Source organism: Mustela nivalis (genome assembly GCF_964662115.1).
Source record: "Mustela nivalis genome assembly, chromosome: 4".
NCBI lineage: Eukaryota > Metazoa > Chordata > Mammalia > Carnivora > Mustelidae > Mustela > Mustela nivalis.
The window spans coordinates 57,519,106-57,807,463 of NC_139023.1; the positions used below are offsets into that span (position 1 = coordinate 57,519,106).

General features: G+C 39.4%; 1 protein-coding gene and 1 long non-coding RNA gene across 2 annotated transcripts; both read right to left on the bottom strand.

Annotated features, from left to right (window-relative positions):
- Nucleotides 1–24,104: 24,104 nt before the first annotated feature.
- LOC309862926 (uncharacterized protein) lies at nt 24,105–199,779 on the bottom strand. Its single transcript, XM_082727355.1, has 5 exons — nt 199,669–199,779; nt 111,790–111,915; nt 109,446–109,599; nt 72,077–72,182; nt 24,105–24,168 (listed from the first exon to the last, which is right to left on the bottom strand). The coding sequence occupies exons 2-5, from the start codon at nt 111,913–111,915 to the stop codon at nt 24,126–24,128; spliced, it is 429 nt and encodes a 142-aa protein (XP_082583481.1). The 5' UTR covers nt 199,669–199,779; the 3' UTR covers nt 24,105–24,125.
- Nucleotides 32,545–52,483, bottom strand: LOC309862927. Its single transcript, XR_014310795.1, has 4 exons — nt 51,989–52,483; nt 50,466–50,584; nt 47,794–47,904; nt 32,545–32,584 (listed from the first exon to the last, which is right to left on the bottom strand). It is a non-coding gene; the product is annotated as an uncharacterized lncRNA (long non-coding RNA).
- Nucleotides 199,780–288,358: the final 88,579 nt, after the last annotated feature.

Consider the following 288,358-nt stretch of genomic DNA (forward strand, 5'->3'; position numbering starts at 1 on the left):
GCATGTGGCAAAGTAGTGTGAAGCATCCATTTTCTTGCTTTGGGTTCATATTCCATCTCACAGTTCCAGAGGTAGACATGAGCTGGTGAGTTATTCACATCAGTTCCCCAGGAAAGCTAAGGAACATTTTGCAATATTGAACTATTCTTCTTGCTCTGGAAGTTTCATATGTTTGCATAATGGAAAAAATGGGCATGCAGTATGTGGCATGATGGGGATTCTTTACATGGGTAACTAGATGGACATTACATACTAGTATCATAAGTAGTATTACTGCTAAAAAATGAGTAAGATTTCATAGAATTTGCAAACAATCAAATGAAATGTCTCAGATTTATTTAAGTAATCTAAATGCAAGTTTTGATATTTTGATATAATTATAATTTGAGTTTTTAAAAAAATTTTAAGTTATTTGGTATATTCTAGAAGAAAATGAAAAATAAACAAAAATAATTTTCATCTTTTGATTGCTACATTTATTTTAATTTACATTTTTGATGAACATTTATTAAAATTTTGTAGGCTTTGAATCCAATTATATTTTACTTTCCAATTCTCTAAATCATTTAAAATGAGTGCAAATTCAGATGGCAACAGAATTCAGAAGGATGAAAATTTAGCTCAGAGAAAAAAAAAGCTAAAAAGAAAAAAGAAAGAAAAATTTTCAAAAAGAGAGCATGCTTAGAACTAGAAATAATAAAAGTGAATACATTTCATGTGATAGGAATCACATAGAATTAGTGAGTATGGCATTACAAATTCTTGATGTCAAGATTTAATTATTAATCAAAATTATTAAATTATTTAAAAATAAGTCAAAATTATTAAACAATGAAAAATGAGGAAGGAAATTGCTGTCATTAAATCTATAACCTGGACAAGTCAGATAAAATCAACGCAATGTTGTGATCTTTACTACGTTAAGACATAATTACTGAAAAAAAGAGAAGTTGTGGGCCTCCATTTTACTACTGCTAGGTCGACCTTCCCCAAATTTCACAACAGGATGGGATGCTGCGGCTTCAGCTTAACTGCCTTCCTGTCTCTAAATACAAGTCCATCAAAACCTTCCATTATCATTATAGGGGAAGGGTAGCACACTGTTAAAGTGACAAATCTGGAGGTTTAGGCCAAGTCCCAGATTTTGATGGTCAATTCTCATACTAAGGAAACAGAACTCACTTTGAGCTTCTTCCCTTCCATTTTACTCATTTATTTTTTAGTCACATGTGTGGTGAGCACATGTTATATACAAGGTCTTTGCCAAGTGTTTTTGATGCTTTATTTTATGTCATGCTCAAACAACATTATGGAAGAGTTAACGTAACTTTCTTCATTCACAAATGAGGAAGCAGGGAAGTCCGAGCCAGACCCAAAGTAATCCATAAAGCTAGAGTGATGCTAGAATTTGAGCCCAGGTAGTCTGGTTTGAGACCCCACAAATAATCTACGGTGTTCTCCCCTTAAATTAAACTACCTTTGGGGAAAGGGTGGAAAACTGTGTCAGTCCTCTAACCCTTCTGGATTATTCATGAGGAAAGGCCATGTTGATTTCTCCCCAAAGATCTTTCACTGTAAAAAACATCAGTGTCTATTCTCTTCTCATACTATGTGAACAACTTGAAGCATGGGCTACATCTTACTCATCTTTGTATCTGCTGTGTCTACAACAGATGTTTTAAGCTTCTGGTGAATGAATGAAAACAGTGCAATGAGTGACCTTTATCTCAAGTGAATAGCTTCATTTAAATATTTCCAGAGCATCTGATGATGTGTCCTTGGGAGACTCACAATCTCCCTTTCCCTGTGTTCCTGCCAAACCACAAGTACAGGCATGAACCCTCTTGCAAGTATCAAGAGAAGCATCCTGCCTTGTCTCTACCTTTCACTTTGTTTTCTCTCTTGGATCAGGAGGAATTTGTCTTACTGCCAAGATTGGGACAGAAGACCAAAAATGCCTGGTGTACCTTCTTCAGGGCTCTCTTTTCACTTAGTATGTGAAATTCTACAGAATAGAGGCCTTATTTTCTCCACCCCTTCATCCATATAAGAAGCATGTCTGATTAAAGGATCAAGGATATGCCTTCTAAAGACAGATCAGGAGGTTCACTTCTGTGCCCACAGCTTTGAGGCATGAAGCTGGGCATGCTGGGCACCTGTCTGGTCTAAAAACCTCACTCTTCCTACATGTGGCCTCTGCGATTTAGGAGAAAGGTGCTCAAGGCCAGAATTGGACAGCAGGTCCAAGACAAATTCTCCAATCCATCTTAACCAATAGTAAAGCTGATATTCTTATCCCTATTTAACTCCTATGTATGTGTCTGAATTGAATCTGAAATTCCAAGAGGAAAGGGGTTGAGCAAAATCCTTATCTTTAGAATTCTCTTCTAAGCATGAATGATTACTTTTGGTAAAGTATTACAGTTTTAGCTATAAAAGCTGAGGGTTTTGGAAGGGAGAGGGGTGGGGGGATGGGTGAGTCTGTTGATGGACATTAAGGAGGGCAGGTATTGCATGGAGCACTGGGTGTGATGCACAAACAATGAATCTCGGAACACTGAAGGAATAAAATTAAATTTAAATAAAATCTGAGTGCAATAGATCCCCACTCTTACTTATTGAGCCCACTTTTTGGAGAGGTCCTTCTTTATTTTTATAATAAGGTGGCCTCCCACTTCACTCCCATGACCTTTGCCCTTAGTAGCCTAGAGAATACTCATCACAGTGAGTGTCATGCTGGAAATGTTACTTGTTTTTGTAGACTTCACAAAACTCACACTCAAAACTCCTCAGAAGTAGGGAAAGGAAGGGCCTGATTATTTTATTTTTCACTGTACCCCTGTATAGCCCAGCATTTAGAGAGCACTTAACAAATAAATATAAATAAATATTAATAAGTAAGGGAATTATAAGTTAATTTAATATGTAACTCTGGTGACCTGGAACTTGAACTATCTTGTTAATGTTTAGAAAAATGATTTCAAAACACTTCAAGAATTTAATCTGACATTTTAAAATGTCGCTGTAGTGCACAAGCTGGTGAGAGGCTAGGGGCCAGACAGAGAAGTGGCTCAGTCTTGGGAGTGTGAGGGCTCAGATGCTAGTGCCAGCTCTGCCTCCAGCTTGCAGTGTGAACTCAAAAACATAAGCTCTCTAAATGGCATTTTGCATTTTAATGGCATTCTTGGATTTTCATAAAATTATATGATGCTTGATTAGGGAGAGAAAACACAGAGAACATACTTTGCCTTTTATTCTACTGAATGAAGAATCCGAAACTTGAAGAGATGAGCTATGCTTTTCAACCACATAAAAACAGCACCAGACCCAGAAAATAGTAGTCCCTGCCTACCAGGTCTGTGTGTCTCCTTATTTTTTTTCTTAAGAAGCAATCCTTTTTTCATTAAATGCACATATGCCACAATTCAGTAGGTACTGAAGATTAAAAAGAACTCTGGAAGTCTACTGTCTAATGGAGAAAGGAGATATTCAATCAAATACTATAGACAAAATTGAAAACTCTTATGGTGCGGTATGCTGAAGACCCAGGATTAGGAGGCCATGCTCAAAAATCTTCTAAATTCACCAAGGGACAAAGGATGTCAGGATATTCATTCTGGGGTGATTCATGGCCTGTGTTTCTATGTTTGAGTCAGGATGCTGCATGAATATGGAGGCAGAAGAGTACATTTAGGAGGGGTCAGGGTGGATAAAGGGAGATAATGTGGAAAGAAGCCCTTCTGCCCATTTCCCACCTCACTTTCTAATCTCTACTTCTTCTAGCTCCTTCACCTGCACACATGCTGATCCTTCCCCTAAAAGATGTTCCTACCTCCTCTCACATGATGGTTTCCTTATTCTTCACACTTGACCTTAAATGTAATTTCCACAGGAAACCTGCTCAGCCTGCTCCCAGTCTAAGTAGCACCCCCTTTCATTTCTCTCATATGACAATACATTTTTATCCATGTTTTAAACACAATTTGTAATGTTAGTTTCAATATGGGTTACTTTTAATATCCATCTCTATCATTGTGCTGTGAGCTCCTTCGAGCTAGGATCATGTCTGTTTGTTCTCTACTGTACACACTGTACTTTATACAGTATTTGGCACATAATCAATCCTCACTAAGATATTTTGAATGAATGGATATATTATTAAACAGGTCATTTTTATCAATACCATTCCTTAACATGTAATTTGAGTGAATGAATTCATTGTCAGGTGACACTCACTGAATGTCTACTATGTGCTAGACAACGTTCTAAGGATTTTACAAATCGTTACCTCAATTATTTTTCTTAGCTTCATGAGGAGATAGATAGTAAGGCAACTCTCATTTTATAGATAAAGAAATTAAAGCATAGGAGATGTAGGTAACTTGCTCAAGTTTGCTTAGTAGTAGGTAGAAGAGCTGGGATTTAATCAGATGGTCTAACTGGAGAGTCAGTGCTCTTGGCCTAGATGTCAAGTCTCATGACTAAGTAAGTGAATCTATTAATAAATAAATTATATATAGCAAACTGTGTTCGAGAAGCTGCAGGAGCTTAGTATGACCGAAGTACAGGGTAGGTGCTAGGGCAGGATGTATGTAATGGAGCAGGAGACTGAATGCAATGAGATTAAAAGCATGGAGGGCCTTGGGTACTAAGGTGTGGGATTCCCACTTTTGTTGGCAGATGCACTGAAGAATCTGCAGCAAGATTTCATATTTAAGAGAGATCACTGGCTTTTCTTTTAAAATGACAACTCAACCTCAGATCTGAATCAAGAATGTTAACTTCAACCATTAAACACCGTACATCCATCCCATTCTCTTATACCAGCTGCCTTCCCCAAGCTGAGCCTGTCACATTATCCATATCAGTTGATTACCTACCTATCTGAGAACAGCCTTCCCACATGCTAATGTGTCTCCATTCTTCTTTGGCTCTTTGGTTTACAACCGATTGAGTGGCACTGCAGTTAAACCACTTCCACAGCTCATGGGCCCATACTCTCCTGAAACATACTAAGTTCTTGGTATTATCAATCATGTAATTGGCACTTACTTAGTGGACTGTGAAGGCAGGGAGCAAAGTTGATCTACAGGTAACAGTACACACAGTGTTAAGATGGAAGAAGGATGAGGAATGAAGAGATTAGTACTAGCTGTGAGACTACTGCAATCCTCAATGTTGAGTTTAAAATGCTCTTTACTCTATTGGTGTTTATGGGAAAGGAGGGAAAAGATGCAAGATCAGATGCAACAGGAGTTAGGGAATAATTAGAGAAAAGAAAGTTCAAAAATCAGAGGCCTTTAAAGTTTTGAATCTGAAAGTCTGAAAAATTGTCATTTAAAGAAAAATAAAAGGAAAGGGATTAGAAAGGCTGATAAGATTCCTCTGAACATGTTGAGCTGGAGGCACTGAATGATCACACAGGTGGATGTGTCCAGCTGGAAGCCAACAGAGTAGCGTATGGACAAGGAAAGAGCATAGGAATTAACACAGCTGTGAGAACCACTCTTGTTGATATGGCATTGAAAAATACAGCTTGAGAGGGTGTAGAAACAGGATGAATCCAAGGAAAAGTGACATAAAATAGCCACCAGTGAATGAAGTACTTAATCTCATATTAAGTACTACGCAGTCTGTTGGCACAGAGAGTGGAGCCACTGAGATAAATTGTGGCTGGTTTGAATTATGACTGCAACACTTTTTGGCTAGGTGACTTGGGCAAGTTTCTTTATTTCCCCCATCTCAGCTTTCTCTTTAAGTAAAATCAAGGTGGTAAGCTCCATCTCTTCCTGGGGTCGCTGTGAGAAGTTAATGAACAAGCATGAGAAGGACCCAACACAGTGGGTAGCCCATTGTGGGTCCCAGAAAACATGAGCACCCTTCCTCCATCTAAGACACTAGGACTGGTACTTAAAAAGCACTGCACTTACCTGATGCATTTACTTTCTCTTAAAATTCTTAGTACAATAGCGTATATAGGATTCATGTGAGTGCCTCCATCATTTGAAGAAATTTAGGTTCACAGGTAAGCAACTTATCTAAACTAATAACAAGCAACCCCCAAATCTCAGCCTCTTGACAGAACAAAATTTTATTATTTATACAAGTAACATCCACCATTGGTTGGCTGCATTTCTGAGTAATTGTTTTTTTTTTTTTTTTTTTAAGGAAAGACTCAGGGATTCTGGCTCCTTCCAGCATATGATATCCCTATTTTTAAACACTTGTCTTATATGGTCATTTTCATAGGAAGAAGAGAGCAAGGAGGACCATCAATCCAGGAACAGAGCACTAGTACTAAAAAGAGCCCACACACAGTCTATTGGCAGAATCTAATCATATGCACATACCTAAACCAGTTTCAGTGAAATATTGGACATGTAGTCAGTCATCTTTGCCCAGGGAAAGAGATGAGCAAGGTTTTGCCTTGTCTCATAACTAGTAAAGGTGAGATGTGAAAGAAGTCCTAACTATGGAGGTTGGAGGAGAAGAAGCAAAGGGAAAAATCTGACAAGTGAAAAATGACCTACTATAGTTTTCATGATCTGAAAGCCAAGGGAAGAGAGAGTCTCTCTTATTACTTAATCCCTACTATGTGCCAGACATTGTGCTGGTTCAGTGTTAACTCATGAAGATGCAGTATCTGAATGAGAACATAAAAGAGTCTACTCAGTTTAGCAATGGTTCCAATAAGGGATTTGTTTCAGGAGATATGGGTAAGGAGCAAGGAAGGAGACAGACTTTTTTGTCAAGTTTTATCATTGCCAGAGGCATGCTGCATAGCCTCTTGGGATTTTTGCTGGAAATGTGACTCTGTCTTTGAGGGAGATCTCTGTGAGACACTGAACATTTCTCAAAGAATAGCAATGATTTACCCCCTGGGTAAGAAAACATTACCAAACTCAAAGTCGGCTTTGGGTGGGAGGAGAAGAGAAATTATGAAATGCATACTTCATCTCTTTAAACATTTATATTTCTTCTCCCATTTGGTGAGCAGCCTTTGAAGGAAAAGAACAAGCAACAACAAAGGAAAACCAAACAAAACAAAAACTCAAGGAACAAAACATAAGCCTGAGAACTAGGGTTGGTGGAATCCTTGATTGGAACTGCTTTGATACAGAATTGAGAGAAGCAACAAAGCTATCATAATGTGCCAGAGCCTCAAAGATCCCTCCCTTGCTCCACACAGGACTCAGGATCTCTAGAACAAACAACTGGAAAACCCTTCATCCTGTGGATTTCTCAGGACTTTTCCCATGGTCAGTTTCAAACTTGCAGCCTCTGGTAACACTGTCAGTTTCTACCTCATTGCCTTTTAACTTCCCTCTCCATTTTAAATTCATGTGAGTTAATGATTCCTTCAGATTGCTTACCTGACTTCTGACTCAACATGCCTATAGGTTGCTACACACTGATGTGCTACATCCACATCAAACTTGGACTCCAAGATACTTTATTTCATATGCAACTCAGTACCCTTCCCCTAATCTACCTCACACAATGAGGGAAGCTCAGGCAGATGGGGCTCAAGAGAGACAACAAGAGAAGATTCTAGATGAGTATTCCTGGCTCTGACCTGGGCTTCAGGGAAGAAATGAAGAGGTCTTAGAGCTTCCAGGTTGTCCAGCCTAGCTTTCTTAAAGGGAAATAAATTAAGTGATTCATTCAAAGAACACACTTAGGTTCCAGAAACTTTGCAGACAATGCAACACTGAAGAGCACAGATCCTGTCTGCAAGAAGCTCACAGTATATTGGGGAGATGGGTGCCCATGCAAGTAATTACAGCACCTTTACAAGATAGGAGGCTACAGTGGGTGATGAGGCAACCCAGACTCCCACTCCAGCTCAGGGGAGAAAAGTCTTGAGTACAAAAACACCAATGAAGAAATGGAATCACCTCTGACATAATCTGAAATCTGTTGGGGAAAATGGCAAGCAAATAAAACCATAACACCCAAACAAAGAGTGGCAAGTATCTGAGTAGCAACACAGAAAGAGGAAATCCTAACAGCTAAAACTATAAGAAAGGAAAGGTATGCTGACTTCACACAGGAAATAGAACCTATGGAAGGTCTTTTTGAAGGAAAAATGAAATTAAACATATATGTAAAGGCAATAGCTCAGTAAATAGAGAGAAGCTAAAGCTGCCACAGAGTATGGGGTCAGGAACAAGAGCTCAAATCTGCCAACTGGATCATCAGACAATTTCTTCCAGAAGAAGCAATTGTCAGGAAGTGAGAGAAGTGGCAGCATAGAGAGTAATCACAAAGGTCAGAAGACAATGAATGTTCATAACCTTCACCACTCTGGTGCAATGGAAGAGGCATTATATTCAGAGTTAGCAGATCTGATTCTGCCCCAAGTGGAGTCCAGGAATTTTGACAATTTTCTGAGTTTCTCTATCTTCTTTTGGAAAATGAGAGAATTGGAAGGAAGAATTCTATGGTTCATCTTTAGGGACCAATATGCATAACCCTTTCCCCTCTTTGAATGTTCCTGTAGGATGCAATTATTTGATGAAAGCTCACATCTAGAAACAAGTGATTTTTGATAATCTATGAGACTCTAAACACACATGCATTTTAATCAAAGTGGCATGCCTAATCCAAAATCATCACATCAGGCATGTCATTCATCCACTTAGATTGATCAAAGAAATTCTCAATCTCAAAATCCTATAGTCTATTAGAGAAACAAATTGTTTTTTTTGTTTATTCTATTGAAGTGATCATTTTCATCTTATTTTTTAAAAATTCTAACACAGAGTTCTATAAAACTCATCTTGGTGCTCAAGGGACGGAATGAAATTGGCATTTTGTTCTTTTGGTTGTTGGAAATGAAGTCTGTTGACTGGGAAAATGTTGACTTCTGTTGCTCTGAGTAAAGGTGTGTGTATCTGTGTGTGTGCTCCCAGTTCAGTAGGTAATAAAAAGATTAAATCTGAAAATGGCTCCATTCTACAAAATATGGCATTTCACATTGAGTTGTATTTTACAACATTTTCAGGTAGAATTTGGTTACTGTGAACAATTGACTATTGATTCATGATTCTCAGAACTCACCAGGGCATGGGGAGAAGTCTCAGTCAATTGAAAGTGTTTGGAAAGTGTTCTCAGGCAGCATGGCTTACAATCAAAAGTACTCAGAATTTAAGCAAAATCTTAAAATTCTGCTGTAACTCCTATTGAGGAAATACTTTACTTCTTCAGGTTGACTTCCTGGGTCAAGTATAACTCATTCCCCCTACATTAAATGGCACAACCATATAAAATTTGTTCAGTATGACCCCAGCATCTTCAATAATAACGTCCAGGCTGGAAAAACAAAAACAAACAAACAAACAACAACAACAAAAATATATATATATATATATAAAAGATATTATCCTACATTCAAATCAAAATTACTTGAAGCCAATCTTAGTCTTTTCTACTCCCATTATTCTGAAGATCATCAAAAATTAATGTTTGGAAAATGTAGACAAAGCACAAGAGATACATTGATGTCTGACAGACCTGAGTTCAAATTCTAAATCAAAAGACTTAGAAAGTCTTGGAGTCAAGATGGCAGAGAAGTAGCAAGCTGAGACTGCTTCAGCTAGCCGGAGATCAGCTAGATAGCTTATCTAAAGATTGCAAACACCTGAAAATCCATCGGCAGATTGAAGAGAAGAAGAACAGCAATTCTGGAAACAGAAAAACAACCACTTTCTGAAAGGTGTTTTCTTTTTAAAAAAAATTTTTTTTCTTTTCTTTTTTTTTTCTTTTCTTTTTTCTTTTTCTTTCTTTCTTTCTTTTTGAACCTCTTTTTATCCTCTTTCTCCCCACTCGCGATTTTGGATCTCTTCTAATTTGGTTAAAGCATATTTTCCTGGGGTTGTTGCCACCCTTTTAGTATTTTACTTGCCCCTTCATTTACTCTTATCTGGCAAAAATGACAAGACGTAAAAATTCAACACAAAAAAAAGAACAAGAGGCAGTACCGAAGGCTAGGGACCTAATCAATACAGACATCGGTAATATGTCAGATCTAGAGTTCAGAATGACAATTCTCAAGGTTCTAGCCGGGCTCGAAAAAGGCATGGAAGATATTAGAGAAACCCTCTCGAGAGATATAAAAGCCCTTTCTGGAGAAATAAAAGAACTAAAATCTAACCAAGTTGAAATCAAAAAAGCTATTAATGAGGTGCAATCAAAAATGGAGGCTCTCACTGCTAGGATAAATGAGGCAGAAGAAAGAATTAGTGATATAGAAGACCAAATGACAGAGAATAAAGAAGCTGAGCAAAAGAGGGACAAACAGCTACTGGACCACGAGGGGAGAATTCGAGAGATAAGTGACACCATAAGACGAAACAACATTAGAATAATTGGGATTCCAGAAGAAGAAGAAAGAGAGAGGGGAGCAGAAGGTATACTGGAGAGAATTATTGGGGAGAATTTCCCCAATATGGCAAAGGGAACGAGCATCAAAATTCAGGAGGTTCAGAGAACGCCCCTCAAAATCAATAAGAATAGGCCCACACCCCGTCACCTAATAGTAAAATTTACAAGTCTCAGTGACAAAGAGAAAATCCTGAAAGCAGCCCGGGAAAAGAAGACTGTAACATACAATGGAAAAAATATTAGATTGGCAGCTGACTTATCCACAGAGACCTGGCAGGCCAGAAAGAGCTGACATGATATATTCAGAGCACTAAACGAGAAAAACATGCAGCCCAGAATACTATATCCAGCTAGGCTATCATTGAAAATAGAAGGAGAGATTAAAAGCTTCCAGGACAAACAACAACTGAAAGAATTTGCAAATACCAAACCAGCTCTACAGGAAATATTGAAAGGGGTCCTCTAAGCAAAGAGAGAGCCTACAAGTGGTAGATCAGAAAGGAACAGAGACCATATACAGTAACAGTCACCTTACAGGCAATACAATGGCTCTAAATTCATATCTCTCAATAGTTACCCTGAATGTGAATGGGCTAAATGCCCCTGTCAAAAGACACAGGGTATCAGAATGGATAAAAAAACAAAACCCATTTATATGTTGCCTCCAAGAAACTCATTTTAAGCCCGAAGACACCTCCAGATTTAAAGTGAGGGGGTGAAAAAGAATTTACCATGCTAATGGACATCAGAAGAAAGCAGGAGTGGCAATCCTTATATCAGATCAATTAGATTTTAAGCCAAATACTATAATAAGAGATGAGGAAGGACACTATATCATACTCAAAGGGTCTGTCCAACAAGAAGATTTAACAATTTTAAATATCTATGCCCCCAACGTGGGAGCAGCCAACTATATAAACCAATTAATAACAAAATCAAAGAAACACATCAACAATAATACAATAATAGTAGGGGACTTTAAAACTCGCCTCACTGAAATGGACAGATCATCCAAGCAAAAGATCAGCAAGGAAATAAAGGCCTTAACCGACACACTGGACCAGATGGACATCACAGATATATTCAGAACATTTCATCCCAAAGCAACAGAATACACATTCTTCTCTAGTGCACATGGAACATTCTCCAGAATAGATCACATCCTCGGTCCTAAATCAGGACTCAACCGGTATCAAAAGATTGGGATCATTCCCTGCATATTTTCAGACCACAATGCTCTAAAGCTAGAACTCAACCACAAAAGGAAGTTTGGAAAGAACCAAAATACATGGAGACTAAACAGCATCCTTCTAAAGAATGAATGGGTCAACCGGGAAATTAAAGAAGAATTGAAAAAAATCATGGAAACAAATGATAATGAAAATACAACGGTTCAAAATCTGTGGGACACAACAAAGGCAGTCCTGAGAGGAAAATCTATAGCGGTACAAGCCTTTCTCAAGAAACAAGAAAGGTCTCAGGTACACAACCTAACCCTACACCTAAAGGAGCTGGAGAAAGTACAAGAAAGAAACCCTAAGCCCAGCAGGAGAAGAGAAATCATAAAGATCAGAGCAGAAATCAATGAAATAGAAACCAAAAAAGCAATAGAACAAATCAACAAAACTAGGAGCTGGTTCTTTGAAAGAATTAATAAAATTGATAAACCCCTGGCCCGACTTATCAAAAAGAAAAGATAAAGGACCCAAATAAATAAAATCATGAATGAAAGAGGAGAGATCACAACTAACACCAAAGAAATACAAACTATTATAAGAACATACTATGAGCAACTCTACGCCAATAAATTTGACAATCTGGAAGAAATGGATGCATTCCTAGAAACATATAAACTACCACAACTGAACCAGGAAGAAATAGAAAGCCTGAACAGACCCATAACCAGTAAGGAGATTGAAACAGTCATTAAAAATCTCCAAACAAACAAAAGCCCAGGGCCAGACAGCTTCCCGGGGGAATTCTACCAAACATTTAAAGAAGAACTAATTCCTATTCTCCTGAAACTGTTCCAAAAAATAGAAATGGAAGGAAAACTTCCAAACTCATTTTATGAGGCCAGCATCACCTTGATCCCAAAACCAGACAAGGATCCCACCAAAAAAGAGAGCTATAGACCGATATCGTTGATGAACACAGATGCGAAAATACTCAACAAAATACTAGCCAATAGGATTCAACAGTACATTAAAAAGATTATTCACCACGACCAAGTGGGATTTATTCCAGGGCTGCAAGGTTGGTTCAACATCCGCAAATCAGTCAATGTGATACAACACATCAATAAAAGAAAGAACAAGAACCATATGATACTCTCCATAGATGCTGAAAAAGCATTTGACAAAGTACAGCATCCCTTCCTGATCAAAACTCTTCAAAGTGTAGGGATAGAGGGCACATACCTCAATATCATCAAAGCCATCTATGAAAAACCCACCGCAAATATCATTCTCAATGGAGAAAAACTGAAAGCTTTTCCACTAAGGTCAGGAACACGGCAGGGATGTCCATTATCACCACTGCTATTCAACATAGTACTAGAGGTCCTAGCCTCAGCAATCAGACAACAAAAGGAAATTAAAGGCATCCAAATCGGCAAAGAAGAAGTCAAATTATCACTCTTTGCAGATGATATGATACTATATGTGGAAAACCCAAAAGACTCCACTCCAAAACTGCTAGAACTTATACAGAAATTCAGTAAAGTGTCAGGATATAAAATCAATGCACAGAAATCAGTTGCATTTCTCTACACCAACAGCAAGACAGAAGAAAGAGATATTAAGGAGTCAATCCCATTTACAATTGCATCCAAAACCATAAGATACCTAGGAATAAACCTAACCAAAGAGACACAGAATCTATACTCAGAAAACTATAAAGTACTCATGAAAGAAATTGAGGAAGACACAAAGAAATGGAAAAATGTTCCCATGCTCCTGGATTGGAAGAATAAATATTGTGAAAATGTCTCTGCTACCTAAAGCAATCTACACATTTAATGCAATTCCTATCAAAGTACCATCCATCTTTTTCAAAGAAATGGAACAAATAATTCTAAAATTTATATGGAACCAGAAAAGACCTCGAATAGCCAAAGGGATATTGAAAAAGAAAGCCAACGTTGGTGGCATCACAATTCCGGACTTCAAGCTCTATTACAAAGCTGTCATCATCAAGACAGCATGGTACTGGCATAAAAACAGACACATAGATCAATGGAACAGAATAGAGAGCCCAGAAATAGACCCTCAAATCTATGGTCAACTCATCTTCGACAAAGCAGGAAAGAATGTCCAATGGAAAAAAGACAGCCTCTTCAATAAATGGTGCTGGGAAAATTGGACAGCCACATGTAGAAAAATGAAATTGGACCATTTCCTTACACCACACACAAAAATAGACTCAAAATGGATGAAGGACCTCAATGTGCGAAAGGAATCCATCAAAATCCTTGAGGAGAACACAGGCAGCAACCTCTTCGACCTCAGCCGCAGCAACATCTTCCTAGGAACAACGCAAAAGGCAAGGGAAGCAAGGGCAAAAATGAACTATTGGGATTTCATCAAGATCAAAAGCTTTTGCACAGCAAAGGAAACAGTTAACAAAATCAAAAGACAACTGACAGAATGGGAGAAGTTATTTGCAAACGACATATCAGATAAAGGACTAGTGTCCAGAATCTATAAAGAACTTAGCAAACTCAACACCCAAAGAACAAATAATCCAATCAAGAAATGGGCAGAGGACATGAACAGACATTTCTGCAAAGAAGACATCCAGATGGCCAACAGACACATGAAAAATTGCTCCATATCACTGGGCATCAGGGAAATACAAATCAAAACCACAATGAGATATCACCTCACACCAGTCAGAATGGCTAAAATCAACAAGTCAGGAAATGACAGATGCTGGCGAGGATGTGGAGAAAGGGGAACCCTCCTACACTGTTGGTGGGAATGCAAGCTGGTGCAGCCACTCTGGAAAACAGCATGGAGGTTCCTCAAAATGTTGAAAATAGGACTGCTCTATGACCCAGCAATTGCACTATTGGGTATTTACCCTAAAGATACAAATGTAGTGATCCAAAGGGGCACATGCACCCGAATGTTTATAGCAGCAATGTCCACAATAGCCAAACTATGGAAAGAACCTAGATGTCCACCAACAGATGAATGGATCAAGAAGATGTGGTATATATACACAATGGAATACTATGCAGCCATCAAAAGAAATGAAATCTTGCCATTTGCGACAACATGGATGGAACTGGGGTGTATCATGCTTAGCGAAATAAGTCAAGCAGAGAAAGACAACTATCATATGATCTCCCTGATATGAGGAAGTGGTGATGCAACATGGGGGCTTAAGTGGGTAGGAGAAGAATAAATGAAACAAGATGGGATTGGGAGGGAAACAAACCATAAGTGACTCTTAATCTCACAAAACAAACTGAGGGTTGCTGGGGGGTGGGGGTTTGGGAGAAGGGGGTGGGGTTATGGACATTGGGGAGGGTATGTGCTTTGGTGAGTGCTGTGAAGTGTGTAAACCTGGTGATTCACAGACCTGTACCCCTGGGGATAAAAATATATGTTTATAAAAAATAAAAGATTAGAAGTCAAAAAAAAAAAGAAAAAGACTTAGAAAGTCTTTTAAGCGGTATGAACGTCATAAATAAAGTAAGCATAATCTTACAGGTTTATTGTGAGATATAAATGAGATTACCTATGTGAACATGCAAAATCATTATTGATCATTTTCTGTGTATTGGCTCACTATGTTCTTACTATGAGCATTTACCAAGTACTTCATGAATATTCACTTATGTAATGTTTAACAATAACCTTATGAGTTTGGGGCACATGGGTGGCTCAGTCAGTTAAGCATCTGACTCTCGGGGCACCTGGGTGGCTCAGTGGTTAAGCCGCTGCCTTCGGCTCAGGTCATGATCTTGGGGTCCTGGGATCGAGCCCTGCATTGGGCTCTCTGCTCAGCAGGGAGCCTGCTTCCTCCTCTCTCTCTGCCTGCCTCTCTGCCTGCTTGTGATCTCTCTCTGTCAAATAAATAAATAAAATCTTAAACAAAAAATGTTAAAAAAAAAAAAGCATCTGACTCTTGGTTATGGCTCAGGTCATGATCTCATGGTCATGAGACTGAGCCCTGTGTAGTCAGACTCCATGCTGAGTAGGGATCTGCTTGAGGTTCTCTTTCTCCTTCTGGCCCTCCCCACTGCTCTTCAATATCCCTAAAATTAATAAGTAAATCTTTTTTTTAAAAATAACAATATGAGGGGCACCTGGGTGGCTCAGTGGGTTAAAGCCTCTGCTTTCAGCTCAGGTCATGATCCCAGGGTCCTGATTGAGTCCCACATTGGGCTCTCTGCTTCGGCAGGGAGCCTACTTCCTCCTCTCTCTCTCTGCCTGGGTCTCTCCTACTTGTGATCTCTGTCTGTCAAATAAATAAATAAATAATCTAAAAAAAAAAGTAACTGTATGAGTTAGATATTATTATGATTCTCATTGATAATAGACAACTACTATCTATAAAATAACTGAATCCAAAAAAGGTTAGGGAATTTACCAAAATAACTGGTAATTCCAAGCTTTGAATAAGCCAGAGCCTATGTCCCATAATATCACATTACATACTGATATTTTATTATAATCCTGTGAATGTGATCCCAGAATATATTTATGATTTAAACCCTTCCCTGGTTGCTGTGCTAGATTAGGTGCATATTCTTCTTATTTACTCCAATTATATTTAGATATTTACTTAGCTAATTTTAATAATATAACTAACTTAGGACAACCCAAAATGGAAAACCAAACTGGAATCTTGACGATATCTTACACCTCAGTGCAAGTTTTTCCCTTCAGTTCAGATCTCTTCTTCTATTAACAAGATATAAATATCAATGGGAACCCTGTATTTATAATTCTCTTGCTCTCTCTTTTTTTTTTTATATGCTGCCATCTACTTGGATTCCTAAATGTTATATGCAAAACACGTGTGTACATTTAAAAAATTAAGTAGCAAGTAATTTTTGAAAAGTTTGTTTTATTCTTTAGTATTAGAGCACTAAATGTCCATCCAATTGCTGTAACATTAACCCTGTGTAATATTACTGGGTGACTATTCCACAGATTATTCATCTATCCCGTGATGACAGACTCAAGGCAGCTTCCAGGCTTTCATTATAGCATTCATCATAGTATTCATTATAACAATGCTATAAACATTATCATAGATGTCTTCTGCTATGCATGAGTAAGACTTTTGTTTTCAGGATTATCCCAGGAATAGGTTTTCTGGATCAAAAGGTTTAACAATTTTAGGAAATAATATCAAGCCATTTCCAAAGTGATTTTACCATTTTTTGTAACCACCAAAAATATGTCTTCTCTCCAACACTTTGCACTGTGATTTTAATTTTGTTAATCCAATAGATGTAAAATGATGCGTCATTGTAATATTGGTTTATTAATAAGGGTGTCCATCTCCCTTCCATTTTTCATATATTTACTAGTATGTGTTTTCTCACTTATGAAATACATCTTTGTGTCTCTTGCACGTTTTTTCTTTGGGCTATTAGCATTCTTGTTATATAATCTTGATACAAATTTTTGCTATGGTTAAAAGTATTTCTACTGTCTCTCAGTGCATAAATGGGATTTTCACATTCATCCAAGAATCTTGATAAAAACTTTATTTTTCTGACTTTTATTAATGTTCAACTCACTGGGTGTTCTGCCTGCTCCTGATGGGACCCAAATGGATATATATACACTTTAATGCTAAGAAAGACATAATGTCATAAATAATTAAATAAAATGCAATTTGATCCACACATACAAGAAATTCAAACCAAAACATTATAGTAGGAAGAGAGGACTGGAAGAGAAGGCATAATATCAATACTGTAAAGATCTAATTAAGAGAGTGTTTAGTCTTCTCCTACCCACTTAAGCCCCCATGTTGCATCACCACTTCCTCACAAGATGGGATTGGGAGGGAGACAAACCATAAGTGACTCTTAATCTCACAAAACAAACTGAGGGTTGCTGGGAGGAGGGGGTTGGGAGAAGGGGGGTGGGATTATGGACATTGGGGAGGGTGTGTGCTTTGGTGAGTGCTGTCAAGTGTGTAAACCTGGTGATTCACAGACCTGTACCTCTGGGGATAAAAATATATGTTTTTAAAAAATAAAAATTTTTTAAAAAAGTACTAAAAAATTCTAAACCATTACAAAAAAAAAAAAAAAAAAGAGAGAGTGTTTAGTACTGATGCAGGTGGAGGATGGAAATTTTATCAATAAAATAGAAAGGGTGTCCAGAAAAAGATATATTTTTATACATGGAAACTTAGTATATGACGGACAAAATGCCACGTTAGTGGTGAAAAATAAGACTGTTCATTACCTGGACTTGGAAAAAAGGTATACCCATTTTAAAAAGCCCTGACTTATACCATATGCTAAAACCTCATTCATCCTTGCACATGCCACTTGCCAAGAATTTCCTGCCATGGTCTTCCATCCTTCTTCCATCTAGTCTCCTGTATCACTAGTCAAGTCATATGTCAATATTAGGAATCAAGATAGATATACAACATAATAATAATAACCCTCACTCTATAGGACAGAGAACCAACATGAAAACTGTTAGCTGTTAAATGTACTGCTCCTACTTATATACTCAGAAACCAGGAATATAGCCAGAACTAGGTCTTCAGATTCATTAGATGCAATAAGGAATGGGTTCCATTTTTCTCTGCCTCTAAAAGCTCCCACTCTAACCAAAAGACCACGAGGACACTTCCAGGTTGGGTGAGCACAAATAACATACAAACTTTGTATCCAATAGTCCTAAAAATATGAATGTTTTAAGTTCAATTTTCCTGGAAGTTAAAAGGGCTTTTGTGGGGTACATGATTGGATCAGGTATCAAGCATCATACTCTTGATTTTGGCTCAGGTTATGATTTCAGTGTCTTGATATCAAGCCTGCATTGTGGGTTCCACACTCAATAAGGAGTCTGTTTCTCTCCCTTTCCTTCTACTCTTCCCCTGACTTGTGTTATTTCTCTAAAATAAATAAATATTTAAAAATGTTTTTGTAAAATTGTGATATAAATATTTATTATATAATTGTGATGGCATCACAGGGTCTTTTCCTAAGGAGCTCTGGTTCTGCTTCAGTTAGGTGGCTTGGGGGGTCTATGACAAACTTTAATCTAGAAACTAGAAGAGAAACTATAACTTTTCATTGTCTTAGTTGATGTTAGCCTTTGTCACTATCTATTAACTTTCACTGGTAAAAGTTATACTCATAAAGTTTGAATTGTTCTGTACTTTCAAGTTGGGTGGACATTGAGTCATCAGTCATCTCTCACATCTCAATAGGAACAGGGAAACGTCAGGTCAGGTGGTGAAAAGTCTACAGCGTCAGCATGAGGTGGTATGCTTGTAGGTTGTGCCTATATAATCATTTGTTATAGGGTCTAGAATAAAGTTAGGGTCCTGGAAAGAGGTTTGACCAAGAGACTATGAGAAGATCTATAAGAGGCAAATAATACAAGTGGCAATAAGTCAATGATGCATGGAAATCCTCCTCATAGGCAAAATTATGAGCAACCCATCTGTTTTCCCCCACTTTTTTATTTATGAAAGATGATGTGATAATGAGTCTACACCACCTGATGGCAGTGACCAATTGGTTGACTTTCTATTTTTAGGTAATGTAAAACACCAAAACTTTAAGATTAATGGCAAAAAGATCTGAGAAAGAACTGTGTGCTTAGATTTTTTTTTGATTGGGTATATATGGTACATATTCTTTACTACTTAAATGCCCTCAGAAAGTCATTTGCTGTGGAAACATTTTTAGTAAGATAACATCATCTACACTGTGGATCTCAGCTCCCTTTTCCAAGATGTACTGATGTTTTTCTGTGGCTCATTATACAGTCTTGGTAGGAGGAAGCCCATGCATGGGCACAAAAACATGAAATAAGCCCCTCAAAAGCTGATCCAGGTACTGAAATGACTGAATGCCTATCTTGACAACAGTAGATGTCAATACTAATACCAAATATAACACCATTTCCTGAGGTAACTAATGGCCAATGTTTAATTAATTACACTGGATCCCCTCCATCATGAGATAGTAGCAATTTGTATTCTTGGGAACAGGTATCTGGGGATCCTATTTGGATAAGGATGATAAGGATCCCATGCTCTGTCAGCACAAACATTTGTGGACTTACAGAATGCCATAATCATCACCTCAGTGTCCTGTATAGCATCTCTTCTGACTAAGAAACTATATAGCAACTTAAATAAAGCAAAATTTTTGCATATGTAATTTGTTTGTCCTACCATGTCATCCTTCAGCCATAAACACGTAGTTAAATAGCATTGTAGAGTTCACACACAGCTTCCTTCCCCGCAGCCAAGGCAACTAGTTAAAGCTTACTTATAGCATTAGCTAGAAAAAAATACCCTCAAGAATTAATGTTGTCCTACATAAAGTAATACCTGATTTAAACCAATAATTATCCCATGCTGTCATTTTCCCCAAAACCAGAATACATGGGTCTGGTGAAAATAAGTAAAAGTAGAAGAGGCCAATTTCATTGCTATATCCCATAACTCACTTAGAGAAGTTCTGAATTCCAGTGATTATATTTCTTAAGAAGATAATGTTTCCCTCAGGGAAAATAGCAACATTTCTAATAACTCAGAAAACAAGAAAATATCCTGATCATTTGGGTCCTTCTGCTACCAAACTGATAAACAGAAAAGTGATTACTATAAGTGGCTTGATTTCATTTTCTAAGGAGAAATTAAGTTGCTTCTACCCAATGGAGAAAAGGGGGAATCTAATTGGCAACCAATGAAGTCATTAGGGTAACTTTAGTGCTCTCTTGACAATAGTCCTGATCAATGGAAAACTATGACAATTCAATGAATACAGAATATTTAGGAATAAATCTTTAGGTCACCCTATGAGAAAGAAACTATCCAAGGGGTTGGCAGAAAATAGAGGGAACATGGATTGTGTTTTGAAAAGGAAATTGTAATATAATTATTTGTACATAATTTATGATATTATTTCTTATGTCCCACCCATTATGATAGCTTTTTTTAAACTACTGCTTATAATTTATGTACATTTATATTCCAGGTATCAGTGCAACAAAATTGACATCACTGCCATCAGCACTAGCATAGGGCTGAAACAAAAGAGTTTCTAAGATACAAAATAAAAAGCTACTCACTCTCAGGGTTGTACGTGTACAAGCTGCCATCTGTATTGAAGTATAGTAAGGGCTGTGTCTTTTCTGATGCATGTCCTGTGCTTTTATAATAGATTGATAATATTCTCTCTCTTCTCATATTTATTTGAGTTCCTATAGATAAAGGAGCTCTATCTTGTTCAACACTATTTTCAGAGAGTTTATCACAGTTACTGACACATTGTAGACGTTAATTAAGAGTTTGTTTAAAAAAAGCATGTAGGGCGCCTGGGTGGCTCAGTGGGTTAAGCCGCTGCCTTTGGCTCAGGTCATGATCTCAGGGTCCTGGGATCAAGTCCCGCATCGGGCTCTCTGCTCAGCGGGGAGCCTGCTTCCTCCTTCTCTCTCTCTCTGCCTGCCTCTCTGCCTACTTGTGATCTCTCTCTCTGTCAAATAAATAAATAAATACTCTTTAAAAAAAATAAATAAATAAAATAAATAAAAATAAAAAAAGCATGTAGTCTCACGAGGTTAGTTTTTTTTTTTTAATTTTGTTTTTTTTTACACAGATTTTATTACACAAAGTTTCACAAACCAAGACCAGTAGTATTCTTGCATTCTTGGCAGAGGATAAGGGACTTTGTTGATGATAAACTAATAAACAAAATATTTTAAGCTAAAATGTCAACAAAGTACCACAGAAGGACAATATAAAAAAAGAAGCCATAGAGTGGGAAACATTGATGGTAAGACTTAGATTTCAGAACCAAATCTCTTACTGACTAGCTCTGAGAATGGGAACAAGTCAATTGATCTCACTGAGTGTCTTTGTAAAATGGGGTATAATATCTAAGATATAGATCTTACATAGCCACTAAAGATTTGAAATTAGTTTCAAGAATAGATGAAAATAGTTTGTAAATTTTAACATGATACAATTATATATTATAAAGGATTCATATTTAACAACTGTACTGTTTTTCTAACTAATCTAAATGAGTGCTTTTCTAGCACTAATCACAGATTATCCAGTATAATATATAATTTAACACATGTCAATCTTATCTTTATAAAAAGGTTTCTTGTCAGTGGAGATTGAATCTTATTTATCTTATCTCTTTTTTCCTCCATCCCTCATTAGTTCCCTCACTCCCTGTTCTATTTCCTTCCTTCCTTCTTTTTTTTTTATTTTTTAAAAAGATTTTGTTTATTTATTTGACAGACAGAGATCACAAGTAGGCAGAAAGGCAGGCAGAGAGAGAGGGGGAAGCAGGTTTCCCCCTGAGCAGAGAGCCCAATGCGGGGCTTGATCCCAGGGTTCTGGGATCATGACTTGAGCTGAAGGCAGAGGCTTTAACCTACTGAGCCACCCAGGTGCCCCTGCTTCCTTCCTTCTTCTCTTTCTATTTTTCTATCTTTCTTTCATTCTCCATTTATTCCTTCCTTCCCTCCCTCCCTTCTCTCTCTCCCTTTCTTTCTTCCTCTTCCTCCTCTCCTTCCTCTCCTCTCCCCCTCCCCCTCCTCCTTCCCCTCTTCTTCCTCCTCCTCTTCTTCTTCTTCTTCTTCTTTTTTCTCTTCCACCCCCCCACCCACTTCCTTTATTATCTTCCCCTAGGACTTACTACAAGTTAAGGGCTCAATAATGTCAAATATTGAATTAAATAATATTTCTCGTTTCACAGTCATTTAGTGTTTTTCTGCCAAGATTTGAAAATTTATTTTTATGTAACTAGTTACGATCCAGCAAACTTTTTGAAATTATAAAACATAAGCAATAAAACCAGACATGCAATTAAGTTGATAAGACATGGATTTAAACTATAATTTTTGTGGTCTCAGTGAGGTAAGCTCAAGGGACTACAGACTTAGTTAGCTTTTGTGTTGAGAGAAGAAATCAGATCGAGCAAAGAATGAGATGAATGAGGTGAATTGGTTCAACACAACTAAATGTTAAGGCAGTGATGTGGGCTGTGATGCTGTCCATGGTGCTGGCCATCTGTTCAACTTGTGAAACAAGTTAACTCCTGCCCAGTTTCTGCCAAAATTTCCTAGCCAGATAGAGAAGAAATCATAAATGGGAGAAAAGAGAGATTAACCATAGAGAAAATGGGTAGAGGCTATCAGTGATGCAAGATATTGATTCCCTAGTTTATAAATTAGGGAAAGTTAAATAAAATAAAAAGAAGGATCATTATTTTTTCATTGCTTTAGGAAATCCAAAGTTACTGAGAAAGGAACCACAAAATACAGTATTGGAATATAATAACAGCTATAGAATGAGAAAAATGTGAGCCAAAGAAATAGCATTTGTACTTATTTTAACATAAATCAACTTATATGGATACCATGACTGAAGTTACATCATAAATGATAATGGTTTTTATTTTCTATATTGATATTTTAAGTTACATTTTCTATCTTATTGCAGAATGAATTAAATCATGACTTATATTTTACAATACTTGTCACTGATATTGCATTAGTTTGATGGTTTTGTCATATTCTTGATTTCTATAATTCCTTATAAATCTGTAATGTTTATATTTGGCTGGAGCATATTAGAGACCCTTTTCTTCCTCTACCTGCCTGATGCTCTGTGGGAGTTGTTATCAATAAATTGTCTCTTCTCTTCATGTGTTTCCAGCATCTATTATTATCAACCATGAGCAAGAAAGCTAAAGGTCATCCTCACCTTCTTCTGTTCAATTTGTTTCTTGCAACCATTTCAGGTACTTCAAACTACCTCTCCTATTGAATAAAGGCTACATTATTTATAATTAAAAGAACATCCAACTTAATTTGGCATAGATCTATATTTTACTTTTATTATTCACAACTCTGATCAAACAACTCTAGACTACTCAGTGTTCCAAAAACATGCCATCTTTCATACCTTCAGGTCTTTGCTGATGATGTTTTCTATGATCTCCTTCTACCTGGTTTCCTCCAATCAAAAATCTGTTCCTTCCCCAAAGCCCAGTCAAAATATCATCTGAAAGTGTACCAATCAGAAGTACTCTTTCTTTGATGATTCCACTACATTGTGATAGCTTTTGGGTAGCCTGAAGAATTATAGTTTGTAATATGGACTGTTGTACACTAAAAGAATGTATGGATCATAGCATTAAAAAATTAAGTTTCAAGTCAATATTCATTTATTTGGCAAATACTTAGGGAAGTCCTACTAGGTCTCAGCACCTCCTTAAGTATTGGGAAGTGGAAAGTATAGAAACTCTTTGCTTATATAGAAATAAATCTCTAGTCAGAAGTGGTAGATAATAATTGGATAGATGAAAAAATACCTTTAATATTATGAATATGAAATATTCATAATATTATTATTATAATAAGCAAGAATTATAGCCTAGATAAAGGTAATTAGGGAGGGTTTCTTTGAGAATAATCTCGATCTCTCTCGCTCTCATTCTCTCTCCTTACCTCCCTCCTTTCATCTCTTTGGGAACTTTGGGAACTTGAATATTATGAAGAAGCCAATGATGCAAAGAGTACAGATGATGACCTTCTGGAAGAGAAGGAGGATAGCAATTATGATAACTAGCATTGATTGAACCCTTATGTCTTCTAACCACTTATTTAAAATAATATAGTTATATGAACTGGCTACTAGTACTATCACCATTTTCTAAATGAGAGAAAAAATAGGTTTACAATTATTGAAAATTCAGCATCAGTTAAAAAACACAATAGGGCTGTTTAAAAGCTATTTGGTCTCGAAGGGGAGGAGTCAAGATGGCGGAGAAGTAGCAGGCTGAGACTACTTCAGCTAGCCGGAGATCAGCTAGATAGCTTATCTAAAGATTGCAAACACCTGAAAATCCATCGGCATATGGAAGAGAAGAAGAACAGCAATTCTGGAAACAGAAAAACAACCACTTTCTGAAAGGTAGGAACGGAGGAGAAGTGAATCCAAAGTGACGGGAAGATAGACCCTGGGGGGAGGGGCCGGCTCCCGGCAAGCGGCGGAACAACCATGCACAAAATCAGGACTTTTAAAAGGCTGTTCCAATGACGGACATCGCTCCAGAGGCTAAACTGGGGCAAAGCCCATGCGGGGTCAGCGTGGCCTCAGGTCCAGCAGGGTCACAGAAGGATCGGGGGTATCTGAGTGTCGCAGAGCATGCGCGTATTGGAGCGGGAAAGCCGGCTACAGAGACAGAGTCGACAGTAAGCTCGCAGCTCAGGGTTACCTTGAACATTTCACAGGCTCCGTGAATCAGAGCGCGGCCTGAGGTCAGGCAGACAGGAGTAACTGGGCGCGGTTCTCTGAGGGCGCACTGAGGAGTGGGGCCTCTGGGCTCTCGGCTCCTCCGGGCCAGAAACCAGGAGGCCGCAATTTGTATTCCTGTCCTCCAGAACTCTACAGAAAGCACTCAGGGAACAAAAGCTTCTGAAAGCAAAGCTGAGTGGATTACTCAGCCCAGCACCTGGTAAAGGCAGTACAATTCCGCCTGGGGCAAAGACACTTGAGAATCACTACACCAGGCCCCTCCCCCAGAAGATCAACAAAAATCCAGCAAAGACCAAGTTCACCTACCAAGGAGTGCAGTTTCAATACCAAGGAGAGCAGCAGAATTCCAGAGGAGGAGAAAGCAAAGCACGGAACACATGGCTTTCTCCCTGTGATTTTTTTTTTCTTTTCTTTTCTTTTTTTCCATGTGATTTTTTAATCTTGCAGTTAATTTAATTTTTTACTTTTTCATTTTTGTTCTCTTCTTCTGTAATATTTTATAAACTTTTACACTTTTCTTTTTTAACGTTTTTTAACTAGTTTATCTAATATATATTTTTTCCTTTTTATATTTTTCTTTATTCATTTTCCTTTTTTAAATTCTTTTTTTTTCCTTTTTTTTTTTCTTTCTTTCTTTTTGAACCTCTTTTATCCCCTTTCTCCCCCCTCACAATTTGGGATCTCTTCTGATTTGGTTAAAGCATATTTTCCTGGGGTTGTTACCACACTTTTACTATTTTACTTGCTCTTTCATATACTCTTATCTGGACAAAATGACAAGGCGAAAAATTCACCACAAAAAAAAGAACAAGAGGTAGTACTGAAGGCTAGGGACCTAATCAATACAGACATCAGTAATATGTCAGATCTAGAGTTCAGAATGACAATTCTCAAGGTTCTAGATGGGCTCGAAAAAGACATGGAAGATATTAGAGAAACCCTCTCGGGAGATATAAAAGCCCTTTCTGGAGAAATAAAAGAACTAAAATCTAACCAAGTTGAAATCAAAAAAGCTATTAAAGAGGTGCAATCAAAAATGGAGGCTCTAACTGCTAGGATAAATGAGGCAGAAGAAAGAATTAGTGATATAGAAGACCAAATGACAGAGAATAAGAAGCTGAGTAAAAGAGGGACAAATAGCTACTGGACCACGAGGGGAGAATTCGAGAGATAAGTGACACCATAAGATGAAACAAAATTAGAATAATTGGGATTCCAAAAGAAGAAGAAAGAGAGAGGGGAGCAGAAGTTATACTGGAGAGAATTATTGGGGAGAATTTCCCCAATATGGCAAAGGGAATGAGCATCAAAATTCAGGAGGTTCAGAGAACGCCCCTCAAAATCAATAAGAATAGGCCCACACCCTGTCACCTTATAGTAAAATTTACAAGTCTTAGTGACAAAGAGAAAATCCTGAAAGCAGCTCAGGAAAAGAGGTCTGTAACATACAATGGTAAAAATATTAGATTGGCAGCTGACTTATCTACAGAGACATGGCAGGCCAGAAAGAGCTGGCATGATATTTTCAGAGCACTAAACGAGAAAAACATGCAGCCCAGAATACTATATCCAGCTAGGCTATCATTGAAAATTGAAGGAGAGATTAAAAGCTTCCAGGACAAACAAAAACTGCAAGAATTTGCAAACACCAAACCAGCTCTACAGGAAATATTGAAAGGGGTCCTCTAAGCAAAGAGAGAGCCTAAAAGTGGTAGATCAGTAAGGAACAGAGACAATATACAGTAACAGTCACCTTACAGGCAATACAATGGCACTAAATTCATATCTCTTAATAGTTACCCTGAATGTGAATGGGCTAAATGCCCCTGTCAAAAGACACAGGGTATCAGAATGGATAAAAAAACAAAACCCATCTATATGTTGCCTCCAAGAAACTCATTTTAAGCCCGAAGACACCTCCAGATTTAAAGTGAGGAGGTGGAAAAGAATTTACCATGCTAATGGACATCAGAAGAAAGCAGGAGTGGCAACCCTTATATCAGATCAATTAGATTTTAAGTCAAAGACTATAATAAGAGAAGTGGAAGGACACTATATCACACTCAAAGGGTCTGTCCAAAAAGAAGATCTAACAATTTTAAATATCTATGCCCCCAACATGGGAGCAGCCAATTATATAAACCAATTAATAACAAAATCAAAGAAACACATCAACAATAATACAATAATAGTAGGGGAATTTAACACTCCCCTCACAAAATGGACAGATCATCCAAGCAAAAGATCAGCAAGGAAATAAAGGCCTTAACCGACACACTGGACCAGATGGACATCACAGATATATTCAGAACATTTCATCCCAAAGCAACAGAATACACATTCTTCTCTAGTGCACATGGAACATTCTCCAGAATAGATCACATCCTCGGTCCTAAATCAGGACTCAACCGGTATCAAAAGATTGGGATCATTCCCTGCATATTTTCAGACCACAATGCTCTGAAGCTAAAACTCAACCACAAAAGGAAGTTTGGAAAGAACCCAAATACATGGAGACTAAACAGTATCCTTCTAAAGAATGAATGGGTCAAACGGGAAATTAAAGAAGAATTGAAAAAAAAATCATGGAAACAAATGATAATGAAAAACAACGGTTCAAAACATGTGGGACACAACAAAGGCAGTCCTGAGAGGAAAATATATAACGGTACAAGCCTTCCTCAAGAAACAAGAAAGGTCTCAGATACACAACCTAACCCTACACCTAAAGGAGCTGGAGAAAGTACAAGAAAGAAACCCTAAGCCCAGCAGGAGAAGAGAAATCATAAAGATCAGAGCAGAAATCAATGAAATAGAAACCAAAAAAACAATAGAACAAATCAACAAAACTAGGAGCTGGTTCTTTGAAAGAATTAATAAAATTGATAAACCCTTGGCCCGACTTATCAAAAAGAAAAGAGAAAGGACCCAAATAAATAAAATCATGAATGAAAGAGGAGAGATCACAAATAACACCAAAGAAATACAAACTACTATAAGAACATACTAAGAGCAACTCTATACCAACAAATTTGACAATCTGGAAGAAATGGATGCATTCCTAGAAACATATAAAACTACCACAACTGAACCAGGAAGAAGTAGAAAGCCTGAACAGACCCATAAGCAGTAAGGAGATTGAAACAGTCATTAAAAATCTCCAAACAAACAAAAGCCTAGGGCCAGATGGCTTCCCGGGGGAATTCTACCAAACATTTAAAGAAGAACTAATTCCTATTCTCCTGAAACTGTTCCAAAAAATAGAAATGGAAGGAAAACTTCCAAACTCATTTTATGAGGCCAGCATCATCTTGATCCCAAAACCAGACAAGGATCCCATCAAAAAAGAGAGCTATAGACCAATATCCTTGATGAACACAGATGCAAAAATTCTCACCAAAATCCGAGCCCATAGAATTGAACAGTACATTAAACAGTATTATTCACCACGACCAAGTGGGATTTATTCCAGGGCTGCAAGGTTGGTTCAACATCCGCAAATCAGTCAATGTGATACAACACATCAATAAAAGAAAGAACAAGAACCATATGATGATCCTCTCAATAGATGCTGAAAAAGCATTTGACAAAGTACAGCATCCCTTCCTGATCAAAACTCTTCAAAGTGTAGGGATAGAGGGCACATATCTCAATATCATCAAAGCCATCTATGAAAAACCCACCGCAAATATCATTCTCAAGGGAGAAAAACTGAAAGCTTTTCCGCTAAGGTCTGGAACACAGCAGGGATGTCCATTATCACCACTGCTATTCAACATAGTATTAGAAGTCCTAGCCTCAGCAATCAGACAACAAAAGGAAATTAAAGGCATCCAAATCGGCAAAGAAGAAGTCAAATTATCACTCTTCGCAGATGATATGATACTATATGTGGAAAACTCAAAAGACTCCACTCCAAAACGGCTAGAACTTATACAGGAGTTCAGTAAAGCTTCAGGATAAAAAATCAATGCACAGAAATCAGTTGCATTTCTCTACACCAACAACAAGACAGAAGAAAGAGAAATTAAGGAGTCCATCCCATTTAGAATTGCACCCAAAACCATAAGATACCTAGGAATAAACCTAACCAAAGAGGTACAGAATCTATACTCAGAAAACTATAAAGTACTCATGAAAGAAATTGAGGAAGACACAAAGAAATGGAAAAAATGTTCCATGCTCTTGGATTGGGAGAATAAATATTGTGAAAATGTCTCTGCTACCTAAAGCAATCTACACATTTAATGCAATTCCTATCAAAGTACCATCCATCTTTTTCAAAGAAATGGAACAAATAATTCTAAAATTTATATGGAACCAGAAAAGACCTCGAATAGCCAAAGGGATATTGAAAAAGAAAGCCAACGTTGGTGGCATCACAATTCCGGACTTCAAGCTCTATTACAAGGCTGTCATCATCAAGACAGCATGGTACTGGCACAAAAACAGACACATAGAGCAATGGAACAGAATAGAGAGCCCAGAAATAGACCCTCAACTCTACAGTCAACTAATCTTCGACAAAGCAGGAAAGAATGTCCAATGGAAAAAAGACAGCCTCTTCAATAAATGGTGCTGGGAAAATTGGACAGTGACATGCAGAAAAATGAAATTGGACCATTTCCTTACAACCACACACGAAAATAGACTCAAAATGGATGAAGGACCTCAATGTGCGAAAGGAATCCATCAAAATCCTTGAGGAGAACACAGGCAGCAACCTCTTCGACCTCAGCCGCAGCAACATCTTCCTAGGAACATCACCAAAGGCAAGGGAAGCAAGGGCAAAAATGAACTATTGGGATTTTTATCAAGATCAAAAGCTTTTGCACAGCAAAGGAAACAGTTAACAAAATCAAAAGACAACTGACAGAATGGGAGAAAATATATGGAAATGACATAACAGATAAAGGACTAGTGTCCCGAATCTATAAAGAACTTAGCAAACTCAACACCCAAAGAGCAAATAATCCAATCAAGAAATGGGCAGAGGACATGAACAGATATTTCTGCAAAGAAGACATCCAGATGGCCAACAGACACATGAAAAAGTGCTCCATATCACTCGGCATCAGGGAAATACAAATCAAAACCACAATGAGATATCACCTCACACCAGTCAGAATGGCTAAAATCAATAAGTCAGGAAATGACAGATGCTGGCGAGGATGTGGAGAAAGGGGAACCCTCCTACACTGTTGGTGGGAATGCAAGCTGGTGCAGCCACTCTGGAAAACAGCATGGAGGTTCCTCAAAATGTTGAAAATAGAACTGCCCTATGACCCAGCAATTGCACTACTGGGTATTTACCCTAAAGATACAAACGTAGTGGCCCAAAGGGGCACGTGCACCCGAATGTTTATAGCAGCAATGTCCACAATAGCCAAACTATGGAAAGAACCTAGATGTCCATCAACAGATGAATGGATCAAGAAGATGTGGTATATATACACAATGGAATACTATGCAGCCATCAAAAGAAATGAAATCTTGCCATTTGCGACAACATGGATGGAACTAGAGCGTGTCATGCTTAGCGAAATAAGTCAAGCAGAGAAAGACAACTATCATATGATCTCCCTGATATGAGGAAGTGGTGATGCAACATGGGGGCTTAAGTGGGTAGGAGAAGGATCAATGAAACAAGATGGGATTGGGAGCGAGACAAACCATAAGTGACTCTTAATCTCACAAAACAAACTGAGTGTTGCTGGGGGGAGGGTGGTTGGGAGAAGGGGGGGTGGTGTTATGGACATTGGGGAGGGTATGTGCTTTGGTTGAGTGCTGTGAAGTGTGTAAACCTGGCGATTCAAAGACCTGTACCCCTGGGGATAAAAATACATGTTTATATAAAAAAAAAATTTTAAAAATAAATTAATTAAAAAAAATAGCTATTTGGTCTCAGTATGCCCATAGGACCAGAAAAAGGATTTAATATCCTAGTTCTCCCGTATTTCTCATTTATAAACAATATCTTTATAAACAATCATTGACAGGTGATCTTAGCAAAAATGGTAAAAGAGTTGCAGGGGGGATAAATACAAAGATATTAATAGGCATTCAAGGTATAAATATTATTATAAATTATTTAAGGGTAGATGTACCTATACATATCCTTTTAAAAGTGTGCCTCTGTGCATTTTATATGCAAAAAGGGCTTAAGTGCACATACAGAAAAATATAATTAAATAGGAATACAAAAGTAATTAAATAGAAGTTAGACTGAGGAAGTTTTTAATAATGGATCCAATGTAGGAAGACATTTATCTAATAAATAGAAATTTAAAACAAGGGATAGAGAAGACACTTAGTTAATGAATAAAAATTTAAAACAAAAGATATAGTATAGCTAAATAAAAAGCCAAGTAAGGAAAGATGTGGGTGTGTATGTGTGTGTGTGTCTGTGTTAACAGCTATTTTACATGTGGTTGTGCATTTTAAGGGATTTTCTATCTGAAATTAACTGCAAAAAAATGGTGCTGAACACATAACCTTAGTAAAGAGGGTTTGTTGTTGTTGTTGTTTTGTTTTGTTTTTTAAGTTTTCTACAGTTTTCATTATTACTGTCTTAGATCTAAGGAAATTATTTTCAAATCCTAAAAGTTTACCAAGGTTTCTTTAAAGAATTGTTTCTCCTGTGAGTCATTATCCTACAATTCCACTTCTCATAAGGGCTCTCGGTCCAGTTTTTCAATCCTTCATGGTTATTATTTTTGTTCACCTTTAAGTGGTTGATGCACAGATATATATAGAGAGAGAGAGAGAGATTTTCTTGCATAGGCTTAGAAATTGTTGAAGACAAGTTTGTTTTCCCTCTGTCTCTTAGATGCCTGTGATAAGAATGCAGTGTTATCTTTTGTGTTTGTTGATTTTAAGTTGAACTGCTTGGAGATGTTTTTTGTTTTTGTAACTTTTCTCCTCAAATTTGAACTATTGTTTTAAAACCATGAAAAACCATCATTTGTAGTCTACTTTCTAATCAAAATATGAATATAAGTTCAGTGCATTGTGCTTATTATGCTTCCCAGGATGGAAAAATTGAGACTAAATGAAATTACTCAACAATATTTGAAAGTCAAAATTACATAGTAATTCTGCTGAATGATGTAGTCTTTGGCCCATAAAATTCCACCAGAGTTAAAAATCTTAAATTGATCATGTGTTAACTGATACCTTTGGTTAACATGCTTTCCACATATAGTAGGAATATGGATTTAATTCTCAGTTTATTCCCATCCAGAAACCAAAATTAAATATTCACAAACAATGTCTTCAGATTTATTACTGTACTTCTTACTCTATTATGTCAGAGATAGCTATAAAGATGATTTTTAAAAAAAGAAAGAGGGGATACACTTTTGCTGCAACAATTGATATTTTGAGTTCAGGAAGCTCTCAAAATAATGCACAGAAAATCTGATATTATAGAAAACTGTAGGAAAGAATACCAGCATTTGTACTGTGTGTCCCATGACTTTACCTAGCTCAGCCATATGTTGGAAGAACAAATGATCCCCACAACTCAATCTTTAAAGTAACAACATATAGGTTTCTGGATGGCTAAGTCCTTTGAATCAAGTCATGATCTCAGGGTCCTGGAATCAAGCCCGGAATCCCGCTCTCTGCACAGCAGGGAGCCTGCTTCTCCCTCTTGCATTCTTCCTGCTTGTGTTTCCTCTCTCTCTCTCTGTCAAATAAACAAATAAACAAACAAACAAACAAACAAACAAATAAATAAATAAAATCTTCAAAAAAAATTTATTTCTTAGGCACGCTAAATACACTGCAGATCAATGAGGGTGGGGAATGTGGGTGGAGCCTTTTCTCATTGAAATCACTCAAAATCCTGAGCCAATAAGCACCCACCATCTCAAATATTACTAAACAACCTGGACAGAAAGAAAGAACTGGAGTGTCTGGCACTAATAATTTAACGATTGTCCCTCATCACCTCTGCTCATGATCCATTGGCCAAAGATATTTAGCATTACCTCACTTCAAAGGCATCAGAAGTTCTATTCTTTCATGTACTCAAAAATATCCAGAAAGTGGAACCAGACCCGCAGCCTCCATGCTTTGCTTTTGTGATCACTCCATTTTTACTTATAAATAAACCTCTCTTTTGATTTGTATTAAAGCTTTTGTGTGGCAAGCACTGAGTCCCCAAATAAAAGGAAGTGGTTTTTCTTTGTTAACATTTATATTTAGCAATGAAATATAAGACATCTCTGCTAGCACACTTGTCTTTATTTTCTGTTCTATCCAGAGCCTGATCCAATTATTAATAATATTAGCAGAACCAAAAAGAAAAAGACCAAAGCTTTTGTAATCATATAAAGCTAATCCCTGGATTTTCACTACTGCCTGCCATCAATTTGCACAATGACATACATTTAGGGAAAAAAGGGGAATTTAGTCTTTGTCCTAAAAGCTGACACAGCAATATTCCCTGATTCCCAGGAATAACCTCTTCTTCCACTGTATGCCCTTATCCAGGGCTGGCTGTGTTGGGTATTGGGGTGGGAGTGAAAAGGATCTGAATTTCATTCCTGACGGTATCACTTAGCTATGAAATCTTGAGCAAAATGGTTTACTTCTCTGTGATCTTCTCTTTCTCTCTGCAAAATCAGAACAAACAAAATGCCCCATGCACGAAGACTTGCAATAAAATTTTATATTGTATATTTTGTATTTTACCTTCATCTCTTCCTTCCTTTCTTAACTTGCTTCCAACTACCATAATGCTTTGCAACATTTTTTCATTGTATTTTTAACTCTATGATGGTAATTTATGGGTATGTCACATGAAATTATATTGGACCAGAAGTAAGGTCTGCTACTTATGGGAGCATATAGGAATTCTGTATTAGATACTGTACCAAATGGGAATCCACTTTCCAAATGAGGAAACTGAGAAACTTCAAAGTAGGCAGAAAACACCTATTCTCTCTCATAAGGTGACTAGGATGATGGAATTTGATAATATAAGCTGTATTTTGGGCCACATTTTTAAAAAGTTTTTATTTATTCATTTGACAGACAGAGATAGCTCCAGAGAGGCAGGCAGAGAGAGAGGGGGAAGCAGGCTCCCCGCCGAGCAGAGAGCCTGATGTGGGACTTGATCCCAGGACCCTGAGATCATGACCTGTGTCAAAGGCATATGCTTAACCCACTAAGCCACCCAGGCATTGGGCCATATTTTTAAATATATTTTGGGTCATATGACTTGTATATGGTAAATAAAGTGTTATCTCCCACATTTATAAAGCCCTTGTAGGCAAGATCTGTGTCTGTTTTCTCTTTCCCTTCACAGTAGAAAGTCCAATGCCTGCCAATGGTAGGAGCTCAAGGAAATGATTTTTACCACCCAAATTCTAAGAGCTCTCTCCCATGTTCAAGAAGACCTATGAGATGCGGGTCCATAGAGCAATTTAACTATCTCCACACTGATAAGGATTATAGTGAGCCAGTGTAACTAGAGGAAATAGAAATCTGTAGTCACCTATGCACTCATGTATACACCTATGCACTCATGTATACACCTATACACATTTAGCTCTGCCCAAATAATACAAAAGTCCTTGAGGAACTTGATCTGATTTCAGGTTTAGAAGAGTAAATAAAAGCATATGTATAAAATTCTTTGCATATTCCCTTGCACATAGTAGGACATCAGTAATTATAGAACTCATCCTTTACAACATTTTTCTAAAATTGCTTAATATATGTGAAAATGATTAATATAAGGCATTTAAACATGGCATTCATAAATGAAGACACAGCCACAATTCTATAATGTATTAGAATTTGTGATTATATCCTGTTTTCCTGACCCAGAATATCTATATTCTTGCATTTGCTAAGTAAGTATTGATAGTTTTTACATATTTAGGTCAGACAGTTGAGGAAGAAGATTTAAACGATTGTCATAACTGAAATATATTCCTAGAGATTTAAAAAACTAGTTACAGAGCCACATGACTTCCATCAACCAAGGGAACCTCAGACGGGAAAGAGAAAAAGCCTCACTTTTGGGGTGTCCAATTAGTAGATTAATGACCTGTGGAAATCCATTCTAGAGGGAGCAACCTGCATTAACTTGTTTCAGGTCTGTCTAAAAATCTGTATTACCTATATTTTTTTAAAGATTTTATTTATTTATTTGACAGAGAGAGATCACAAGTAGACAGAGAGGCAGGCAGAGAGAAAGAGAGGGAAGCAGGCTCCCTGCTGAGCAGAGAGCCTGATGCAGGACTTGATCCCAGGACCCTGAGGTCATGACCTGAGCCAAAGGCAGCAGCTTAACCCACTGAGCCACCCAGGCGCCCTGTATTACCTATATTTGTCCTTGAGTTTTTCCCACTTCCGTGAGTCCTCTCCATTCTCAAAGAGATACAGTACCCACACAGCTGGGGTAGGAGTGCTAAAGATATTTCAGGTCATGTTCCTTCCTGGAGGCAGCCATTTCACTTAAATCCTCTATCCAAACTCCAAATCATACTTTTCTATACAAAACTATTTATTTACAGTTGATTTTGTTGGTCAACAGAAAGCATTAAGCATTGAGGTATGCAGACAGAAGCGCAAGGTCAGAATGAGGAATGGGTGAAACTGCACGTCTTCAGTGTGGGGACCGCAGTACCCAATGCAAATTTCCCTGGAGCAGCCCTTCCATTTGTGTCCAGATAAGAGGAGGTTTTAATAAAGACCCAAGATTCAGGTGGGACAAGCACAGAGATTCTGGAGTCATTGGGCCCAGCTTCAATCCCAGTTTTGCCCATCACCCCGTTAATGGCTTTGGGAAATTGACCTAACTTCTGTAAGTGATCAGGCTATAGCCTCATTAAGGGAAATGATTTTGACTTATTACTGACTCTTCCTAAATTTTGGACCTTTCCTGGACTAGAACAATGTCTATTAGCCACTTTTTTACAAAGATCATGAATGATTGAACCGCATTTTTCCTCTCTGCAGTAGAAAGCCATACGTACCCCTTCTGGACATGGAACAAGAGAAATGAAATGTGCTGTGTTAGGCACACTGAATGACAGAGAAGGAAGAAGGACACAGCTATGTGCTATATGAGGAGAGCGGGACTTGAAGCAGGGGAGCTCATGCGGTTTACCTAGGTGACAGAACACTCTGCATGACAGTCATTTGGTAAATGGTACTCCAGGCAGAAATATGGACTAGGAACAAATGAACAAAATATTAATTTTTTTTAAAGATTTTATTTATTTGTGTGAGAGAGAGAGAGCACAAGCAAGGGAAGCAGTAGTCAGAGGGAGAAACAGGCTCCCTGCTGAGCATCAAGCCCAATGCAGAGCTCAATCCCAGGATCCTGGGATCATGACCTGAGCTGAAGGCAGATGTTTAAATAACTGAGCCATCCAGGTGTCCCAAAAATATTAAATATTTTTTTAAGACAGTGTTCTTTAAGGGCAGGATATGAAAGACAGTTGGAAAGTGAATATTATCCTAATACTGTATGTTTATAACAGAAATCATGCACTTCCTCCCAAATGAAGAAACCCACTTGATCCGTTTCTTGTTCATTTTAGGAATTAGGCCCTGATTACATTCGTATTGAATAGTTTTAAAAAAAGAAGATTAAATGAACTTATCTTCATAATTGTTAGTTTCATCTGTCATGCATTATCCCAGTCAAACTTGCTTTTAATCTTTTCTCTAAAATATGTGTCCCACTTTTGTGAATTCACTTTAAATGATCTTATCTCAGTACGAAATTATCCTGAGCTAACGAGGCCTTCCCCACTTGTTGCCCTGGGGCTGACCTCTAACTGCTCCTGTATGTCTCTACTGCTACTGCACCTCTGGTCCAGGCATTACATGTTTAGGGCCTCCTTGCGTCTTTCCATGCAGTCACACAGTCTCTTAGTGACCCCAGACCTTGACTATTGATGCTCCTTTCAGCATCTGAAACTGGGCACCAGGATCTAGATCTTTTAAAAAATAAATAAATAAAGGATATCATTATTTTTATAAATACAAATAAGAAGTAATTGCAGAAGCATACAGTGAAATATACATACACATACAGGTATGCCCACGTATGTACATATGTCTGCATCTAGATGTGTACACATGTATATACATATAAGAATCATTGCTATTCTTAGCCATTTAAAAATTTATTATAGAGATGCATTCCTTATGGGTATGTGAAAATATTATGGATTATGCATTTAATGAATATAATCAAAGTGGTTTTACTTCCCCTAAATCCTGGGTTCTACATAACAAGAGTAAATGACTATAGTAACTGTGGGAATGTGGGAGTTACCAGAGTTGGCTAAAAAAATATTCTGCCAGCAGGATCTTGCCTGCATGACAAACAACCAGAACATCCATCAAATTAAAATCATGTTTGAAGCGAAATCCTATTTGCATGACAAACAGCAGAGCATCAGTCAGAACAAACACCAGTGTTTAGGACTTGGTACAAATTTTGCAGGAAGAAAAAGCAGTAAAGGGACATGGGTACTGACTTAGGGACAAAAAGTGGAAGCCAGAGGTGCAGGACTTTTGCATGAAATGAGCCCCGAGTTCAAGTTGCAGCAAAAGCATTCAAATGAGGTTTTTTTTTTCCTATTATTATTTGCAAAATGAGGACAAAGTCCAACCAAAAAGAGGGACGGAAAGGAGAGAGGGAGAGAGAAAGAGAGGAGATGGGAGGGAGAGAGAAAGTGAAAAAGAAAGGATGGGAATTGAGAGAGAGAGAGGGAAAGAGGGAGAGGGGGAGGGAGGGGGAGAGAGGGAAGTGTTCTTTTTTTCTATGAATGCAGGCATGGGGTCTGAAAGGAGATAATCACGCAGCCCAGCAGCCAGCAGCTAAAGAGGTTGGCAGGCTGCAGGAGCAGGTGTGCTTGGCTGTTGAACAGCACTGCCTGCCAGGCCCTGGCATCATCCCAGACTCCTGTGTCCCACACAGGCATATGGGGCTGCTGATAAATAGCGACAGGGCAGGGGATGTAAGGCTGGAAACCGGGGTGGGATGCAGAACCCAGCCGTCGCTCTCATGCTCAGGCTCTCTTGGACACTCTCTTCCTCTGGGTGCATTCCATCCACACCTCAGCCTGATTTTAGGGAGTCTGTCTTCTGTCCCTGTGAGAATGTGAGCTCTGCATTCAGGCAGAAGTGACCTGGTTATTTACCAGCTCTGTGACATTGGTTGTACTGAATCTGGGTGTTTTCATCTAACAGTGAAGCCCAGGGTATATTTCTGAAAGAATTAAAAGAACGAACACGTGTGAGCATGATCAGTCGGCCCTAGGTGCTGAGTAAATAGCAGGCTCAGTGAATGTCAAGCCATCTTCCTCCCCCAATGTATGTAGAGTCATGGCTGCCAAAGTGAGGTCCTATCTCAATTTGTGACAAAGTCTTCTGATCTGCATTTCCTTCTTCTTTAACTAGGAAGTGCATTTATTGTTGGGAGGCAGCATAGAGTGAAGAATTCTATAGGACGGGCCCAGAACCAGGGGTCAGGAGAGCTGGTAATTACCCTGTCTTCTCTCTTGGGTACTAACATAACCTTGGAGAGATGCCATTTCTCTACCTCTGCACCCTCAACTGCGTTGTCAGCGTTCTTCGAAAAACAGAACCAGTGTTATTATACACTGCCTAACTATACTGTGTAATAGAACTGTATTATATGCTAGCTAACTACAGCTGACATTTAAATAGCACTGGTTGGAATGCATAGGTCCACCTGAATTTGGGTTTTGTTTATTTTGTTTTGTTAAACACGGTACTATACTATCTATGTATTTTCTCTTCCCTTTGACTTTCATAAAACATTTTCTTTTCTCCACTTTATTTTAAAAATACTGTATATTATACATATAACATACAAAATTCATGTTTATGGTTTATGTTATCAGTAGGGCTTCTGGTCAGCAGCTGACCAGTAGTAGTTAAGTTTTTCAGGAGTCAAAAGTTATTATGTAACTATAGTAATATAATGATTAATTTACATTGATTGATATATTATTAATGATTAATGTACAAATTGATTAATGATTAATATACAATTACATACTTTAATATAATTATAAAGTACATATCACATAAGTATATATAATATAAATTATATGTAGTTTTATTATATGGTTACATTATACATTTTATGTTAGTATAAATAATATCATTATATATGTAACTGTATAATTATTTACATATAATTATGATGGTATACATAGTATTTTGTGTTATATATAGATATATATTATAAGGAATGGCCTCATGAAACTCTGGTGGCCGAGATGTCCCAATCTCGGCAGTCAGCAAGCTGGAGATTCAAGGCTCAAGAAAGCCAGAGTTCCAGTTCAAGTCTGAAGGCCTGAGAACCAGGAAAAACAATGGTATAAGTTCCCATTCAAAGGCCAACAAGATCGAGAACCAAAACTGGATGTTTCAGGTCAAGTACAAAAGCAGGAAAAAAACTGATGTCCCAGCTCAAGAGAGTTACCTCCAACTCTCAGGAGAGTCAATCTTTTCCTGCTAATCAGGCCTTCACCTGATTAACTGTGACCCACCCATACTGGGGAGGGCAATTTTCTTCACTCAGTTACTGACACAGACATTAATCTCATTCAAAATCACCCCCATTGTCATGTCCAGAATGATATTTGAGCACATCTGGGCAGCATGTGGCCCGATCAAGCTGACACACAGAAACAACCATCACATCAACCATACTGTATGGGAAGGAAAGAGGAGGAGGAGGGTGAGTGGAGCCTGGAAATAGGGAACTGAAAACTCAAGAAATCCATTGATATTTAACATTCTCCAGGAAGCAAGATGAAACATCTAAATTCTGTGGAATACTTAAGAGACAAGACGGAAGATGATACCCTATTACATCATGAGGAAAACTGAACACAGGCTCTCTAAGGAGAATGAAATCCTTAATGATGCATAGAAATAGCATTATACTATTTAAATGTGTGTCTAGCAGGAGCCAGGCATCTTATATGCATTGTCTTATTTACTCCTCATATCAAACCTCAGAGCTGGGCTTCATTAAGTCCATATTAGATAAAGGGCAGAGGCTCAGAGGGTTTAAGTGAAATGCAGAAGGTCACTTAACTAGTCAGTGACAGTCTTGGTACTTGCTTACTTCTAAATTACAGTTTTGTTCTCTGCTGCATGCACTGTGTCCCCATCTGTACATTTTTATTAAAGACTTCATTTAATTATTTATTTGAGAGAGAGAAAACAAGTCAGGGTGGAAGGGCAGAGGGAGAAGGAGAAGTAGGCTTCCCTCTGAGCAGGGAGCCTGACTTGGGGTTCGATCCCAGGACCCTGGATCATGACCTGAGCTGAAGTCAGATATTTAACCAAATCTGCCACCCAGATGTCTGTAAACTTTGTAAATTTTGTGTACCTTCCCTGACCCCCCCCCCCCCGCATATAGGACTGCTAATTTAATGTGCTAATTTATGCAAAGTACTTAGCACAGTGCCTGGGATATGGGTCAGGAGAATGAAGGATGACTTATTCAGTGTTATTTTTGTCTAACCTCAACCTCCAGTTTTATTCTATGGGAGATTATCCCACTGGAGAGAATATTAATATTATTCAAAATGAGTTGTGTATAGTCTTGTCAAGGCCTGTTTTGCTAGTTGAGTTGGTTCTCCCTACCTCATCCCCCTCTTCTTGGCTCCTTACACTTACTTACTGACACCACAAAATAATCAACATCCTATGGCTCCCCCAGTCCCACTGCCTTCTTTTCTCCCAACCTTAGGAGCTGTCTTCTTCTTATTTAAAGATGTGTCACTTTCCCTTGTAAAAAGTTCCTTTTTATTTGGATTAACAGCCCAGTCGTCCAGTTCACCACTTCCAAAGTGATTCCAATAAATAGAAACCAGAACATTTGGAAATTGCCTCCAGCCCTTTCTGTGCTCGTCTCACTTGGAAATCTCTGGCAGCTGCATGTTTTCCTAACGACCTTCAGTTGCTCAGAGAATGTATAATTCATTCCCCACCTATCTTCACTAATCCCACTTTCCTAAAATAAATATTAACTGAACTTATCTGCTAAAACAAGCCCAAATCAAGTCTCTTATCAAATGAACTCAGAGGCAGAACAGAAAGCTGAGAATCTGGTCGAGAGGTAATTGTCTTTATTGGGAAGGCAGATCTAAAACTCCCTCTGGCCTGCCGTTCCATTCAATCCCGTTCAGCAAACCTTTATTGAACATTCTCAATGCAGGCTGCAACAGGGCTGAAGAGGACAGAAAATTGGATTCAGAGTTAGAAGGCCTGATATCAGAGGAATTGGATTCAAATTCCATCTTTACTCTTGACCAATTTTGAACATCAGGAAAATCGCTCTGAGGCTCATTTGCAGTGGAATAATAACATGATTCCTATTACCAGAATCCCTCAACATCTCTCCCCACCTCTCTGACACAAATAACTTTCAGCAAAGTCTCCCTGGGTTTGTCAGGGATAAGACAGTGAGTGTCTTGTCAAATATTAGGAAAAAAATATATATATTGACTTCCTGATGCACAGATAGATCATGGGAGTAGAAGTTGCAATATTTCTAGCTCAATTCAAAGGAGAAAGTTATTTGTTTTATTTCATGAAAATTTATAAATCTCGTTGCCCATAAAAATGTCTTTCCCAATCCAATTCTATTCAAGCCCAGTATAGTTCTATTACCATAATAGTACATCTGCTTGCTGCTAGCCTGTGAGATTGAGGAATAATCTAGAAATATGGCTTTTACCTAAATTCAGAGGCATTTGTTCCCAAAGGACTGATCTGATGATGTCACCTTTTTGAGCTTTTGGATGGGACTGTGCTTGGAAACCTCCCTCTTTGCTAGTCTGCAAAGACCAGCACTGGGTTAGGCTGCCCACTCATCGAGGCACCAGGGATGCTGTGTTGAGTCACATCTGACCCATCATCTAACATCAGTAGGCAAGGGGAGCACCAAGATTACACAGATGATGCCAAGCAAGTAATTCCATATTTGTGCTACTAAACCACAGCTACAAAAGGCCATTTTAAAATCTTCCACCAGAAAAGGTATTGTTGAAATAGATAATGGCTTCTTCCTGGGAAACAAAAGATGAAAGGAAAGCAAAGCACAGTGATGAGAAGAGTTTAGGACAAATGCTAGGGTGCCCGGGTGGCTTCATTGGTTAAGCACCTGCCTTCAGCTCAGGTCATGATCCCAGAGTCCTGGGATCAAGTTCTGCATGAGGCTCCTGCTCAGCTGGGAGTCTGCTTCTCCCTCTGCCACTATCCCCTACCCCCCCCCCCCCCCAATAAATACATAAAGACTCTAAGACAAAAGCCAGCTGATTTTTACTTCAAACTGGCTTCATGATATCAGTCCAAATAGTTGGGTTTCCCCTCTATCCCCCTCTCCAATAAAACCTCTCCTGTTTCCTTCCCAGGGGAGTGATGATACACTGAGCAATGGTTTTGAAAGCACCAGTAGACTGTCAAATCCTGAACATGCCAGAGACTGTCCCCATTCTTAACCACTGGGACAGCTGCTGTGAGGGGCAAACAGTGGAAATCTCATGATCCCCCACCACCCCACCCCTGAGTGCAGAGCCCAGCGAAAAGTATTAATAGGCTCCCCAGCAAGAAAGTTCACTGAGGGCTGAGCAGGAGGAAAGAAGGTACGCCAAACATGCACACATTTAGGAAAGCCCTTTGCTGTTAAAAGAGCTTCAAAGCCGAATGGGGCAATTACAGAGAAGAGGTTACAATTGCCTGAGAAATCTTCAAGGAAAACAATTCCTTGTCCTCTGCAGGGACCTACCAGTGCACCCTCAGCAAAGCATCATTAAACCTGCATGGGCCTAATGAGGTAACTCAACATCAACCAGCTATTAAACAAACAAAAAAGCTCTGCTCTTATTTCTCAGCGAGCTCTCCAACCCACACACCTTCTTAGAGTTCGAATTAAGGAATTAAATATTCTGGCTTTTTGCACCAGCCTGTATTCCTATATTTAATTTATAGAGCTGGGGACAGAAAAGGGAAGAAGAGGAGTATGCTAACAAGTTTATTTCTCTCATTGGCATTTACCTATTAATATCTCTTCACAAAAGGAGGGTATCACAGTTCATTGTTCTAAACACCTTGAGAGTAAGATAACATAGTAGAAAGGTAACGGGAAAAAAAAGCTGGAAAGAAAAACAGAATTACATATGCACCTCTTGGGTTATAGGTTTTTTTCTTTTCTTTCCTCCATCATTTGCTTTCTTTTTTCTTTTCTTTTCTTTTTTTTTTCTTTATAAATTTTGATAACATGAAAATGTGTTATAAAAATACCCCTCAAAAGAGTTTTCTGTAGGTAACTGGACCAGACTTGTGTGGCCACTTGGATACTTAGCTGAGAACACTAATGCATGAAGGTTTATTCCTGGTATCCCTGTAATGAACAAGAACCAAAAGACAAGGACATGGGAAGGTTTTGTCTGAGTTCATTTTCTGTAAGTTGGAAATCTCCACAGTGTGTCTCGGTCTCATGTTGTAACTTCAGTGGAAGGACACAAGAGAGCCAGATAAAGTTAATTCAGTCACACACGCTGCCCTGTCTCTGTCTCCTGCCCCTTTCTCAGAGGCTAGAAACTATTCCCTCTTCAGCCCCTATCAGGATTGCAAATTGCTGAACGCTGGAAGTGCCTCTGTCTATCACCCTGAGGCTCCTTGAGCATGACAGAAAAAACAGCTGCTACTCTGTCCATCCAGGTACATGAAATCAAAGTCTTCCCCAAAGAACTAAACAGCAAAAGCTCCTGATTTAAAATCTGCCCACAGGAGCCATTCTTTTTTTTTTTTTTCTTTTTGCCCCCTTTCCCCTATTAGTTTATTTTGCTGCTGTTGTTCTAAAAATCTTGGGTGGGTTACATTTGTCCTACCACATTCCAGTTGGCTTTCTGTTGCCTGCATGTAACATTCCCGTACATTTTAAATGGAACTATAGATACAAAGTCACAAAAGATAGAAACTATTACCTTGTGACAAGTGGTCACTTGAAAAGTTCTCATTCTGCCCAAAGGTTTAGGAAAGGCACTGGGGCTGGGAAGATGGCATTTCAGAGGGCGTGACTTCAAGGAGACTGGGCACACGGGTGTGCTGAAGCCAGCCAGCCCAGGCTCAAAACCGGTCGCACACACTAGCAAGAGCCCACTGAACACACCTCCTCCCAGTCCCCTGTTCAGTGGCTTCTGGATGGTAGTTGAAAACTAGCCACGTAGGAGTACTTACGTCACGGAACTCCGAGAACACTACACATTAGAATGTTGTGTTTTGCTTTGTTTTGTTTTGTCCCAGAGAGACAGTTAATAAAGTTCTTTCTAGCACAGCACTCACCACAAGCCTGTGAAAGGTCAATGTTTTAAAGGGCCATCTGGCTCCCAAACACCTTAGCAGAAAATCATTTCTGTGATTCCTCAAGGAAGTGCCAGCAAGAAAGGAGGACCCATCCCTGTGACTTTTTCCTTCAGCGCTTTACAACCACCAAAGCCAGAACCCCAGTCAGGCACCTCCTGCCCTCCCACTCTCTGTGTCGAGTGTAACTTGGGAGCCCTTCCATTACTTAGGCTGCACAGCCTTTTACACCTCCGCCGTGTTATATAAGCCAGCCTGTCTTGCTCTGGAACCATCCTGTAAATACGTCAGCTTCAATTTTCCTTTTCTTCTGCTTCACCCTCGGGCTGTAGCTTTCATTGCTTTCCAAACAAATCTTCCCTGCAGTGGTTTTCTTTCCTGCCTCCACTGGCTCGTCTTCCAACACTTCTCCCAGCCTGACATGGGTCTGCTGCCCTCTCAGCTCCCAGTACTCCTGTGTCTGCCCATCAACAGCGGTGTCTCTCCTGCAGGCTCACGGCAGCTCACGTCCCTTCTCCCAGGCTCTCTGTGAGCATGTGCCCCTGTCAGCAGAGCCCTGTCACTAAAACACCTCCCATAGCTGCTGCTGCTATTCCAAATCATGGTTCTCGGGCTTCATTTCTGACTAGTGTCCTGTCTCTTCTTGGCTACCCCAGTCCCTACAGGCTTCTCTAAGAGTCTGGGATGGGCACCAGCCCTGGGTACACACAGCCCTTGGAACCTCTTTTCCAGCCAGTGATATCTTATTTTCTTACTATACGTGTAAATGTGGTATTTCCACCAATAGAATATAGAGTATTAAGAACAAAGAATGGGTCTCATTGAACTCTGGATTCTGTACAGATCTTTTTCAAGTAAGAAGCGTTATGGAGAAAATGGACTTCCATAGTGGACCTCATTGATGTCCTTAATTATCTGATAGAACATAGTATAGTGGTTCTCAAGCAAGGGTGATTAGTCCCTTAGATATTTAATAAAGTCTGGAAAATTTTTTTTTTCATTTTTACAACTAGTGAGGGCCAGCTTATGGTGGTTAGAGACTATGAATCTGCCTAAATGTTCCATAATGCACAGAACAATCCCCTCAAAAAAGAATGATCAGACCCAAAATGCCCATAGTGCTGAGAATGAGAAATCTTGTCTTCTCATGACCATCCTATTGCTGTCAGCCATTGCCATTCACCAGGGTAAGAGTTGGGTTGTGACTCTAGTCACACTAGCTTAACCACCCAATAACTGTTGTGAGGTATGTTGTACCCACCTGTTTACCTCAACCTGGCAACAGGATGGCTCCCTAGTAGCTCCTATCAGGTCTTTTTTTCTGACCCTCAGTCTTCACTGAATGTACACCAGAACACCTCACTCTCCATCTTTGGATGTGTTTCTGATATACAAACAAGCCATAGTATCGGGACAACCTGTGTGTGAGTCTTAGAACTCTGTCTCTTTAATGAGCGTGTCAAATATTCAAAAGTTTGCTCACATTTGATAATCACGAGTTTGGGGAAAGTATCAGTTACTGGCTAGAAGCTAAGAGACCCAAGGTCGAAAGATAGTTATGCTCCTGCCAACTTGAGTGATTCTGAGTTGGTGCTGGTCTTTACTCCATTTTCTAATCTATAATGAAGATATGTGACAGTAAGACACTCATCATGGAGTTGTGAGGACTATATGTGTTAAGGCAAGCACAGCGTGGAGCAGAACGCCTAGGAGCTAGTAACCACTTGGCAAATAAGAGGTGGTATTAGTAAAACAACTTTAGATTCTTCATGGTTAGGAAAAAGAGAGAAGCCAGGAGACTGTTTAAATATTAGAGGGATTATGGATTATCATTGAACTAATAATCTATTTTCTATAAATACTCCTTCAATCTTGTGTTGAATCGAAATGAACTGATTTCACTAGAGTATACCTGTATCCCATCATTTGTAACTGAGCAACAATTCAAATAGAATAGGGTGTTTGAAAGGAATAATTCATGGAGCTTGAAAACCGTGAGGAAATGGAAAAGGAGAATATGGTACATCGAACTTCAGATGCATTGCTGTGAACCAAGTTTTGACTATCTTCTACTTCTACATTAGTTTGTGTCTCAAGGGTCCTGAGTATCTTGCTAATCTGGTGACTCTCCACAACATCCTGGCATTATCATTTTAATTTTTTTTTTCCAAAACCTGAGTAAACTGAACTGAGTAAATTGAGTGAATTGCTCAAGGTCACACAGAAGTCAAGCCCAGAATAGAACTGTGTCTGCTGGTTTCCCGTTCAGCCATGACTCTTTCCAATATACCTTATTTGAAGCAGTCTGGTGAGAGCAGCTAATGGCTTTGATATTCTTGAACCACAAATATATATATATATATATATATATATATATATATATATATATATATTTTTTTTTTTTTAAACTGAGTAACACTCTTGGTAAACTTGCTTATTTTCTAGAGTGAGAGATATTTCTGAAAATAGAGTCTTTGAACAATGTTGATTGTCAGTCTAAAAGAATAGTTAGTCTAAAAGCAGTGAATTAATTTTAGCCTAAAAATGAGGGTTTGGAAACTGTAATCAAAGAGGAAGATTTTATACCAATATCAAGAATCTTGAAAGATTGAACAAAAGAGAGATTGAACAAAAAAACATTGAATATCAAAGTAAAAGTTTTATAAAGGCTAGAAAACCTGAATTCAGAATAAGAACAGGCCGTTAGCAATGAGTTTGATTTCCTGCCAAGAAATGTGGTGCACCTTGGCACCCTTCCCTGACCTCACAATCCTGAACATTGGCTTATATCTCATGCTGCAGCCAACTCATTTCCTCCAGCCCAATCGATGGCTTTCTAATAGCTGAACATCCTGCTCTGAATCACTTGCAAACCACTAAGATACACTTTCCCTGTTTATTTTCTGACTTGAGACAGAGAAGTGCAAGGTCAGTTGATTCTTTCAATGATTGTTCTTAAAAAAAAAAAAAAAAAACTTTCACTGCCATCTTCTGAACTTTTGAAAACCAGCGTCCAATAATATAGCCATTTTAACAAATTCAGTTGTTCATGACCATAGTTTTTCTATAACTTTATTATCTTTACCTACATCATATATATTAATGCATTGGCATTATTAATGGGTGTGTGTTTTTACATTTGTCAAGCACAGTGCTTTGTGTTTCCTATGCACTCAAATAACATTGGAAAATAAAAAAAATAAAATATGTAATGATAATTGGTCCATTTTAATTAGGGACTTATTATTCATGTGAGATAGAGCCCTCCAAGTATAAGAGTAAGCATGTACGGATTGTGTGACGGTGCAGAGAAAAGGCTCACTGGTGGGGAAGGGACATGTCCAGGACCTGAAAAAGATAAAATTGAATGGATGTGTCATTTAGACAGGGAACAGGATCTCGAAGTTGGGCATCATAGCACAGACAGTGTGAGCAAGAGAACAGAGAAGCCCAACCACAAAATGAAAGTTCTAGTGTGAGATTTCTGGAGGCTGTAAGTTTGCTACCTACATTCCTCTTGGTAGCCAACAGGGTTCCAAGCTGGTGTATCACCACCATCAGCATCATCAACATCATCTTACGACTGCAACTCAGAGAAAGGAATCCATCAAAGTCTAGAAACTGGAGCATAAATATTAGAATTAATCATTATTATGAGACCCATGCTCTTCTAGTGTTTGATTGAGACCACTGTACACTTTCACACCAACTGACCAAGGATTGCTTACTTTCTTAAGATTTGAGAAATCATCAAGTATGTGACAGAGAATTCACTTCTGTTGGTCCTCATCCAGACTTATGTATGCATCCCATAATGGATCAACAGAGGCCAGAGGCTGGATAAAATTTGTTGACTGACTATCAAGGCAGTGGAAAAGTATGTGGTGAAACCAGTTAATTTCTGTTCTGTAAATCTATGTTGTCTTCACTGCCTTTCTGTCTGAAATGAAAGACGCTTCTTCTAGATTCTGACCACTTTGGAAAAGTGACTTGAATAATCCAAGATGTTTTCCCCAAAACTATCTATTTCAGATGTTAGTTGCTAGTTGCTAAGGGACTCATGGCAGGACAATTTTCATTAAAACAGTCTCTGAAACTAGGTATCTGAAAGAGAGGGAATTGTTTTACATTCAGGATACTTTTCCTTTTCACCCCACTGACCAGGAAAACAGTGAAGAACAGAAGTTATATTAAAGGCCTGGAGGAGAGAAGATTCATGTATGGATTAATCTTGAAATCAGATTGAAACCATAAACTCATGATGGCTGTTATATGATGAAATTGTATTTAAACTTGGAAAATGGCTTTTTTTTTCTTCTGCCCCTCTTATGAATAGGAGTATAAGTTACATACAATAAAATGCAGAATTTACATGGGTTTTGATGAATTTTGACAGACATATACATTTGTGCAAACACCACCCCAGAAACAACACAGAATGCTTCCAGCATTCCACAAAGTTCCCTCCTAACGCCACATTCCAGGCATTTATTGCCCATCTTGACAACTATTGTTCTGATACCAGTCACCGTAATTTAGTTTCTCCTATTCTGAAACTTCATATAAATGGAATAATATAATACTTAATCTTGTTTCCTGACCTCTATTGTCCTGACCTCTATTGTCCAAATATAAAGCTTATGAGATCAATTGATGTTATTATATTTATCAATAGTTCATCTATTTTTGTGGCTGAGTAGTATGCCACTGAATGAATATGCCACTCTTTTGTAGCCATTCACCTGTTAGTGAACATTTAATTTGTTTTTTGGTACTATGAGCAAAGCTGTTAGAAATGTTCTTTTAACTATCTGTCAGTGGACTTCTATTTTCATTTTAAGATTCATAGTCACAGATTTGATTTCATGACTCCTTTTTTTATTTTTATTTTTTAAAAATCTATTTATTTGAGAGCTCTCTTTCACACATGCAAGAGTCGTGGGAAGGGAGAGAGACTCAAGCAGACACATACTGAGTTCGGAGCCTGATTTCATGATCCTGAAATCAGGACCTGAGCTAAAATCAAGAGTCAGCTGCCGAATGGACTGTGCCACCCAGGCACCCCTCGCTGACTCCTTTTAGAAAAAGATACAGTAGGAGCAGATTGCTCTGAGCAGAAGGGCCTCCTTTCTCCACCTTTAATCCCTTGGTGGCCTCAGCCCAGGGTTTTGGACCACCCCTCTCTACCACCACCACCCATCCCCCACCTTCAATACCCATTGAAGGTATACCTCAAGTTCCATGTTTCCTGGAATTTAGCAGCCAAACAGTGTAATAAAGTCAATGCCCTTTCCTCATTCTCATTCCCATTTAAATAACTGAGACCTCCTTTTAACATCGCAGCACTTTGGAGCTAGCAAGGATATACACAGTAGCTGTGTCTGTTTTTAGATTGAAAGGCAATCTAGCATTTTCAGAATAATTACTTTAGAAACTCACCTGCCCAACCACCAAGACTCCCAAGGTAGTGGCTTTGAATCCCTTGGGTGACCACTTTGCATATATTTTTCACTCATAATGAAAAATGCATCCAGGTTTCAATGTTCCACATTCTGAGAGGATTCTGAGTGCCTCCTGCTCTTTCTCAGCTCTAGGAAGGGGTATGTTAATAAGAACGTATTTAAAATTCACCCCAGTGGTGTTTCAACATCCTTGCTAAGAAAGATGTACTGAGATGTTTTCTGTAATCCACACTAAGACCCTTCTAAAGATTTAAGGACTTCGTTACCATGGAGAATGCTTTATTGGAGGATGGTGGTCTGGCTGTGGGATCACCAGAGCATCTGTTTTAGCCCACGGGGTAGCGAGCCTGTGGGCAGTGCTTTGATGTTGGCACACACAGGTTATGCCCGAAGCTCTCACACATTTCTGATGCTTTTGGGGATGCCTCATCTCTAGCTGATTTAATCCCATCATCTGATTTTTTTTTCTCTCTCTGAGATGAGCTCATGTGGAGGTGACACTATTTAAACATGATTGTTTCATTTCCTACTTTTTAAACTGTTTTTTAATTTTTATTTTTTGGTTTTGGTCCCAATGTTATTTGATTTCCCAACCACTTTCTGGACTTTTTTAACTAAATAGGCATGGAATACCATGCCCATTTTACAGATGGTAAGAATGAAACAGATCAAGTGGCTTGCCACCTTGCATTATAAATCAGGCCACTTTCCTCTTCCTACCTGTGTCAGGGCAGCGTGTGGTGCACACTGACTGATTGTGATGCTCCAGCTGTGTCCTCAGGATGACCCAGCGCAGCTGTCAGGCTGCTCCTGCAGTCATGGAGACCTGTGACGTCAAACTCTTTGGGAAGTGGATCTTCGATTAGGTACAGATCAATGACATTTCCTTTCAGGATTACAGAGCCATGAAAGAGAAGGATGCCAAGTACCTGTCCCCCAGTGCAAGGTGCTAGGTGGCCAAACGCTTCAACAAGGTGCATCGCCCTGCTGTGGAACACCTTACCAATGCAATGGTCATACACTGCCTTAAAAACAGCAAGCAGCTCATGACCATGCCACTGCCAAGCATGCCTTTGAGATCGTCCATCCGCTTACTGGTGAGAACACCCTGTAGGTCCTGGTCCATGCCATTATCAACAGCAGTTCTGGAAGGACTCAATCTGGATCGGGCAATCCTGAACAGGGAGGGGTCAGGGCATTCATGTGTCCCCACTATGCCATGTGAATTAAGGTGTTTGGCTGCTGTGCACAGGTGCCTGTGGGGTCACCTTCCAGAATATCAAGACCACTGCTGAGGGTCTAGCACATGAGCTTATCAGGCAACCAAAGGCTCTTCCAATTCCTATGCTACCAAGAAGGATGAGCTGGGAAGTATAGCCATGTTTAAGCTTTGATCACCTGGACCATGGGACCAATAAACCGGTCTGCCTTTGAGGGCAGCCTTAGATAAAGAGAGAGATAGATATAGATATCTGTATCTATCTCTCTATAGATACCTATATAGATATAGATCTGTAGAGATATCTCTACAGATATCTGTATCTATCTATATCTATCTATAGATATCTATCTATCTATCTAACTATATTCAATATATATTATATATAATGCCACATTGAGCATTTCCAGCTTCACCCCAGTACCCCAGTCTGGGTGCAAGAAGCAACTTGTTTGTTTCTGTTCTGAGAGAAATGTTTAGAACAATTCTCGATTTTTTCAGTGAAAGACAAGTGGATCCTTATCATATGGGAGGGGTATGACAAGATAGCCCCTCCAAATTCCCCTAGATATGCCCAGCTGGCACTGAGGCAGGGGGCAGTAAACTTGCAAATGAATGAAGGACTCTCCTGAGAGGAGATTCTGAACTCTTTCTCTTCTAGGATTTGCAAGTGTGTCTGATGAATTAGGATGGTGGCAAGAAAGCCACTAGGCATAAAGACTATCAAAGACCACAAAAGGGGAAGTCATCAAGGAAGAAGAAAGGGTGGGCCAAGTAAACCAGAAACACTAAAAAGTAAACTAGCAAAATCCAATAGAGATAGAATGGAAATCATAAACATAATTTTAATTTTCTTGTTAGAAAAGTAAAAGGAGACATACATAATTTTCATAAAATTTATTTAACCTAATGGACCCAAAATATTACTGTCTTAAGATATAATTAATGTAAAAACAATGAGATGCCTCATATTCTTTTTTTTTATGTATTAAATCTTGAAATCAAGGGTGTATTTTCCACTTACAGTGCACCTCAATTAGGACAAGCCACACTTGAAGTGTTCTTGCATTTAAGCCGCTGTCATCTTGGATGGTGTAGGCCTGGATGTTCACGGCAGAACGACAGATGTCCTTTTCGCATGACTCTCACAAACTGGCTTTGCATTAGAGTCAGGGCAGGAGGGTTAGCCAGAGTAGTAACCATAAAGTACTGGTAATCATAAAGTAACCATAAAGTAATAACCATAAAGTAGCCTCAGAGACACAAAGGGTAGAGAGGATAACAGTCCAGAGTAGCAAAAGAACCACAGCCCCACACTGCGGGCCACAAGTAGACCGAGAGCTTTGCTTTACTCTCTCCCTATTGTTTGGAGTTGATCCCATAATTCTTGGCCTGTTGGCTTAAGGAAAAGAACTCAGCAGTGAATTTGGTCTTATGCAAATTGAAGCACAGGAGATTTCAGCCAAGAATCTGAAAAATAAGAGAAGCCTGGGACATGGGTCAGACCAGTAACAATTATTTAGTTGTACTTCAGCCTTTCCTGCCCTGCCCCCCCTCCCCCCGCCATATAGCGTGAGGGCCTAGAGGGGAGGAATTAAGATTTACTCTTTAATAACAGTTCCTCAACCTTGTGCAGCACCGCAATGGTGGCAAACTGGGTAAGTCTGGTCTTTTTCAACCTCTTCCAAGCACCTAGAATAACACTCATCACAGAGTCCCATATATTTGAAAAATGTTGAAGGACTGACCAAAGACACCTGAGCTCCCTCCTTCTCTAATTGCAGGTCTCTTCTTTCAAAATGGACATAACCAGAAGACTCCTCCTGCTCAGGTCACAAGTAAATTATTGTACGTGTTGCTCTCTTTACCTACCTACCTAAGTCAATGGGAAGCAAAAAATACCCCACAAAATGATAGAAATAAAAGGTGTTGTGTTTATATGTTTTAGATCATATAGAAGGTTCTCATGTGCAAATCTCATTTAAGTTTTCACATGTTACACATTCAGAAAGGGTTCAGTCAAGTGACTAAAGAAGTCATTCAGCTGGAAACTGGTCCTAAGATGTCTAACTCCTAATCCAAATAATTTTCAGTCTTCCTTTCCCTGCATTATGGCTGCATACAAATGCAGGACCACTTGTGCTGGAAATAAAATGCTCTGGACAAATGCATGGTATTTTTATCATGTTGTTATGGGGGGGCACTTAGTTATCTCTGACTAAGAAAATATTATTATTTGAAACTGCCCTTGGCCTATCTTTACATATATTAAACACAACTATTGACCCATCAGAAAGCCCAGAGTGGTTCTAAATAAAGATTTTCATTTTTCAAGTTGTACCATGATAGTTTGTCTCCAGAATAAAATGCCTTCTTTGGAAGCAGGAGAGAATTGATTTCTTAAATCTGACCCAGACGTCAGATTGGTGTGCTTTATTGTATGAGTCTAACTGAATGTTTTCTTAGCAGGATCTCCTGTTATAGGAACAAGGCGGTTTTGCACAATTTATTCATCGAAGCAATGGGGGAAAATAGGCCAGATCACACAGCTGGCTTAGAAAACAATGTAAATGCATTTTTGTTCAGTAAACAATTGAAGAGGGAAAATAATTTCCTCCCAAGCCAATAGAAAGTGGGAAAGGACAAACATTTGTTCTTGCCAAATTTAGTCTGAATTATTTATTACCTGCTACAGAACAGGGTATGTGAATAATATGGTAAGAAGCAGCAAAATTCTGACACCTTCTCAAGAAATAGTTTGGAAATAGTTGTAAACAGTTTGTAAATAGTCAGTAAATTAGCACACATCAGTCATTGCAAGAGGATGGGTCATGGGCAGTTGTGACCATCATTATACTGTCCTAGATTCTACATTTTGTGGTGGGGGGGTGGAATCTTAACACTTCTCAACATGCTATCAAGAAATGAGTGGACTTGAAGCCCAAAGACCTGGCTTCATTTTGTATCTGCATCATCTTTTTCAAGTCACTAAAATTTATTTCTGAGCTTCCCCTCTCCTGTTATGAAGCTGGCTGGAAATACCTACTTTGTAGGGTTGTACTGAGAATTAAGTGAGCTAATAAAAGTGAAATCTTGTGCAATAGCTGAACCATAGTATTAACACTCACAGATCATTAATCTCTAGTGGCAACATACAGTCACAGATACCATTTTTCTGATTTAAATATGGCTAAGAAATAGTGGTTCATGTCTAGGAAGCTGATATCATAGCCGTTCCTACAGGGGACCTCAAATGATGTAACAATAATGCAACAGTCATTTATTTAGTCTTTCACTCCATCATCATTAAAAAGTATTTATTTTATTTCCCACTGTGTGTATGACACTGTACCTGACCCTGAGATATATTAGTTAACAAGGCAGATGATAAGTCTACCCCCACATAGTCAACAACCTATAGGCAACTGTTGAGGGGCGGTGGGGTATTGGATGTTGTTATACATGGAGGGCCTTGGATTCCTAATGTGAGAAGGGTGGTTTCAATGGCCACTGTGAAAAGCAAAGGACATTCTGAAAATGGTGGACATTCTGAAAATTCAGGACACCTATTCCATCATTCCAGCTTGCAGACCCAAAGAACAGGGCTGAGATAAAAAGACATCCCAGAATCTGACAGTCTTCCCTTCTGATGAACACCATGGTAAGCTGCCATGTTAAGGAGAAGGAAGTATTCACTGGCAATCAGATTATAAAAGTTCAATACGTAAAACAGTACTCTTCAAGCAAAAACAAAAGGAAAGCATAAGATCTCACTTCTATTAATAATAAGGACTCTTTAGCAGAAAGTAGATCTAGGAACACAGTGATCAAGACAAATTCCAGACAAAGATGGAGTTTTAAATACATGGTGTGGGGGGACTGGGTAACGATTTGGGGAAAAAAAGTTTTAATTACATTCATATCACACCATACACAAGAATAAATTCTGAATGGATTAGGAACCTAAATATAAAAAATGGAACCATGCATGAACTATATGGGTGAATTCCTTTTTAACTTCAAACTAGGGAAAAGCTTCTAATTAGGACTCAAAATCTAGAGGTAATAAAGAAAAGACTGATAAAACTGACTACAGAAAAATTTATAAAAATGCATAACACAAAATATAATCAAAATCAAGAGTGAAAAAGAATAAATATCTGTAACATGTACCATACCTAAAGATTTAAGATACCTAACATATAAAGAATTCTTAAAAATGTAAGGACAAAAGACAAAAATAATAGAAAAATAGAAAAAAAATCTATGGACAATTCACAAGAACAAATAAACATTCCTCTAAATATGTAAAAAACTTCAAATTAACAAGTAATCAAAAATGCAAGTTATAACAATTCTGAATTATCATTTTTCACCTCTCAGATTGACAAAAGGCTTAAATGTAGGAAAACAAATGATACTGAAATGACTGGACACCCACATGCAGAGACTGAATCTGAATCTACCCTTCACAAAAATGAAATCAAAGTCAATCATAAACAAAATAAAAAATACAAAACTGTAAAGCTTCTAGAGGAGAACATAAGAGAATCCCCCCATCTTTGGAGGTGGTGATGATTTTGTTGATACAATACTAAAGGCATGACCCATAAAAGAAACAATTGATAAGCTGGACTTCATGAAAATTTAAAATGTCTGCTCTGTGAAAGATACTGTAAAAAGAATGAAAAAAACAAGCCACCAACTGGGAGGCAATATTGCAAAAGACATATATGACAAAGGACTGTTATTAAAAGTATACAGAGAACTCTTAAGTGAGAAAAAGAACAGCACAATTTAAAAATGGATGAAAGACCCGGACACCCCACCAAAGAAGAAAAAGGATACAGGGATGGCAAAAGAGCAAATAAATAGATGCTCCACGCATATGTTCTTAGGGAATTCCAAGTTAAAGCAACAAAATACCACTGCTCACCTCTTAAAATGGCCAAAATCCTAAACACTGAGAAATCAGATACTGGCCAATGAGGATGAGGAGCAATAAGAACTCCCATTCATTGTTGGTGAGAATGCAAAATGGTGCCACCACTTTGGAAGACAGTAGTTTTGTTTTGTTTTTCCTACAAAACTAAACTTACTCATACCAGATGACCCAGCAGTCATGGTCCTTCGTATTTATCTATAGGAATTGAAAACTTGCTCCCATATAGCAACCTAAGGACAGACATTTATAGCAGCTTCATTCATAATTGCCAAAACTCAAAAACAGCCAAAATATCCTTCAATATGTGAATAGATTAAAAAAGAAGAGGAAGAAAAAACAAACAAACAAACAAACAAACAAACAAAAAACTACGTCCAGACAAGGGAGTATTCTTCAGTGCTAAAAAGGAGTGAGCTATAGAGACATGAAAAGACCTTGAGGAATATTAAATGCATATTACTAAACAAAAGAAGGAAATCTGAAGAGGTTACATAGTGTGATTTCAACTATATGATGTCCTGGAAAAGACAAAACTACGGAGACAGCAAAAGGATCAGTGGTCATCAGGGGCTAGGGAGGAAGGGATGAATAGGCAGATCATGGTGAATTTATAAGGCAGTGAAACTATTCTATATACTACTACAATGGCAAATACATGTCATTAGATATTTGTCAAAGCCCTTACAATGTACAACACCAAGGGTGAGCCTGAAAGGACTTTGGTTATGATGGGTCAGAGTAGGTTCATCAATTGTAGCAAGTGTAGCCCTCTGATCAGGGGTATTGCTGGGGGGGAAGGCCACCCATGTGTGGGGTCCAGAGTATATGAACTCTCCATTCAATTTTAGTGTGAATCTAAAATTAATAAATAAAACCGATTTTAAAAATAGAAAAATACATCCTTTTGTTAAAACTATGAAACAACATTCTCTTCAAATTTTACTAACAGACATACAAACCAATACAACCCTTCTTGCAGGGAATTTGGCGAGACCCAACAAAACTACCTACGCACTTATATTCAGAGCCCATAACTCCATTCCTAGGGATCTACAGCATGGAATACACATGGCTATGCACAAGATTATTTGTTACATCACTGTTGACAAAATATTAGAAATGACCTAAATACTCATTCAAAGAATTATTACTGGGAAAAAAAATGTAGTACATCCACATAATGGAATATGTAACTATAACAACAACAAAAAAAGGATGATCTCTTTTGATTAATAGGATGTGATTTTCAAAAGTTACTGTAAAATGAAAAAAGCAGAGATATATTTATAGTAAGCTACATTTCAAATAAGAAAGAAGATGATATAAGAAAACACACACACACATACTTTTTGCAAAAGTTAAATAGGGAGGATAAACCAAAAACTGAAGAGGTTGGTTACATGGAAAGGATAGCTAAGAACAGGTTGGGCAGGAGCTTAGAGAACGAACAAGTGGTGATATAAGGAGAGAGGGACACTTCTTTGGGTGGACCTCTTTGTATAGCCCTTACTCTTAGGAATGCAAGAATATTTTACAAACCGCCCAAATAAATCATTAAAATCAATCAGAATGCAGGGAATGCAAAGTGGAGTAGAAACAACACCAAATGAAGTTAATCACGTTATGACAAATAACAAAACCACACTGAAGGGGCTGGGGAAGCAAAGAACTGACCTAAACAATTTCAAAAAATGGAATTTGAACAAAATGTTTGGTAAAGTGCAAGATAATAACAACACACAAATGTAATGCAGTAAAATTGTTTCTCGTTGAGATATGTGTTAGCTGTTCTTCAACTACTTTATGTGTGCAACAGGATTGTGTAAGGATTAAATATTGTGCATGATGAGAACCTGATTTCTTGCAGTCATAGAATTGGGGGAGGGGTGGGCACATGGTAACTCTCTGCACTATTGTTGTGATTTCCTACGAATCTGCAATTATTTCCTAAAGAATGACAAAGCCAGCAAGCAGCATTAAGAGGAGGGTTGAAATGTTTATTCTGATTAATCCGAGGGGCTCTAAGGCATTTATAACCAATCACACTTGCTTTCGTAAGGAATGTGTTTTGAGTGGGAGTGCGAGTATGTGGGCACATATATATTCACTTTTACATATGCATAGATATATATAAATAGAAAGATGATAATTTCACATGAGTTTTTTTTCCCCTGAAGTTTCTTGTTTTTCTACAATGAACATATGTTATCTTTAATAGAAAAAAAGACAGGGAGGCATTTGTAATAATGTTAAAGAAAAAAATGAGGAATCACTTGTCCAACTTGCACAGTTTACCAGTGGGGAAACCAAGGTCCAGAGTGATCAAATGTCAGGGCCACTGCCCTTTGTCCAAAACTTTATCCCTGGGGCTTGTGACATCCTGACGTCAGGTAGAACCAATACTTTGCTTCTCCCAAAATCCAAGTATTGCTAGGAAATGTGAATTGCAGGGCCAAAGGGATTTCAAAAGGGAACAATAGAGATATGGTTAATATTGCAGAAGGATATTTGATTGTTGAGGAAAAAACAAACTTGGCCACCAGAAGTATGCAAACAGGGTATCTCTGCCAATAATATTCCAGCAGAATTGTTTAAAATTCTCTACTGATGAACATTCCTTCCACATAAGGCAAATAGTAATTGTAAAAACACAGAAACACGAGTCTTCTAAAAGTCTCTGGTTCACTTTCATTAACATAGGACTATTTTTCCCCCTAAAAATAAAACTATTTTAATTATCAATTTCTATAATTAAATACAAAAATAAAAGGCCACTCTTTCATTGAAATCTTTAAGTTAGAGATCTTGGTTATTCCTTGAATGCAGGAACAAGGGGAATTTGGGAAATAAAGAAAAAAAAATTAGGCAGCTTCAAGACCCCAGTTTTCTTCAGAAATACCTGAGAGAATTATTGTGATAGGATAAAAATCAAATAAAAGTGTGATTGGAAAACAGCCATTTTTAATGTGTGAAGAAAATTCTCTTTTATAAAAACTAATGAGCAGAGAATTTTCTGAAAAAGTTATTTTACTTTCAGATTCCATTTATCAATATGTGTTTTCAACAAAAATCCATTAAGCACCTGCTTGAGACTGGCCCCACTGCCATTCTGGTGCTGAACATACATCAGTGAATGAGACCAACAGAGCTTAAACTGTAAGAAATTCTTACAACTCCAACCCTAGGAATCTGGAGAGAAGCCACGTCCCCCCCGCCCCATGTAGTGGAAGAGGGGTGGAGATGAACGTGAGAAAAGCCGACACCTTACTTTATCCTGCACACAGAAAAAAGGGTACTCATACTGGCTAAAGATTCAAGCCCTTACCAGACAGCACTTTATCATAATCACGACCACCCTCAATGGTGGGTAATTTCTGTTTCACAACCCTGCAAATTATGATTCAAAAACTTAAATAACTAAATGGGGGGGGGATTAGCAATTCTAATAGAGATAGAGACATTTAAAGAATGACAAGCTTGAGCAAGTTGAAGAATTTTTAAATTATGTTGGAAAACTTTTAAAAAATAAGTGAATATGTGAATGAATGAGACTTAGGGATTCTCATTGGACAGCTCTCCCTCACCTACAAATGGGCAAGTTTCATGTTCTACTTTATTTTTTCTTTTTTATTAATTATTTTTATTAACATATAATGTATTATTTGCCCCAGAGGTATGGGTCTGTGCGTCGTCAGGCTTACGCACTTCATAGCACTCACCATATCATATACCTTCCCCGATGTCCATAACCCAACCACTCTCTCCATATCCCCCCTCCCCCCAGTAATCCTCTGTTTTGTGAGATAAAGAGTCTCTTATGGTTTGTCTCCCTCCTGATCCCATCTTGTTTCATTTTTTCCTCCCCTCCCCACCAACGCCCCACTCTGCCTCTCAAATTCCTTATTTCAGGGAGATCATATGAAAATTGTGATTCTCTGACTTATTTTGCTCAGCATAATACCCTCTATTTCCATCCACATCATTGCAAATGGCAAGATTTCATTTCAACTGATGGCTGCATAGTATTCCTGTGTGTGTGTGTGTGTACACCACATCTTCTCTATCCATTCATCTGTTGATGGACATCTAGTTCTTTCCATAGTTTGGCTATTGTGGACATTGCTGCTATAAACATTCAGGTGCACATGCCCCTTCGGATCACTACATTTGTATCTTTAGGGTAAATACCCAGTAGTGCAATTGCTACTGGGTAGCTCTATTTTCAATCATGTTCTACTTTAGAAAGTCAATGGTGGCCCTTTCAGTTCTGGGAAGGGCTTTCCATGGAGGTACTGAGCATAAGGAATTAGGAAAAAAGGATAAGATTGTGACACAGCTCCAATGGAGTGGTAAGGAGGCAGAGAACCCTTCTCATTTCCAATTACTACCTTTGTCACCTTGGTTGAATAGTTAACATCCTGGACTTCAAATCTTCATCCCATCAAATAAAAATAATGAAACAAGTCTCATTGTACAGTTGTGAAAAGAAAGGGAAGGAAAAAAAAAAAAACAAAACACAACTATTGAATTCAATCACCTGCCAGATACTCGGATCCCGGTTACCAGAGCCTCCTTTCACAAGTCCTCACCTGAGGCCAGAAACAGACTTAACTGTGGGCTGCCTAGTCTGAAATGTGTCCCTGGGGTGAGTGGGCTGTGGAGGGAAGAAGCTGAGGGAGTTGGATCTGGGTAGGCAGAGGCTACACAATCAAACTTTTAGAACAGTGCCACAGATGGCATGATTGAATTTTGGAGCTGTCCTCTGAGGGTCTTCCAAAGTCAAGCTGAATTTAATCCAATGAGTCTTCCCCTAGAAAGATCAAATAGTCTTGATGGGTTTTAAAAATCCCTTTTATCCCTCAGGTGTTGTGATAGAATTATCTTTAAAATAGCTAGCCTTTAATTTTTTTTGCAGTACCTTCTTTTTTAAAGTCAGAGAGTGCAAATGATTGCTTACCTTCCATTGCCTCTCAGTGGGGTTTATTTATAGAATAATCACATGACAGCCAGAAATACCTTCAGACCAGGAGGGACACTGGCCATCTGTTCCTCTGATAACGTGCTTCGAGTGATTTCTCCGAGATTCTGGTACTTAACAAAATGTTGCCACGGCATCATCCAATCTGTGTATTTATAGGAAGGAGAATGTGTGTACGTTACATATTTGGACTTGTTTCTTTCAGCAGGAGAAATATAGCCTCTGCCATATGTTTGCCACACACATAATTACCTCAGCACTCCATACATCTAATTTTAAATATTTCACCATTCACACAGCAGCAGGTTAGAATCTTCCCCTTGAGTCCAGATACACTTAAACCCATCATCCTGGAACAGAAGCCCTTGGCGGGAGGGTCATTAATCAGATAATTACTAACTTTCAAGCTGATTCTCTAAATAAACATTACATATTTTGTGATATCTCCTGGAGCTAGGAGAGAAGGCCAAGGCTCCCATCTGAGTCCCGAGGCATGCGCCTTCACTCCCCCTGGCATCCCCCGACCCCGACCGCTCCTCTTGTGTACATAAAGGGCTTGCTGGTAAGAACGGAAATTGCAGCTTCGGTAAGTAAGCTTGTCTTATGCCGTGCTGTGCTCCACATCTTATGTGTGTTACATGATTTTACTTCTCACAACAGTTTGGAAGGGTGGGGCACTTATTATTTCTGCCTTACCAATGGGCACACGACGGCTTAGAGGAGTTAAGTATCTAGTTAAGGACAGAGCTGGTTTTCAAGTCCAGATCTGTCTCTAAAGGGGATGCCATTTTGTTAAGTAATTTCACCACACAGGGATTCAACCAAGATTATGGGAGTCCTCCCAGCACCTGCTTTGACTCTGGGAATACGGTGTTCCACAGAGAAGGCAGAGTCTCTTCTCTACTGGGGCTAGTAATTCTGGTAGAAGAGGACAGACAAGAAGCAAACAAGAAAATGGCAGGATCCCATAAAGGCTGTGATGGAAGCAATGCCCCGCAGCACACAGGGAGAGCCCTGAGGCCACTTCGACTATAGATTTATGCAGTGAGCTGAGATCAGAATGGGAAGAGGTCGGACAAGTGAAACTCCGGGGGCAGAACATTCTGGGCAGAGGGAAGAGCCGATGACCAGGGTGGGAACAAGTTCATCTCTCTACGAGTTCAGATGGAAGACTAGTGGGCCAGAACTTCTGTGCAGGAGGTGGCTCCAAGAATAGAGAGGAGTCCCAGAGGCAGTCGGGGACATATCCCACAGGTACTTCCAGACCAGGGTAGGGAGAATGGCTTCTGTTGAGGTGTTTGAGTGTCTACTTGTGGAGCCAGAGGTGCTTAAGGGGTGATTTCTATCATCTGATTTACACTTTCCAGAATTCAGAATGGTGTGTGGAGTGGGGTGGGGTTGGTGAGAGTGGAAAGGAGAAGAACCATCAAGTCACTACCACAACACCCAGCCTGGCAGGTGGAGGGTGTGTTACTTCCACCTGTGTGAGAAATGGCCAGACAGGGGACAGAGTATGCATCTCATCTGAGCTCTAGCTAGAAAAATAAACATGATCTCATCAGGAAGGGAAAAGGAGAATACTCCAGCTAGAGGGAACAGTGATTACACATGCATGGAAGTTTCTAAGTACATGGTATGTTAGGGAAACAGTAAATGTTTGTCTCCAGACTATGGTAGGACCAAAAATGTTGGTATCAGGTGATAAGGGGCCTTGAGCATATATGAAAGGCCTCTCCACATGAGGATAAGGGCCCCTTCCTCCAGGTGGACAGAACCCACCCCAGAGCTCATGGGAAGGAGAAGTGGGAACAGCAATCACTTCTGCACCTCCTTCCTGATCATGCCCTGAGCTGTATCTGGAAGAGTGTACAGATGTCAGATTTCCCTTTCCTAATCCCTTACCCCACTCCTGCCACCCTCTTAGAGGGTCTAGTCAGGAAGCTGGCTCAGCCTGTTGCTGCCCCATGCTGATGCATGCTTTCCTGTGGAAATAGTATGTGCCCCACATACGAAATGGTGGTCCAGACCCAGGACTGATGCCAAGATTTTCACCCTGGATGGTTCTGTGCTAGATGGCTGTCATAGATCCTTGCTCCTCAAAGAGAAACAGCAGTATCGGTGTTACCCGGGAATACATTCAAAATGCAGACTCTCAAACTCTACCTTAGAATCCCTGAATCCAACTCTGTATTTTAGTGAGATTCCCAGTGAGTCTCACGCACATTTGAATCTAAGAAACACTAGCCCAGATCAACATGTTACTGCCAAAGATAAGTCATGGCTGAGAAAGTCAGAAAGGGTCTGGAACTGTGCAGAAACCCACAGCGTGATGCTAGCTGGAGCCTGGGATTGACAACATTGTGTCAAGGGCATGGATGGGAACTCTTTTGATTACCACTTCTGGCTTTGCCTCTGATACACAGTTGTAGGCAGAGAAGTGTTTTTAGGACCATGATTTCCCTTTGTTGCCTGGTCTACCTATGAAGATATTTCTTTTAATGGAGGCAAAGAAATATGTGTAAGGTTCTACTAATAAACAAATACATTTCCCTGAAGAAAAACACAAGAATTACCCTTGATTGTCATCAGAAGAACTTCAAGTGCACTACCAAAAAAAAAAAAAAAAAAAAAAAAAAAAAAAAAGAGAGAGAGAGAGAGAGAGAGAGAGATTTATAAAGAAAGTGAGAAACTGTCTAAATCACTTTATGACTGAAAGAAATGTCCAGTGAGTTACCTGTTCATAGGGAACATTAGTCACTCTTGTGCATTTGGGGAATCTACTCTTTTACTCTGCTATATTATTGATATACAAGTAGACATCCTCTTTCCTTGCATTATTTTTTATAACCTTACCATCTTTTAACACACTATATAATTTCTTAGTTTTATTGTTTGGGTCTGAATATTCATTGCGATTTCAGTCAGAGGTGGACTCAGGTTTGAAGTGTTGGGTCAGAAGGAGAAAGATCAAAAAAACCTAAAATATTAAATTACCACTTGGTATATGTGAAATGTGTCTTTGAAGCTCATGCAACTTTTTTATTTTAATGCTGGATGGCATGTCACTCTCTCTTAAATCTCTCCGAGAAAAAAATCAATTAGCATTGTAGAGCTGGTAATTCTACACTATATTCTGCAACAAGGGGAATGACAGAGAAAGAGCAATTTAGGCTGATAGCTACATCAACCGCAGTACAGTTGATTAAAAATTTAACAGTTTTTTCTGATGAATGTCCTAGCTCAGATTTGGAAAACACTGACGGATTTAATTTTCCACTGACTAAATAATCATTTTATAAGCCATGTATAATTCATGTAATGGCAGCGTTATGGGCTTGTTAAAAATGACTGCTACTAAACAGTTAACACTCTCTGGCAAGCAGAGACTTGTAAAGGATTATTACTGGAATTAGTTGGCACCCTTTAACTGAGAATGGGTTTTGCCTTCTGAATCTTGAACATCAAAAATAAGTTCAACTTATTAGCACAAGTAACACCCTGCCCCCATCCTACCCCACCTCTCACCCCACTCCCACTCCAGCCCCCAAAATTCACAAATATGTATTGGTGAAAGCCTGGGATCTGTTTGGTTATAACTCTGCTTCTCAGTGAAGTAACACTGAACAAGATCCTTAGTTCAGTTTCCTTACTTAGAAATGGTAGCAGCGGTGTCTATTAGACAGGGCTAGTGGGGGAAGTAAATGAAGTAATGCTTTTCTTTTAAAACCACTCAATAGCATTTTTTTACAGAAATAGAAAAAACATTCTAAAATTCATATGAAATCACCAAAGACTCTTAATAGCCAAAGGAACATTGAATAAAAAAAAAACAAAGTGGAAGGTCTTGCAATTCCTAATCTCAAAATATATTTCAAAACTACAGTAATACAAGCAACATGGAATAACATAGAGCCCAGAAATAAATGCAAACATATGCCGTCAACTGATCTTCCACCAGATACTCAAGAATATACAATGTATCAGATATAGAGTTAAGAATATACAATGTGTCATACATGATACTCAACTTACTTTGTTAAATATAATAATCAGCATACCTGCTGACTTGAAGTGAACTACTCCTTTATCTTAAAGCTAAGACTTCTCTTTGACATCTGAAAAAATATATGGATTCTAGTTCAGCTGGACCCATAAAACTAATATAACCAGACAATCTAAGTCCATGCTGAAAAATCAGTTAGCTTAGAGGTCTCTCGTTTCTCTTCTGTACCCTGAAGTAGAAAGGGCAACACACTTAAGCAATTCATGGTGTGTCAGATAATAAAACTAAATTGCTCAATTGGAATTTTTATCTACAGTGTATAGAGAAACCACAGAGGAGGAAGACAATCCATCTTTCTTTCATTTAAGGAAGGCTTCCCAGAGGAAGGGACCGTTTTTGGGCATCATAAGATCCACGAGGATTCTGAAATCATGGAGAAGGGAGACAGAGTGCTATCTTGTGCAGAGAGCAATGCACAGTGGCAATGAAAGCTCCATACTGCCCCAGCATAGTGTGAACGCTTGCTGAAGTTTTCCTCATGATCACACATTGAAAGAGCACTACCGTGTGTCAGGAACTAGTCCTAAGAAACAAAATGACAAAGCCAGTTTTGATCCATGCCCTGGAGTTCACGGTTGAGGCAGATAGAAAGTCACACATGCACATGGGGTGTGGAATAGAATCTGTGATCCCAGCAGTGGGCATGTGTTGTCATGGGAACACAGAGACACCGAGTGACTAACTCTTCTTGAAAAAGAGAAAGAAAAGTTGTGCAGAGAATCACCCATGAGCTGTGATGAGTTCACCAGCGAGGGGAGAAGTAGGCAGTGACATTCTAAGCAGATGGGGCATCATGTGGCTTCAAGCCTGGAGGTGGGGCAATCCACAGCTTCATAAGCCTTACAGGATTGTTTAAAAATTATTGAGAATTACAAGATGATGGCAAAAGAGCATTAGACCAAGGACAGGCTCTTCTCAGTGCGACCTTTGTGCTGGCACAGGCTGCACACCCATGAAGGAATGTGCATGAAATTTACCCTGCTGTTTCATGTCAGGGACCTCCATTCAAATCCACCTTGAGGTCATTGGGAGTGACTACAAGGTTTTTACTTTTCCTCCTAATGAAACTCTGATGTTGGAAAACCTTAACTCAAGTGATTCCTTATTGCTACAAAACCAGTCTAGGTAAATGCCATTGAAACTGACTGCAATAAACAATAGAGAAACACAAAGGAAATGAAAGCCACAACAGAGAATTCAAAAGAAACCAAGAGGGTAAAAACCCAACCTGAGTTACTCTGGTCATACAGAGCGATTGTCTAAGATCAGAGGAGCTAAATGACTCTGAGAGTCCCAGAATTCACTCACCATAATTGAAAAACATTTTATACTCTCCTGAAATCATTGCATTTTCTTCCCCCAAACATAGCTTGAAAGTAGATTGCAGAATAAACAGAAATACCATGAAAAACTGTCTAGGGATTAGAAACATAAAACCTTTTATGTTTCAAAAATAAAGGCCATAAAAACAAAGTATCTATATTTAACTATTTCTGTGGATGATAATGAGATATTTTTAGAAGAGAAAAAAGCTTATATGGCATATGTGCACTGCCTTGTTTAGATTAGGTTAGATCACAATGTAATGACTAACCAACTTCAGATTTTACAACAAAGCTTCATCTTATTTACATGTGCGTTCTTTTTACTCCGCAGAATTTCTGTCTTTGCATTGAATATGGATTGAGCACTTGTCCACCGAAGATTCAGGAAAGCAGGGTCAGTTTTTTTAAGGGATGTAGTTTATCAGTTAAAATAAATTAGCATGGCAACGCAGTCTTGAGGGTATTAGAAGAGGTCCCACTCTTCTCATTCCACTACTGGGAAACATGTTCATTAGCCAAGCCATAGAACAGCTTCTGCTCAGGCCTCAGTTTCTCTTTGATCCTGTGAGGTACTATACCATCATGTCCCAAGCTCCCCTCACAGGTCTGCTGGTGGGCAATACTGGCACACTCCTTCACCTACGCCAACGAGCTCCCTGCTTCAGTGTCCTTAGAATAAGAAGTTCAAGTTGACAAAGTCGTAGTTATGTTATTATAGAAATGATTTATAATAATCATCATTACTGAACTTTCACTGGTGTCTGATACAGGGTTTAGCATTTTATATAGATTACATATTTCACATTTCATTTAACCATGTAGAAACCCTATGACGTAGGTACTGTCATTAACCTCATTTTTTACTAAGGAAATTGACATCCAGACAGCCATTTTCCAAGATCACTCAACTGGTTGGTGTCTGAACCAAGATTAAAACCCAGCCTGCTAAACTATAAGGTTTATATTATTAGCCACTGGGTCAATAGCTCCCAAACTTCGATCAGTTCTATACCATTGTTAAAGCTGATGGTCTTTAAACTTAAAATATCATTAATCTATTTAAATTACATTTCTCCTAAAACATTTAACATCAATATATTAAACATTAATTGTTCATCCACATTCCCCCTACAATCATCTTGCCCACTACCTGAGTTCATTTGATCAGTATTTATCAGGTCTATGCCAGTGTGCCAGGCAGAATACATAGCAGGGAAATTGGGAAAGCAACAACCTTTGAAGAAGATAGAGCAAAAGTTTCTGCTGATAGCTCGTGGGTCCCAAGGAGACAGTCACTGTAGGACAGTGTGTTAGGGTACAGATTAGCTTTATGGGGACTAAGCAAGTGTCATCTCAGTTGTGTTATGACTGGTTTGATGTTTTCAGGACAGAACACCAGAAATTCAGAGCCAGACTCACTCAGTGCCAGTTTTGCTATCAAAAGAATATCCAAAGGCAATAAGTATGTGGAAAGGCTTAATGTCCTCAGCACTCAGAGAAAATGAAAACCATTTTCCATTCTAGCAATTCCACTAAAGCTAAGAAACATAGAGATGAACATTAGCAAGCATACAAGTAAATTCTACTAGAATGGAAGCTCCTTAAGGGTAGAGAATTCTCTTTACTCTATCTCAAAGCTTGTAAGAGTCCATGATAGCAGAGAGATGCTCAATAACTATTTGTTAAGTTGGTGAGTGAACAAGCAATTTGGATAGCAGGTTCACTAATGTATTGTAAAGTCTTAATGTTATGTGAACAAGTCCAGACATCTTCTACAGATCCTGAAGACAGATAAGTCTGTGTCTTAAGAGTGTGACATATCTGCTGGTGAAAGTTACTACATTTTCCCGGAATGTCTTCTCCATTAAAGTGTCTCTCCCATAGTAACAAAAAATTATTGTGGAGTTGTTGGTCTGAATGAATCACATATATTACATATATAATTATTCTAAATTAAAACTAAGACATTTTTAAAGTTTAAGAAGTTCTCCTTTAAGCTAGGACTTTTATTGTAAAATATTGTAAAATGAAGTAGGTACTATATTATCTCAATTTACAGAAGAGTAATTAAGATCATTTCACACAATTTTTTCAAAGCATGCAGCTAGTGAGTGATAGATACAAGATTCAAACCCAGGCAATCTGTATTCTTAACCACTATACTTTTTTTTCTTTCTTCCCCAAAGCTAGGGAAGACTAGTCCAAAGCAAAATTGTGAGGTTGGCATCATTTACCTTCAAGGGCTCATCTCCTTTTACCTGTTACCTTTTGTCTATTTTAGTCCTTAATATATTATATCAGCCTCCAGGCTTTGTCTAGAAGTTGTCCTTCCAACCTAGGCTTATTTCCAGAGACATATGCCACTTACCAAAACATACATTTTTCTGGGTCATGATTTTCCAGTTTCACTTCCAGGTATCAGTAGATGAGTGGGAATAAAATGGATCATTTTTTTCTTTTTTTGATTAACAATTTCTATCCCTTCCTCCTCCTTGAGTACTGAGAACTACATCATTAAGACAGAAATAGCACATATAGAATAAACTAGGACTTTTCTGTTATACCCAGTCACCTGGGATCTAAGTCATGTCCACCAAATCCTGTCTTGACCTCTTCCTCTAGTTCTCCTTCATGATGGTCTCTCATTTCCAACTTGATACTCAGCTCTGACCTGGTCCATCTTGTGTCTGGGTTGTATCCTAGCAGTCTTTTATTTATCTTGGTTTGTCAACGAAGAAAATGGCTCTTCTTTCTGGCTCAGGTCTCTGATCCTGGCACTTGTTTAGTTGAACAGTTTCGCTGGAGGCCCTTGGTCTCCCCAGGAGCTGATGAATTGAGTCCTCGCTACCTCATTCCCCTCCTGAGTCAACCAGCTTTCCAAGGTTATGACTAATTATCTGGGCTCATGTCTGGTACATTCTCCTTTTTTTTAGGATGCCTCATTCTATCCACCAACAGACACCAATTGAAAGGTTACTGATTTGCCCCTTCATTAACTAAATCATCAGAAGCAGGAATGAGTCAATGAAAAAGTTACTGAGATTGAAATCAAAAGACTAAATTTGAATTTCCACTTTATTACATCAAGCTCCTTAGACTCAGTCATGTAATCTACGTACATGATAATAAAAACGAATTTGTTAATATTTTAAGGCTTTGGTGAGATAATGTGCATGAAAGTAGGTGTTAATTATTATAAGCTTTTAAAATGTCAAATCTGTTTTTACTGCTTTCAGCTCCATCCTGTGCTAATAACATTTACTAAGAACTATTTGCGCTAAAAAAAAAAAAAAAAAAAAAAAAGAGGATTTATTCAAATTGATGCACATTTTTTGGTCATCTGCTTCTATGCAGGCACTGGGTTTGGTGCTGGGTACAGAGGTAAACTGACACATCTGGAATTTCCAGTTTGTTCAGCACCACAGAGACTGCAAATGACCTGCCTTAAGATTTGGAACATACAAAACTACGTCAGAAGATCAGTGAAGATTCATTTGTCATTTGGAGAAGTAAGACAGATACAAGTTTCCCCAAATGAAAAGCTTTTTAACCTGTGTAAACCACCTTTAGGAAGAAGTCTGAGATCACTTCATGGATAAGATCTAGTTTGTAGGTAGCCCTCTAGAGGTCAATTGACGTTATCGCTTGCATTTTCTGGTGGGAGCCCTTAGCCTTGCTTTAATACTGAATTTCCAGGTGTGGATTGCTGAGTCTCAGATAATTTAGCAGGAAATGTCAGCTTTTAAAGAAAGACATTATTTTTATTAAAATTATGAAAATATTAATTATTTTATGATATTTACATTCATATTTTCAGAAAAAAAGAATACTGAAGCAAAATTTAAAGTACAATTTTTATATCCTCTGGTATTTTTGTCCCCAGTTTGCAGCTGTTTTCATTCTTTTCCCAACTAAACCTTTATTTACCCCACTACTACTTAGGAAAGATATTTTCATGGACTTTGAGAGAACGCTATTTGTTAGACATTTGTGGATGTTCTTGAGAGACTCATATATAAATGTTCTTTCACTGTCAGAAATACTCTTTAATTAATTATTTAGAGTTTAGCGAACACTGGGGCCTTTTATGTTTCTTTTAATACCCCATAAATTCCAATGCTCCTGCTTGTACTTATTTTTCAATAGGTAAAGGAAGTTTTTGTTTTGTTGTTTTATTACTTTTCGTTTCCTCCTCTATCCTGATATATTGGTCATACAACTCAAGGGGCAGTTGAGCCTGGACCATCTCATAATGCTCTTATTTGTGCTCTTAAATTTCTTTTTGAAAATTTATGTACAAATCCAAATTAACTTTACATTCTTTGAGATAAATCATGTTTTATATGTAGTAGAAAGACAATGAATATCTGTTGATTGAGTTGACATAATTCTAGTTTCCTAACTACTCTCCTGGTTGTAAACATCTGAAAAGAGAAAAAGGTTTTAGTCATTCTCATATCAATGGGATGGATCTCCAGTGATAATCACAGATTTCCTCTCATCTAATGGTTTTGAAACTATTTAGTAAGTGTAGCTATGTTAGGATAATGGCTGTTTGAACTGGCAGTGAGAGGTAGGCTTGATATTCTTGCTAGTTTCTGTTTTAATTTTAAATGTCACTTGTCCCAAAAAGAGAGCAATGGTATTAAGACACTGGGACAGAAATCCAAAGCCAAGATAGGAAAAAGACCATTTACCAAAATAGGGCAGAGAATGAGGTTTGCTATTGACACAACTACCTCAAAGGAATAGCCAGATCAGCCCTATTTTGTCTTATTCCCCACTCCACCCCCACCCCCGGCAGGTTTTTTTGTTTGTGTGTTTCCTTCCTTCCATCCTCAATTTCTTTCTTTCATACCTGTTAGGAAAGATTTTCCACCCCCCTGTAAACCTTGATTTCCATGTGGAGAGATGAAAAATAGACCAAAGAGTGTTGATCTCTCTTCTGGCTCTCACTGTTTCCCTGGAGAAAAGGAGTGATATACCTGAATAGTGAGCAGGTAAGAAGAAATTGAGAAGGTTGTGCTTGGCCCTTTCCAGGAGATAAATGTGGTTGCCCATCTGTAAGAATGAGTAGGTTGACAAGTCTATGAATTCTGAGATGAAAAATAAGCAAGTCTGTTTGGCTGCAAACCTAAAGTCATATTCTACCCTAGACTTTCTTCTGCATCTTAGACTCAATGTCTCTAAACTCAGGATGGAAAGGGAATTATTATTATTCATGGCCAGTTGAAATCCCAACAATCCCTTTCCTTGTCCTTTTGAATTGAGGTGGATTTCAAAATTATATACAAAACTACAAGATAAAGTACTAGTAAGTAAGGAAACAGAAGAAGAAAATAGTAGGAAAAAAATAGAATAAAGCCAGGTATTTACCTGTTTGTTCATTCAATATATGTTTCCTGAGGCTCCACTACACCAGTCTCTAATCTAGGTGGGGTGTGTAATGATGAACAAGACGGGCAAGGTTCCTGCTTCATGAACTTTACAGAACACACACATTTTGTACCATGAGGTCTTACTTTTTCCTCTATAGGTAGGAAGAAAAGTGTGCACTAATCTTAATAGTCAAAAAGAGGGGAATTCATCTTTAATTACGTGATGAACTGGAGTGTATGCCCACCTAGAGGATTGCCTCCCACACAAGCTTTCTGTGAGATGCTCTAATTTGCCACATGTTTACCACAAAGAGAAAGACATTCTCTTCATCAGGATATCTAACCTTTAGCTTCAATGATTCAACCAGGAGTATGTGTCTAATTTGGACCAGATCATTCAGAACTCTGACCCAGGATTTTTACCTATTTGATGCAGGGAATCCAGGTAATGTCTTGAAAGTGAATGAAACTCGAGAGCTGCCAGCATCCATGATTGGCAGCTGGATCTGGATCCAGCATGATTCTGGATCTGCAGCAAAGAGAAAAAAAGTAAATAAGAGAAAGTAATTCTACCCTGTTCCAGCTGTGTCCAATATTGTGTCCATGGCTTGGCAGTTGAACTACTCTGAAGGATTTCTACATTCTTCTAGTGAGACACTGAGTGTTAAAATAGTTAACTGCAGTCCCAGAGGAGAACACAGTTATTCACGAGCTCCCTGCTCTTGAGTTCCACATGACATTTTCTACACATCCATCTGTCTCATGTAGCTCCTCCACTTTTTAAAAAAATCTTACATCTGTACTTAAATCTGTGACAATTTGAACAATGAGAAGCAAAACCCTAAAGTAAATACTGAATCTTCCTTCTGGCTTATTTTCAATATTTATTAGCATACATCCTTTGATTTTCTTTTCTTGCCTGTCTTGCATTAATTTAAAAAGTGATTTCCAATTATTTGTTCTCAATCATCCATCCCAGGCCCTCTGATGCAAGGCATTTATTTAAATTTTCAGAACACACCAGGGGCTTAGAATTTCATCTTCCTGTGTCTAATTTCTGACCGTCATCATTACCGATTCTGAATTATCACTCCTGTCCCCAACAATCTTCAGCATTTGGAGTAGTAACTATTTCTTGCTTGCGTAATTTAAACCTCACTTGGAGTCCAAGGATGAAGTGTGGTCAGCAGCTCCCACAATTTGGAAAGACAAAAAGAAAGGTATTTACATTAGATGAGGTGTTATAGTTCACCCTGCTGGTGCTGCTGTAGTTGAAACAACATTCTTAATAAAAGAATGGAGCAGACTCTGAAATCCAGATTATTCTCCCACTCTGAGATGCTAATTTCCATGGTAACACAGGGACTATTTCACAGTGACTCTTTACATGCTCATGGTAGCCTCTGAATGGTTTTAGCTTTGAACTTTTCAAGTTTATTAGGAAACCAAGTAAACTGTCAGGTCTATGATTAAGGAAGCTATAACTAAGCTAAATAGGGAATAGATATCTTCTTCAGAGTAAAAGAAAACAACAGGGGAAAATAAAACACAGATTTTGAACTCAGAAGAAATAGTGAAGCCTTGCACACAGCACTGCTGCAGCATCTAGGAAGCCCAAAAGCTCTCAATAGGTGGCAATATGAGAAGGTTCAAGTAAAGAGCAGTCAACGTTGTAAATTCTTTGACAGTGATGGTCACAGATCTTGGCAATTCAACAAAACCATAGGCCTTTACCACAAATGTACATTCTTTTCGCAAAGGTAGCTCCCTTGTTCAAAAATCCTCATGAAATTTTGATCAATAGCAATGGTTAGTAGGAGGCTTTTAGCTGTTTAAACAAATAGATTTCATAGCAGTAATACAAAAACAGTCTAAATAAACCAGTCAATCTTATTCTTTTTTTTTTTTTAAAGATCTTATTTATTTATTTGACAGAGAGAGATCACAAGTAGGCAGAGAGGCAGTCAGAGAGAGAGAAGGAAGCAGGCTCCCTGCCGAGCAGAGAGCCCAATGCGGGACTCGATCCCAGGACCCTGAGATCATGACCTGAGTCGAAGGCAGAGGGTTAACCCACTGAGCCACCCAGATGTCCCCAGTCAATCTTATTCTTAAAAGAGTGAGCTTGTTATGAAGACCTAATGATTGTCCTTGGCCAACTTTGATCAGGTCCATCAGAATACAATTTTTAAAAATGACATGTTCTGTGAGGCACCATCACTATGTTAATTCTAAGACTGTATCATTGAAAGTGGCTCAAAGTCCCCAGGTCAGTCATTTCGTGAAAGCAAATACATTCTTACAAAGCCCAATAGACCCAACATTTCAGAATCTGGCCATGTAAAGGCAAATTGTTGGATATTTCTGGGATTTTTGTATCCACCCTCAAATTCTTGCACTATGTCTTCTTCTCGACAACAATACTTCACTTTTGGTCCAATGAGATTTTCTGAAAGCTCAACCTCAAAGAGAAAGCCAATGTTAAATGACCAGTACATCTTGAGAGTTGGAGTCTAAATATAAGGAATAATTCATGTCCATCCGACCTACAAGTTGTTTCTGAAATCAGGTTTTCATCACCACTGAAGAGCTCTACTATTCTTGGGCAGCTGTGATTCCACTGACTTCAGAGTAAGTTACTGATGGAAATTAGATACAGTCTCAAGTCTCCTTGTACTCAACCCACATGTCCAGTTTGTTCCTGAGCATCTGTACTTTCTCAAAAAGCAGCAGAGCTGTAATACATATTTTACTTCTACAGCCTCAAGTTGGTGAATCCGTATCTCTACCACAACAATGTAAATACACAGCTGAGGGTTTGGAGACTTAGGTTGTTCAAAGTTATCTGATTCTGTAAACCCTTTAATCTGAAAAAAAAAAAAAAAACAGATCAATGACCCTCTTCCAAGTTTTTTCCTGACTTAGTCATTCATCTACATTAAACAAACAAAATTGTTTCATTTTCCCTCTAAATAAATAGTCCCAAACATGAGTAAAAGCCAGTCTTAATCGCTTCCTCCATTAAAACCTGCAGTGAAGTAGACTTATAAAATTTAGAGCTCTAACCATTCTAATGTTTGGGATAATAGATATTAAGTCCACCAGTGCATGTCTGGGATCCACATTTATTTCAGACATCTTCTCTCTCACTGTGGATTCCCCTATAATAACTGGGTTCAGCTTATTTTTGCTCAGATCCCAAATCTCTGATTACTTATAGGGAAGTAAGTTCACATATTCTATTCTAGATCTCTAGGTATTATGTATATTTTGTAGCACTCTCAATGTGAATGCATTTGACCTCATGTTGACCATCCCTCCAGGGCAATCAGACAAGTGAAGAGGGAAGAACTATCAATTGAACTGAAATTCCCATATACTTTGGTCCACAGTATATGATATGAGATACTGAGACCTTCTTCTTTATGAGCTGCTGCTTTTTTTTTTAACATTTTTTTCTAAGATTCTATTCATTTATTTGACAGACAGAGATCACAAGTAGGCGGAGAGGCATGCAGAGAGAGAGGGGGAAGCAAGCTCCCTGCTGAGTGGAGAGACCCATGCGGGGCTCGATCCCAGGACCCCAAGATCATGACCCAAGCCAAAGGCAGAGGCTTTAGCCCACTGAGCCACCCAGGCAAACCCTATGGGCTGCCTCTTATTGAGAGAAACTCTCAGGAGACATACAATGAAACCAGAGGTCATTCACAAAAGGGCTCTCCGAGAGACCCTCCTTCTTTCTGTAGCCTCTTCATCAACACTTCCTACCCTGGATTTCTGACCTCCCTTGTTGAGTTTAGATATCTGTTATCTATTGCCCGTGTTCATGTCTGGCAACTCACTCAATCACCTGATTCTCCACCCTACTTTCACTACTTGTTTTGGGTCACTGAATGTATATTATACTTTGGTAAATTGCTTAAAATCCTCCTCTGACTGAAACTGAGCAGTACTCCATTTAGAACTCTGCTATTTCCAGGTGCATATGGTTCCCCAGTGGTGTATTCGTCCACCCAAGAGAAGCTGTGAGAGTCACAGTTGCGTCATGGAGAAAAGCATGAGCTGGAGCTGAAGTCACATGTATGTGACATCCAGGCTCTGTCCATTGTCCATCAAGGAAACTCGGTTTTGTTGTTTATTTGCTTATTTATTTTACTACTGTTTGAAAGGTCACATTGAATTAAACACTCTAAAGGTGGATCCACTTTTTCCATCTGATGTTAGGTTAAAATATATTGTCCTTTATTATCCAAAATAATACAACATATTAAACAGGATGAGGAGATGACCAACAAGGCTTTGGAGACAGATAGTCCTGGTCTGAACCTGCCCTTGTCCCTTTCCTACCCCTCTGAAGCCATGAGGACTTGAAATAGCTTATAAACCCTCCATGTCTGGTTTCTCAGCTGTAATGTGGGGATATAAAGTCATACTTACTTCATAAGGTTTTATGAACATTAAATGTAAAACCACCTACAAATCCTCAAGCCTGAGATGATTTTGACCACAGAAACCTACCAGCACTCCTTGTGTTACTGTTTACCAGGCTGTATTAGCTAACATTTTACATTAATCTGCTCACTTTGTCTTCACAGGAGCTATTTTTATCTGTGTTTAATAGATGAAGAGACTGATATTTAGGAGGTTAATTTAAGTTTCTCGAGATCATGAAGCCGGCTAATGTAGGGGTTGGTCTTTGAAATGAACTCCCTTGGTCTCATACCTATGCTGCAAAGACAGTACTTCAGAAAAATTAAGCATTGGGAAGACTTCTCTTTTAGGTGGGCCACTGGCGAGAAGTGTGTTTGGAAAGTAATGTCCAAGATGAGTGTACTTTAGAGTTTACTAAGAAGGGAATTTAAAAATTAATGGTAAGATACCTGATTTTTCATAATAATCCTTGCTATTCAGTACCCTTGAGGCTCAGTGCAATTTCATGCAATTGTACTTGGCTCCAGGTAACGTATGTTATCAAGGATACAAACAGGAATAATTGTGGTCCCTACTCTTATTTTCACGGGTCCATTCTCTGAAACATATATCATAGGCTTTCAGTGAAGCTCATCAGTATTAGTGAGAAAGTAATTTCCCAGGATGATAGAGCGGGAAAAAATTTATTTGTATCTGAGCCTGGCATCAGATCGTGCCAGTGAAATCTGGTGTTGAAAATCCTAAAGTTTGGTTCTTAGTTAGAAAGTCTAGAAAACTGCCATATGGGAAACCAGTGATCATCACATGCACTAACAGTGCTGTTAGGACTTGAAGTGTGTTCCCCCAAAAAGGATATGTTGAAGTCCTATCACTCAGTGAGTACTTGCATGGTAACCGTATTTGAAAATAGGGTCTTTCAGATTTAAGCACGTTAATAAGGTGTCCTTAATGCAATATGATTGATGACCTTATACAGTGAGGGAAATCCAGACACAGACATAAAGAATAACATGTGAAGACACAGGGACATACAAAGAGAAGTCAGCTACATGATGATGGGGCAATACGTCTGTGAAGCACCGCATCCCAAGGCGAAGAAAGAGTCCTAGAACAGATTCTCCCTTACAGCCTCCAGAACACTCCAACCTCACCAACACCTCCATTTGGGGCTGCTAGCTGACACAAGTGTGAGACAGGGTTTCTGTTGTTGTAAGCCACACAGTTTGTGGTTTTTGTCACAGAAGCCCTAAAAAAAAATTCATCTGCCAAGTTACAAAGTTGGGGAATAATTCTCTAGGGAGTCTAACATCCCAGAAGCAGGTAGAGAGAACCAACATCAAGTAATAGAAGCCAAGTCACAGTCCACTGAAGTGGAGATATTCGATCATGCCTCATCATATAATCCATAGCTTCTGAGAGAACACGGCCCTATACCCACCAGCCCACATCTCCCAGCTTTTTTAATATGTACAGATGTCTTTACCCACTTTTTTTTTCCTCAGAGTTGTCTTTTTGCCTACTGAAACTAATTTTACCCTCAATCAAATCTTGTCTAATTATAATATCCCTCATCATTTCAACTTCAGCACAGATGTGCTACTACTGTAGTCAAAAATTCATTGTTTTCTTTTTTATTTCTACTTCCAAATGGCATGCCCAGGATTTCACCAACTCTCTTATTTCACTCCCTCCTTGAAATTCCTATCTTAACACTTTTCTAGACTACAGGGAAACAGGTGACTTACTTTGCTATCTAATGTGTTTTAAACAATCCCTGGATGTTTCTGTCCTTGCTGAAGAAAGAAGTTGAAAGGGGACATGTAAACATCTTCTTCATATTAGGTAAAGACTGAGTTTTGTTGAACCCAAGACTTACTGCAAAGAACAATAACAGGACTCTAACAACTTGGATTTGAATCCCTGTTTTGCACTGACTAGCTCAGTATCCTTGGATGGATTATGTAACTTCCACATGTCCTGACTGCCTATAAGATGGGGTCAAGGTGCCGTTTAACTTAAAGAACTGTTGTGAAGGTAAATAAATTAATAATGCATATGTACCTCATGGCTAGTAAGGATCCAGTAAACATTTTTATTCATTGCCTCGATTTGGGGTAAATAATTCATTTTTACAATGACGTATTCACAGATTTGTGTCTACCCCTTGTTTAACTGAATCTTTGCTTAAAGACTTATTTTTATGCAATCTCTTAATAAGAAACTGAAGCGGTGAAATTGAAGCATAAATCTAATGAAAAACAAAATAAATAAAATAAAATCAATGCCAATAAATCTTGGTGGAGTGCTTTAAAAAAAAAAAAACTTGGCTTGCTGCAATTGATTTTACACCTGCATTTTATGAAGCATATTTTATGTTTTAAGTATTCGATTACACTGAATAGGTGTATTACTACAGGCTGATAGCTATGTCATAGCTAGAAATATCAGCATATCTACATTTAAGAAAGCTTTCAAAGCAACTGTTGAAGCATTTCCTTATTGACTGGGATCCTGCATCTTAGGAAGAAAAGGAATTAAAATTTTGGGGAGTATATTGGAGGCCAACTGTATTCATTGGCATGGAATACAGGACATAAGACTACAAGAAAAATAGCCCAATATGCCAAGGTAATTCTAGTGTGGTCACTATACAAATTCAACATATATTATGGATATAAATTTGTTGAGTGAGTAGCTAGCCCTTATTAAGATGAAGAAAACATAAATGGGAGTAATATTCTTCAAGAAGATAATTCTTTGTCTTAATTTGAATATATGAAGCCCAGAGGGGTTTTCTTTATTTCATTTGTTGAGGATTTTTTTTTCTCCTTTTTTCTTTCTTTGAAGGGGGCCCTATTACATATAATGTAGCATTTAAATGACTTAAACTGAGTGATGATTGGATGAATGGATGAATGAATGGGTGATTGGTTAGGAGTTGGATGAATGGATGGACATACATATTCATAAAAGTCTGACTTCTCCAAATAGTCTCAAAGACAATTTACCAGATGTCTGGCACATAGTAGGCCCTCAATAAATGATTTTGACTAACTGAATCTTAGAGGTCCTTTTATCTTCCCCAGATGTATAATAAATTCAGCATCAAATAGATAAAGTTGGCTGCTTGATGACTGTCATCTGGCATATATCTATATTCTGTGAAAACACAATGACATGAGCTGCTGTCAGTGTGGACAGATTCTGCTCATCAAGGTCGACTCCCCAGAAGTGAAAATAAGAAGGAGGAGGAAGTACCAAGAGAAACAGAAAGCTCTCCCTCTATGCCAAAGGCACTTTAATGGAGTATGACAAGTATGAGATTTGAAAGGAAAAGACATGAGCTGAGTGTCTATGTCTATCACCTGACTTGCTCTGTGATGTTAGGTAATTTCCTTAACTACCCTGAGTCTCATTTTTCTAACTTGTAAACTGAGAAATATGCCATCTCAGAGATGTTTCATCAGGACTCAATAAATAAATATGCTTGTGTATTAAATCTTAAAATGCTCCACAGACTCAGTCAACCTCCATATTGGATGCAATCGGAAAGGTCAACTTGGTAAATTGTGAAAGTATAAATGGTAAGACCTTGCAGAGAAAGCTGAGGTCTAGAGACATGACTTTCCAGGACAATGGTTTTGCTGAACAAATCTTTCAATCTTTTGTTCTTAAAGCAATTTTTATAAAGAAACATTAATCAGCAAAGCTTCAGAGCACAAGTAAAAACAAAGGTATATTTCAATGTATCTAACATCTTGTGAAGTCATTCCTACAATCTAAAATTGTAAATGGGGGAGGTGATTTTTTCCTGGGGAAAAAAACATCAGCCCCAGCATGGATGGTGCCTGCAATCTCAGATGCTGTGTAAGACATAAATACATTATAAAACATGAGCTTGCCTCCCCTCAGTGCAGCTTTATTGCATATTTATGCCTGTGGCTCCAGTGTGCTTCTGAGACAGGAGATATGCTTGTTTGTTATTTGGACTGGTTCCATTGCCACTCACCTGCACTGTGCTTAATCTGGCAGCCCCCTTCTGAGCCCAGAAAGCATTTTTTTTTTTTCCCTAAGCCAGAAGGAGGCTGGGGAGTCTGCATAAATCAAAGACTCCACATCAGGCATTGGCAGAAAGAGCGTGCTGAGTTCTGAGGCCTTTTCAGAGCTTGTAGGTTCAAAAACACGAGGGCAATATTGCAGGTGCATAATGTCACAAAAGACAGCCGCCAAATCACACATGCTAATCAGAATGCCTGGAGGTTGGCAGAATTCGGGCAACAATTTCTCTTCCACCGATCTCTACTCGACTTTTCTTGGGAACCAACAGGGAGATGTTGGATCTGACTATTAATGAATCAGGACACACTTTATTGGTCCTAAAGCACATTTGTCATGGCAATTTACATGAGTTAGCACCATGTTTCCAAAGCTTGCTACAGAATCTAGCAAGCATTCATTTTAATGAGCTAACACACCCAGAACGACTTATACTTTTTATGGTATTTATTACATAGTGTCATAAACACTATTAAATTAAATTATGGGACCATTTGCAAACTGAAAGAAATAAATTGTTCATCATTAAAGCAAGAAAGAATCTTAAGAGACACCCACTCAACCAGTTCTCATTCTGTGGGATATAGAAGTAATTTGGGCAGTATTCTTTGCCTCATCCTAGTTAAATGAAAGTCCAGAGGTTTGCACCTCAGCCAGGGTACTGGAAGTCTGGAGTGGAGAAGAGGGTAGATCCCCAGAGAAAAACCAGCTTTGATAAACTGGTCACACATGTTATTAATTCTTAGGAGCTGGGAAGGAGAACCAAAGTCATGGGCAGAACTGGGGATAATGCACTGGAACAAAAGGATTCAACATGAAGAGTTGGTAGAAGATTCTGGCATGCATCCTTGAGTAGGTGAAACACGGCACTGGGCACAATTTACTTCAGATTGAACACCTGAATACATGGCAAGGAGCCACAGATACAGACTTTAGCTTAAGTTAATAATCATTAATCATTACTAATAATCGTAATAATGCCCAGTGAATTTCTGGAATAAACTGGTTTTACAGACCTTTCTTCCATGTGAGGTGTTCTCTCTCTAGGACTTTCTGGAATGTTAAAATTTGCCCTCCTCCAGCTTTTCACTAATCTCCCATACTTTGAACTCCTTCCTGGTGCTGCTGCCTCTCTCAGAGTTAGCATAGGTGATGATTTAAGAACATGGACTCTTGGTTCAAATCACAGATCTACATTTACCAGCCATCTTCCTTAAGAGACTGACTTCACCTTGTGACATGTACAATCACAAGATGGAAACAATGATAATACGTATCTTTAGAGTTAGTGTGAGGATTGAATACAGATATGGTAGGTCCTTGAAACAGTGCCTAATAACTCATGAATGCTATTTAAGTGTCTCTAATACTTACCATTTTTCATTATGTATTTCCCCTTCCCCTCCTCTGGTGTCCAGGGATAGCCTCATGAGGGAAGGAAAGAATAACAGACTGGTTGTTTTTTAAGCTAATATAATTTCCAACTGAATATTGTTGTTTTTTAAAATACTTTCAAAGTTTTTTAAAAACGTTGAGATGCACTGGTATTAATAAGTAGGTTCATTTTTAATGGAGACTGAGACAGGTGCATTAAAGACAAATCTATGAACAATATTGTCATCATTAATATGATTTTTCAAAATGTGATAAGATCCACTACTCAAGAGTAAAGTCCAGAGAAAAAGAAAAGTACAGTTACTTTTCAATTTGCCCATTCATTGCATGCCTGTGAATTCAAAGTATACCAAATATCAACAAAAAAATCCTTTGTGATTTTATGAAAAACAGGCATATGTTCTGGGTGCACACAATTACAATCAGGTTTTTTACTTACATGAACTTCAAAATGGATATTCAAATCATGTAGAGCATAGATGAACTTTTATTATGTGGGGCGGGGACCACCTAATGCCTTGCAGGTTGTCTAACCCCCCTGGGCCTTGCCTACTAAATACCAGTACCTCTCTTCCCTTGTTCATCATGAAAATCAAAAATAGCCTCATATATGTGTTTCAAAATGTCTCATAGGGTAAACCACTGACCTAGAGAGTGACCAGGACTGGAAGGAATTTATTGGTGGAGTGAAAGCCATAAACATTTCCTTAGGGAGTTTGTACAGAATAGTGAGGGGTGAGGGACAAAATCCAGATAAATGGATTAGTGTTAATGGACAGGAAAGGGTGAGAAGCAGTTCATCCGGACTGGGACCAGATAGAAGGAGGACCAGGACCACAGGCAAAAAAAAAAAGAGTGAAAGAAGAGAGAAGAAACAGTTTTCTGAAGAAAAGAATACTCAGCAGTGTCAACAGAGTAGGCAAATTAGCCAAGTGAGGGTTTGATGTAAGTCAACTGAATTTGAAAATTAAGAGGTCATTTTTGAACTGTCTCAAGGCCATCAGGGCTGCCTCTGTGGACAGAGAATGTACTGCTGCCAATTTAAAACTGGACACAAAGAACTGGAAAAGGTGTGTTGTCAACTCTTTCTGCTGGCCTAAATGAGAAGGGACAGGGATGAGGACTAACTGACATGGCCCATGGATGGAAGCACCTGAATTTTAACTCCCATTCCTTCACATTTCCTTCTAGCAGTACTTTACCTTTCCATGCTTGGATTAAATACATGAGTAATGTCTAGCCACAAGCAAACCCTGAAGATCCATTGTGGTTTGCCTTGCTTTTAAAAACCAGTGACATTTTATATTTAAACAAGATATTTTTCTTGAACAAGTTCTACAGTGGGAAAGCAAACATGGATAGACCTCATTCTCTTTAAACCCCAACCACTGCCTTTAAGCATGTTCCATGTGTAACTACAGATCATTCTTATTTCTCTACTATTTGCCAATCTAGCACTTTTCCTGGTTCTTTCCAGGAGGAAAATGTCAATATTGCTGTGTCTAAAGCCAGTAGGGCTCCTCCCAATAACTGTGCTTTCCCTGAAAAATCTCAACAATATTTGGGTTGTGGATTATCTGATTGCCATAATTTGTTCTTTAGTCTTGCAGTTGAAAGGGTGAAGAAGAAAACATTTGGGATTTCATGTTTAGAATGGGAAAGGTTGGAGCATGCTTATACCCTGAAGAGGACAAAGTAAAGAAGGAGAGGCTGATAGAAAGAGAGAGGAAATGCTAATTGACAGAATAAGAACTTTAACAAGGTTCTAGAAGGAAGGGACCTAAGATACTCATCTTAGGCAGAGGGAGGAACGCTCTCTCATTTAATAAGAGGAAATGAAAAAAAAAAGTGCAGTTGTGTTTGTGATCAGTGTGGAATCGAGGGTGAAATAGGGTTTTCCAGAAGATCATAGACAGGCCTGTATCACTTAGGCTACTTTAATATATGGCCTAGGTAAATTTGAATTAAGCAATGAAGATGCATACAATCTCATTAAAGAATTTTAAAATAACCAGATTCACATAATAATAATGTGAAACAATGAATAGAATTATATGAAGATGACTCTCAATACTCAGTCTGAGTTGCTAGGTAAACCAGCCAGCTGGGATGAGGAAATGGGAGGTGGTTGCTACCTTCTCCAAGTGGGAGAAGCAGCATCCAAGCTAAGCATCCTATGGGGATGCTGATGCTGCTGGTCTACAGACCATGGATCATCTATTGAAAATCACTGGTTGGTAGAAACTGGTCCCCTTCTCCTAGCATTCCCAGCCAGTTTCTACCAACCAGTGGTTTCCAATAGATGATCCATGGTCTGTGGACCAGTAGCACAAGCATCACCTGGGAACATGTTAGACAAGGCAATTCTCAGACCTCCATCTTAGACTACTGAATTAGAAACCTTGGGAGCTGGGTAAATTGTATTTTAAAGAACACTGTAGGGGTGCCTGGGTGGCTCAGAGGGTTGGGCCTCTGCCTTGGGCTCAGGTCATGATCTCGGGGTCTTGAGATCGAGCCCCGCATCAGGCTCTCTGCTCAGCGGGGAGCCTGCTTCCTCCTCTCTCTCTGCCTGCTTCTCTGCCTACTTGTGATCTCTGTCTGTCAAATAAATAAATAAAATCTTGAAAAAAAAAAAAAAAGAACACTGTAGGTCGTCTCCTGCACTTAACATGTGTTTGGGGTCTCCTAACCACTCAGCTAACAATATCCTAATAACTCACTCCCCTGTGGCTGTTATTGAGATTCTTGCAGTTGTTGGCGCTTACTCTGGATGTTGATACTAAACATCAGGTAGTGATGGCAACAGTTGAATGTGGAGCATAAAGAATTGGTAAGAGGAGCAGTGTGGGGAGAAAGGATCACCAAAAGTCTTGAAGAACATGATACTTGAAATCAATCATGCCAGATGAGTGGGAGAGAGGATGAAGAAAGGGGTCACAGAGCTGAGGGCACACAAATGATATAGTCATAAAGACTGAAGGCAACTCTGCCTTTCTGGGAATGTTCAAGAACCACAGCTTGGAGTCATGGAAAAGAGAGGGATGAGATGAAGCTGCCAACAAATCCAGAGACCCCGCCATTGAGTCCCTATTTGGCCTACCTGAAAAATTGAACACATGTGAAGAAAATGGGAAGAGATTGGTGAGTTTTCAATAGTGGAGTGAGACTTACTTTAAAAACTCTACCCAGACCACAGGGAGGAGAATGTATTGCATTGGAAAAGAATTTGTGGGGTGCCTGGGTGTCTCAGTCAGTTAAGCATCTGACTCTTAGTTTCAGTTCAGGTCATGATTTCAGGGTTGTGGAATCGAGCCTCATGTCAGGCTCTGTGCTCAAAATTGAGCCTGTTTCACATATTCTTGCCCCCCCCAAATAAATAAAATATTAACCAAAAAACAAAACAAAACAAAACAAATAAGTTGGACTCAAGGGACTTGTTAGGAGTTTGTTACCATAAATCTCAAGAGCACAGAAGAGAGCCTGGGTGAACCCATGCAAGAAGAGAGACAGATCAGTTTATGAGATTGTAATTAAAAAAAATGTTTTTGGTAGATAATGGGAACCTCATGATCAGTACTTTCCATGTTAAGAAAAGAGAATACACGGAATGAACTCTTTGAACATATGTTATATGACTATGGGTGTGCCAGGAATTTGAGTCCTTCTGGCATCACAAGGAGAATGACCCCTGGGTGGGATGCTGCTGGAACACACTGATGCAGCAGTACTAGCTGCTGGAAGGTGTGGTAGACACTCAAGTAAAGCAAAGTCTTGAGGAAACCACTCCTGACCCCCAACCCAGAGCCTCGAAACCATTCTATGAGAAAAGCAATATTCAAAGCAGTTGAGATACCTTACCTTAAAGGGCAGTGATCTTGAGAAAAATCATTGCCCCTTTCTGGCCTTAGTGTCCTCCTTTGTATAAATGATGAGATGGGAATTGTAGACATCAGGAAATGACCCAAGGTCATTATCCTTCAACCAAAGATTATGCCTGCAAACCGGAATGCTGCAAGTTGTAGGATAAACAAGGTGCATATCTCTATGAAAGCCTTTTTGTCTGATAATAAATAATTCAAAAACATTACCCTTCTGTTAAAATAAACATAGACATAATTTAGCATAAACTGCAAATATGCATACATTTTAAAGATAAAACACAAAGCTTCAAAAACACAGCTGGCTTGCAAGCATCATTATCTGATTTCTATGGTTCTCAAAGATCCCCATCTCCTGGTGTTTACAATCTTCTGTGATCTCCTTTCTAGACCTGGTGACTTTCCTTTAAAGAATAGAATTCAGCAGAAGTGATGGGATACGATTTCTAAGGCTATATTATAAGATACTATGACTTTCTTTCTCTCTCTCCTCACATGATTACACTGATGAAGCCAGTTGCCATGTTGTCAGCTGCCTACTGAGATGTCCACAGGGCAAAGAGCAGCCAGCAGGGAGCCAAAGCACTCAGTCAGTCATATCACCCACAAGGAATGAAACCCTGGTAATAACCACATGAATGAGTCTGGAAACACACACTTCCACATTCAAGTCTTGACAGGACTGAAACCCTGGCTGACCCGTTAATTATGAGAGACCAGATGACCCCAGCTAAGATGTACAGAAACTGTGAGATAATAAAAGATTGTTACTGATGTAATTGGTAATGCAACAATGGATCACTAATATATAATATAATATAATATAATATAATATAACATAACATAACATAACATAACATAACATAACATAACATAACATAACATAACATATATAAAGGATATTATAATATATAAATATAATATAATATATACTATATGATAAAATATATACATATATATATAGAGAGAGAGGTTATAAAAGATCACCTGCTGAAGTAGATGGACTCTCTCTTACCTCTGCCTTTGATAGTGCCTGGTGGAAATGTGCACCAAGCACCCTTAAGAAGATCTACCTTTAATGAGGTGGAAACCAGTGGAGGCTATTCCCTTCTATGAGTAAACATTCAGATTTCAGATCTCTAGAATGCAAAGTTCTCTGGGTCTGAGGAATGTAAAGGAAGCTAAACTATTGGCCAAGTCTTCCTGGCTGGTGAATGCTCAGCTGGAACTAACCCAGGTCTTCCAATACCCAAGGAGCATCCTACCAAATGACTCTGAGCTTGAATATATGTAAATATATTTGCATATCCATAATGACACTAATTATTAATGTTTTATAAGATGTAGATATAACTGTAGTCATTATCCTCACTGGGTCTACAAAATTATTTTCTAAACATTTGCTTGCTTACTTGTTAGTTCGAGGCATCTGAATGCAAGGTTGTTTCATTTTTTTTTTTTTCTTTCTGTTTGTATTCAGTGACTCCTAAAGGACACTATCAAGAATCTTTGGACAATGATCACAGAATGTTGAATTGAAAACATTTCCCAAAGCCCCAAGACATATTTCAACACTCACCTCCAGATACCATTGTTGCATGGCTGCCCAAGATAAGGCTGGCCCTATTTTATAATTCGACTTCACTTCAGGGAAGAGGGAGTGAGGCAGAGCATCATAAACCCAGCCAATGGAATGTGTTAATAAAAGCCCTTGTTCTTCCACCCTAAGGACAAGCTGCAGAGAAATGATATAGTAAATGTGAATAGAAGGTCCCTGCTTTTAGAGAACAGTGAGTTGGAAAAGCCAATCCAACCCTTGCAGTGACTGTAATTGCCACGGATGCCCAGAGAGCAGGGAGCTTTCTCTTTTTTTGTTGCTGCTACACTTATTGCTGTGTTAATGTTATTATTGCTATTCTTTTAATGTCCTTATGCACTTGGCATGGTGTCCTTCCACCAATCTGGAAATGTTTCAGTAATGGGGAGCCCAGTGTTCTTTGTTGTGTGTTGCATTTGTCAGGATGATCTAGATATGCTGTAGTAACAAACAATCCCCAAATCTTAACAGGTTAAAACAACAAAAATGCATTTCTCACTCACACTAAATTTCCACTGTGGATTAGCCGGAAATGGCTCTGGGTCATTCTACCTCCAGAACCCAAGCTATCAAAGCAGCCTGCTCAAAACCATTGTAGATTATGGTGGTAGAGGGAAAGGTGACCTAGCAATCGCGAACTGCTTCTTAAGTGTTTTCCCAGAAGTGATACACTAATATTTCATTGGCCAAAGCAAGTCACACAGTCAAGTCTGACTGCTAAGGGAGAGAGAAGGGCAATCATAGCATATGCCCAGGAGGAAGAGAGCTATAACACTTAGAGCAATCTGAATAAACATCAGGCACACACCCTCAAGTCAAGGTCATATTAGAGGCTAATAAGTGGGAGGCATATGAACACACACAACAACATTAAAACTGAAGATTTCATAGAAAGGCTAGGTAGCTTGCAAATTCCCATTCTTTCTGATTAAATGAGTTTCTCTCCAGTTTCAACCATACTTAGAGGAGAGAATGCAAAGCAATAAGTCTTCAGTTCAAGGGCAATCTCTCCTGTACTCTTGTCCACGTTCCCAATCTCCTTTCCCATCCCCATCAAGGTCTGGGTTTTATCAAGTTCCCTCTGACTTCTGTGTCTCTAAATACATCCCAAATCCCAGACGTTCACTCTTCTCTCCATCTTTTCACAACCAAGAATCTTAAGAGTGGTCAGTGTCCACTCCACCAACTCTCTAACTTCACATTCATCATATGATCAGGTTATGAGCATACTGGAAGGGAAAAGACTAACAAGGGTGAAGAGTCCTTGGGGTCATCTTACAATTCTGCCTGCTACAGCTAACAAAGAGCCAAAGATCAGGAAAGGTCAACTATAGATGGAAACCATATCTTACTTGCTTAATACCTCTAACCCCATAGGATAATGCCTGTCAAATGAAAAAGTGAGTGAATCCCAGAGACCTCTAGATCATCTTCTACAGAGCTACTCTACCCTTAACAGGTATACTACCATCATGGAGATCTTGATTATCTGAAGCATCCCAAAACACACTTCTCTCTTCTTTGTCCTCAGAATAGTGTAATACATAAAAACAAAAGCTGGCCCAGGTAAACCAGATGGGCCAAGTTCAAGCCCCACTTTTTCTCTTTACTGTTTTGCCTGACTACCCATGCATCAGCCAAGTCAAGCCTCCTTCCATAAGGAGAATACTTATGGCTGCCTTACAAGGTTCTCACAAGGATTAACCACAATGTGTGAAGCACACACCCAGGCACATACCAAGTGTGCAGCAAGAGTCAGTTATTGCTGCCATCACTTCCACCCACTCCTTTATGCCATCACCATCTTTCTCTCCTCTTTCTTGAATCTTTCTCCATCTTTCTTTCACTCTGGGATTCACTCTTTTTCCTCTCTCTAATGTTCTCCTTTCATAGAAGCAGCCAGAAGCCTGTTTCATTTACCAAAGTACTGATACCAGCAAAACAACAACAAAAATCCTTAGCAAGGTGCTGGTAGCTCAGTCATCTGAGCATCCAACTTGTATGGTGTGATCTTGGGGTAATGGGATCAAGTCCTGTGTGGCTCCATGCTTAGCTGGGAGTCTCCTTCTATCACTCTCCCTCTACCCCTCCCCTCATTCACTTGCTCATATTCTCTCTCTAAAAATAAATAAACAAATCTTAAAAAAAAAAAAATCCTTAGCTAATACTCTCCCCCAAGTGGTAATACGATTAGTCAGGGCTCCTTCCCACCTCCCACCTAGACCCAGGGCAGAAAGTTGAGAGTTTAGAACAAGGGGTCTGAATATTCTTTTTTCCCCCGTCCTATTGAATACAGCTATATGAACAGAAAAGTCCTAAAGAGAGGCTAAAGGTCTAGAAAAGAAAAACACAGATGGCTTATTAAAAATGGCTTTTCCATTAACCATCTGTGTGACCTTGGCCAACTTGCATTTCACCACTGCAAACCTGCAGGCCATCCTTCCAAAAGAGTAGCTCAGCCTGTGAGATCTGACTTTCCACACTGACATTCTGACATTTCTGATCTGAGAACAGCACTGCAATCAGCCAGAGCCTCCTGTGTAGGAATCAAGGACACACTTGAAGGCTGATGGCTGAAGCACGCTCAGCTCATTCATTTGACCAGCGTGCAGGTGCCGGCAGAGGAATATGGAGCCTCAGTGAGATAAGGCTGAACATCAGGAGGCAGAAAGGCAGCAGAAATGGCAACTCATATCAATACTTTATAGGTCTGTGTATTGTACTGAATTTTACAGAATTTCCAGGTTCATTGTCAATATAGATTTCACAAACAAGGACATGAGTAGGCAGGGTGGTTACTCCTGCCTACATTTGTGAAATGGCCTTAGGCACAGGATTTGTCCAAGAGGAGAAAACAAGGCCTAAAACCAAGTATAGCTTGGTAAATAAATTAAAAAGACTTCATGTCTACAATTCTAGATTTAGGTCTATTGTCTTTCTGGCCTTGGAACACAGCCATTAACAGATTCTCCTCTCTGAACCTTACAATTTCCTGACATAGAAAAAAGGAATAACAATAATAATAATGACTCAAATGTCAGAGAGTAGTTTGCAAGCCCACATCAGATTACATGTAAGGTTTCAGTTAACAAACTACAAGATATGTGTTTGTCTGGCGTATTGAGTTCCTCTGGCACCTGGGCCAACCACACTACCCACTCTTCCATGCCTGATCACTGGGAGAAAAGACAAAATAATCAACATAATCTGTGGAACAGATTTTTGTTCCTGCGGCCATCCATCCATCTAGCCTTTCTGTGTCACAAGCACCAACTTTGTATGCCCCTGTCACTCTTCTTCCCAAACCTATGTCCATTTCGTAAAAGCTGCCAAAATAACTTCAACCTCACCAAGGCCCCTTCTGGTGATTATACCCTTCTAATTCAGTCACTGCTCCCTGCTCTGAGCTCAAAACTGGCTGGCTCCCTCAGTCTGGCCAGTTGGGCACCTCCTTGTCCTTGGCAGGTCACAAGTAGCAGGAAGAACAGAGTTGGTGCAGATAATGTGACATCCCAGCTCAGCTGGGAGACTGAAGCAGCATTGAATTCACATTTCCTTATCTGCACAGTTGAGAAAACAATCCTTGACCTTCAACCCCACAGATTTCCAAACTTCAAGAAAGGAGAGGTTGGTAATCTCCCTATTATTTGTGTGCTGCTGAGAAAGTCTTCACTCTTGTCATTTAAATGCTACAATTTTTTTTTTAGTTTTTTATTAAAATCATCTCTAAAAACTCCCATCTGAAAATGATCTCTGACTCAATGAATTTTCATATTACTTTTTGAAGACAGATGAAAGAAAGCAGTAGTTTCTCAAGATCTAATGGAAGCCAGGTGCCACATTCATTGTATCGGTGGGCTTCCTGCATTTTCTTCCCACCACAGCCCTCTGAGGAGAACACTCTTGTCCCCTTACAGGAGGTAAGTAGCTCCCCTGGGTTTCCAATGGGAGTGTTGGTATATATAGTCCTACCAGGGACAGAAGTATATGGAAAGAAGACAGGTAGGATCTCCTAGTGGAGGCTGTTGGAGATTTCTGCCAACATGCAGGTGGCACTGCCTAGATAGAGGTAGAGCTTCAAGTCTGCACCCACAAGGGGTCTTGGCTGTGTCTGGACACTTGAAGCTCATCTATGAGAAGGAAATTGAAGTTGAATGTCAGAATGTGGTCAACCAGGGAAAACAAAGAGGATGAAACGTGGAAACTGTGATGGAAAATACTTTCAACCTGGGGTGATGAAGAAGGTAGGATGGCAATGGCTGGGGAGGTGCCAGGAGGCAGGGCACTCAGGATGACGTGCTGTTGCAGAATTCAGAAGAGAAGAGAATTTCAAATTGGAGCAAATGTTCAACAAAGCTTACAGTTGTTTCATTTTGGTAGCACAAGGATCGAGAAGGGCCCAGTGAATTTGGCAGGCCCTTCTTTGTTAACCACAGGGGGGCCATTTTCAGGGGCAGGGGAAGGATGCCCCCGCCATCTCAGGGTGATGGGAACACGAAGATGCAGACAGAGCCAGCGCTGACAGCTCAATGTGAAAGTGAAGACAGATGAGTGACAATGGAGGATGACTGCAGCTCTGGGGAGAGATTCAGGCACGTGAAATGGCTGATAAACTGGCAGAAACCTAGTGGTTGTTCACTGAGGAACCAGTGATTTGTTTATTAACTCAGGGCCCCTGCCATCTTCTGTGCTACTCAGAGAGATCTGCAGAAATGTGGTCCCATCAGATCCCCAAAGCTGCAGAGACACACAGGTAAGCTAGAGGACACCCAGCACAGGTGGGTAACATGAGAAAGGGATCCCACATTCCTGATCCCTCTCACACACACACACACACATACACACACTGCTACAAACGTGCACCACATGCCACACACATAGACACTCACATAGCGCACATCAGCTGCATGCCATACACACAGAACATGCAATATGTGTCCTGCACATAACATTCACCACACAACATGAACTGCAGGCAACACACATACACAGCATGTGTACACACAATACATTTAGAACACAGAAAACATAACACTTCAAGTTCACATCACATCGTTCATGCAAACAACAAAGCGCACATCACATACACAACACGCACAACACCTAAACATGCTCACCACAATACCGACATATGATACACATGTACACGGCACATGGCTTATGCACACAGCACAGCATGCATTTACACATGCCACACGTATAACACACTCCTGTAACACACAATCCGCAGCGGAGTTACCTAGCAACCCAAGGCTGTATACACCACAGGCCCGTGACTGGCTTAGGATCAGAAGAAGAGAAGCAGGTGTGCTAGTCCTCAAAAGGCTGTAAGATCAAATATTGAACCAAGAAGAGAGGAGAGGAAAAAGAAACCAAGGGAAAAGGGCAGAAGAACAAGACATGGCCTCCTCCACCCCACGGATGCAAGCCACACACCTCCTTTGGGAGCAGCAACTGTGAGCCCCTGACCCCACCCTCAGATATCCAGCCCCTGAGGCAGAGCAGGCCGAGGCCTCTTTGAAGGACACAACCTCCCCCTCCTCCTCCTTTTTTTTCCCCTCTTTTCTTTCTTTCTTTCTTTATTTTTGCCTGACATGAATGAGTGGCCTCTCTCTTTGAAACTCACACACACCCACCTCAGAATGGCTCTTTGAAATGCTGAAGGCAGAGAAAGTGCAGCAGGGGGACCGCTGTTGATGGGAGAAAGAGGCTCAGAGAACAAGGCCCAACCTGAGCTGGAAAGTGTGAGATTTTCTATCGCAATGGACACCTTCATTCCACATTAAGATGATCCCACCACGACCAAGCTGAAAAATTGTGTTTGTGTTTCTTCTGACTGATTCCTTTATGAAGGAAGAATCCCAGCCAAATGGGACTATTCACTCTGTTCTTTTCTGCCTCCAGTGACAATGAATGGGAGTCCTAAAGAAAGCTACCCTTCTTCAATGTTTTTCTCTTATCTCCCATTTATCTTTTTTTTTAAAGATTTTATTTCTTTATTCGACAGAGATCACAATTAGACAGAGAGGCAGGCAGAGAGAGAGAGAGAGGGAGGAAGAAGCCGGCTCCCTGCTGAGCAGAGAGCCACATATGGGGTTCGATCCCAGGACTCTGGGATCATGACCTGAGCCGAAGGCAGAGGCTTTAACCCACTGAGCCACCCAGGCGCCCCTCCCATTTATCTTTAAGGTAGAAAATTCCAAAAAGTTTTTCCAGACTCTCAGCAGTGATATTCTGGTTCCACTTCTTAACTGCTCTCCCTCCCTCTCCCAGGTCTCCTCTGACAGTGCCAAGCTGCATGCTGAGCTGTCATAGAATGTTCTCAAGCTGCGCGAAAGGAACAGGCAAAAAAAAAAAAATATTTGTCTTAGCCTGCTTAAATTAGTCATTGTCTCCAGCAGGGATATTCATTCCCTCTCACTTTTCCTGTTTGGCTTCTTTTTCTTCCTTTCCTTCTTCTCCTTCTCCTTCTTCTTCTTTTTCTGTTGTTATTCTGATGTGAGCTCAGTATACACATCTGCCCCAGAAAGGCTTCAGGATGCCAAGAAAGATCCCACCAACTCATGCTCTTAACACGCTCCTCCAGAGATGGAGACCTGACTATCTGGATGGCTACAGTACGCCTTACACACATCTGTCTCCCTCTGGGTGTCTGTGTGGTCACAACCCAATAACACAGAATGATAAGGTGTCCCAACTGACACAAAATCAGAGCCACAATGCCCTCAGCTGTCAACTGCTAGCAGGTTGGTTCAGTGACTGTCTCAAGGTCTGCCTTGAGCTCAAAGAATTGCCCCAAAGTTTGTCCATTTTTTGAACCTTTACTGAGCGATGCTTCTTCAAGTCGTGGGACAAGGTTAGACTGATTGCTCAGGTGCAAATATAACAACATCAGTTTTGCTCTTAAGGTCGTATCAGTTTGCAGATAAGTGTTCAGGCCATTCTACTGCAACAAGACTGAATGAGGTTCTGTAGACATGATACAAAGAACAGGGTACTCACCTTGGAGGAAATCAGCCTCCTGAAAGGCAGGCATATAGATAATTATAATAAGACATAAGTGCTAGGATAAAGGCATGCACAGAATCACGTGTCTGTGTCCCTGTTTCCAACACTGTGCCTGGAACAATGAGATAGGAGACATATCTTGTTGCTGTTTTGTTTCAACCAACAACAGCATTCTGTAGATAGCACGTTCCCTGCAGTGATCAACTCTTTCTTCCTTCTCTATCCCTGTCCTTTCTACTTCTCCCTCTTCCATGACTCCAGAGTCTCCTGGACATCTAAGCTTAGGAAGATGGTCAAGGGAGTGGATGACAGTCAAAGGTAACAATCATACATTCTGCTGTGTTTTTCCTCAACTCTTGCAGCAAAATCACAAGAACTGATGCTGCCACCCCTCCCCACACATTCTCTGTCCTTATTCTTAGTTCCGGTTTGCTCTTTGGAAAGTCCTTTTGGTTGGATCTAATCAGTTCCCTGCTATGGCCCTGAGTGCCAAAGGACAGCGCCCCCATGGCTCTTTTCTGACATTTCTGGCTCCTGCAGGTTTGACTATGTTAATAGAGACAGGTCTTGCTAACAAGTGATCAGGATCAATACTGTTGGTTTATCCGAACAGGGTCAAACCTAGTTCTAGGATTTTACCTAATGGCTCCTGTTACCCCTGGGAAGGCTGATTCCTGCTGACGTCACTGACTATGGCCTAGCCCTTTGGTGATCACTCATGGGGCCCTTGCTGAGGTGAGGAGGGCTGGATCTCCCCCGCCTAAGCTACAGTTCTACTTTTTCCCTGAAGAGCATGATTTCGCCCACCATTTTCTCGTAAGATTCTTTTCTCTGGCACCTCTCTATGACTCCCACAAATGAATCATACATGCCGGGAGTTTCGATATGAGTAAAAACGCAGCCTCCAACCACAAATGTTCAGTGTCCCTGGGCTTATTGTGTATGTTTGATTTTTGTCAACCTTTTCATTAAAATGTCACCACAAAAGTTTAAAAAAGAAAGACAGGACAGGGGAGAGGCCAGGATGAGAGAGCCATGCCAGAATGCATCAAACTCTATAAATTCTGTAAAATAAATTCCTCCATTTATTTCTCCTCCAAGTGTTCCGAATTCTGACATTTCTGTATTTTTAGTAGCTTCAAATCCTGAAGTTTATGGGTTGCAAAGCATGAGGCACTGCCTTGGCAAGTGGCAAGGATATAAAAACAAATGATAAACAGAAAAGTTAACTGAACAAGCCCAATGTTGTAAGATGAAGGCTGAGAGGACAGGATGAGTGTGTGTCTGAGAACCCCAGGGACAGGGACACGCTGAACGGGGATGGAGGCAGGGAAGAATGCAGGACATAATCATCTCAGTTTTTCCATACTTATCTCCTGAGACATCTTGTCTCCTAAGAGCTCAGCTTCTTCCACAGGAAGGTTAATGTTTTATTTTTCTGCTATATTCACCCCCATTCCACATCAAGGTGCTTAGCACTCTGTGAGAGGAAATGGGATCATCTATAAAGGTCCAAAACCAGCAGACTCTTGCCCCCAAATCTGCAGGTAATTCTCCATGTGACCTTGAAGAATCATTTAAATCCCATTTTCTTCAGCTGTGAAATAGGTGTGACCAGATCATCACCAATCTGCAGACTGGCTTTATAACTTTATGAGTCCATAATCGTGACCATTGGATCAAGTTAGGGGAGAAACTGTAAGGCATGATCTTGTGTGTGCAGAAGTTGTTTCAATGGGTAGACTTGAACCTGTTTCTTTCTCTACAAATCAAGGACATTTGAATAGATGATCATTTTCATTCTATTTTTCTCTAAAATGTAAGAAGTATAGGAATCAAAATTCTGAGCCCTCATCCTCAAAGATCAAGCCCCAAATGGCACTTTATCAGGACTCAATATAAAGAAGAGGGATAGAGCTTATCCACATATAATTCACTGGCCCATTGATAAGAATCTGTATTTTCAATGGGTTCATTTTTATCTCAGCCATAAAATCTCAATCCTGTCTCAAACATGATATTTTCCCTTTCAATATAAGAGGCAATTTATTTTATTGTTACTTGAAACTAAAGGAATCCAATAAACTGGTTTGGAGCCAAAGAAGACCATAATGACAAAATGATTGATCTTTTTATAATGCATTGCATTGCTATCCTCAAATTGGAGAAACGAAATATAGAAGATATTCATTTATACCACCAGCTGGTATTTATTTCTGTAATAGAATGCAACACTCCTTTGTATTTATTAAGGACCTGTCACCACTCAAAATACAAAGTAAAAGGACTTCACTGTGAATTCTCAGGCACGGCCAATACTGTTTGTTATGCTCCACTGACGTCAAAGATCTATATGGGAGCTTGAGGTAGAAATATCTGCACTATGTATAGTGAGAAAAATATAAGTGTTGTATGCAGGATCCATTGTTAGAAATGGAATTTAAGTAAATGGGTACTATTCAACAAGTCAAAGAAACAAATATTTTAAAACAACTGGAACTTTTCACCAATGGGAGCTGACAAAAGGTCATTAACACCAGAGATCAGGTTCTGGGCTGGGTGAATTACATACTACCTTCCTAAACCATCAAAGCACCCTCTGAGACACAACTTATTACTACACCACATAAATGAAAAGGCAGGGGTTCCAGAAAGGTAAATCTCCTTGGGCCACTGAGGGGTTACATATCTGAGCCAAGATTTGAAATGCATTTTTGTTAATTCCAAAACCCATGCATTTTCACTCTATCAAAGTGCATCTTCAGGTCATCATTATGTTCTCATAAATTGTCCCATGGCCAAAGAAAAGCCAGTTGATACCAGCATAATGAATAGTGAAAATTTTGTTGAGTTCTTAAATGTCTGCCATCTTTTGTCAACAATAGTCTTGGATGAAGTTATACTTGAACTATGTGAAGTCTTCAGGAACACATCCCTCCTGAGTATTCTACACTAATTGAAGGGGCATTGGCATGACTATTGAGAATTGTCACAGGGTTTTATGAATCCTAAGGTTGGACAGGCTTATCATGGAAGACTGCCAAAGAAATAGGAAGGCAGAGGAAGGCCTAGTCCCTGCACCATGTGCTGACAACTATTCCAAACCTCTGCTCAGATTCAGTAAGACTCTATGATTCTCAAATTCATCCCTGTCACCTACACATCCAATGCTAGGGAAACTTCTGATTTTCTCATAAGTAGTCAGGCTTTTCTTGAATCCTTGCAGTGAGAGAGGACTCATCACATCTCCACATTTTCTCACTAAATTTTGAGCAAAGACATGATGACCCATTCCCTCTTGTTACAGCTCTAACACTCAAAAACTCTTTCCATATATTTAGCTCATTGGTCTCTTTTATGATACCCACATTTTGGTTCTGTCATTTTGAATCAAACAAAACAAACACACAGTCATGTAAAATACTTCAGAAAAAAGCATCTCTCCTTCAGCATGTGACAGTGGAGATGGTGATGTGTCAATGAAAGTCACAAATCCACCTTTAGCTTTGTTTATCACTTGTGCTTTGAACATTTGGTTATGAGTAGGTTATTTCACTTTCCAAACCCTCCACTCTAAACTTCACATTTCCCCTCTAAAAAATGAATACATTGTATGTGACGAGTTGTTAAAACTTCACCAACCTTGGGTTCTAAGTGGCTTTCTGATCCCTCAGAATAAACTCTTGTGGTGATTTCATATCCTTCTCCTACTGGTATCCCAGAATTTCCCTGAGGGGAGGAGTTCGGTTCTGGTATATTTTGCCCATATAATCTAAAGATAATTCTAGAAACCCCTTCCCATCAGGCTCTTACTACCTGATCTCAATGACTTGAGGCAATGAAATCTCCTCTCCTTCTATAAAAATATAATGTTTCCATCTATGTAAACCCTAAATACACATCATCACCACCTACATCACCATCACCATCACCATCACCACACCAGGCTGGGCCTGAAACTCTCACTAATAGTTCCAAATACTTTCCTATCAGAGTCCCTTTCAGAGATTAACCCTTTAATGATCTTTATATTTAAAAATATTTTGCTTGAGATGGAGAGGAGAAGTGAGTTGGGGGAAATTGGAGGGGGAGATGAACCATGAGAAACTGTGAACACTGAGAAACAAACTGAGGGTTTTGCAGGGGAGGAAGGGTAGGAGGTTGGGTAAGCCTGGTGGTGGATATTATGGAAGGCACGTATGGCATGGAGCATTGGGTAGGGTGCATAAATAATGAATTCGGGAACACTGAAAAAAAATTAAAGAAAATAAATAAAAATTTTTGGAAAAAATGTTGCTTATCACAAAAATTGAATACACATTTTAGGTAACATAGTTAATTCTTTATTACTATTTGTATTAGTCAGTGATCCACATCACTGCCTTTGAAATTCTGATCTGCCAGAAGATTTTACATACCTGGAAACTGTTGCAGTTCCAACCATAAGCTGAAGCAGCCATTATGTGCATTGACCATGTTTACTTATGCTGGCTAATGTCTGATTGCTGTAGGACTTTTTGATACATTCAGGGATTAGCAAACCTTGACGTATTCCTTTGCTGATGGTTGGGTGGATGAGGACCCCAGATGGAGAGTTCTATTCAAAGCCCTCCATACCCCATTTAGAGTTCCAATCTTAAAATAGCTGTCTTATGAAGGCTCAGATTTAAATCACTAAGGAAAATTGCAGATGGGCTTGGGAAAGGATGGGGAGGACAAACAATTCAGTATAGTTTTGCCCCATGGAGTGGATGACTTTTAGATGCCAAATCAGGCAAAGAGTGCATTTTTCATGATTTCCCACAAATACAGAACGTTGGCTTAATTTCCAAGAAATACCAAGATTTCTTGGTGGAAGAGTGCACAGTTTGCTGAGGGAACCAGTTGTCTCCTGTGTATACTGACCAACTTCTGGAGACAGTTGCGGAAGCTTAATTATCCTTGTTGAAGGGCCAATTTGGTTTTCTCAAAACCCAAACTCTCAGGTGCTGCATTGCGCAGAAAGACTTGTTCCTTAAAATTATTGACTACTTATACTCTCCTTGTCTTTCATGTTTATTCAAAACAGAATTCAACCTTCATTCACAATTATGCTGATTTTTTAAATTTACTTTTCTTTTGTGTGATGAAAGAGATTATTTTTTTTTCTTCCCATCCATTACATGATGGCTTGGATATTCCTATAATTTGTTCTGGTAAGTATGCCTCAGTTTAATCAATAAAGCCTCCAATTTTTATAACTGCGAAGTTGAGAATCACACTTTGAATTTTATCAAATATTCCTACCATCTCCTGGGGAGCCACCCAGACTCAGCTGATTGGGCATCCAACTCTTGATTTCAGTTCAGGTCATGATCTCAGGGTTGTGAGAGCAAGCTCATGTAGGGTTCTGTGCTGGGCATGGAGCCTGCTTAGAATTCTCTCTCTCTCTCTCAAATAAAAAAAAATAAAAGATAACCACCACCTCCCTAAATATTCTAGTGATAAATCTCTTTTCCTTTCCCCCCACCAAAATGGGCTTAAGGTCTAAGTTGGGGTAAAGGTAGTACCTCATTTTTCAGGCAACAAGAATTAGTGTGTGGAGTAGCCCCAAGCCAGGCCAATTACAGTCCTCCCATAGTAATGAAAGATTTCTTTCCTTGCAAGTGGTGAAGATGGGAGAAATTTCCAGAAGCTTCTGGAAGTTGGGAGTCCAGTCTTGTGATGGAAGACTGTCTGCAAGAGGAGATACTGAAGCTATATGAGAGTGAAGCAAAGGTAAGTGTAGAGAAAAGATCCATTATTACATCCTTCAGCCACAACCTGGCCCTTCCCACTGCAGTGGTCAACAAATGGCCCTATTTGTTTCAAATAGTTTAAGTTTGGCTTCTCACTTTTGCTACTAAAGAGAGTACTGAACTGAATAGCTCTTGGACAATAGATTTCTTGATACAAAGCAAAGGGTACAACTGTGGCTGAGAGAGGCTGCCCACAACAGGTTGGAAAAGAGTCCAGGGGTATGATTTCTACTGCTTTTCCTCTTTCCAGCTCCTGGAGCATCATCAAGCCACCTTACCTCTCAGAACCACATCTTCCTGTACAGAAACACATGAGTCAACACCACCTTATAATGCCCATTCCTTTTTATTTTCTGTATTATCAATGATTTATCATCTTGGGCCTTACTGACTCTGGAGCGACCACCCATCCTAGGGCTGGCCAGTTCCTAGAAACAGTAGAAGGCTTGCCTGGAGGCATGATTTTGATATGCAAGCCAGTCAATTCAGTGTGTGTGCATCCAGCTTCCTCCTCACTAGAAGTCTCACACTCCAGGCCCCTATGTCCTGCTCTGTTCACCCCAAGGCCAGCTACCAGATGACTAGGAATAACTCCAATGTGCCAGAGTGCACTGAATTATTTAAAATAGCTAATCCTAAATCTGCTTACCCTGCCTTGCTTGTTCTTTCCCAAGGAAACCACAGTAAAAGCTCCTGCTCACATTTTCCTCAGTCCTCTGCTTCCTGACCACCCCCAATGCTGTCATGTGTAGGTCTCCATGGTTCCCTCTTGGGAACCATGAGTAACAAACTATCTTTCCAACAGCTATCATCTCCTGGTCTGTGGGCCTCATCGTAACTGAATAATAATAATAAAGTCTATATTTTAAAACACTATCCCCCAAGGTTGGTTGGTGAGCTAAGGCAACTCATGTAGGTCTAGGCATGATGAGCTTGGACAATTTGGCTGTTCATTAAATGTTAGAAAAGACTGACTTACTATTAAGTTCTGAGGGCATCCTGAAGGTGGCTAAAACTGCTGCATTTTGAATCCCAATAGTTGATATACAGTCTTTGCTTGCAGACCTCCAGAAAAGTAGATTCTGTGGCAAATGTACACCATTATTTTTTTTATCTCACTCATTCCGTGGACATCTATGAAAGACCTACTCTTTGCTAGAATGGTGAGCAAATCAGATACCATTTCTGCCCTCATGGAGCTTAATTTTATAGATGAAAGATGCTGAACAAGAACAAACAACCATGATATATACTGTGAACACTAAGTAAATATTGTATTTGACCATGAAACCTCCTTTCAGCTAGCTATTAGAGAGAAAAGAAAAAAAAATTGTTTAAGATTAATTCTCCAATTTTAGATATTCTCCTATTTATCTTCTGTTTTTCTTACTGAGATAATCATGATAGTTCTATAAATAATATCACAGTCCTCTACATAATAACAAACTAGATATATTCTTTTTTTTAAAGATTTTATTTATTTATTTGACAGAGAGAGATCACAGTAAACAGAGAGGCAGGCAGAGAGAGAGAGAGGGAAGCAGGCTCCCTGCTGAGCAGAGAGCCCAATGTGGGACTCGATCCCAGGACCCTGAGATCATGACCTGAGCCGAAGGCAGTGGCTTAACCCACTGAGCCACCCAGGCGCCCCCAGATATATTCTAAATAATAATGCCTCAAATGTGTGCTTTACAGTTTACAACCCACTTGCATATCTTAGCAATTATACATGAGAAATATTCATTTCCAAGGTGCTTTTATGTGGTCCTCCCCTAAAACTTGCTGCTCCAGTTAGAGGGAATCAACCCAGAACAGGTTAGAGCCAAGGCTCTGAGGGCCTCTGACTCAAACACTGAGTGTCTGTGGTTTGGGGGGATTGTGGTATTGCTGCTGTTGTGTTAGTAGATGACAGATTGTGACATCCTGCTTTGGATGCCTCTGAAGATGAGACCGATAAGACCTACGGCCACATGACATTCTCCTTCTTCCTCATGTGCTATGATCTTACGTCACTCTTGCCACCCTTACAACGTGAGTCCCCAGGATGGATGTAGAGCACCACCAAGTTGAGAGTCCCTCTGGCCATGATGAATGAATGGGGGGCACACAGACATCCAGGTCACACAGTCCAGAACAAGTGTTGCTCCAGGGAGGGGAACTGGCAAAATATGGGTGTTACAGAAAATCTCGTGAAAATCAGGATCCTGGAAATGAGAACTTCTCACTTGCAAAATCAGATTTCTTTTTAGGTTAAGGACTCATGGTGAAAACATGGATCTTTCTGCTTGAAGCAGCACCCTTCTGAACAGCCAGAGTGGCAACTAGCAAGGAAATAATCACTTATATGCCGGCTCAGACTTTTCAGACTTCTCAGTCTGAAAGCTGCATAGAATTCCACCATCAACTTACATATAAGCAGCCTTGCGTACTAGGAACAAAGTACCTGAGGTCACCCTCAACCCGCTTCCCTGGCATTGAATCTGACTGCTTTCATCTTGAGTCATAAGAGTGTATTTACTGCTGAAAGATGGAAGTTGACCTGTTCTGCCTGCAGAACAGGGCCCAAGGGATCACAGCTGGAGGAAATGCCTGCTGTTGCTCAGAACAAGAAAACCAGGGCTTCGGAAAATCTTGATAGCCAACGTATTTTCAAACAAGGAAACTTCATGCACGTCGAGCTTAAGTTATTTGGGGGAAAAAAAAGTGCTGATATCGAGCCACTTAAGCAATACTTGACGGCACCCATGCTTGATTGAAAAATAAAATACGGTGTCTCCTGTGGGCACGCTGTTCTGACTTCACAAAATTGCTGCAGGAAGCCCAGGGAGCCTTGCAACTCAGTGATGGGCGAATCTCCAGAGGTTTAGAGTTCAAGTTCAGTTCGGGTAATAGCTTAGCTGCTTTTATGTTTCCAGAAGCTTAATAGAGTCTGGGGGAGGAAGAAAGGGGTGAGGAAAAGAGAATTGCTTTGAGTAGCTGATTGCAAATGCACAGATCTGAAGAGTAGGAAGGACAGCTGGGAAAGCATGACCTCAGCCCAGACATGGCACATGGGGCGTACCAGGAGGACAAGTCCTCAGCTGCATCAAGTGGCAGTGGGAGAGAGAAGCTATTTGCTCTCTTGTTTCTTATTCTGAGGTCTTGAGTTAACTTAGAAAGATGAAGGTCGTGTGTGTCATTTTCTTTGATCCACCCACATCAGCTATAAATGGGCTCATCATTTCTGCTTGCACAGTACTGAGTTCATTTGTCTAGAATAGTATTGGCTTATGATGCTGAATCACTCCTCAACTCAACATACATATGTTTAAGACCTGTCATGGTGGGTCCATATGCATTGTTGGGAGGTAAGTGAGGGAGTCTGAGTTGAGCCTTAAATAGTCTACTTCTAGAGACAGCACCTGGAATAGCAACAATGCATATGGACAGTGATGTTTCCCAGGGACCTGGAGCAGGTTATTTCAGGTCCCCATTGCTAAAATAGAGGTCATAATACCTGCTTCATAGGGTTGTCGAGAGGATAAAAATGAGGTAATATATGTAGAATTGTGCCAGGCTCGTAATCAGGGCTATATTAGTGGCGAAAACAGACACTAATCAAATAACCACCAAGAAAATGGATAATTATAGAAACTGTGATGTGTGTTATGGAAGAAAGATATGTGGGTCAATGAGATCTGGATGAATCTGTGAGAGGGAGAATCAAAGGTTATTCCAACATGGTGATACTGGAAGGGAGAGATCCAGTCGAGTGAGGCCTTACTGAAGGAAAAGAACGATTTGGAGAGCATTCCAAGCTGTTCCACATGATTTACCTCCTATCAGATCAGTGATTGGTAAGTTCTTTTGTTCTGTGAAGGGCTAGACCCCATGGTCATGAAGTCCCTGCTGCAACTCCTCAGCTCTGCTGTGGTAGTGCAGAAGGGATCGCCAAGCCCTTCGCTGAGCTGTCTGCCTGCCTAGGGCACAGACTTTGTCTTAACCACCTTTGCAACCGCAGTCCCTGAAACTTAACAAGGTTCTCAATAGATGTTTCCTCCAGAAATAGGAGTAAACAAGTAATATCCACTCAGGAGAACACCTTCACTCTAGGATTCTGTTAGGTATCGAGAAGGATCAAGATACAATATAAATGACAGTTATGTGTCTGATCTTAATTCAGTTCAGATTACCATCTCAGTGAGATTGAGTCCCACCCTCGGGTTCTTCCTAGGGCTCCTTGCTCAGCACGAGCCAGCTTAAGACTCCTTTCTTTTCCCTCTGCCCCTCCTCCCTTAAAAAAAAAAAATAAAGACATCTTTTTAAAAAGATACAATAGGACTCAAATTAGAGGGTGCTTTCCCTAGTAAATCCACTTTGCGGCTTCCACCTTAGGTGCGTCATCTCTTTAAGGATCCCATCTCCAAGTACATTCACATTCTGAGGTGCTAGGGGTAAAGGCTTCAACATATGAACTTGGTAGGAGCACATTTCAGCCCATAATAGACAAAGAAAGCAATTGGAATTATAAAGTATATGTCACAGCTTCGCTTTGAGCCCAGGATTCTGAGGAAAGTCATGCTCTTTGGCAGAACAGCAACTTGTCCAGTCCATGGATGCTCCCAAGAGGGACTTCATCTTTCCATCCTTGGCACCCTGTATCCCCTCTATGCAATTTTTCTTGAGAAGCAGCCCCAGGCTCCAGTTGCGAGTCTACTGCTGATCTCCCCAGGACTCAGTAGAGAAGCTCCTGCTGGACTAATTGCTCAGAGTGTTCTGCTGTGGGAGGGTCTTTGGGAATGCTTTTCCTGTTTGTGCTGTTCTTCTTCTTGGGAAAAAAATAAAATCAGGTCCTCGGGAGACAGCCAGTTTATCTAGCTAGCACAGCAACATCATGCCTAGAGCCTTTGGAGCCCTTCAAACAGCTCACACAGAAGGTCTATTCAATGCATTAGGAACCAGGCTCTTCATTTTTTTCACCAGTTAATTCTGAGTCATGGGTCTACTGTTGTACTCAGTTCTATCTTCCCATGTCTTAGAGCAAGACATAGCTCCTCCAGGTGTCCCTTATCTCCAGATGAGCTGATGCTACTCCAGAAATGTATGCCAATGTGTTCCTTTCTTTCCTATGCCTGTGACTTCTGACCTCATTAGACCTTCAGCTCTCAGTGACTTCCAGCTGACCTCTCCTATGATCTCCTCCTGTCCAAGCCATCCTCTACTCAGGTCACCAGAATAATTGGTTTGCAACTCAAATCTCTCCGTGGGATTCCCACATGTGAGAGTGTTCATGTTTGTTGAAAAGGTAAGGATTATTTCCTCCCCACAAGGACTCAACCCCTCCACTCCCCTGTCTCACAGCCCACTCACACACCCATAGTCGTGAGCTTCTTGCCATCATTGGTCCACCCTAGGGTTACTGACCTCCATATCTTGCTTACCTTGCTTCCTCTGCCTGTGATGCTTTTGTTTATTTCCTTATCAATCTCTAGACCCAGTTTGGTATCATCTCTCAAGGAAGCTTTCCCTGTTCCTTCCCATACTGGGTTATGTCTCCTACTGTGATTCCCTATTCATACTGCTGTCATTTAGTTGTTAGATTGGATTGTATATCCTGTTGTGTATCCAACTTCCTGACAAGACCATGAGCTTCTCAAGAACAGAAGTTGAGAGTTACTGTTAAAGCCCTAGTACTCAGAAGAATCCTTCAAACAAAGAAGATCCTCAGCCAACACTGAACTGAGCTCCTGGTTTTCAAGCCCTCACTCTATGTCCCCAGTCTACAGACGTGGCTGAAAACTACCACACCCTCTCAGCAGTCTTTAAACTAAGATTTGCAAAGAAGTTGGCAATGGTCCCAAATCCATCTGCATTTGTTCTATCTGTTGGCTCAGGGGCGTAAATGCAAATCAAATCTTAAGAACAACTCCAGGTAGTCGGTCATTCCCCGGGGAAAACATGTAAATTAAGCTCAGCTAATGTCTCCGGATTTTGCCAACTATGGAATTATGTTGAAAAGACAGGGAAGTAAACACAAGTCTCTCTGCCTGCATCTTGTCTCCATTGACAGTTAGTGAGGATTCTAGAAAAGCCCCATACCTCAGTCTATCTTTCACTAAGATAGGATCTCTATTTTTTGACCTTTGGCTTAGACTCACCTGAGAAATAAAATGGAAATTTGTTGCCCAAATGCAGCTTGAGTGAAGGCCTTGTTCTCTCCTTCTCTGAGGTATAAGAAGGGAAGACTCTCTTTTAGACAGAAATGTACTATGAAAATTCACCCCTTTTATGCATGCAAATTATGAAAACAAAAAGGCGAGACATCCTTGTTTCAGCCAGGGCAACCCAGTTAGCAACATATTCCATCTTCCCCTTGCCTCCCTGGGAAGGTGATTTTCTTCTTACACAGAAGTATGAGCATTGAAAGTAGAGACAGAATGCATGTTGCTTCTCAAGCACCTGTGCAAATGAGATTTGCTTCTCTAGAAGGCAGAAAAGTCCCCAAATACCTGCATCAATGGTATCTACAAAGAAGATTCTCACTATAGACTGGATGTTTGTGTCTTCCCAAATCTCATATGTTGACATCCTAACTCCCAATGTGATGGTATTTGGAGGTGGGGTTCTTAGTAGATGAGCAGGTCCTGAGGGTGGAGCCCTCATGAATAAGATTAGTGCTTTATAAAGAGACACCAGAGAGCTCTGTCCGTTCTCCACCATGTGAGGGTACAATGTGAAGCCAGCAGGCTGCAGCCCCAGAAATAACTCTCACCAGAGCCTGAACATGCTGATGCCCTGCTCTTGTACTTGCAGCCTCCAGAACTGTGAGAAATACATTTCCGTTTAAAAGCCACCCATTCTGTTGTACTTTTGTTACAGTAGGAGCTGCCCTAAGACAGTTCTGGATGCCAGAGCTTCTCTGAGCTGTCTAGAGCCCCAGGGAAATGTCGAATTACCCCAAACACGTCTGAGTGTACGTGCAGTGGCAAAATCACCTCATCACAGAAGACACCAGCTCTCCAACCCACAAGCAGTCTTGTACTCCTTTTTTTAAAAATTGTATTTATTTATTTATTTATTAGAGAGAGAGAGGGAGAAATAGAGAATACAAGAGGGAGAGTGGGAAAGGAAGAAGCAAGATTCCAACTGAGCAGGGAGCCCAATCTCAGAGTTCAATCTCAGGACCCTGAGATTATGACCCAAGCTAAAGGCAGACGCTTAACAACTGAGCCACCCAGGCACCCTGCAGTCTTGTACTCTTATAATAACAATCTTCTAGTCTCAGAGCTTGAAAATGGGTCTGCCTTCAGGGTACAGCTATGATATCAACCTGATCCTGGGAAAGTCTTTCTTCCTTGAGCTTCATCTTCCTCACTTCTAAATGGTAAGTTTTATACTCAATGCTAGTCAACATTTTTATCAGAGGGAGTTTGGGAGGGCATGCAATATCATAGACTTGTTTGAGAACCAGAGGAAACTGTACACTCAAGAAAAATGTCCATTCTGCATGAAATATCACTGGGAGAAAAAATCTCCTAAACCCATCAATCCCATGGTTGCCCCTGGAATCCAAGTACAGAATCCTCATCTGTCAAGAAAATTCTATGACTTGGAGGTTTGGGGGCAGATATTGCAGAATTAAGCAATAACAATGAAGAAAACCCCAGGAACATGCAACATAATCTCATTTTTCAAAACTCTCTGATTTCTGAGAAGAATGACTAGGGTTCATTTGCATGCAATTTTCAAATATGTTTCATGGTATAGATTCTGAGTGATTTAATGGGTAGTGATCTTCCCAGCGTCTGCCTGTCCTTCTCCATAGTTCATTATAATGTTCTGCATGTTCTCCAGGATTGCCTCCCTGCTCTGGGTACTATAACGAAGGGTGGCGGGGTAGGGACAGGGGTGGCTGTGGGAGGTACAGGACAGGCAGATCTGTTCCATTTCTCCCTGAAAGCTCTCCAGACCTCAACGTCATTCACCTTCCCCATTACTATTCAATGTCTGCTAAGCAGTTATAGTCTCACTTTTAAAATTTATTCATTTGACTTATTTTTTATTTCATTCCGAAACATATTGAGAGCAACTTTAAAGATTTAAGAAGATTCTAAATATATTCTAAACATTGAAAAGCAAACTCAGGATTAAGAAAGATGGAGAGGGAAACATTTGAACCACAAGTGTCAATAATGTTGTTTTAATTACGTGTCAGATTTGGCTTTGCATTTCCTTGCAGCCAGGACACAAAAGAAAATCTAACATAGTCCTCTTTATAAGAAAACTATAAATGAACAAATTCCTCATGGGACAAAATTACATTTTTTTATCCCACTACTAAATTCTAAAAGAGATTTCTCATGTGAGTCCTTCTGAAAATAACAGCATAACATGATAGGCATCCTTGTTGGAATATTAACAATTATATGCACATACATTCCTGGACTTATATCAAGAGCCTGACAAGTTTCTGGTTTCTGGAGATCCAAAGTGAAAAGGGGTTCCAGACTTCCATGAGATTCCTGAATGAGAAGGATTGTAAACTTATCAATTTCAAAACAAATGCAGAGGAACGAGAAGATTCCACAGAGGATGGTACCTGCATTCAGTCATGCATGCATGCATTCGCAAAGTGTATGTGGATCTCCCAGTACTGGCTGAGCATGGCTCAAAGCCCTTGGGATAAGTCAGTGAGCAAGATGGACAAAACCGTGGCCCTCTGGGAACTTACCTTACAGTAAGAGAGACAGAAATAAATCAATTAACATGTGTGTGTCCATGAGGTCAATGATAAAAAATCAAAATAAAGTAAGCGGAAAGGACAAAGAGAGAAAGGGAAGGGGGGAGAAAAGAGAGAGAGAGAGACCAGAATTGCACTTTTTTTTTTAAGACTTTATTTATTTGAGAGAAAAGAAAAAACAAGAGAGCAGGGGGAGGGGCAGACAGAAGCAGGCTTCCTGCTGAGTGCAGAGACTGAAGCCTGGACCCTGAGATCATGACTTGATCTGAAGTCAGACACTTAACCAACTGGATCCACCCAAGGTGTCCCCAGAATTACTCTTTTAACAATGATGATCAGACAATCCCTCTAAGGGGAATATTTGAACAGAGGCTCAGAATGGAAGGAGAGGCAAGGCATGTAAATATCTGAGGCATGAATGTTCCAGGCAAAAAGATCAGAAATCACAAAGACACTATGATGGTCTAAGTGATGGCCCCCAGCAGAACAGAATTTGACTGTGCTTGGAAATGGGGTCTTTAAAGATGTAATGAAGTTAAAATGAAGTCATTAGATTGGGTTCTAGTCCTGTACAGTTGGTACATATACTCAGGACACAGACACAGAGGACAGACCAGGTGAGAACACAAGGAGAAGATACCATCTGCAATCCAAGGAAAGAGGTCTCTGAAGGAACCAAACACTTGGTCTTGGATTCCTAGCTTCCAGAACCCAGAAAGAATAAATACATTTCTGTTGCTTAGCCTCTCAGTCTGTGTGGTACTTTGTTCTGGCAGCTCAAGCAAGCAAAGAGGTCTGATGTGGGGATTTATTTAACATTTTTAACAAAAAGCTTGATAACACAAAATCAGGCAGTTTTTGAGGGACTAAGCCATGACTTATCCTTGTCTTTCTGCTTTGTGCAGAGGCACGCTGGATGCTCAAAAATACTTACTGGCCAGTGAATGGAGGAATGAATGGATGAGCAAGTTATAAACAAGTATCCCAGTCCATGCTCCACTTTTTGGTGCCACATTGATGTTCTCTCTAAAAGGAGCATTTGCTGAGGTTTTCTCCAAGTATCCCATCAGCTCTGAAATTCTGTAGCTCTATGGCCAGAGAAAGAAAGAGGGAAAAGTTACATTTGAATGAAGTGCTATCCAATTCTTGTGTCCCACATTAATCAGGATGATCATATGTGCAAGTGGCTTCCATGGCTGAGAAACAGGTTCATGATCTGTCGGTGGACAGTGGGTCCTGGCTTTTTCTCAGGGGGTAGCTCAGGGGCTTTGATATGATAGGTAGAACTTCTGTTTCATGAAAGTCTTAAATGAGTGAAAAACCAATATATGAGCATTTTGAACATGGTCTAGGCAAATCCAGCTTCCTTCTTACCACCAAGATCTCCAAGCAAAGGAGCTCTTGATTGTTCTAATACAAGGAGAGAGCACCAGAATAGAAGTAACACCCAAGATCTCATTAATTCACTTAAATAGTGCCTGATGCATAGTAGCCTCTGGACTCATCTCCCAGGGCTTCACTTTTGTCATCTGTAAAATAGGACCATGATTCTGCCTGTCAGGCCTCATAAATCTCCCAGGTAGGTTATTAACAATAGTCCAAGTTTGCAACTGTTTTTTATAGCCCTTGGTACAAATGAACCAACCACCCAAATTCTGGCTGGTGTTCAATGGCACATGACCTTAGTGTGATGAGTGCACTGGGAGGACTGTTGGACAAGGGGAAGAATCAACATTTGAAATGTTCCTCAGGCACTGTCACCTTAGTGAGAATAAGTCTCTGATTCTTTCTTATATGAAGAGGAGGCCACAACAGTGAACACCGTGGAGGTCTAAGGGAGTGCAAGGGAGAAAAGGAAACTGCAGGGGGTACGTGGACCAGAGCCCTCTCTCTCGGAGAGGCAGCCTTGCTATGCTTTAGCCTTTCAGAGGTAGACTAATCTTTGTTAAAGGCGCCAGCTTCAGTGTTGCAGAGTGTGCATTTTGGCTACTTATATAACTCCCCTGAGCCTGGACGGCCACATCTGTCTAATAGGGCTGTCCTGCAGGCTGGTGGGAAGATGAGATGAGTTTATGGGTGTGGCACACCACCTGGTGCCAGTAGTGTAGACAAGTCCTGGTATGTGCTGCTCCTGCCTGCCTATGGTGCTGCCTGGGGCTACCCGGACTGCCATAAGTGGCTTGCTTCTAGGTTGTCAGAGGACTATAAGCCTGGCAGGAATCTCAACACCACACACTTTTTGTACATAACTCTAGGCCTGAGTTTGAAAACCTGCATCCTGGTCCTGGCCCTACTCATAACTTGCTCTATGCTTTGGGTAAGTCTCATCCTATCTCTGAAACTTCATTTCTCTATCTCTGAAAATGGAGGCTGCATCCTTTCCCCACTAAGATCCCATTTGCTTTAATAATGCAGAAGATGTTTTGTGTGCGCACATTGTCTCGTAAGAGCAAATGTTTATTTGGTGTTTCCTACACCATGCTCTAACACTTGATGTGTTTAAACATATTTAGTCCTCACAAAGCCCCATGAGACAGCCCTTCTTATTCTGTCTTTCACAGAAGGAAGCAGAAGAGAGGTTAAGTGACCAGTTAAGGTCACAAGACAGTGGAGTCTTCCAAATTCAAAACTAAAACCGAGCAACTTGGCTATAGAGCTCAGACTCCCTTTTGTATAACTGTTCCCTTTGAGACAGATGTCCATCTAGCCTCACTTTACATATGAGAAAACTGAGTCTCAGACATTCTCAAAGGGTCTCAGACAAGGGGCCCAGAACCTTCACCTCAAACCTCCTGCTACCAACACCTGTTATCTTGGGCATAGTGTGAAAAGCTGTCCTTGCCAGGAATTCTGCCCCAGATGAGATCTCCCTGTCTCCTTGGAGTCTGGCCTCTCATTTCCTGGCTTAGGTCTACCCTGATGTTTTTTTTTTTTTTTTTTTTTTTTTTTTTTCTTGTTTGGGCAGCTTCCCCTCCTCCCCAGCTCCTGGCTGTTTGAGAGGGAGGACGTCTGCCAGTGAACAAGCACATGCTTCCATGTTAGATTTATGAGATTCTGGATCAAGTCCCCAAAGAAGCAGATTAATCACAAGAAGTTATTTTCCTTTTAATTAAAAAATATTATCTACAGTGGCTCTGGCCCTGCTGATTCTCAGAGCAGACAATAAGGGTGAGCAGAGAGAGTGAGTAATATTAATTTTCCCCAACTAATTTAAAGATAACATCCCTCACATGTGCCAACGGCTAACACGCTTGTTTGTGAACCAGGTCGTCTCTTACCTCTGGGCTCTGAGTTTCCTCTGCCTTTTTATTGACTTTGGAGACATTCCCAAGGAGGGAGACATGCAGAACACATAGTGAGAGATGAGACCAGTTACAAGCATCCTTTTTAGGAACAAAAGTCATCTGGAAAGCAGAGGGAAGGAAACTTTCAGCCAAAAGCCAAGAGGCTACAGATTTCATGAAGAAAACCCTGAACTTCAAGATTTGACTCTGATATTAGGTATCCATGGTGTTGTAGGATGAATTGTATCCTCCAAAATTCATGTACTGAAATTCTAACTCCTCGTTATTTGGAGATAGAGTTTTTATAAAGGTGATAATTCTACATGAGAAGCCAAGGGCATGCCCTAATCCAGTCTGATTTCTATCCTTGTAAGAAGGGGAAATCAGAATCCAGACCCACAAAGGGAGAAAACCATGTGAGGACAGAGGGAAAATACAGTCACTTACAAGCTGAGAAAAGAGGTCTCAGAAGAAGCAAAACCTCCCAACATTTTGCTCTTGAACTTCCAGCCTCCAGAACTGTGAGACAATAAGTTTCTGTTGTTTGAGCCACCCAGCGTTTTATTTTAGCATGACATCTCTACCAGGCTAATGTAAAAGGACGGACCTATCTGCTCTAGAGGAAGTGTATGAGAATTCATCTCCAGGTTCCCTGTTGGTTCTGTGTTTCTCAGCTGGAATATCAGGGCAGCTGTGTAGCATACCTAATAAGAATTCAGAGATAAAGATCTTGAATACTGAGTAGGCTTTGAGGCAAGACCAATGTTGCAAATTTCTGTTTTCCATGCAGTCTTAGAAGCCCACTATGCATCCTCGGGTTCCACACTAAAGTGAAGTTTTCCCTCCTCCTTTCTCATGCTACTCCCCACTTCCCATCCCCTTTGGATGCCCGAAGGTTCATAGAGTATCACTCCTCTGCACCCTATAGCCCATCACAATTACCACAATCTATTGACATTGATTAGTACGTTTCATGGATGGATAGCATAGTGACCAAAAATAATAGTCATTCTGTATCCCTGCCTTTTGCAGTGTGACTTTGTACTTTCTCTCATCAAAACTGAGTCCATTTACTTCCTGGCCTCTTGAATCTTGGCTGGCCTTATAACTAGCTTTGCCCAGTAGAAAGCCTCAGAAGTGACATTGTGTCAGTTTCAAGTCAAGGCCATGAGAAACGACATGGTGGAGAGTCTGGAAGCCCAGCCACGGTTATTCTAGACTAGCCTACAACTTGTCAAGCCTAAAACAATTAAGAAAGCCCAGCCAAGACCAGTAAAGTTGCCTGTCTGACCAAAGCTGACCACTGAATCATGAGTAAGTATGACTTAAGTTAGAACAACCCACCAGAGCCCACCCTAAATCAATAAGTCACCAAATCATGAACCAAAGAAACAAGTCTTTTCAGGCCACCACATTTTGAGGTGTTTTGTTACATAGTACATCCTGACTAATACACCACTTCTCTTGTCTCTCCTCCCAGAATGTTGCACCTTGAAAGCAGGAGGCATGCCTTCATCATTTGTGGAATGCATACAACATAGTAGCAGTGTGCAGAAAATTTACTAAATGAAAGAAGGAGGAAATTTTTCCTTTCATACATTTAGCTACTGAATATATGATTTGTGGAAGATTGTATTTTCAAACTGGATACTACAAGGTAATTTTGCCTCACCCCTATCAAAACTTAGAGCCTATTTCTTCACCTCCTTGTGTCTGCACAAGCCCTGTGACTGGCTTTGAGCAATAGACTACAGTAGAGGTGACACTGCTAGATCTTAATATAACCTTTAACTGGCCTGATGCTACCTCGTGGGAGCCAGGTGCAATAGAGTAATAATACCAGTTTTGATAATCCCAAATCATGTGCAGAATCCCTAAGGATGGAGAAAGAGAGGCACCAAGGAGCCCCAAGGTCAAGACATGAGAGGGCTATGCCATTGACAAGTGGATACTCTAGACTTAACTGTACCAGGAGGTACCAGATGAACTACCTAGTCCAGTCCTCCCCCAATACTTGACCAACAAAACTGAGGGCAAAATAAATGGTTGTTTTAAGCCATTAAATTTTGATATTTTGTCACAATATCTTAGTTCATTTGGCCTGCTGTAAACAGCATATCGTAGTCTGGGTGGTTTATAAACAACCACATTTTATTTCCCACAGTTTGAGAGGCCGGAAGCACCAGGATATTCAGTTCATGAAGGACACTTTCTAGTTCATCCACGGCCATCTTCTTGCTGTGTGCTCACAGTGCCGTAAGGGGCAAGAGCCTCGCTGGGGTCTCTATTACAAGGACACTAATGCCTTCCAAAGGTTGCATGTCCTAATACAACCACATTGGGAATTAGGCTTCAACATATGAATTTCAAGGGGGCACATTCAATCCACAGCAAATAAATAAACAAAACACGGATAGCATGTTGCAGGAGAAAATCTGGCTCTAGAGCCATTAAGTAAAGATTTATATCCTGCCTTGAATTCTTAAAATTATGTGATTATGGGAAGCTCACTTAAATTTTCCAGTTTGCAGTGCCCTCCTGCCTATGATGGGGATGCACTCACTCATTCAATAAAGCTCCATTGAGTGTTTGGAAGGAACACAGTGAATAACACACAGTCTCTGCCTTGAGGGAATTAATAGTCTGTTTGAGGAAACAAGGCAAGGGGCCAGCAATTCACAGGACAGGGCTATCAGCTCTCCATTGCACTAAGTAGAGTTAACCCTGGACCATTTGGGAGGCGTTGGGAGAATAGGAGATTTACTTCTAGGACTAGTACGGTAAAAGATAGATGATGTAAAATATAAAGTGGGACCAATGGTGCAGGGAGTTTGTTGGCTCAGTACGAAGTTGTTTAAGGAAAGGGAGCAACATGTCTTTGGAGTTCAGAGATAAGGCAGAACATGGAGACGTCCTAAGAAATAACAGCTGGATTGGGAGTAGCAGCAAATGTGTGTGGTGTGTATTTCCAATTCAAGTCCATTATCGCAGATTGGACAAATCTAGGAGAAACTAAAATGAACTTCTCAGAAATGAATTGTGCAGTCGATTTTAACCTTTAGGGAAGACACAACTTGATGAATGTGCCATGAAAAAGGGTTACTTTAAGCATTGTTGAGAGGAAAAAAAAAACAATTTTAGAAGAAGAGATGGTTTTATAATTCAGAGAAATGTTGGGGGAAGCAGTGGAGAATAGACAAGGAGATTAAGAAATACAAACTTTTGTTTTATTTTGTTTTAAATGGAAAAACTACAAACCAAATAGTGCCCAAAGGGAGGACTCTGTTGGAGTAGGAAAGTGTAGCTCCCTGAAACAGCTAACAAAGAGAATGAACATTATTTGATATTGTTTCAAGCTCTGTGCAAATTATATCAGTGTCTGCATTATAACTATTTAATACAGGAACAGAGAATAAAACTGTGGAACATTAATTGAATCAGAGGTCAGGAGGTTCCAATAAAAAGTTCCAGGCATAAGAAGTATAATGGCCAGACCAAGGATGGGAGATGAATGTTTCATCTAAGTGGCAGGGGTTCCAGCTCCAGGAATGTAGAGTCCTCCACCCAAGGAAAGTAAGGTCAGAGGGAACATTTCCCCCTTTACTCAAAGGCTTTGGGTCAGGCAGATAAATAAGATTACTAGTATATTATCAGCACAGTAATGCTGGGAAGTTGCTTTCTTCCCACCTTGGGCCAAATATAAATCTTTCAGAAGGAGAAAATAATAGAAAAATAAACGTGACAAATAAATCATCTTTGGGAAATCAGTGTTCCTTTCTTCTGCATGTGGGTTCCCTGCTTGCACACTCTCTCCTAGACCATACTGTGAGTTCGACACACATGGTTCTGTTCCCGAAAGTCCTGAGCCTACTTCCAAGGCTTTCATGATCCTCTTGCTTTGGTATGTTCTAAGAAAAATTACTTGGCAATCGAACTAAAAGTGCTTCCCGAGAATGTCTTTATCTCAGGTCCTCTAGAATTGCACCATCTATTCCGAAGTAAGTCACCGACTACAAAAAAGAAAGTGTAGGAAATGTCCCCTGGTTTCTGAATACTCTAAATATGGACTGATTCTAGAAAAATTCAATAGATATCGAGACTCTAAGTCTTAAGGAAGTTGCTTAGAAATTAGAACTAAAGCATAGAACAATGAAATCTCTCCAGGTATGCATTTTCATGAGAATGGGAGAAGTGATGATAGCATCAAATATTTGCGAAGTGCATTATGCACATAAACAAAAAATTAGAACTAGTTTACACCATGTAAAGAAGCAATGACCATGTCATCCTTCCAAGTGCTTAGGTCACCCTTCAAAGATTAAATCTGGGGAAATTTCAATAGATGAGACCAGCTGTAAAAGTAACTCACGATTAACAGCCAGGTTCCCCCAAGAGAATTAGGGAGTCTTGGGTTGAGACTTGGAGAAATATAACTGGAATGGGATTATTCCTGAAAAAGCATAAGCCTCACCAAATGAAAAATTCTGTTTTTTGAAATAAAAAAATGAATCCACAGAGAAAAGGTTTTCTCAAAGGAGAGGAATGGAGAGATAAGAAGGGCAATGGGTACAGATAAAGCACTTATGATATGCTGATAACTTGGCACAGCCACCCAACAATTCAGTAAGGTGGATGATATGATTCCCATTTCCCAAGAAACAGAAGCTTATGAAGTTCAAGACACCATCCTAGGGTCACTCCTGTAATATTTAGCCTAACTTGGATTTTAACACAAATGACACAAAACAAGAGTTGGATATGTCTCACTCAGAGAAAAGGGCACCTGGATGAGGGCATTTGACAATAAGAAACCTATAACAGGCGAATGGAAAAGAGGATTTAAACTTAATATCTTGAAGACATTGGTCATGATCATCCTTCCAATCCCATTTTCTGGCTTTTCCTTCCACTGCCTCCCATTTCTTGTCCTTTCACTCACCAAATAACAGTCTGAGTGTCATTTGGATGCCCCAGACTAGCCAGTAGGGTAAGAACTGGCTGCACAGGGGAAGTGATTGCAGAAGACACAGTCAAAGATGGGGTCCGATAATAATAAGTCATGCCCTTGTATCTTGCCTGCCCTCGGGTGCAAGCTTGTAATCAATACTTGTGGCTTGCTTATAATCAATGGATTATGGAAAAAATAACAGATATCATTCTAGTATTAAGTTCTGTTCTCTAATACTCTGTTTTAGCAGACTAGAATTATAAAGATTCTCCTGTAGTCCTTGGGAAAGTAAATAGTCATGTTCCTCTGAAGAGGACTACATGGCAGGGAAATGTGAGCAACCTCTAGGAGTGGAGCATGGCCTCCAGCCAACAGCTATTAAGAGTCAGGGTTGGATGAGGGGTGCCTGGGTGCCTCAGTGGGCTAAAACCTCTGCCTTCAGCTCAGGTCATGATCCCAGGGTCCTGAAATCAAGCCCTGCATTGGGCTCTCTGCTCAGCAGGGAGCCTGCTTCCCCCTCTCTCTCTACTTCCTTCTCTGCCTACTTGTGATCTCTGTCAAATAAATAAATAAAATCTTTAAAAAAAAAAAAGAGTCAGTGTTGGAGCACCTGGATGCCCATTAGGTGTCCAACTCTTGATTTCAGCTCAGGACATGATCTCATGAGATCAAGCCCTGTGTTGGACTCCATAATAGGCATGGAGCCTGCTTAAGATTCTCTCTCTCCGTGCCCTCTTCGGCAGCACATATACTAAGATTCTCTCTCTCCCTTTCTTAAAAGAAGAAGAAGAAGAAGAAGCAGGAGAAGAAGAAGGGTCTTTAGTCAGATATCCTCAAGGAATTGAATTCTTCCATCAACCTGAGTGAACCCAGAAACAGATCCTCCCCATCAAGTCTTCAGATGAAAACACAGACTAGGCTGACATTGTGATTGTAGGTCGATGAGACCCTAGGGTTGAGGAACTTCTGCTGTTCCAGATTCTTGACTCCCAGAAACTGTGAAATAATAAATACATGCCATGTTAAGCTGCTAAGTGTTTGGTAATTTGTTATGCAACAATATAAAACAAATACACTGAGTTTCAAATATACTTGTTAGAACAAATAGCACTAAGTATATGCTGTCTGTGTACTTGTAACAGCAACTAGCAATTCTAGTATGTGTACATGTATGGGCCTGTGTGTGCTGACAAGCTGTGCATATAGACTAAATGAAGGCCTAGTACTAAGAGAAGCTGATAGAATAGAGAAATGCAGGCCAAGAGAGAAAACACAAGGTAAACAAAGGGGAGCACTTGACATTCATGAATCTAAGATGCTTTCTACTTTGATACTCCATGAGCAATGGTTTAAAGTCTCATATCAGAAAATCAATTACTTTTATGCTGTGTGATTTTAGGAAAATTATTTAAACTCTATGGCTCATTTTTCTCATGTATAAAGTTAAAATGATAGTGGTACTTACCTCATAGAGTTGATGAGCACATTAAATGAGATAATATAGATTAAGTGCTTAGAACCAGGCCTGACACAAAGTGAACACTATATAAACATTTCTTATGGGGAATCCATAGCTAAAAAATAAGGTGTCACTTATGAACTCAGAAAGTAGGACACATGCTTTCCATAGTCAACCTCTATGTCCCAGTGCCTACAAGAAGGTCCAGGATGAGGCGCCCCAAACTACGATATTATAGGTGGAGTAACTGGCCTTTGACTTTGCACAAACCCAGACATACAACCACACATTTATCACCATTGAGATCTGTTTCCTAACTTTTCCACTGTGTACCAGCAAATAGCAAATAAAAACAAAAATAATGTAGGAATAAAACAACTTTGTCTCCCATGCATAATAGATGGTAATAAATCATTCATCAGCAGAAAAAACAAGTGAGTGGTCATGCATTTCAGCAAATAAATCACCAGCAATGTTTTTGGAAACTGAAATAAGAAACATCTGCAGGGAATCGAGCAAGGCTACCAAGATGAATAAGTCAGATGCACCATTAGTCTGAATTAGAGTCTCACTGATTTTAGGGTAAAGTCCATCTCCTGGCTCATGACTCTAACCTCAGGTGTTACTATATAATTTGACCTTGTCTGACTGAAATTAGAGTCCAGAATAGTCTGTTTCCTGGCATGTAAAAGGAATTTGTAACTGATTGAAAAACCAAGCTTCCTGGTTGCTGGCTAGGAAACTGGTATTTCAAAATCCATTTGGACCAGAGATGTGCTTCTGACACATTTTGATACAAGCAGAAAATCAGAAAAGTGATTCTGACAAACCAAACACAACATTAATGATGAAATCTCTCATCCTAAGGGAAAGATTTAAGAAATTGCCTATCAAAGAAAGTCATAAAATCTTGAAGCTGAAAGGGACTTTAGAAATTAATGAGCTCAGTGTTGGTGTGGTAAGATTAAGGTGGTTTTTCTCAAGATCAAGGCTAGTGAGAATGAAAGCTAAGAGCGGGGTCCAAGTTCTAGGTTAAGGTGGGGGCCTAGTTCTGGGTATACAGGAGGTAAAAACCCTTTAGAAATTAATGAACTTAAAAAAAAGAAATTAATGAGCTTTAGAAACTTTAGAAATTAATGAGCTCAGTGTTGGTGTGGTAAGATTAAGGTGTTTTTTCTCTCAAGATCAAGGCTAGTGAGAATGAAAGCTAAGAGTGGGGTCCAAGTTCTAGGCTAAGGTGGGGGCCTAGTTCTGGGTATACAGGAGGTAAAACCCCGTGAAAAACAAGGAAACGGACTCAGAGTGGTTAAGTAACTGACCTGAAGTCACACCATGAATGAAAGACACATTTATGGCTAGAAGTTCAGTCTTTCTGATCCTAATATACTTGTTCTTGGTCTCTTCATTGTAATACCTCCATTATTAGGACGAGAAATTATATTCTCTGTCTAGAACATGGCTAATAGCATGTGTTCAATAAATTATATCTAATATTAAGATTATAAAAATTAGAGAGTAGGATCATTAGATTGAGTTGTTATTCCTTTCAGCATTGTTGAAGTCATAGAATGCCTGATTCATCGACATAAAACCCCACAAAATATAGCATCTAACCAGGAAGCTAACATTACCTCTTTACGGAAAAAGTGACATGTAGGTAGGTTCAGGACCATGGGGTCTACTGCTTGTATGACCCAAAGAGTTGGAATATAGTGGTAAAGTCCCAGCTAATACACTGGCTTGGAGAGGGTACCCCATGAAGACAGGATGCCCTCCTCCTGTTTTCAGCCCATGCATTGAATCAGAGTCTTTAACCTGTCTCTGTGTCCCCAATAGGAAGAATGCACAGATCCAGAAAACAAGAGGTGGAAGGAGGAGTGTTCCACATATCATCATCCCAATGACCTCCTGATGGAAATCATACTTCCCTGATCCACAGCTCTGAGCTCTGCAGCACTGGAAATCCTCTTCTCCAAAAAGGTGCAAGGATCCAAATGAACTCCAAGCTACCACTGGCTCTTTATTTTCATTTATTTAAATCCAACTAGCCAAAACATAGTACATCATTAGTTTCAGATGCAGAGTCCAACAATTCACCAGTTGCATAAAACATCCAGTGCTCATCACATCATGTGCCCTTCTTAATGCCCATCACCCAGTTACCCCATCCCCCACCCACCTCCCTTTCAGTAACTCTCAGTTTGTTTCCTAGAATCTATCATGGTTTGTCTCCCTCTCTGTTTTCTTCCTATTCAGTTTTCCCTCCTTTCACTTACAATCCTCTACGCTGTTTCTTATAATCCACTGATGACTGAAGCCATATGATAATTGTCTTTCTCTGATTAACTTATTTCACCACTGGCTCTTATGCACTTTGGGTTCCTTGTGTCTAGGGCTCCTCAGACAAAAAAGAGTCACTGTCTTATCATAGATAATTGACACTGATCTTTAGGAGGAGGTAGGACTGTTGCTAGTGATAGAAGCAGAGATAACACTTGTCTATCTTGGTGATCCCTTTGGGCACCTCTTCGGGCTCCCTTGCCAAATGGTGACAATAATTGGGTAAATGGAACAATCCTGGCCCAAGAAGGGAACTTTCACCAGGATCTGAGGAATGAGGGTTTGGGTCGGATACAACTAACCCACCAAGACCAGCAGAGGTGATGACTGAGGTTAAAAGAAATTTAGGATGGGTAGTGGAAGAGAGAGATAACAAACACCAGTTCTGGTTCTGCAAGGAATTGCAGCAAAATGGTCTGCAGTTCATCTCACTAACCTCCCTATTGTAAGTTTCTCCGCAGATACTGAGGGCCATCCCCATAAAATCAAAGAGTGGAATGGTGATTGTCAGGGGCTGGAGGAGTGCAAATGGGGTGTTACTAGTCAATAGGTGTAAAGTTTCAGTTAAGCAAGGTGAGTAACAGTGCACCTATAGTTAACAATACTGTGTCATACACTTAAAATTTGCTAGGAGGGCAAATCCCATGTGATAAAACAAAATAAATTTTAAAAAGAAAAGAAAAATGAGAGAGAATGAGCTACAAGAGCCCTTGAGAAGTTGTTCTTCATATATATAGTGAGAAGTGGGTCTCCGTGGAGCAGGGGTGGAGTGTCACAGACACATATACAGACTGCTGCGGTCACTCCTTCAAGAATGAACATGCTGTGGGGCACCTGGATGGCTCAGTCAGTGTCCTGAGCTCAAGCCCAGCATTGAGCTCTACACTCAGCAGGGAGTCTGCTTCTCTCTCTCTTTCTGTCCCTCTCCCTCTGCCCCTCCCCCTGCTCATGCTCTCACTCTCTTTCTATAAATAAATAAATAAATAAATAAAGCTTTTAAAACATTTTAAAAAAGAGAGAATGAATTTGCTGCCCAGATACTGCCAGCTATTAGCCTCTCCGTGTCCACTTCAGTTGAGCTCAGGTTCTTTGCAAAGCTGTCCTCAGACAATGACTGATCTTAGGTATGGTAGCCAAGGCTATACTCCTGTGGGGAGTCATCAGTTAGTGACTAAGTTGGACAGTGGTGCTAGGGTGTCCCATGTTCATCCAATGTAAGACCCCCTTTACATACAATCTCTGCTACAGACCTCATCTTTGGGCCACTGAAGACTTTGTCAGATCCCAGTCAGACTCTGACAGCTTCTTGTGCCCAGTCCTTCCTCCTCCACTTTTCCTCTCATAATAGTAAGGCTTTTGCAGCCCTAACTCCATATCTCTGCCTGCTTTTCAGAGAACCCAACCCACGACTTCTGAATATTTACCAGAAGAGATTTGAGACTTTGCTTTCGGTAGTATTTATGAATCCATCATCAAATGCAAACTCTGTCTCTGCCCTAGATGATTTTATGATTTTACTCTTATCTGAATGTCATTTTATCCAGGAGTTTAACCCACTTTCCCTCAAGTGCTTTAAGGTCTTATGAGCCTTGGAAATAACCTATATCACCCAGCGGATATACAGAGGGAGTAAAAATTCCAGCATGTATGTAAGTCACACTTACAAAGAAATAAACATATGAGCTACAGAATATATATTTATAGTTATATTCTTCTGTATATGAGAAATTGTAGAAAGAGAACATTTGACCACTAATTTCCACCATAAAATGACCAAAATACAGTGAATGATGGGATTATTCCAAATGGCCAGCTGTTTAATGAGGACTTGACATATTCATAGGATACCACATTGGGAGAACAATAAAAATAAGACAGAGTCCATGACCTTAAATAACTCAGAGACCAAGAGAGAGAGGCATGTTAACAGATTATTTTAGTTTACTAAACAGCCTATTGGGGGTTTGGAATGGTTTGGCAATGGGGAGATTCTAATTTATTTACCTACTCCTAGGTTCATACTTTGGTTATGCCTGCAGAGATGGAAGAATTAGCAAAATCTGAATGACAAATGTGAAATAAACTTTGCTGTCATGCATAATTTAGTTACCCATGTTTTGTCATCCTCACTGATCAAATATGTTACTTGTCACAGACTCACACCTATTTTAGTTTAGCCCAGTCAGATTTCAAGACAGAGCCCTCTTCCCAAATTATTTATTTCTAAACAGCAAAAATTACTGATATCTGAGATGATTAAACTTGAGAGCTCCCCAAAGCAAGGTGGAATGGAGACACGTAGGTTCAAATTCTTATTTCTTTGTTTGATTGTTTAATTTTGCCCTAGAACAGAAGAATTAGGATCAGAAGAGCTAACCAGTATGTTTCTGTGTCACATGACTCAATGCCCTAAGGGTGTTATTTGACATCTTAAACAACAGGGTCCCCTGGGCCAACATCATTTTTCTGCTATAGGGGCTGAATGGGTCTCACTAAGTTCTTCACTAGCTTCCAAGGGAGCACACAGGTCCTGCTGAAGCCTGGACCCTTTTTGTGGTTTTTTTGTGTTTTTTTTTTTCTGAGGCAGGAAACTTGCCTCTGAGTGGTGAGTTATTGGAGCTCTGTTGCTTCCAGTTTTCACATTCGTGAGTTTCCGTAGTGTAGTGGTTATCACGTTCGCCTCACACACATTCGTGTGATCTCATGGGGTTGATGAGGTTTGTTATGAGGCTTGTTCTATGAAATGCAAAGTGAAGCCCCTTTAGCAATTGCCATCCTTTTTGATAGAGTCAAATAAATATTTTCCTAGTTTCTTTCTTCTCTCAGCTTTGTAAATGAGGCAGAGTTGCCTGGGGGAGGCATATAACATTACTCATACATTCCCCACTCACTGCAATTTTTCAAAGGAGGAAATGAAGAGGAGAGAAGAGGGGAGGAAAGATGAGGAAGAGAGGAGAGGGATTTATGACGACGTTGCTCCAGCGTACGTACCCCAAGGACATAGCCACCATCCAGTGGACAATCTAAGACAACAATCTAAAGGGAGTTTTCCATTCATTGGGTATACAAGTTTCATTATTACCATTAACACTTCGCTACATTTTTAAATAACTGCCTTTGAAAGACAATATTCAGAATAATGAAATAAGGAATTTTGTAATTTCTTAACTCCAGGAAAACAAATAGGCAATCTATTACTTTTCCGTTCCAGTGGAATTTCCAAAAAAGCTTCATACATAAATAAACACTTCTTAAACTTCCAAGAAAACTTTGTATCACGTAGGGAAATAAAAGAGAAAGCAATGTCATCAATGTCTTTTTATAACTATTCTTGAAATTTTCAATGTAATCACAATTCTCTTTCCCAGTGACTGGGCTGACACAAGATTGAAGAAGCTGTGGGTGGGTGGGGAAAAACTGCAAAGAAGAGATCATCAGGTCAGGATCCGGGAAAGCTATAATGCAAGATTGGTGGCATCCAGGGAAAGGAAAGCTTGTCCCAAGCTATCATCCCTCAGAGCTACTTAGCACCTGTTGCTTGGGTAACTCACCCAAGGTTAAGCTATTTTTTGCAAACCTTGGCATCTCCCTTTGCCAGTCTCAGTTTCTAGGCCTGACCTGGTGTTTCTGCATGGTCTTGTGTTGTTGGCAACAGCTAGTGCTAGACAGGGTTTGGAGCCAAATGCTGGAGCCTCAATCCCGCCAGCATTCCTGCTTCCAAGGTCTCCCTGCCTCAGGAGGCACCCTCAAGCTCATAGTGGCCAATGAAATAGGACTTTTCCCAGAAATGGGGCAAGAAAAAAATAATTACAACTTATTACAGAGCCCCTAGGGTCAGTGGAAACCAAAAGTCGTGGTTTTCTAGGGCTACCTTAACAAGATACTACACCTGGGTTACTTAAAAACAACAGAAATCTATCTTTTCTGGAGGCTGAAAGTCCAAGATCAAGGTGTCTGAAAGGTTGATTTCTTCTTAGGGCCATTCTTCTCAGCTTGCAGATAGCCATCTTCTTCCAAGTCTCCAGGGCTACCTCCTCTTATAAAGACAGTCCATCTCCTCTTAAAAAGACACCAGTCAGACTGGATTTGGGCCCACCCTAGTGACCTCATTTTGCCAGAATTACATCTTTAATGGCTCTATATCTATACACATCTTTAATGGCTCTATATCTATACACAGTCACATTCTTAGATGCTGCAAGTCAAGACCTCAACACAGGGATTTTGAGAAAACACAACTCAGCCCATAACACCAGAATCAGGTTTGGGCATAAAAGTGGGACTCCTGGAGGTTTTCACCCATACAACTCAAAGGTTACCTCTACTTGGCTGACTCTGGGTCCATATACATAGCCCCCACCATATGGACCAGGAGCTGGAATGGAGATTTATGGAGATCCGGAAGCTTTTCTCCACCCAAAGGACAAGAATTGCCTTACCTGAAGGCTAGAATCTAACATCTTGTCCAGGGTGAGTAGGTGAGTTCATATGCCCTTTAAAGCATGAATTCCTGTCCACTAGGACAGGGAAGCTGGAATTAAATTTTAAGTTCTGAAGAGTTCAATGAGCAACTTTGCCCCTGTGAGGGAAGAGGTGGAGGCTAAAGGTGGGCTGGAAAAAAAAAAAAAGAAAAAAAAAAAGAAAGAAAGGAAAGAAGAAAAGGAAAAGGAAAGAAAAGAGAGAAAGAAAGAAAAGAAAAGAAACTTTATTAGAAGCTCTCTCTTCTATGGTCAGAGGCTGAATTAGTGTGGGTTGTAGGACAGGAATTGCCTTTCTTGTTCTGTTCCTCAGTTCCCGGCCATGACCTGCATGTCCCCAGAGCATCTGCATTCTCATCCCATCTCTGCCTTGGCTTTGCAGACCCAGCACCTGCCAGCAGAGCCTGGCTGTTCTTGCTCACTGCCCAGCAGGATATTCTCAGTTTCACAATGTAGAAGCAGAGCATCCTTATCAGCAACTCAAGATCCAAGCTCTGCCAGGAGCTCGCTCTACATGAAATGTATAGATCAAAACCCCAAGGAATTTGACATTTATATTTTTAATAGATTTTTTTCCCTTCTTAAAACACCCACAGGCTGTGACTGAAGTGGAAATGTGTTTGCTTTTAATTGCAGTGTGTGCTCCATCAGCTCTGAGGCTGGGAGCCCTCCCTCTCCTCAGAAGCTTAGCGTTTGTATCAAGCAGAGCTAAGAATGCAAAGAAGAACAAAAGGTCTGAAATGCCATGTGACAGGAACACTTCTTTTAAAATTCTTCAATAACAGAAATCTGGCAAGAGCTTAATCCATAGAGGAAGATGATTTAGAGGACAGGGCAACTGGAAATCTTTTTATGATTGTTTCCTGCCAACCCAAGTCCCTGTTTGGAGACTGACTGCATTCCTCGCCATCTGAAAGGTAAATATCACCAAAGCTATGACAGCATCTTTCTGTCACAAACATGTACTGAGTGCCACATCCTTCTGGGGGCACACAAACATGATTGAGTCATGGTTTTGTTTCCAGTTGCTCAGAACCTGGTACATCCGAAGTGGTTCTCCACACAGCAGAGACACCCCAGGGATACAAAGCAAGAAACCTTTCCTCATCTGAGTCCAGGTGGTCTCATGACCAAAGTTCTCCTAAAGGTTTTGCTTAAAACATTTTCAGGCAAGCTGTTCATACATTTGAATCTAATACTCTCCTCCGTGTTGTGAATCAGGATTAGTTACAAATATTAAGAATCCCGCTTTCTCAAATAAGAGGATTATAAGCATTCTTCAGAGGTCTCAGGGTTCAATTACTAACATCTCTGCATAATAATACGTTTGATTCCTTCACTGGCAATATTTCATGATGATGAGCAAGGCTGGGTTGGAGGCTGCTTAGGAGAGAGGTATTTCCAGTCCCAACCATTTCATCTAAACTGACTCTGAACAGCACTTGCAAAAGGAGACAAATGCACACAAGAGACTCCCTCACCCCCACCTCTCCTTCCCAGCTTCTGACCTTGATGTTTATTCACCCCTCCTCCCTTATACCCAAGAATAAATTAGGGAAACCTGAGCATGTGTCCATAATTCAAGGCTGGCCCTGCCTTGCATTCAGACCGACTAAGGCCTAATTGAAATGACAACTATCCCAGCTGGGTAAGAGTTAACACTTACTTCCACACAAGGCATGTTGATTTGGTACCAAGTGTGCATAGAGCCTATACTGATCCCACCTTAAATAGGAGTAGAAACAAGTTCTCTCTCCTCTCAGCAGTGCCCTGTACCATTGTCACACAGTACATCTTGTCTCACACACACATCTGGCCTCTGGAACAGCTGGTTCCCTCCTTCCCAAATCATTCCCAGCATTTGCTCTCTTCCCACCCACCCACCCCCCAATGCATCCCCACCACTTGTGTCAACAGATGTGCTTTGCTAACACTATGAGATATAGATCACCCTACATGAAAGTATGCTGTTGCCATTTCAGAGATGAGAACACTGAGGCTCAGAGCATCTAAGTGACTTCCATGTATGCATTCTCTAGTGAACAGCTGAAATAACTTCAGTTATCCCATTTCCCAAGTTCATGGCCTTTCCTCTAGATTAAGAATTAACGGTATCCTAGCAATATCTTATACTTTCAAGCTTTGGGGGAAATATGTATATTTTAGGAATGTTGTTTCATTTTGCTTTCACCATCATCACTCCTTGATCAAGGTATTATAGCTCTCACATAGGAGATATCCATGAATGGGTCTGGAATCCAACATTCCTGAATCCCAACCTAAACTCTATCTCCGACTAGCTAATAACACTTGGACAATCATATCTGAGATTCCCTTTCCTTATCTAAAAAAGAGAGGTGGGGGCATAGACTTCCCTTGACATGCTGACATATCCAGTAAGCAAGAGTGGATGGATGGGAAGCTCATTACCTGCACTTGGTAGTGGCCCCACTGAGTCCAACCCTCTTTTCACCTGCCTTAATTCCACACAAGGTTGAGGTGCATTAGGTCATCTATGAAGGTTTTCTTTCAGCTTTAAAATTTTATTTAAAATATCCTTAGCTATTTCTTATTCCCTTTCTCCTTGTAGCTATGTAACAATGTTTTATTCACAGATGAGATCTTTAGGGAATTTGATCGAGATTGATAGGCTGGGGTTTTAATCCAAGCATACATCTGTGGATTATAATTGTGCTGATTCTAGATGAGTCTAAGTGACATCAGAGGGAACTTCTCTCTCCCCATCCACTTCTACCTCCTAGGCTAATATTATTAACATCAGCCAGAGGCAAGGAAGTGATAGGTACAAGCAACAGACACGGTAAATGAATTATCTTGAGCTACTTATTCCTTGGCAGTGAGGCAAGCAACCTAGCAATTCATCATCAGTAAAACTCCCCGTTTTCCCGAATGAGTTGGCATAATGCCTTCACTGGCTTGTGTTTTCAGCCTTGTTTCGAAAGAAAAACTAAGGACATTCTGTTCCCAGTTTCTTTCTCCTTTCTCTTTTCTTTCTATTAAAAAATAAGTGCTTATTAATTCCAGAGATCAATTAAAGTGTAGACAGGAAGCTTGATAGTCAGGAATAGAGAGAATTAGAGGTTAAAGCAAGGTCTGCCTTAGACCTGCTTTTAAATATTGATGCTGAAGTCACCCGAGGTTACATGAGGTTAACAGCTGATGATAGAGCTGCTCAGCTCTTCCCAACTTGGAGATTAATTCTCTCCTTTGCAAAGAACTCCATCATTTAGTCAAGGTCTCACTCCACTAGCTTGTTTTCTCTCCTTTCATTTACTCTAATTTGATGAACCAAACTCTTTGCACTGAAACACCTCCAACACCTACCCACCCCTCAAAAAGGAAAAATAACAATAGTTGAAAAATGTATCCAATCAACCAGAAGCAAATGCATTTCTAATTAAAGATTACAAATGTGGGTCACCCTTGAGAGCAAGCAAACACAAGTCAGGCACCATTCTTCTTGATTTGTTCCGGGTCATCGTGCTCCTCTGCCTTGCTGCAGAGCACTAATGAATCATCTTGATAAACATTCATTTTTTCATCCATCTGTTATATGGCACTTTTAATGTCGATTTCTCCTAATGTATCTTGATTTCGCCCCAGCCCCAACTGCAAAGACACCGCTCTTTATTAGAATCAAGTCTTATGTCTCCAATCCTCTAAATGAGGGAAGTAGCTACAAAACCATTTTCTCCTCCTGCATTTGCAGTTTTAAGTTTCAGCCTATGTTAGCATAATGCTCTCATTCAATACCATTTCCAAAGGCAGAGGCCCTTCTGAATCAGTTTCTTGATTCAGAACTGGCTCAAATAAATTAAGCAGTTTATACACATCAAAAATGGGATCTGATAGCAACACATGTCAAAGGTAACAGAGAAGAGAATATTGCATTTGGGAAACAATTATTAAAGCATAAAAAGTTTTGTTCCATCTTAATTAAATGGAAAAACACGAGGGGCAAAATCCTCTAATTCTTCTACAGCTATCTGACAAATGATGAAAGCTTTTAAAGTAAGAAATATACACCCAGATCACTTCCCAAATTCACACATGAATTAATAAAGTTATACTAAAAATGTGGCTCTAAGTAAACCCAAATTTCAATATCCCTGCTGTAACTGTAACTCCAGTTGTTCGAAGCAAGACTGAGGGCAACTGGGCAAAGTATCAGAAGAAAATGTGACTGAAAAATTAAGGACAAAGAGGGATATAAAAGGAAGGCAGGTCAGACGAATGAGATACAGCGTATGTACAGAAGAGGAAACTGAAACACAGGGAGTTTAAGTGATTTGTTAGAAACTAATATCAAAGATCACAACAAAAAAATCAGACCATTGGAGTTGGGTCATAACTTGTAGATTTGGGGACATACTAAAAGATTTAAAGAAGCACATGATGGGGACTGAAAAGCAATGTTTTAGGACAATGAGTGCGTGTATTAGTCAAGGTTCTCCGAAGAAATGGAACCATTAGGATAGATAAATAGATGATAGATAAATGATAGATAGATACATAGATAGATACATAGGTAAGTCATAGATCCATCTTCATATATCTATATAGAGACGTTTCTATATAGACAGATATATATGGATATATCTTTTATTTTTAGGAGTGGGATCATGTGGTCTCAGAGGCTAAAAAGTTCCACATGCTGCTGTCTGAAAGCTAAGGCTCAGGAGAGTCAAGGGTAAATTTCCAGTCCAAGTTTGAAGCCTGAGAATGAAGGGAACAGATGATGTTCAATTCCAGGCTAAGTGCAGAAGACCAACGTCTCAGCTTGAGAGTGGCCAGGAAGAGCGAACTCTCCCTTACTTCACTTTTGCTCTATTCAGGCCTTCAGTGGATCGGATGAGGCCCATCCACACTGGGACGAGCAATCTGCTTTACTTAGTCTACCAGTTCAAATGTCGACCTCATTTAGAAACACCCTCACAGGCACATTAGAATAATGTTGAACCAAACAAGCCTTCCATACCCCAGTCAAGTTGGCACACACAATTTTCCCTTATAGTGAGTCTAGCATACTGAATCATATTTTACTTCGTACTTAGGAGAATAGCCTATCAGTTGCTATTCATTCCGGGATTTGGAGGCCTCCAAAATTATAAATCTAAAAATAATTCCATTCTTTTTTTTTTTTTTTTTTCCTTTCTGGAATATAGTTTCCATGCTTTCTAATGATCTATGAAACCTCTGAGACTTTCTTTAGTCCTTCCCCTTCTACTCCTCATTGTCCACTCCTCCCCCAATGCTACTCCACCAGCACTGGCCTTTTCTCCACCAGAGGATTCTAGCTATCCCATCAGCCCAGGAAACCTTTCCTCCTGATCTCTGCTCAGCAAGTCTCTTCTCATCATTCACATCTCTTTCAAATCCCTTTCTTCACGTAGCTTTATCCTGATCACCTGATGTATCACTTTTTCATTGGGATCAGTTCCTTGCACTGGGCTTAACATTATCTGATATGTTCTTGTTTATTTGTCTGCTGTTCCTTGCTCCACACAAAACCACACTTAAACTGAAGCCTTCTAGAGCAGAAAGTGTATCACTGACGCCTGGCACATAACAGAGTTTTCATAAATGTTTGCCTAATAAATGAATGAATGAACTCATTAGAGGCAAAACAAGTGAGCACATGAATAGACTCACAACAATCACTGATCAGAAGGCCAACATCCTCCTTCAGTGCTGGTGTTCATTTTGACTGAAAGAAAAAGGGATGAAAACACTTTCCTACCTTCCACTATCCTACTATAACCCCCACTTTCATTACATGCCCTCTCCTTTAAAGTGGTCAATGTTTACCTTTTCCTTTGTATGTGTCCTTGCAAGCAGTAGCTTTATTATACATTTAAACATGTCTAAATGATAATGTGCTATTTATCTCATTTGATTTTTTTTACTTATTTCTTTTAGTGTTATTTTGTTAAAATACCTACCTTTTTATAATTGCATATCTACCTCCTTGATTTTAGCAGCTGTGAGGTATTTCATAGAACACATCCACAATATCTAGATCCCCATTCCCTTGTTCTGGGTAGTCCCTTTTGACATAGACGATGCTGTGACATCTCCTTGAGATGTTTTATTTCAGGCCTGAGAAGGGAATTCTCTAGGATGCTTGTCCAGAAATGGAATTTGGGGATCATAGAGCATCCATCCATATGCTTAATTTGAACTAAGTTCTACAAGACCACTGGGTTTCTGAATGTTGACTTTCCTAGTGCACCTGGAATTATTAGTTTTCTAATTTGTACCAAACTGAAAACTTTAAAGTAATATATCTTTGCTGCCATAATTTTTAACTCCCATTTACTAATAAATTTAAGCATTTTGTTATGTTCTTTGTATGCGTTACCTTTATATTTTGGTTCTAATTTTTTTCTGTTAGTATTCTTGCTTTTTCTAAGTGGATGATTAAATCATCTGAGAGAATGATGCTCTAATCCTTACTTCTGATTCCTGCTCCTCTGATTTATTTTCTTACAATGGCTGGCAAAACCTCTGGTCTATTCAAACAATCATTGTGATAACTTGGTCTGAACTTAGGAGGAATGCATCAAACTTCTAACCTCCTTAGTTATGAAATTAACTTGTTTGTTGTTAATCTTTCCAGTTTTCTATAAATGTGTTTCAAGTTATAATAATGTAAAAATTGTTACATATGCTTTAGTTTTGTCCCACCTCATTGGACATGTGCTGTTTTCATTGCCAGTTATGTCCAAGTATTTTATATTTTCTTATCATTTTCTCTATAATCCAGAATTATTTAGTAGTATCTTATTATTTCATACACATATGGGATTTTAAACTATATTTACACTGTGGATTTCTAATTTTATTCCATTGTGACCTGGAACATAGTCTATATAATGTTGAGATTTTTTTTTTAATTTTTTATTTCTTTTCAGTGTAACAGTATTCATTGTTTTTGCACCACACCCAGTGCTCCATGCAATCCATGCCCTCTCTAATACCCACCACCTGGTTCCCCCAACCTCCCACCCCCTGCCCCTTCAAAACCCTCAGATTGTTTTTCAGAGTCCATAGTCTCTCATGATTCACCTCCCCTTCCAATTTTCCTCAACTCCCTTCTCCTCTCCATCTCCCCATATTCTCCATGTTATTTGTATAATGTTGAGATTTAATTAATGACCTAATACTTGGTCTTTTTTAGTTAGGATAGGACATGATTTCTGTGGTAACAAATTAACCTGACATCTCATTGATTTGGCAGAACAGAAATTTATTGCTTGCTCGGTCAACAGAAGCTCTTTTGCATCTGATAACTCAGGGACCCCCCTTATCTCGCCCCTCTTCCATCAATAGATGACCCTAGTGTTCCCTCTAGTCCTTAAAATCTACATACATTTTGAATAATTTTTTTTAAATGACTACACTTCACATAAATCTTCTGATTAAAACCGGCTTTGTAGGGGTGCCTGGGTGGCTCAGTAGGTTAAAGCTTCTGCCTTTGGCTCAGGTCATTATCCCAGGGTCCTGGGATCAAGCCCTGCATCAGGCTTTCTGCTCAGTGGGGAGCCTGCTTTCCCCTCTCTCCCTCTCTGCCTCTCTGCCTACTTGTGATCTCTTTCTGTCAAATAAATAACTAAAATCTTAAAAAAAAAAAAAAAAACAGCTTTGTAGGGTCAGATCTGTAATTTGGATTCAAAGCAATCAGACTTTTAGGATGGCTCCCTCATGACAAGATTATGTCGAGGATAATTCTACATATTCTAGAAAAAGAAAAAAATTCTGTTCCTTGTTGTCACTTTCTCTGAATCTCTTAACTCCCCCAGACACTCTAATCCTCACAAATGCCCCAGCTTGCATTGAACATCTTCCATTGGACCCAATCAACCTCAGGTTCTGACACACCATGAACCTTCTACTCTGTTCCCATTTAAATATTGACTTCCCTCTACTTCCTGTTCCTATCATAGTCCTGGGACAGTAAGTTCTGTGAGAAAAATTTGTTAATATACTACATACACATACATGTATGAGAACTTCTTATGCTCTCCAATTTGTTTCCAAATCACTGGTAAGTATAAGCACCGTATTTATCTCTTTTGATGTGATATGAAAATGGTAACACATTGTATAACTTTATTTATAATGTGTTTAGCAAAATTATGTGGTAACAGAGATATGTGATATCAATATCAATATGATATTAAACCATTCATCCAAACAACATTTTTCTTGGCCTTGGTAGTAAGAATTCAAGGAGGAATAAGATATGGTGTGAAAGAGATCACAATCTACAAGAGAAAGACCTATAAACAGCCACTGATTTTAAAATATTTAAGTCCCATGGTAGATGTTTACACACAGTTTTATGAGAGCCTAAGCAAGAATATCTCATTCATAAAGGAAATGGTAACCAAGATGGATTTTAAAGCTGGCTTTGTTCGGTAAGCCCATGGTAGAAAGAGGAAAGAGCATAAGCAAAGACATAATGATAAAAATAGTATGACATGAACAGGGATTATTCAGTATAAGGGAGTATGAAGGTTAAGCAAGAAGGAAGAATTGATGGCAGGTGATGCAAGAGATGTTAAGTTGACATCATTTGGGACCTTGAATGCCATGCTAAGGATCTTGGACTTGAGCAGACAGGGACTGCAGATTCTTAAAGAGAAGTAAGTGGCAGACTGGTCCAGACAAGGAAGGCCACAGATGAACCCTTTGTCCTTCACTCTTCTAACTGCATGTGTGCATTACATTTGTTTTCAAGAACACTGCTTTTCAGAAATCATTTCTTCAGTACCCCTCTGTGTTACTATTATCTGATCACATTCATCAACCAAATCAGAGAGGAGTTTCATTCTGAGTAAACAAACAACCAGTGCTGCCTGATGATAAAAAGACTATCTGAAGCATCCTTCTTACACTTGTAGCACATCAGTCATGCCAAATCACTTGAAGAGAACAAGAGCAAAATTCTTCTCTATCAGACCACTCATGGTGAGTCCAATTCAGGATTTGGTATACATATATCAGGCCTACCCATAGTTAAGGCAGGCACTTGGGTATTTACCAATAGGAATATATTCTGAGTTTCCCACTCATTTATTTCACAAAAGTTTGCTAAGCCCCTACTGTGCCCAGAAAGAAAAGGTGAATAAAAGAATGCTGAGCTTTGTCATATTCTCTTGGAGCAGACCCTGAGACAGGATTCCTGTGCATATGATTCTTAAAGAAATTCTCTTGGGTGAAACCAGTAAAGGAGTAGAAGAAAGACAGAAGGGAAAAGAAGGAAGTCAAACAAGGGTATGATTTCAGGCAAAGTCCCACAGGGGTCAGGTATAGCCTGATCCCACTGAGCTCTGGAGTTTATATCAAGTTCCAGAGCTGATCCAAATTCAGAGCAAAGAAGATGGTCGTTCACACTCCTGTGCAAGCTGGTCATTGACAAAGCCCTCCTCAGGAAACTGTAGACTCCCAGAGACTTCAGGGTCTCTGTGCTGCATGAAAATCAGTGTCAATAATGTAGGGTCTCAGGCAGAGGTGCATAGTAACAAAAGCACACAGAAGCTGGAGCAGGGATAAAGACAGAGTATAAGAAGGATCTGAGTGGATCTGGGCAGAATAGGGTCCTGTAACATTCATAACCTAACAGGGAAGACTTACATGACCAGAGAGGTATAATCATGCATTTTAGGTATTCTGATTAAAAATTAGTTTACTATACCAGGTAAACAAATACTGAAGTGACCAGTGTTCCTGCGTATTTGAAGAAAGACTTCATTATAATGGAGATATCAGTTTGCTCTCTGTGCTGCTTTGTTTTATTTTTCCATGTTTGTGCTTCTTGAAACTTGATCATTTTATAGACTACCTCTTTTAGTTTGCAGTTAGGTGTGCTACAAAAGAATTCCTGAAGATTAGGTAATCTATGATCAATGTGACCAGCAGGTGTTAATTATCTGTCTCTTTCTTCACTTGATAGAGAGACTTTTTGTCACCAAAAAACCTTCAAGTACTGCAAATGACAATTGGATATCAACATTTAGGTCTATCTGTGAAGCTACTTTGAATAGCGCTCCTCTAAATGAAGACTTTCAAACTTGCAGTAGGATCAGAGTCTTTTCTCTATCTTTGCTTAATGTTGATTAATGCCAAATTCAATTCAGCAATCATAACAAAACTAAATCCTTATTGACTTTCAGTGGTTCATGAGTCTGCTTTAGACCTGCTCTGGAGCTTCTTATCATCCATGTATAGCATGTGGCTAGAGATGAAACACTTGTTAACATGTCTATTATGAAAAATACGATGATGCTGTTTTCTTTCCTAATTAATTGACTCTGTCCCACATAGAAACAGACAAGATTAAATGACTCTCCCTCAAATAGTATAATTGTGTATCTTTTGACTTAGAAATCAAATGAAATAAAAGGGCATAAAATAAAATTGTCTTGCATTTACTCATTTATCACAGAACACAGGAAGTTGCAGTTTTTCAGAAACTCTAGAAAATTTAAGTGAGAAGTTTAGACTAATATTTGTTACAATGAAAATTTGCTATATCTCTGGAATAAATATTGTTCCTTTCCATGGTGCCTTTCCATGGGCCAAAATATGCTTATTATTATTACCACAAATTTCCAGAATGATTTTGGGACAATACATAAGGTAACTTAAGAGCTGACAGATCGCAAACATTAAAGATAGGAAGAAAGACAGTTGGCAAAAAAGGGCAGGGGCAAAAAAAGGTCAGTAACAAAGAGAAGTTGGTTAAAGCACAAGGAAGCATATTGTAATGGCTTACATATTTATGAGGGTAAAACTAGCAAGAAAACATATCAGTTTTCTCAAATTAGTATAATTCTTCAGGAAAAGGAGAACTGATGTGGGAGAAAGCAGACTTAGAGCAAAGGCTACAAAAGAAAAAAAAAAATCAGTGTCTATAAGATACCAGAGAAAATTAACATCTGATTATTTGTATGACTTTAATCACATAGGCATAACAAGACTTGCACACACTTGGAAGAAGACCAAATTTTGTGAAAGTTAATGCTGGGTAAAGATTAGCTGAGGACCCCAAAGGACTTTCATGTTTAAAAGGCATGGGAACTTCTTAAAGGCTGAAACAGGCAGTTTTGTGGTCCCCCGAGAAGGTGGAACAAACCACCCTAATGAAAGTGAGTTGAGCCAAAATAGAGATCAAAAAAGGAGAGATTTGGGAGTAGAGACAAATATGCTTATCTTTGCATGAGTGACTGAAATCTTCAGCTTACTGTATGCTTCCCTCATGGCCCCTGAGTAGATGATGGGGTTAAGGATCAGATTATTTTTAAATATCCATAAAATGGCAGGCTTTATAATGAGCAAACTTAGTTTAATGGGAAAACGTAGAGCTTCATTCTCAGGAAGCCTTGGAAGAATGCACTCGATAAGCAAAACCCATTGTGGATAAATCACAAATTTAGCTCTAAGCATTCTAAAAAGCAACATAAAAATAGAAAACTTACCTGTTACAAGATTCAAAATATCCATGAAATAAAGATAAGCCAAGAGCTCAGGAGAATTGTAACTTCCTTTGATACTAATCCTATAGGAATAACTCCTAGGGGGTCAAGAAAGAAAGAAAGCAAGAAAGAAAGAAATGGAGCTTGTGATATGAAGAATGCCATGACTATACAAAATCCTTACTGTGAACCCTGCTAAGATTTCAGAAAGTTCCATCTTATATCAAAGTAAGCCAAACAGATATTACAGCAAAATGAAATTCAATTTAAGAAATATCTTTCCACACTGATGTAAGAGGCTAAAAACATGAGAAACTGGATTCATTCTTATTAAAAAAAAAAAAAAAAAAAAAAAGAAATATCTTTCCAGTCTTGGGTTATTCTATGTGATCCAGGTATATATTTAAGGATATCTGAAACAGAGCACAGGCTGTTGTATCTCAAGCAATCCTCCCTGAATACCATTAGTCTCAGCTGGTTTTTGTACCAACATGGAGAAATAATCAGCTTGGGATAGCTTCTCTGTGTGAGATGCTTTGAATTCAATTTGTCCATGCTCTCTGCAGCATTGAGAACCGTGGACCTGAAAGACCAGCAAGCCAAGAGCAGGGAGGTAAGCTCTGGTGGGAATTGAGGACACAGATTAGAAATAAGTGCCTGGGTGGCTCAGTGGGTTAAGCCGCTGCCTTCGGCTCAGGTCATGATCTCAGGGTCCTGGGATCGAGTCCCGCATCGGGCTCTCTGCTCAGCAGGGAGCCTGCTTCCTCCTCTCTCTCTGCCTGCCTCTCTGCCTACTTGTGATCTCTCTCTGTCAAATAAATAAATAAAATCTTTAAAAAAAAAAAAAGAAAGAAAGAAGTGCCTGTATCACTCAGAAGTGAGGTGAGGACATGATGAGGATGTGAGATGAAGAACAACTGGCCTGGGAGCAGGATTCACTCAGAATGTTGATTCCAGTTTGCTCATTAAGCACATATGACCAGCTAAGTAAGGACCCCACGTTCCCAACCACCTGCATTGCTGAAATAGGACAAGATTAAGTACCCACCCAGGACAAAAACAAATGAATAAATGTTTAAAAACATTTCAATAAAGCATCAACCAAGCATCTAAATTTTGGCTATTCTATTTTAAAGGACTGTCCCAGACAAACGTTTTAGGACATGTACAAACAAGTAATCCCATAAGGCAATTTATTGAGGGAATTAAGATTTATAAGCAACTTAAAATGACCTTCTTGGAATTCCACAATAATTTACAATTCTGTCAGCAGTGTATGGAAGTGTCCAGTTAGGACGGATCCTTGCCAGTACTTAGAGAGTAGTGTCATTATTCATACCATGGAATTCTGCACCACCATCATAGGGATAAGTCTATAATGGACTGATATGGAAATATTTCTTAACTACTAAATGACTAAAGCAAGGTGCACAAGTATTAATGGTGTAACTACTGTGTATACAAGTGTGTACGTGTGTATGCATTGAAAAATGATCACAGCCAACTATAGATGGAGAGAGATGTGGGTAAATGACAAACCAGAATCAGACTGCCCTCAAAACCTCTCACCACCAAAATCCAAGCTCTGTCTACCACATAAAAGAGTCCTTATTTTTAATATGCTTATAGCTGAGTCAAAATAAAGGAGGGAAACTATTGATTGCTGATACCCAAATTTCACAATACCACTTCTAGGAAGGTGATTTCCCTCAGCAAGTTACAGTTTATGTTGTTAAACAGAGTCTTATTTGAGATGTATTGCTTTATTTTTCAATTAAAAGTGGTTTTCTCCTTAAAAAAAAAAAAAAGAGTAGACATGACTGGCTTCCATTTCCAAACTATTCACACACAACTAGTAAATGGGACACACCCACCAGTCAGATGGCAAGCCCTGTGCATGCTCTTTGTTCTTACACATTGTTCCCTACAATCACTGCAGTATTTTAGAGTTTTTTTGTATTGTTTTGTTTTGTTTTTAATTATTATTATCATAGAATCAAAACAAAGGGGCAAACCAAGGGAGATTTATATCCAAGAATCATCATCCTTGGGGCTCATGGGTGGCTCAGTCAGTTAAGCACCTGACTTTTTGTTTTCAGCTCAGTTCATGATCTCAAGGTCATGAGATTGAGTCCTGCATCAGGCTATGTTCTGGGCATGGAACCTGTTTAAGATTCTCTCTCTCTTCCACCCCTCCCTGAAGCACATCATGAATAATAATAAAAACCAGATAATCATGTCAAAAAATGGGCAAAAGACATGAAAAGACACTCAAGCAGAGAAAGTCAATTACTATACAGTTTCACTTACTTGTGGAACATAAGGAATAACATGGAGGACACTAAGAGAAGAAAAGGAAAAATGAATTGGGGGAAGAGACTATGAACTCTGAGGGAAAAAAAAAAAACTGATCTTTGGGGGAAGGGGATGGGTGAGTCTAGTGGTGGGTATTAAGGAGGGCATATATTGCATGGAGAACTGGGTGTTGTACATAAATAATGACTCTTGGAACACTGCATCAAAATCTAATGCTGGGGGCAGCTGGGTGGCTCAGTGGGTTAAGACTCTGCCTTTGGCTCAGGTCATGATCTCAGGGTCTTGAGATCAAGGCCCATGTCAGGCTCTCTGCTCAGGAGGGAGCCTGCTTCCCTCTCTCTCTCTGCCTGCCTCTCTGCCTATTGTGATCTCTCTCTCTCTCTCGGTCAAGTAAATAAATAAAATCTTAAAAAAAAAAAAAAAACTAATGCTGTATTTTATGGTGACTAAGTCAGCACAATTAAACAATCATAATTCTAACCTCTTTTGACTCATACTTTACTTCTAAAGGGCCACATTTGTTGCTAATATTTCCTTATTCATGATTTATCTCCATACTGGAGGCAGCCACAGCAGTAAGAATGTCTTCCCATGGGATGGATGGTCTAGTCTTGGATCTTATAAACATCCCTCTGTTGCTCTTGCCTGTCTGCAGTGATTCCTCCATTTTCTCATGGTTATCTCTCAGAAACTCAGACAAGTATTCACACAAACACCTAGCCTGATTATGCACACTGGGCTTCAGTGGATCTTTTACACACCAATACTAAGCTTGTCATTTTGTAGCACAGCCTTATGAAGTTATTCAGATACCATGTAGTACTTGTATTTTAATAGGTATGTGTACCAAAATCACTGGGAAGGTGAAAAATCAGAGCTAGTCTCAAGTATCCCTGAATAAGCAAAAGGGAAGGCTGACTTTTGGGGACATATTTTACAAGACAATAATAATAATAAATCTTAGACTCATACTTGCCATAATGAGTTACACTGTAAGAGGAAAGAAAATTGACTATAGGATAAACAAATATACTTAAGACACTTGGGCTGATTTGGAATTATTCTTCAAAAACTCAAATGTTTTGGGGTGCCTGGGTGGCTCAGTCAGTTAAGCATCTGGCTCTTGATTTCAGCTCAGGTCATGATTTCAGGGTCATGAGATTGAGCCTTGTGTTGGACTCCACACTGAGTGTGGAGCCTGCTTAATATTCCCTCTCCTCCTCTGTCACCCTCTACCCTAGGCACACATAGGTGTGTACTCACTCTATAAATAAATAGATAGATGACTGATAGATGTTAGATAGATAGATAGATAGATAGATAGATAGATGTTTTTTTTCTGAAAGCTCAAATGTTTCTGAAATTCAGTTGTTGATTAACAGCAAAGAGGAATACTCTTTGCACTGTAATTCTAAAGTCTTTTCTCTAGGCATCATCATCTTTGTCCCAAAATCAAAGTTGTAATATAATCTAAATTTAATTTTTGGTAAATTTTAATACCTAGAACTTCCATTTTGATTGGTAGACATTCTAGGTAGCTCAGCTTGTGATAACTGAACACCATAAACTGGGCACCTTATAAATAATAGAAATGTATTTGTCACTGTCCTGGAGGCTGGAGGTCTGAGATGAGTATGCCAGCATGTCTGGTTCTGGTGAGGATCCTCTTCTGTGTTACAAACTTCCATCTTCTTGCTGTATCTTCACATCATAGAAGGAAGACAAGGGAGTTCTCAGGGTCCCTTTTACAAGGGCACTACACTATTCCTGAAGTTCCACCTTGATGACCTACTTAGCTCCCAAAGACTCTATCTCTTAATACCTTCACGTTGGGTGTTAGAATTTCAACAGAATTTGAAACTTTGAGAGGACACAACAGTAAAATCATTGCAGTAGAATATTTAAGTTTTCTTGGATGCAATTATGATTATATGTATCCAATGGCATTTCCATATTTATTGTTGAGCTATAGATATCTTAATTCACCTAGAACACTGCATATGTAGGATACTGGGTTCCATCAATATATGTATTCATATTATCACCATAGTTTTTCTTATAATTGTATTTACTTATGATAGTGTCATTTATACCTGAGTGAAATTCCCAAAGCTTTACTCTGATTTACTGAATAAACAATTGAGCAATTGTTGGGATGATCTTAACTGATTTTTGTTTTACTTGAAAGATCAAATGATACTATTTAACTGTTTGCAAGAATCTTTTTCTTCTAAGAGAACAAACGCATTCACAGCTATACTTTCATTTTTTGAGGGGGGCACACCATATGCAACAAAAACATTTTAAAAACAGGAAAATAAATTTGGAACAATACTCCATTGATCTAAATAAAAAGCCATGTCGCACACCATCTGCAGTTACAAGTGTTTATTTGTCATGTAGGGGTAGTCTGCAGTCAGTGATATTACTGTGGCCTTCTGGATAGATGGTTATGTGTCAAATATTTTGAGCAGGTTCCACCATCATCATCCGCTTTCTAGAGAAAGGAAAATCTAGTGATTAATTTCTCATCAAACATAGTACTCTGTAAAAGATCCATGCTCTATGGCAGAGCTGCTCAGTCACTGCAGCCCAAAAGTATTGGAGGAACATGCAGCCTATAATTTCCCATGTTCCCCAATGGCCCTGCTAACTGGTAAACCCAGTGGCTGTCAGGAGAAATGGCAAAAAATACTTCTTCCAACTCTACCAGAGAGCAGAGCAAATTAACTGTTCCTATTAGCATTCACATCCAAACACCACTGCACCAGGAAGTGCCCTGCATGCTGCCCTTAGAAGAGAGGTATTCTTTTGTTACTGGAGAGGATCAAGGGATGAGAGACATATTATCACTCTTTGCCACTCAAATTTAACCATGTGTTAGTGGGAGAACTCTGATCACCACAGGTAGTATTAGATGTCCTGTCTGAAAATGTAATTCTTCACATCAACTCAGCATGACTATGTGGAGCATCACAGAGTGACTCATATCTTTACAATATAAACTTTGGCAGGGACAGGGGCAAGGATCCCCCTTTAAATCGAATGCAGCTATAGACACAAGATCCTTTGGTCCTTTTGCAGAGGCTGCTAACCTGATGGAATGATGGGATAGCTTCTTAAAGATGGAGCTAATGGTCCAACTTAGAGCTGATCTCTGAAAGAACGAGACACATCCCTTAAATCAATGCTATATGGTGTTGTGCTTTCCAATATGTGTGACACACTGGTCCAGAAACCTCAGCACAAAAGGAGTGCTCTCACTTGTTGGCATTCCCAGTGACCAAGTTCAGAAATTTATGTTTCCTTTCCTCACAAATATTGGTTCCAAGAGTATAAAGTTTGTTCCATATGGGGAAGAGTTTTAGAGGGGACATCAGAAATATCATACCCAACTGAAAGCCTCCTGTTATCCTGTGGTCCTCCTGCCTATACATGGCAGAGAGGCAGAAAAAAATTCCCATACTAGCACAGTAAAGGATCCTCATCACCTGAAGGAGATAAGATTGCCACTACACAGAAGAACAAGGGATAAAAATATTAGGCAATTCACTGGTATCCCCATACCCAGTTCCATTATAATTGGACAAATAGAGCAACCAGGACTGAAGCCTCAGAGCAAGGGCAATAAAGAAATGAATAATTGTGAACTATTAATACCATCTATCACAGGAATTTAAACCAAAAAATAACTTTGATTTGCTCTGGATTGGAGCAAATTTCCTCCAGGTTCAACTTTGGACTTTTAATTACTCTCCATTATCATTAATAGTTGCCTTACGAGAAGAATTAATTTCCCATTTATCCTCTTATAATGCTAAGACAATGCAGATAATGCATCCCAGGCTCCACATAACATTGTAGAAGGAGATTAGAATGCTGCACAGATTATTATTTTTTACAGAATTACTTTCAAGACAAATTGAATTTCATTGCTTGAAATGAATTTTTATGTTTTTGCGGAGAGGGGACAAATGGGTGTCAGCCATTACAAAGTACATAGCAATGACATAATTGAAAGAAATCAAACAGATTTTTATACATGAGATTTAATGCTATCTTTGAATGAGCTTTAGGAGTTTTGTGTCAAGGTCCAAACACATGATTCATCACTGCAAAGTACAAGTGACAAAATTAAGATTACTGTGTTTCAATAGAGACATAAAGAGGCCAATTCTCATCATCACAGCTATTTTTCAAACTCAAATGCCAAGACTGCCTTGAAGTCAAGGGAATTGAGATGTTCCCAGCAATGATTCCACTCTGGAATCCATAAGTGTTCAACAATATTGGTTATTACCAATACGAAACAAGGTTTCATAAAAACATAATAAGATTGATGGAGATATACTTAAAAAATAAAAAGTGTCTTTTCACTGTGGAGGCTGAAACAAGTGCTGTTACACTGATTAGTCCTCTCTGGGCTGTATCATCCTACAACCTGAGGGCCACAAAGTTGGTTGAATATCTCTCACTAGGACAAATCAGATTCTCTCAGCCCAACCAATGTGGATGGGAGTAAGATTGATAGTGGTGATGAAGGAAAAAACTAAACTAAAAATTTCTCTCAGGTTTTTGGCTTGAGCTACTGAGTGGCTATGATGTCATTTGTTCAGATAGAAGGGACTAGAGAGACAACAAATCATAAATCCTTTCATTAAACTTCACAAATATGCCTTCCTACTTCTTACTCTACTAAGAGCTAAAGGTTGTGCTTTTTAGTTAGGTTTTGAAGATGAACTGTTGGAAAAGGAAGTACTTGTCTTTCTCTTCTGCAATTCTTTAGATAGGACTGTCCATTTAAAGCACCCCTTCTGTGGTGTGTTTTTTTCTCTTCTCTGTCCTCACCAGTGTCTCTCAGACTATTTTTTTTTTTTTTGCAGGGTTCTAAAACTTCTTTCCTTTGAAGAAACTTGCAGAGATATTGTTGTCTCATGCAATCTGAACTAACTCTTCAAACTAAAGTGGGTGCATATGTTTGGAAAATGGTGTTTCAAAGGCCAGACTCACTGACAGAAGACAGAAGACAACACAGAAAGTTTATTTTCATACAAGTGAAGTCATATAAATACAGGTGACATTTCCAGTACCAAAAGTGGTCTGAATTATGGTCAGGGAAAAATAAGGTAATTAGTATTTAATGACAACATCTTTTGATTCCCAGATATCATTCTTATTTCCTGCCCTTCGATCACTTCAGTTGTGTTCCTTTTGATCTTCAAAGTTGCTCTTCAATAAATGGGATTTTTCTCTTCCCTGGTAATCTCTTCAAAGACCATAGTCCCAGAAACTGGATACACTTGGCCGGAACATAGTCCAGAAAATGGGATCTAATCTTTCGTTATTACCCAAACAGTGCCAGGAATAGACTACCCAGAGTGAAAGCAAGAAATAAGATCAAGCAAACAAATACTATGATCTGACCATGAAGATATTACTAAAATTGGTCTTAAAAGATTTCACTCTTCCCAGGAATTGGCAGCCCTTCACATTCTTCTAAGGATTGGCAGCACTTCAAGAATAAGAAAGGGAGAGAAGAAAGCAAATATTATAGTATTTTAGCAAAGCAACAGAGGGCTAATATGGTTCACAAAGACCTTTCATATATGTTAACTCACTTAAACTTGACAACAACCTATGAGATAGGTGTTACAGAAAGATCACAAAGCTGAAAAAGTCTCACACTTCTAGTAGGGTATGCAAGATTAAAACATAGATCTTCAATATCTGAAGATCATTACTATATAACTATTTTAAGGAGGAGAGCAGGAGCCACAGACATTGGTCTTAAATTTTTTGGAATGTTGAACTACAACTAGTTCCACAAGAGATGGTAAATTAATCACAAATTTGAGAACTAATCCCTTATATATAAAAAACATTTATTAAGAGTTTATGTTAGGATTCTTCAAAGAAATACAACCAATGGGGTGCGTGTGTGTATGACTTATAATAAGGAACTGCTCAGGTATTATGCAGACTAGCAAGTCCAAAATATGCAGTATGGGCAGAGGGGCTGGCGACTCAGGAGACAGAAAAGCCAGTAGTCCAGATAAGGTCAGAAGGCTACCTGGTGGAGAATTCTTTCTTGCTCTGGGAGGTCAGTGTTTTGTTCTATTCAGACCTCCAACTACTTGGATGAAGCCCACACACATTACAAAAGGCAGACATCTTCATTCAACTCCACTGACTTAAATTATCATCTCACCCAAAAATACTGTCATAAAAACACCCAAAATAATGGTTCACCAATTATCTGGACACCCTATATGTAGCCTAGGGTGTCATTTTATTTTTGTTTTGTTTTGTTTTACTTCTTAACTTTCTAACTTAAGGAGAAAAAAAATATTTTAAAATCTCAATAAAACATAATTCAAGGACTAATTGTTCAGATTTGATACAATATTTTTAAAAGAAGAGTTGGGGGGGGGGGGTTAGTGGGAAACATGGATCCAAAATCTGCAGACTTATATACTGATATGCAAATAAATTTGTAATTTATTTGGTTGGCAATAAGGTATCATTGAAGCATTCTAACCCTTCGATAATAATGGAAAGTATGAATATAGCTAGAGAAATACAGATCAATCAGGGGCCTTCATCTTTGATTGGAACCAGATGTTAGGAGAGCACATACTACCTTCCAGGCATGGAGAGTCTTCTCATATATTGATTCACTCACCTTGAAGTGATCCAAAGGGACACCAGCACCTCTATGTTTATAGCACCAATGTCTACAATAGCCAAAATTTGGAAGGGGTCATCAAAAAATTAAGTCTTGCCATTTGCAATGATGTGGATGGAACTAGAGGGTATTGTGCTAAATGAAATAAGTCAATCAGAGAAAGACAATTATCATATGATTTTACTCATACATGGAAGTTAAAAAACAAGACAGATGAAAATAGGGGAGAGGAAGAATAAAATCAGATGAAATCAGAGAGGGAGACAAACTATAAGAGACTCTAATACTGGGGAACAAACAGGGTTGCTGGAGGGGAGGTGGTAGGGGGATGGAATAGCAGGGTGACAGGCATTAAGAAAGGCACTCAATGTAATGAATACTGGGTGTTATATGCAACTGATGAGTCACTGAACTCTACCATTGAAACTAATACTCCACTATGTTAACTACATTAAATTTAAAAATGTATATGTGAAAAAAGTTAAAATTAAATACTCAAAAACAGTAGGGTACCAAGTTAAGGCATTTTTCAGGCCCTTGATTCTGACAGAACTTAGTTTGAATCTCAGTTTTGACACATACTGACTGTGTCAAAGTAGAAAAATTATACCAGTTTCCTTATATGTTTGGTAGCCATAATAGTTATAACTTGTAGGTTTGTTGTGATGATAAATGGAACTCCTATATGTAAAAACATTTAGCCAAGCTCTAATGAAAAGTATTTACCTCAAAGATACATATGTAGTAAAAAGAAGGGCCACATGCACTCCAATGTTCATAGCAGCAATGTCTACAATAGCCAAACTATGAAAGGAGCTGAAATGCCCTTCAACAGATGAATGGATAAAGAAGACATAGCCCATATATACCATAGAATACTATCCAGACATCAGAAAGGATGATTACCCAATGTATACATCAACATAGATGGAACTGGAGGACATTATGCTAAGTGAAAAAAGTCAAGCAGAGAAAGACAATTATCATATGGTTTCACATGTTTGTGGAACATAAGGAATAGCATGGAGAGATAGCATGGAGGACATTAGGAGAAGGAAGGGAAAAATGAAGGGGAGGAATCAGAGGGGATGATGAACCATGAGAGACTATGGATTCCAGGAAACAAACTGGGAGGTTTAGAGGGGAGGGGGTAGGAGAATCGGTTATCCCAGTGATAAGTATTAAAGAGGGCATGTATTGCATGGAGCACTGAGTGTTATATGCAAACAATGAATCATGGAACACTACATCAAAAATCAATGATGTACTAACATAACATAATAAAATAATTTTAAAAAGAAAAGTATTGAACAACATATATTGACCATTATTATGATAATGATTAATAAATTATTAACCATCTCTACCAGGGGCGTGTTGAAGGACCACATGCTCCTCTTCCCAACACCAATTTCCAGGAAGATCTGTAAGCATCGCTGTATCTACTTTCTAATGGATATCTCTCTCCTTAGAAATTCTGAGAATTTCAGCCAAAATCAATGAGTTTGGCATGAAATATTCTCTAGCCATCAAAAATTATCTAAATTTACAATTGTTTTTTTAATTACACGTTTTTCCAGTAAAAAATTAAATTAAAAACAGCTTTCACTCTTAATTATAGTATTGTATATTCTCTAATCTTTCCAAATTAACCAATATCAATTTTGAATCAAAATTAAGGGGAAAAATAGAACTTCAAGATATATTCATTAAAATATCAGTAGTAGGACCAAATGTTTGTCTATCTATAAAGTTCTATTCATGAATATAATGACCAGCTAACATTATGAACTACCACTTTACTTAGAAACTATCCAGAGGAATAATTCCAGTATATTGGTTATTTGTGACAGGTGTGTTTTGCATACTTCAACTTAATTTTTCTTTGTGACAATCATATAACTTCCATACCATTATTAGCTCAATTTTATGCATGATAAAACTGAAGCACAGAGAAGTAGTATAACTTGCCCATGAAAACAAAGACCACTGGCAAAAGCTGTCCAAGATCAGTACTCACCTTTAGCTTTCATGGTTAAGTGGCTTCTCAATGAAAAATGAATAAAACCAAATGGTGAAATATCAGTATGTATGTAATGAGTTTAAAACTGTCTTCATCTTTTTTCCCCAGCTTCACTAAGCTTGATTCCATCTTGGAATGAATAACCATAGCTTGGATTAGGGAGAATAAAAGAGAAGGGACACAAAGAACTGAGGAAAGAATAGGAAGAAGGATCTCCTTCAAAACTGTCTTGCAGCTTCCCAGAAGGAGAGGAGAAAAACAAAACCCTCCTTTTCTCATTGTGGTCAGATTGCTCTGCTGATACTAACTAGAAATGTTTGTTAAATTTCACATACTTACAAAAATAAATAAATAAAGGGCTGGAGAGAGGATTCTGGGAAGATGACCAAGCAAGAAGCACTAGTAATGTCTCTCACTACAATGGCACCAGCAGAATCTGTCTGATGTAACTATTTTAGAACTCTGGAGTCTACTGAAAGTTTGCTACTTCCAGCAGAAGCCATTGATGATAAATTGCAGTTCATATTGGTCAATTTCAACTCCTAGCACAGCAGCAGCTACCCACTTCCCACCCTTCAGCCCTGTGACTGGCAGTTGTGCCTATGTTCCTGGAGTAGCTTATCATGGCTTACAGGAGCCAGGGTAGGCAATAAAGATTCTGTCTTCCAAATATCAGTGATCTGTGCTCTGATTTCTGATTGCTTATGCTTATCATGAAAGTGCAGTTAATGAGGCAATAGCCATTGTTACTGCTCCTCTTCCCATGGTTGCAAGCCCCTAAGCCACTGACTAAAGTGACAGCCAAGGGATATAAAAGGCTACAACTTTTATTTCATCCCCTTTGTTGATCTCTTTTTCTCCTTTTGAGAGACACACATCAAGGACTGTAACATTCAAAGCAATGATGATAAGGGGGGAATTAGAAAGTCATCACGCATGCCCAGAAGATGTAGGCTCAGAAAAGGTCTGAGAAGATGTAGAAATCCTTACATTTACACCTTAGGCCAATTCTTGGGATAGAGATAGCCTACAACATTCAAACAAACTAACTAAATAGCAAACCATTTTGGGGAAGCGGAGATATGAGTTTCTAGAATCATATCATTAGAAATAAATATACAGGTTTCAAAAATAAAAGAAAAAAGAAGAAATCATAAAGCATACCAAAAAACAAAAAAGGAAACAGACAAACAAGCATATAGCTTATTCAAAGGGGAGAAAATGAACAGAAACCATCCCTGAAAAAGACCTAATGGAAGATCTACTAAACCATATTTTAAAATACCTGTCTTTTTAAATTTATGTATTTATTTTAATTCCGGTATAACTAACATATGGTGTTATTATGTTAGTTTAGGGTGTATGGATATAGTCATTTTACAATTCTATACATCCCTTTGGTGCTCATCACAAGTACACTCCTTAATCCCCATCACCTATTTCATCCAACCCCACCTACCTCCCTCTGGTAAACACCAGTTTGCTCTCTTGAGTTAAGAGTCTGTTTCTTCTTTTGTCTCTCTCTGTTTTTCCTTTGCTCATTTGTTTCATTTCTTAAATTCCAAAAGTGAGTGAAATCATATTGTTGTAGACTTTCTCACACTCTCCAACAACATGTGTGTAGTGATGCCGCTTCAAAGAATGAAGAGGTAGACCAGAAGAAAAGAGGTGGGCAGCAAAGCAGTTCATTAAGCCATAGTACAAAGCTCCCAAAAAGGAAGGGGATTCGAGAGAGTTGCCCTTGGAGTCTCTAAGTTTAGGGATTTTTATGAGATCTTTGCAGAACTATCTTAAGCAACAAGGGTGTTCTGAGTCATTGCAATCTGGGCTTTGGTCACATTTCTGTCTATCTGTTAGGTTAATGTCTAAATGCTGATGGTCTTTTTTGGATGACATCTGGGGGCTTATGTCTTAACTGGCCACTGCTCATGATGGTGAAAAATGTTTTGTGGTTAGTTGTTTTATTTTAGGACACTTTGCAGAAGTCAATTCTGCAAAGGCTTCAAAACAGAATGTTAGTGTGGTCCTGTCTAAGCTCCAAAACAGGATGTTGGTGCTGTTTTATTTTAATTGTCTTGATTCCATATTGTCTTGTTGGGAACCCTGGCCTGACTACCTAAATAATTCCTAACATTATGGTGTCTTTCTCTGAATGACTTATTTCACTTAGCATTATACTCTCTAGCCCCATCCATGTAGTTGCAAATGACAAGATTTCATTCTTTGCAATGGCTAAATAATTTTGCATTTTATATGTGTGTATATAAGCATGTGTCTATTTAAATTTATATATATGTATACATTATATATTTTATATATGCATTCATATATATGTGTCACATCTTCTGTATTAATTCAAATATTGATGGACACTTGGGCGGCTTTTTGCAGTTTGGTTATCGTAAATAATGGTGCAGTAAATATAGTGGTGCATGTATGCATTGAATTAGTGTTTTCTGTATTTGGGGGGTAAATACCCAGAAGTATGATTACTGGATCACAGGGAAGTTCTGTTTTTCACTTTTTGAAGCACTTCCATATTATTTTCCACAGTGACTACACCAATTTGTATTCCTGCCCACAGTGCACAATCTTGCTACCACTTTCTCCAGATCCTCACCAACACTTGTTTCTTGTGTTATCCATTTTAACAGTTCTGACAGGTGTGAGGTGCTATCTCATTGTAGTTTTGATTTCTACCTCCCTGATGAGTAACACTAAGCATCTTTCCATAAGTCTGTTGGCCATCTGGATGTCTTCTTCGGAGAAATGCCTGTTCATGTCTTCAACAAATGGTATTAGAAAAACTAGTCAGCCACATACAAAAAAAAAAAAAAAATAGAAAGAAAAAGAAAAAGAAATAAAGAAAGAAAAAAGAAGCTGGAACACTTTTCTACATAATAAGCAAAAATAAACTCCAAATGGATTAAGGTCTTAAATGTGAAACCTGAAACCATTAAAAATCCTAGAAGACAACATAGGAAGTATGTCTCTGACATTGAACATAATATTTCTCTAGATATGTCTCCTGAGACAATGAAAATGGAGGCAAAAATTAACTATCAGGAGTACACGAAAATAAAAATTTATGCAAAGAGTAGGAAACAGCCAATAAAATTAAAAGACAACCTGTTGAATGATAGAAGATATTTGCAAATGACATGTGCAATAAAAGATTAGTATCCAAAATATATAAAGAAGTTTTTTTTTATTTTGTTCATCTTTTTTTTTTTTAATTTCTTTTCAGTGTAACAGTATTCAGTTTTTGCACCACACCCAGTGCTCCATGCAATCCGTGCCCTCTCTAATACCCACCACCTGGTTCCCCCAACCTACCCCCAACCCTTTCAAAACCCTCAGGTTGTTTTTCAGAGTGCATAGTCTCACATGGTTCACCCCCCCCTTCCAATTTCCCTCAACTCCCTTCCCCTCTCCTTCTCCCCTTGTCCTCCATGCTTTTTGTTTTGTTCCACAAATAAGTGAAACCATATGATAATTGACTCTCTCTGCTTGACTTATTTCACTCAGCATAATCTCTTCCAGTCCCCTCATGTTGCTACAAAAGTTGAGTACTCATCCTTGAAATCAGGTAACGTGATGCTGCCAGTATTATTTTTGTTTTTCAACATTTCCTTATCAATTTCCTAATTTCAAGCTTTACTACAAAGCTGTGATCACCAGGACAGCATGGTACTGGCATAAAAACAGACACATAGACCAGTGGAACAGAGTAGAGAGCCCCGATATGGACCCCCAACTCTATGGTCAAATAATCTTCGACATAACAGGAAAAACATACAGTGGAAAAGACAGTCTCTTCAACAAATGGTGCTGGGAAAACTGGACAGCTATATGTAGAAGAATGAAACTCAACCATTCTCTTACACCGTACACAAAGATAAACTCGAAATGGATAAAAGACCTCAACGTGAGACAGGAATCCATCAGAATCCTAGAGGAGAACATGGGCAGTAACCTCTCCGATATCAGCCACAGCAACTTCTTTCAAGATATGTCTCCAAAGGCAAAGGAAACAAAAGCAAAAATGAACTTTTGGGACTTCATCAAGATTAAAAGCTTCTGCACAGCAAAAGAAACAGTCAACAAAACAAAGAGGCAACCCACAGAAGGGGAGAAGATATTTGCAAATGACACTACAGACAAAAGGTTGATATCCAGGATCTATAAAGAAATCCTCAAACTCAACACACACAAAACAGATAATCATATCAAAAAAATGGGCAGAAGATATGAACAGACACTTCTCCAATGAAGACATACAAATGGCTTCAGACACATGAAAAAATGTTCATCATCACTAGTCATCAGGGAGATTCAAATTAAAACCATATTGAGATACCACCTTATACCACTTGAATGGTCAAAATTAGCAAGACAGGTACAACATGTGTTGGAGAGGATGTGGAGAAAGGCGAACCCTCTTACACTGTTGGTGGGAATGCAGGTTGGTGCAGCCACTTTGGAGAACAGTGTGGAGATTCCTCAAGAAATTAAAAATAGAGCTTCCCTATGACCCTGCAATTGCACTACCGGGTATTTACCCCAAAGATACAGATGTCATGAAAAGAAGAGCCATCTGTACCCCAATGTTTATAGCAGCAATGGCCACAGTCGCCAAACTGTGGAAAGAACCAAGATGCCCTTCAATGGGTAAGGAAGATGTGGTCCATATACACTATGGAGTATTATGCTTCCATCAGAAAGGATGAGTACTCAACTTTTGTAGCAACATGGATGGGACTGGAAGAGATTATACTGAGTGAAATAAGTCAAGCAGAGAGAGTCAATTATCATATGGTTTCACTTATTTGTGGAACAAAACAAAAAGCATGGAGGACAAGGGGAGAAGGAGAGGGGAAGGGAGTTGAGGGAAATTGGAAGGGAGGGGTGAACCATGTGAGACTATGCACTCTGAAAAACAACCTGAGGGTTTTGAAGGGGTTGGGGGGTAGGAGGTTGGGGGAACCAGGTGGTGGGTATTAGAGAGGGCACGGATTGCATGGAGCACTGGGTGTGGTGCAAAAACTATGAATACTGTTACACTGAAAAGAAATAAAATTAATTAATTAATTAATTAATTAATTTTAAAAAAAGAAACCTAATAGAAATCTTAGAGATGAAAGATATAATAATTGAAATAATAATTTACTAGCATGATTAAAAGGAAGAATCAGTAGACTTGAAGATAGGACAATAGAAATGATCATCCAAAGAATATAAAGAAAAAAAAAAGGTTAACATGTTAATCTTAACACCTATCTTTAAGGTATTAAATGTAACCTCAGGGTAACCACAAAGAAAATAGGTTAAGAATATACACAGAAGGAAATGAGAAATAAATTTAAACATTTCACTACAAAATATCAACGAAACACAAAAGAAAACAGAAATGCAGAAACTTAGAAAAGAAAGTAACTATACAGTATATAGAAAACAAAAACCAAAATGACAGAAGAAAGTTCCTCCTTTTCAATAATAACTTCAAATATAAATGGATTAAATTCTTCAATTAAAAGGCAGAGATTTGACAAATGGATAAAGACATCATCCAGCCATCTACAAGAGAATCATTTTAGACCCAAAGACACAAATAGGTTGAAAATGAGAGGATAGTAACCACATAAATCAGGGGTGGCTGCACTAATGTCAGTTGAAAAATACTTTAAGTTAAAAAATATTATGAGATGGAATTGGAATGTATTATAAGTGAAATAAGTCAAGCAGAGAAAGACAATTATCATATGGTTTCACTCATATATAAAGAATAGTGCAGGGGAGGTAAAACCAAAGAGGAAGAAATCAGAGAGGGAGACAAACCATGAGAGACTCTGGACTCTGGGAAACAAACTGAGATTTGCAGAAGGGAGGGGATGGGGAGATGGGGTAATAGGGTGATGGGTATTAAGGAGGGCATGTGATGTGATGAGAACTAATGAATCATTGGATAGTACCTCAAAAGCTAATGATGTATATTATATGTTGGTTAATTGAACATAATAAAAAAAAGATTATGAGAGCTTTAAAAGGGCATTTTATGTGAAAAAAGGTCTATTTAATATAGCAAGTGGATAAATCAATTATAAACATTTACAAATCTAATAACAGGCCATCAAAACAAATGAATCCAAAATTGACAGCATTGATAGGAGAAACAGTTCTACAATAGTTCAGAGTTCAATACCCCATTCTCAATAATGGATATAATACCCAGACGGAAGATTTGTAAGGGAACAGAGGACTTGGACAACGTAACCAACCAAGTAGACATAGTACCATATTCAGAACACTCTCCCCAACAACAGCAGAACACATATTCTTCTCAAGTGCATATGGAAAAAATTCCAGGATATACTCTGTGTTAGGTCACATTTTGAGATTTTTAAAATCTCAATATATTTTAAAAAAATATATAGATAAAAGCATTTCCTCCTACCACATTAAGATAAACTTAGAAATCAGTAGCAGAAGGGGAACTAGAAAATTGACAAATTTTGGGAAATTATACAACACACTTATGAACAACCAATAGAAGAAATAATAAGGGAAATAAGAAAATAGAGATGAATGAAAACAAAGCTCAGCATGCCAAAACTTGCTTTCAACACATGAAAGCAGTGCTAAAAGGGAAATTCAGTAAGCTCTTGGGTAGTTCAGTCAGTTAAGCATCTGCTCAGGTCATGATTCCAGTGTCCTGGGATGAGTCCTGCGTTAGGCTTCCTGCTCAGCCAGGAATCTGCTTCTCCCTCCACCCTTCCCCCTTGCTCCTGATCTCTCTCTTTCTCTCTCTCCCCCTCCCTCTCTCAAATAAATAAATAAAATCTTTTTTTAAAAGGGGAAATTTAGTTACAAACGCATTAAAAAAACAAGAAAGATCTTGAATTAACAACCTAAGTTTACAACTTCGGTTAAAAAAAAAAGGTAAAAAAATTTAAAAAGTACAAACTAAACCCAAATATAGAGGGATGAAAAAAATAATAAAGATTAAAGGTAAATGAAAAAGAGAATAGAAAAATCACAGAGAAAATCAACACAATCAAAAGATGGCTATATGAAAAAAGATCAACAAAATTGACAAACCTTTAGCTTGATGGACTAAAAAAATTACTAAAATCAGAAATGAAAGTGAGGTATAATTACTGATTCTACAAAAACAAAAAATGAATTATGAGAAAGTGCTATAGACAATTTAAGCCAACAAACTGAATAATCTGGATGAAATGGGCAAATCTCTAGAAACACAAACTTACACAGACTAAACCAGAAGAAATGGGAAATCTAAATTGACCTAAAAACTAGTAAGGACTCTGAAAAACTATCTGAGGGTTTTGAAGGGGCAGGGGTGGAAAGTTGGGTGAGCCTGGTGCTGGGTATTATGGAGGGCACATATTGTATGGAGCACTGGGTGTGGTGCATAAACAATAAATTCTGGTACACTGAAAAGAAATTTTAAAAATAAAAATTTTTTAAAAAGGCAAAACAAACAAACAAACAAACAAACAAAAAACTAGTAAGGAGAGTCAATCAGTCATCAAAAATCTCCTAACAAAGGAAAGTACCTAGCCTAATGGTTTCATCGATGAATTTTACTGAACAGTTTAAAGAATACTAAACACAAATTCTTCTTTTACTCTCTCCCAAAAAATTGAAGATGAGGAAATACTTCCTAACTCCTTTTTATGAGGTGATCATTACCCTGATACCAAAGCCAGATGAAGATAGTATAAGAAAAGACCAATATCCCTTCTGAACATTGATGGAAAAAAAAAAAAAATCCTTCACAAAATAAAAAGATTCATAACATATCAATATTTAAAATTTTGATATATTCCTAAAATTCAAGATGTGTCAACATACAAAAATCAATCAGTGCAATACACAAGATTAATAGAACAAAGGGAAAACAAAAAACAAAAACCAAAAAAAAACATGATCATCCCAATGCAGTAAGAGCATTTGACAAAATTAAATATGGTAAAAACATGCACAACAAACTAGAAATAGAAGGGAACTACCCCAACATATTAAAATCCACACATTAAAAAAACCCCACAGTGAGCATCATACTGAATGGGGAAATATAGGAGGGAAATTCCCAAACACGCTACGTGTTACAACATGGAAGAACCTTGAGGACAATTTGTTAACAGTGTGAATGTACTTGATGCTGCTGAACTGTGCACTTAAAATACTGTAAAAAGTGAAAAGTCTAATGTTTGCAGCCCTGAGAGCAGTCCTAGTTGAAACAATAGAAATGACTCCGACTCAGTTGTTTATATAATACCTCCTGAGATCCTGGAGCAGTACTGGAGATGAAAAGAAGAGATACCTTCAAAAGTCTCACTCCCCAGTGGGTAAAGCCAGAAATCCTGGTGGAATGAGGAAAATAATAGGAGTTCATATAAAGTACGAATACAACAGAGAGGTGGGATAATCGTGATTTAGAGATGAGGAACGGGGATCAAGAAAGTTCTCGTGGAAGAGTGTAACAGCTAAAGCAGGTCTAGCATGCACCTAGGATTTCAGCAAAAAGCCCAAGAACAGGGGCAGTCTGAGCAGAGAGAAGAGACCACGCCAAGGACTGTAGCATCGATGATCCATTCTAGTACCGGCCGTACAGAGAGAATGCCAGTGAGGGGCACAAACATATAATCCCACCTTGAGTGTGGACTGTGTATTGTAGGGTGATCCACTTCATCTTTCTAAAATTTAACCCGCCATCAGCAAAATGAAAATAATAATCCCTACCTTATAAGGATATTAGGATAATTAGTTGTGCTTAGGGATGTTTGTAGCTTGGCACTGATGCTGGCCCATGGGAAATGGCCCCTGACTTACAGCAATTACAGTGACTGTAGATTCCTCACAGAATATGCATCAGACCAGCCTCCTGGCAAAACCTCACAGCAAGGCCACCAAACAGCAGGACCATACCTGGCACGGAGGATGCTGAGGCAGCCCTGTCAGAGGAGCCCATCCCTAGACTTTGCAAGTGAAAAGTTGATGAAGGCTACTGAACGCCAGCGAGGTGTGACCCCAGGGACTTGGCCTCTCCTGGTAGACTCCTTCAGAGCCCTAAAACAACTCTCTGCATTCCAACCAGGGAAACTTTGTGTTCAGGAGACTTTCTTTCTCCAAACCAGTCTTCAGACCCCCTAATCTCCCCGGACATGGGACATGGAAATAAGTTACTGATTCCAGTTGGTGTAAGGCCAGGTCAGATGACTTTTCACACAGCAGGGGGCACTGGCCGGAAGGAGAACGTGCATCCATGGGAGAAAGTCTTAGTCATGATGCAGGAAGTGAGCTAAAAATAAAATAAAATAACAAGACTTCCAGATGAAAATTCCTCCCACTACCAGCAACCTCGGCCTAGCCTTGGTGTGAACCTTGCAATCTTCCTGGCCCCATTGCCTCCCTCTCCCTTTCACACCATCCTTTTGAAACTGCTTCCAATTCCTCATATATTTACTTCTATTTCGTACCTCCGAATATTTGCAGAGGAGAATTTGTTGGCATGGAACAACCGCTCCACTCCCTTCATTTAATTAACTTCTATGTACCCTTCCAAAAAAAAAAAAAGCTCAGCTCAAACTTAACCTCCCCATCAAGAAGTGTCCTTGGCCACTCCCTTCCTGCTCAGATTCTGACACCCACCCCCCAAACCTCTGAGCTTAGGGTCACTTAGCAGATACATGAGGATCCCACATGGGCTGACAAGCCCTACATTCTCATGGAATTCTGTGGATGCTAACTATCAAATGGTATCACAGGATTTTCAGTCATTTATTGACCTTCCTTTCCCACTTGAATGAATGTTCTTCAGTGCCAAGGATCGAGTTTGATTATCTCAGTTGCCTCAGTGCCTCGTGTAATATATTCAATATATATTTTAATGAAGGAGGGAATGGATAGATGAAAGGAAGGGATGAAACAGAGTGAGGGAGGGACGGAAGAGAGAGTGTGTGGCGGAGGAGGGAAGAGGAAAGGAGGGAGAGGAGGAGGGAGGGAGAAGGGAAGGAGGAAGAGACAGAAAGAGTGGGAGAAGGACAAAAAGGAGGTAGGGAAAGGGAAGGAAGGAAGAAGGGAGGGGTAGGCGGAAGATGAAGTGAGGGGAGAAGGGAGAAAAGGATGACTCTCCCAAAACTTCCCTCCCTCCCACCACCTCGCGCCACAGCAGACAAATCTAGTTTCCCAGTCAGCTGCTTCATATTGAAGGGATCCTGCACCTTGCTTTTGGTCACTCCACTGGGATCTTTCTCAAGCCTGATATTTGCTCTCAGCAAGCACTTCTTGGACACCTTTTGATAGGAGCTTGCAGAATGAGCATGTTTCGGGCTCCTTCAGACATCTGTTTACTCCCTTTCCGCTACTTAAAATATCTCTGAAGTTAGGAAAGTTATTTTATATCTTTGCTTCATTTTGCTCATCTGTAAAAACAGTGTTTATTATACCCACCTTGAAGGTAAGAGTAAAAGGACACGAGGAATGTTTGAGTTGTGGGGAGTTTTATTAGAGCCTAAAGCCACCAACAGGGGATCTCTCAGCTCTCAGAGTTATTATGAGGTTTTTCTCAGTTTCATTCACTTTTTGAAAGCCCAAGGAAGTTTTATAAGTAAACATTGTAAAAATGTCTCCTTCTGCTTCTCGCAATCACACACCTAGTGCCCTAATAAAATTAGACCTCCTCTTTGGCTCAACATATGCCTCCCTCAGCTTAAATATTTCCTGCTAAATGGATCTTTTAAAAGTCCTAGGGAAAAATATTTGCATTAAATATGCCAAGAAAATAAATACATGCCTACAGCATAACGAGCAAATTCAAATTAGTGAGAAAAACATCAAGTTTACAATAAATAAATAAGTAATGCATATGCATTTCCTGCTAGAGGACAGACAGTGAGCAGGGAGGTCCAACATGACACACTTCCCCACATGGCTGCCCCTTTAAGCACTCTCTGACCCTTAGAAGGCTATTCCATTTCTCTGGGCCTCAGCTTCCCCAACCATAAAATACATGCACCAACAACGTCTTTGTAAGAGAGGTAAGGTGTGGATTAAATGAAAATGAACACTAGACCTGTAACCAACTGCCTAGAACTTAGTAAATGCCCAATATATCATCGCTTTCTTCATTCTCATAGAAAGCCCCAGTTTGGGGGTATCTGGGTGGCTCAGTGTGTTAAGCCTCTGCTTTGGGCTCAGGTCATGTTCTCAGGGTTCTGGGATCAAGCCCTGCATCAGGCCCTCTGCTCAGCAGGGAGCCTGCTTCTCCCTCTCTCTCTGCCTGCCTCTCTGCTGACTTGTGATCTCTCTCTCTCTCTCTCTCTGTGTCAAAATAAATAAATAAATCTTAAATAAATAAATAAAATCTTTAAAAAAAGTCCCATTTTTCTTCATATTCGAAGATAGGTAAATTTCAATATGAATAAGGTGCCATCTATACCATCTAGATCAAAAACTTTTTAAAAAAATTTTTTTTCAGTGTTCTGAGATTCCTTGTTTATGCACCACAGCCAATGCTCCATGCCATATGTGCCCTCCTTAATACCCACCACCAGGCTCACCCGTCCCTCCACCCTTCTCGCCTCAATAACCATTAGTTTGTTTCTCAGAGTCCACAGTCTCTCATGGTTTCTCTCCCCCTTCAATTTCCCTCAATTCACTTTTCCTTTCCTTCTCTTAAAATCCTCCATGTTATACAAAATTTATTATCGTGACAATACCCACTGCTGGCAGTGTAGTTAAGACACTGATCTGTTTATACTCCCCTGGAGTATAAATTATATTATAAATTTGCAAAGCAAATTGTTTCAACCTTTTAAAAACATACACAGGTTGACAATCATATAGCAACTTTAAGAAATATGAGTAGCCTTTCCCCCAAAATTCTACCCCAGCTATTAATCCTAAAGAAGGGATTTTCTAGCTTTTCTGAGGACCTCTGGGGTTGCATCTTGGAGGAAGGGGAGCAAGTAAGCTTTATTTCTGACTATTATATATCTTGTAAGTCTATGTTATATTTTTAGCAGGTGTGGAAGGAGAAAGGGGGATCAGATTTTTCTTCAAAAAATAAATAAGCAAAGGAGCTTATTATTTGGAAACCAGTGTTCAAAGGCAATAATACAAAAGAAAAAGATTATAAACACAGTGAATTTTAATTAAGCAATGAGTTATATAAGATTGGAAAAAAAGTAGACTAAATATCCAACAGAGTGTAAAAAATTTTTAAATGGACTGTTCACTTGATGAAATGCCTGGCAACTTTTAAAAATAATCACTATAAAGCCTGAATTCTAACACAATAGCAGAAATAGATGGAGGAGGAGCAGTGGAAGGAAAGCCAAGTCTTCAGCATTTACTGCTGATTGTTCGCCAGACATGGAACCACGGGCTCACAGAGAATGTGGGAATAACCTGCAGATCTATTATGTGAGAGGAACAGAGCCCAGTCCTCTATACATTCGTCATCAGTGACGACTTTAACCGGACTCGTTACACTCACAGTCAGGGACTACAAGAGAACTTGAAAGAAAGAAAGAAAGAAAGAGGAAGAAAGAAAGAAGAGGGGGGCAGGGATGGAGGAAGGAAGGAAGAAAAGACAGCAGAAATTTGGTTTTCTGAGATGGACGGGTGAATCGTTTTCTTTCTTTCTTCTGTTTTCCTTTTTCTTTTCTTTTCTCTTTTGTTGTTTGTTTCTTTAACACTGGTCTTGTAACAAAAGAAAATCGTACACTACTTGAAGAAGAAATTTGGAATAAAAGGCCACCATTTCTAGTTTGCAAGAGAATAATCAAAGGATTCTCCAATTAAAAAAAAAAGCCTCATATGCAGATTGCTGAAAATAAACCATTTTATATTAAAAAATTTTTTGGTCATTTTTTCAATTAATAGAAGCACATCAATCCCAACCTCTAAATAGAAACTGAGAATGACTACAGCCTCCCAGCATCTGTGCAGGTCCTCCTTCGATTGATTCTGCCCAGCAGCCAGAGTGATCTTTTGAAAATAGAAATCAGATTGTGTCCCTCCTTACTAACTAACAAACAAACAAACAAACAAAAATGTCTAAAGGCTTCTCATTGCACTTAAATAACCCAGGCCCCTTATTGTGGCCCACAGGGCCCTACCTGATCTAGTCTTCATGACTCCCTCTGGACACCTCCCTCCGAAGCCTCCTTGGGATTCCAGGCCCATTCTCCTCAGTCTTCCTTCTCAGATATCCCCATGCATCCATCTCCACATCTTTGTACTCGCATTACTTTGAATACATTTTCTCCTTGGGTTTTCTCCAGACTGGGTCCTTTTCATTCCTCAGATCTCCCCAGAAACTATCAGTGAGCTGCTGGACTCATAGGATGCACCAGGACCCACTCCTGTACTAGTGGTGCACAATTTACCAGACGAGATCCAGCACTGTGGAGCTGATCATTTGCATTACTTCCTGATAACTCAGGAAGTAAACAGGCAAGGACAATTCTCTGTGACATGTGTGGTGGGTGCTGAAGAAAGAGATGGCAGGGCGCCTGGAGTTACAGAACCCAGTCTTACAGGAATTGGGGAGAATTGCTGAGGAAGTAGCTCCCAAGTTGAAAGATAAAGAAAGGCTAGCTAAAGAAGGGGTAAGCAAATTGTTGCAGCCATGGGGACCAAGAAAGAGTGTGTTTCACATGGAAACTGAAAGTGGTTTGCTCTAGTTGTTGCAGTCTAGTGGGTTCATCCAGAACTCTCCATACACAGGTAGGGGAATTCTTAATCATCTTATTGAAGAGGTCAGAATCCAGGGATCTAACCAAGAGTGTTGCACAGGCATGTGGGTCAGTTTCCAAAAGCAATTAGGCACAACTTTCCTCATAGCCCTACAAACACCCCATGCTGACCTCACTTCCTTCTGGTCCTCAGGAAAGTGATGGTGTGCCCCCAGGCCTCTGAATGGGATCCGAATAGACTCCCTTCTCCTTCTAGACTACTCAAGAGTGTCTGGGTCACTTCACTCACCCAAACTGCTTCTGGGACAAGGAAACCCAGAAGCTCCAAGGACATTAGATTTTATTCTTAAGGTGCATGTCCCCAAGGGGCAGGAGTACAAAGGCATGGTCATGAACTTTGAAAGGCTCTGCTTCCCACCCCACCCTGTGGGTGCAGCTTTTGAGCTGTGCAGGGAAGAAGATTGCACATAGGAGATCTGAATCTGTTTTCTTGTGCTCTCACCCTCCTTGCCTAATTCGGATTTGCATTGAGTGGAGAGCAGAAACAACCCACATCCTCAAACAAACCAAATCCTCAACAATAAGGAGCCCCTGGGAAGAGTCTGAGATGCCAAGAGACCTGGTCTCTACCCTGCTTTTAGTTCAGGCTGCTGTACCAAAATACCACAGATTGGGAAGATTAAACCACAGACATTTATGTCTCACAGCTGTGAAGGCTGCCATGTCCCAGGATCAAGGTACCATCATGGCTGGTTCCTAGTGAGAGCCCTTTTCTTCCCTTGTAGATGGCTGCGTTCTTGCATTATCCTTACAAGACTAAGAAAGAGAGAAAGTGAGCTCCTTAGTCTCTTATTCTAGGACACTAATTCCATCATGAGTACTCTACCCTTATGGCTTCATCTACACATAAGTACCTCTCCAAGGCTTCATCTCCAAACATCCCACTGGGGGTGAGGGCTTCAACGTATGAGATTTGGGACACTCAATTCAGTTCACAGCATCTGCTAACTCTGGCTCTCTTAGGAGTTGTCTGTCATTTCCCTTTTCTGTTCTTTCCATTTCCCTGCCCAATGAGAAATGTCAACAAAAACAATAAGCACCTATAATTATAAAGCACTTACTGTGTGCTGGGTACTATTCTAGAGGTTTGGCATGTATTAACTCCTTCAATCCTTATACAACCCAAATAGGCACCATAATTTTCACAGCTTGACAGCTCTTAAAACTGAGACACAGGGAGGTTACGAAACCTGCACCAGGTCAACTAAATAACCCAGGAGGGAAAGAATGCTAAAGATGTAAAGAAAGGACAAGTAGGTTCGAAAGACCTCTCCTGAAAGGAGGAGGGTGTTGCTAGCAGAAGGAAGGCATTTAGGAGGGATGTGGCCACAGGGAGGTACAAAGTGAGTTGGAGGAGAATGAGGGTGAGCCGAGCAGTCCAGACTTCCCCTCCTGTGATGGCGCATCTCATCACCTCATACAGACTCTGCACAGTCCATGCTCAAATGACTAGGTCGCCAGTTATGACATCCAAACTCTGCAGTTTCAAAGCTCCTTTAGGAGGTCTATGTTCTGTGTTCCTCAAAATAATTTTCTCTCATGTCACTTTTAAAGTATCTGAAAAGAGAAACCTATTAATAAAATGAATGAGGAGGAAACCAGGCCAGCTCGAAGCTCACATCCAGGGAAGCTTTGTGCTCTTTCATTCAACTTTTAGGGAGTGAACCCACATTTGTGAAAGGAAATTGGGTGGCAGCAGTACTGAGAATTGTTGCTGTTTTCTGAAACATGGTAATTGGCAAAGGAGCATTGTGTGAACACTATTCCAAACAGGATTGTGAGGGGAGGATCCCCTGTAATTATGGCCACTGTAGATAAAGGGTCTATATTCAAAGACATCATTGTGAAGATTCAGATGAAGGGGTAGAATTAGTGAAATAATAGAAGTTAATTTCTATTTTCCTTTTTCTGAGTGAATGAGGCATATAATTAACTCAAATCATCTTCGCCCACTCACACGTATGCAGAGCACATGTAGGCATGCTCAAGTAGGTACACACACACACACACAAAAACCCTCCTTCTGTGTATTCATAGCCACTCACACCAGAAGAGCATTGACACAAAAATAAGCAGTTCTACCTGGAGAGAATCCCTTTCTATCACTCTACACTCACTACCACCTTGAGGCATTGGCCAGTTGCTTTATTGGGAACCCGTTTGTTGTACAGGTGGGGTGGTGATTTCAATTGCAGATGTGGGTTCCAGTCCCAGCTACACTAAAGGGAACTGTGTTAGCTCACCCCAGTCCTCAGTTCCCTCACCATACACCTGCTGTGATAACAGGGTAAGGGGTCCATGTTCTTACCTAAGGACAGAATTTTCCCAGTGAAGAAATTAACAGCTAGGGTAAATGAAAACACCCTCTCTCCTTGATGTGAATTGCCTACATGAGAACACTTGCCCCGGAGAACATTTGCTTCTTGTCTGCACATTTGTCCAGCTGGACAATCAGCCCAACGTACTCATGAACCAAAGCATCTGGCAAAGCTGCCAGATCCTGAGCCCCAAGAGGCTGACAAAGACCAAGAACTCTGCCAGGACCTCTCAGGGTCTTGTCTTTCTCAGGGCTGAGATTAGAGTGAAGCAAGTGAGGCACCTCAGGTGCCACACTTAAGGAGGTTCCCCCTGTCAGGGCATCAAGTACCAGGTTTTTACCTTTTCTCCCCTGAGTGCCTCACTCACCTTGCCCTAATCTCAGCCCTGGTCTTGCTCCAGGTTTTGATAAGTCAAGACCTTGAGTCTTGTTTCTTACTGCCACAACTCCCTTCTGCTCTCAGAGGACATGTTGCTAGTATAACATTTCCCTCTACAGGGTCCCTCCTCCTTCCCCAAAGGTTTAGCTACTGTTTCCAGCATGTCAGTGCACATCTGCCCATCTTATGTAGCTCCCTTCTCTTCTCCTAAGCTATTAGGACTGGCACAGTTTTATGGGAATGAGTGCCTTCCTTTCTCTTTGTTGCTGACTTCAGAGATTTCTGGGGCAAGAACTAATGGCACATTGTGGTCCCAGGTGGACACATATCACAGTCAAGATTAGTATCAGGGCAGTGTTTCTCAACCTGTTTTTCATTATTACTATATTCTGGGCCAGCTTCCTAACACAAACATTCTCAATGGAGACAATATATTCTCCCCTAGGAACTTTAGAGACATTGTTTTCTCCCACTTGACCCTCCCTCCATGGAATTTTAATATCAAAGATATACTGTTAATCTGTTTACCTTGTTACATAGAGTTCAGTTTGAAGGATTACAAGCTATTATAATACCTAAGATGTTTTCACCCTCCTCACCTCAAGAATCACCTTGAGGGGTGGTATTGCTCCCATTGAAAATTAAGGTATTAGGAAGCTGGCCTAGAAAAATGGTAGACAGATTTCTCTTTTGTGCCATTGATCTCCTCCAAGTGAGACAATGTGAGCCTTGGTTGATTATAGGCTTAGTAGTTGAGTTCAATAGGTTAAGAGAACTAAAAATTCAGGGAGATTTTAGAAGTAAGGAGCTTTCATTTTTTCCTATTTTCCCTGTAGGAGCTTCCCTGGTTTATCTTCTCAGTAGGTCGAAGAGATTGCAAGGGCTTAGTAGTCACTGGTCCACCTTTATTTCTTGGTGTAGCTAATCCATATAAAGAATCTGCAAGTCTTGGATTCTTCCTCCCATTTCCTATCTGCCCAGATCTGGTGTGAAATATTGATCCCACGTGGCTGTGTCTGCCTTGGCAGACCTACACTTTCTTTCCAGACTTGAGGCAGAGAATATTAGCAAGTTCCTCTGGTCACAGTTCTAAAGCCACATTTTCCAATCATTCCCCAGTACTTAGTAAAACTGACCATTTGAATTCCATCTCTTTTATACCTTATTTATCACTTGGTTCTAAACTCAGGAAGGGAAAAATGAGATATTACTTATATGTCCCCTAACACTCTAACATGTATAGTCCTCGTGTAGGTTGTAGGCTTTCAAGAGAACACTTTGTGTGTTATATTTCATCCATTATCCTGGAATCTAATAAAATATATTGCAGATAGTTTCACTAAATGCTTTTGGATAGTAAGTGGTTTGATGAGTCAAATATTTCTCTGAACTTTGAACTGTAATTTAAAAATGTTTATTCCCATCTTGAGTCTGCAATGAATTTTCTGTGTACTCTAGAATGTCGCTTATTTTTCCCTGGTCCTCAGTTTTTCCATGTGAGAGAGAGCTCTGAAGTTTCTTTCACCTCTGCTATTCTAGGACCCTAGCACAGATGTATACATATGATGTGAACAAGACGTTTGAGGGATTGGGGTCTCAGGCAAAGAGAGAGACCCCATGGCATATATTCATGGTCCTGAACCATAATTGTTCAGTGTGGCAATATTGCTTTTCAATTTCTCTGGATGTGGGTGATGGCCACTTGAACTTTTCTAGATATCCTGGAAGAACTATGAAAGAACAACTGACAGAAAGGTTGAATGAAAGAGTGAGAGAAAGAGAGAGGATGAAGCAGAGAAGCAAGACTAAGAGGCAGAAAGAGAGAGAATGAAGAAGATGACCAGAGAGACAGTCACAGAGAGTCAGAGAAAGAGAGAGAAGCATAGAAGAAAACTGAGTTAGAGAGAGTGGCAGAGTGAGATAGGAGAGAGAGATAATCCTAGAGAATCTGAGAGCCATAAACAGAGACAAAGACACACACAGAGTCAGGAAAGGAAGGGAAAGAAATAAAATAAAACAAAATAAAATAAAACAGAGACCAAAACACAGACTCAGAAAGAGATAGAAGCAAATATGGAAACACAGAAAGAACCAGAGACCGAGAGACAGAGATAAAGACAAACAAGAGAAGAGCAGAGCTCAGGAGTTGCTGACCAGACACACCCACAGAGAGATTTCCAGGGAAATCTCTGGCTCAGGAAAAAAAGGGAAGAAAGAGGCATTTTTATAACCTTTCCAAATTATCACCATTACGGAGATTTTTCCCCTTTCAGGTATCTTGGGTGGGGGCCAGGGTCTCCTGTCTCTTTCCTGCTCTCCTCTGCCAAAGCTCTGCTTGTGCACAAAATACCAAGTTATTTGAGTCCTGGGTGCTGTTAAATGCTCTCTTGCCTTCATTTACAATGTGCTAGAACATGATGTTCCTCAGGAGATTTCGTGTGGGAGAGAGTCCCTGCAGCCAAGAATAGCAGGGGCCGCCAGCCATCCTCCCTAAACCACAGCACAGCCAAGAGTGGATGTGTTCACACTTCAACTTCATGAGTTTGCAACTTCAGTTTAATAGGCCCAACAGTGCCGACACCAAACAAATCTCTCCCTGGCCCAGAAGCAACCCTACTCCCAGGCTGAGCTCCTAGGAAAACACTTACTTAAAATCCAAAGCCTGCAGCCTGGGCAGGAGTCCACGTACTGTAGGTATTTGCCAATTTGTGTGTATCCTTCTAGGAGTCTAGGAAGTCTTCGTTCGTCTTCTGCTTCTCCGGACTGGAGGGACTCAAGATCCAAAAAGTACCCGCAGTCATTTGCCTCTGGTGGTACTCAGCATCCACACTGGTCCACACGTGATTCTGCTTCTCACCACATTTTAAAGCCCCATCCTATTTCTCAGTCTTCCTCCCACTTCATCTACTCTCCTGTTTAGGGAAGAATGGGACAACAAATAAAATAAAATACAATAATTAAATAAAATAATTAAATTAAATTAAATTAAATTAAATTAAAAAATAAAAATACCATCACCTTCTAGGTAGTGATCTTTATACACATGCATCCATGAACATGGATTGTATTATTCCATAGGTGCCATGCTTTGATCTCAGGGATCCTGTGCTGTGTGATGCATCTACTCCTTGTCTCATTTTTTTCTCTGTAGTAAAAGTACCCATCATGGTGTTGCCCCTTGGGAGGCACTACACAAATATTTTGAATGAAGTAGTGAGCTTTGACCTCCACTTGGCCACTCTTACCACATGTGGCCAGTGAGTGAGGTTCACATACAGGATTTCTGTGGGCTTCCTACAGGGAGCGGCAAAGGAGAAACTCCCCATCTGACTCTGGGTGTACTCAAGGAGGAATCAAATCATCCTGGGGCTGTGTACAGTAAAATGGAAAAAAAAAAAAAAAAAAAAAAAAACCTGGGAATTGGAATCCAGAGACCTGGGATAACCTCCTGGGTCTACACATTTGTTACTTGAGGGATCTTAGTTTCACCTTTTCTAAAGATGTATCAAAAGGTGCTTCCCTCTCCGAAGGTCAAATGAACTACAACAGAGAAAGCCTTTTGTAAATAGCAAGAATTTATTTCTTTACTCTTATTTTAAGTTGTCTATAGCATCATTAGGCCAGAGGCCAAGGAAAATGAGTTTATTTTAAGCTCCATGGGGAATAGTGTCTGGCTACACAGGAGGCACTTAATCAATATTTATTGAATAGAGGGATGTTTTTGAGTCATTTTCTCAACTCTCTCTTTTATTCTTCATTCTAATACCTACCTGACTTCTGGATGTACAGCTTTGTCTTCTACGTCATGCTAGACCCTTTGCCCTTGGCCTGGAGAAGAGAAGACTTCCTCCCTTCTCATGACCTCCAGTATGCTCCAGTAGACCTGGACAGTACTCACCCAGTGAGCTCACCCACATCACTGTCTCTAGAACTTAACTTCTTTTGGGATCTTGACTACAGTATCTTTCTTACTTCAAACACATACGTTAATATCAAATCAATAGCCAATTAAAAAAAAAATCTGTCCCTGTGAGAAAGAAAAAGAATTTTTTTTTTTTTTATCCTGTGAGAAAGAAAAGAATTTTTAATTCATGTTGGTAACAGGGATTTAAAGGGAAAGCCCCTGGGATCTCAGAAGGATAGAATGAAAAATTAGCCAACTGGCCCCCAAGGAGGGGACAGAACAGAGGTCCTCTGACCGCTCTCCCATTTCACCTAATAGTGCTCCTTCCAGTTCTAAATTTACACTCTGCAGAACCAGCAGTGCTCCATCTACAAGGATGAAGGGATCTTCCAAATATCTGAGAAATCTCTAAGGAAAAACAGCATTGCTTTTGTGCACATTTTCCACTGGCATAGCCTGCTAATAAAAACGCCTCAAAATTCAGGCTACATCTAAGTCCAAATTTTCAAGCCTTCACTGTTAATCCTTTTTTAATTGACATGGGATATATTCCCAATTATTAATGGAAAGTGTGCTTTCTGGAGTCTAATTAAATGCTCTAATCATATTTCTACCCTTAAAAATGGTTTCAGGTTGTTGTTTTGGTTGCTGTTGTTTCTCTAATGAGCTGTTTACTTTGCTGCTAAACACAGTGTGGACATAAGGGGGGGGGATTCAAAAACAGCTCTAAATACTCAAAAGGAAATAGCTTTGCTATTGGTAAAAATATCAACCTCATGTACAGCAGGGGGTGGTAAGAAAGCCTAAATTTATTGCTGCTGTGTTGAATGTGCAAATGTCACTTCCTTAAAGAGGGAAAATTAGTTTTTAAGCCTGGTTTAGCAGCCAGAATCTCTGGTTGTCTGCATAATATTGGATTTTTCAAGGCTTCTATGATGCCCCGGGTGGGGTGTTTTGCATGCAAATTGCAAATTATATAATGCTAAAGATGTTATATAAGGAAAAAATGAAGACTAGGTTCTCTCTCTCTCTCTCTCTCTCTCTTTTTTTTTTTTTTCCACTTTCCTCTTCAACCTTTCTGGTCCTTTGACTTCAGGTAACATCTATTGAGCACCTATTGTGTCTTAGGTGCTTTTATATCTTGAAATCTTATGACAATGAATTAGAAGATGTAGAATTACTTGATTTTTGTGGATTAGGAACCTGGGACTCTGAGACTGTAAATGGCCAAGCCATCCCACAAGGAAGAGGTATTGTTCATTGCACACTGCTGTACACTACAGCTTCTCAAACTCGGGCATATATCAGAATCCTGGAGAGGGCCTGTTATAAACTGCAGTGGGGCCCAAGAAGGTGCATTTCTAACTATTCCCAAGCGATGCTGTTGCTGCTAGTCAGGGGACCCCACTATTCTCCAGCATATGACCTCATTGACTAGTTGACCTTATAGGAAGAAGGAATTCCAGAAGGTCATTCAATGCATGTCCCTGCTTTAGGCAGGTAAAATATTAATTATCCTTGTTTTATAGATGAGTCATTGGAGAATTGTTGGAGATCAGAGAAGGAATGTCTTTCCCTGACTCATCCAGGTAGGAAGTGCCAGGTTACTACCATTTTTATCACTGGTTTAACATCTAGCAGGTAAGATACCTTTAAAGTGTGAGTTTATCTAATGAGGCAATTTCCCCTCTACCCTTTATTCTGTGAACCAGATTTCAAAAGGAAGTTAGCTTTGTGAAATCAGATTTCCAGAAACCAGCCTTGTCTACATTGGTAGTAGGAAAAGCAGAGTCTGTACCTGGTCTGGCTTTCAGACCAGGAAATCTCTGTCTGCAATTCCCCCAATCAGCCTCCCAGCCCAGCCCACAGCCCATAAAAAACTGGATGCCACAGTGCACCAGTGATGAAGTTCCTGAACCTAGGTGGGGTTCGGTGGGGTGAGGTTCGGAGCCCCTGCTCCATCCTCAGCCAACCTCCTGCTCCCTCATCACCAGGGTAGCCACACTGAAACCCAGGCCTGAGCCTTCCATTCCCTGTAGCACCCTCCCCAGGGACTCTAGGGTAAGAAGGTGCCACATCCCTGAGTACTGGAGTACAAGCTGAGGTCAGGTGGCTTGCTTACTTGTCATTGACTGCTGGCATAGGCTTTGGTGGCAAGACATCACAAGGGTTTTATGAGAAGAAATAATGTAGAAAGTCACAGTCAAGGAAAAAAACATTCATTAAGGATTTCACATCTACAGTTTGGGCATGACTGCAAGAAAAAAGAGGGAATTTCAAACCTAATCTCTACAGATCCATAAATGCTTCTTTAAATTTTTATTTATTTATTTATTTATTTATTTTTAAGATTTTATTTATTTATTTGACAGACAGAGATCACAAGTAGGAGAGAGGCAAGCATGGAGAGAGGAGAAAGCAGGCTCCCTGCCAAGCAGAGAGCCCGATGTGGGGTTTGATTCCAGCACTCTGCGATCATGACCTGAGCCGAAGGCAGAGGCTTTAACCCACTGAGCCATCCAGGCGCCCCCATACATGCTTTTTTTTTTTTTTTTGGTGCAAAATGGTGGTTTATTAAAGCACAGGGACAGGACCCGTGGGCAGGAAGAGCTGCTGCCCCAGTTTGTGAGAGATGGCAGGTTAAGTACCTTGCAGTTGAAGGAAGGTGAGGGGAAGGGAGGTTTCAAAGAAGCTTTCATATGCTAAAGAGGGCCTACAAGGTGCCTGGATACTGGAGGCCTTGCGCCTGATCAGGGTGGTCTTTTCCCAAGCCATTCACAGTTCTGCTATCAAGTGTCTTTGTTAGTGAGATTTGGCTTTAGAAAAAATTTAACTTTATTTAGGGCTGAGGAACTGAGTTATTTGCCTCTGGAAATTTGTGCTATTGATAAGGTAACTTCTTTGTTTGTAGATCTCTAGGACATTTGTAAACCAAGGGAGACTGTCTTGCAGGATTGTGATCTCTGCAAGTTAACTATTTGTTTCTTATGGCGGTCAGGGGTGCTTGGGGATGCTTTTTTTAAAAATAAAGTCTCAGGGGCACCTGGGTGGCTCAGTGGGTTAAGCCTCTGCCTTTGGCTCGGGTCATGATCTCAGGGTCCTGGAATAAAGGCCTGCATTGGGCTCTCTGCTCAGCAGGGAGCCTGCTTCCTCCACCCTTGCATGCTTCTCTGCCTACTTGTGATATCTTTCTCTCTGTCAAATAAATAAATCAAATATTATAAAAATAAATAAAGAAAGACAGAAAGACAGAAAGAAAGAAAGTCTCAGTACTCCACCCTTCCTGTTCATTGAATTTGAGCTTGCACCTTCATAAATGCCAGCACATCTGTAGATGGGAAAATGCTTCATCCAGAGAGACGTGCACATTATAGAAAAAATGGAGGATCAGCATTTACCAGGAAATACATAGCTGGGGAGGCACATGATGGGGATCCACCCCCAGGTCCCTTTCATTTCAATCTGTGCTCCTTATTGCCATCCCACAGGTGGGTCAGGAGGCAGGTACGGCAGGATGTCTCCAGAAGGCCAGAACCCAGGGCAGCACCCCCATCATTCACAATAAACCCAGTATCCTGAACTTACTGTACCAACTTGGTCAGTCTGTTTATCCACATTTGGGCCTCAAACTCCTTTTCTTTTCATTTCCTTCATATCTGAAATTCTGATTAATAAAATCCATTAGTCTGTCTTCATCATTATAGACTTCACAGTCAGGATGCAAAGAAAAAAAGTTACTTTAATTCTTGCAGATCTAAAATACAATTTAATTCTTCTAATTTTGTTTTGCTTTTCTCTCTCTGTTGTTGTCTCTCCTTCTCTTTCTCTCTCCTTTCCTATTTTTCTTTCTTCCATTTCTATCCCCCCTGCTGTCCATTCTCGCACCTAGTGTTCTGTGTATGGACAGCATCTTCTGTCACTCACTGTCCCTACGATTGCTAAGTGGACAGAACTACTTAAACAAATGTCTCAAGGGTGCTGGACGATCTGGGACAAGCCATGCACCTTTCTAGGCCTCTCATCTCCATCTATTAATTGAGAATTTGGGGCCAAAGGATCTTTTAAATTTCTTTCTCTGTATAGCTATTGATGAAGTTCTAGAACCTAGGTGAGGTTCGGTGGGCTGAGGTCCGGAGCCGATGACCAAGAAAGAATTCTTGAGACATCTTTGGTGCAAAATGGTGGTTTATTAAAACATGGGGACAGGACCCGTGGGTAGGAAGAGCTGCTGCCCCAGGTTGTGAGGGATGGCAGGTTATGTACCCTGCAGTTGGGGGAAGGTGAGGGGAAGGGAGGTTTTAATGGAATTTTCATATGCTAAAGAGGGCCTACAAGGTGCCAGGATATCCTAGGCCTACCGGAGGCCTTGCCCTTGTGGCTTGATCAGTATTGTCTTTAGACCAACCATTAACATTACGATAGCTGGGAGACTTTTTGGTGGGATGTCACAATCCTCCTACCAATCATCTTTGTTAGTGAGATTTAGGACATTTGTAAGCCAAGGGAGGCTCCTGTCTAGCAGGATTGTGAGCTCTGCAAGTTAACTATTTGCTTATTGTTCATGGCAGTCAGGGCTGCCTGAGGGATGCTACACATATGACTGAGGCAGAGCGGTTGGAGAGGGGGGTGCAAGGCACCAGCTTTTGCTTTGTCTTCAGCCAGCCTTGTGCTCCCTTATCAGCTATCAGCCCATTTTTCCCCACCCAGAAGATAAAGAACATATGATGGTGCCCCCATGCTCCTGCCCACCTTCCCCAGCACCACCTTCTCTTTGTCTCCCATCTTTCTCTTGGGGAAATATTACATTTCCCAGAACTGCTGAGTGCCCCTACTCTACTTGGGATGAGAGGAGACAAAGGTGTCAGACACTCCCTGGCAAGTGAGCAGACCAGTTAAATGGTGCCAATGGTGACTGATGATCAGGTTCTGATTCAGCAACCCAAGGAGATTAAGGGCACTTGGACACTCCTCAGGCAATGGGCTCAAGAGCAGAGAACACAATGAATCTATTCATGACAAACCATGTCATGGAAAACGGATGAGAATTAAGATAAGCTTTGTAACTGAGGGCAAGAAAGGGACAGAGTGGCTTTGATGTGGACCTGATACTTCTGGCCAAGACTGATCAAATCATGGCATGGGTAGGGAGCAGCTTAAAGGAGAACACAGCTACAGTGGAAATGTAATTATGCAAAGAATAAAATTAGCCATGAGCTTGGAAGTGTTGCATGCTGCAGTCTATTTCACTGCTTTTATGTGGAATAATTTTTGGTGACCCTGTTCCCCACTTAGAGTCTTGGTAAATTCTGTGTTAAGCAAAAGCCCCATTAGTGTTGGAAAGGGAGGCAGTGACCCTTCTGATTCAGTGTGGGTATGATATGAAATCTGAAGCCTCAGATCACAACATGAACCCTCTGGTCCTTGCTCCTCCTCAGACCTCAGCTCCATAGGGCCATCTGCACATACTAAGCAGATATACACAGATTCAGACATACCAGTTGACAGAAGATTGAAATGCTTCTATATTATTTGTTACATAGTCATGGCCTGAGCCCCAGGGTGCCCCACCACTTACCTTAAAACTCCTCCTGGGTTTCCTGAGTTTCATTAACTATAGTGACTGCCTGGTCCTGTGGGGCTTCTCCTGCTCCTGTACTATGTCTGCCTTCTGTCCCAATTGGGGGGACTCTACGGCAGACAGAGATGAGCTGCTCAGCTCTGTCTTTGGTGAGGGGCTTAACCATTCTATTGCAAGGAATCTACACAGCAGACACTAGGCAGGATTTGATTCATCTACAGAGAGCCAGGGTCTTGTTCTTCCATATCAAATAAGTGAGTAAGATGTGGTCTAAGGGCCTGGCCACTTCATCTCGGTGGGACTTTTCCAATAGACAGTATTTTCTTTAGATGTCCCTGTGAGATTGGCCATCTTTCTCTGCCCAACCTTGCTTCTGTGCTTTTCCTACCACAAGTCAACACCTAATAAAACTTTGGCACACCTCTGTCTCAGCATCTGCTTCCAGAGAACTTGGTCTGCCAAAATATCAACTTTATGGGTGGTTAAATATCTTTTCTGCCAAACCTGTTTACATAAACTGCTAAAGAGGGCCTACAAGTTGCCAGGATATCCTAGGCCTACCGGAGGCCTTGCCCTTGTGGCTTGATCAGTATTGTCTTTAGACCAACCATTAACATTACGATAGCTGGGAGACTTTTTGGTGGGATGTCACAATCCTCCTACCAATCATCTTTGTTAGTGAGATTTAGGACATTTGTAAGCCAAGGGAGGCTCCTGTCTAGCAGGATTGTGAGTTCTGCAAGTTAACTATTTGCTTATTGTTCATGGCAGTCAGGGCTGCCTGAGGGATGCTACACATATGACTGGCACTTCGAAGTCTCTCATGTTTCTCAACCTTACTGTTTCTTCACCTGCGTATAACCTCTAGGTCATGATTCTTCACCTGGAACATTTGGCTCTTTCTTTCATATCCTATCCCCCCTAAGTCAGGAGATAGCAATCCTGGGAAGCTTCTTATGACTATATATGAGATCTATTGCTGTGTAACAAATAACCACAATTCTAGTAACTTAAAACAGCACAAACTGACTATCTCAGAGTTCCTTGCAGGCATGGATTAGCTGGTACTCTGCTCAAAATTTCACAGAGCTAAAATCAAGGTGTCGACCACAGCTACAATCTCATCTGAGGCTTAGGGTCATCTTCAAAACTCATTCAGGTTTTTTTAACAGAACTCAGCTCCTATGATTGGATGGTTGATTCCTCCCATGATCTTTTTTGCTTTCTTTGAGGCCAGCAGGAAAGTCTCTTTGGACATCACTTTTCTTACATGGGATCACCTGATTAGGCCAAGACCACCCAGAAATGCCTCCCTTTTGATTGACTTGAAGGGTGCTGATTAGTAATGTAATCACAGGAGGCATGTCCCGTCTTACTCAGAGGCTCCATTTATACTCAAGGGAAAGTCTCTATCTCTAGCACATCCAGGCATCATGGCAAAGGAGATAAAGAGTTTTGTACCAACAGTGGGATAATTTAGCCTGGAATGACACAAGCACTTTTATTCACAGCTCATTGGCCAGAACTATCCTCATGACTTACCTAACCACATAGTATCCAGGGAGTGGTTGGAAGCAGAACAATTGGAAATATTTGACAACCATTCCTGAAGACTATTACAGAGGGCCATTGTCTTCTTTTTAAATTTAATTTTATTTTTTTTAACATGCACTGTATTACTTGTATCAGGAGTATAGGTCTGTGATTCATCGGTCTTACTCAATACACAGCATTCACCACAGATATGTGCTATAGGTCATTGTCTTCTATTTCTTGATCCCTAGTACTTGCCTGCAAGTAATTGAAGCATGGCAACAAATATGGATGTCAAGAAAGAACATGTCTGAGGTTACCTTTATCCTCCCTTCTTCTACAGGCATGAAACTCAGAACATAATGGTTCATTTAACTGTGTTTTCAGGACAGTTTTGTATTTATACTTGGCTTGACAGAAGTATCGTTACTGAAATTAGGAAAAACAGAACCCATATTTTAGAAACAGAAAAGTGTAAAAATACTTCAGTGCTACTATATTTAAGAAAAATGTGGATCTCTAGTATATACATGACCCTTTTCAATGTGTTGTGGTTCATGGAAGTCTTCAGGGGACAGTTTGTCACTTTGCCTGTGAGCTGAGGGTAGCTATTCATTCTATGATTTTGAAAAAGAGATGTTGAAATAAGGTCAGAAATTAAGTGTGGTGTGGGCTAAATATTCATAGTGAGCATTTTCATTATCCTTGAAAGAAAATGTCCTTGAAAGGAAATTCAGAACATTCCTTAAATTGTTGTATTTTTTTAATCTTGTTATCAGTACGATACAGATAAATTTCAGAGCAGTGATGCACAAACATTCATTCAAGAAGCCACAGCACTGGGATAATGCATTTGGGAGGAACAATAAGTGGACTGAAGCTGTATCTGCTTTTCCCCAAACCACTAGTTTAAAATAGAACACTGAAGTTAGTCCAAAGTTTTAAATGCCTAAAGAATCATCATCACTGACCTCACTCTGATTCTTCTCATATAGTCAGAGATTTTAGACATAATTATCAAAGTAATGAGTCTTAACACTGCAGCGATGCACAGAGTGGGATCATAGATAAGTAGATATGGAAAAGGTGGCCCCCTATAGTAGTGCTAGCACAGCGTCCTGGTCTATCATCAGACTGTCCAATTCCGGTTCTGAAAGGGATTCCAGTCATGAGGATGGACACAGGGTTAAGGGGCTGTCAAGAAACCTGCCCACCCAGTGTCCATCCTTTGTTTTTGAAGCCACAGAAAGATACGTCATCACCCTGAATTCCAAGTGACACAGGAGCAAGGGAGCTACAAGAATTCAGATTCTAAAACTTGGAGATCTCAGTTCCAAACTGAGACAGGGAGGGAGAGATGAGCCAAGTCAGTCAACACATAGAATCTGAGTGAATAATGCAAGGCCAGTCTCATAGGAGCTACACAACAGGGCCTGAGGTAAGTGCTCACTTAGCACTGCCATGCAGCAAAACCAAACCATGTGTAAGACAGACAGACAATGGGAACAAGAATAAACCAGTGTAGGATAAGGGTTCAGGGAATGAACCAGGGACAGAGAAACTTATCAACAGCCAAGAAGAAAGAAAAAAGAAGAGAAAGAGAGTTGGTGTAAACACCCAGGGTTAATGCTAAAAGCAATAATAAACAGGTATGCTAGGTATGCCATAGGACCTAAGAGTCCATTGAAAACCCAGATATACTTCCTGCTTAGCATTATTTCCTTATGGTTCCCTTTTGAAAGTTTAGAGATTCTTTGCCCTTCTTATTTCCCATGAAGCTGAAGATCATTTCTAAATTGTGTGCAAGAAACAACACAGGAGTATAAACACCACAAAGTCTGAGGCTAGACCACCATAGCTACCTGGGGAAGAGTGAAGACACTTGAGGAAGACAGGCTCTCCATGCACACAGTTAGCAATGTTGCTGGGCATCACTTATGAGCCCTTCCCTCTGTGAGGGACCAAAAGAACAAATTTAATATATATAGTAGATAATAAATGCTTTTTGAATGAAAACATAGCCCAGTATTCACCAGCAGGGAATTTGCAGGCTCTAGAACAGAAGAAAGAGCATGAGTATATGAAGCATTAGCTTCCTGTTCCATCTAACACGGAAAAAAGTTAGAAACCATTTCAATGGTGTTCTCTTAGCTTCCCTAGTAAGAAACAGGTGTTACCTGGCAATTGTCAGCAAGATTGGTAACCTTGTTGCAGTGACAGGAAGAATTTTAACAAAATAGAAGTTTCTTAATGTATTACAAACTGAGTTGGTGTGACACTGATGGAGCTCACACATCCAAAAGAGAGCAGCCACATCCCCAATGCTGCTGGATTTCACAAGGAAGAAAAAAGCCCAGGGCAGCAGCAACCACTTGGTTCAACACTGTGGTCAACCCAGCAAAAATTTGAGCAGGTAGTGAAATGTGTTCTATTGATCTGGTGGGCTATTTGGCAGGTGGTTACTTTAGGGGAAGGCTATCTATGAAATTAAGAGGAAAGGACTTTCTTCTATTCAACTTCCCTTCAAAAGAAATTCATTTGTTAATCAATACAGACTATACAAGGAGCCTTTTGTTCTCAGTTTCCTAACATCCCAAGAGGCTTTGAGTGGGGGCTCAACACTGATAGAAGAGTTCACAACTTCATCTGACACTGGCCCCTTGACCCCAAATTCAAGTTACCTTTTCTCTACTTGTTGCTAATATGGAAGCACAAATGAACCATTAGCAGGGACTGCTGAAGTCCACAATCTAGTCTCAGGGCCATGGGCCATATGACCTGACTTGTAGGGTATGCTGAATGTGCTGGACAAGAAAGGGGAAAAAGCTGAAATCCAGAATGAGAGAATCTGGGTGATAGGAAAATCAGCCATTTGAACCATTCAATCCCAGAGATAAAGCAACCTGGCATTTCACCTGAACCAGCACTAGCACCTTAAGGAGTTACCAGATGGTAAAGCTGGAGAATTGCTTTTAATAGTAATGGTTGTCAACATCAAGATGAGGATGGAGGAGAAGACACTATGCAGTGGTCAGTAAGGAACAAAATTCATTACTCTAAGGGAAGGTGGGGGTGAAAAACACAAATATATTTCAAGAAGCTCAGAGAATTAACACAAAGTTGCCTTTAATTCCCATCATAAGCTTTTTACAGTTGGGGCACCTCAGTGGCTCAGTCAGTTAAGTGTTTGCCTTTGGCTTGGATCATGATTCCATCATCCTGCAATCGAGTGCCACATCTGGGTCCTGGCTCAGTGGGGAGTCTGCTTCTCCCACTCCCTCTGCCTCTCCCCCTGCTCATGCTTTCTCTGTCTCTCTGTATCTCTATCTCAAATAAGTAAATATAATCCTTTAAAATTTTTTAAAACTAAAAAAAAATTAAAATAAGCTGTCTAAGACAGTAACTGTCCTTTCACAAAGGTGATACTACAGTCAGGTAGAAAGTCAGTTCTGGCTATCACCCCTTTGTAGACTCTGACTCTTGTCTAAAGAGACCAAATCTAGGGAAGGTTGGCCTACAAGTATTTCTTATATGGTTATGTCCTTGATTTATACATCTTGCCTCTTCCCCTGGCACCCTGGTACCTGACATACGATCTGTCCATAAGGAACCACTGCATGATGAATAAACTATCTTCTTTTACATTACTTCCTCTGCTGCTCTTGATTTTCCAGTCTTTTGACATGGATTGCAACTGAATATCCTTCAAAATCTGCCTGCAAGTTTTCTCTTCCGGGTACACCTCCCTGATCCTTCAGGATGCTAAGGGTCCCTTCTCTGTTTTCTGGAACATCTCGGGCTTACTCTTTGCACATATTTTTCATCCTTTGTTATTGATGTTTGCTTATCTGTATTACTAAGCTGTCAACTACTCTAGCCTAGACTGTGACATCCATCTTCAAACCACAGTGTCAGGAGTAAGGCCTGACACATTATTAAGAGCTGAATAAATATTTGTTGAGTGCGTAAATGAAAGAATGAATTAAGAGTTACTGGAGCTGAGATCTTTGAAACATCATGACATTTTGAATGTAGAAAAGAGTTGCTAAAATCCTTCATTTTACAGCTATAGAGAAAGAGTATGAGAATATTCAGGATTTTTAATTTGATTTTGTATATTTCAGATTGCGATGCAATTCATCAAAGTTGTCATTGCTGACATAAGGCCTCAGTTTCTCAAGGCAACCACTTAGAAGAAGTACATTGATTTGGAGGCTTGTGTTAGCTAAAACCAGTTTCACTTTTTAGACACTCTTCTCTGTGAGTTTGTTTTGTTTCAACTACTATATAACCAGTAAATAGAATCTGAGATCTCCAATATTATAGAACCACTGGCCACTAGGGTTGTACTATGATAAGCAAAGGGAGAGTGTTCAACAGACAAGGAAGTTGCTCTAAGAGATAGATCTACCTCATCACTATTTTTGTACTGTTATGTACTTTGAACTTTTTTAAAGTGATGTATAAGCAACATAGAGGAGAAAGTGGCACTGATATCATGCTGTATATAACTTCTATAAAGCTCTTTCAACCATTTCCTCATCAAAGAGTCCATTGCCTTTTGGGTCCAGCCAATCTTTCAGACTCCCCAGGAGACCAAAATTTCATCATGGGAACAGTCAATAATGTGTCCCAAGGTTCAGAACCTCAATTTTTACTCAAGATCCTGGCACAATTTCTTGTGACTCCCATGACTTCCATTTACTTGTAACTTCAGAATTAGAGTACCAAGTTCAAGCTTTTTCTAAATATACTCTCAGAATATTTCCTCTCCCTTCCAGATCTAAAGCCCAAATTATTTCTTTAAAATCAATGTTTTCTTCTAATGTAAAATTTTGGAACATGAAAAATTATCTAATTAGCCATGTTATTAGAGGACATAGATGAGAAAATAGTATAAATGAGCAGAAAATCCCCAAGTAAGTTTATTATTCTTTTTCTGTACAGTCAGGGTTCAAATTTATGTTTGGCTGACACATCAGAGTGAGTTTGTATGTGATGCCTGCATGGTACTCAGAGGCAGGTGAGTGGGGAAGAGTTTTTAAAACAAATTTGTAAAGATGATGATGGTACAGAATGTTTAAGATTTTAGAATTCGTAGCATGTTTTCATGTTTTCATTTCCTTTAACTCTCATGACAGCCCTGTAAGGGTTCACTAAATGGATAAGCAAGATCATGCCCTGAAAAGAGCAAAAATTATAGAATTATGGAGCTTAGCCTCCAATTCCAATAGTGTTATTCATTAGCTCTGTGATCTTCATCTGGTGGCATTCTGTGCCCCAGAACCAATTTCTTTATAACTAAGATAATGATACTAATTTCGTGCCTACATCTTTCATTCAATAAGCACATACTGATCATCTGCCAAGTTCCAGGTGTCTATATAGGTTTGGGAATGCCATGATAAAAAGATAAATTCATAAAAACTAAATAAAAAGCAAATGAACTAACCTACATGAAGTGCTTAGCATATGATTGATGCTCAATGAATGTGATATTCTTCTACAACTCTGTTTTATAGATGAAGATAATTAAGATCAGAAAATTATATGATTCATCCCTGGTCACACACCTGGTAGGTGACAAGAAGCATCACTTGAAACTAGACATACCAGTCATGGTCCTGGCAGGAAATCAAAACCTCAGCTGAGACTTTAGAAGAGTTTTTATAGGGGTATATCTACTTACAGAAGTGTCAGTCGGGTTAAGGAAGTCCAAAAGGAATGTTGAGGCTGTTAAAGACCTCCAGCCCCTAGTCCTAAAGGAAAAGAAAGGGGGTATATAACAGAAAGCCCACCTATAAAGCTATATCTATGAAAGAACACAGCCCCTGCTAAAAGAACTCTGAAGCAAAGAGGAAGCAGAAAAAATAAAAGCCTTAGCCTCGTTCTTCTAATCTTTGGTCTCCTGACAGCTCCCACTGGCCAAACTTAAGGAAATCCAGAAGACAAGGGATCCCTGGTGCTACAATCTGTAAAGCCCAGCCTCTTCTTGCACAGAGAAGTATGGAGAAAAGCAGAATTTACCCTTTTGTTCCAGTAATTCACAGCCCCTGATGTGCAAACTATACTTTGGCCTGCCTCAAGTTTCCCCAAATCTCATCCGTCATATCATCTGCTTTGATGGGATCCATGACCTCATGCTCTGTCTCAAGACCAGATGTGGACAAGTTACCTGGGAACAGGCCCTTCCTTGTGTGATGGTCCTCTTGAACCAGAGATCCATAAACTAAGAGGTCAAGGTACCTGTCCCCCAATCACTAATATGCAATGGTGAGAGAGTGCCTTAGTTCATTGAGGCTTCTATAACAAGAACACCATAAACTGGGTAGTTTATAAAAAAAATAATAATAATAATAACAGTTTATTTCTTAGACTTCTGGAGTCTGGGAAGTCCAAGATCGAGGCCCCAGCAGGTACAGTTTGGATAAAAACCTGCTTCCTAGACTGCTGTATTTTTGCTGTGCCTGACTGATGGAATGGACAAGGAATCTCTCTGAGGTCTCTTTTATATGGACACTAATCTCATTCATGAGGGCTTTGTGCTTGTTATCTAATCACCTTTTGTAATTAAAGTTAATCCAAAAAACAAAAAACAAAAAAGCCCAGGCAAATAGTATAGACCCTTGGGAATAAAGATTCAAAAAAGAAAATAAAAGACTATGATCACTTGAGTTGCTTACTGAGAGCAAAAGGAATATGAAATGGGACAGTGGAAGAAGTTATGAATGTCAGCTATGACCTATGAGACCATTTGTAGATCTTGAGGACTGTACAGTTTCTTTTTTGCTCTGATATAAATATATTTATTTGGTAATAAGTAATTCTTTGTCCTGTTTTCTTTTTCCCTCTCCTATTATCCTAATACATGATACAAAATATTTTAATAGTAGTTAATTTTATAACTTAGTATTTAAGTTATCATATACCAATGGGAGAGTGTGATTTAGTGAGGAGAAGAATGAGCACCACCAAAAGGAGGATAAAGTGGTATGAGAATTTGTGCATCTGGTTTAGGGGATAGATAACATATTGTTAGTTGCACAAGGGATAGCTACGTTATGGAAAACTGAAATATGATTTTGGTATTACTTAACTACAAAATTCCATATGTTTTTTTTAATTATTTTTTAATTTAATCTAATAACTTTTTTTTAAAAAGGGGGTTGTAAACCCCAAAGACTCCACCCGCAAAGTACTAGAACTCATACAGCAACCAGTAATGTGGAAGGATACAGAATCAATGCACTGGAATCAGTTGCTTTCTTATACACTAACAATGAAACTGTAGAAATGGAAATTAGAGGATCAATTCCATTTACAATAGCACCAAAAACCTTGGAATAAACCTAACCAAATAGGTAAAAAACTATACTTGAGGAACTATAGAATGCTCATGAAAGAAAATGAAGAAGACACAAAAAGATGAAATAATATTCCATGCTCATGGACTGGAAGAATAAACACTGTTAAAATATTTATGCTGCCCAGTGCAATCTATGCTTTCAACACAATCCCAATCAAAATACAAAGGGCATTTTCCAAAGTGCTGGAACAAACAATCCTAAAATTTGCATCAAACCAGAGAAGACCCAAATCACCAAAGAAATGTTGAAAAAAAAAAAAAAACCACAAAAAACCTGGAGATATCACATTGCCTGATTTCAAGCATTGTTACAAAGCTGTGATCACCAAGACAGTATGGTACTGGCACAAAAACAGACACACAGACCAATAGAACAGAGTAGAGAACCCAGATATGTACTCAACTCTATGGTCAAATAATCTTTTACAAGGCAAGGAAAAAATATCCAATGGAAAAAAGGCAATCTCTTCAAGAAATAGTGCTGGGAAATTTGGACAGCTATATACAGAAGAATGAAACTCGATCATTCTCTTACACCATACACAAAGATAAACTCAAAACGAATGAAAGACCTCAATGTGAGACAGGAATCCATCAAAATCCTAGAGAAGAACATAGGCAGTAACCTCTTTGACATTGGCCACAGCAACTTCTTTCAAGACACGTCTCCAAAGGCAAAGAAAAGTGAAAATGAATTTTGGGACTTCATCAAGATCAAAAGCTTCTGCACAGTAAAGAAAACAGTCAACAAAACAAAGAAGCAACCCATGGAATGGGAGAAGATATTTGCAAATAACACTACAGACAAAGTGCTGATATCCAAGATCTATAAAGAACTCCTCAAACTCAACACACAAAAAAACAGATAATCATGTCAATAAATGGGCAGAAGACATGAGCAGACACTTCTCCAAAGAAGACATAAAAATGGCTAACAGACACATGAAAAAATGTTCATCATCATTAGCCATCCGGGAGATTCAAATCAAAACCACATTAAGATACCACCTTACACCAGTTAGAAAGACAAAGATTAACACGGCAGGAAACAACAAGTGTTGGAGAGGATGTGGAGAAAGGGGAACCCTCTTACACTGCTGGTGGGGATGCAAGTTGGTGCAGCCACTTTGGAAAACAGTGTGGAGACTCCTTAAGAAATTAAAAATAGAACTTCCCTATGACCCTGCAATTGCCCTACTGGGTACTTACCCCAAAGATATGGATGTAGTGAAAAGACGGGCCATCTCTATCCCAATGTTCATAGAAGCAATGGCCACAGTTGCCAAACCGTGGAAAGAACCAAGATGCCCTTCAATGGGAGAATTGATAAAGAAGATATGGTCCTCTATATACAATGGAGTATTATGCCTCCATCAGAAAGGATGAATACCCAACTTTTATATCAACATGGACAGGACTGGAAAAGATTATGCTAGAGATTAAGATAAATAATTCAAGCAGAGGGGACGCCGGGGTGGCTCAGTTGGTTAAGCAGCTGCCTTTAGCTCAGGTCATGATCCCAGCGTCCTGGGATCGAGTCCCACATCAGGCTCCTTGCTCGGCGGGGAGCCTGCTTCTCCCTCTGCCTCTGCCTGCCATTCTGTCTGCCTGTGCTCACTCTCTCCCCTCTCTCTCTGATAAATAAATAAAAATCTTAAAAAAAATAATTCAAGCAGAGAGAATCAAGTATCATATGGTTTCACTTACTTGTGGAGCATAAGGAATAACACGGAGGACACTGGGAGATGGAAAGGATAAGTGAGTTGGGGGAAATTGGAGGGGAGATGAACCATGAGAGACTATGGACTCTGAGAAACAAACTGAAGGTTTTGGAGGGGAGGGGGTGGAGGGTTGGGTGAGCCTGGTAGTGGGTATTATGGAGGGCGCATATTTCATGGAGCACTGGGGATGATGCATAAACAATGAATTTTAGAACATTGAAAAGGGATAAAATAAAATAAGATGGGGAAAAAAATGAAAAAGAAATAGGCAGAAGACATGAGTAGACACTTCTTCAAAGATGACATCCAAGTGGCTAACAGACACATGAAAAGGTATTCCTCATCAACACCCATCAAGGAAATTTAAATCAAAACCACATTGAGATACCACCTTACACCAGGTAGAATAGCAAAAATCAGCAAGGCAAGAAACAACAAATATTGGAGAGGATGTGGAGAAAGGGAAGCCCTCTTACACTGTTAGTGGGAATGCAAGTTGGTACAGTCACTTTGGAAAACAGTGAGGAGATTTCTCAAAAATTTAAAAGTAGAGCTACCCTATGACCTGGCAATTGCACTGCTGGGTATTTATCCCCAAAATACAGATGTAGTGAAAAGAAAGCCCATATACACCCCAATGTTCATAGCAGCAATGACCACAATAGCCAAATGGTGGAAAGAGTCAAGATGCCCCTCAGCAGACAAATGAATAAAGAAGATGTGGTCCATATATACAATGGAGTATTACTCAGCCATCAGAAAGGATGAATACCCAACTTTTACATCAACATGGATGGGACTGGAAGAGATTATGCTGATTGAAATAACTCAAGCTGAGAAAGTCAATTATCGTATGTTTTTACTTACTTGTGGAACATAAGGAATAGCATGGAGGACATTAGAAGAAGGAAAGTAAAAATGAAGCAAGGGAAATCAGAGGGGGAGGTAAACTATGAAAGACTGTGGGCTCCAAGAAACAAACTGAGGGTTTTAGAGGGGAGGCAAGTGGGGAGAAGGGTTAGCCCAGTGATGGGTATTAAAGAAGGCACATATTGAATGGAGCGCTGGTTTTTATATGTAAACAACGAATCTTGGAACATTGCATCAAAAACTAATGATATACAGTGTGGTGACTAACATAACATAATAAAAAATAATTTTTTAAAAAAATTAAAAAAATAAAAAGGGGGGTTGTATGGATGCCACATTGATAAGAGGTGAACTGTGCTTCATTTTACTCCATCAAATAAGCTAGAATTTTTTTTTTCCTCAAATCACCTTCTTTATGAAGTAGTGTTAGAACTGGCCAAAATAGGAGCTTGTGTGAAATTTGAAAGACAATTACTTTTGAAACTCTTTGTGGTCAGATGTAGAGATGATTTATGGGTTCCACATTGTCCTCACTGTCTTCTCCGCATTTCACTCTTCCTCCTCTGTGTTAGTCTAACTAAAGTCAATATCAATGGCTAGATATTTGAGGCCTTAGACCACCTGACATAAATCAAGTGTCCAGAGGACTGTTATCTTATGAGTGGCCTCAAGTCAGACCAGAAGATCCACCATTATGAGCCCAGACAAAATTGCAGAACCACCAAATTTGTGAGCAGAAAATGAGTCTTTCTTTTAATGAGTGGACCACTAGGTTTTGGGGTTTTTTAAATGTAACAATAGATGAATAATAAATTTGGTATTAATTATTACAGATGTTATTAAATAGATACTTTAAATATATAAGGTAAATATATTTTAAAATGTGCTTCTGAGTTAGTGCCAAAGTAGATAGAATTATAAGGACACTATAAACCCCAAAGGATTTTTTTCTGACCAGTTTACTGATGGCTTCACATTAGACAGGGTACATAAGTGTGTGTGTGTATGTGTATGTGCACTCAAGCTTGTGCAAATGCATGGGTGTGTTGGTATATTTCCAACACCTATCATAAAGTCTGGTATAAGCCAGGAAGTCAATAAGTGTTTTCAGCTGAATTATTGGAAAATGTTTTGAGCCTCATGGAATAGTGGAAGGTGCAGAAACTTGAGACTTGGAATGTTGCATCATATAAAAATTGTGCCCTCTGGTAAATCGATGCCAAATATGGTGCCATGATGAGGAAAGTTTACGAAAGAACTGGATTATTTGGACTTAACTCCCAGATCACCCATTTACTAGCTATTCCTATTTGTCAAGTTTCCTAGATTCTTCTGCCCATTTCTTTATCCATAATGTACCCTTCTATAAAGCTGTTGTGAAGACAGATTGGGTTAGATCCAAAAAGTCCTTTGAAAAGTAAGTTTTCAATAATTATGTGCACTATAAGTTATATAACTATCCTAACCCTCAGTTCCTTCATCAATAGAAATAGTAAGCATGACATCAATCTCCTAAAGCTATGAAAACTGCACAGAAAATATGTGCAAATGTTTTATCATAAGATCTAGTTCACAAGTAAATCTAATCATTTGTTTTTCCTCCATCCTGTTCTGGCTTCCCCTTTTCTTCCCCTCCAACACAAGCCTGAGAGCCCCTTGGTCTCGCAACCAAGGGAAGCCCATTCACATCAATGTTATGCGAGGACCAAATGAGAGTATACATACATTCTCCATGGAATATTCTTCAGGTGACAAAGGCCTTGCAGGTGTTTTTTTTTTTTTTTCTCTTTCTTCCTCTTCCCAATTTAACCAAACAGACCTATATGCTCCTGAAGAGAATCAAGGGTCTCTCCAAAGCACGCATCCTTAAGGCAAAGTGTTATTAATTGAACTGCTTGGTCTCTCTGTGCCTTAGTTTGATCACCACAAAATGAGAGGTCTAGAAGATCTATGACATCAGGTGGTTCTGGATGGATTTGATTGGGATGAATATCACAAAACCAAAGATGCAAAAGGAGAATGCGGAAGCTGAGCTCTGATCATGTTATTCCTATGCTTTAGACTCCTCAGAGTCCCCTCGCTGGGTAAGAGCAGGAGACAAAATCTTGAAAGCTGACCTCTAAATGCCTTTTGCAATTCTTGAAAAGCTGCATGGTCAACCCAACCCTTCCTAGGTACTACATTCTTCAGCAGCAGCAACACATTTGTATGTTCTCAATGTGTGCTGGACTCTCAGTCTTCCAGATCTTAGATTCAATCTTATTTTATTCCTTGAAGACTCTTCCCCAAGGTTTTTCTACTATGGAGTATCTTCTGTTGAAGCCTCCTATATCCCTGTTAAAAGATTGTGACCCCTTACTCTTTGCTCACCATACCTAGTTTGTGCCATCATCTTACTACAAATTATACTCTCTGTGAGATTAAAGCATAAGGGAGCTTCTCTACTAGTTATCCAGCTATTCTTTGAGGGCAAGGATGATATCATATTCATTTTTTATATTCCATATTGCAGCTAATATTATTGCTTTGCACATATTATATGTTTCATATGTTTTTCTCTATGCGTAGATGAACAAATGAAAGGGTTTGAAGAGAAATCTCACATATAAAAGATAATTGTGTCTAAGGATGAAAACTTAAAATTATATACAATTTCAGAACTTGTTTTAAAGGGCTAAGGTTTAGAACCTGCACCTAATCCAATTACAGAAAAAAAAATGAATGCAATTGAAAATGATAAATAATAAAACAAAGGCTTTAATTTTATTTTTATATTGTCTGGTTGCAACTTCACTATTACAGACAAATAAACAATTACTGTCAGCCTTGGCAAGATGTGAATCCTAACTATGTATAGTAATTTGAATAGGATTGCACTATGTAAATAGTATTGATTTTTTCTTGTTTGTATTAGAGTATATCACTGTTAGAAAATAGCCTTCCAAGTCAATGGTTGTAATTTAAACTTAATTATTTTAATTATTCCCCAAAGCAATCACATTATGTTTTGTCCATATATCCCCAAAGAGTATACCAAGCATATGTACATAAACATGTGTGCTAGAATCCTAGACCCAGAGTTTGCAGTTTATTACCTTTGCTCATATGAATTCTCACCAGGTCAAACCCCAACCTCTGCCTATCCCCACTCAAGTTCTCTTCCGGAATACTTCTTGTCACTACTGCAGGTTGGACCCAATATCTATATTTGTATTATTTGAATAATGTGAGTCAATTCTTTGTTCAAGCAAAGGTAAGAAAATGTGATGGTGACAGACCTGGACAGCTTGCACTATGGTTTAGGGGTCCCACTTGGAGCTCAGACTGGGTCAGATTTTTATGAGCAGATGGGTGAGGCAGCAAGAAGCAATCCCTATGAACAAAACAAGGAAAATAGTTTTGCATATACATTTGTGAGGAGCAGGGGCAGGAAGGAGTGTCCTATGTATTTATTGGTCCCCCAGTCCCATGGGTGTTTGTCAGCCATGAAAAGAGGGAGTTCGGGGCGCCTGGGTGGCTCAGTGGGTTAAGCCGCTGCCTTCGGCTCAGGTCATGATCTCAGAGTCCTGGGATCGAGTCCCGCATCAGGCTCTCTGCTTAGCAGAGAGCCTGCTTCCCTCTCTCTCTCTGCCTGCCTCTCCATCTACTTGTGATTTCTCTCTGTCAAATAAATAAATAAAATCTAAAAAAAAAAAAAAAAAAAGAGGGAGTTCACCACCATTTAACCTGGAGACACAGCATCATTGTTTTGGTGTCTAGGGTAGGAGATGTGGCCAAGTGGCACCTCCACAAGGGGTTCAAAGTGCTTTGATGTCCCAAGGCAGGAACAAATGCCTCATAGCCCCCACAATGCTAGCAGTTTCTGCAAAAGAAGAAACCTTTGCCAAGACAACAGTGTTCTGTACTCAGCTATAGCAGAAGGAGGTGTGACCCTCATTGGTTTTCCACAATGGACACTAACAAGAGAACCAGAGCAGGTGAAGGATTAAGGAAAAGCTGGAGAACTTGTGTTACATAAAACTCTGGAGGGCTCCAGGAGTGCAAGGCTGTGAATGAGCCAGAGAAACTGTCACTGAATTATTTTGGATTTATTTGGAGAGATTCACTGATGAATCCTGGATAAATTCTTCATAGAAGGAGCAGTTGAAAGAACCATTGACCTAGAGAAGACAGGAGGAATGCTTCTCTTTTATTGTCATGAAGCCCATTTAGAGAAGGGAAAGTAGAATCCTAAGCAACTCTAGGGGAGCCAGTGAGTGCAAGTACAAGGAGAGGCCAGTCAATTTGGCTGTAGGAGAAATTCCTAATCAACAGAGATGATCTGTGAAGGAGAGGAGGAAATTTTCCTCCATCCAAGTTTCTTCTACTGGACTAAGAATTACATTGACATGAGACAGATTAGCAGAGGGAAAAAAAAAAAAAAAAGTCTATTTACATGTGCACAGAGACCCAATAATGAAATTGAGACCTAAAGAAATGACCAAGGCAGGCAGTTTTTATACTTTTTAAACAAAGAGACAATGAATCTTGGAGGAATTGACAGGAGAAAGAAAACTTAACTTTGGGAGCTTCAATTAGTAAGGAACTCTAAGCAGAACTTGGGCTTGGGGAGTAAATTAGTAAAAAGTAACAAGAGTTGTTTGTACTGCCTTCTAGGCTCTAAATTTCCCACCTCTGGTGATGAGAATTCTCTATACCTCCCAGTACAGGGAGGGCCCCTTTCACAAGGGAGATTTATTTCCTTCTTTGAGAGGGACAAAGGGCCTGAGTGTCCTTTTTGCACAGACTGTCTCTTAAGTAACTTTATTTAAAATAATCAATATGCCAAAGTGACATATTTTGGGCAGGCTGCCTTGGCCCCTACATCGACAGCTAGACAAGCTGTCTCAGGAGGTAGTGAGCTCATTCCCATTGGAAGCATGTAAGCAAGGAGACTGGATCTTATCAATGATGTTGAGCTCATTCTTGGGCCACGTGAAAGACTAGCTGTCATAGGGAAGTAAAAGAGATTAATTCCGCATGATTCCAGAATGGAGGAAAAGGGCTCGGTGGTTGAAGCTACAAGGAAATAGATTTTAGCTCATTAGCAAGGGCTTATTACCAACAAAGCGGGTGGCCATACAAGTTGAAGAAATCGCTCTTTATCACCAGGCATGTTCAAGCAGAATTTGGCTGACTACATGGCTTCATTTACTTATGGAGCATAAGGAATATCATGGAGGACATTGGGAGAAGGGAGTTGAAGGGAGTTGGAAGAAATTGAACCATGAACCATGAGAGTTCTCATGAACCATGAGAGACTGTGGACTCTGAGAAAATAAACTGAGGGTTTTGGAGGGGAGGAGAGTGGGGGTTGGGTGAGCCTGGTGGTGGGTATTAAGGAGGGCACTTATTGCATGAAGCATTGGGTGTGGTACATAAACAATGAATCTTGGAACACTGAGAAAATACAATTCAATTTTTAAAAAGTAAATAAAATTTTTCATTTAAAAATTTTTAAAAAAGAATTTAGCTGATTACATTACAGGGTTTCTTAGCACTGTATAAGATTAACAAAAAAAGAAAAGGAGTATGTGTAAGAATGTGCAAAGTATTTCCTTAACAGTTAAATCTTCTCATCAGCTGATGTGTGTAGAATTTCTGTGGCAATGATGATGTAAACCTATTAATAATAACAGAAAAGTGTTCCATAGCACTTGACATATGATCTCCACTGTTGTAAGTGCTTTAAGTATATGAGCTCATTTAATTCCTACACAATCCTATGAGGTAAGCATTATTATTATTATTTTATTCCCATTTTATAGATGAGTAACTAGGGCACAGAGAGGTTGAGTAGCTTGCCCTAGATCTCATAGCTAATAATCAGAAGCACACCGAGCAAACCCAGCTCTGCCATCCATGCTCTTAACTAACCTGCCATCTTGACCAAGTGGGACTGGGGTCTGAGGGACCCACCCATCAACCTCAGTGCCTTTGGGGCACCACTAATAATTTTGTTCACCTTTGAGAGCACTCCAGAAAGTCTCTGAGCCTAAAGGACTGTCAGGTAAGTTCCAACTTTAATTGGTATACAGAAGAATTCACAAATGGAAATTTCAGAAAACTTGGGCTCTGCTGAGGGAAATAAATTTGTTCTCTCCTTTTCCTGGATGGTATGAGCAGGAGGGGCCATCCCTCAGTGGAGAATAAGTTCTGGCCTGGCTACAGAGAAAGTCCCATTACCTGTGGCCTCTCTTCCTTTCAAGACTTGCCAGTAAAAGAAATTGGTCTTAGAAAACTCTTCATCTAGCAGTCACAGATTACCCCCCAAGGAACTCATTAGCCAAAACAAAACAAAAGGAAGGGAAAGGGAAGGAAGGAGGCAGCAACAGAGGGACAGAGGAAGGAAGGACACAAGAAAGGAAGACAAAACGAAAGAAAGAAGGGCACAAAGGAAGATACAAAGACAGACATATATAAAGAAAGAAAAGGAAATAACCTGATGAAGTTTCTGAATGCTAAACATCAACCCAACCCCTCTGTAGGTGAAGAGCAAACTTCACTGATGTAATGCCCCTAACTAGAATAGCATTCTACTCTTTCTTCTGTCATTTACTAGAACTGGGAAGACAAATGAGCCAAGGATATTAACAAGAATCTGAACTTTATTCCAAAGCTGCCATATGCTAGGCTTGAAACCAAGCTCTGTAGCATATGTGCCCAACAGCAACTGAAGGCGAACAATTTCACAGAAACGTCAAGTACAGAATGGCTTCAGGCATTTGTCTTCAGGAATTCCCAGAGCCTTTCTAAGCATGGCAAATCCTGCAGCTCGTCCTGGTCCTCTTTGCAGCCCATCTCTGTTCATAGACTCTAGGACTAAAATGCTTTAAACTCTCTAGGAATTCCTCATAATTTAATACAACCCACCCACTTTACCAACATTAAATCAACAAATTAGAAAGAATAACACCATGCCAGAAAGATAAAGGGAGGGATTTCAGAGACCATCAAATGTAATAGTGACATTTTCAAACGAGGGAACTAAGCCCTGTGATACAAAGTTAAGACCAGAGCTTGAATTTCTGGTCTCTAGTCCAGTGTTTGCATTGAATAAACCTCTCCTTCCATTGCTCCACATATCTGAGTCTTTCCAAATCATTTCATGTCTTTTGTTTTCTTTAATCCCTCCCTCTTCTATAATTCCACAAGAGATTCAGGTAATGTCTTGGGCCAGCCCTTTGTCCCACATATTCTGAAAGGACAAAATCTACCAAAGGGCTATTTGCCCAGAGATAAAATTCATCCCAAAGAACCTCCAAGTATCGGTCATTATTTTATATTATGTATATTTTGCTGAAGGTCTACGCACTCTTTTTTCAGGATATATTGGTAATTCCTGGTCCTCCCTACTCCAGGATAGCATAAAGTGTCTCTGATGCATATTTCAACTCAGTAGGCAGTTCTAGATGGAGTTGACTCTGTTTTCCTTCCTTCCAGTTTCCATGTAACCCTTTGGTACTCTTTCTCTGTCTCTCTCTCTGCTTCGGTCTCTGTCTCTCATATTCTTATGTTCTGTGCTCTATTTCAGTATCCACAAGCCAACCCAAATATGCTGATATAGATATTTCAATTCATAATGAAAGAGAAGGCTCTGCTTAGCCTAGACTGCTGATCATCCTTTCCTGAGCTCTTTTCAATACCACCAGGGCAACTGTGAAGAGAGTGCTTCTCTTTATAAGATAACAATGGTAATTTTAACCCACAGAATTGCATAAATAGCCATGAGCTCTATTGATATAATAAATCAATCAATCAATAAGAGATAGCTCTTCCATGAAGAATTCCAATTAATAAATGGAGAATAGAAGGAAATCTAGGATCACCACTAAGCAAACACCACAGTAAATAGCATTGCAGATGTTTTGGGGTTTTTTTTGCTTTTGTTTTTGTTTTGTTTTGTTTTTTGGGTTTTTTGGGCAAGAGTTTGAGGAAAATCACAATTCTCATAATCTCAGAACATTTCACCCAAATATTTGTCAAGAACAAAGGAAAAGATAATTTTACAATGAAGAAAGTTGACAGATGTTAACTTAACCAAAAGATCAAGGTAAACATGACTAGCTATAAGACACTGACGTCTTGAAGCCTTTGATAAGATATACAGACGACACTACAGCATTTTTTTTTCATAATTCTTGGCAAAAAAGCATAAACATTTATAAGAAAACAAATCCATTCTTGGCACAAATCCAAATTAAAGGATAGTCTCCAAATAATCAATCCGTGCTCTTCAGAAGTGCCAAAATCATAAACGGTGAGAAAAGACTGAGGGAACTGTTACAGAGGGGAGGCAGCTAAGGACATCTAATAGGAGACAAATGCAACATGGGATCTTGAATTGCATCATAAAGGAGAAAAAGAACACTAATGAAAACTTGTTGAATTTTGAAAAAAGTTTGTACATCAGTTCATAATATAACACAATGTGAATTCCCTGGGTTTTTTAAAATGTTTATTTATTTTTTAAAATTTCTTTTCAGTGTTCCAGAATTCGTTGTTTATGTACTACACCCAGTGCTCCATGCAACACGTACCTTCCATAATACCCACCACCAAGCTCACCTAACCTCCCACTGCCCCCCCTCCATAAGCCCCAGTTTGTTTCTCAGAGTTCACCATCTCCCATGGTTCATCTCCCCCTCCAATTTCCCCCAACTCACTTCTCCTCTCCATCTTCCCATGTCCTCCATGGTTTTGATAAGCCCACTTAATTATCTAGGATGTTAACATTGTCAAAATTGGGGAAAGTGAGGTCAGGCATATAAGGAAACTTTTGCACTATTTTTGCAATGTTTCTTTAAGTCTAGCATTAGTCCAAATAAAACAAAGATAGAGCATGCTACATTTTTATTCTGCCCTTATACCTCACATGTATCTTCCTAAAGTATGATTGTCCCTGTCATGGTACTAACAAAATAAAAACCAACCCAACACTGATTCACTGGAGAATTCATAACAAAAATAATGGTAAGGAGTCATTCAAACTGTTCATCCAATCTACTCTTAATGGATGTCATGGAGAAAATATAATACACAATGGACCTTACAGTTGGTCTTGTTACCTCTGTTTCCTCACCAATTTGATTGCAATAAAGCAGTGTCTGTAGGGGGAATAGAAAGATTTTAATCTTGACAGATCAATTGTATTTATTGTGTTTTGGAGTTAAATGTCCTCTCTAAGGTTCACTCACTTTTAAAATACATGTAATGCCATCTTTATTTATTGTTTATCTCTTAAACTTATATTTTTTAATCTTGATTAAACTAGTAATAATCTTTACCAACCACAACATTGTCCAGAAATGTAATCCTTCTAGTTAGCAACAGTTATTATTTCCAGAAAGATGGAGTAGCATGTGCAAGTAGACTAATTGTTTAATAAACTATGCTTAGAATCGTGTAGTAAAAAGATGTTTTATATGTGAATCATGAGAACTAAACTGCAGTGTCTTAGAAAGGGTCACTAGAATGTTCTACAAGGACAGACAACCTTATGATAACTACTATCATTGAGTGTCTTCTAGATCCCAGAGATATGCTTGATACTTGACCTGCATTATCTTAGTCAATCATATATCAGAACTTCAAGGTAGCTTTCATTATATTCAATTGAGATTCAGTGTACCCACAGCTTATAAGTAGTGAGAACCAAGAGCCAAATCCTGGTTCCCCTCCCTCTAAAGCCACATAGTTTTCTTTTTCTTGTAACAGGTAACCCAAGACACCAAAAGTTAAACATCTTTAGGATCAAGATGATTTGATCAAGTGAATACCTTAAAAATATCCAATTTGTTTGAAAGTATGATGAAGTTGTTTGTGCTCACTATGTCAGAATGATCTGAGCACTTTGTTCTCTGGCTGATATGACAGTGAACAGTTCCACTTCCCGTCCAAAAAATGCCAAGAAGACAAACTTAACTAGCTTTCCTTGGACACAAGCAGCCCCCTTCCAGAGGAGGTAACATTTAAAGTGAGTCTTGAGAAATGAGCTATACAGCCAGACAAGCTTGGGAACTGTTTCCCAGCAGAGAAAACAAAGGTACACGGACATGAACTGGGAAGAACTGCAAAGTATAGCTAGAGTAGAGGGATACTTTACATGGTGCCCATGTACACATAAGAAACACAAAGAGAATTCAATCATAGTTGGTACCTTAATATAACTTATAGGTTAGCCAGGGAAACCCAACTTCCACACAAGAAGATGATATGTTTTAAAATGGGTGGTAAAATTCATCTTTTGATACACAGCAAAGTGTCTCTTAAACATCTTACCTTCTCCTGTACCTTCTTCTCACTCTCGCTACATTGACAACATATGACAATTCTACTTGAAAAGTAAAGGGAGAAAATCTGCCTACTTCTCAATATTTATTACTTGGGAAACCCAATGGTAGACTTAATTTTTTGTGTGTGAAAATAGCATATAAAATTCTTATCTCTGCCAATCAGTTCCCTTAATAAAGAAGCTTGTTTCAGGTGCGTGGATTTGCCAAATTTAAAATAAAAGTCATCATGGCACTTGAGCCATGTATTATGTCATTTTAAGCAATGACAGAACAAATACCAAACAGTGAGAAGTAGGATAGCTATTTATCATCAACTGTTGCGTCTTAGGCACTGAGCACATTAGCAGTGAATATTTAGTGAATGGTTACTCTATGTCAGACAGAGATAATTCTTTTACAGGAATCTCCTTGTGTAATCTTCATAACCACCCAAGGTCTTAAAATATTGTCCTCAGTTTAGGACATGAAGAAGAAAGAAACTGAGTTTAGAAGAAGAAACTGAGGCACAAGGTGGGTAAGTAAGCTGGCCAAGTACATCAATGTGTAAGTAGTGGAACCAAGAATTTACCCCAACATTATCTGACGTCATAGAGACTCACTTTATCTCTCTAAAAGTCCTATAATCTGGTGAATGATTCTCCTGGGACAGAGGTGTGACCCTTAACTCCTTGGACTTGATGCTTAAGGTAAAATTGAGATTCACCATTCTAAAAATGCCATATTCTAGCTAGCCCCAACCAACTTTGTTATGAGTACTCCAACTTTCTGTATGAAGAAATGTGGTCAGGAACAGTCCTGGGTAACTTGAGCTTTCATAAAAAAGAGAACTAGGAGCTCTAGTGGCACATCTTTCCAATATACAGAAGCCATATGGCTGGTGGCAAAAGCCATCTGGGACCCAGGCATCTTCACATGCTGGGAAAGAAAGCTAGATCTCATCCCTCCCAAAGATATAACAGGAGGCATGCTGTGGGGGAGCAAACTGAATGTGGGGCAAAAGAAACATTCTAAGTGAAGTGCCTGATAAGTGAAGTGCCTGAATTCTTTTTATCTTCCACTGAGTGTCCAACCTTCACATTCCCACACTCCCATGGTGTTGTCTAAGAAAGGGTTTGAATAACTTGTCCATGATACACACAGTTGGTAACAGAGCAAGGGCTCCAAAAAGCTGTTTGTTTCCTAGTCTATTGTTCTGACTATCTGACTTGTACTGACTTTCAACTGGTATTTGCAAACTCATGGGGAAGATATTTAGGATACATCCTGCCCTGAGCAAGTCCTAACATGCTCCAAATTTAATTTCTCTCCCTTTTTTTCTTCTCATAATAGAGACATCACAATGTCTCTTTCCAAACTGTTTGAGGAGATTAAATGAGGTGATGTTTATGTTAGCATGATAAACATCACAGAGCAAGCTCAGGACAAAAGGGACTCAAATCGATGTTTAGATTTCAGTAGAGCCAAATATCCCTCAAATACCCCTTGTCTTATGCTTGGAGAGAGGACAAAAGAGTGGGAATAGAAAGATAAAGAGAAAGACAAGGATTGAAAGTGGAGAAGATTGCAGGGAGAAAAATTAAGTGCATTGAATAAGGAACTTCAACCAGTCAAAATCTCTCCTAGACCTCTCCCTTTCCTTCTTCATATTCATTATGCTCCTTTCCCTTCTGTGAAGCAAATCTAAAACCAGCTCTTTAGGGAGCTACAACAACCATCTTTATTAATTGCATGAAGTAGTTAAGCAAAGCATTGTTGAAATAATGGGTTAGCAAAAGGCTAGAAATTATGGGTTATACTTTGACAATATATGGCTTTAAAAAGGAGTGAGCCAGAACTATGGTTACTTGAAGACAGAATATGTAGCAACACTATGAAGTTGCTTTGTACACTGCATTGGTGAAATACTGTCCCAGTCAGCATTTTCAGCTATAAAGAGCGACAGGACCAGACTCTGGCCAATTAAAAAGTTATTGGGAAAATCACAGAATTGTAAGGATGCTGTATAGCCAGAGTTTGAAAATGGGCAAGAACAAAAGACGGCAGATCTCATCACTGCCATTGGAAGTCCGGTAAGATAGAACCTTGCTGTCAGGAAGCCATGTAGACTTGACAAAAGTCTTTTAAAGATAGTGAAGGTAGAATATAATATTCAAACCAGTTTTCAGCCTCATTTCCTTTGACTCAGATCAGAATAAAAAATGGCAGCTGCCATTGGTGTGAGACCCTTTATCTTCTAAAGCACAAGTCATGAAACCAGCCACAAGCCAACTGGCTAGTGACTTTGGGAATCACATAAGCTCCCAACAGTTCAAGTTTTCTATTCATCAGGTACAGATAGTAATTCCCAAACTGTTCAAGCACAGGACTATTATGACACATAAGGGGGCAGTGGTCTCTTTGACATTGGCCACAGCAACTTCTTTCAAGATATGTCTCCAAAGGCAAAGGAAACAAAAGCAAAAATGAACTTTTGGGACTCCATCAAGGTACAAAGCTTCTGCACAGCAAAGGAAACAGTCAAGAAAACAAAGAGGCAACCCACGGAATGGGAGAAGATATTCACAAATAACACTATGGACAAAGGGCTGATATCGAAGATCTGTTAAGAACTCCTTGGGGTGCTTGGGTGGCTCAGTGGGTTAAAGCCTCTGCTTTTGGATCAGGTCACGATCCCAGGGTCCTGGGATCGAGCCCCACATAGGGCTCTCTGCTCAGTGTGGAGGCTGCTTCCCACCCTCTCTCTCTGCCTTCCTCTCTGCCTACTTATGATCTCTGTCTGTCAAATAAATAAATAAAAATCTTTAATTAAAAAAAAGAACTCCTCAAATTCAAAACTCAAAAAACAGATAATCATGTAAATAAATGGGCAGAAGACATGAACAGACACTTCTTCAATGAAGACATACATATAGCTAAGAGACACATGAAAAAATGTTCATCATTAGCTATCAGGGAGATTCAAATTAAAACCACATTGAGATACCACCTTACACCAGTTAGAATGGCCAAAATTAACAATACAAGAAACAACAAGTGTTGGAAAGAATGTAGAGAAAGGAGAACTCTCTTATACTGTTGGTGGGAATTCAGGTTGGTGCAGCCACTTTGGAAAACAGTGTGGAGATTCCTCAAAAAATTAAAAATAGAGCTACCATATGATCCTGCAATTGTAACTATGACCACAAAGATACAGATACAGTGAAAAGAAGGGCCATCTCTACCTCAGTGTTCATGTCCCCAATCACCAAACTGTGGAAAGAATCAAGATGCCCTTCAACAGATGAATAGATAAAAAAGATATGGTCCATATATACAATGGAATATTACTGAGCCATCAGAAAGGATGAATACCCAACTTTTGTATCAACATGGACAGGACTGGAGGAGATTATGCTGAGTGAAATAAGTCAAGCAGAGAAAATCAAATATCATACGGTTTCACTTACTTGTGGAACATAAGGAATAACATGGGGACATTAGGAAAAGGAAAGGAAAAGTGAATTGGGGGAAAGTGGAGGGGGAGAAAAACCATGGGAGACTGTGGACTCTGAGAAATAAACTGAAGGCTTTAGAAGGGAGGGGAGTTGGGGGATGGGTGAACTTGGAGGGGGGATGGGTGGATATTAAGGAAGGAACATATTACATGGAGCACTGGGTGTGCTGCATAAAAAATGAATCTTGGAACACTGAAAAAATAATTTTTTTAAAAAAAAAGACATGTAAGGGGATGGGGAGATATAAATTGTCTCAAAAACTCATAAGTCTCTGCAAAATATTAAGAAGCTTCTTCATAATCATTAATCTTTAATTATTACTGGAAGGTGATAAGCACATGTAAAAAGCAATGTCTGGAAATAATTATCCTAGGATGAAACACCTTTTACCATCTTGATGGCCTTAGAAAAACCCAGCTGATTACTTGTTTCTAAAATAGGCATAAAGTTATCTATCTCCCAGAATTAGTGTAAAGATCAAAAGAGATGTCACATTCAATGAAGAATTTCTAGAACTTAAAAACAACAACAACAACAACAAAATGGTAGATAGAAATAATTAAACCAAGAACTAGTAATAATAGTAATACTAGATCATGCCTCATCTTCTCCTGGATGGGAAGGGGAAGTATTCCCCTGGATATTAACTCTCTTATCACCTATAGCAATTAATCTCATCTAATTTCATAACATCTCTTGAATTACTACTATTTCGGACTGGTAATTTAAAGTTTATTTACATTTTATTGTTGCTGTTGATGACATGCCATCTCTTACAGGTCTATTTGATTGAACTCACCTTAACCTCAGTCAAGAAAGCTAAAAATCCTTAAAGAATACCTGTTTTCTCTGTGTCAGCCACAGCAAGGAAGAGGTTACTGAGGATTGAGAACACTTGCTGAAGCAGAAGACATCTGACCTTGTCAGGAGCCCTCGGGTTTTTGCCAGCACTTCTGCTCTTCCCTGAACACAGCCCTCAGTGGAAAAGTACTGCCCTGACTCTGTGAATTATTAATCTCTTCATGACATCAAATACCTACTAGATGAAAAAAAGAAAAAAAAAAAAGTGGATTCCATGAGGATCTCAGAGAAAACCAAGAGCTAGTGATATCCTTTTGACCACAGTCAGGATTCTCCCTTGTTCCCTCATGAATTAGAGACACCCTCACTCTTTCTCATACACATAACTTGAACACCATCAGGCTGAATGAAACACCACTCTTTTCTTTGGGGGTTGATATGAAGGAACAGACTTTAAATGACTCCTCATTTAGTCAATGATGTCACACCAATTTTAAATGAGTTTATGTTTTGAGTTCCTGACAACTGGAGAACAAGAAATTGTTCAAGGTCTTTTCAGTTTTCTGTTTTCCTTTCAAGGATCAGTTGCTGATTCCAAGCAGATCAAAATCACTGGAGGGTAGAAAATTATATTGACACATGGAAAATTCCAGTAGTAAAAGGTCCATAGGAAATACATCTGTCATTTTCTACATTACTTGACAGGGCTGTGAGCCAAATTCTTAGTAAGGCTAACCTCTGAAAGAATGGATTTATTTTTAAGTCGGAGAGAGAAAATGGCAGGATAGAAAGATCATGGCTCAAGAGATTTGAATTCTGTAGCCTTGAGCTTTCTTTCAAAAGCATTTACTGAACACAGGTACTCTGGAATATACAGACATACCCCCCAGTGAAACCATCTACCATTTATGCAACACCTAGTGTGTATCAGACACTCTGTGGGTGGTTTGTTCATAATAGCTAATTTGCCCTCACAACAACCAAAGGATACATCATTTCCTGTGCCTTACGCTTTTGAGGAAAATAGATGCTTAATGAAATATGCATACTAAGGTCAGCAGAGTTGAAATTCAAACCCAGATTTACCTGGATCTAAAATTCTTGGAAACAAACTGAGGGTTACTGGAGGGGAGGTGGGTACAGGGATGTAGTAACTGGATTATGGGCATTAAGGAGGGTATTTGATGAAATGGGTACTGGGTGTTATATGCAACTGATGAACCACTAAATTCTATCTCTGAAACTGATAATATACTATATGTTAATTAAATTGAATTTAAATAAAAAAATAAAATTCTTAAGAAATATGTCACTTAGCAGGAGAACTTTATAAGTAAACAACTAATGATGAAGTAATATGCAATTAGCAAGACTGAATTAAATTTGTAATAGCTAAAGAGTATCTAAAACTATAAACAATGAACCTTGAAACACTGAAAAAATGAAACTAAATTTTAAAAAAAGACACATGAGGGGCTGGGGAGATATAAATTGTCTCAAAAACTCATAAGTCCCTGCAAAATATTAAGAAGCCTCTTAAGCCTCTTACAGACAGTACAGTGAACAACTGCCTTGGTTTTGTCCAGGACTGAGGGAGTTTCTCAAGATGCAGTAACTTCAGTGTTAAAACGCGGGGCTGTCTGGAACAAACTATGACAGGCAGCCACCCCAGAGGTAAGTAAGGATCAGGTACTGAAGGTTAATTTATGCCAAAGTGAGGAGTTTTTCCTTTGTTTTATGAAGAACAAGATGATTCAGACACATGACTATTCTAGAAAGAGGAGGAGGACAGAGTAAATAAGGGGTTAGAGAAGGTAAGAACGGTGGCTGGCTGGCTTAGAATAAAGGGAGAGATGGAGAAAGGGGGCATAAAGAGAGAAGAAGTAAAATAAACAGCATATTTCCTTTTAGTTCTAAGGCTGCTCTTCCAGAATTGGACTTCTCAGATAGCAAAATCTAATCTAAGCTAAACAGAAGTCTATATGATATATTGACTAAATAGACTAGAATATATCAGCATAAAATTTAGTACTTACTTGTTATGGGTTGAATTGTGTTCCTCACCTCCCCCCACCTCTTCATGTTGAAAATATATTTTGAAGTCCTAACCACTTAGTACTTTAAAATGTGACCTTATTTGGAAACAGAGTCTTTATAGATGTAACTTACATTTTGTGAGTTTGTATCAGTGGAGGGTGAACCCCTTCTTCAATACAACTAGGGTCCTTGTAAGAAGATGGCCACATGAGGACAGAGAGCCACAGGGAGAAAGTCACATGACAACCAAAGCAGGCACTGGAGCAGATGCAGCTGCAAGCCGAGGGATACTAGTGATTGTTGGCAAACTATCAGAAGCTAGGAAGAGGCAAAGAAAGATTCCTTTACACATTCCAAAGGGAGCACAGCCCTGGTGACACCTTGATTTAGAACTTCTGGCCCCTAGAACTCTAAAATAATCAATCTCTGCTGTTTTAGGACACCCATTTTGTGGTACTTTGGTACAACAGCCCTGGGAAGCTAATCCACTAGCCAACTCTATCCAAATTTCTTTTACCAAAAAGAGACAGAATGTAGATAGGGCAGAATATAAATACTCTGCTATGAAACTTCTAGGAAGCAGGCACCAAGCTGAGTGTTTTCTTGGGACTTTTTCAGTGAGTCATCTCAATAGTCCTGTGACAGACCAGGCAGAGGTGAGAACCTGAGACTCAGAAACATTGGTCTTAGCTCAGCCCCAAAAACACAGCTCAGAAGTGGCAGACCCAGGGTTTGAACTCATGTCTATCTGAATTCAGAATACAGATCCTTAGTTTTTCCTCCCTTGGATTTCCTAAAAGGAGTGACAAAGAAGCCAAGGCAGTGAGCCAGATGAAACCGAAGAAACTGGCAGAACACACAGCAATTTATAAAACATGAGAAAGCACCATCTTGAGGGTGCTGGGACTGGGGTGGAGAGGGACAAGTTAAAGAGAGATTTCTTGCCCCACAGCCCTGAGACACCATAATGTGATGAGGTCCTTATCAGCTGGACTTGCCTCTCATCTTCCCTTTGGACTCTAGAACACAGGGGGAGGCAAAAACAAAGTGTGTTCAGAGAGTCGAGAGTGAGGAAATCTTTTTACAAGTCTCTGGGGCCTTACAGGGAAGACACTTTCCTAAAGTTAATTACTTTCTGGATGAATATCTGATTAGAAATATCATTTGCAAGCCCCACCTGCTGCGGATGTCTCCTGTTTTTAAAGTAGATGTTCAAAAAAATGTTAAAATCCCAATATATATCTTCATCTCCCATGGAAAACAGAACAGTGATTATTTTGGTCCCCCAGGAGCTGGGATCCAGTCACGGAATTTATTTTACCCTTATGTAATCTAGGAGAACAGGGAACAGATCGGATGAGAAATCTCAAAGGAAAACATGCCGCCCACAAAATTAGCCTGAGTCATTGCTCCAAGTGAGAGGCTGGGTTTAAATCAGAACTAATTTTTAAAATTTCAAACCATGACCCCTTGACCCTGACAATGAAATTATTGTTTTGAAAATGAGCCAGTGTGTTTTCCTTTGTATGTTAAAAATGTACTTTCTGCACTCAACAATACTCACAATTCCTTTTCTGAGGAAAAGCACAGAGCTAGAAGCCATGAAAGGAGATTTCCATTCTCCACTGTGTGATTTAGGTACACTGAACCTCAGTTTCCTCCCATAACTTAGTTTTGATTCTGATCTGTTTATCTTTCTTGGTTACTCTTCCCTCTTACTTCTTCCCTCATTCCATCTGCCTTCCTTCTAAACTCCCCACCTACCTATTGCCATGATGAAGAGACAATTCAGTGTAAGTTGAGGAGTTGGTGAATGCACTTAACAAGACACAAGAAGAGCCCATAGTATGAATTCATTCATTCCTTTGTTGATTCATTCATTCACTCATTTCACAAAGCATCTATTCCAAGTTTCAATCAAGTGCTAGGCTTTAAGGCTAAGAGACTAGGACATCACCCCCTGGAACCCACAGTCTTGGTGAAGAGGGGAAAAAATAAAGCTTAATTACAAATGAATGTTACAGGCAAGGAAACACTAAGATTGGAAGCAAGCAGGTATTAGAGGGCCTTATTTAGCTTTTCTCTGGGGGGAGGTCATGAAAAGATTTCCAAAAGAAGCAAATCGGGGCGGGGGGGGGGAGATAAGAAAGAACATTCTAGAAGGAAGGGGTACTGAGCAATAAGCAAAAGTTCAGATAGTTATGTATACCTGCAATTTTAGAGCCTTTAAAATTTAGGGCCTCTAATTTTAGGTAGGAAAACAAAGCAGAAACAAAGCGTCCAAGGCCTTATGGGCATTGTTGAGGTAAACAATCGACTTACAGATCACGGTCTGAATGGGGAGCTGGAAGGGTCCACAATCACTTTGCTGGCACTAACATATCTAGCAATGAGTCTACAACTGCCATATCTCCATGGATGAAGGACTTAGAAGAGTGATGAGAGCCATTGTGTGGAGCTCCAGAAGACTTGAACTAAAGGGCAGAAACTACAAAAATAACAAACTTTTAGCAATCAGTGCTATTAAATTGGAGGAGGATGCCCGGAGTAGCAATAATACCCCACCAATGGTTGGCCTACGGCTTGCTAAAAATGTATCATAGTTGGACAACATAAGCTTTAAAATCTCTTCCAAACCAGTGAAGATTAGTTGGTATTCACATTTCCTCCCAATGGACATCTGTTGAGTCATCTATAAAAGATAACACAACAACAAATTGGTGATATTTCTGAGATTTTATTTTTACCAGTAATCTTTTTTTAATGAATTCTTTCTTCCCCACTTACCCCAATATGAACCCAATCTTGTGAAACTTTCTACTAGACAAATTGTATTTATTAAGTACTAATTGTCCAATTTTGTATTTCAGTAGTACAAACCAAACAACAGTACTGTGATTTAAGTAGAGATTATTGACTATTGAAACTAGCTTTAAGTCTGCACCTGGGGATTCAAGACTGGAAACCTGCAGAGAAAATAGTCTCTAATGTCCCCACCAGCAATGGCAGTCTAGGACTCTAAATGTCAGAGTGAGAAAAAGGGGGAAGAATTTGGATACTCTCAAGATTTTGAAGACAAGCTCTGAGAAGAGAAAGTAAATGTGAGCATGTACATACATCAGTGAGGAGGGAAAGACATTGAGAGGGAAAATGCCAAGAACAGTCTAGAGTTGCAGAGAAGCAGGAACATGGATGGAGCATTGGGTGCCTGGGTATGAAAATCTGGCATAGAAGTCCACTGACCTATGGGTTGGCTACCCACTGACTGACTTTATTCGGGGCAAAACTCTATGTCTTCAGTTCTGTATAGCAGGCCAGTGATTCTTAGCTTCAAAGTGTCATTGTAAAGATTAAGTGAAACAGTATGTAAAGCAACTAACCCATCCTTAGCACAGAGTAGGTTTTCAAAAGTAATCATAAGACAATGATGCTTTAATCAAGAGGTTTAGACACCAAGGAGCAGTTTAATTTGTTTACTGTGCAGAAAGATGAGAGTCTTTATTGCTCTAATGACAGTTAGATGGCTTTAGAGGCCGCCTAGGGATAGTGTGCAGTTGTCATTGTAGATAATAAAAGCAGAAATGAGAGGAGAATTAATGAGGAAACCAGACAAATCCAAAATGCTGGGCCATCAACAGTCTGGACTGCATCAATGCAGGGGAGGGAAGGAATGACGTAAGTGTTTATTTCTAACTCTGCCTCTCTGAAAATCCTTAGTGTTTTCAGTCTGACTTCTGCTTTTAGCCTTCCCAACACACCTGAGCTCCAAACAGCATTCTTTTTAAATCTTTTGTTGCTATTGTTACTGTTGTCATTGGTCTGGATCCCTAAAGCACCTGTGTGCATGATTATGTTCTTGGTACATGGGTAGGAAGGTAATAATGATATGCTCCCCAAGAACTAGAAAATGAGGCAGAGATATTTTCTTCCCAAGAGTTAAACCAAGAAGTTAATCCAGTTAAAACAAAATATGCAAAGTCACATCCCAAAGAGTGTGAACCCCACAACAGAAGGTTTGGGGCTAGCCTCAATGAAAACATTAAGGTATTTACAGAAAAACTTTCTTGGAAATTGGAAACTGATCAGCATTGGAAACAGAAAAAGAGAACTAAGCTCTGCTCAAGGTCATGCCACTTATCCGGTGCACTGGAATCTGTCATGGGTGCCAATCAAGTAGAAGACAAATCCCCCAAATCCCTCAAATGGCTACTGAGACCCTATGCTATTTAACCCCTACATGTCTCTCCCTCATTCAGTCCCCTCTCCCCTGGCCTTCTTGCTGCTTATACAATGTCTGTCCTCTCAGCCTGGGATTCTTTCCCCCTAATTTTACATGGTGCTTTCCTTCCTTTCATTGCTCAAACTTAACTCCACAAGGAAGTCTATCTAGAATACCTTGTCTAAAATCCATCCAACAGAAAGCCAAGTTACCACAACACATTTGCTACTTGTAAAATGACCAGACACTGTCCTGAGACTTATGAAAATAATGAATGCAAAAACACAACTCAAGTGCAAAAGCCAATAAATATCACAGCAGGAAAAGCTGATTTAAAGAGTTGGGAGAGTAATACTCTGCACAACATAAAGTTGATGAAATATTTAGTCTTGTGGATTACCATGCTGCCAACAATATTTTCTGAACAAGGAAGAGAGTCCTCCAGAAGAAGTGCATTTATTGGAGCAAGGTTTCACCGTCATGAATCTAGCTTGCTAAAGTAAGTGAATATCTTCTAGAATACTTATTCACTCTGTAATTTAAATGTATTTGGTGAAACTTTTGAATTGTTTTCCCCAGCCCCTCATTTCCTGAGACCTTGATCTTACCAGCTGAGGTTTATGAAATCATGGATTTTTAAGAAAGGGAAAAAGAGAACTCTTTTTTATTCCAATTTGGCAAAAGCATTCCAAATGGAAGATAGAGACCTCAGACTATCTTATGACATCACTACACTCTCAAATCCAATTTGTGTCCTTGGCTCTGATTGCATTCACTTTAAGCAAGGTTCTGATTATGACTTGTCTTTTCATGTACATATGCTCAGGAAAGGAAGAACTAGAAATGTGGGCCCAAACTTTCTATCTTCCTATGTCAATGGTATTTCTCACTGTTAATCAATATTGAGCACAAATGGCCTCCTGACAACTTAACTTGCGCTTTCGGTTTTGTCGTTTGTGTCTTTTGTACTGTGGCAAGATGCCTACTTGAGCATTCTGATGAGGATGTTACGGATAGGTCTGCAGGTATTTATATCAGAGAAGAATGGAAGGAGAGGATAAAGCCTTTTTGGTTACCAGCTCCTGGGTCTTCCTAATTATTATCTGACACTACATATAACAATGGCAGAAATATGAAGAATATATGTGGGGTGTGTGTATGTGCATGTGTGTAAGTGTGTGTGTAACCATTTCAGAATTTTTTCAGGGAAACAGAGGTGGTAGGAAACTGCCATTGGAAATCTCTTTATACATGGTGTCCATGAAGAAGTGGGGTTTGGAGAAGAATGGCCTAGACAGCTGGTCTTGAGACCCAAAGCCTAGGGCACCTGTGATCAGGCATGTTGCGTAAGGAAAAAATCGATCCTCTTTACAGGACCCTGAGAGTCTCAATAAGGAACTGAGCAAGTGCAACAATCTAGTGAGTAAAGTTTGAATCAATTCTAACAGTTTAAAGATCAAAAATGGGTGGTGATGCAAGCATCCTGTGACTCTAAAGACCTTAATTCCTGTTACAAATGAAGTGGCATCTCATGTACCCTTCTCTGCCCTCACTTGGCATGCAGACATATCAGGATTCTGATTTTTCACAGTGCACATTCAGCGCTATGATGACGATCACCAGGCTGGGAGGTCATTTTGCCAAGTACTGTCCAGCCTCTGGGAATAACACATACCTCTCTACAGTTTCTTTGAAATTTCAACTGCAGTTTAAGGCTGGTCTCAGAAATTACACAAATAGGCAACATTTCTAGGACTAACCTCTCAAATTTACTCCCTATTTGCTCTGGATATGCTTTTATTGGGAGAAAGATGCTCTACTGCAAATACATACATACATACATATATACATACATACATACATATATACGTACATACATATATACACACATACATATATACATATGTACATACATATATACATACATACATACATGAATTGTGAAGTAGGTGTTATGTTCTTCACTTCACAAATGAGCATACTAAGACTCAGAAAATTTAAGAAAATCCTTACAGTCATTCAGCCAGGAGATGGTGGATCTGACACTCAACCCTGAGTGCCCAAGTCCAGTGCTATTCTGACAAAACTAAGTCATTTTGCAATCATGAGAAAACTTAAAAGTTCCACAAAGACATGATCCACTTACTCTTTAAAAATAGGCACTTACTGGGTACTAGACATCATGTTAGGTCCTGTTAATTAAAGTCCCAGCCCTGACTAATGCAATTGTCCTCAGGTGGAGGTAAGCACATGCCTTGAGCTTACTCATGACAGGTGCTTATGGATTCTTCCATGGGGATGGGAAAACGGGAGGAAAGAATGGGAAGCTTCTTCAAGAGAAGAAGCTGGGTTTTAGATAAAGACATTTAAAGCAAATATGAGCATAGAGGTTTGAAACAGGCTTTGTGCAAGGTCAGGAACAGCAAGCTGCTTATTTTGCTTAAAGATTATGAGATAAGTTTCAGGAGTGAGGAGGTAGGAGAAGATCACGTACAACTTGGGAAATAAAAACAGTGTCAAGTCTTTGGGACTGCCAGGAATATCCCAGGATGAAGACAGGATTTAAAGATCAAAAACTAAACTCTTAAGAAGTCTAAAATTCCAGAACTTTAGTTAATGCCCTACTGTTAGGAGCCTTATTATGTCTATAACTCTCCTTGGAGGAAGTGACACTGAAATCTTCAACTCAAAAAAGAACCTGTGGACTCTCATCCTTGGCAGCCCCAAAACAGGGAGCTGATTTGGCTGATTTGGAAAGCAAACTGTTGCATAGTAATGACCATTTTGAAGATCAGGAAGAAACTGAGTTTCCAGGGCTGGTGATAAGAAAACCAAGATGCGCACAGGAAATAGATCAGGCTTAAGAGGGAGGCCTGGGGATGAACAGTGGATGAGCCAGGGAGCTCCTTGATAAGACAAAGAACTCCTAACAAGTCCCCCTCCTTGAGCCACTATAGGGCTCTGAAGAGACAGGAGTAAAGTCATACCCCATGTGCTCTGATGATGATGCTCTCTACTGGACTCTGGGCAAGGACTCGGGAATCCTGACATTAAACTCTTACCTCTGAATGCTCATGCTTTGGTTTCTAATCCAACATTCCTAAAGCTTTTCATCTGTGACTCTTTACTTAGCCTATTGCCAAAGCATAGCCTCGTTGGCTGTTTAATGACAGCCTAATGAGGTCTCAGAGTGTCCTAAAGGGATGCCTCTGGCATGCTGCTTTCCCTTTAAGGAGGGGCCTTTGAATCTAGGTCTGCATTAAGTATAAATCAACTTTCTGTCTGTGTCTGCTGCACACATGGGTGAAATCCACCTCCATATCACTCGTTCCTGGAGGGGATTTTCTCTCTGCATTACACCTGCAGAACGCCATCCTCTTTTCTCTGGCAAGCCTGGATACATGATTAATATTTTAAACCTCCCAGGTTCCGCTTTCCCTACTTTCGAAAGTGCCTGAATGTTGGACTTTTAAAAAATGTATTTATCTCCCCATCCAGACCACTGAGGAAGAATTGCAAGTAGAAGGCACAGCCACAGGGGCCGAAACAAATCCTGGCAAATCTTTAAATTGCTTCTGCAAGTCATCTGGGTTTTCTTTCATTAGCATCTCAGATGCTACTTCTCTCCCGTGCTGACCTTCGTTTTTGAAAGGAAGAGAGAACAGTTTTAAGAGAGCATTATATCTTTTCCTTCCAAAACGTAGACTTGAAATGTATAGTGAGTGTTCTCAGCTCAGTTCTGAGAGAAATTGGTCTGGCTTCTCCTCCTGTGCTGGGCTCAGTTATCCTCCCCAGCTCAGCTCCCAAGAGATTTCTCTAATTCCCCCCCCCAACATGGTCCCTCCTTCTCTCCTAGCAGCTCTGCTGAAGTTTTCCCCACCAGGCTTCTTGCATTCACCTCACGACTGGCTGCAGGCACCTGGTTACCTCCTCATCCACAGTCTCCTTACAGCTTGGCTCTTTGGCTCCAGCAGAAGAAGGAGGAAGGGATAACACACCCCAGAACCCAAGATCTGAGTGTTTATCTCCAAGTTCAGCTCTGACACTAATTCTTAAGCCAAGGCACCTATTGTTGATCACGCTAAGCCTCAATTTCTTTACCTGTAAAATCAGGCATGGTAGTAACAGTAAATGAGTAATAAAGAGTCAATAAATGATAAATGAGAACACAGGCAAGATTCAAATGTCACAAAACATGTGCAACTTGTTCCATAGATCAATTGTATGCATCTGCTGCACGGGTGGCTGGCATTTGGGGAACCTTTGTCTGGAAAGATGTTCACTCAGTTCCCTTGCATCTCTAAATTCCTAAGCATTGATCCATATACTAGATTATTATCTACTGAGGGACTGTGACTCTTCTGGGTAGTAGAGAAACAAAGAAAAATGAGAAGCAGTGTTTGATTTTGTGGTATTCACAGTCTAGTGAAACAAAGTCACCAACAACCACAGGAGAAGCTCTGGTCACTGCTCTTCACTTAGCCACATAACCCGCACAATGGAAGTCCTTCTCTCACTGAGAAACACAGACAAACTTATTCCCAGAACACACTTAGTGTCAGCAACCGGTAGACTCCTCTTTATACACTGTATGCTTCTGTCCTCACCAGCTCTTGATTTAATACCATTGTCCTGAATTCATCAAATCAAAGATCTGTATGCATTGACAATGTATAACGAGAACTTGGAATGGCACAAACAAACGCAAAGTAGCAAAGGCACTGGCCTTCAAAGAGCAGTGCTACAGAGCAGAGCAATGACAGGACTTGAATGCCAAGGACCCCATAGGAGTCAGGGCACTCCCTTGTTCTGTGAGTTTGGGTAGTGCCCTTGACCAAGACTATATCCTCATTTGGAAAATGGAGAGAAGTTGGCCTGCTTGTCAACAGTATTGTGAGAAATAAATGAGAAAACGTATACGATTGTAAACCTTTTCATAACGTTAGTTTCAGAGCCTGGCATAAAGAAAAAGCTAAAGAAAATTCATGAAAGGAATAGAGAAATGTAGGGAGGAGGGAAGAGGCAAAATATAAAGGTAGATTTTTCAAAACTATGAGATGGAAAAATATCTGCCAAGGGCTGATAGGCTCTAGGAATTCTCAGTAGGAATTGATGACAGAAGCATATTAGGAGCTGGTGTGCATTTTAGCATTAACGCAAAAACACTCTAGTAAGTTGAAATAAGGTAGATCTGTGAGGGGCAATATCAGAGATAATAAGACCCGCTGAAAAACAGCTGTAATACTCAATAATAAACTAAAGCAATGTCAGTTGGAATGGACTCAATATATAGGAGGAATCTAAGAAGGAAGACATTTTAAGACAAGGAGAGGAAGAAAGAAGTTAGAAATTAATTTTCAAATCCCTCACTGGGGAGCTGGCTGGATGAACATGTCATTTAACTAAGACAGGAAATACATGAGAGAAAGAAGGTTTGAGGAGGCAGTGATGAATGCAGTTATGGACAGGCTGAGTGGCAGTTTCCACAAGTCAGTCAGGTGAAGATGGCAGCACATAGCTGGACACAGACATCTGGAGCTCAACACGTGGGACTGATTCCAAGGAAATGACTGATGTCATCTCCTGTCAGCTGTGCCAAGTGAGAATAATAAAAATGGGCTCAAGAGAGAACCATGAAGAAGTCCAATATTTTTATATGGTTCTAAAAATTTGTTATCCATCAAAGCTAGACAATTCATATGCAATTATCAAAGATAGGTTTAAAAGCATTGAATCTGAAGTCAGGGTGACTGGTCTCCAATGCCAGCTCCACCACCCATTAGCCTGGACAAGTCACGTCAGCTCTCTGAACCTCAGTTTTGCCATTTGTCAAATGGGAACACAATCAGAAGCAGTTGTCAGGAGCATTAACCAAGATAATGGTTCAGGTATTTAGCCTAGTGTCTAATTCATAAACACATAAATACATATAAAATGCTAGATGTCTTAAGGGATTTAGCGGCAAGGCTTTTCATTTGTGGTTTAAGGTTTTTTCTAGCCTCTGAATGAGACCCGCTGGGGGTCCCAGGCAGAGTGTCTACTGCCTGCCATGCAGGAGCCTGCTGCCAAGCCCCTCCACCCATCATCATGACCACAAACTCCTGGTTCCAGCAAACCAGAATGTCCACCCCTCTTGTGCAGGCTGCCACTTCCTGCCACTACTGTTCCATCTCTGCCCCAGCTGCTACCTCTTGCAAGTAATGGCCCTATCACCATTACCTCTGACCACCAACACTTCTAACCCACTGAGCCACCCAGGCGCCCCGACCACCAACACTTCTAAAATTTGGGGATTCTTTCACTCATTCCAGAACTATTTCTTGAGTTCCCACTATGAGCCACTGAGGTAGGTATTGGAGACACTGAGGAGAATAAAACTTTCTCTAATGGAGATTATCACCTGAGAAAAGAATATATTAATCAACCAAATATAAATCAAACAATAAGATAATTTCAGTAATGAAAGTGATAAAGGAAATAAATACATGAATAGGGTAGGATAGGATACACTAGGATAGGGTAGGTAAGATAAGGTAAGGTAGGATAAGGTTGGATAAGGTGGGGTAAGGTAGGTAAGCTAGAATAACATGATGGATAGGATAGGATAGGATAGGATAGGATAGGATAGGATAGGATATAATGGGATAAAGTAGAATAGGGTAGGGTAGGATAAAATGGGATCAAATAGGGTAGGGTAGGATAGCATAGTATAGGGTAAGATAGGATAAGGTATTATAGTGTAGGTAGCATAGGGTAAGGTAGGGTAAGATAGGGTAATATAGTTAGGATAGAATAGGTTTGAGAAGGATCTTTAACACAGTGACATTTAACTGAAACCTGGATTCTAATAATATTGTGTGTGTGAATATGTGGAGGGGAGGGGGATGGAGATTTTCTTATTTGAGCAATTATTAAAGCCAAGCACGTTGTTGGATATCATCTTAGATTTACATTTCTCATTTGCAACTCTCTTTCTCCCTCTTGAATTAAGCAAGCTCAACAAAAGAAATATTCTCCACCCTCTTTCCAATGAAAGAAGGATGCTTTGAATTACATGATAGATTTTTCTGTTTCTGCCACTCTGGGTGCTTCCATATCTTAAAGTGTTTGATGAGTGAGAACATGAGGTTCAAAGATGCTACCACGTAGAACATGAACTAGAAGAATTTCTTCTCACCAACTAAAATCCACAGCAGCACCAACTAGTTGGAAATAATATAACAGCCTCTCAAACCTGCGCAGGGCTTGACAGTTTGCAAAGTGCTTCTGTAGACTTGATTTATGTAAGATCCACCGCCCCCATGTGAAATAGTATTTTATCTAATTTACCAGTGGAGAAACTGAGGCTTAGAGAAATCGTGTGACTCTCCAAATATGCCACTTGTAAGTGATAAAACTAAAATTTGAAACTGTTGCCCATCAGTCTTCAGGCACATTCCCTATCGTTGATTGCAGGACTTCTAAAATCATCCCAGGCCAGTTTATGACATTGAATCTGTCCTAAATTGCTACAGTAGAGACTTCTACTCAACCATAACTTATATTCGTGTCCTGTAGTTTTGTCTCCTTGAGGGTCAGGACAGGCACCATTCCTTTTCTGACTTACTCACGTGCTGAAAGACAAGACTGAACTAAAAGTGTCTCCCTTGCTCTCCTGGCAGTCCCAAGAAGATATCTAAGCATCCTCCGAAGTAACACCTCTGCTGTCCTTGAGGCTTCTGTGGGCAATTTATTCTTGCCTCCCACACCTAAACGCTGGCTCCATCGACCTCTTCCCCTCCTGGCCTTAAGAATGCAGTGGCTCCCATGGGCACTACCACCCTTATTGGCTCTGGCACTCTCTATCAAAACCTTCCACCATGCCCATCTCAGGTCCCATGGGGTCAAGACACCTTACCCTGGAGTGGAATGAATTCTGCGCCTCCTGACATTACTTCATTTAGGTCCCCAGTCATTTCTGTTGTGGTCCCACTCTGAGCATCTTCATGTTAGAGGTGAGGAAGCCAAGACACAGAGAGGTGAATCCATTTGTTCCAATCCATACGGGTAGTAAGAGGTAGAAGGGAGATTTAAGACCCAGGCACATCTGTCTGAAGAACCCACATAAGGAACCCCTATCCCCTTAAAGGAAAGCCCTCAGCCTCAGGGAACGGATGCTGCCACACAGGCTTTGTCTAATGAGCCTCTACAATCTTACAAGGCACATGACCCAGACTTGTCCCTTGCCTGTCCTCAAAGACACAGGTCAAAATGACTGGGATACAAGGGTTGCAGATGCATAATGAAATGAAACAAATGGTAGTCAGTCATCAAAACATGAGGGATTTGTTTTCACATTCACACATGCACACATGCATTCACACATGCTTGCACACATATGCATGTGTGCATGCCAACGGGACTTTTGGAGCACAGGCAGCAGCATTTGAGCACTCAGATGCATATTGCCCTGCTAAGAAACCTAACAGTATGTCAGAAAGCCATCATCTCTCCAGCCCTAGTGCACTGGAACATGCTAGCCTTTCAAAAAATTCTTCTGAGTGGATGAATAGAATCTAAAGTGTCTAGATACTACTGCTTTATTATTGAAGCTTTTGAACTAATTATTTTGTAGTCCCACATATTCTAATAAAACAGCAGTGAGTTGTAGAGGCAAGAGCCAGATTTAGTGTAGACCTCGGTTTGAATGTGACCTTGTAGTAGCTGTTTAATTTTCTGAAGTGCAACACCCCAAGCTGCAGTACAAGGCTGGTAATGGATGAGGATTACAAATGCAGCTCAACCTCCCAACCCTGTACTCGCTGTGCACGGCTGGCACTGGACAAATGTTTATTCCCTTCTTCTATCTTCCTCCTTGGTATCACCAACTTTAACTTCCAGGGACTGCTTCTTATCTAACCCTTCATGGTGTGAACAAAGGGACGTGGTGCTAGCAGTCAGGACATATAGGAACTCTCTGGGCAGTCCTTTAGGCTATTCAGACTTGCTTCATCTCACATTCTAGTCAATCAAATAAGACAAGACTAGGTATCCTAGCGTGTATTTGTGAAAAGAAAATTAGATTCTGTCTTGAGAAGGAGATATAACAAATTCCATTTATCAACCTTAGCACTGTTGACATTTTGGGGCTGGAAACTTCTTTGTTAAGGGGCTGACCAGTGCATTAGCAGCAAGCCTAGTCTCCATCAGTTAGATGCCAGTAGTATCTCTCCTCCTGGTTATGACAACCCAAAGTGGGCCCGGTTGAGAACAACTGAGCTCAGCAAATGGTGGACACTGTTACTGGCCTTATTATAGCATAGAATTAAGTGTGTGATCAGCCCTGTCCACAACTTCTCTTTAGGTCACTTTCACTCTGTGACAGTGGGGTTTAGGACAGGAATCTCTTACTTCCAATATGTGAGTGATAAACTTTGGTCTTCTGAATGAATAATATATGACTTGGACCCATCTCTTATTGTGTTAAACAGAAGATCTTATAAATCTTTGTCCCTACTTCTCACTAATAAGCAAATGTATACTTCATCTAGGAAAAGAATTAAGAGCAAAACACTCCTGGCTACAGACTGGTTCCTCCTCACATTTGCAACCCTTTCTGTCTGAGGACAGTCAGGAACCCTCCCTACCACTTCCATGTTCACCCAAAGGCCCAGGTTCTTTCCATGGCCTCTAGAAGCTATTGGAAAGCAAGAACCACACTTCCTCTACTATAACTCTACATTGTAGCCCTTTTTAAAAATTTTTATTTAATATTTAATAATTTTATTATGTTATGTTAGTCACCATATAGTACATTATTAGTTTTGTGTGGCCCTTAAAACTATAGCACTTTCACCCCCTGGGAAGGTAACTCTTCAATCTTGCCAGACCCAGGAGATGTCCTTCCTCCACACACCTTCAGATTTCTGGTCTCCAATTTCTGTTTAATCTTCTTCACAGCACTTTGCTTCCCTTTGTCAAAATTGAGAGACCTTGACCAAGCATTTCCACTTCTGGGTATATATCGAGAAAAACTAAAAGCAAGGTCTCAGAGAGTGAGTTGTACACCTATGTTCATAACAGTATTATTCATGATAAAAAAAGATGAAATAACACAAGTGAATATGTATAGATGAATGAATAAAACAAATGTGGTATATACATAAAATAAAATATTATTCTGCCTTCAAGAAAATATAAAAGAATTCTGATACAGGCTGCCAGATGGATAAAATTTGAGGACCTTATGTTAAGTAAGCTGGTCACGAAAAAACTTACATGATTTTGCTTACATGAAGTTTCTAGAGTAATCAAATTCATAGAGATGGAGAATGGAGTTGTGGTTGTAAGGGTTTGGGGGAAGGGGACAATGGAGAGTTAGTGTTTTTAGAATTTTAGTTTTGCAAAATGAAAAATTTCTGGATATTGTCTGCTTAACAATGGTAATCTACTAATGAACCATACGCCTGAAAAATGGTTAGCATGGTAAATCGCAGGCTATGTATACTTTGCCACAATTTAAAATAAAATTGAAAAAACAAACAAAAACCCCAACGGACCTATGTCCCCTCCCCCTCTCTGCACCAGGGATCCTACCACCTCCTCAGTGGCTCCACACATCTACAATATTCTTCATCTTGCACCCTTATTGTGGAAGGTACAAGGAAATATTTTCTTCCTCTGCAGGATCCTTCCTTGGTTTTTAAAATAATAAGTGTCATCCTCTCCATTCCTTTCTCTCCACTCCTCACCAGGAGATGTATCTCCTCTCACCAGAGGGTCAAGCAGTAGGCATCTCCTCCTCCCCTCCTTCTCTCTTTTCTGCTCCTTAACTCCATCTCGGTCCATCTTCATCTGGGTAACCCCTGCTTCATTTCCTACATCTTGCCCCATGGGATATGAATTTCCAGGCCTTCCAGAGTAGCTTAGTTCATTTCAGATACTTGAGTCAAGTTCTATTGTCCAATTCAAGTTTTAACAGCAATAAAACTGACTTTTTAATCATTATCTGGCTCTTGGATTATTTTTCAATTGGTTTGGAACCCACAGAGAAGGGCCTGTGATTAATAAGTGTCTTCAAACTCATTCCAAAGGTCCAGAGATCATGAGAGCATCTTTTGTTTGTTTTGTGTCAACCTTGAATGATGTGAAGAGCAAAGTCCCAAACTTGAGCCTCCAATTACATAGTATGCTCCATCATTAAGGCTATATAGAAGGCCTTTATTCCACAATTCTGCAGGTGGTTGCCCACTATTTCAGCATTACTAGAAGTTGTCACCTTACTGAGAGCATTGCTGGTCCCTTTCAAAACTCCTAACTCTGTCAGTTGCAGAGTGGGGCCTGCTCCTACTTATTTGCTGACTGACTGACTATTATTACAACATAAAAGGGAAATGACTCTCTAAAACTATCTATAGTTTTATAGCGTCATTCTTTACTTGGACAGATGTTATTCTCTGTACCACAAGAAGGTACAGAGGTTCTCTGTACCACAAGAAGGCAAAAATGATGGGTGACTAGGGATAAGGACTATCTCATCTTAATGATTTAGATGAGATGTACTTTTAAATTTGATAATTAAGGCATCAAACTTCTTGGAAAATTGCTTGTCCTTTTTGAGTCTCCATTGCCTCGTTTAAAAAATTAGGGTCTTTTCACTGACATCTAAGCTCCCTTCTATTTCAAACATACTCTTAATTCCATGGTTCAATTGTGTTTTCAGCCTTGTATTAAGAGGTTAAGACAGAAACACCCCACCCAGCCCTCCCTACTGACTCTGGCCTGTAGAAGTGTCCAGCAAGCAGTTTCCTTTTTGTAGACATAAGAGTATCCAGCAGGCTGTTGAACCACAGTATCAAACTCTAGTCAGATGGCCTCTCACTGGGTTTTTAAATCAACATGGAATGGTTCTGACCCATTATGAGGGCAGCTGGAATTGACAATCCAAGGGTGGCTATGGAAGGAGGCCCAAGGGGTACTCTAGATAATCAAAATGAACAAAGTTATCCCTTTCATCAAGTTATCAAAAATAAATCTAAGCCATGGGTTGTTTCTGGAGGAACACCATCCAACCCTAATCATCCCCACAGTCCACTCTTCTTCCTTCGCTTGGTCGCTTGCAACAAGGGGAAGTGAGCTGCCTGGGGTTATAAGCTGTCAGACTTTGCATTTAAATATTTCTCACCCAGCTCAGTTCAAGGTACAGGTCAGCCCATACTATTAAGTTAAGTACACTGGGAAATACATTATCTTTTGGGTCACAAGGGTACAATTCAGTGAACACCAACAGGATTTCCTGGTTGATAGATGAATCCACAAGAGATTATAGCTTGCCTGCCCTAAAAATAATAGCAATAATCCTCTACATTCATATTCTGCTCTGGAGTCTGTTAAGGTTTTTCACATCTGTTATCAAATAGGATTTTTCAGTGGAGTTGGCGCAGTATGGGAGGGAGCAGGCATATAAACTATAGGCTGGAGCAGCTATTTCCCACTACCCATGCTGTGTTGCCTTAGGTAGTCACTTTACCTCTCAGAGATGAAATTCACTAGCTTCAATCAGGAAATGCCATTAATGTCTGCCTTGTAAGGAAATCAAAGAGATCAAATGAGGTGCTGTTTGTGCATATATTTTTAATTAAATGTCATAGAAAAGAGATTCTCAGACATGCTCTATAGAAGCAAAATTTAAAATTATGAAAGTAAGCTCCAATTTACCTTCTAAAGCCCCAAAAAAACACAAACACAGGAGAGCTAAAATGGTTTTTAAATGGTCCTTTATTTTCTTTTCTTTTGATTGGCATTCATTCATTGGGTACCTTTGTTCATGCTATAATGCTTAGTCACTGCCTTTCAGGAACTTGGAAAATTAAGACATGCATAGCTATGGCTACAGCCATAGATTTAGGTAAAGAATAGAAATGGACAACAGGTGCAGTCTCACAAAGCTAGGTATCAATGACCAACATTTATATGATGCCATTAAAAGACTCCAGAGGAGCAAGATGATGCAAGACCACAGTACTGATATGAAGGAGATATCAATGTCACTTTCTCATAATGGGGTGGCTCCTAGACATATCTTTTTTTTTTATAAACATATAATATATTTTTATCCCCAGGGGTACAGGTCTGTGAATTGCCAGGATTACACACTTCACAGCACTCACCGTAGCACATACCCTCCCCAATGTCCATAACCCCACCTCCCTTATCCCAGCCCCCCTCCCCACAGCAATCCTCAGTTTGTTTTGTGAGATTAAGAGTCACTTATGGTTTGTCTCCCTTCCAATCCCATCTTGTTCCATTTATTCTTCTCCTATGCCCTTAACCCCCTATGTTGCATCACCACTTCCTCATATCAGGGAGATCATATGAAAGTTGTCCTTCTCCGCCTGACCTATTTCGCTAAGCATGACATCCTCTAGTTCCATCCACGTTGTCGCAAATGGCAAGATTTTATTTCTTTTGATGGCTGCATAGTATTCCATTGTGTATATATACCACATCTTCTTGATCCATTCATCTGTTGATGGACATCTAGGTTCTTTCCATAGTTTGGCTATTGTGGACATTGCTGCTATAAACATTCGGGTGCGCGTGCCCCTTTGGATCACTACGTTTGTATCTTTAGGGTAAATACCCAATAGTGCAATTGCTGGGCCATAGGATAGTTCTATCTTCAACATGTTGAGGAACCTCCATGCTGTTTTCCAGAGTGGTTGCACCAGCTTGCATTCCCACCAACAGTGTAGGAGGGTTCCCCTTTCTCCTCATCCTCGCCAGCATCTGTCATTTCCTGACTTGTTTATTTTAGCCATTGTGAATGGGGTGAGGTGATACCTCATTGCGGTTTTGATTTGTATTTCCCTCATGCCGAGTGATATGGAGTACTTTTTCATGTGTCTATTGGCCATCTGGATGTCTTCTTTGCAGAAATGTCTGTTCATGTCCTCTGCCCATTTCTTGATTGGATTATTTGTTCTTTGGTTGTTGAGTTTGCTAAGTTCTTTATAGATTCTGGACACTAGTCCTTTATCTGATATGTCGTTTGCAAATATCTTCTCCTATTCTGTCAGTTGTCTTTTGGTATTGTTAACTGTTTCCTTTGCTGTGCAAAAGCTTTTGATCTTGATGAAATCCCAATAGTTCATTTTTGCCCTTGCTTCCCTTGCCTTTGGCGATGTTCCTAGGAAGATGTTGCTGAGACTGAGGTCGAAGAGGTTGTTGCCTGTGTTCTCCTCAAGGATTTTGATGGATTTCTTTCTCACCTTGAGGTCCTTCATCCATTTTGACCCTATTTTTGTGTGTGGTTTAAGGGAATAGTCCAATTTCATTTTTCTGCATGTGGCTGTCCAATTTTCCCAACACCATTTATTGAAGAGGCTGTCTTTTGTCCATTGTACATTCTTTCCTGCTTTGTCGAAGATTACTTGACCATAGATTTGAGGGTCTATTTCTGGGCTCTCTATTCTGTTCCATTGATCTATGTGTCTGTTTTTGTGCCAGTACCATGCTGTCTTGATGACGACAGCTTTTTAATAGAGCTTGAAGTCCGAAATTGTGATGCCACCAACTTGGGCTTTCTTTTTCAATATTTCTTTGGCTGTTCGAGGTCTTTTCTGGTTCCATATAAATCTTAGGATTATTTGCTCCATTTCTTTGAAAAAGATGGATGGTACTTGGATGGGAATTGCATTAAACATGTAGATTGCTTTAGGTAGCATAGACATTTTCACAATATTTATTCTTCCAATCCAGGAGCATGGAACATTTTTCCATTTCTTTGTGTCTTCCTCAATTTCTTTCAGGAGTAATTTATAGTTTTCTGAGTATAGATTCTTTGCCTCTTTGGCTAGGTTTATTCCTAGGTATCTTATGGTTTTGGGTGCAACCGAAAATGGGATTGACTCCTTAATTTCTCTTTCTTCTGTCTTATTGTTGGTGTAGAGAAATGCAAGTGATTTCTGTGCATTGATTTTATATCCTGACACTTTACTGAATTCCTGTACAAGTTCTAGCAGTTTTGGAGTGGAGTCTTTTGGGATTTCCACATATAGTATCATATCATCTGCGAAGAGTGAAAATTTGACTTCTTCTTTGCCTATTTGGATATCTTTAATTTCCTTTTGTTGTCTGATTGCTGAGGCTAGGACTTCTAGTACCATGTTGAATAGCAGTGGTGATAACGGACATCCCTGCCATGTTCCTGACCTTAGTGGAAAAGCTTTCAGTTTTTCTCCATTGAGAATGATATTTGCGGTGGGTTTTTCATAGATGCCTTTGATTATATTGAGGTATGTGCCCTCTATCCCTACACTTTGAAGAGTTTTGATCAGGAAGGGATGCTGTACTTTGTCAAATGCTTTTTCAGCATCTATTGAGAAGATCATATGGTTCTTGTTCTTTCTTTTATTGATGGGTTGTATCACATTGAATGATTTGCGGATGTTGAACCAACATTGCAGCCCTGGAATAAATCCCACTTGGTCGTGGTGAATAATCCTTTTAATGTACTGTTGAATCCTATTGGCTAGTATTTTGTTGAGTATTTTCGCATCTGTGTTCATCAAGGATATTGGTCTATAGCTCTCTTTTTTGGTGGGATCCTTGTCTGGTTTTGGGATCAAGGTGATGCTGGCCTCATAAAATGAGTTTGGAAGTTTTCCTTCCATTTCTATTGTTTGGAACAGTTTCAGGAGAATAGGAATTAGTTCTTCTTTAAATGTGTGGTAGAATTCCCCCGGGAAACCTTCTGGCCCTGGGCTTTTGTTTGTTTGGAGATTTTTGATGACTGTTTCAATCTCCTTACCGGTTATGGGTCTGTTCAGGCTTTCTATTTCTTCCTGGTTCAGTTGTGGTAGTTTATATTTTTCTAGGTATGCATCCATTTCTTCCAGATTGTCAAATTTGTTGGCGTAGAGTTGTTCATAGTATGTTCTTATAATAGTTTGTATTTCTTTGGTATTAGTTGTGATCTCTCCTCTTTCATTCATGATTTTATTTATTTGGGTCCTTTCTCTTTTCTTTTTGATAAGTCGAGCCAGGGGTTTATCAATCTTGTTAATTCTTTCAAAGAACCAGCTCCTACTTTTGTTGATTTGTTCTATTTTTTTTTTTTTTTTGTTTCTATTTCATTGATTTCTGCTCTGATCTTTATGATTTCTCTTCTCCTGCTGGGTTTAGGCTTTCTTTCTTGTTCTTTCTCCAGCTCCTTTAGGTGTAGGGTTAGGTTGTGTACCTGAGACCTTTCTTGTTTCTTGAGAAAGGCTTGTACCGTTATATATTTTCCTATCAGGACTGCCTTTGTTGTGTCCCACAGATTTTGAACCATTGTGTTTTCATTATCATTTGTTTCCATGAATTTTTTTTCAATTCTTCTTTAATTTCCTGGTTGACCCATTCATTCTTTAGAAGGATGCTGTTTAGTCTCCATGTATTTGGGTTATTTCCAAATTTCCTCTTGTGGTTGAGTTTTAGCTTTAGAGCATTGTGGTCTGAAAATATGCAGGGAATGATCCCAATCTTTTGATACTGATTGAGGACTGACTTGGAACTGAGGATGAGACCTATTCTAAAAAATGTTCCATGTTCACTAGAGAAGAATGTGTATTCTGTTGCTTTGGGATGAAATGTTCTGAATATATCTGTGATGTCCATCTGGTCCATTGTGTCATTTAAGGCCTTTATTTCCTTGTTGATCTTTAGCTTGGATGATCTGTCTATTTCAGTGAGAGGAGTGTTAAAGTCCCCTACTATTATTGTATTATTGTTGATGTGTTTCTTTGATTTTGTTATTAATTGGTTTATATAGTTGGCTGATCCCATGTTGGGGGCATAAATATTTAAAATTGTTAGGTCTTCTTGTTGGACAGACCCTTTGAGTATGATATAGTGTCCTTTCTCTTCTCTTATTATAGTCTTTGACTTAAAATCTAATTGATCTGATATAAGGATTGCCGCTCCTGCTTTCTTCTGATGTCCATTAGCATGGTAAATTCTTTTCCACCCCCTCACTTTAAATCTGGAGATGTCTTTGGGTTTAAAATGAGTTTCTTGTAGGCAACATATAGATGGTTTTGTTTTGTTATCCATTCTGATACCCTGTGTCTTTTGATTGGGGCATTTAGCCCATTAGCATTCATGGTAACTATTGAGAGATATGAATTTAGTGCTATTTATTGCCTGTAAGGTGACTCTTAGTGTATATTGTTTCTGTTCCTTTCTGTTCTACCACTTGTAGGCTCCCTCTTTGCTTAGAGGACCCCTTTCAATATTTCCAGTAGAGCTGGTTTGGTGTTTGCAAATTCTTTCAGTTTTTGTTTGTCCTGGAAGCGTTTAATCACTCCTTCTATTTTCAATGATAGCCTAGCTGGATATAGTATTCTTGGCTGCATGTTTTTCTCGTTTAGTGCTCTGAATATACCATGCCAGCTCTTTCTGGCCTGCCAGGTCTCTGTGGATAAGTCAGCTGCCAATCTAATATTTTTATCATTGTATGTTATAGACTTCTTTTCCTGGGCTGCTTTCAGGATTTTCTCTTTGTCCCTAAGACTTGTAAATTTTACTATTAGGTGACAGGGTGTGGACCTATTCTTATTGATTTTGAGGGGCGCACTCTGCACCTCCTGGATTTTTTATGCTTGTTCCCTTTGCCATATTGGGGAAACTCTCCCCAATAATTCTCTCCAGTATACCTTCTGCTCCCCTCTCTCTTTCTTCTTCTTCTGAAATCCCAATTATTCTAATGTTGTTTCGTCTTATGGTGTCACTTATCTCTCGAATTCTCCCCTCATGGTCCAGTAACTCTTTGTCCCTCTTTTGCTCAGCTTCTTTATTCTCTGTCATTTGGTCTTCTATATCGCTAATTCTTTCTTCTGCCTCATTTATGCTAGCAGTGAGAGCCTCCATTGTTCATTGCACCTCATTAATAGCTTTTTTTATTTCAACTTGGTTAGATTATAGTTCTTTTTTTTCTCTAGAAAGGGCTTTTATATCTCTCGAGAGGGTTTCTCTAATATCTTCCATGCCTTTTTCGAGCCCAGCTAGAACTGAGAATCATCATTCTGAACTCTAAATCTGACATATTACCAATGTCTGTATTGATTAGGTCCCTAGCCTTCGGTACTGCCTCTTGTTCTTTTTTTTTGTGGTGAATTTTTCTGCCTTGTCATTTTGTCCAGATAAGAGTATATAAAGGAACAAGTAAAATACTAAAAGTGTGGCAACAACCCCAGGAAAATATGCTTTAACCAAATCAGAAGAGAACCCAAATCATGAGGGGGGAGAAAGGGGATAAAAAGAGGTTCAAAAAGAAAGAAAGAAAAAAAAATTAAAAAAAGAAAACGAATAAAGAAAAGTATAAAAAAGAAAAAATATATATATATTAGATAAACTAGTTAAAAAACATTAAAAAAGAAAAGGGTAAAAGTTAAAAAAAATAGCAGAAGAAGAGAAAAAAATGAAAAAGAAAAAAATTAAATTAACTGCAAGACTAAAAAATCACAGGGAGAAAGCTTTGAGTTCCGTGCATTGCTTTCTCCTCCTCTGGAATTCTGCTGCTCTCCTTGGTATTGAAACTGCACTCCTTGGTAGGTGAACTTTGTCTTGGCTGGATTTCTTGTTGATCTTCTGGGGGAGGGGCCTGGTGTAGTGATTCTCAAGTGTCTTTGCCCCAGGCGGAATTGTACCACCCTTACCAGGGGCCGGGCTGAGTAATCCACTCGGGTTTGCTTTCAGGACCTTTTGTTTTCTGAGTGCTTTCCATAGAGTTCCTGAGGATGGGAATGAAAATGGTGGCCTCCTGCTCTTGGGCCTGGAGGAGCCGAGAGCCCCAGACCCCACTCCTCAATGAACCCTCAGAGAACAACACCCAATAACTCCCGTCTGCCTGACCACTGGCCGCGCTCCGAGCTCACCGAGCCTGCGACCGGTTCAAGGTAACTCCAAGCTGTGAGCTCACTCCTTGGCTCTGTCTCTGTAGCCAGCTTCCCCGCTCTAATACCTGTAAGCACTGCCACACGCAGACACCCCTGATCCTTCTGTGACCCTGCGGGACCTGAGGCCACGCTGACCCCCGCGTGGGCTTCACCCCGGTTTAGCCTCTGAAGCAATGTCCTTCAGTGGAACAGACTTTTAAAAGTCCTGATTTTGTGCTCCATTGCTCTGCCGCTTGCCGGAAGCCAGCCCCTTCCCCAGGGGTTTATCTTCCCGTCGCTTTGGATTCACTTCTCCGCCAGTCCTACCTTTCAGAAAGTGGTTTATTTTCTGTTTCTAGAGTTGCTATTCTTCTTCTCTTTGATATGCTGTTGGATTTGTAGGTGTTTGCAATCTTTAGATAACCTATCTAGCTGATCTCCTGCTAGCTGAAGTAGTCTCAGCCTGCTACTTCTCTGCCATCTTGACTCCTCTCCCTCCTAGACATATCTTCTCTATAATTCTGACTTACACTTCACAAGGCCATTGTCATTAACATCATCATCAAGATCATCCCCAGTTCAGGGTACTGAGGCTCGGGAAGGTTAAGTAACGTGTCTATATCTGGTAAAGCATCAGAACATGTGTGTCTGAACCCAAAACATGGTCTGTTGCCTTGCACTGCCGAGTATGTCTTCTCAGAAATCAGATAATAGGGGACCCCTGAAATCATTGCTTTGCTCGACTCTAAAAGAGCAAGAAAGAAAGAGAAAGAATATGAAGAAAGCCATGTCAGGAGGAGGTCACAGCATGAATATATGAATGTGTATTTTCGAAGACATTGAGGAGTCCAGTCTGACTAGTTCTGGTCATTACCAAAATTTCCAGGATAGTTTAGGTTCCACCTTCTAAAGATTAAGTGACTATAAGATTCTTCTTAAGAATTTTGGAACACTGAGAAAACAAAATTAAATTTAAAATAATATGATCTCTTAATATTTCCTCCTCAAAGCACACCTAGCTCCCTGCCTCTACAGCCCTATCTGCTGTCACTTCAATCACTCTGTTGCTTCCTATTCCCCTACCTTTCCAGACTAAGCCTTAATGCAGATCCCATATTTAGAATAAGTCTTAATTATTCATTAGTTGCTGAACAAGACTATTTTAAGTACACCAACACTCTGATTTGGTTTGGTTTAGTTTGATTTCCATCTCCGTTTCTAGGGTAGAAGTGGCAAGTTCAAATGCCTGTGCTGTCAGACCCTTGTGATTTTCCACTAAAAAATGTTTAAAGGACCATCATGTTTCCAAGCTGGCACCAACTGGGAACAAAGTGGTTTCCATTTTAAGTATTTTATGTTGACTTTGATGCCCTGGGGATTGTTAAGTATGCAACACTCATGTATGATAACATACAATTATGGAAAATTAAACTGAAATGGAAAGATGAGGATAAGCATGACAAGGAAATGTGGTACAAAGACTCTAACAAGTAGCAAATATAGGCATACCCACACCTCCTTTTTATGAAAAAGAAATGCACTGTCAAAAGCAGGGTCAATGGTATATGCTTGCATCACGTTGGGTACTCTGGCTGGAAACAGGTAAAGTTGATTCCTTCTAACTTAATGAAAGTATTCTAAAAGCTCAGAGAATCAAAGGAATATCTGACTATTCAAGCTTTGGGCAATACTTGAACCAGAGACCCTGGGAGCATTCTTCATTTGTTCATGCCACAAACCTGCTTTGCCTGGAATTGTTCTTCGTGTTGAAAGAGTAATGGATATTGACTCCCATTCTGTGGGTTGCCTCTTTGTTTTGTTGCAAATGACACTACAGACAAAGGGCTGATATCCAAGACACACAAAGAACTCCTCAAACTCAACACACACAAAACAGATAATCATATAAAAAAATGGGCAGAAGACATGAACAGACACTTCTCCAAAGAAGATATACAAATGGCTAACAGACACATGAAAAAATATTCATCATCATTAGCCATCAGGGTGATTCAAATCAAAATCACATTGAGATACCATGTTCCACCAGTTAGAATGGCCAAAATCGACAAGACAGTAAACAACAAGCGTTAGAGAGGATGTGGAGAAAGGGGAACCCTCTTACACTATTGGTGGGAACACAAGTTTGGCAGCCACTTTGGAAAACAGTATGGAGGTTCCTCAAAAAGTTAAAAATAGAGCTACCCTATGACCCTGGAATTGCCTACTGGGTATTTACCCCAAAGATACAGATCTAGTGAAAAGAAGAGCCATCTCTACCCCAATGTTCATAGCAGCAATGGCCACAGTTGCCAAACTGTGGAAAGAACCAAGATGCCTTTCAATGGATGAATGGGTAAAGAAGATGTGGTCCATATACCCAATGGAGTATTATGCCTCCATCAGAAAGGATGAATAACCAACTTGTGTATCAGCATGGCAGGGACTGGAAGAAATTATGCTGAGTAAAAATAGTCAAGCAGAGTCGATTATCATACGGTTTCACTTACTTGTGAAGCATAAGGAATAACACGGAGGACATTGGAGACAGAGAGGAGAAGTGAGTTGGGAAAATTGGAGGGGAGACAAAATGAGAAGCTGTGAACATTAAGAAACAAACTGAGGGTTTTGGAAAGGAGGATGGTGGGGGGTTGGGTGATCCTGGTGGTGGGTATCAATAAGGGCACATATTGCATGGAGCCCTGGGTGTGGTCCATAAATATTGGAACACTGAAATAAAAAGAGAGATAAATCTATCTAATTGTACCTATGGGTTTGATTTTTTTAATGATTTCTTGATTGAATATTGAATATTCTTTTTAGAATCATAAAATAATAATGTAAATGAATAATTTAAAGAGTAATAAAATGAAAATTCAAGCAAAGAAAGAAAGAGTAGTGGAGATGGAGTCTAGATGTGATTGCAAAAGCTAATGAGCACATGCTCCAGAAACAGGTGCTAAATGTTCAAATTCCAGTGCCTGCTTTCCGTGTCAGGCTCTGCTCAAGTTTTAATTCCTATGAAAGAATCTGAGTAACCTAGCTTGGTTCAGGTGCCCACCTCCTTGGTCAGTGCTGGGGGAGAAGGGGAAGGGAGGATTTTTTTGAAGAAACTTGATGAACATCTTGACCATGAATACATCCACAAATGATGAAAAAAACGTGTTACCCAAAAGAATAGAATGGTGCTCTCACAAGAAGGGAAAAGGGATGCCAAGAAGGAAAAAGAAAAGTTGTCTAATCTTCTACTTCATAGGACAGAATGAGATCATGAATATGAAGGCATTGGCAGAGACCCTGGCAAAAAATAATTGTATGCTGGATAAATAAATAACAACAGGAAAAGTAATTTTTAAAATCCATCTTCTATGTGACTAGACATTAGAGCATGGTAAGTAATTATGCAGGGTTTTGGTTTTATTTTTTTTAGCTCCAAATATACACTCAATGTGTCAGAAGTAAGATATCAGATTTAAATTATTTATGAAATTTGGTAGAGCATTAATAAAAGTATTTAAAATGAGGAAGTGTTAGTCCTGATTTTCCTTGTGCTTGTCACCCTTCACTTCAATTTGGTTGAAAATTTAATTAAACACATGCTATAATCCAAATCTTGGAGCACTATATAGATTTTAAGAGAGATCACAGCACACAATATCCTCCAGAAGAAACAGTAGATTATAAACAGGTATGAAAACTATGACATATGTGAAAAGTTTAAAAGGATGGGGAATCTGACCTAACTCACATCAACTCGTATACAGGTTTAGCAGAGTCTTCCTCCAGAAAAGAAGAGAAAGTTTGTGGTGAGTATCTTGTGACTTCTGGAAGCGAAGACTTTGAGACCAGGGCAGGACAGAGATTTGGGCATGGCTTTGTTTTGACATTAGCTAGAACATCAACTGTGCTGTGTGTTTCACAAAAGAACCCCAATGTATCTTGTCTTTGGAGTGGCAAGAAGAAAAACTCTTGCCTAATATCGCCTTTGCATTCCAAGAAATTAGGACTGAATTTTCTTCAAAGCTGAAGAGAAAGAAGAGAAACTCCAAAGGACACATGTGGGAGAAAAACTTACTTGAGTCTCTCCCTGTGGCTGGGGGCTTTCTCACAGCATGGCACCTGGGTCCAAGAGCAAGGATACCAAGACACAGTCAGGTGGAGCTGACATTGCATTTTATGATCTAGTATTCCAGTATTGGGCATGGAGTGTCACTGCCCTCACATTCTGTTGGTCAGAATGGAATCATTCAGACCAGTTCATATTCAAGGAGAGGATAATCAGACCCCACACCTCAATGAGAGAAATGTTGAAGACTTTGCAGCTCTGTTTTTAAAATCACCACAGTCCATGCTCTATACCTGTATGTGTTTACATTCTTCCTTGTGAAAATTATCTTTATCCTCTCCTGAGACATTTCCTCCCTCCACTCCAAATTTTATTATTACATCAGGCCCAAGCTCCAGACCCAGGATCTAACCGCCAAATTCTATAAAATTGAAATGACATTTTCTCCAACTACATCATGAAGGATCATGTTAAGTAGAGGTATACACACACAGACACACACACAATGATCTATACACACACACAGAATTGTGATGCCTTTTTCAAAACACAGACTATTAAAAAATAAAATTAAAATTAAAAAATACAGACTATTAATTATACATAAAACACTTCCATTCATGCAATTATTGTGTCCCCACCCAGGTAATTATTTTATAGAAACTTAAAATTATTGTCCTCCTGCTTGCACCTGTGCCTCCACACATTCACACTCTATACTCCTAGCACCTTTGGGAATACTGAACAAACACTCTCACCAAGAAATTACATTAAGAAGTTAAATTAACATTAAACACTGTACAACACATACATCAAACAAGAAGTGCTGTTTTTAGAAGCTGAGATTTTCTGGGCAACCTCCAAATGCTAATATGTTTAACCTCAACCATTGATTCCTTGTTCTGAGATGGCATTTAAGACATTAAGCTATGTCTCCTTCTGAATTCATTCTCCCAGCCTTTTTGGAAGGCTGTATTTTACTGAGTTTGGACATTAGCCAAGAACATGTCTCCTATGAGACAAAGATGGTTGGTTATTTCCCCAATATCTATACTCCCCTTCACCTGAATAATAAATATGTTTAGCTGGGCACATGGCCATGTAGTGAAAGAGTTTATTTCCCAATTTCCCTTGAAGCTAGGTGTAACATGTGACTCCTATATTCTGGTCAATAATATGTGTGTGGAAGTGTTACTTCTGGGTTCGACCCTTAGCATAATATAAGCATATACTTCCTTTCTCTTCTCTACCTCCTGGTTTCTGGAATGTGGATATGATAGTGGGAGCCACAGCAGCCATTTTAAACCACAAGTTAGAAGCAACATGTTGAGGATAGCAAAGAAATGAGAAAGTCTATATCTGCTCGACTTGATATGGTTGCCTGCTTATGTTCAGATATTTACTTAAGGGAGGGGAAGAACTTCTATCTGGCTTGATTGTGTTATAGGAGGAAAAGAGAATGTTAACTAATAGACCATCTCAGACACAAGCCCCAAATCATCTTTTAGATATGCCCAACATTGGCCCTACCTCTATTCCTTCACTATAATCTCTTCCTCTCCAAGAAGATATGGACCTTCCAGTAGCTGCTGCCTGCACCCAGTGCTGCTGTCTACACTCTACCTAACCCACATTTTCCACCAAACACCATTCAGATTTCCCCAGAGGGAAGAAGCTTAATGATCCTCTTTGTCCACTAACTCTGTGCTTCTAGTCTTCTTGTGCCTAATGGTTCCTCCAAAGTCTTGCTGACAGGAATAAGAGTGTAAATACTTAAAACTGGAAAGTTCCAGGGAATGAGCAATGGGAATGAACTACCAATAAATGACCATGTGAACTGCTGTCCCAAGCAGCAACCCAACCATCTGCTGCCTGTCTGTTGATTCCTGCCAGTAATCTTTCCTGCTTCCTGGTATTCTTGGTCCTACAGTGTCCATCCATCTCTATAGCACAACACGGTAGTGAAAACTTGATATAAACAAACAAAAAAGACATAACCATTACAAGATGGATATCATCTTCCATTACAAGTAAAAAAATGTGTGACCTTAAAATGGATGGAAAGCCAGAATGTCCCCTCTGGTGTTTCATTTGTATCTATGGAGTCCTCAGATACACTTTAGCATGTGTGTGTACTCAGACGTGCTACAGACCACTAACTATAACTTTTGCACTCTTGGCTTTAAATTGTGACTGGCACATTGAGAAAAAACATGTTGTGAAAACAAATGATCCTGCAAGTAGCAAAATACTTCAACACTTAAGTGGGAATACAGTGTTTCCACAAATAAGGCACCTTTGTATGCTGAGCAGTTATTCTAACAGCAAACCAAAGAGACCAGTTGCATAAGGAATGGATATCTCAACCTAAATGATATGAGAGCTGCTTTGAGTACCTCAATGTAATACAACTAAATATTCACTGAGAGTTTATCCTGCACCAGGTGCTGACTGTACCAGGTGTTAGGGAGACAAAGGTGATGAAGACCAGGTCCCAACTCTGAAATGAACAAACTGATATACAAAAAGCCTGTAAGTCTCTGTGAGTACCATCATAGGAAATGTCTAGAAACATGTTACAAGAACACAAATGAGGCAGCAATCATCTCTGACTAGCATCAGCCTGCCTGGAAGTGGGTAGGAAGGTCACACTGGAGTTAAATCATAAGGATGAATTGATGCTCATCAGGCAGACAAAGAAGGGAGATGATGCCAGCAGTAAAAGCAGCAAAGGCAAAAGCTATGCAGGCAGGAAGAGGCACAGCATCTGGGGCAGCGTTCTAGCACACAATGAGGCTGCAAGGTGTCATCTTTAAATGCTAGCACAGGTTATAATGCCTGAGAAGCTAATGGGAACTACCAAGCCACCACCCAACAAGATTATGAAATCAAAATTTGTAAAAACTCCCCAGGGGATGCTCATGTGCAACCAAGGTTAACAACCACTGCCCTGGTCCAGATGAGAGTACATCTCCAGATGTCATCCTGAAAAACTCTGCTGCCCTCCAGGTCATGGAATCCTAGGCATACCTGTCTTTAGATCTTTTTTTAATCCAAATCCTTCAGATTTTTGATAACAAACACCTGTGTGAGGTTGCGTACTATCACACTGCAGGGGGCAAGGCAGCAGATGGGTAGCTATTCATTTCTTAGAGGAAATACAGATATCCCAGTTATAGGCAGACCCAAATCCCTCTCAAGGGGATGGATGTTCCATCTCAGTCCTGCAAAACTGCCTTACTCCTGTCAGAATACATGCACCTTAGATTTAACTAAAACGTGTATTTCTTTCCTGTAGCTTAGTTTCTCACCCTTTCCTGAGAAGATGAGAAACTCTCACCTGCTTGACTCTGAGGGAGCCTGGTAGTATTATGGAGGTATTATGGAGGGTACGTATTGCATGGAGCACTGGGTGTGGTACAGAAACAATGAATTCTGTTACACTGAAAAGAAATTTAAGGTTTGTTGTGTGTTTTTTTTTTTTTTTTTTTTAAGAGCATACAACTCTTGATCTCAGGGTTAAGAGCTCAAGCCCCATAATGAGTGAAGAGATTACTTAAATAAATGAAACATTGAAAAAATGGGGAACCCTCTTTAGATGGGAACCATTAAAACAAATAGCTACCATATCAGGAGTGTTTACTGTGTGTTACTGTGTGTTAAAAAGGATTGAGCATGAGGAATGGGTTACTCTAACTTTCATAACCTTAGGAGGTAGATTATAGAGTTAATATCATATTCCAGGTAAGGCACTTGAGCTAGAGAACCACAGTCCTCAATTGTTTTACCCTCATCCCAGCCCCACCTAGGGAGATACTGAGAGCAAGAATGAAGTTGAGGTGAGAGCCAAAGACAGAATATTGAACCTAGGTGGTCCACTCAGGAGCACTGAGCTGCTGCTTCTGTGCTTTTCATGTTTGAGGAACTTGGCCCAACACCAACAGAAAGCCATAAAAGGTGAAAGTGGGGAGAGCTGAGAGAAAAAGTAAGGTATAAACAAAAAGGACAGGAAGATAAGGATGGAAGACCAAAAAAAAAAAGGGAAATATTGCAAAGACGATTAATTTGGCAAACAAAAACAAAAACAAAACAACAACCACCACAGCAAAAACACTTCTTTACTTTTACAGGGCACACGCCAGAAAGTATCTATGAACCAATAGGTTGGGATTGAGTACCAGGAAGTGATGATGGGTATGTCTCTCAGGCTGCACTGTTAAAAGTAGGGGGCGGAGTGGGGAAGAGAAAGAAAAAAGAAAAAGAAAAAAAGAAAGGGTACTAGATATGCTGTTCCCTGGGTCTAAACTCCCTTTCCATTTGAAAAGTAATCTCCATGAGAGACTATGGACTCTAAAAACAATCTGAGCGTTTTGAAGGGGTTGTGGGGGGAGGTTGGGGGAGCCAGGTGGTGGTTATCACGGAGGGCAATAATTGCATGGAGCACTAGGTGTGGTGCATAAACAATGAATTCTGTTACACTGAAAAGAAATAAAAATTTAAAAAAAAGAAAGAAAGAAAAATAAATGTAATCTCCACCTCATACTATTGCCCCCACCCCAATCAGTACATGCAGTTCCTCAGTTTGGGCAGTAATGTCCGCCATTAGTCCCTTTTGTTGACACACACCCTAGCATTACAGAAAGGAAATGTAAGAATTTGGGAGTTCAGAAAGTCCCAAGACCACCCTCAGGTTCAATAATTCACTCAAAGTTTTTGTAGAACCCAACAAAGCTGTTGTACTCATGGTTCTGGTTTCAGCAACAGGAAGAAACACATAGGGCAGGAAAGACCAGACATGAGCTTCCAGTTATCTTCCCAGTAAAGTTGTGGAAAGAACTGCTTCTCCCAGCAACCATATGTGGTAACATACATGGAGTATTGCCAACCAGGGAAGACCACCTGGGCCTTGGTATTTAAGATTTTTATTGTAAGTTGGTCACGTAGACACAATTGGCTGCTCATGAGTCTAGCCTTGATCTTCATCCCCTACAGGAGATTAAATTCAAACTGCACAGCCCAAGAATCTCATAGTAAATTACACTGATAGCATAGATTACCTGGTGTGCTCCAAGGCCTCCAAATAAACAGAGAGCACATTCTGAGGGCTTAGAAGTTACCCCCCAGGATCTAGTCAAGGCCCAAACCCTCCTTTGGAGAGGTTAATTCTTTACTGCACAGAACTGGTCCCACCTCAGACTGTTTAGAGAGGATTTACATCTTACTGTTACCACTTCTTGGTTGAGTGGCTTTGGGGAGATTCCTCAAGCTCTCTGAGTCTAGGTTTATTTGTACCACAGACATAACATCTTTTGTGACTATTGGGAAAATAATATGAGGTTAAATGTCACCAGGATGTCATAAACTTTAATAAATGGTGAAAACTCATTCCATCCTGCCTCAATCCAAATGAATTAAAAGTTATTCTCACGAGAAAGTCCCTGAAACTGCACTACCTAAAAATGTGCCTCAACCGAAATACCATTTCTTTTTTTTCTTTTCTTTTCTTTTTTTTTTTTTAAGATTTTATTTATTTATTTGACAGACAGAGATCACAAGTAGGCAGAGAGGCAGGCAGAGAGAGAGAGAGAGGGAAGCAGACTTCCTGCGGAGCAGAGAGCCCGATGCGGGGCTAGATCCCAGGACCCTGAGATCATGACCCGAGCCGAAGGCAGCAGCCCAAACCACTGAGCAACCCAGGCGCCCCGAGAAATACCATTTCTATAGGAACATAACAATCATTTCACTCAGCAGGCATTTATGGAGTGCCTGTAGGGGATGAGCCTAGAGATGCAGGGATAAGATGTCTATATCTCCGAGCAAGTTTCTATGATTTGAGAATATATGGAAGGGTGTTAGTTAGCATGCAGACCAGCTAGAATCCAAGGAGATGTGAAGGAACAAGCCTCCCCAAACTCCCCCCAGCTCCCAAAGTTGGCAGATCTCACCAGCACACCTCACTGATGTGCTCTGTGTGCTAGAACCATCTATGAGATATTTCTTTTTCTCTGCTTAGCTACAACTTAAAAAAAAAAAAAAAAAAACCCTAAATAATGTTAACAGCAGCTCACATGCACACACTTTTTTTTAAATACACTTAGGACACTGCTGTTACTTGGCATATTCAACACATAGCATCAACAGCTTGGAGGAGGTGTTTTAAATAGACCAGACTCCATTGCAGATGTTTTGAAAACTGCTGGATTCCAAAATTTAACAGAAGAATTTTCCTTTATGTTTTGTATTTCATGGAACTCAAAAATCTTTAGTGCTCAAGAATGAAGGCCTGTAGAGTTCAATGGTTTTACTTCACTGATCTGACCAATTTCTACCAAGCACCTACCACGTGCCATCAGTAATGCAGGCACTTAGGAAAGAAATCAATGAGCAAACATATTTTCAAAATTCCTAGCTCTGTAGAACTTACATTCTTGCAGACTCTGACAGAATGTCAACTTTAGAAAGTTATGAACTGAGCACAAATCACTTATCTGGTGTTACACTCTTGAGTACCTGACCAACCCCATATGAGCCTGTTTCATCATTTTGAAATGGAGCTAATACCAACCTCCTGGGATTACTGTGAAAATAAATTGCACAACCACAGCAAAGCACCTAGAACAATTTTGGCTTATAAAAGCTGCTGAAAGCCCATTAGGTCCCCTTTCCCTTCTACAGTTTACGTCTAGGACCCCATGCTATCTCAGATATAAAACCAAGGAAAAGAAGACACTGTTAGATACTAGATTAATTAGAGGCACAAAATGCTCTTCACTGGACAAACTCAGAAATAAAATCTAAGTGTGTGTGTGTGTTTGTTTGTTTGTTTGTTTGTTTTTGACCAGGATAATTTCTATTTCACCTTTCCTCATATAAACTTCACCAAGGCAGTATGAATTAGAGGGAAAATCACAGGCCATAGTCAAGAGACTAGATTTTAATTCAAGTTCTTCCAACAATAGCTATGTGTCTTTGAGCAACTCACTTTCCCTCTCTGAGTCTCCAGTCCCTGAGCTGCACAATGAGGAGTTATACTATATCAGCATTCTCAATCCAGACTCCACAGCAAAATCCCCTGGGGAGCTCTTACCGCAAATTAATGTCCAAAAAATTAAACCAGGATCCCTGGGGGATTTTTTTTTTTTAACTCTCCTGAAGGGAAGCCAGGATTGAGAATGTCTGCTCTGGGCTCCTCTTTAAGCTCTAATATCCTAGGACAGGGCTTGCAAATTCAAATACCTTCAGAGCCAACCAGGTCATTTAAGTGAAACCAAGCAGTAGGAGATCCTGGCCAGACCATATTTCTATATGGAGCTGAAGGTGGAGAGCTGGACAGGGAGTCTAGGGCTGTCAAGTATTTTATTATTCAAGAGAAGCTAGATATGTGGTGTGTGTAAGCATGCATGTACTCACAAGCAAAATTTCCAAAATTTAAAATGGTAACTCAATTGGGATTTTCTTTTCAGTTTCATGCTAATGTTGTATAAGCAAAACAAACAAACAAACAAATAAAACAAAACCAAAAATTGTTGTACACCTTGGTAGTACTAAGGGCCACCAGTGGTAGATTCCTGTTTCTAAAACTTTTGACCAACTCAATTCTTCTAACACAAGAGCCATGATAAAAACCTAGGATTTAGAGACTCCTTTTCTCCCTTTCTTTGTATTGTGTTAAACATTTTTTTTTTCCATTATTGCTTCTCCTCCAGGAGCCATTTTAGACTTTTTTTTCCCAATCACCCCCCATTAAATTTTAACACCATAGCTACTCTGTGTATCTACTTATGTACTTATATGTTCTATGTGCTTTTCCCCCCTTTTTTTAAGTTTTTAAATGAATTTATTTTGCAGTCCCCAAATAATCTTTTATTTTTAATTTATTGTGTAATATAAATATAGGGAAGTGTATCTTCCACAATTGAGTAGGTCAAGAGATTTTGCACATCAAATCCACACATGTCACAGCACCCATATCAAGAAAGAAAACAGCTTTCTGAGCCCCAGAACACCATCTCCCCAACTAAATCATCTGCAATCATTTTTCATTAATTCAAATAATTAACTTTTTTAAAAGTATTTTTAAAAATCTTTTTAAGTAATCTCTACACCCATGATGAGATCAAGAGTCACATGCTCTACTTGCTGAGTCAACCAGGTCTCCCTTAACCAATTAACTTTTATTTTTTATTTTATTTTTTTCTTTTTTCATTATGTTATGTTAGTCACCATGAAGAACATCATTAGTTTTTGATGTAGTGTTCCATGATTCATTGTTTGTGTATAACACCCAGCGCTCCATGCAATATGTGCCCTCCTTAATGCTCATCACCAAGCTAACCCATCCCCCAACCCCTCCCCTCTAAAACCCTTGTTTTATTTTCTGGAGTCCGTAGGCTTTCATGGTTTGTCTCCCCCTCGGACTTCTCCCCTTAATTTTTCCCTTCCTCCATGCTATTCCTTATGTTACCTAAATAAATTAACCATATGTAATTGACTTCTTCTGCTTGACTTATTTCACTTAGCATAATCTCCTCCAGGTCTGTCCATGTTGATGCAAAAGTTGCATATACATACTTTCTGATAGCTGAGTAATATTTCATTGTTATTTATGGACCACATCTTTTTTATTATTATTATTTCTTTTCACCGTAACAGAATTCATTGTTTATGCACCACACCCAGTGCTCCATGCAATACACGCCCTCCATAATACCCATCACCTGGTTCCCCCAACCTCCCAACCCCCACCCCTTTAAAACCCTCAGATTGTTTTTCAGAGTCCATAGTCTCTCATGGTTCATCTCCCCTTCCAATTTCCCTCAACTCCCTTCTCCTCTCCATCTCCCTATGTCCTCCATGTTATTTGTTATGCTCCACAAATAAGTGAAACCGTATGATAATTGACTCTCTCTGCTTGACTTATTTCCCTCAGCATAATCTCTTCCAGCCCCATCCATGTTGCTACAAAAGCTGGGTACTCATCCTTTCTGATGGAGGCATAATACTCCATAGTGTATATGGACCACATCTTCCTCATTCATTCATCCATTGAAGGGCATCTTGGTTCTTTCCACAGTTTGGGGACCGTGGACATTGTTGCTATAAACACTGGGGTACAGAGGGCCCTTCTTTTCACTACATCTGTATCTTTGGGGTAAATACCCAGTAGTGCAATTGCAGGGTCATAGGGAAACTCTATTTTTAATTTCTTAAAAATCTGCACACTGTTCTCCAAAGTGGCTGCACCAACTTGCATTCCCACCAACAGTGGAAAAGGGTTCCCCTTTCTCCACATCCTCTCCAACACACGTTGTTTCCTGTCTTGCTAATTTTGGCTATTCTAACTGATGTAAGGTGGTATCTCAATATGGTTTTAATTTGAATCTCCCTGATGGCTAGTGATGGTGAACATTTTTTTCATGTGTCTGATAGCCATTTGTATGTCTTCATTGGAGAAGTGTCTGTTCATATCTTCTGCCCATTTTTTTGATATGAATATCTGTTTTGTGTGTGTTGAGTTTGAGGATTTCTTTATAGATCCTGGATATCAACCTTTTGTCTGTACTGTCATTTGTAAATATCTTCTCTCATTCCATGGGTTGCCTCTTTGTTTTGTTGACTGTTTCCTTTGCTGAGCAGACGCTTTTGATTTTGATGAAGTCCCAAAAGTTCATTTTTGCGTTTGTTTCCTTTGCCTTTGGAGACATATCTTGAACGAAGTTGCTGTGGCTGATATCGAAGAGGTTACTGCCTATGTTCTCCTCTAGGATTCTGATGGATTCCTGTCTCATGTTGAGGTATTTTATCCATTTCGAGTTTATCTTTGTGTACAGTGTAAGAGAATGGTCGAGTTTCATTCTTCTACATATAGCTGTCCAGTTTTCTCAGCACCATTTATTGAAGAGACTGTCTTTTTTCCACTGTATGTTTTTTCCTGTTTTGTCGAAGATTATTTGACCATAGAGTTGGGGGTCCATATCGGGGCTCTCTACTCTGTTCCACTGGTCTATGTGTTTATTTTTATGCCAGTACCATGCTGTCTTGGTGATCACAGCTCTGTAGTAAATCTTGAAATCGGGTAACATGATGCCCCCAGTTTGTTTTTCTTTTTCAACATTTCCTTAGCAATTCAGGGTCTCTTTTGATTCCATACAAATTTTTGGATTATTTGCTCCAGCTATTTCAAAAATACCCATGGATCGGAATGGCATTAAAAGTATAGATTGCTCTAGACAGTATAGACATTTTAACAATGTTTATTCTTCTGATCCAAGAGCATGGAATGGTCTTCTTCCAAGATGGTCTTCCATCTTTTTGTGTCTTCTTCAATTTCTTTCATGAGTGTTCTGTAGTTCCTCAAGTACTGATCCTTTACCTCTTTGGTTTATTCCCAGGTATCTTATGGTTCTTGGTGCTATAGTAAATGGAATCGATTCTCTTATTTCCCTTTCTGTATTTTCATTGTTAGTGTATAAGAAAGCCACTGATTTCTGTACATTGATTTTGTATCCTGCCACATTACTGGATTGCTGTATGAGTTCTAGTAGTATGGGGTGGAGTATTTTGGGTTTTTCATGTAAAGAATCATGTCGTCTGCAAAGAGAGAGAGTTTGACTTCTTCGCTGCTAATTTGGATACCTTTTATTTCTCTTTGTTTTCTGATTTCTGTTGCTAGAACTTCTAATACTGTGTTGAACAAGAGTGGTGTGATTGGGCATCTTTGTTGTGTTCCTGATCTCAACAGGAAAGCTGTGAGCTTTTTCCCATTGAAGATGATATTTGCTGTGGGTCTTTCATAGACAGATTTTATGAAGCTCAGGAATGTTCCCTCTATCCTATACGTTGAAGCATTTTAATCAGGAATGGATGCTGGATTTTGTCAAATGCTTTTTCTGCATCAATTGAGAGGCCATGTGGTTCTTCTCTCTTCTCTTATTGGTTTGTTCTATCACATTGATTGATTTGCGAATGTTGAACCATCCTTGTAAGCCAGGGATGAATCCCACTTGGTCATGGTGGATAATCTTTTTAATGTGCTGTTGGATCCTGTTTGCTAGGATCTTGTTGAGAATCTTAGCATCCATATTCATCAGTGATATTGGCCTGAAATTCTCCTTTTTGGTGTGGTCTTTGCCTGGTTTGGGGATCAGGGTAATGTTGGCTTCATAGAAAGAGTGTGGAAGTTCTCCTTTTGCTTCAATTTTTTGAAACAGGTTCAGGAGAATAGGTGTTTTCTTCTTTGAAAGTTTGGTAGAATTCCCCAGGGAACTCCCCAACCTCTTGTTTTTTGGGAGGTTTTTGATACTGCTTCAATTTCGTTACTAGTATTGGTCTATTCAGGTTGTCAATTTCTTCCTGGTTCAACTTTGGGAATTTATAATTTTCTAGGAATGCATCCATTTCATCTAGGTTGCTTAACTTATTGGCATTTAACTGTTGATAATAACTTCTGATGATTGTTTCTACTTCCTTGGTGTTAGTTGTGATCTCTCCCTTCATAATTTTATTAACTTGGGCTTTCTCTCTTTTCTTTTGGATTAGTGTGGCCAATGGTTTATTGATCTTATTGATTCTTTCAAAAAATCAGCTTCTAGTTTCGTTGCTATGTTCTACTGAATCTCTAGTTTCTATATCATTGATCTCTTCTTTACTCTTAATTATTTCCCTTCTTATGTGTGGAGTTGGCTTAATTTGTTGTTGATTCTCCAGTTCTTTAAGTTGTAGAGATCGCTGGTGTATTCTGGATTTTACCATTTTTTTAAGGGAGGCTTGGATGTCTATGTATTTCCCCCTTAGGACTGCCTTTACTATATCCCATAGGTTTGAGGCTGAATTGTCTTCATTCTCATTGGTTTCCGTGAATTGTTTTAGTTCTTCTTCTTCTTTTTTTTTTTTTTTTTTTTTTACTTTTTATTTTTTATAAACATATATTTTTATCCCCAGGGGTACAGGTCTGTGAATCACCAGGTTTACACACTTCACAGCACTCACCAAAGCACATACCCTCCCCAATGTCCATAACCCCACCCCCTTCCCCCAAACCCCCACCCCCCAGCAACCCTCAGTTTGTTTTGTGAGATTAAGAATCAATTATGGTTTGTCTCCCTCCCAATCCCATCTTGTTTCATTTATTCTTCTCCTACCCACTTAAGCCCCCATGTTGCATCACCACTTCCTCATATCAGGGAGATCATATGATAGTTTAGATCATATGATAATTCTCTGCTTGACTTATTTCGCTAAGCATGATACGCTCTAGTTCCATCCATGATGTTGCAAAGGGCAAGATTTCATTTCTTTTGATGGCTGCATAGTATTCCATTGTGTATATATACCACATCTTCTTGATCCATTCATCTGTTGATGGACATCTAGGTTCTTTCCATAGTTTGGCTATTGTGGACATTGCTGCTATAAACATTCGGGTGCGCGTGCCCCTTTGGATCACTACGTTTGTATCTTTAGGGTAAATACCCAGTAGTGCAATTGCTGGGTCATAGGGCAGTTCTATTTTCAACATTTTGAGGAACCTCCATGCTGTTTTCCAGAGTGGCTGCACCAGCTTGCATTCCCACCAACAGTGTAGGAGGGTTCCCCTTTCTCCACATCCTCGCCAGGATCTGTCATTTCCTGACTTGTTGATTTTAGCCATTGTGAATGAGGTGAGGTGATATCTCATTGTGGTTTTGATTTGTATTTCCCTCATGCAGAGTGATATGGAGCACTTTTTCATGTGTCTGGTGGCCATCTGGATGTCTTCTTTGCAGAAATGTCTGTTCATGTCCTCTGCCCATTTCTTGATTGGATTATTTGTTCTTTGGGTGTTGAGTTTGCTAAGTTCTTTATAGATTCTGGACACTAGTCCTTTATCTGATATGTCGTTTGCAAATATCTTCTCCCATTCTGTCAGTTGTCTTTTGATTTTGTTAACTGTTTCCTTTGCTGTGCAAAAGCTTTTGATCTTGATGAAATCCCAATAGTTCATTTTCGCCCTTGCTTCCCTTGCCTTTGGCATTGTTCCTAGGAAGATGTTGCTGCGGCTGAGGTCGAAGAGGTTGCTGCCTGTGTTCTCCTCAAGGATTTTGATGGATTCCTTTTGCACATTAAGGTCCTTCATCCATTTTGAGTCTATTTTTGTGTGTGGTGTAAGGAAATGGTCCAATTTCATTTTTCTGCATGTGGCTGTCCAATTTTCCCAGCACCATTTATGAAAGAGGCTGTCTTTTTTCCATTGGACATTTTTTCCTCCTTTGTCGAAGATTAGTTGACTGTAGAGTTGAGGGTCTTTTTCTGGGCTCTCTATTCTGTTCCATTGATCTATGTGTCAGTTTTTGTGCCAGTACCATGCAGTCTTGATGACGACAGCTTTTTAATAGAGCTTGAAGTCCGGAATTGTGATGCCATCAACGTTGGCTTTCTTTTTCAATATCCCTTTGGCTATTCGAGGTCTTTTCTGGTTCCATATAAATTTTAGAATTATTTGTTCCATTTTTTGAAAAAGATTGATGGTACTTTGATAGGAATTGCATTAAATGTGTAGATTGCTTTAGATAGCATAGACATTTTCACAATATTTATTCTTCCAATCCAGGAGCATGGAACATATTCCCATTTCTTTGTGTCCTCCTCAATTTCTTTCATGAGTACTTTATAGTTTTCTAAGTATAGATTCTGTTCCTCTATGGTTAGGTTTATTCCTAGGGATCTTATGGTTTTTGGTGCAATTGTAAATGGGATTGATTCCTTAATTTCTCTTACTTCTGTCTTGCTGTTGGTGTAGAGAAATGCAACTGATTTCTGTGCATTGATTTTATATCCTGACACTTCACTGAATTCCTGTATAAGTTCTAGCAGTTTTGGAGTGGAGTCTTTTGGGTTTTCCACATATATTATCATATCATCTGCGAAGAGTGATAATTTGACTTCTTCTTTGACTATTTGGATGCCTTTAATTTCCTTTTGTTGTCTGATTGCTGAGGCTAGGACCTCTAGTACTATGTTGAATAGCCGTGGTGATAATGGACATCCCTGCCGTGTTCCTGACCTTAGTGGAAAAGCTTTCAGTTTTACTCCATTGAGAATGATATTTGCGGTGGGTTTTTCATAGATGGCTTTGATGATATTGAGGTATGTGCCCTCTATCCCTACACTTTGAAGAGTTTTGATCAGGAAGGGATGCTGTACTTTGTCAAATGCTTTTTCAGCATCTATTGAGAGTATCATATGGTTCTTGTTCTTTCTTTTATTGATGTGTTGTATCACATTGAATGATTTGCTGATGTTGAACCAACCTTGCAGCCCTGGAATAAATCCTACTTGGTCATGGTGAATAATCCTTTTAATGTACTATTGAATCCTATTGGCTAGTATTTTGTTGAGTATTTTTGCATCTGTGTTCATCAAGGGTATTGGTCTATAGCTCTCTTTTTTGATGGGATCCTTGTCTGGTTTTGGGATCAAGGTGATGCTGGCCTCATAAAATGAATTTGGAAGTTTTCCTTCCATTTCTATTTTTTGGAACAGTTTCAGGAGAATAGGAATTAGTTCTTCTTTAAATGTTTGGTAGAATTCCCCCAGGATGCCATCTGGTCCTGGGCTTTTGTTTGTTTGGAGATTTTTGATGACTGTTTCAATCTCCTTACTGGTTATGGGTCTGTTCAGGCTTTCTATTTCTTCCTGGTTCAGTTGTGGTAGTTTATATGCTTCTAGGAATGCATCCATTTCTTCCAGATTGTCAAATTTATTGGCATAGAGTTGCTCATAGTATGTTCTTATAATAGTTTGTATTTCTTTGGTGTTAGTTGTGATCTCTCCTCTTTCATTCATGATTTTATTTATTTGGGTCCTTTCTCTTTTCTTTTTGATAAGTCGGACCAAGGGTTTATCAATCTTATTACTTCTTTCAAAGAACCAGCTCCTACTTTTGTTGATATGTTCTATTGTTTTTGGTTTCTATTTCATTGATTTCTGCTCTGATCTTTATGATTTCTCTTCTCCTGTTGGCTTAGGGTTTCTTTCTTGTTCTTTCTCCAGCTCCTTTAGGTGTAGGGTTAGGTTGTGTACCTGAGACTTTTATTGTTTCTTGAGAAAGGCTTGAACCGCTATATATTTTCCTCTCAGGACTGCCTTTGTTGTGTCCCACAGATTTTGAACCATTGTGTTTTCATTATCATTTGTTTCCATGAATTTTTTTTCAATTCTTCTTTAATTCCCGGTTGACCCATTCATTCTTTAGAAGGATGCTGTTTAGTCTCCATGTATTTGGGTTCTTTCCAAACTTCCTTTTGTGGTTGAGTTTTAGCTTTAGAGCATTGTGGTCTGAAAATATGCAGGGAATGATACCAATCTTTTGATACTGGTTGAGTCCTGATTTAGGACCGAGGATATGATCTATTCTGGAGAATGTTCCATGTGCACAAGAGAAGAATGTGTATTCTGTTGCTTTGGGATGAAATGTTCTGAATATATCTGTGATGTCCATCTGGTCCAGTGTGTCGTTTAAGGCCTTTATTTCCTTGCTGATCTTTTGCTTGGATGATCTTTCCATTTCAGTGAGGGGAGTGTTAAAGTCCCCTACTATTATTGTATTATTGTTGATGTGTTTCTTTGATTTTGTTATTAATTGGTTTATATAGTTGGCTGCTCCCACGTTGGGGGCATAGATATTTAAAATTGTTAGATATTCTTGTTGGACAGACTTTTTGAGTATGATATAGTGTCCTTCCTCATCTCTTATTATAGTCTTTGGCTTAAAATCTAATTGATCTGATATAAGGATTGCCACTCCTGCTTTCTTCTGATGTCCATTAGCATGGTAAATTCTTTTCCACCCCCTCACTTTAAATCTGGAGGTGTCTTCGGGCTTAAAATGAGTTTCTTGGAGGCAACATATAGATGGGTTTTGTTTTTTTATCCATTCTGATACCCTGTGTCTTTTGACAGGGGCATTTAGACCATTAACATTCAGGGTAGCTATTGAGAGATATGAATTTAGTGCCATTGTATTGCCTGTAAGGTGATGTTACTGTATATGGTCTCTGTTCCTTTCTGATTTTGAGGGGCGCTCTCTGAACCTCCTGAATTTTGATGCTCGTTCCCTTTGCCATATTGGGGAAATTCTCCCCAATAATTCTCTCCAGTATACCTTCTGCTCCCCTCTCTCTTTCTTCTTCTTGTAGGCTCTCTCTTTGCTTAGAGGACCCCTTTCAATATTTCCTGTATAGCAGGTTTGGTGTTTGCAAATTCTTTCAGTTTTTGTTTTTTCTGGAAGCTTTTAATCTCTCTTCTATTTTCAATGATAGCCTAGCTGGATATAGTATTCTTGGCTGCATGTTTTTCTTGTTTAGTGCTCTGAATATGTCATGCCAGCTCTTTCTGGCCTGCCAAGTCTCTGTGGATAAGTCAGCTGCCAATCTAATATTTTTACCATTGTATGTTACAGACTTCTTTTCCCGGGCTGCTTTCAGGATTTTCTCTTTGTCACTGAGACTTGTAAATTTTACTATTAGGTGACGGGGTATGGGCCTATTCTTATTGATTTTGAGGGGCGTTCTTTGAACCTCCTGAATTTTGATGCTCGTTCCCTTTGCCATATTGGGGAAATTCTCCCCAATAATTCTCTCCAGTATACCTTCTGCTCCCCTCTCTCTTTCTTCTTCTTCTGAAATCCCAATTATTCTAATGTTGTTTCGTCTTATGGTGTCACTTATCTCTCGAATTCTCCCCTCATGGTCCAGTAACTCTTTGTCCCTCTTTTGCTCAGCTTCTTTATTCTCTGTCATTTGGTCTTCTATATCACTAATTCTTTCTTCTGCCTCATTTATCCTAGCAGTGAGAGCCTCCATTTTTTATTGCACCTCATTAATAGCTTTTTTGATTTCATCTTGACTAGATTTTAGTTCTTTTATTTCTCCAAAAAGGGCTTTTATATCTCTCGAGAGGGTTTCTCTAATATCTTCCATGCCTTTTTCGAGCCCGGCTAGAACCTTGAGAACTGTCATTCTGAACTCTAGATCTGACATATTACCAATGTCTGTATTGGTTAGGTCCCTAGCCTTCGGTACTGCCTCTTGTTCTTTTTTGTGTGTGTGTTGAATTTTTCCGTCTTGTCATTTTGTCCAGATAAGAGTATATGAAGGAGCAAGTAAAATACTAAAAGGGTGGCAACAACCCCAGGAAAATATGTTTTAACCAAACTAGAAGAGATCTCAAATCGTGAGGGGGGAGAAAGGGGATAGAAAGAAATTCAAAAAGGAAAAAAGAAAAAAAAGAAATAAAAAGAAAAGAAAAGAATTAAAGAAAAAGAAAACAAATAAAAATATAAAAAAGAATATATATATATATTGGATAAACTAGTTAAAAAACGTTAAAAAAGAAAAAGGTAAAAGGAAAAAAAATTTACCAGAAGGCGAGAAAAAAAACAAAAAATGAAAATATTAAAAAATTAAATTAACTGCAAGACTAAAAAAAAATCACAAGGAAAAAGCCATGAGTTTCGTGCTTTGCTTTCTCCTCCTCTGGAATTCTGCTACTCTCCTTGGTATTGAAACCGCACTCCTTGGTAGGTGAACTTGGTCTTGGCTGGATTTCTTGTTGATCTTCTGGGGGAGGGGCCTGGTGTAGTGATTCTCAAGTGTCTTTGCCCCAGGCGGAATTGCACTGCCCTTATTAGGGGCCGGGGTGAGTAATCCGCTCGGGTTTGCTTTCAGGAGCTTTTGTTCCCTGAGTACTTTCCATAGAGTTCCGGAGGACGGGAATACAAATGGCGGCCTCCGGGTCTCCAGCCCGGAGGAGCCGAGAGCCCAGGGCCCCACTCCTCAGTGCGCCGTCAGAGAACAGCGCCAGTTACTCCCGTCTGCCTGACCACTGTCCACGCTCCTAGCTCACCAAGCCTGCGACCTGTTCAAGGTAACACCGAGCTGTGAGCTTACTGTCGGCTCTGTCTCTGTAGCTGGCTTTCCCGTTCCAATACCTGCAAGCTCTGTGACACTCAGATACCCCCAATCCTTCTGTGACCCTGCGGGACCTGAGGCCACGCTGACCCCTCATGTGCTTCACTCCGGTTTAGCCTCTGGAGCGATGTCCTTCAGCGGAACAGACTTTTAAAAGTCCTGATTTTGTGCTCCGTTGCTCCTCCGCTTGCCGGGAGCCGGCCCCTCCCCCTGGGGTCTATCTTCCCATCGCTTTGGATTCACTTCTCCGCTGGTCCTACCTTTCAGAAAGTGGTTGTTTTTCTGTTTCCAGAATTGCTGTTCTTCTCTTCGATCTGCCAATGTATTTTCAGGTGTTTGCAATCTTTAGATAAGCTATCTAGCTGATCTCCGGCTAGCTAAGTAGTCTCAGCCTGCTACTTCTCCGCCATCTTGACTCCTCCCTTGTTTCAGTTCTTCTTTGATCTCCTGGTTGATCCAAGCATTCTTAAGCAAGGTGGTCTTTAGCTTCCAGGTGTTTGAGTTCCAGGTGTTTGAGTTCCTTCCAAACTTTTCCTTGTGATTGAGCTCCAGTTTCAAAGCATTGTAACCTGAGAATATGCAGGGAATAATCTCAGTCTTTTGGTATCAATTGAGCCCTTATTTGTGACCCAGTATGTGGTCTATTCTGGGGAAGGTTCCATGTTCACTTGAGAAGAATGAGTATTCTGTTGTTTTAGGGTGGAATGTTCTGTATATATCTATGAGGCCCATCTGGTCCAATGTGTCATTCAATGCTCTTGTTTCTTTATTGATTCTCTGCTTCAATGATCTGTCTATTACTGAGAGAGGTGTGTTAAGACCTCCTACTATTAATGTATTTATATCAATCTGACTCTTTATCTTGATTAATAGTTTTCTTATGTTATTGGCTGCTCCCATATTGGGGGCATAAATATTTACAATTGTTAGATCTTCTTGGTGGATAGTCACTTTAAGAATTATGTAGTGTCCTTCTGTATCTCTGACTACAGTCTTTAGTTTAAAATCGAATTTATCTGATATGAGAATTGCTACCCTGGCCTTCTTTTGAGGATCATTGGCATGAAAAATGCTTCTCCATCCCTTCACTTTCAGTCTGGGTCTATCCTTAGGTTCGAAATGGGTCTCTTGTAGACAACATATGGATGGGTCCTGTTATTTTATCGAATCTGCAACCTTGTTATGGGTGCATTTAGGCCAGTCACATTGAGAGTGATTATTGATAGATATGTTTTTATTGACATCGTGTTACCTTTGAAGTCTTTCTTTCTGTAGATTGTCTCTATATTTCTGTTCAATAATATTCTTAGGATTTTTCCTCTTTTATAGAACCCCCCTTAATATTTCCTGCAGTGTCAGCTGGGTGGTAGCATACTCTTTTAAGCCTTGCTGGTCTTGGAAATTCTTTATCTCTCCATCTATTTTGAATGTCAGTCTTGCTGGATAAAGTATTCTTGGCTGCATGTTCTTCTCATTTAGTGCCCTTAATATGTCTTGCCAGCCCTTTCTGGCTTGCCAGGTTTCTGAGGACAGGTCTGACGTCATTCTGATGGGCTTTCCTCTGTAAGTAAGGAGTTTCTTTGTCCTAGCTGCTTTCAAGAGATCCTGTCTACAATTATGATTTCTGATTCTTATTATCAGTTGTCTTGAGGTCTTTCTAGATTCTATAATCCGTTCTGCCTCTAGTACATGAACGCTGGTTCCATTCGTGAGATTAGGAAAATTTTCATGGAGAATTTGTTCTACTATATCTTCTAGTCTTCTTTCCTTCTCCTCCCCCTCAAGGATTCCAATAATTCTGATGTTGGAACGTATCATGGCATCATTTATTTCCCTAATTCTGTTTTTGTGGCTTCTAAGCTGTTTGTTCCAGGCTTCCTCCTGATCCTTTCTCTCTATCTGTTTGTCCTCCAGATCACTAATTCTATCTTCTGTCTCAGTTATTCTAGCTTTTAGAGAATTTAGATTAGATTGGAACTCATTGAGAACATTGTGAACATCATCCCTGGTAGCTTTCAGTTCTGCCCTAATCAATTCCCTTTGGTCATCCATGTCTTTCTCCAAATTAGCTATTGCCTGGATAATTGTTAGTCTGAATTCCCTTTCTGACATGTTGTCTATGTTGATAGCCATTAGCTCTGTTGCAGAAGACCCAGCCTCTGAATTTTTCTTCTGTTGGGCATTCCTCCTCCTACTCATTTTGGTGAGAGATGGCTGAACGAATATAGCTGAATGTATCAATGTGGTGCAGGCAAGGTGCACCCTGGAACGCTTCTGAGCAATCAAGTGTCCCCACCCAAATGAAAGAAAAAAGAAAGAGAAGAAAAAGAAAAAAGAGAGAGAGAGAGAGACAGGGAAAAAAAAGAAAGATAAAAGAGAAGGTCCATCCCAAATGGGCCCCAAGTTAAGATTTATGAAGTATACAAACAAAAACAGACAAACAAAGAGACTGATAAAAGTAGATGACAAGAGAAAAAAAAATGTATATATATATATATATATATATATATATATATATATATATATTTGTGTGTGTGTGTGTGTGAGTGTGTTTGTGTTTTTGTTTGTGTGTGTGTGTGTTGTGATTTTGTGTTTTTTGTGTTTGTGTTTTTGTGCTTGTCCTGGTACTGTATAAATCTTATACTTGGGGTTCTTTTTGACAAAGTTCTTTTTTTGTTTTGCTTTTATATATATATATATATAATATATGTATATCATATATAATATATAAAAATATATTTATATATTTATATTTTAATTAAGTTTAATTAATATATTATTATATTAGTATAATATATAATATTAAATTAATTAAAATTAAGTAAAATTAAGTTTTATAATATATAAATATAAATATAATATATATTCTATAATATATAAATATAAATAAATATATAAATACAAATTTTATATATATAACATATATTAATTAATTAAAATTAAAATTAATTAAAATATAAATATATAACATATATTATATATTATACATATTATATATATATATATATATATATATATATATATATGCAAAACAAAAAAAGAACCTCATCAAAAAGAACCCCAAGTATAAGATTTATACACTACCAGGACAAATACAGAAACACTGGCAGAAGAAAAAGATGGGAAAGTGGTTATAAATTCTCAGTGGACCACATCTTCTTTATCCATTCATCTGTTGAAGGGCATTTTGGCTCTTTACACAGTTTGGCTATTGTCAATGTGCTTTATATATAAAAAGAATCCCCCTACCCCAAGGACTCACTTTTACAAATTACACTCATTGAGAACACATGCTTTTTCTAAAAGAGAGGAGGCATCTTGACCTATCCATCTATCACAAATCTGGTTTTGGTCCCATGTTCCCCACCATGTCTATGCCCATGCATACTTCTAGGAAAGGCTAAATGAGGCAGGAGAGCCACGGTTTGGGTCTAAGCACCCAGGTGATTGGTGAGCAGTTATGTAGGCTTCAGTGAGCCTCTTACCTCCCTAATCCAGCTCTCAGCCTTGCACTGACTTCAGATTTATTTTAAGCACGCAGTAAACCCAAGGCCAGGCCAAGACCAGGGGCTGGTGAAAATGGTACTATACTATCCAGATACTCCATCTGTGAAGACCTTGTCATTGGGGGCGGATAGCTTTCAACTGTTAGCCTCTTTGGAGACAGCCTCTGGCTGCCTGCATTCAGTGATCAATGAGGGAGTCTAAAGGGTTGGTCATCTTAGCCCAACAGAGAACAACCTAGCTACCTCCAGAGTGCCCTTGAGTCTGTCCAAAGCTATCACTGCCTGGGCCAACATCCCAGCTCACCTTCACCCTCTGCCCACTCCTTTTTTGTTCTTTCTTTAGTAAAAGGTGAAAGATTTCTACAATTTGAAGAGAAACCAGAGTATTTTTTCTCTGTTTTATGGATTGGGTGCCCAAGGACACATCTGCACAAATATCAGACTACACACAAAGCTCAATTTTAGAATCTGCTTTCAGGGAAACCAACTACCACAAAGGGCAATACATAACTAGTTTAGTACTTCTTGGTATTGTTCAGAATAACTTTCCGAAATTTTAAGCAATTTCACATGAAGTTGTCAACTGAATTTACAGTTAGAATTTTCTATCAGTCTTGTGGCATCAAGGATGCTGTGAAACATGAAAGTGACCACAATGAAAAGCTCACAGTCCTGATCCAATCAAAGACTTGAACTCATAAGGCAGCCTTATTTAATATACTTTCCCCATTTTTTTGTGATCTATTTACCCATTTTCATTTCTGTTCTGGGAGATCTGCATAATTCCCACCTAAGTAATATGTCTCTTCTTTGTCAGACAAGTAAATAAATTCAACTTTGTGAAGGGTTAGTTTGGCAATCTATGTTCATTACTAATGACATCACAAATCCCCAGGGTGCTCACTCTCTTCCTAAGTTCATTGCCTCATGCCCATCCTTGGATTCTCCAGGGTTGCTTGCTGGTGAGCCCAGTGCATCCTTCTCAATACCTCAACCCAGATGTTCTATCATGTCCCCATAGTAATCCCAACCAGAATAATAGTTATTATTAAACTAATTATAAAGCTTTCTGGATTCTTTATGTATATTACCTATTTAATCCTCAAAATCAATTTATGCTGCAGCTATTACTATCACTAGATACAGGTTAGGAAAAGAGAGGTCAATGGCCATGCTATAAGACACATCTTTTAAGTGGTACAGCTGGAACCTAAACACTTTAGGAGTAAAGCCCATGCTAAAGAACTACTACTTAGAAATCATCTCCATCTGGCTCTTGTTCCTGAGCTGCTATTCTCAAGATATTTCTGTAGATAATGGTAAATAAATCTCACAGGCACACTAAAGAATAGGCATAGTTTACAACAGGGAACCCAGCAGTGACAGAGACCTGGTTTAGCTGGTCAATAGCAGCAGCCCCCATCTGCAGGTCATAGTATAGTTCTCCTTTAGGATGCACTGTCCTCTGTAAATTTTGACCCTGGCCATCCCTTCTGCCCCTCTCCTTGGTGATTCCAAACCCAGTTTGACTTTCTGACTTAGTTTCTGGGCCCCTGGACCACGGTTTCTTAACCTCAGCCCTGTTAACATTTGGAACCAGTTTATTTTTCAATGCAGGAACTGCCCTGTGCTTTGTGGGATGTTAAGTAACATCCCCAATCTCTAGCTATCAGATGGATGTCAATAGCACATGTACTTCATCCCCTTGTCATCACAATCAGAAACATCTCAACAATTTCCAGAGGTTCTCTAGCAGAAATAAAACTGTCCCAGTTTTGAGAACCACAGGCTTAGTCTCCTCCCTCAATGGGCATTTCCTCCCATTTCTGGAGTAGGTTTGATTTCATACTGATGACTCAGCACTGCCATTTGGGAAGGTACCCCCTAGGTGATTATTCATCTTAGCATCTTCCTCGGAGGTTGGTCTCTTGACATCCCAGAAACAAACCACAGTATGCTTAGCTAAAAGGAATTCTCTCTTGGTGGAAGAGTGTGTTGCCTGTGTCAGACAAGTCCTACATTTCAATTGGTACCAGTGCTGGTGGTTCAGAACTCCACCCTAATTTGGGGGAAACCCTGGTTAGAGGATGAGACTGAACATGCCCCTGTAATACTCGGTGATTCTCCATGCAAAACCCACTATTTTCTGTCTGACGTCACCTTTTCATTTTTAAGAAGGCCTCAGGCATATGCCATGTACAGTTTTATTCGTACTGTGTCTGTCAAGGACTTATTTATTTATTTGTTTGTTTGTTTGTTTGTTTGTTTTCAGCATAACAGTATTCATTATTTTTGCACCACACCCAGTGCTCCATGCAATCCATGCCCTCTCTAATACCCACCATCTGGTTCCCCCAATCTCCCACCCCCCCACCCCTTCAAACCCATCAGATTGTTTTTCAGAGTCCACAGTCTCTCATGGTTCACCTCCCCTTCCAATTTCCCTCAACTCCCTTCTCCTCTCTAACTCCCCTTTTCCTCCATGCTATTTGTTATGCTCCACAAATAAGTGAAACCATATGATAATTGACTCTCTCTGCTTGACTTATTTCACTCAGCATAATCTCTTCCAGCCCCGTCCATGTTGCTACAAAAGTTGGGTACTCATCCTTTCTGATGGAGGCATAATACTCCATAGTGTTTATGGACCACATCTTCCTTATCCATTCGTCCGTTGAAGAGCATGTTGGTTCTTTCCAGTTTGATGACCGTGGCCATTGCTACTATAAACATTGGGGTACAGATGGCCCTTCTTTTCACTACAACTGTATCTTTGGGGTAAATACCCAGGAGTGCAATTGCAGGGTCATAGGGAAGTTCTATTTTTAATTTCTTGAGGAATCTCCACACTGTTCTCCAAAAAGGCTACACCAACTTGCATTCCCACCAATAGTGTAAGAGGGTTCCCCTTTCTCCACATACCCTCCAACACATGTTGTTTCCTGTCTTGCTAATTTTGGCCATTCTAACTGGTATAAGGTGATATCTCAATGTGGTTTTAATTTGAATCTCCCTGATGGCTAGTGATGATAAACATTTTTTCATGTGTCTGATAGCCATTTGTATGTCTTCATTGGAGAAGTGTCTGTTCATATCTTCTGCCCATTTTTTGATATGATTATCTGTTTTGTGTGTGTTGAGTTTGAGGAGTTCTTTATAGATCCTGATATCAACCTTTGTCTGTACTGTCATTTGCTAATATCTTCTCCCATTCCATGGGTTGCTTCTTTGTTTTGTTTACTGTCTCCTTTGCTGTGCAGAAGCTTTTGATTTTGATGAAGTCCCAAAAGTTTATTTTTGCTTTTGTTTCCTTTGCCTTTGGAGACATATCTTGAAAGAAGTTGCTGTGGCTTATATCGAAGATATTACTGCCTATGTTCTCCTCTAAGATTCTGGTGGATTCCTGCCTCACATTGAGGTCTTTATCCATTTTGAGTTTATCTTTGTGTACGGTGTAAGAGAATGGTCGAGTTTCATTCTTCTACATATAGCTGTTTCAAAAAATTGAAGCCGAAGAAAAACTTCCAGACTCTGGTAAAGCCAGCATTACCCTGATCCCCAAACCAGGCAAAGACCACACCAAAAAGGAGAATTTCAGACCAATATCACTGATGAATATGGATGCTAAGATTCTCAACAAGATCCTAGCAAACAGGATCCAACAGCACATTAAAAAGATTATCCACCATGATCAGGTGGTCTTTATTCCTGGGCTACAAGGATGATTCAACATTCACAAATCAATCAATGTGATAGAACAAATCAATAAAAGAAGAGAGAAGAACCACATGGCCTCTCAATTGATGCAGAAAAAGCATTTGACAAAATCCAGCATCCGTTCCTGATTAAAATGTTTCAAAGTATAGGATAGAGGGAACATTCCTGAGCTTCATAAAATCTGTCTATGAAAGACCCACAGCAAATATCATCCTCAATGGGAAAAAGCTTGCAGCCTTCCCGTTGAGATCAGGAACAAGAAAAGGATGCCCACTTTGACTACTCTTGTTCAACATAGTATTAGAAGTCCTAGCAGCAGCAATCAGACAACAAAGAGAAATAAAAGGTATCCAAATTAGCAATGAAGAAGTCAAACTCTCTCTCTTCACAGATGACAGGATTCTTTATGGAAAATCCAAAAGACTCCACCACAAAACTACTAGAACCCATGCAGCAATTCAGTAACATGGCAGGATACAAAATCAGTGGCTTTCTTATACACTAACAATGAAAATACAGAAAGGGAAATTAGAGAATCGATTCCATTTACTATAGCACCAAGAACCATAAGATACTTGGGAATAAACCTAACCAAAGAGGTAAAGGATCTGTACTCGAGGAACTATAGAACACTCATGAAAGAAATGGAAGAAGACACAAAACGATGGAAGACCATTCCATGCTCTTGGATCAGAAGAATAAACATTGTTAAAATGTCTATACTGCCTAGAGCAATCTATACTTTCAATGCTATTCTGATCAAAATTCCACTGGTATTCTTCAAAGAGCTGGAGCAAATAATCCAAAAATTTGTATGGAATCAGAAAAGAGCCCAAATCGCTAAGGAAATGTTGAAAAACAAAAATAAAACTAGGGTTATCATGTTACCTGATTTCAAGCTTTACTACAAAGCTGTGATCACCAAGACAGCATGGTACTGGCATAAAAACACGCATAGACCAATGGAACAGAGTAGAGAGCCCAGGTATGGACCCTCAACTCTATGGGCAAATAATCTTTGACAAAATGGGAAAAAATATACAGTTTAAAAAAGACCGTCTCTTCAATAAATGGTGCTGGGAAAACTGGACAGCTATATGTCAAGGACTTTTTTTTTTTTTAAGATTTTTTATTTATTTACCTGACAAAGAGAGATGACAAGCAGGCAGAGAGGCAGGCAGAGAGAGAGGATGAAGCAGGCTCCCCGCAGAGCAGAGAGCTCGATGTGGGGCTCAATCTCATGACCCTGGGATCATGACCTGAGCCGAAGGCAACGGCTCAACCCACTAAGCCACTCAGGCACCCCTGTCAAGGACTTTTTAAAAAGCCAGTATCAAGGGCCAAATAATAGGCTTAACTTTGTAAAGGGTCATGTAAATGGCTCATTGACACATCTCCTGGGCCTGGCAAAGCTGGTATCCAAGTTCCAACAGAGCCTGGAAATTAATGTCCTGGTATTCAGGTTCTAGGGCTGTGAGCCACTGTTTCCCCCTTGACAATCAAGTTTCCCCCTCAGCCCAACCCCGTTTTTTTCTGCACCAGTACCCTCATCTAAAGTATAAGAAAGGACAAATAACACTTCAGCCTTTGGTTTTCTCAAGGTGTGACTGTTGATAAGACTCTTGGCCTGGATTTAATAACACAGACAGTCCATTCTTCACTTGTTAACCCCCATAATACATCAGTTCTCATGGCATGCAGAATGGAAAGGGAAAAATACACTTTGCAATCATATTGACCTTAGTTTCACTTTTACTGTGTGTCCTCAGCAAATTCCTTAACTTCTCAAGACTTGTATTTCTATTTTATATGTGGAAATATTAATAAAAACTGGTTCTACTGTGTGTGTCATTTAAAAATAAAATTAATGTGTACAGAATGTCTAGAAGGCTCTCATTGACTGATTAAGATTAGAGTTCTTCTTTTAAGTTAGTCTTAAACATCTGGTTCCCTGCCCCCTCTTGTCCGGTAGGACTGTACAAAGCTACAAGAAGTTCCCAAGAAGAAAATATTCCAAACAGCACTCAGATTTAATGTACAGGGTGCAACAATGACTCTGAAACTGCTTTCCAAAATGTGTCTCATACACATTCACAAAAAATAAATGAATAGCTTCACTCCTTTCTTGCTCCTGGGAAATGTTCTGCCTTGGCTTTGGAATGGGGGTTGAATAGTTTCACTATCTCCTCTGAATATCATGAACATTGTTATGAACTTTGTCTAAAATAATAAATAAATCATTAACTGAGAATCTATTATTCTCAGTGCTGGATGGTATACATTTTACAGTACACTATTTAACCTACATGAAAACCACATGAGTAAAGATAATTACTCTTCTCATTTCGATGTCCATATTGGAAAACTAAGGCCCAGAACAATAAACTAAATACCCCCAAAGGGGTGTCAAATGTTTATTCCAATCTTAGATCCTAATTAAAAACCCAATATCCTTTCCATAATGTCATATTGCTTCTCAAATTTTGTTTCTCTCAAATTTTTCTCACATCAGTTTACAAGAATTTGGGAGTGAAGAGCCCTGCATGGTGCAATAGGCAGGGAGGAGGATACTTATCACGTACTAGAGGAAGGATTTGATGTTAAGTATTGTGACATCTGCCCCAAAATAATTAGGGTTTTTAAAAGACATTATGAGAACAAAATTCACAAAAGAAAAACTAGAAAAATTGATCAAATTTCTATTCCCTTGTCAGAATATGGCCAAGTCTCTTGTCAGCTCATTGGCCTTGTATCCTTTGCTAACACTTGATTTTTTACAGCATTCCTTTGTTTGCACATCTCTTTACCTCTTCTTTTAGAGCATTAATTGGCTTTTATTTCCAGTGTTCAATACCCTAACGTGACTAGTTGAAGTGAAAAGGGGATTCTCTTGTTTTACATTAGTAGAGAGCACAGGCATGGATATGTCCTAGGTTTTGTCTTTCTCTCCATGTTTCAGCCTTACTTGGGGTTATCTGATGAAATGTCCTTATATACCTACCCGCATATCTAAACCTACATCTTCCTAGTTTGTCAGTATCCATGAGAAGGGTGGAAAAAACTCTATTCCATATTCCACAAATTAATGCTAGGAAAGATACTGGCTGATTCTGCTTGGTCACACATATACACATATAGACAGTAACTCTACCCAGAGGGATGGAGTGTTCTGTCCAGCCAGTGCCACATGCCCCTTCTTTAGCTGGGGGTAAGAACAGAATGAATACCATATCCTAACAAGCCCATGGGGACTCAGGGAGGGGTTCCCCAAAGGAATCAGAAGAAAGGGGATTAGAAAGCATACTGGATACACACATAAATACATGACTACCATGGTCTGCTATAATAATAAAGTAGAACAATTTCAGGATCTTTATACCTTACCTAAACACTCAAGAACTCTCAAAGGTGTTGCCTCTTGTGGTACACAGAAATGTTTCCTTTATAAAAGAAGTTGTCCTGGTGACATTCTGGTGATATTCTGTCCCCTGGCGGTCCTTTCTGTCCCTACCAATCTTCCCTATTATCTGTGAACATTTGGAAGCCTGGGAACATTCCCATTGCTTATTCCCACTGTCTATGAGCAAATTACTGGTAGATATTGTCTCCTGGTGTGTCTTCCCCATCCTTGACCTTGACCAAGGTGTCAGTCTATCAGATATAAATTTTAGAGGATGCTGCTGCTTACTCATGAAGCTTCTATGACAGGTATTTTGGATCTTGTGACACAACAGAGCCTTTTTCTTATGTCCCTATTTCATTTTGTGGTTTAAAATAATCACAAAAAGTGGATCTGAAATCCTTTGCCCAAGGCACATTGACTTGATGCTGAATGGCAAGCTGCAAAATCAGAGGAGTATTGCTGTATAAAGTATTGCTCATTCCTTTAGAGTTGGTTCTTCTGAGATATGTTAGAGGGATTTATGTCAATATTTGATATGGTGAGCAGGATACAGGAACTGAAGTGATGTGACAAAGAAAAAGTTCAATTATTATAGAAAGAAAATGAGGGAAATTTTGGCCTTTCTGCTCTAAGAAAGAAATAATGGTTAATGAAACCATGCAAAAGAACCATCCATCCCATTGCTATGGACTCAATTCAAGCATTTCAACTCTGGCTTCTCAGGGACTTCCAATCTGCCATTACAAAATATTATGCCCAAGTAACATGAAAGATAACATAAAGTGGAGCGTCAGTTATATCATTGCACTTAATTTGTTCAACTCTAATTTTTAAAATACGTATTGGAAATCCCACCAAAATTGCCATTCTTCCATATGTGGTTCTAACTCTAAAGACAGTCCCAGAACCAGTAAAGGAAAACTAAATAGTTCAGTGTCTCATTCTTTGCTTTTGCTACCAGCAGACTAAATTTTATCCTCAATTTTTAAACTTTACCTACAAATGCTTTTCCACTCATTTTGACTTCACTACAAACCCAAGGTATGTGTTCTTATCCCAAATGTACAGATGCAGAACAAGGACTCGAAGTGATAAAGATTCTAGATGGCAGAGCTACAGTTCGTCTCTGGTCTGGTAGATTTCAATTCTGGCACTCCTTTCTTGCAAACTCTATTCTGAGCCTTATACAAGTTGGCCTCTGCCCTAACCTCCTGGAATGGCAGACTTTTCTAGATTGGGCTATCATGTCGAGGAATACCAATGATCTAACACATCAAATCAATATTTGGGGAGGTTATTTTAGCATCAATTATGTACTCCATTGTTCAAGTACTAAGCAACTCTTCATTTGTTATAAAGGCTCTGTGCTTCAGTTCAGTCTTCCAAACATTTATTGCATTGGGTAAATAGGCCTAACTCATGTTTTTTCTGGAATATGTCTTTTAAGTTATTAGTACTGGAAGCTCAAAGACAGCTCCAAAATTAGTGCTGACGGGAGGTCAGAGAAATGACTCTTTGGACACTGTGCCAGTTGCATGCATATTACCATACTAATGTTGCCCATGCGAAGCCTTCAGTGTATCCTCCAATATATGCAAGCATTCATTGGGAAAAATGGAAATGTATGTAAATGACACAGAAGTTATACTGGCCTATTAACATCACAAATCCCCATTTACAGCCCACTTTTAATTTAAGTGATCTTTCTATTAGGAGGACCACTTATGAAGTTAATCTGGAATGAAATCACAGCATGTCAATTAAAATGGTGTGACAGTGAGACCACCATCAATCGGTAACTCTTTAGCAGATGTCTTAATTAGGCATCCCAGTGGCAGGTTGACCGATGACACTCGTGAAAGTCATTTTCAAGTTTGCATCTGAGGGTTCTCTTCTCCAAACTTTTATCTCTTTTTCTTCTCTCTGTTTAAATCTTAGCTGTTATGAGGTTACCCTTTGTGCACATTTTCCCCAAAGACTTGATTCTTTTTCTCTTTTCTTCTTACTGTGAGTAAGAGTATTCCAGAGAGAATAGTCCATACCTAGGGGCTCAGGCACTGCAAGGATTAATTTATTTAAAGTTTTTTGTTTTATCTTAAATATTTATTTGAATTTGGCATTCTCCTTCTTAAAATGTCCAGGCTTATTTAATGTAAAATTTTGTTTAAAATCATACACTATTAAAATTGAATCCATGCTACTCTGCATCTTTGCATATTTTTGGCTCCTTGGAAGTGTGAGAAGGGGGCTGAACATTCTTTAGTTTGTAAAACACAAGTATCATGGAAAGAGAGCTTTGGAGGGGCGCCTGGGTGGCTCAGTGGGTTAAGCTTCTACCTTCAGCTCAGGTCATGATCTCAGGAACGCGGGATAGAGCCCCGCATCGGGCTCCTTGCTCAGCAGGGAGCCTGCTTCTCCCTCTCCCTCCATCTGCTTACTTGTAATCTCTATCTTTCTCTCAAATAAATAAATAAAATCTTTAAAAAAAGAAATATTTATTCAGGTCTTCTGCCCATTTTGAAAATCAAATCAGTGTTTTGCTATTGAGTTGCACAAGTTTTTTTTTTTTTTTTAATATAAGTATTTGGATATTAACACTTTACCAGATAGATGATTTGAAAATATTTTTTTCCATTCCGTAGTTTACTTTTTCATTTTGTTCATTGTTTCTTTTTCTGTACAAAAACTTTAAATTTGATATAGTCCACTGATTTATTCTTTTCTTTCCTTGCTTGTGCTTTTGATGTCATATCCAAAAAATAAATGCCAAGACCAATGTCAAGGGGACTTTCCTTATGTTTTCTTCTGGGAATTTTACTATTTCAAATCATATTTAAGCCTTTAATTCATTTTGAGTTAATTTTTGTGAATGGTATAAGAAGGGGTTGAATTTCATTCTTCTCTTGTCCAGTTTTACTGGCACCACTTACTGAAGAGACTATCTTTTTCCCAGTGAGTGTTCTTGACTCCTTTTTGTCAAACTCCAGTTGACTATACATGTGAGGGCTTATCTCTAGGCTCTCAATTCTGTTCCATTACTGTATTTTTAGGCCAGTTTCCTATTGTTTTGATTACCTCAGAAATCTTGTCTCCTCTGATCCCTTCTCATCTCTGTGATATAACTCAGCACTTGACACCATGATAGGCACCCATATTTTTTCTCTTTTTTTAATGAATACTGTCTCTATGCCTAAATATGTTACCTTTCCAAAGTGAAGAAAATAAGTTCATCATGGTATTTTGGTGAGAATTTTAAAAAAAATGTTTCTACTTCTTTAAAAGAAAAATAATAAGTTTCTTGTGGAAGTAAATAAGTGTTTGGGGATGAAGAAATGCCCAAGCAAATTCAGATGTCAGTAGCAGGAGTTTTATAATTTTTCTTGAAATAGGACGAAGTCCGATTTATAGAACCCTAATTAGAAATGTAAGATTGATAGGATGCTGGCCAAACATTGACCTCTCAATTTTGGCTCAGGTCATGATCTCAGGGTCCTGGGATTAAGCCTTGTCTTAGCTCTGCACTCACTGGAGAGTCTGCTTGAGGATTCTCTACCTCCTTCTCCCTCTTCCTTTGCTGCTCTCCCCAGCTCAAGTTCTCTCTCTCCCAAATAAATAAATAAATCTTAAAAAAAAAAAAAAAGAAAGAAAGAAAAAAAAAGTAAGTTTCAAGTATCTCCTGTTGTCACAGACCAGGAGTCCACAAACATTTACTAAAAAGAATCAGATAGTAAATATTTTTAACTTTGTGGGTCATAATGACTTTGTCCCAACTACTCAACTCTTCCATGTATCACAAAAACAGTGATAGACAATAATAAATTAATAGATGTGAGTAGCTACTTTTTTTATTATGTTATGTTAGTCACCATATAGTACATCAATAGTTTTTGATGTAGTGTGCCATGATTCATTGTTTGTGTATAATACCCAGTGCTCTGGTAACTATGTTTTAATAAAACTTTATTTATAATAATAGGTGTTGATTTTGATTTGGCCCAAACTGAATATATTATACAGACCCTTATATCAACTATACAAATTTTATGACCTTGAAATTATATGAGACATAAATGGCTTTTAATTTCTAAAATTAAGATAGCAGATAAAATTAAGTTAAAAAACAAACCACCAAGTTCTACCTCTGAAACTAGTAATACACTATATGTTAAATAAATTTAATTTAAATAAAAAATAAAAAAATAAACATAAAACATAAAGCAAAACCCAGAACATGTAATAGGCTCTCTCTAATACTGATGACAATATTCTTTACCTGTAAAACATAGTATTCAGCATTCCCTCTAAATAAACTTGATCCCAGAACAGTTTGCATTGACTACAGCAATGTCTGGTATGAGGTTTTTGGATTGTTTCTATAGATTTGAAGCCCTAATCCAAAATGAGAACTAGGTGTTATATGAAATTAATGAATTATTGACACTACATCAAAAACTAATGTTGGCTATTGGAGCTAAATAAATAAATAAATAAAATTTTTTTAAAAATGGAATGAAACTCTTCTCTGATGATAAGAAGAAATATCCAGACTACAGAAAGGTTTGGCACACTGGTGACCTTGGTTAAGTCACTAACCCATTATCCCAAATGGAAGATCATAACAACAATAGAATAAAAATGTTTTTCTTGAGCCTTCAGAGAGCCAGCGTAGAAAATGCTTTGTAAGAGAAAAAGCAATGATATTAATTTTCCTATAGTGATGTAGTTAGTGTCCCAATATAAATCACAGTCAGCAGTTTGGTGAAATAGAAAAAGCATGAACTTTAGAGACAAAGATCCAAATTCAAGTCTCATTTTTTTTCACTTATTTGTGAAAGGTACAAAATTCCTTAATCCCTATAAACCTCAGTCTCTCCATCTGTATAGATGATAAAACCTGTCTTTGAAGGATGTAGTTGATTAAGAGTTTTCAATGAGTTACATGTATGAGTTAATATATGTTCTTAGCATACCTGATTAATGCACAGTATGAGCTCCATAAATGTTCGTTTCTTTGCTTTGCCATCTCCTTTCCCCCAACAACACATAAAATAAGACCTTTCTATTGCTCTCAGCCAGACCATCTATTTCCTCTGCTAATAAATTGAGAGTTTTATCGCTCCTTCCCAGATGTGGAATTATACTATTGGTATCATGCCTACTGTATCTTAATCCCTTTGCTAATGTTCCATTTTACCTTGAATTGTTACACAGTGTTCTGCCCCTCCTATCCCTCTTCTAGCTTGCTGCAGAGTCATGATTCAATTATTTTCAAATATTGTTGTTCTAATTAGCTCTCTCTCTCTCTCTCAAAACATCTCAAGGACCCTCACTTCATCACAATGCACTGCTTTTAAATCATCTAGGTATCTGTTTATGATTGTTTCTTTTCTTTACACAGTTGCAGTAATCCATTTGAAAGCCTCAGTGTTATATGTGTACACTCACACACACTCACACATACACACACACTGTGTGTGTATATTGTTTTCTTTGAGACTTTGTTTTTGCAATTAAATTATTAGCAAACAAGATTTGAGAGTGACACATTAATATATTTAAGACACTGCAAACTCTAAGGCATGGTGAAAAACCATTTTTTAGCAACATCCATCTGCATTCTCCTGATGTTTTAAATTTCACTTGCTTCTCATATATCCATGAGAGCAGATCAAATAAGACTTGTTTTTAGCGAGTTCTGACTTTCATACTTCATTCACAGCACACAATAAAAGTTCCGTGTCTGAGGATTTCACCTTCAAGGCTGATATCTCATACAAGCATAAATTTGAACACATTGGGCTGAAGACCTATGAAATGTCAAAGAAAATCTCTCAGCTGAGATATGAGATTAGGTGACCGAACATTCAATTTTGAATATCTAGGGACTCACACAGGTGCTCAGAAATATTTGGAAATATTTGGAGTGTGTGTGTGTGTGTGTGTGTGTGTGTGTGTGTGTGTCAAAAATTCACTGAATTTTTAGAGATGGTGATCTTCCCGTGCAAGACTAGAAGAGATAGAAGAGAAGCAGACTTCAGTAAAATAGTTGTCTCTGCAAAGAACAATTTCAGTCTAGCTTCTCCTTTCCATGCTACAATTACATGAGATTAAGGATATTATAATGAGGAATCAATCTTGTTTAAGAGCAAGGTCGAAAGTGGATGACTTGGGGAAGATTCCTAGTTTCTAACAGCTTACATGTAATAAAATGGATGCAAAAATATATGTCTTTCATCATCTCAACCTCCTGAAAACATAAACTTGCAGAAGGGCAGAATTGTTGACCTGGTCATTCAAGGCAGACAGAGATGCCACTCTGAGGTTCCTCTTTTCTCTCACCTCCCACACTCAATCTCTTCTGAATCTTTCCCAAGTGGTTATGTTAATTCCATCTCTCCAACATACTTCTATTGCTAAGTCAGATGTCCATCTGGTCCTGCTGTCTCTGGTTGCACCTTTGTCTTATACATTTATCCTACTGTGACCAGAATTATCTTACAAATGTCTAATCTGGTCTTGTTGTTTTCTTGAATAACATATCTCAATTGCCCCCTATTATAGGCTGCAAGACATTCAAACATCTTAGGATGATTTATAAAATGTTATTAACCTTGTCTGTCTCTGTAATTTCATTTCCTAATATTCCTTACATATAGGGTTGCCAGCATTAGCAAGCAAGCGAGCAAGAAAGAAACCCAGTTAATAATTTTTATGAATATATGTTCCATGCAATATTTGAATGTATGTACATTTTATTGATATAGACCCTCAATAAGTATTTGTTGGAGGGTAGAAGACAAGCAATGAAGGAAGGAAAGGAAGGAAGGGAGAGAGAAAAAGAGGTAAGAAAAATACCTTTAAGTATGATAGACTTATATCCTCCCCAAAGTAAAACACTTCTATTTCTGAATTCCTGTGGAAATACTTTCCTGCCCTCCCTTGATGGAATTACATGTTTCTTCTTCTGAGCATCTACAGCATCATGTAGAAGCAGCTGTGAATACTTGCATTATAATCCCATTACTATTTACTCATCTGGGCTTCCTATTAAATCCTCAGTAGATCAATAGCAGAGAGTAAATTTTCTTTATCAATTACCCTTTATCAATTACCCAGAGATCCTTCAAAAGCAAAATGAAACATTGATAAAAGCTTCCTGGTCCTACACTGTGGGAAAACAGGTGCATTGGGAAATTCATGCCAAGAAGACTTACAAGGCTGGTCTTACTTTCTCCATAAGTAAGAAAATAAGGCTGGCCTTATTTTCTCCATAAGACGATCAACTAAGACAACCAAGTTTCCTCTGTATCAGATGTATTCATGTCAACAGAATCCAGGAATGCTTCACAGAATTAAGCCAGTATGATACAGAGACTGTCATCTGGAAACAATTCCTTGCCGCTCTCCCTTTCCCTTTGCACCTCCCCCCAACTCATGTTCTCTCTTTCTCAAATAAATAAAAATCTTTATTTTTTCTTTCTTTTTTTAAAAAAATTTAAATTTGAACAGCCAATAGTACATGATTGGTACATGTTGTAGTGTTCAACAATTCATTAGTTGCATATAACACCCAGTGCTCATCACATCATGTGTCTTCCTTAATACCCAATATCCCATTACCCCATTCTCTTACCCTCTCCTTTATGTAATCCTCAGTTTCTTTCCCAGAGTCAACAGTCTCTCAGGGTTTGTCTCTCTCTCCAATTTCTTCTCATTCAGTTTCCCCTCCCTTCCTCTATGATCCTCTGTGCTATTTCTTATGTTCCACATATGAGTAAAAACATATAAAAATTGTCTTTCTCTGATTGACTTATTTCACACAGCTTAATACCCTCCAGTTCCAACCACATCAATGTGATGTAAATGGTAGGTATACATCCTTCCTGATAGTTGAGTAACATTCCATTTTATATATGAACCACATCTTCTTTATCCATTCATCTATAGAGGACATCTCAGCTCCTTCCACAGTTTGGCTATTGTGGACATTGCTGCTATGAACATTGGGATGCATGTGTCCCTTCTTTTCACACATCTTTTGGATAAAAATCCTTTTAAATATTTATTTATTTGTTTGTTTGACAGAGAGAGAGAGAGATCACAAGTAGGCAGAGAGGCAGGCAGAGAGAGAGAGGAAGGGAAGCAGGCTCCCTGCTGAGCAGAGAGCCCGACACGGGACCCAATCCCAGGACCCTGAGATCATGACCCGAGCCAAAGGCAGCGGCCTAACCCACTGAGCCACCCAGGCGCCCCTGGATAAAAATCTTTTTAAAAAATCCTGAAGTAAAAGCAAAGAGAGAAGAAATTCCCATGCATCAGAGGCCCCTACACAGTCATTGTGATATACACTTTCTCATACTTCACTTGATTCACAATGACAACCAGTTCAAAATTAGTCTCCATATTGTAAAAATAGGGACACTGGGGTCTGGACAATTTAATTCTTGAGTTTATATGGCAAACCTGGAGTAAATGGGGAAACTCAAATACAGTTCTGACTTTCTAGATCATACTTTTAGAACTTTGCCATGCTTCCCAGCAGGATATGTTTAGCAAGCCAGGTAGTATTCTAAGCCAATTCTTACTGAGCAAAGAGCTCATCATACAAGTGTTCTCCACCAGTGAGTAGTGATTCCTCTAATCCCTTATTTTTTATTTGTACAATTAATAAAACATTAGTTTATGAGAATGAAAACTCCTGGCATAAGGTACCATGCCTTGTTCATGTCTATTGTTACAGAAATCCTGTCACACAGTAGGTTTTCACAAAATTTTTTATTAAATACATTCTTTCTATTTAAATTTTTCATCTCTTTCTATAATTAAAAATCATAAGGCTCTTTATGACATGCAAAAAAAGGAAAAACAAAACCACTCTTATTTTTATTATGCAGATATGACTAGTATTAATATATGGGATATTTTCTTCTAGTTTAAAATGTGCATGTTTTTAATTATTATGTTATGACACTAAAATTAAACATAACTGTTTTTATTACTGTCTACTTTCTTTACATTTTAAGAAAGTAAATTTCATTCTGTATAAAATTTGAAAATTTAACAAGTACAAAGATGTACAATGTAACTTTTCTAAAAATAATAATAATCAAATATATAACTAATGACAACCACAAATAGCTCCTTTTGTTTATGTCTTCCACTTTTTCTATGTATTTTAATATGCTTGAAATAATGGCACATATACTGCTTTTAAGCATAAAGAACTCAGACATGTTCATAGTTCCTGAATGGAAGACAAAATAAAAAGTGGCTTAATGAAAGATAATATCTGCCAGTGGGTGGTGCATATCTTTCCAGAAATTCGGGCTCTCCATATAAATTTTAAAGATGCAGAAAATTACTCCTCACATTCTGTGTTATTGAAAATGGTCATATGTCACTCTCTGCCTCTCTACTTTTATAAAGACAAAATGGATTTTTTCATTGTTGTGTATTAATCTTCTCAGAGATGTTTTAAACATTTCAATATTTTAGTAATAATTACCCAGCCTTTGAACAGAATAGTATGAATTGTTATTTAAAGTGGTCATCAATCATGGACAGATTCTACCTGAATGATGCCAGTTTTGAGTGAGACTCAGAACAAGAAAAAGGTTCTGCAATAGGTCCAGAATGCAAGCAACTCTGCCATGTGAACCCTATGATCCAGCAGATTCAACGGTATTTGGAGTATCAGTAGCAGATAGGTATGCAGTCTGAAGACTTCTGTAGGCCCTTATGAGGTGAGTCATGGCATCAGCCTTAGAATTTTGGAGCAAAACCCTTCCATCCTCTGTATATAACTATGCTTCCTTTGAGAAATAGCTCTTGGCTTGCTACTGGACCATTAATAAAAATAAAGACTTAATGCTTAACCACAGGCCACTAAGTTATTTTGCAGCCTGGGATGCCCATCACAAACTGTGTATGATCTGACCCACCATATCATAACATTGGGAGTACACAGCAGCACTCCATCATCAAAAGGGGGTGGAATATATATGATTGGGCCACAGTTGGTCCTGAGGGACACAAGTAAATAACTTGAACAAGTGACCCAAATGCCCAAGGTCCTTGTTCCTGTTACACTGTCTTCTTTCTCCCAGTCTGCATCTATAACCTCATGGGGAAGCCTCTATAATCAGTTAACAGAGGAAGAGAAGACTCAGGCGTGGTTTACAGATGGTTCTGCACAATGTGCCAGCGCCCCTCAAAAACGAACAGCTCTAGCACTACTGTGAATTTCTGTGATATCCTTGAGGAGAGTGGTAATGGAAAATCTTCCCAGTGGGAAGAACTCTGAGCAATGCATCTGGCTATTTACTTTGCTTGGAAGGAGAAAGAGCCAGATATGCAATTTTATACCAACTGATGGACTGTGGACAGTGGTTTTACTGAATGGTTAAGGACTTGGAAGACTACTACACTACTAGAAAATCGGTGTCAAGGAAATTTGCAGAAGTATGTGGGCAGACCCTCCAAATGGGCAAAAATGTAAAGATATTTGTATCTCATGTGACTGCTTACCAAAGAATGACCTCAGCAGACCAGAATTTTAATAATCAAGTGGATAAGATGACCTAGTTTTGTGACTGTCAACCTCTTTCTTCAGCCACCCCTGTCATTGCCCAATGGGTGCATGGGCAGAGTGGCAATGGTCTCATGGGTGAATAATATGCATGGGGTCAGCACCATGGTCTTCCACTTACCACAGACAACCTGGCTATGAACACTTCTGAGTGCCCAATCTGCCACTGATATGTCACCATTCCCCTGGAGAGATCAGCCAGCTACCTTGTGGCAAGTTGGTTACTTGGACTGTTTCCATCATGGAATGGGCAGCATTTTGTTCTTAGTGGAAAAGACATTTGTTCTGGATGCAGATTTGCTTTCCCTGCATGCAATGTTTCTTCCCAAACTGCCATCTGTGGACTTACAGAATTCCTTAGGCACTGTCATGGTATGGCGCACTGCATTGTTTCTGAACAAAAAATTCACTTCATAGCAAAAGAAATGTGACAGTAGGCCCATGTTCATAGATTTTACTGATCTTACAATGTTCCCCACCATTCTGAAAGAGCTGACTTGATAGAACAGTGGAATGGCCTTTTAGAGACTCAGTTGCAATGCCAGCTAAGTGACAGTATCCTTCAGAGCTGACACAAGATTCTCCAGTAAGCTGAATATGTTCTGAATTACATTTCAGTCTATGGTGCTGTTTTTTTCTCCATAGCCTACATTCACAGGTCCAGAAATCAAAGGATGGAGATAAGAGTGGTATCACTCACTGTTATCCCGAGTGATCCACTGGGAAAAGTTCCCACATACTGCTCTTCTGATGGCTTAGCATCTTAGTTTCAGAGGGAGAAATGCTTCCACCAGGAGAAACAGCAGTGAGTTCACTGAAATGGAAGTTAAGACTGCTAGCTAGACACTTTGGGTTCCTCCTGAGTCTGAATAAACAAATAAAAGGTTGTTACTACACTAGCTGGGGTGATTGGTCCTACTACCAAGAGGAATTTGGGATACTTCTCCACAATGGAGGAAAGAATATGTCTGGAATATGAAAAATCCCTTAGAATGTCCCCTAGTACTACCATGCTTTATGGTTAAATTCAATAGAAAATGACAACAACCTAAATGAGGCAAAATTACTAATGACCCTAATCCTACTGGGATGGAAATGAAAATTTGTGTCACCCCACCAGCTAAATATTATAATTGGCTGAGTACTTGCAGAAAGAAAAAGGAATACAGAACAGATAATAGAAGAAAGTAGTTATGAATGCCAGCTACCACTAGTTACAGAAACTAGAACTAGAATTGTCATGGCTATTTCCTCCTTATTTGGCTATGTGTATGTTATACAAAGCCTCTTATTATCTGTAGTGTTATCTTATCCCATTTCATGGGTTGTCTCTTTGTTTTGTTGACTGTTTCCTTTGCTGTGCAGAAGCTTTTTATCTTGATGAAGTCCCAAAAGTTCATTGTTGCTTTTGTTTCCCTTGCCTTAATGTGTCTTGAAAGAAGTTGCTGTGGTCGATACTGAGGAGGTTACTGCTTATGTTTTCATCTAGGATTTCGATGGATTCCTGTCTCAAGTTGAGCTGTTTCATCCATTTTGAGTTTATCTTTGTGTATGGTGTAAGAGAGTGGTCAAGTTTTAAAGAGCTGATATCCAATATCTATAAAGAACTTCTCAAACTCAACACCCAAAAAACAGATAACCATGTCAATAAATGGGCAGAAGACATGAACAGACACTTCCCCAATGAAGACATACATAAGGCTAAGAGACACATGAAAAAATGTTCATCATCATTAGCCATCAGGGAGATTCCAATCAAAACTACATTGAGATACCAGTTACTAACTTACACCAGTTAGAATGGCAAAAATTAACAAGACAAAAAATAAGAAATGTTGGAGAGAATGTGGAGAAAGGGGAAACCTCTTACACTGTTGGTGGGAATGCAAATTGGTGCAGCCACTTTGGAAAAGAGTGTGGAGATTCCTCAAAAAGTTAAAAATAGAGGTACCCTATGACCTGGCAATTGCACTACTGCATATTAATTCCAAAGATAGAGATGTAGTGATAAGAAGGGTCATCTGTACTCCAATGTTCATAGAAGCAATATCCACAGTAGCCAAATTATGTAAAAAACTGAGATGCCCTTCAACAGACATATGAATAAAGAAAATGTGATCCATATATATAATGGACTATTACTCAGCCATCAGAAAGGATGAATAACCAACTTTTACTCAACATGGATGGGATTGGAGGAGATTATATTGAGTGAAATAAGTCAAGCAGAGAAAGTCAATTATCATATGGTTTTACTTACTCGAGGAACATAAGGAATAGTATGAAGGACATTAGGAGAAGAAAGGGAAAAATGAAGGGGGAGGGGATAAGAGGGGGAAATGAACCATGAGAGACTGTGGACTCTGAGAAACAAACTAAAGATTTTGGGGAGGAGGGGGAGGAGGGCTTGGCCCAGTGATAGGTACTAAGGAGGGCTAAGGTACTAAGATAGGTACTAAGGTATTGCATGGTGCACTGGGTGTTACACAGAAACAGTGAATCTTGGAACACTGCATCAAAAACTAATGATGTATAGCATGGTGACTAACATACATATAAAAATTAATTTTTAAAAATGCCTCTTTAGATATATCAATTGCTTTGTTTCCTTTTCTTCCATATTCCCTTACCATGTAACATAAAATGTATTGACTTTGTGTCATAGTACTTAAATTTTGTTGGTTTTACATTATGGTATTTAAGTTATGGGATATAAAGGACAAGAGTAAATATCACTCAAAGACTTTACCTCTTCTTCTGGAGAAGTAGTTAGTGCAATTTTGGTTGCATTCAGCTCAGGTTTCATGTTAGGCAGAATTATGACCCTTATATTGTCTTTATTTGGAAATTCAAGAGATTTAAGGAGACATACATGTCTGCCAAGTTGACAAGGAGTGGGCTAGTGATGGTTAATATTTTGTGTTAGTTTGACAGGGCTATGGAGTGCCCAGATTAAATACTATTTCTGTGTGTGTCTGTGATGATATTTCTGGATGAGATTAGAATTTGGATGATTATACAGTAAAGCAGATGACCCTTCCCAGTGTGGGTGGGCATCATCCAATCTGAGGGTCTGAATGGAACAAAAAGATAGAGGAGAAAGGGACTGATTCTGCCTGACTCCTCAAAGTGGCATATGAATCTTCTCCTGCCCTTGCTGTATCTTACACCATTGAGTCCCAGAACGACACCAAGGATTTCCTGGGCCCCCAATTTGCAGGTGGCTGATGTTGCAATTTCTCAGGCTCCATAATCATATGAGTCAGCTCCTTATAACAGGTTTCATATATATACATACATGCATCCCATTGCTTCTGTGTCTGTGGAGAACACTGATAAATATAGTGCACATTAGTTTTTTTCCCAGTTAAAAATCCACAAATGCAATTCTAAAAAAAAAACACTTTGACATTCAATGCTCCAGAAATTCTAGAATTTGTTTCATGTCACACTGATTTTCTGTAATTTCAATTATGTTCTTAACTGCTTCTTAATGCTATCTGTAATTCTACTGTTGAAACTTTAGTATCCTAGAAACTCTTCCTTATATCACCCATCTCCTTTTACATATCACTCTTTATTTCTTTATGACATTTGTCCTATTTTTAAGGGGCTATTGTTCCTTGCATCTCATCTAAAGATGCCAAATAATTTCCTTAAAAAAAGCAAAAGCTATTTCCTGCAGCAGATCTTTGCCAAGGGTTTGTTCTTTCTCTGAGTCTTTTTTTTTTTTTAATATGCAAGAAAAAGTGGTGTTTATTTATTATGTTATGTTGGTTACCATATAGCACATCATTAGTTTTTTTTTTTTTTTTGAAGTTTTTTTTTTTTTATAATTTATTTTTTATTTTCAGCATAACAGTATTCATTATTTTTCACCACACCCAGTGCTCCATGCAATTCGTGCCCTTTATAATACCCACCACCTAGTACCCCAACCTCCCACCCCCCACCCCTTCAAAACCCTCAGATTGTTTTTCAGAGTCCATAGTCTCTCATGGTTCACCTCCCCTTCCAATTTCCCCCAACTCCCTTCTCCTCTCTAACTCCCCATGTCCTCCATGCTATTTGTTATGCTCCACAAATAAGTGAAACCATATGATAATTGACTCTCTCTGCTTGACTTATTTCACTCAGCATAATAATCTCTTCCAGTCCCGTCCATGTTGCTACAAAAGTTGGGTATTTGTCCTTTCTTTCTTTTTTTTTTTTTTTATAAACATATATTTTTATCCCCAGGGGTACAGGTCTGTGAATCACCAGGTTTACACACTTCACAGCACTCACCAAAGCACATACCCTCCCCAATGTCCATAATCCCACCCCCTTCTCCCAAACCCCCTCCCCCCAGCAACCCTCAGTTTGTTTTGTGAGATTAAGAGTCACTTATGGTTTGTCTCCCTCCCAATCCCATCTTGTTTCATTTATTCTTCTCCTACCCACTTAAGCCTCCATGTTGCATCACCACTTCCTCATATCAGGGAGATCATATGATAGTTGTCTTTCTCTGCTTGACTTATTTCGCTAAGCATGATACGCTCTAGTTCCATCCATGTTGTCGCAAATGGCAAGATTTCATTTCTTTTGATGGCTGCATAGTATTCCATTGTGTATATATACCACATCTTCTTGATCCATTCATCTGTGGATGGACATCTAGGTTCTTTCCATAGTTTGGCTATTGTGGACATTGCTGCTATAAACATTCGGGTGCATGTGCCCCTTTGGATCACTACATTTGTATCTTTAGGGTAAATACCCAATAGTGCAATTGCTGGGTCATAGGGCAGTTCTATTTTCAACATTCTGAGGAACCTCCATGCTGTTTTCCAGAGTGGCTGCACCAGCTTGCATTCCCACCAACAGTGTAGGAGGGTTCCCCTTTCTCCACATCCTCGCCAGCATCTGTCATTTCCTGACTTGTTGATTTTAGCCATTCTGACTGGTGTGAGGTGATATCTCATTGTGGTTTTGATTTGTATTTCCCTGATGCCGAGTGATATGGAGCACTTTTTCATGTGTCTGTTGGCCATCTGGATGTCTTCTTTGCAGAAATGTCTGTTCATGTCCTCTGCCCATTTCTTGATTGGATTATTTGTTCTTTGGGTGTTGAGTTTGCTAAGTTCTTTATAGATTCTGGACACTAGTCCTTTATCTGATATGTCGTTTGCAAATATCTTCTCCCATTCTGTCAGTTGTCTTTTGATTTTGTTAACTGTTTCCTTTGCTGTGCAAAAGCTTTTGATCTTGATGAAATCCCAATAGTTCATTTTTTCCCTTGCTTCCCTTGCCTTTTGCGTTGTTCCTAGGAAGATGTTGCTGCGGCAGAGGTCGAAGAGGTTGCTGCCTGTGTTCTCCTCAAGGATTTTGATGGATTCCTTTCGCACATTGAGGTCCTTCATCCATTTTGAGTCTATTTTTGTGTGTGGTGTAAGGAAATGGTCCAATTTCATTTTTCTGCATGTGGCTGTCCAATTTTCCCAGCACCATTTATTGAAGAGGCTGTCTTTTTTCCATTGGACATTCTTTCCTGCTTTGTCGAAGATGAGTTGACCATAGATTTGAGGGTCTATTTCTGGGCTCTCTATTCTGTTCCATTGATCTATGTGTCTGTTTTTGTGCCAGTACCATGCTGTCTTGATGATGACAGCTTTGTAATAGAGCTTGAAGTCCGGAATTGTGATGCCACCAACGTTGGCTTTCTTTTTCAATATCCCTTTGGCTATTCGAGGTCTTTTCTGGTTCCATATAAATTTTAGCATTATTTGTTCCATTTCTTTGAAAAAGATGGATGGTACTTTGATAGGAATTGCATTAAATGTGTAGATTGCTTTAGGTAGCATAGACATTTTCACAATATTTATTCTTCCAATCCAGGAGCATGGAACATTTTTCCATTTCTTTGTGTCTTCCTCAATTTCTTTCATGAGTACTTTATAGTTTTCTGAGTATAGATTCTGTGTCTCTTTGGTTAGGTTTATTCCTAGGTATCTTATGGTTTTGGATGCAATTGTAAATGGGATTGACTCCTTAATATCTCTTTCTTCTGTCTTGCTGTTGGTGTAGAGAAATGCAACTGATTTCTGTGCATTGATTTTATATCCTGACACTTTACTGAATTCCTGTATAAGTTCTAGCAGTTTTGGAGTGGAGTCTTTTGGGTTTTCCACATATAGTATCATATCATCTGCGAAGAGTGATAATTTGACTTCTTCTTTGCCGATTTGGATGCCTTTAATTTCCTTTTGTTGTCTGATTGCTGAGGCTAGGACCTCTAGTACTATGTTGAATAGCAGTGGTGATAATGGACATCCCTGCCGTGTTCCTGACCTTAGTGGAAAAGCTTTCAGTTTTTCTCCATTGAGAATGATATTTGCGGTGGGTTTTTCATAGATGGCTTTGATGATATTGAGGTATGTGCCCTCTATCCCTACACTTTGAAGAGTTTTGATCAGGAAGGGATGCTGTACTTTGTCAAATGCTTTTTCAGCATCTATTGAAAGTATCATATGGTTCTTGTTCTTTCTTTTATTGATGTGTTGTATCACATTGACTGATTTGCGGATGTTGAACCAACCTTGCAGCCCTGGAATAAATCCCACTTGGTCGTGGTGAATAATCTTTTTAATGTACTGTTGAATCCTATTGGCTAGTATTTTGTTGAGTATTTTCGCATCTGTGTTCATCAAGGATATCGGTCTATAGCTCTCTTTTTTGGTGGGATCCTTGTCTGGTTTTGGGATCAAGGTGATGCTGGCCTCATAAAATGAGTTTGGAAGTTTTCCTTCCATTTCTATTTTTTGGAACAGTTTCAGGAGAATAGGAATTAGTTCTTCTTTAAATGTTTGGTAGAATTCCCCCGGGAAGCCATCTGGCCCTGGGCTTTTGTTTGTTTGGAGATTTTTAATGACTGTTTCAATCTCCTTACTGGTTATGGGTCTGTTCAGGCTTTCTATTTCTTCCTGGTTCAGTTGTGGTAGTTTATATGTTTCTAGGAATGCATCCATTTCTTCCAGATTGTCAAATTTATTGGCATAGAGTTGCTCATAGTATGTTCTTATAATAGTTTGTATTTCTTTGGTGTTAGTTGTGATCTCTCCTCTTTCATTCATGATTTTATTTATTTGGGTCCTTTCTCTTTTCTTTTTGATAAGTCGGGCCAGGGGTTTATCAATTTTATTAATTCTTTCAAAGAACCAGCTCCTACTTTCGTTGATTTGCTCTATTGTTTTTTTGGTTTCTATTTCATTGATTTCTGCTCTGATCTTTATGATTTCTCTTCTCCTGCTGGGCTTAGGGTTTCTTTCTTGTTCTTTCTCCAGCTCCTTTAGGTGTAGGGTTAGGTTGTGTACCTGAGACCTTTCTTGTTTCTTGAGAAAGGCTTGTACCGCTATATATTTTCCTCTCAGGACTGCCTTTATTGTGTCCCACAGATTTTGAACCGTTGTATTTTCATTATCATTTGTTTCCATGATTTTTTTCAATTCTTCTTTAATTTCCCGGTTGACCCATTCATTCTTTAGAAGGATACTGTTTAGTCTCCATGTATTTGGGTTCTTTCCAAACTTCCTTTTGTGGTTGAGTTCTAGCTTTAGAGCATTGTGGTCTGAAAATATGCAGGGAATGATCCCAATCTTTTGATACCGGTTGAGTCCTGATTTAGGACCAAGGATGTGATCTATTCTGGAGAATGTTCCATGTGCACTAGAGAAGAATGTGTATTCTGTTGCTTTGGGATGAAATGTTCTGAATATATCTGTGATGTCCATCTGGTCCAGTGTGTCGTTTAAGGCCTTTATTTCCTTGCTGATCTTTTGCTTGGATGACCTGTCCATTTCAGTGAGGGGAGTGTTAAAGTCCCCTACTATTATTGTATTGTTGTTGATGTGTTTCTTTGATTTTGTTATTAATTGGTTTATATAGTTGGCTGCTCCCACGTTGGGGGCATAGATATTTAAAATTGTTAAATCTTCTTGTTGGACAGACCCTTTGAGTATGATATAGTGTCCTTCCTCATCTCTTATTATAGTCTTTGGCTTAAAATCTAATTGATCTGATATAAGGATTGCCACTCCTGCTTTCTTCTGATGTCCATTAGCATGGTAAATTCTTTTCCACCCCCTCACTTTAAATCTGGAGGTGTCTTCGGGCTTAAAATGAGTTTCTTGGAGGCAACATATAGATGGGTTTTGTTTTTTTATCCATTATGATACCCTGTGTCTTTTGACAGGGGCATTTAGCCCATTCACATTCAGGGTAACTATTGAGAGATATGAATTTAGTGCCATTGTATTGCCTGTAAGGTGACTGTTATTGTATATGGTCTCTGTTCCTTTCTGATCTACCACTTGTAGGCTCTCTCTTTGCTTAGAGGACCCCTTTCAATATTTCCTGTAGAGCTGGTTTGGTATTTGCAAATTCTTTCAGTTGTTGTTTGTCCTGGAAGCTTTTAATCTCTCCTTCTATTTTCAATGATAGCCTAGCTGGATATAGTATTCTGGGCTGCATGTTTTTCTCGTTTAGTGCTCTAAAAATATCATGCCAGCTCTTTCTGGCCTGCCAGGTCTCTGTGGATAAGTCAGCTGCCAATCTAATATTTTTACCATTGTATGTTACAGACTTCTTTTCCCGGGCTGCTTTCAGGATTTTCTCTTTGTCACTGAGACTTGTAAATTTTACTATTAGGTCACGGGGTGTGGGCCTATTCTTATTGATTTTGAGGGGCGTTCTCTGAACCTCCTGAATTTTGATGCTCGTTCCCTTTGCCATATTGGGGAAATTCTCCCCAATAATTCTCTCCAGTATACCTTCTGCTCCCCTCTCTCTTTCTTCTTCTTCTGGGATCCCAATTATTCTAATGTTGTTTCGTCTTATGGTGTCACTTAATTCTCGAATTCTCCCCTCGTGGTCCAGTAGCTGTTTGTCCCTCTTTTGCTCAGCTTCTTTATTCTCTGTCATTTGGTCTTCTATATCACTAATTCTTTCTTCTGCCTCATTTATCCTAGCAGTGAGAGCCTCCATTTTTGATTGCACCTCATTAATAGCTTTTTTGATTTCAACTTGGTTAGATTTTAGTTCTTTTATTTCTCCAGAAAGGGCTTTTATATCTCTCGAGAGGGTTTCTCTAATATCTTCCATGCCTTTTTCGAGCCCGGCTAGAACCTTGAGAATTGTCATTCTGAACTCTAGATCTGACATATTACCGATGTCTGTATTGATTAGGTCCCTAGCCTTTGGTACTGCCTCTTGTTCTTTTTTTTGCGTTGAATTTTTACGTCTTGTCATTTTGGCCAGATAAGAGTAAATGAAGGGGCAAGTAAAATACTAAAAGGGTGGCAACAACCCCAGGAAAATATGCTTTAACTAAATTAGAAGAGATCCAAAATCGTGAGTGGGGAGAAAGGGGATAAAAAGAGGTTCAAAAAGGAAGAAAGAAAAAAAAAGAAAAGAAAAAAAATTTTTTTAAAAAAAGAAAACACCTGAGAAAAATGTAAAAAAGAAAAATATATATATTAGATAAACTAGTAAAAAATCGTTAAAAAAGAAAAAGGTAACAGTTAAAAAAAAATTTTACCCGAAGGCGAGAAGAAAAAGAAAAAAAGAAAGAAAAAATGAAAAAGAAAAAATTAAATTAACTGCAAGACTAAAAAAAAATCACAGGAAAAAAGCCATGAGTTCCGTGCTTGGCTTTCTCCTCCTCTGGAATTCTGCTGCTCTCCTTGGTATTGAAACCGCACTCCTTGGTAGGTGAACTTGGATTTCTTGTTGATCTTCTGGGGGAGGGGCCTGTTGTAGTGATTCTCAAGTGTCTTTGCCCCAGGCGGAATTACACCGCCCTTACCCGGGGCCGGGGTGAGTAATCCGCTCGGGTTTGCTTTCAGGAGCTTTTGTTCCCTGAGCGCTTTCCGTAGAGTTCCGGAGGACGGGAACACAAATGGCGGCCTCCTGGTCTCCGGCCCGGAGGAGCCGAGAGCCCAGGGCCCCACTCCTCAGTGCGCCCTCAGAGAACAGCGCCCAGTTACTCCCGTCTGCCTGACCTCCGGCCGCGCTCCGAGCTCACCGAGCCTGCGATCGGTTCAAGGTAACACCGAGCTGTGAGCTTACTGTCGGCTCTGTTTCTGTAGCCGGCTTTCCCGTTCCAATACCCGCAAGCTCTGCGACACTCAGACACCCCCGATCCTTCTGTGACCCTGCGGGACCTGAGGCCACGCTGACCCCGCGTGGGCTTCGCCCCGGTTTAGCCTCTGGACTGATGTCCCTCAGCGGAACAGACTTTTAAAAGTCCTGATTTTGTGCGCGGTTGCTCCGCCGCTTGCCGGGAGCCGGCCCCTCCCCCCGGGGTCTATCTTCCCGTCGCTTTGGATTCACTTCTCCACCGGTCCTACCTTTCAGAAAGTGGTTGTTTTTCTGTTTCCAGAATTGCTGTTCTTCTTCTCTTCGGTCTGCCGATGGATTTTCAGGTGTTTGCAATCTTTAGATAAGCTATCTAGCTGATCTCCGGCTAGCTGAAGCAGTCTCAGCTTGCTACTTCTCCGCCATCTTGACTCCTCCCCTTCACATCATTAGTTTTTAATGTAGTGTTCTATGATTCATTGTTTGCATATAACACCCAGTGCTCTGTGAAATCTGTATGTTCCTTAACACCCATCACCAAATTAACCCATTCCCTCAACCCACTCCCCAATAAAACCTTCAATTTATTTCTCAGAGTCCATAGTCTGGTTCCTCTGAGTCTTCATAGTAATCTTAAAAATAATTGTTCCAAGTTTCCACACTGCGATTGTTGTCACTGTGTGGGTTCATATTCTTCACGTATTATGGCTTTCTCATCCTTAAATAAAAGATGTATCAAACCCCTGTGATTGCCAGAAGACCTCCAGTATGAATGTTTCTTGACCTCAACTTCTTCTGGCCAATTCCTCTTTTGTAAAGTATAACTTCACACTAGTTGAATGTTCACAGCTCCTAGATAAGTTCGACATTGTAACAGGCTTTATTAACTGTGACTCTAATTGACGTGGAATTTTCCCCCCATTGTTTCTGGATTTCTGCTGACCTGAACAGTTGTTGAATATGAAAATAACTATCAGTCCCCTACATGTACTACTACCAGGGACTTCCTATATTTCTTCCCCCCAGCAAAGGTGCAGAGATTTTATTTTTCCACCTCAAGATGCTATGCATTATTGTCATTGAAGCCCTCTTTCTAAGCTCCAGATGCTGTTCAACTGAATTTCAGTTGAATAACCATATCTGAAGTAGTAAACTAAATTATGAGAAAGGAGAGAGACCAGAACTTGCCTCATAAAATAGAAGAGCCACACAGCATAAGGGTGGCTCCGAAGAACAGAGAGGAAGTGACAAGCTGGCTGCCCACACTCAGATGCAGTTTTAAAATAAAACTGGTGCAATACTAAGTAGATATAGATAGATAGATGATAGATAGGTAGATAGAAGATAGATAGCTAGATGATAGATAGATAGATAGATAAATGAATGTTAGATAAACATATAAAATCCAGATTTCCATTCTATGTCTGTGTTCTTGCAAGACAATTTGTTGTCTTTACATAAGGTGTATCTTTGCTAGTTTGTCTCAGTATTATTCCTGTACAACTCACTCATTTTTGTTACCTTAGGTGCTTGAATTTTTTTTAATTGAAGCTGACATATAATATTAAATTAGTTTTGGGTACATCATAGTGATTCAGCAACTGTATACATCACAAAATATTCACCATGATAAGTGTATAAAAATATTATTGACTATATTCTATATGCCATACTTTAATCCCCATGACTTACTTATTTCACTAAAAAAATGACTTGTAATATGGAGAACAAACTGGTGGTTGCCAGAGGGGAAAGCGTATGGGGATCAGCAAAAATCGGTGTTTAATTTTTCAACCCTATGAACTCAAAATTCCCACTATATTTGTTTCCTAAGCCTGCCATAACAAATTGTCACAAGTGAAGAAAAAAAAAAGTGAAGTAGCTTAAAACAATAGAAATTTATTCTCTCACAGTTGTGAAGATCAGAAGTCCAAAATCAAAACGAGACCTTCCCTGCCACTTTCAGCTTCTGGTGGCTCCTTGCATTCTTAGCTTGTGGCCACATTACTCTGATCTCTGTCTCTTTCTTCATGTGGTGATATTTTCTCAGTATGCCCTATTCCATCCCTTCTAAGAATACTCTAATCATATTTAAAACCTAACTGAATCCAGTATGATCTCATCTCGATCCTTACTTAATTATATCTGCAGAGACCCTATTTCTAAATAAGGTCACATTCTAGGGTTCTGGGTAGACAAGAATTTCCACCTGGGGATCCTTTTAGGCACACATTATCCCAGAATGTAGACAATGAAAGAAGGTTAATGACCTTTCCTACCTCTTTCCTACTGAAAAATCCCTAAAGAGTATATGCAAGCCAAGCAACAATGCTCTTTTCTTCATACTCATTGACCTTAAAGTTGGGAGAAAAAAAAAAATCCTCCTAGATCCAGGCTTTAGTTGATTGTCAGTCCAAGTTTATGGCTGTATTTTGAGTTTATATCGTCTTCTAAGCCTTCTTGGGTATTTTACTGCACATTACAGGGAAGCTGTACCAGCCGCTGTTAGCAGACACCATCTTCAACCAGTAGTCAGTGAATCAACTTTATAAGCTGCAATTTAGAAAATAAGAAAAGGATGAGCTTTTTTTTTTTTTTCTCCTTCCAAGTATACTCCTCATTTCCTCCACACTCCTTCTGCTTCTGACTCCTCTTCCCAAATGCATCAATCACATTTGTGACTTTAGAGTACCATGGGAAGAAGCCCAACATTGCCTTGCAAGTATAGAGCTAACGACTCCATGGGCCAAGTGAAACACCCTAATATAGCTGCTGAGACATTCTAAATCTGAGCTCTAAAACTTTCATTTGTTAATGTTGATTAAATAATGAAAACAATTCTAGGTTAGGAAAATGTTAGTAATCAGTTCCACACAATAGCTATTGTCATTGATTTGTATATTTAATGAAAAAACTAATTACTGCATATGCATTATTTTATTATGATTAATACACCATATCAAGTAAGAATGAAAGCTTTTAAGAACAAAAAAATGTCTTATTCTAGAGAAACAAAAACAAAGGAAGAAGAACAAGTATATTAAAATTTTCAAAGCAAAGCTCTGGAAACTAAGGTTTCTAGTTGCAAAAGTACTTGCTCTAAGTCATCCCACTAATTGGTAAGAAAGTGGGAACTATAATCCAGGCCTCCAACCTTCTAGGTCATTGTTCTCTTCTCGTTTTAGATGAGTAATTTAAACAAGTTGGGACTATATCATTTTCTATACTAATTCCATTCATTCTTGTGTATTTCTTTGCAGTTTCCAAATACTTGTATAAAAGACATTAGGTCATTTGGTTCCCACAATAATCCCGATATGGAAACAGTAGGTGTCCTTTTACAAGTAAGAAAATGGAAGATCAAATTTTCCCAACTTGATACATTTATTCTTTGAACACCATGTACCTATCCTACACTAGGCCTCCAAAAGAAAAGATGGCTCAGAACTGTGAAGTTTGTGTAGTCTGAAAAAGACAGATTGACCAGACACTACTGGCAAAGTGTCCTAACAGATGTATGCCTAAAATGCTAAGGGAGTGGAGAAGAACCAGGTAACAAGAGAGCAGAAGTTAGAGGACAACTTATATCTCAACCAAGGCTAAAGAATTAATGTTCACCAGCTAGAGAAGAAAATAAATGGAATCCTAGCTGAAAGGAGGAAATCACAGTGGACAGAAGACATAGGTGGATGGTATGGCACAGCCTTTCAGCATGGCTTCTGGGAGGAACACAAGGCAGAAAGGAGATCCACAGAGAGATTGAGACCAGGTAAAGAAGGACTATCTATGCTAGGGTGAAGAGTTGGAACTCAATCGGACAGACAAACAGGGACCGGTTCTTAAAATAAGAGTGTGACATGATCAGATTTGTGTTTGGGATTCAAATACATCCCAGGTCCAGGCAGGTAACAAAAATGAAAAGTGTAAAACTTCAGTGAGGAGAAGCAAAGACAAACTGGAGAGAAGTCTGATGCCTATCGAAAAGAAATGGGCTCACCTGCCTGTTACTCAGTATGAACCAGTGTAGTCTAGTTCATTTGAATTTTCAAGAGAAACTAACAATGTGTATTTTTATGTAAAATCATCTGATTTTTCTATTTCAACATCTTACTCCAAAAAGTGTTTTGGACAAAAAAAGAAAAGGAAAATGCACCAGTGGGCTGCTTTTACCCAATAAGCCATCATTTTGTCACTTGACCTGTATGAACAGTAAGAGTTTGGAGGCAGGGAGAATTGTTAGGGATCTATTGCAAAAGTATAAACCTAAGGCAGGGCCAGTTAAGAAAGAAAAAAAGGGAAAGAGATGACTGACATCAGAATGTAGAATTTAGGGGTGCCTCGGTGGCTCAGTCAGTTGAGCATCCAACTCTTGATTTTGGCTTAGGTGATAATCTCATGAGATGGAGCCCCATTTGGGGCTCTGAACTCAGCAGGGTGTCATCTTGGGATTCTCCCTCCTTCTACCCCTCCCCCTACTTGTGGAGTTCTCTCTCTTTCTGTCAAATAAACAAATAAATAAATAAGAATGTAGACTCTAGAAGAAAGCCACTAAGTAGTCAATGAAACAATGTGACTGGGTGTTTTGACTCTGGTCTGTGACATAGACATGTGAGATTGTTGTCATTGTAGGTGTAGGTTTTATGAAAAACAGAAACAAAAACAAACAAACAAACAAAACATGGAAACAAGTAGCAAGGAATGAGTTCTATAAAACAAGCCTCCAATACCATATAAACCAACTTCCTGGGAGCCCTCCAACTTCAAAATGGCACACAGCAGCTCCAGTTTGGATTCAGAGCTAGGCTGAGGAAGAAGACTAGGGTTCTCTTTGTTTCTTTGCTTCAGCCTCTGAGATATTCAGTTAATGTTCTCTGCCATAAAAAGAGAAATGGTTGGTCTTCTTTCCCTAACTATGCTGTCTCTCTGATTTAAGTACTTTTCACCTGTGAATGTCCTTGGTTACTCCTAAGCTGTATTCTGTCCTATAAAAGACATTAAATTAAAGACTGCTTTGGCTCTGTGTTTTAGTGAAGTGATTTTGAAAAGAGCTATGAAGTTGCTCCTCCCTTTAGAGAGCCAGTGAAGTTCATCTTAAATGTCACCTCCTTTCTGCAACTTGCTTTACAAACCCTCCCCTGTAAGACTCAGCTCAGATGACCTCTTCCTCATGAAGCCTTTTTCACAATACCAGCACCCCATGGCAATCTCAGATTGGATCAATGCAACTTGACTGTATAAATCATCATCTATCACCACCTAATCAATTTCCACTCTTGAAAAACTATAAGCCGTGCCCAATACTGCAGCTAGGGTGCTCTTCCTCAAATAGGTCAAATCATATCACTGCCCAACTTAAATTCTCCACTGTCTTTCCTCTGCAGTTAGAATAAAATAAAAACTCTTTTAAATTATTTACAAAACCCAGGATTATCATTCTGTCTATGACTCCTGTCACTCTTTTCTTTGTTTTAATGCTAACATACAATTGTGTAAGGACCTCAGTTGTTGCTTTCTGAAATCCACCCATATACATGCTCTGAGGCCACACTTCCCATAGGCTGCTCCTAGCCAATGCCTAAGTGGTAAGACACTAAGGCAATCTGTTCCTGGGGACATGGGAATACTCTGGCCAACAATTTTGGCTTGTGGACCCACCATAAACTGAAATTCTCTTGGGCTGCGTGGCCACCAGACTTTCCTACCTGCCTGCCTTCCTTCCCTCTCCTCTTGATTCCATGAAGAATGGCTCCGCCAGTTCCCACCAGCCCCTCCTGCACACTTCTTCAAAGGTCAATATCTTATTTTTGCTTCTCTTAGAATCTAAGCTAACATAACAGTACTTAACTGAACCTTTGTCTAATTTGTGTATATATGTATATATTGAGTTTCATCACTAAAATGCTATCTTCTTGAAGTAAAGGCTCTTTTTAGATTCACTCACTGCCATGTCCACAGCACAAGCACAATTCTTGCATTGAGTATTTCCTTGTCAACATTTGCCCAATTCTGTACATAGGTCTATCAACACACTGAAACATTATATTGAAATCATCCAGGGGCACCTGGGTGGCTTAGTTGGTTAAGTGTCCAACTCTTGATTTTGCCTCAGGTCATGAAGTCAAGGTTATGAGATTTAGCCCCACATCGGGTTCGGTGCTGGGTGTAGAGCCTGCTTAAGATTCTCTCTCTCCCTCTCCCTCTGCACTGGGTGCCTGGGTGGCTCAGTGGGTTAGAGCCTCTGCCTTCAGCTCAGGTCATGATCTCAGAGTCCTGGGATCAAGCCCCATATCGGGCTCTCTGCTCAGCAACCCCTCTGCCTGCCTCTCTGCCTACTTGTGATCTCTGTCAAATAAATAAATAAAATCTTTAAAAAAAATTCTCTCTCTCCCTCTGCACCTCTCCCTGCTCTAAAGAAAAAAAAAAAAAAAAAGAAAGAAAGAATGAACGAACGAAAGAAAGAAAAAAGAAAAAAGAAATCATCCATGTGCCTACCTTTGTCTCTCACTAGGCTGTAGAGTTTCTTCAGAATATACTTTCAACAGGGTTCGTAGGCCCACCATGTGGTTCAGTTCCTGAGGCACAGTAGCAGCTCAATTCATGCTTGTTCAGTTGAGATAACAATTCCTCCTTCCTTGCTCACTCAGCCCACATACCCCAGACAACACATGCTGAATCCCTGTCTCCCACAATCCCTGTCTAGTTTACCCCTAAGAAGGACCTCCTTCTGTGTCTCACATCTCTTTGAATATGCCCACTATTCCCCCAGACTCCACGAATTCTTCTTCCCTGATCTTCTACCTCCCCTCAGCATTCCAAGCTACTCAAACAATCACCAACTTCTATCCTTTTTACCTCCTACGTATTTGTTCTTTTAATGCACTTTTCTTTGATTTCTACTGCAAGCACCTGGATCTAGGCCACCATCATCTCTCTCCTCAACCAAATAGGTCCCTCTTCCTCCTCATTTGCATCGCTACCATGCACTCCCTAACCAAGAGCAAAACTCTTCTTTCTAAAATACAATCTAATCACACCTTTCTTACAGTCCTTCCCAAAGTCTGCTGAGGATGACTTTCCAGTCAGCTGCACTCATTCCTGTCCAAGCCCCCTTCCCCACTCTATACACATCTTACCTGATCTTCTACCCAAACAATCTTCCAGCCACATGAGCGGTTTGCTATGCCAAAACTACCCTCCTCCTTCAGGAAAACTGTCTTTCTCTAACTCACTCCCACTTCCATCATGCTAATTTCCACTGGTATCTCTTCTTTCAAGAAGCTTTCCAGAGACAGATCTAGTCTGGCTAAAGTGATTTTCCATTGAATTCCTATAGAAAACTTAACTACTCCCAATATACTTGTCTTAGTCAATGTGGGCTGCCATAACAAAAATACCATAGACCAAGTGACTTAAACAACACACATTTATTTCTCACAGTTTGGAGGCTGGGAAGTCCAAGATCAGGGCAGATGCAGTGTCTAGTGAGAGTTCACTGCCTGGTTCACAGATGGTGGTCTTCTTGCTGTGGCCTCACATGACAGAAGAAAACAAGAGATCTCACTGTAGTCTCTTGCACAGGGCCATTAATCCCATCTCTGAGGACCCCACCCTCATGACCTAATTATCTCCCCAAAGCCTCACCTCCTAATACCAACACAGTGGCAGGTAGGAATTCAACAGATGATTTGAAGGAAGACACAGACTATAATAATATTTACTGCACTGACTTGTTTAATTGTACCTTAAATAAACTGTGTGATTCATGTTTTTAAAACAAAATTAAGATTTGACCAAGTTATCCCATTTCTTCAAATCCTTTAAAGATTCCCCACTGCTTCCAGATGTGAGCATGACTTCCTATATCTCTAGCTTCATCTCCCCACTCCATCCAAAGTTCTTACCATTCCCATCTATAAACATAGCCTCACCCTTGCAGCACTTTAGCTCACAAATCTTTGCATGTATTGCTTCTTTTGCTTTTTCTAGACTACCTTTCCTTAACTTTCTTCTAGTCAGTTAGTCCCCATCCTTCAAAACCCATCTTAAGTATCTTCTCTTCCATGAAGTCTATTGATACCTCTCTCCTCTAGATAGATTTGACTACCTTTTCTACTGTGGCCCCATGTTATTTGTACAAATTTCTATTACTTCATAGCACTTCTTGGTTTATAATTCTAACTTTGTGTCTTTCAGTGGACCACAAACTTCTCAAGGGTAGCGTCAAGGTTTTATGGAGCTTTCTTTTCCCAGTGCTTGCTGCATACAAAAAAAGGTGTTCAATAGAAACTCATTCAGTGAACAAATGAATGAACAACTTTATTAATTCCTCAGGAATGTACAGTTTTTCCCCCCTCCAGTTATTCTAACTCTTCTGAACTACAGCAGATGAGATTGCCTTATTTTCTATACATATATAGCAATACAATCTTTCTTAGTAAATTCTAAACATCTAAAGTGCAGGGAGAAAGCCTTACAGCCTCTCTGTTTCCATGCCTTGCACATAGAGGAGCTCAATCTACTTTTACTGATTGATTGTTATTGCTCAATCTACTTTTCCTTTTTGAATCAGCAACTTACTGAAAAAATTAAAAAAGAGAGCCTTCTGAGAAATAAAACAACAAAATCACAAAATGTTCTTTTCTAAAAATAACACTTCCCCAAAACACTCAAGGCAAAAGCTGTGTGTTTTCTCCTCTCCCATTAATGAGAGAAAGATACGACTTCCTCAGGTTTCATTTTGTCTGCGTCATGTCTGTGTTGCCTGGAGATTTGTGGCTGTTGTTCAAAAAAAAAATCAAATGACAACAGGAGATGGATGGTCTCCTTGATTAAAAAGTGGCACTCAGATACATCAGCTTCCTCAAATTCAAGGAGTAGAAGGTTATTTCACAGCTAGTGCCTACTTCACAGCACAAATCCCTGTAAGAAGCTGAGGCTGGCTGTCCCCCATCCAGATCTGCTCTTAATGCAATACCATGTAGAGCAGAATCACAAGGGTTTAGGATTTGCTATTCAATGATTCAAGATCATCTGCATTCAAATCCTAGCACTGACAGTTGCTAGCTGTGTGACCCTGGGCGAGTTTCTTAACCTCTCTAAGGTTTGATTTCATCATTGGGAGAGTGGGGGTGATAACAACATACCTAATGGAGCTGCTGAAGTAGTTGAATGAGGTAACACAAAGCATTTAGCACTGCCTGTTTCCTAGTGCTCATTTGTGGTAGCCATTATCATTTCCTAGCCAGAACTGCATGTGTCATAGTAGCTACCAAATGTTAAACACTTACTATTTGCTGTATATACTATGCTAATTGTTTTTATATTGATGAACTTACTTATAGATGTCAAAACAGTCCTTAACCAGGTACTATCCTCATTTTACAGTTAACTAGGTTTCCATGAGGCTAACTAACTTATCCAATATCGTGCATCTGTTACAGTGATCGTTGTGGAAGAAGGAGTTACCCCCTTTTCTGCAGTCCAAACTTTCTGTTTTTTGTCTTAAATGAGCAGGTGGTAGCCAGAACCCTGAATCCCAAGAACTCCTTCAACTTCTGGAAGGATTTGTGACACAGGGGCAGCCGGGCCCAGTGCATTTTCATTAGTACTACTAACTTAGTAGTAATTTGGACTTCGGCCCTACGTTTCTCTTACACTGGACCAGAATTTGAGCTTCAATGGCCCCTTTAATCACTTTAGTTGAAGAGCACTGGTCCTCAGACCTTCCCACTTAAAGGGAGGAAAAGAAAAAAAAAATCAGAGCAAAAAAATCATTTTCTGTCATCAGCACCAACCTAGAAGGGAAATGGCCTCAGCTATCCTGCCCATACTCTTCTCTCAAGGGCAGTATGCTGCCCATACGTTTTTAGAGATCACCCACCAAACTGGAAAGACCCCTCAGCTTTTTTTGTCCCCACTGGGCTTATAAAGAGTAAACCACTAGCTATCCCCCTCTCCTCACCCCCCTAAAAAAAAAAAAAAAAAATCTGACCTTTCCTTTTTCCTTCCTACTAAATATTCCCACCCACCTAGCCTATAGATTTTATGTATTTGTCAATCAATCCTCAATCTATCAGAGCATCCTCTTTGGGCAGTAGTTGTGGAGATAGAAAAAGGCCTTGAGCTCCCTCTAGAGGTTGATATAATGTGACCAACGCACAGGTTCTTTGCCTTGACTTTATAGAGCTGCAGGTGATGGGTAGGGGCAATATCACAGGCATCTGTGCAAGCCAAAAG

Excerpts from the sequence above, each read along its gene's own strand:
- LOC309862926 (XM_082727355.1), bottom strand. The coding sequence starts at position 111,915 with ATGACTTTTGTTCCTAAAAAGGATGCTTGTAACTGGTCTCATCTCTCA. Across the intron at positions 72,183-109,445 it reads ATTCCTCCATTCACTGGCCA|ATCCAGAATCATGCTGGATC; the intron begins GTAAGTATTTTT and ends TCTTTGCTGCAG. Across the intron at positions 24,169-72,076 it reads GGATTCCCTGCATCAAATAG|AAGGTCATCATCTGTACTCT; the intron begins GTAAAAATCCTG and ends CTTCTCTTCCAG.